This window comes from Camelus dromedarius, chromosome 10 (assembly GCF_036321535.1).
Source record: "Camelus dromedarius isolate mCamDro1 chromosome 10, mCamDro1.pat, whole genome shotgun sequence".
Taxonomy (NCBI): Eukaryota; Metazoa; Chordata; class Mammalia; order Artiodactyla; family Camelidae; genus Camelus; species Camelus dromedarius.
In genome coordinates, this window is record NC_087445.1 from 66,875,223 (window position 1) to 67,134,391 (window position 259,169).

The 259,169-nt window shown below is 53.4% G+C and overlaps 1 protein-coding gene and 2 long non-coding RNA genes across 10 annotated transcripts; 1 reads left to right on the forward strand and 2 right to left on the reverse strand.

Annotated features, from left to right (window-relative positions):
* Positions 1–15,547: 15,547 nt before the first annotated feature.
* On the reverse strand, positions 15,548–20,845 carry LOC105104403 (uncharacterized). The gene is made up of 3 exons (XR_838572.3): positions 20,780–20,845; positions 20,551–20,681; positions 15,548–15,690 (listed from the first exon to the last, which is right to left on the reverse strand). It is a non-coding gene; the product is annotated as an uncharacterized LOC105104403 (long non-coding RNA).
* Positions 20,846–53,421: 32,576 nt separating this feature from the next.
* DAB2IP (DAB2 interacting protein) lies at positions 53,422–243,307 on the forward strand. Of its 8 annotated transcripts, XM_064490487.1 has the most exons (17): positions 119,610–119,748; positions 142,277–142,380; positions 162,143–162,291; positions 215,307–215,460; positions 217,105–217,203; positions 218,051–218,605; positions 221,713–221,857; positions 221,942–222,086; positions 224,542–224,778; positions 226,365–226,566; positions 228,520–228,698; positions 230,716–231,604; positions 232,283–232,435; positions 234,567–234,760; positions 239,371–239,458; positions 240,256–240,326; positions 241,421–243,307. In XM_064490487.1, exons 1-17 carry the CDS (start codon positions 119,625–119,627, stop codon positions 241,428–241,430), a joined length of 3,498 nt encoding a protein of 1,165 aa, XP_064346557.1. In that variant the 5' UTR covers positions 119,610–119,624; the 3' UTR covers positions 241,431–243,307. The 8 variants fall into 8 exon arrangements, with proteins under 8 accessions (XP_031306231.2, XP_064346557.1, XP_064346555.1 ...); XM_031450371.2 differs by lacking the exon at positions 119,610–119,748 and adding an exon at positions 53,422–53,612 and having other exon boundaries at positions 240,256–243,307; XM_064490485.1 differs by having other exon boundaries at positions 240,256–243,307.
* LOC135322352 (uncharacterized) lies at positions 74,612–76,960 on the reverse strand. Its single transcript, XR_010382881.1, has 2 exons — positions 76,777–76,960; positions 74,612–75,297 (listed from the first exon to the last, which is right to left on the reverse strand). It is a non-coding gene; the product is annotated as an uncharacterized LOC135322352 (long non-coding RNA).
* Positions 243,308–259,169: the final 15,862 nt, after the last annotated feature.

Below are 259,169 nucleotides of genomic sequence, written 5' to 3' on the forward strand. Positions count from 1 at the left end.
AATCTGAAAATATATATCTATATAACTGAATCACTTTGTTGTACACCTGAAACTAACACAGTATTATAAATCAACTATACTTGAATTTAAAAAAAAGGAAAGAAAGGAAAAGGGTTGGAACATGCAAAGGAAGAAAGAAAGCCAGGCCTACAAGATTTTCAGGTTGAATTTCTTATAACTGTGTCAATGTGGTAGCCACCCATCTTCTGAGAAAAATAGGAGGCAGATGGGAGAAGAGAGAAGGAGGGGACGGATAAAAGGGGGAAGGCAAGCAGTAAAGGGAGAAAGGATATTGTGGGGGGTGGTGGTGGGGGCCAGTGATGCAGGAAGAAGCCACCAAGGCAAGACTTCTTAAGAAACCACACCCCTCATCATTTTCACTCGCAGAGCAATCCAACTGTGTGTGATCCATCATATCTCAATAAAGCTGGGGAAAAACTGGGTGTGTTCCTAGAGTGCAGTTGTGTGTACTTGTTGCCTATGTGTGTGAGTGTGCACATTTTGCCTTTATGACTGTGTGTGTGGGGTATGTTTAAATGTGTGTCTGCGTGTCCACGTATCTGCATGCCTAGACAGAGCCTGGCCTGCCCCGTGGATATCTGATGATTGCGTGAATAGGTATGGGAGCACATGTGTGTATCCTTGAGTAACTGACAGTCACGCGCATGTGTGGCTGCGTGTGCATTCCTGTTTGTTCTTCTGAATGTGCCTGTTTGTGCCTGTGATGGAGGTGAGGCACAGGTGCATATTGGTGTCTGAATGGCTGTTGGAAATGTGTGTCTGCACACATGGGTGTGTGGGTGCCTTTGAAGTGAGTGTGTGTTTCAGTGTGTGTGGCTGCGTAGCTGAGTGTGAGGGAGTGGGTGCTCATATGCACTTGTGAGCTTGCGTGCATGTGTGCTGTGACGGTGTGTGCACCTGCGTGTGCAGGAAGCCTGGTAGCCTGGGGCTTGATTTCCCTTCCCCAAGTCAGGAAACACTTCTGGTTTGTACGCCTGGTCAGTTCCCCTTTCAATTCATGGGGGCTCAGGACAGCCTCTTAGCAGCTCTCCTCCACCTGGTTATTTCTACTTCCTTTGCAGGAACCAGAGGGGTGAGTTTGCAAGAGCTCAGCTGAGGCTGGTTGTACCCTGGTGCTAAGGATCTGGAGGAAATACCACAGCTCTGGCCCCTCGGGGGGGGGGGGCTCTTCTGCCCCTTCCCACGGTGCATCCAGATTCCCCACTGGCCAGGCCCTTCCCCAGTCAGGTGAGCCTTGGCACCTGGAGCAGGAATGGACAAGGCAAGAGATTTGGAGGCAGACAACCTGAGTTCAAGTCCTGCTCCCACCCTTGACTGGACTAGGGGGCTTTGGACAAGTCGCTGAAACTCTCCAAGCTCCCACTTCCTCAATGGCAAAACTGGATGCCTGATATCAAGGTTGATCGCTTCCAGTTCCAATGACCACGAATACGTGCAGTGGAGGCTGCCCGAGCCCACCCAGCTCTCCTGCACTCCCACTGGTGCACCTGTCTGGCCCCTGTGGGTACTGGCTCCTGTGGTGACAGCTGCCCCATTCTTATCCTTGGCCGGATGGAAGTTATTTGCCTGGGGGGGGGGGTCACATCCTCAGAGCACCCAGCAACCAATGACTCCTGACTCCTGTGGGCTACAGAAAGTCAGCTCCCTTGTCTCAAGATGGAACCAGCTCCATCACACAGTTCACACTCTGGAGATCCCCAGGGGAACAGGTTAAGCTAATCACCAGGCAAGTCCATACCTTTCCTTCACTTTCTTTCCCTGCCCCACCTGTGTCTTTCAACACACTTTTCCTGAGAACATGCCCCTAATCAGTCACTTTAACAAGAAGCCCTTCCCAGGCCCTGCTTCTGGGGAACCCAGCTGAAGACAGCGTGAAAGCATTGTCACAAACAATAACCCCATGGCTTGGGGTATGATTATCATCATCCCATTTTAAGATGAGAAAATGGAAGTTAGGGGAGGAAGAAGGACAGCCCCGGGGCCTCTCTGACAACAGCCAGTGAGCCGCTCTGTCGCAGTTTTCCTAGCCCTTTATCTTCCTGGGATCGAAGAAGACCTCAGAACTCATCTGGGATGTTCATCTCATGCTTGACTCTTCTCTAGACAAATACCCTCCCCAGGTAAACATCCAGCTGTATTTGAATGCTCCTCACTGACGGAGGGCTCATTCTCTCCAAAGAAGCATCTTCTACTTCTAGATGGTGCAACTATTCATCTCCTTTCCTTCCTTCAGCAAATATTCTTTAGGCTCCTACTGTGTGCCAGGCACTGTGCTGAACACCGAGGATGCAGTGATGGGCCGAAGCCAGCTCAGTTCCTGCCCCCAGGGAGCTTACGGATGGGTAGGAAGAAAATCAAGCAGAAGGAACTTCAGAGGTAAACACTGCAACCATAAGAGGTGTGCGGACAGAGGTACAGGGTATGAGAGAGGGTCAGGGGTGCCCTCGAGGGCTTCCGGTGGGGGCATCCAGATGTAGGTAGGGAGGACGAGAAACACTTTCCTGAGAATGTGATGAACGAACTGGCTTCTGAAGGATGGGTAGAAACTCACAAGGGGACGGACGAGAGAGGGGGACGTGTTAGAGAAAGACAGACAGCACAGGCAAAGGGCTATAGTGGGCAGGAAAGAAACCTGACTCACATGCGGCCCTGAAAGGGAGCCGGTGGGAGGGGTCGGCACTGAGAGAGAGCCAATGGGAGGGGTTGGCCCTGAAAAGGAACCAATGGGATGGGTTGGATAGCAGGGGTGGAGTGTGGCCGGGAGAGCAGTGGAAGCCTGAGGGTTTTAGATAAGTCTCTCTGCCTTCAGATAGTCGGTCTCAGCCTCTAGCTCTGCTCAGGACAAGCCTCCTTTCTACCTGGTTGCGACAGCCCCTCTCCCAGCAGGATTCCTCTGCAGGCTCCGGCAGGCCCCCCTGCAGGCTCTCCTCACCAGCCCCTCGTGACTCAGAACACAGGCATTTGGGATCTCATTTAAGAGACACACCTAGAAATGACTGTTGCCACCGCAATCTGCATCAAGGACCAGGGTCTCGTCAACAACCTAAAGGCGACCAGGGTGACACAGGGCCTGGGAGCAGAAAAGCAAGTTTTGGGGAGTCAGAGGAACCCACCTGAGAAGCCTGGGATTCTCCTCTTGGGCACCCTGCCTGCCTTCCCATGCCTCCCCCCCCCCCCCCCCATATAAAAACAGAGACACGCATCAGGCCTGGGTTTTAGTTTACTTGCCGCGTGGTCCACCTTGGCCCCGCTCTGGGAGGAGGACATAGCTGCTGACGCCGCACGGGAAGGAGACCCTTTGGAGGCAAATGGAAGCAGGAAAACCCACATATCAGCTCCACCTGCTCCACCTTCTCCCAGGCCCCACCTCCTGCCTGCCCACTGCCTGGGGGTAAAACGCAGACTCTTGGGGCAGAGACAGCGGTTCCGCCCACGTCCGCAGTGGGACCCAGGAGTCCGCATTGCAATAAAGTGTGGTTGCAGACGACACGGCCCCTCAACGACACCCACGTCCCCATCCCAGAACCTGTGAGTGGGTTGCATCTCGTGGCAAAGGGAATTGAGGTAGGGGATGGAATTAAGGTGGCCAATCGGCTGGTCTTAAAAGGTGAAAATTCTGGATCACCTGGGTGAGCCCAAGACAAGAATCTTTAAAAGTGGAAGACAGAGACCAAAGAGGAGTCCAAGAAGGAAGCAGAGTCTGGGCTGGTGTGATGCACGGATTCAACCCCATGTTGCTGGTCTAGGGGTGAAAAGAGGCCACAAGCCAAGCGATGCCAGCAGCTTCTGGAACTGGAAAAGGCAAGGGAGCAGATTCTCCCTGAGAGCCTCTGGAAAGCAACACAGCCCTGCTGACGCCTTATGTTAACCCAGTGAGACCTGTGTCAGAGTTCGAACATCAGAACCATAAGATAATAGATGTGTGTGCTTTAAGCCTTCAGTGTTCAGTCATTGTTTCCGCAGCAGTAGGGAACAAACCCACAAGGGCCCTGATATGCTGGTGCAGTGGTCAGGGCAGTGCCAGGCTCCCCTGTCCAGCCCGGCTTGGGGGGTAGGGCTGCACCTCTCTAGCCCCAGCGGAGGCAGGGTTGGGGAAAGAGGTCTCGGGATCTGAAGAGACACTGCCCTGGGGCCCCAGAACGGATGTAGGTCTGTCCTAGGAGTACTTGCATTCTATCAGGGCAACGTGCACACCAGCTCATGCTGGTAGGTTCTTGGTCACAGCATTGCCCTGAAGACTCCAGAGCTATAGTGGTGAAGAGGTGAGGGCCCAGCTTTTGAAGAGCCTCTATGCAGGAGGAGAAACAGATGTGTGAACAAACTGAGAGTCAAAAACCACTGAGACCCCGGGGGGAGGTTATAGCTCAGTGGTAGAGCACATGCTTAGCATGCATAAAGTCCTGGGTTCACTCCCCAGTACTTCCATTAAAATAAATAAGTAAATAAATAAACCTAATTACCTCCCCCACCAAAAAAATAATTTAAAAAACAAAACAGAAAACACTGAGACTCAGGCTAATGATGTCCTACTGACAGAATATCCAGTAGGTGTGCCCTATGCATGCAGGACGTCCCTGGTATCGTCATCGACCCCAGTGGCCTGCTGGGGACAGGACCATCACTGGGCAGCTGCACTTCCTGTCCTGGGTCTTGGTTTCCCCACATGTAAGGTAGGCTCCTCCCTCTTTCAGGCCTCTTCCTTCTGCCTGGAGATGCAGGAGACAGATATGACCGTCCTGACACTTATTTATCCATGAAGGTCTCTAAGCACCTACTGACCCCCAGTCATAGCTGTTGCACACATGTTTCAACGATCCTTCAAAATACCCTAAAGGAGTTAAATGAAAGAGGCTAGACACAGAGGACAAATATATTCTGATTCTACTTATACAAGGTACCTAGAGGAGTCAAGTTTGTAAAGACAGAAAGTAGAGTGGTGGTTACCAGGGGATGACAAAAATGGGGGATGGGAGTTATTATTTAATGGGTAGAAAGTTTGGGATGATGAAAAATTTCTGGGGATAGAGGATGGAGACAGTTGTACAACCATGTGAATTTACCGATGTCAAGGAATTGTACACTTAAAAACAGTCAAAATGGTAAATTTTGTGTTACATATATTTTACCACAATAAAAAAAATGTAAATACCCTAGAGCAGAGCTGATTCACCTCATTTTACAGATGAGAAGCTGAGGCTCAAGGAAACTGGTTGATTTGCTCGACCATGCAGCTAGAGAATAGCAGAGCTGGGATTTGAACCCAGGTCTGAATCTACATCCAGGGTCCTTTTTCCTAATAACTTCCCTCCATTCTCTCCAAAGTTCCTTTAGGAGCATCTGTTCCTGCACTAGGAACAGTGAAGAGGGTGGTAGAGAAATGAGGCAGAGGGACATTTCTGGGAAAGTGAGGTGCAGGCACTTGGCTCTGCAGGTCAAAAAAGGAGGCTGGTCTCTGGCCATAACCCCTTCACCCCCCACCAATTGGATGCTTCTCTGAGCTTCCCTTGACGATCCTTGCTTTTCATGGCAACAGTGGAAGCAGCTGGCCCTGGAGACCAATGAACCAGGGAGAAGTTGTAGACACTCGTGTGCTCTCTGTTTTGTTGCAATGGTAACTAGAGAGCTGTCAGCATCCTTGGCAACCCTGCCACCCAGAGGGAGGGAGCAAGGTGAGGGGGAGGGCAAACAGCCACCCAGCGTTGCATAGCAAACCTGCAGAGGTTTTTCAGGATTAGCACCCTCCACGACCCAACTCTGGGCTGGGCTGTCACCCTCCATCAAAGTGGGATGCCTCAGAGCTGGAGGATGGCACAGAGAGAATCCCGGAGAGACCCACTGGGATAGACAGGTTCTGCCCCCACCCCAGAAGAGCCCAGAAAATAGAGGGACAGATGGCTGGAGAACAGCTCTAATGACAGCAACCAAAGCACAAGATAGCAGAGACTGGGGGACATCAGGGTTGGTAAGGGAAGGGCAAAAGTCATTGGATTGGTTATCTATTGTTGCTTAAAATTATCCCAACATTTAGTGGCTTAAAACAACAGACATTAATGAGCTCATATTTTCTGAGGTCAGGTAGCCTGGAGCAGTTTAACTGGGCGCCTCTGGTTCCCATCTCTCCTAAGGCTGGAATCAAGATGTTGGCTGGGGCTGCAGTCTCTACTGAAGACTCGCCTGGGGAAAGTCCATGTCTAAGCTCACCCACGTGCTTGTTGGCAGGGTGAGCTGTTGGACTGAGGGTCTTAGTTCCTCCCTGCCTGTTGACTGGAGGCGGCCCTCAGTTCCTTGCCTCACGGGCCTCTCCACAGAGCAGCTCCAACATGGCAACTGGTTTCCCTCAGAGTAAGAAGTGAGAGAGCAAGAGAGAGAGATGGAAGCCACAGGTTTTTGTAATCTAATCTCAAATGGGCTATTCTTAGTTTTTCCATATTCTGCTCATTAGAAGCGAGTTCCTAGGTCCAGCTCACACTGACAGGGAGAGGATTACATGAGGAAATGGATACTAGAGGTGGGAATCATTGGGGGTCATCTCAGAGGCTGTCTACCACCACCATCTAATCTTTGCTTCTGAAATATTTCCTCAAGGTGGAGCTGAGATGGGGTGGAAAGAGGGCCGTGGGCTTAGCTCACTGGGGGCAGCCAACTCGGGAGGGGATGGAGCAGATCCAGAAGGAGAGAGGGGTGGCTCTGGAGGGTGATGCCTAGGCGGATGGCTGTTCCTCCACTGAGATGCTCCCCTGCTCTGATTCCCCGCCGAGGTGACTGGCATCTTATACCTTCCTTGCAGAGAGAGCAACTGACTTGTCCAAGCTTGCTGATGGCAGAGCCAGGGACAGCCCAGAGCTCAGGGCTCTGGACCCACGTCTGGCTGGGCCTTACAGAGCAGCTCACAGCCAAGTTGTTCTATGCGTGGTCAGGAGCTACCACAGGCATGTGGGGCATCCTGAAGCCTCTGACCTGGGCACGTGGGCCTGAGCCTTCACATTATTGGCTGGCAGGCATGGGGACAATCTTAGACCTTAAGACAATCTTAGACCTTAAGGCAGTCTTAGACAGGCCCAACCCTAAGAGTGGTGGAGCTGGGGCAAGAGTACCAGTAAAGGTCCCCAGCCCTCGACCCTTCTTCCCCTCCCCATGGCTCCATCCACACCACGACAGGGCCCTGCATACCTGCACGTGCATCCTCAGTGCACCTAAGCTCTGTCAGCGCCGCTCCCTGCACAGCCCCACGGGCTGGTGCGGTCTGCCCTCAGGAGACAGGGCCAGGACCGCTGGGCAGAGAACTCCCAGGTTCCAGGGACCCAGGGCATGGTTCCAAGAGGAAGACAATGCAAGCTCTGAGAGGGTGTGTCCCTTTGGCCTTGGAGACTCCTCACCCCACAGAGAGGGCACAGCCAGAGGAGGACCAGAACACGATGGGGACCCTGTCCTGGGTCTAGGAGCAGGACAGATGGGGACTGTCACCTCCACAAAGGCCATTTATAGCAACCCCTCCCTCTTGCCACCTTCCACCCCACTCTCTTCCCTTCCACCACCATGGTTTCCAAATCCCAAATTGCATCCACATTTTCACTGCACAGTGTCACCCGCCAAGCCTGAGGTCCCCTTCCTGCAAGCTCTGCCAGCCAGAGCTGCTGTTCCTCAACCTCCTGGGTTTGCACAAGTGGGCAGAAGGCCACCCACATACCCACATGACCCTGGACTGATGAAAAGGACTGACAGATGTGGAAGTGCCAGAACAAGTCAGACACCCGAGCTTCGTTTCTGTGTCACTGTCAATGGAGATGCCCCAAATGGGAAGAATCTTGTGTATAAAACACTTCTATACCCATACATTCTTGTGCACTTCTGCATATATCCTTTGGTTTTTGAGAATTTTACACAGACAAAAATACATGTCGCATTATTAAGTCATGAAGCGTTAAAAATACATAAGGGAACAAACATCTGCCCTTCAGCCAAGTGCGTTAGACCCTAGAAGCTGCCGATACCGTCCGCACCACCTGTGTTTCCCCCATCCCAGCCCCTCACTTCCTCCCACCCTCCTGTAACCACTACCTAAAGTTGTCTTTCTAATACCTTTGCTTTGCAAAAATAGTTTGACCACGGGTGCATCCATGCTTAAACAAGATACTCTTTGGTCTGGCTTCATTTTTAAACTTTTATACACATGGTATCATGTTGTATGCCTTCTGTGAGTCTTCTTTTCCTGGTGATATTATGTTTCTAAGGCTCATCCATGCTGCTGTTGCCAGTTGTAATTCCTTCATATTCCCTGCTTTATAATCATCCATCGTGGGATCAGAAACTGGGTACATAAATTAGGATATTTTCTTTCTCATTTATTTTCTTGGTATGTGTTGGATAAATTCTCTGTTGAGAAAGGCTATGTGTATGTTCTTCTTCCCTTGTTTGGTGTTAAACTTATGTTGATACGACAAAGAATTTTTTTTTTTTTAATTAGAATTTTACCGGTCCATGAGAGCCAGAGCTTGGAGTTTGCTGGCCCTCAGCATCCCCACCATTTGGTCATCCTACTTCTGCTAGAATCCTGTCCCAGCCAGGTACCCACTATTACCTGAAGGGATCTGGCTCTCAAAAGTTATTCCCTGGGATGAAGGGGAATCTGTTTAAGGGTGGATACATCCATGGTATCAAAAAGACAACTTTAGTGGTTACAGGAGGGTGGGGAGGAAGCGAGGGGCTTTAAATGGCTTTCTCCCATTGGTTCCAGTTCCTCTGCGCCATCTGGGTGCTTTACAATGTCTACACCTTCTGCAGCAAGAGATTAATGGTTCTCTCCCCACCCCAATGCCATATATATCTGCTTCTGCTCCTCAGGCTCCACAAAATCCTACATCCTCCTCCCCGACAAGATAAGATTACTAGTTCTCTACCTATCTGATTGCTGTCTTTTCACAAGCTCCATTCTTATTTTGGTGTAATCCAGTCTTCCCAGGTCTTGCCACCTATGGATAGGAACAATGTCCACTAACATTCCATCTTCAATTCTGCAAGTTAGAAACCTTCTACTGAGGGCGAGGGAGGGTATAGCTTAGTAGTAGAGAGCACACTTAGCATGCATGAAGTCCTGGGTTCAATCCCCGGTACCTCCATTAACACAGGCACAGAAAACAAACTTATGGTTACCAGGGGGTGAAGGGGGTGGCAAGGGATAAACTGGGAGTTCGAAATTTACAGATACAAACTACTAGATATAAAATAGATAAATAAGTTTCTACTGTATAGCACAGGGAACTATATTCAATATCTCGTAGTAACCTATAATGAAAAAGAATCTGAAATATATGTATATATGCACGTACGACTGAAACATTATGCTGTACGCCAGAAACTGACATAACATTGTAAACTGACTATACTTCAATAAAAAATAATAAAAAAAATTTTTTTTAAAGATACATTTTATCTTCTCATATAGGAACTCCAGTCCCAAGGATTGTGATACAGGCACATTTTTTAAAAACTGAAGTATAGTTGATGTACAATATTATGTTGCAGGTGTATAATAAAGTGGTTTGCAATTTTTAAAGGTTGCACATTGGTTATAGTCCTTATAAAATATTGCCTACATTCTCTGTGGTGTCCAGTATATCCTTGTAACTTATTATTTTCTACCTAATGGTTTGTACCTCTTAATCCGTCCCCTGTTCTTGCCCCTCCCTGCTTCCCGCTTCCCACTGGTAACCACTAGTTTGTTCCCCCTGTCTGTGTCTGCTTCTTTTTTGTTATATTCGTGAGTTTGTGACACAGTCACTTATGAGTCAGTCCTGTGACTACGTGTCTAGCCAGAGCCACGGCCCTCAGAGGTAGAAAGGAACGGAGGCCCACGATGACATCGCTGCTGGCTGAGACCTCACAGGGCTGCCGCAGCTAGTCACGTGGCTACAGAGAAGCATGCTCCTTCCTCTCCGGGCTGCACACTGTCTCAGATCCCCCAGCAAGGCTGCTCGGGCCTTTACGTGACACAGAGTTCAGTGAGGCAGCTCCTGTATTCCCACCAGCAGCCTCCCTAGTGTCCCGGGGAGGGGGACGCTGACCCCCTGTGTCCCCCTCCCTGGCCTGGTGGCTGAATCTGCTGGGCCGCCCCAGACGCCTTGCCGTCCGGAAGAAACACTCGCGTGCCTTGCCAGCTGGTCCCTCCCTCCTCCACCCCATTCTGCCACACACACCTGTATGTGTCTGAACCGCAACTGTGGACCCAGGGGTCCCTCCCACCTCCTCAGCCCTTGTAACTCAGTGGGGACAAAGGGCATGAGGCTGGGTGGGGGATGTTGCCTAACTGGGCGCATGTGCTAAAGTGTCTGAATCCCAACTCTGACCAGCCTGGACCCCCAGGACACAGGGTTGACACATCCCTAGTTAATAATGAGATTCACCCACACTGTTAAGTAAATGAAGTTAAGAGGATAAAAGACCATTTTTGAAACCTCTGTTTGTTTAGTACAAGCCCCTAAGTTTTTTGTTTGTTTGTCTTTGTTTTTCGTTTTGTTTTTGTTTTTTCTTGTTTTTGTTTTGTTTTGTTTTGTTTTGTTTTTTTGGTCTCCTGATAAAGAGGGATCAGCATTTTCAAGTCAATCCAAGAAGCAACCGCTATCCATTCAGCCCTGAAAGGGGAAGTACAGAAAAAATGTGGTTTAAGAAAGTTATATTCTAGCTGAGGAAATAGATGATTTTCCCAGCTCTCCTCCTGTGGTTCTGACCACTCTCTGACTTGAAGTTCCTTCTTTACATAAAAGACTTAACTCATACGTGCCTCTGAGGCCCTGGGGAACAGGACCCATGTTGGACCCTCTCTGTGTCTCTCCCAGGACCCAGCCCAGGGCTTGGCTTAAAATAAACAGGCAATCATAAGAACTGAGAATGTTAGAGAGGGAAAGAGCATCTGGGATCTGCCCAAGTCTCTTCCCAGGTCAAAAAGCTTCAATGGCCCTCCTTAACATCAGGATAAATTGCAACCCCCTTGCCCAGACATTCACGGCTTTGAGGCCCCGGGACCCCAGTCCACCTCTCTGTCCTCATTTCCCATCATTCCCTGCCCCACCCAGGTTCCCGGTTCTCCAGCCCCCAGTCACACAGGTCTCAGTGTATCAGTCGGGGTTGATTTGGAGAAGCAGAACCACTAGGCGTGGTAGAGAATTGGGAAATATTAAAGGGAGTTGACTTTATGCAATTGTGGGAGTATAAGAGCGGCATAAATGGTTTATGCATAGCGGTGGCCTCTGCTCTGAGTGTCATGTCTGAGGCCAGCAGGGCAGACAATAGAGAGGGAAGATGGTCAGGAGTTGGGCAGAGCAAGGGCAAGCTGGTTCTCATGGGAACAAACTGGAACCCATGCTGTCTCTCCTTGCCTTTGAGCCTCTGGCTTCCATCGTGGGGTTGACCTGCAGGAGAAGTGGAGACTTTGCTGAAGAAATTGATCCAAGAGATGAAGAGATGGAGAAACTGATGGAGAAAAATCCAGTGGGAGCTGGAGCAGGTGCGCACCTGGCTGCTACATCACATGAGAGAGAGACAGAGAGAGAGACAGAGAGACAGAGAGACAGACAGACAGAGAGATCTACCCCAGCATGCGTGAGCTGCAACACTGCACGTCCTGATGGTCTGAGTGTAGACGCGGCTGCATTCACTTCCACTTTTCATACCTCATGCAGATTTCTCTTATGGCCAACCTCAACCCAGAGGAAATTCCAGAAAACGTCGTTGCAGCTCAGCTGAATTTGACCAGACACGCACTTCCCAAGCCTGTTTTCTTGGCCTAGAATGTTCTTCCCCATTCTCTTCCTGAATAATACCGACTCATCTATCAAGGCCCCAGCCAAAGAGCTCTCCAGCCCTCAAGGGTCTCCTGTCATCCCTGGGCCGACTTCATCAGCTCCTCCTCGCGCCCCGGGGATACTCAGGACAAGCCTCCATTAGCCGCCTAACATCTGTTCTAACATCTGTTCTGTGAGGCTGTGATCCGAGGGACTAGATCCTACTAAACATTATCTCAGTCAATCTTCACACCAGTGCTTTGAAGTGAAATGTCTTTATTGTCTCCGTTTTACAGCCGAGGAAACTAAGATTCCAGGAAAAGCAGTCACTTGGTGATGCTCACAAGTGGGCAGGACTCAAACCTGATCCATCTGACTCGAGAGGCTGAATTCTTAATCAGCAAGCAGTTCTTAAGGTATTAAAGATACGGTGAGGGTGGCGTGACCAACCTCCCAGTTTGCCTAGGACTGGGGTTGGGTGGGGGGGGCCCGGTTATTGGAATGTTAACTTTTCAGTTTGAAAACTGGGTTAGTCCCAGGCAAAGGAGGACGAGTTGGTCACCCTTGGCCAAGTGCTCTGGCTGTTCAAAGGTGGGCGTGGCACTGGGAAAGCCACGGAGGGGCCTGACGGAAGCACTGAAGTTGGGCCACTCCCCAAGACCAGAATAAGAAGAAAGTGTTTGAATTGGCTTTATTTGTCTAATTTCTTCCTTCCTCAGGAACTCAGCCCTCTGGGTTATTTGGAAAGCCATCACAGTTCTCGGGTGGCTGGCTGCACGTGGAGCTGCGGTGGGAGATGGAGGGTCAGGAGCGCCTGCAATACAGTCTTCTTTTCTACAAAGTCCAGCATGAGCCCACGGCCTGGGGTCAAAACAGACTCACAGAGCCTGCAAAGGCGGTGGTGGGCAGGGGGTCTCTGGGCTAAAGAAGCATCAGTAGAGTCATTAAGAGTGAAATCCTAGCCCCCTAGACATCAGCGTTGGGAGGAACTGCTCAGTCCAACCCCGTCGGTTCAGCTCTGGGAAGGGATGTATCCCAGGGCACAGAGCCAACAGGAGCAGAGCTGGAGCGAAGACCCAGGTTTCTCCTGGGCAGGGGGAGTGGCCCGGCCTACTGCTGACTTCAGGCAAGTTGCTTCTTTCTGATGCACATTTTCTTTATCTGTGACGTGGGGAGAACTTCCGGGTCACATGAGAAACGCCAAGCCTTAGGACCATGCAGAGCACCTAAGAAGTGTCAGGGCCCTTCTTTAGCCACACCTCGCCCATAGCCTGGTGTCCGAGAGCCAAGCCCATTGGCCCAAGTGGGGAGTCTGTTACTTATCAGCTCTTTAATTAAGCAAGTTCTTTCCTTCTCTTGGTGTCAGACATCAAGTGAGGTAACCATGCCTCCTCCTGTGGTTACGGGTGATGAATATGAACAAAGAAAGTTGTCTTAACAGCTTTTATCTTAAGAGCTGGGAAGGGAGGAAAGCATCTTAAACATCTTGAACAGACTGTAGACACAGGGGAAGGCTTTGTTTGGAGCAAGGAGTTCTTGAAAGAGAGAACAAAAAATGGGGTGGGGGAAGGGAGAGGACGGAGGAGAGCCAGCACCCGGGTGGGGGGACCAGGCAGACTTCCAGGCAAGCAGGGGTGACCGAAGGTTGTAGAAGGTGATGCTTTGTCCCTCTTCCCCAGAAGCTGTTTGTAACACCACCCCCTCTACCACCAAATCATCAGTAACACCTGCCAGTCCCATGAGTCCTCGATACACATGATGTGTGTGTGTTTTCTCCAGGCCAGGGAGAGAGGTCTCCTTCACTGAGCTGATATGAGCTGCCATGTATTGTGAGAGGAGAGATTATTTGGCGCAGGAAGGAATGAACGGAGGTCCTACCCTCAGGAAGGCCTGAGAACCCTCTCTTCTAAGAAAAGTAGATTAGCTCAATGCATTTCTAAATTCCTGGCCCTCCTGATAAGTCTCCAGAAGCCCCATAATCAGAGAAAGGGACAGAACATGCCCTTAATCATTCTAGAGGGTGAAAAGGGAGGCCCCCTACCTCTGGGTGGGCTCCTGGGGCTGGGGATAAGGCTGTGGGGACAGGGCCCCAAGAGATATAGAAGCCTGGGCCCTCTCTCTCTGCCCCTGAGGGCCTTTGGGTGTGAGCACCGAGGTGTTGAGGCCTCGTGCACCAGTGGCAGAGCTCACCACAGTGGGGGCGAAGTTGCCAGCCGAGCACCCCCACTTTGGAAGGGTCACGGTGGCCTGAATCAGAACCCGGGCAACATGGGGCAGGAGTGGACAGACATGAGACTGGCACCCGAGTAGCGCCATGCGGTAGTACGTTGGCAGCAATGACAAGATGTTTGCAGCATCCCCAGAGCTCCCTGACAATCCAAGAGTGTGATACAGGACATCCTGCCAATGGGAGGTGAGAGGGGGTGTAACTGAGCAGGACCCTATGGGAGCCTTCCGGGATAAACCCCTTCTCCATCTCCTCTCCTGTAGCTCCTCTCTGAAGGCCCCAGATAATAGTACCTCATGCATATTGCCTGAGTTTTTCAGATGCTCAAAACCACCACCAAGTGGAAGAAATTAACTACCTGATGATCACGAGCACATAGCCCCCCAGACCTTCTGATGCCTAAGGATTGATCACCGTCAACCAATCAGAGAATTGTGCACAGCCGATCACAGACCCTAGGACCACCCCTCCCCCCATCCTCAGCTGGCCTTTAAAAATGCTCAGCTGAAAACTTTCAGGGAGTTTGGGGATTTTTTGGCTTGAGCCATGAGTTTTCCTTTCTCAGCCCAGTAACAAACCTTTGCTCCAAATTCTGTTCCGGTATTTTTTGGCGTCCCTGTGCGTTGGGCACATGAACTTGTGTTGAGTAACAATTTTGGTGACTCCAGCCTAGGAGTCTATGCCTGTGGCAGGTTGACCCTGGCCACAGGCAGCTCCTGCCTTGGGTCCCCAGGAGCTACCCAAGCTCATTTGGCTCTGGGGAACTGGAAGGGACCCTCCCTGACAGAGGTGAGCCACCCTGGCATGAGGCTGTTTGGAGCCAAGAACTGTCAGGAGCTATGGTCAACATTTGGTGTCGCTTGAGGGTAAGTCACTCCAGCTTGCGCAGGCTGGGAACTCTGTCCACTCCAGCTGGGCTCATTGCTAGCCGCTCTGGGTCTATGCTCTTTTGGGAGCCAGGCCACTCTGGAAGCCTCTGCCCGGGAGGGCAGGTGGAATCTTTGGGCTATACCTTGTCTGATCTTTTGTTTGTGGGACCAAGTTTGTTGTTTGCATGTGTGTGTGTTGTGTATCAGTACTTGCACCGGTTGGCTGAGACGTCTTTGGTGGGGAATGAAGCCTACATGAGACGACACCAGGGCATCCTTCCCCATTGCCTTGGCTTCGCCTGGGGCAGCCGTTTGGCTGGGAATTTTCCCTTTCGAGCCCTGGGGATTCGTTCCACTTCATCTCTGACTGGGTGTGGGCTGGAGTTTTCCCCTTTCGGACTGACAGGTTGGGAATCTCCCTTTTGGGGGCTTGGGAACTGGGACCTTGAAAGACTGTTTTGAATTATTGTTTTCTTGCTATTTGAGAACGTCCGTGGTGAGTAAGCATGGATGAGCAAGGCCCTGGTCCGCCTTACAGTCCCTTCTAGGGTATATTTTACAAAACTGGGAGATCTTCAGCTATGCTCCCATAAATGAAAGAAAATGATATTTTTTTTTTTTTTTTTTTTTATTATTGTAACACTGTGTGGGCTCAGAACTCACTAAGATCTGGAGAAGAATGGCCCCTAATGGGTCTACTGTTACATCAAAGTTGGCCTTCTGTGATTGCTTCAGCTTCCATCTTGTGTATGTGTGTCAGTATCTGGATCCAAATCCTGTTCTTGTCCTGGTTTTGCTGAAAGTAAGGCGTGTGAATGTGAGCAAATGAGACATTTTATATATATATATATATATATACACATATATACTTTTATCTATTACTGTTCTTTCTTTAAACTGAAGAGTAGATATTTGGAAATGGGGGGAAAAAATCCCTGAAAATTCAGGGGGCTGTATCCAGTAGGAAAGTAGGACATATGTTTTGAGTAAAAGAAGGTATGATGACTGGAATTGCACTTTGTTGAGAAAAAAAGTTTTTTTTTCCTAAAGCTGTTTGTTTTTAGACGAGAAAAAAATAGACAAACTAATATGGATACAGAAAGTTGTGAGAAGTTTGTAGAGACAGAACCCTAAAGAAGGAGTTCTATGCATAGTTGGGCTGAGATTAAACTTAATTAGGTAAATGGATTTTGTTGATAAAAGTAGGCTGGTGGGGGAGGGTACAGCTCAAGTGGTAGAGCGCACGCTTAGCGTGCACAAGGTCCTGGGTTCAACTCCCAGTACCTCCTCTAAAAATAAGCCCAGTTACCACCCTCCCCCAGGCCAAAATGAAAAAAAATTATACAATAATAGGTAAAATTTAAAAAAACGAAAAAGAAACTAATACATAAAAAAATAAAAGTAGGCTGGTGCAGGACTGGATTTGGTTCCTCTCTGTTAAGAGAACAAGTTTGCTTAGAATGCTTCGGATGACAGACTGCAGGAAACTTCTTGGTATTTTTGACAAACTTCTATCGAATTCTATTTAAAGTTCTTATGGCTTCAGCTGACTCTGGGGTGCTTTTGGAGGGCCCCTGGGGCACCTCAGAGAAAGATGTTTAAACTAACTAGGGTGGGCTGGTATGTTGAATTGCACGGGAGGCACTGTCAAATACTGATGAGCCTCCTTGGCTCGTGTGGTCGGGTGAACGCTATTGATGTGGACATTCTAGAAATCGTGTGGCATTTCTGGAGTTTGGGTCTGTCCTGGTATGATGCCGTGAGTCATCGTTCTGGTTGTTGGAATGTTGTGTGTTGATTAAGCGTCTTTGTCAAAATTATTGTGATTGGATCTTTTACTTGCCTTTTAGGGGGTTTTCTTACTCATAAGACAGTTGAGCGCATGCTTTGTGGGACTGCTTCATCTTCGAGAAGATTTGGGGCTCTGACAAATACAGGTTTCTTTTAAATTGGATTGCTTAGCTGTTGGATATTAAGAAGTCTAAAGAAAACTCCAAGTTCATGGAACTGTTAGTAAGAGGGATGGATTGCACAGGATTGAGTGAACTGATGAAAATGGTTGCAATTTTTTTGGTTTTGTCTGAAATATTCCTGGATTTTGATCTACTTTTTAAATTGAACTGTTTACCAAATGTTTGTCTCCCTATCAGTGCTTGTGTAACAACTGGGTGGAAGTGATAAAATGTATGGCCTATAAATTGTTTCCCTGTTAACGTACCTCTGAGCCTGTTCACAGTATCTGATTAGTTTAATTAGGCAACTATGAAGCCGGCCTAGCACCGAGGCACATGACCTGAACCTGGGACAGGAGCCATCACCCCCTAGTATTAAGGGACAGATATTTTGATCATCTATTGAAAAATTTATAATCAGAAGGGAAATGATGGGAAAATCTGCCACGTATTGAGGTAGGGGGACATCATTCTGGCTTATGCGTAGTTTGACTTAAACTTTACTGACCAAAAGTGGCCTGTTTTGTGGCCTTTTGGACACACACTGTATATCTGCTTCGGTCTGGAAGAGGGGAATGCATTTGAAAGTCTAAACGGAGTAGCTGTGGTTCAGATATCCAAGGTAAAACTAGGCGGCCATCGTAGATGTGATTGCAGATGCGTTCTGTATTGGTGAGAACTCTCATTTTCATCATCAATCAATCAGAATTGTGCGCAGCTGGTCACAGACTCTGGTACCCCTTCCTCAGCTGGCCTTTAAAAACACTCAGCTGGAGTGGGGAGGGTGTAGCTCAAGTCGTAGAGTGTATGCTTAAAATGCAGGAGGTCCTGGGTTCAATCCCCATTACCTAATTACCTCCCCCCACCAATAATGAAAATAAAGAAAAAACAAAACACTCAGCTGAAACCCTTCAGAAAGTTTGGGGTTTGAGGGGCATGAGCCATGGGTTTTCCCTGCTCAGCCCAGCAATAAACCTTTCTCTGTTCCAAACTCAGACATTTCAGCATTTTTTGGCCTCATTGTGCATTGGGCACATGAACAGTTGTGAAGTTGTAACTGAATTTGAAGAAGGGAGATGGGATAGGATTTGCTGCCAGAGAGGGTGGAAGAGTCTATATTTGTCACCAGAACTTACAAGAAGAGGCTACTGGTCCCTCATGACACCTGGGGGTATCAGGGACAGGTACGTCCACCGGCCCAAGACGAGCACGCTTCCCCCTGCCCACTGCTGCTCCAGGTGTGGTCCTTAGCATCCCGTGGCATCAGGAAACTCAGAGACCTGACTCTCCAGTGAGCTAACCAGCCCCAGGCAAGAAGGAGGCCTTGGGGCAGGGCTCAGCTCCAAAACACGTGTCCTGGGACTCTGGAGCCAGGACACAGAGGGGGCAGGGACGGGGAAGCAGAGCAGGAGTGGAAGGAAATGAGCTGCCTGCATTCTGTGAAGGCTCAAAATGACTTATTAAAGGAAGCTCTTGAGGGTGGGGAAAGGGGGGATTGTGAACAGCCTTGCCAAGACAACCAGAGGTTCAAATGTGCACAAAGTCTATTTGTCTTGCAGACAGCCCATTTCTCCCACATTGGAGATGAAGAACTGCAGAAAAGATGTTTGAGGAGCCAACCAGAGTTCTGCACAGAGAAGCTAAGAATGGAAAATCATCACCTCTTGGGTTCATGGTTCCTTGCCTTCCAGAAGCCATAGCAACGTTCTTGGCAACCGTGGCTCCCAGACCCCATAGATTTTCTGTGGTTGGAAGAACATGGACCCTGGAGTCAGGCCAGCCAGGGCTTGTGTCCCAGCTCCAGCACTTAGAAGCACTGCTTGGCCAAACTGCTTTACGTCTCTGAGCCTCAGTTTCCCTGTCTGTGAAATGGGGGTTATAATACTTGCCAGGTAGGGGCTGTTTTGGGGAATCAACAGAAATAGAATGTAGATCAGCTGTCACAATCATCCTTATTGTGACAATGTGTGAGCTTAAAACCTGGCCTAGAGTTGGCAGTCCAAAAATATCTGTGGGATGAATGGTTGTCAATCCGTAGAACTGCTGCCAAGTACACAGAATTCCTGAGGGATTTAGAATGGGTTCCCGTTGGTTGGTGTAGCAACTTTACATTTCACTAATGCATTGTTGTTACCATGGTTACTGTAGCTACAGAAAACTGCGTAGCTTCCAAAGAGCACCTGCATGCTTTCTCTTGTTCAGTTTCCTAGTGACTTGCTGAAATACGCATAATTATTCTTACCTTAAGAATAAGAAAACTGAAGTTCAGGGTCAAGGAGTGCATTGCACAAGGACACACAGCCAGGAAGCAGCACAGCTGGGATCACACAATCACCGAGGGCTTATTGAGATAGCACTGGCTTCAGCTCATTACATACTTTATCTAGTATAAGTCTTATAACTCAGGCATAATTAACCCCAAAGGGAGCCTTATAACATCCAGGTTCACATGGCCGGGGAGTGGCAGAGTCAAAATGAGAACCTACTTCTGTTTAATGCCAAAGCTTGAGCAAAAAGGGGAGGAGGTCATAGGGGAGAGGCTGGGGTGAGGGGGTGAGACAGAGCCCAGCTCAGAACAGAATTCCAGGGAGTCATACCCTTTATAGCAATTTCCCAATAGTCCCATTCAGGCTGGGAGCTGCAGCCCTGGTTGGGGAAACTGAGGCATCTCAGCCACACAGGCTGTACCAGGTCAGCAACCACACAATCTAGAATTCAACAAATTCAATAAACCACAATTCATTCCTGAGTCTGTGGGCTGGTGGACTGGGCTGTCCTAGGGTCTCAGTGGTCTCAGGGATGGAACAGTGATTCAAGCTGAGAGGGACAGGAGGGGGACAATGATGTGTTCTATATGTTCTTGAAGAAAGTTGACTTTTTTGGGAAGACTCACTCTTGTGCCAGAGTTTCCCCAGTGTGTTTCCTGAAACATCTAGTTTCAAAAAAGGAAATTCTATCATGAAATAAGCTTGAGAAATGCCACGGCCCATCGCTGTATCTTGGATTGACAGAATCTTCAGTATATTAAAGGCTCTGATAAGTCCTGTAGCAAAGGAATCGGTTGTCTTTTACTTAACCTGGAATTTCCTGCAAATACCTGATGGGAACATTTCTTCCTCATTTTTAAAGATAATTTTTTGAGGTAATCATTTTCACTAAGCTCTTGATTAAAATGCTGGAATGGCAAGTACTTTAAGAGGCACAGCATTTCTTAAAATTTTCCCTTTTTCTTATTTTTAACTGGAATGAAGCCTTAATTTTTGGCTCAGGAAATGGAAGTAGGCAGCCTCAGGACCACTGCACTGCATGATTTCAGGGGACTGTCCCAGCGTGGACTCCAGCAGAGCATCATTCTTTGTACTCCACGTGCTCTCTGTATGAACAGAGCCTCCTGGAGTTGTGTGAGGCAGCAGCCCTGAGCAGCATTTATCATCAAAAAGAGAGTATTCTGAGAGAGCCTCCTTATCTCTGGGACCTTTGTATGTTTCCTGTACTGCCTCGCAGGGGACATTTTCTAAGAGTAGGCACAAGTGAAACCTTATTTAGCACCTGGCTCTGGAGCCAAAGGAAAAGCAGCCAAGGCCAGACTCCCTCACCCCGTGGAAAAGAGGCAGGAAGGTCATCTTGCCTCTCAGTGCAGCCACAAGAAGCCGCGTGGACTGAGTTTGACACACAGCGGGTCAGGTAGGTCCTGCTGCCCTTACCTCCTCCCATGACAGCTCTGCCAGGGCCTGAAGTCCTCACTGTCAGAGTCACCATTTTGGCCCGTGGATAGTTTCCAGGCCACAAGCCTCCTTGCCCCCGAGAAGAAAGACCGTCTTGGGTCATATTGTCTCTGAAAAGCCAAAGGTGACATTAGTTAAGGTGTGGCCCAAAGAATTAACATGTGAGGTACTGGCAAATGTTGCAAGAAAAGAGCAGTTGCATGCTTACATAAGTTCAGGCTGCCTGGCATCCTGCAGACCCTGTGTGGAAAGTCACAGAACACAGTCCAGAGCTTCTGAGGGAGAAAGGCTTTGACTTATCTGTGCGTAGAACAGCTATTTATATTCACCAGGAATGGGAAACGCTAGGCATGGGAGACTTAGTCAACTATCTGTCAAGAACCACACGTACAGGAATGTGCCACGGGGACAGGGAGAAAGTTCTGCCAAGAACATGACCACGTGGACTCAGATGGGAGACAGACAAGAGCTCGAGTCTTGTCCCCCAGTTTAGAACGATGCAGCTTTGGGCAAGTTCCTGAACCTCCCCTGGCTTTGAATTCCTTGTCCATAAAATAGGGGAAAAAAATGAGTTCCTACACAGGTGGTTTTTGTGAGGAATTAAATGAGATTAGTGCACAAGGCAAGTGTTCAGTAAACAGTTGCAGCCATCATTACTGAGGTTGTTACTGTTTTTTTGTTACTGTTTATGGAGCTGGGATGGAGAGGGAGAGGTAGGTGGCAAGAAGTGGAAGGAATCATGAAAGATGTGGAGGGAAAAGACCAAACACACAGGCAGACCTTGGAGATCAGGTTCAGTTCTAGACCCACCGCAAAAGAGTGAGTCACATTAATGTTTTGGTTTCCCTGTAATATAAAAGTTACATTTATACTATACTGTAGTCTATGAAGTGCGCAATAGCACTGTCTAAAAAAAAATGTATACCTTAATTAAATACTTTCTTGCTAAAAAAAAAAAAAAAAGCTAACCATCCTCTGAGCCTTCAGCGAGTCCTGGTAGTTACATCAAAGATCGCTGCTCAGAGGTCACAGTAACAAATATTATAAAGATCAGGAAAAGATTTGAAATGTTGAGAGAATTAACAAAATGTGACACAGAGACATGAAATGAGCAAATGCCGTTGGAAAACTGGCCCTGACAGACTTGCTCAATGCTGGGTTGCCACAAACATTCAAAAAAAAAAAAAATTACAGTATCTGCAAAGCGCAATAGAACGAGGTGTGCCTGTCCACTTCGCTGCCTTCGTCCCAGCATGCTGTAATCAGGGCTGGAAGAGGCTCCCCTTGCCTATGAAGTCAGAAAAATGAAGTCCAGAGACACAAAGAGACTCCGCAAATCAGACAATGAGTTAGTGTCGAGCCAAAAATTTATTCCTTAACTGTTCTCACTGAGCACCTACTCTGCTATGTGGAAGCAATTTGTACAAGTCAAGGAACATGTAGCACACACCAGAAATCTCAGGCTTGGAATTTATCTTCTAGAAACTTTTGCAAAATATTTTCAAGATAAATATTGAGGGCAAACCAGAAGCTAATGGGATGGGCCGTTTACAGAGGGTAGGTGCAAATGAGGTTGAAAGAAGGGGAAACGGAAACAGGGGTGGAGGAGAGAAGGACCAGTGGCATTTCTCTGACTTTTGGCCAGCTCTGACTCAGAGGACCCTGGCAAGGCTTCACACACCCCAAAGCTAACTAAATAAATAGAAGCAACCCGGACATCAGGGGAACCTCCAAAGTTACACAAATAGTAACAAATGAACCCAAAAGTATGACAAATGAATAGCGTCACCACACTGAAGGCAACAGGGAAGAAAAGCACTAACTTAGGCAACTTTGGGAAACAGTTATTTTGACTGGATATAGACAGAAAGGCTGGAAGGCTAAAAACAAAAAGGACTGTACACGAATTTGTGTTCCAGCTAGTAACTGTTTTCACCAAAGTCTGGGTTAGCAATTCTGAAACTGCTTAATGTGTATCCTAGGACTGAGCAATTAAGTAAATGGATTGGGGAGTCAGATTTCACACTGTTGGAGAAAGGAGTTGGAAATAAGTAAAGGAAGAAGGCTAGAATGAATTCTGTGGTGCTGGAGTAGAATCAGAGGTATCAGTGTGAACTCTTGGCCATCCATTCATTCATTCATTCATTTATAGAGAGAGAGAGGGTGGCTATCCATCCATCCATCCATTTATAGAGAGGGTGGCTATGTATACATCCATCCATCCATCCATCCATCCATCCATCCATCCATATAGAGAGAGTGGCCATCCATCCATCCATTTATATAGAGAGAGTGTGTGTGAGAGAGAAACCTAGACAGCCATCCTCTCTATCTATCTAGAAGGATACAGATGTAAATACAAATGTGTGTATGCATGTGTAAGCATAAAATATACATACATAAAATATTTGCTAGCTCTGCCTGCTGAGAGGGCCTAGAATCGATGACACTCTGTCTTAGTCCATTTGGGCTGTCATAACAAAACATCAGACTGCATGCCGTATAAACAACAGGAATTTATTCCTCACAGATCTGAGGGCTGGGAATTCGAAGATCTAAGTGCCAGCAGATCTGATGTCCGGTGAGGACCCACTTCCTGGTTCACAGACAGAGCCTGTCACTGTGTCCTCACGTGATGGAAGGGGCCGGGAGCTCTCTGGGGTCTCTTTTCTAAGGGCTCTAACCCCCTCCATGAGGGCTCCAGGACCTCATCACCTCCCAAAGGCCCCTCCTAATGCCATCACCTTGGAGGGTTGGATTCCAATATGTAAATTCTGGTGAGGCTTGAACATTGAGACCACAGCACACCCCAATAGCAATGAGGGCACTGGGTGACCAGATTTTCATTTCTAAAGGCTATTCTCCAATAAAAGGAAGCAGGTCTCCTGGGAGAAATTGTTGATTCCAGGGTTAAGGAAGGGAAGATACAAGATAAGCCTGGAACATTTTGTGGTGTCAGAAAGCAAAGAAGGACTCAAAGTTTAAGACAACTTGAGCAACAAAATAAATAATGATGTTAATAGATTGTAACTCATGGAATAAAACAATTACTCAAGTTTTGGTGCTCAGTGACTAAATAGATGAGGGAAATGGGGAGGCTTTTTCCTACAGTAAATGTCCAATGAACAAACATAAAAGGAATAACAGAAATAGAAAATAACCATTGGGCAAACACCACAGTATTCACTGAGGCAGGCAAGAATCTTTGACAGATGCTAAAATCAGTGGGCCAGCGTGTGATGAGAAACAGGATATTTGCATCATCACAAGGTATCTCCCTATAAGACACTTATTAATTACAAAGGATAAATAGTCATTTTATGGGGGGAGAAATATGGCCGATGCCATCCTGACCCAAGTGAGCAGAGTTTGCATCATGCCAAGTCATATGGACATCACGACGCTTCTGATATGCAGTACTGAAGAGACAGTATCACCCCCATGGTATTCTTGCCCAAAATGCACAGCATCATTTAATCATGAGAAAATGCAAAATGAGGTACATGCTACAAAATAACTGGCTGAAACTTTCCAAAGCTGTCAAGGTCACGAAAGACGAAGACTGAGAAATTGTCACAGATTGGAGGTACCTGAGGTGACATGACAACTAAATACAATGTGGGATCCTGGACTGGATCCTACTAGAAAAAGGACATGAATGGGGAAACTGTAGATTCTCTTGTTTGTGTGATGTTCATTTCCTGATCTTGGTAACTGTGCTGGGATTATGTAAGATGTCAGCCTTAGGGGAAGCTGGAGGAAGAGCGTATTATTTTTCATAACTTTTCTGTAGGTCTAAACTTATTTCAAAAGAAAATATTTTTAAAAGACAAAAATAAAAAAAACGTTCTTGGCAGCATTTGCTGTGGTGAAAAACCATAAACAAGAAAAAGCGTTCATCAGAAAGCAATATTTATGTGCAGAGAGCTTTTTTTCCTTGGAAGAACCACAAGAAACCAACAATGGGAGAGAGATGTTGGAAAGAGAGTCTCCGTTTTCAAGGTGTGGCTGTACCATTTGCATTTTCTAATTGTATTTTTCAAACGTGATTTCAACATTGATTGGAAGATGGGATTATACGTTCTAGGACATTTCTATTTCCTCCTTTAAATTTCTTTGTATATATGTTTGAATCTAATTTTTAAAATTTTTTGGGGGGTGGGGAAAGGAGGTAATTAGGTTTATTTACTTATTCATTTATTTTTAGAGGAGGTATTGAAGATTGAACCAGCACCTTGTGCATACTAAGCATGCACCCTGCCACTTGAGCTATATCTTCCCCCCAAATCTTCTCTTTATCTTCTGTGGTTTTAATTGAGCATATAATATGGTTCCATTGTCTCCCCTCTCTTAGTATCTCAATTATGCTATTGTAAAATTTTTCTTTAGTGGTTCGCTTAGAGTATGCAATATACATTTACAACTCATCTAAGTCCACGTTCAAATAACACTCACAGGTAGTGATGTTACCTTATAACATTGTATTCCCTGTCCCTCCCTCCTGTCCCTGGTAACATTGCTGTCATTCCTTCCCCTTAGCCATCTGCTACAATTACCCAGTACGTTTTTGCTATTATTACTTTGAACAGTTATCTATTAGATCAATTAAGAATAAGAACAACCAAAGATTTTGTTTTACCCTCATTTATCCTTTATTGTTTTTGTCTCTGTGTGTATATATATATGTATTTTTTAAAAATTTTATGTCATGTTTTTAAATTTTTAAGTTTTTTAATTGAGGTATAGTTGATTTACAATATTGTATGTTTCAGGTGTACAACATAGTGATCCCAATTTTTACAGATTATACTCCATTTATAGTTATTATAAAATATTGTCTAGATTCCCTGTGCTGTACAGTATATCCTTGTAGCTTATTTATTTTATATATAGTAGTTGGTATCTCTTAATTCCCTACCCCTGTCTTGCCTCTCCACCCTTCCCTCTCCCCACTGGTAGCCACCGTTCTCTATATCTGTGAGTCTGTTTCTTTTTTGTTATATACACTAGTTTGCTTTATTTTTTAGATTCCTCATATAAGTGATAACATACAGTTATTTATCTTTCTCTGTCTGAATTATTTCACCAAGCATAACACCCTCCAAGTTCATCCAAATTGTTACAAATGGCAAATTTTCATTCTTTTTCAAGGCTAAGTAGTATTCGCGCGCGCGCGCATGTGTATGTGTGTGTGTGTGTCTGTCTGTCTCTGTCTGTCTGTCTGTCTGTCTCATCTGAAAAAACCTTTCTGGCTGGAGAGAGGTTGCCCCTGCCTAGTCAATTCTCAGAGATAACATAGACAGCCCAGCCAAGAGCCTGCCTTTCAAATGTAAACTAAGCAATCCAGGGCCCTCACCCTTCTAACTGGCTCCCACACCCTCAGAGATGGTCTCTTCCTCTGCCTTAATCATCCCAGGACCAGGTTCCAGGCAACCAGAGACTCCCCCAATAGCCCAACTACCCCAGCCCCAAATTATTCAAACTAGCCCATCTTACACCTTTGCTCTGCCCTGACGTGACTTTCCTGTGGAAATCCCAGTGAAAGCTGTGGCCTCAGTGCTCCCCTGTCTTTTTTTTTTTTTAAACATTTTTTATTGATTTATAATCATTATACAATATTGTGTCAAATTCCAGTGTAGCCGTCTGTCTTGAATTCTGCCTCCTACCCACCCTGGTGTCACTCGCTTGTGGCCCTGCCTGGGGTGCATGCTTCCCGGCTCTAGGACATGTGACTGTAATAAACTGTTTCCCTGAGCCTCTCCCGTGTCTCCCCTTGTGGCCACACCTGACTGACCACATAAAAGAGTCACACACAGCCCTGACATACTTCTTTTCTTTATGTAGATTTGAGTTTCCCACCCGCCTCACTTCCCTTCTCTCCGTAGAATTTCTTTCAGCATTTCTTGCAAGGCAGGTCTGCTGACTGCAAACTCCCTCTGTTTTTGTTTGTCTGAGAGAGTCTTTGTTTCTCCTTTACTTTGCAAGGATAAGTTTGCTACACACAGAACTCTAGGCTGGTGGTCTTTTTTTCTTTAACATTTTAACTCTTTGACTTCACTCTCTTTGCACTTAACTCGTTTCTGATAAGAAGTCGAGTGTCATTCTTACCCTGCTCCTCTTCAGGGAAGGTGTTTTTGTTTCTGGCTTCTTTAAAGATTTTCCCTTTGTCTCTGATATTCTGCAGTTTGAGGATATGCTCAGGTGTCCATTTTGGGGGAATTTATCTGCTGGTTGTTCCCTGAGCTTTCCGGATCTGTGCTTTGGGGTCTGTCATGAACTTTGGCAAATTCTCAGCCAATAGAATGTCCAAAATTTCTTCACCTTTCCCTCTTTCTTCTCCTTCTGGGAGTCCCATTACACACCTGTTGCACCTTTTGTAACTGCCCCACAGTTTGAATATTCTGTTCCCCCCTTTTTTCCCAGACTTTTTCCCTTATATTTTTATTGAGATATAATTGACATACAGCACTCTATAAATTTGTGTATGGCATGATAATTGGAGTTACATACAACATGAAATTGAGGTGGGAAGCCCCCTAAGACCAGCAGGACCCCTAGGCAGGGCCACTGGCTCTCCTCCCAGCACCCTCCAGCTCCCTGGCCCAGAGGCTCTATCTCACTTTTTGCCTCTAAAGCGGCTAACTTACACCTAGAATTCTATTGGTTCCCTGAGCTCACTTTCCTTCACTCCTGGTTGGTTATTACTCTCACTTCTGATTGGTCCACTTCCCTAACTTCTGATTGGTCCATTTGTAGTACTTCATTTGCATGGAGTTCACTCCTGATTGGTCTATTTCTACAAAACTTGTTCCTGGTTGGTCAACTTCTGTTGTACTTTATTTGCATACGATGTTGCAAAGTGTAAAACTGGCAGCCTATAAAAGGCCTGTGTAAACGTACAGTTGTGGTCCAGAGCTTGAAATGTTAATTCCTCTGGGCTCACTGCTGTAATAAACCTGAGTTCTCCAACTCTCCAAGTGTTGCTTGGTCTCTTGCCTGGATCCAGGTTGCTGTCACAACTGAGCTGTAACACCGAGCTGTAACACGTTTTTCTGCAACAAAATGATTGCCACCATAAGTTCACGAACATCCATCATCTCACAGATACAAAATTAAAGAAATAGAATATTTTTTTCCTTGCGATGAGAGCTCTCAGGATTTACTCTCTTAACAACTTTCATATATAACATACATCAGCTTAATTATACTTATCATGTTGTACATTACTTCCCTAACTCACTGATCTTATAACTGGAAGTTTGTACACTTTGACTGTCTTCATTCAATTTACCATCCTCACCCCACCCCCCACCCCACCTCCTCTGGTAGCCACAAATCTAATCTCTTTTCCTATGAGTTTGTTTGTTTGTGAAGTATAAATGATCTACAACACTAGGTACACAACATAGTGATTCGATATTTCTATACATTTCAAAATGATCACTACAATAAGTCTAGTTATGATCTGTCACCATACTGTTTTCCACAGTGGCTGCACCAATTTACATTCGCACCAACAGTGCACGAGGGTTCCCTTTTCTCTACAACCTCACCAACCCTTGTTATTTGTTGTTGTTGTTGTTGTTGTTGTTTTGATAATAGCCATTCTGACAGATGTGAGGCGACATCTCACCATGGTTTGATTTGCATTTCTCTGATGATTAGCCATGTGGAGCATCTTCTCGTGTGCCTGTTGGCCATCTGCATGTCTTCTTTGAAAAAATGTCTTTTCAGATCTTTCGCCCATTTTTCAGTTGGGTTCTTTTTTTTCTTTTTTTTTTTTTTGATATTGAGTTTGGGGTATATTTTAGATATTAAACCCTTACTGGATATATCATTTGCAAATATCTTCTCTCATTCAGTAGGCGGCCTTTTTGTTTTGTTGCTAATTTCTTTTGCTATGCAAAAGCTTTTTAGCTTGATGTAGTCCCATTTGTTTATTTTTGCATTTGTTTCCCTTGCCTGAGGAGACAGATCCAAAAAACTTTACTAAGACTGATGTCAAAGAATGTACTGCCTACATTTTCTTCTAGAAGTTTTATGGTTTGGGAACTCGCTCTTTTATCCATTTTAAATTTATTTTTGTGCGAAGTGTGGGGTGATTCTTTTGCATGTAGCTGTCCAGTTTTCCCAACACAATTTATTGATGAGCCTGTCTTTCCCCATTGTATATTTTTGCCTCCTTTGGCATAGATTAATTGCCCATATAAATGTGAGTTTACTTCTGGGCTCTCTATTCTGTTCTGTCAATCTGTGTGTCCGTTTTTGTGCTAGTACCATACTGTTTTGATTACTGTAGCTTTGTAGTATATCTTGTGATCAGGGAACCTGATACCTCCAGCTTTGCTCTTCTTTCTCAAGACTGTTTTGGCTATTTGGGGCCTCTTGTGTTTCCATACCAAGTCTTAGAATTATTTGTTCTAGTTCTGTTAAAAAAAAATTTCTTTGGTAATTTGATAGGGATTGCATTATATCTATAGATTGTCTTGGGTATTATGTTCATTTTAACAATGTGAATTCTTTCAGTCCATGAGCACAATAGATCTTTCCATCTGTTTGTGTCATCTTCAATTGCTTCCATCAGTGTCTTATAGTTTTCCAAGTACAGATTTTTACCTCCTTAGTTAGATTTAGTCCTAGGTATTTTATTCTTTTTTTTATTTAATACAATTGTAAATAGGATTGTTTTCTTAATTTCTCCTTCTGTTACTTCACTGTTAGTATATAGAAATGTAACAGATTTCTGTATATTAATTTTGTATATTGCAACTTCACTGAATTCGTTGATGAGATCTAGCAGTTTTTTGGTGACATCTTTAGGAGTTTCTATGTATAGTATCATGTCATCTGCAAACAGTGACACTTTCATTTCTTCCCGTCCAATTTAAATTCCTTTTGTTTCTTTTTCTTATTTGATTGCTGTGGCTAGAACTTCCAATGCTATGTTGAATAAACATGGCAAAGAGTTTTTTTCCTCTCTGCATTTCAGTTTGGGATGTTTCTACTGACATATTTTCAAGCTCACTCATTCTTTCCTTGGCTGTGTCTAGCCTACTCATGAGCCTTTCAAAGGCATTCTTCACTTTTATTACAGTGTTTTTGATTTCTAGCATTTCCTTGTGATTCTTAAGAGTTTCTACCTCTGCTTACTTGACCTATCTGTTCTTGCATGTTGTCTGCTTTTTCCATTAGTTCCCTTAGCATGTCAATCATAGCTGTTTTAAGTTCTCTCTCTGACAATTCCAAACTCTGTTTTCATATCTAAGTCTTGTTCTGATGCTCGCTTTGTCTCTTCACATCAAGTTTTCTCTTGTCTTTGAGCAGGCCTTGTAATTTTTTGTTGAAAGCTGGCCGTGATTTATCTGGTACTAGGAACTGAGGTACTCGGGCTTTTAGTGTGAGGTTTGATGTTAACCTGGCTAGGAGGCTTCAGTTTCTTCTAGTTCCTTGCTGTCTTCTCTCCTGTTGTCTTTGGTTTTTCCTAAGAATTCTTTTTAAACAGCATTTTGTCTTGCAGCTCTCTGAATTGTAATCCACTATTATTATACCTATTGATGTGGTGACACAATGTTGGGGAGGGAAAGTATTCTAGAGTCTTATGATTAAATCCCAATTGTTTGTTTTGTTCTTTTAGTGGCCCTGAGTGCCTGGGCTGTGACCTTCTTAGCTCCTCCCCCACTTCCTAGGCTGGAGGTGACTTAGCCCTTTGCCCACATCAGATAAGACTCTGGTAAAGCAATTTTCCTTGGGGGCAGATCTTTGTTACAGATAAAGACCTGGGTGTATCTGAAAGCGGCCACTCTTCCCCTGCCCCCTCCAGAAGCAGAGGGGATTTCTCTCCAGTCTTCACCTTGAGAACCCAGTAGTCTCCTGGAGGTAAGACACACAAACATGTGGGATGAAACCTTTTTATCTAGGTTTTACCTTTTAGCAAACATTTTATCTAGGAATTTTTGCCTCTCAACCCAGTCTACCCTGAGCTTCCTGCAATCCATCAATTACCATCAGGAGTGTTCCTGCCCGTCAGGGCTCCAGAGGTTCCCCCAGGAGGCTAATCAGGTTGTGATTCTGTTTTCCTGTCTCTCCAGTTTTTAGGGTAGGATTTGCCCTGTGAACTCAAATTCTCTGACAGATCTAAGATTTGCTGTTTGTTCCGCTTGGTCTTCCTGGGAGGTTGGAAATGATGCCTTCTGAGGTCTTTCCATGTTGGAGCTGGAACTGAAAGTCTGTATGTGTGTGTGTGTGTGTGTGTGTATATATATATATGTGTATATATAAAATTTATAAAAACACTTTGTAAATATCATCGTAAACACTTTTGGTTATTGTTATTTGCAAACTGACAGACTTCTGCCCTTGAGGCGCTCACGGTTTGGAAGGGGGAGGCAGAGAGAGTCCATCATTAATTTTGGAAAATTCTCATCCATTATCACTTCCAAAATTTCTTCTGCTCCTTTCTCTCTTCTCTTCTGGCATTCCCATTCCACATGCGTTAACACCTTTTTAATTGTCCCACAGTTTTCGGATATTCTATCCCCCCTCCTTTTTTTTTTTCCATTCTTTTTTCTCTTTGCATTTCCATTTGGAACATAAATAATGGCACCCAGAAATAAATGATATAAATGGTGAGGTGAAATGTGCCAGGAATATCTGCAGCGGACCTGTCCCACTGGGGTGGCGGCTGGCTCAGCAGAGCTGCAGTGACAGTTCAGCTGGGGTCTGAGGGGACGGAGCGGGACAGCCTTCAGGAGGGAGGAGACCCCGCTTTTCCAGCTCCCTGCCCAGTGCTTTGTACTCTGTCCCTTTGCTGCCTCCTGTGTGATCACCCCCACCTGTAGCTTTGTTGGCTCACCTATGCTGTTGACTTGCAGGTTGTTCACAGTGGGAATGCTGTTTGGAGCCAGTGCTCAGGTGGAGAGTAGGGTCTGACAACCCTCCTCCTCTCTTCTCTATATAAAGCTGCTCCGGACTGGTTAGTGATGCTGGTTAGTGATGCTGGTTAGTGATGCTGGGAGAAGAATGCTGCCAGGAGAGCGCTGGTCCCTAGGTCCTGCTGCCACCAGCCTTGAGCAAGGCAAGTGAAGGTCAGAGCATCGTCCTGTTTGCTGCTGTATGTTCTTGCGTGTGTCAGGTACTCTTCTTTGATAGCATATCCTGTGAGATAAGCATTATTATCCCCATTTTATGGACAAGAAAATGAGGTCCAAGACGGGTGGTGCTCATTTGCCCGGTCTCCAGGCAGCAGAAAGGTGCAGGGCTGGGATTCAAACCAGGTGTCCTGGCTGTAAGTCAGCTCCCGCCCCTTTTCTGTCATCAGGGCCTGGGCATGCCCAGTGTGAGAGCGCCCTGCTCTCCAGGCCTTGGCTGCCAGCATCTGCCCCCAGATGTACAGACAGATGCTGTGGGGGATTTCACGGCAGGCCTGTTGGAAATTTGGCCGGGAGCCTCCATTGTCTCAACATTTTGTAATCTGGCCCTGGGCAGGGGGGCTAGGGGTGGAGGCCACTTTTCGTGGGAACTTGGGTGAGGAGGGAGTGTGAACCATCAGACTGGGACCCAGGCCAAGAGATCTAGAAGCAAGGCTCCAGGCCCATGGGAGCCTCCAGCTGGATGGGGCCAGGCAGGCTGGGCCAGATGTGGGCCGGGGAACGTCACAGAGTTGCTGGCAACTCCTTGTCTGCAGGAGAGACAGAGCAAACTGGCAGGACAAACCAGCAGACAAAGTGCTGCCGTCCAGGGAAATGGGCCCCTGGTCACCCAGGAGGGGAGCCCCACCTACTATGGGGCAGCAGAGAGGTTTCTTGGAGCAGGGGACCCCAGTGACGAGCAGAGGTTGGTCAGGGCAGGAGGGGGGCATGGCCTCTGGTGTGGGGAGCAGCAGGTGAAAAGGGCCCGTTGATGAGACGTCTGACCCACTCAGGGAGCTCAGTTTCACAGTTCAGTCTGTCCTGAACGTCCATGTGAAATATAGCATAGCAAGAAATGCGGTGGGGAGGGAAGGGTCCAGATGCCAGATATTGCATGGGACATACACTTGGGAAAAAAAAAAACCCCCACTATTGTTCACCTGAAATTCAAATTTAACTGGACATCCTGTATTTTTTATTTGCTAAATCTAGCAAGTCCAGCCTTGGGGGCAATTTGGACTTAATTCCTAAGTAGTGGGGAGCCATCAGAGGCTTTTCAGAAGGGAGAGGACATGGTGACATTTGCATTTTAACAGGAGGTGGGCGGCAGTGTGGAATGCAGGGGGCAGGGAGACCGGCTCAGAGAAGCTTTAGGGAAGAAGAGAGGGTGGCTGGATAGGGATTTGTGTATTTATTTGTTTTGTGGGGGATTTTGGGGGGTGGTGATTAGGTTTATTTATTCATTTTAATGGAGGTACTGGGGACTGAACCCAGTACATTGTGTACGCTAAGCATGCGCCCTGCCACTGAGCTGTACCCTCCCACCCATAGAGATTTATTAAAGAGCTAAAGTCAGTGGGCCCTGGGGAGTAACTGAGTGTGGAAAATGAGAAAACAGGGCAGTCAAGGATGACACCCAAGTTTCTGGGCAACTAAACAGATGATGGTAGCCTTTCCGAGGAAGAGAGGTGGGTTTGGGAGAGGGGAAGCCAAGTCCGGCTTTCAATGTGAGGCCAGCCACAAAGAGAGAGAGGGCTGGACGTGGGGTCTGGAGTTCAGGTGAGAGGTCAGGGCCAGAGGTCGGCATTTGGAAGAGATCAGCTTTTGGAACTAAACCACTGAAACCACAGGAATGGAAGAGGCACTCAGGGAAACCGTCTAAGGTGAGATGTGAGCTCTGAGGAATAACAACAGTTTAGAGAAAGCAGGGGAAAGAGAAGCCAGCATATTAGATTCAGAGGCTACGGCAGAGGTTTGGAGAAATGCAGGAAGGGTCTTCATGACACTGTGTTCGTCCCCCCAGAAGCTAAGGGAGGAGAAATTTGGAAGGAGAGGAAGTTCCAAAGTGCCAGATGTTGTAAGACGTCAGGTCATGTGAGGGCAGGAAGTTGGTTGTGGATCTGGTCCTGGAGACTGGACGGAGGGTGTCTCAGTGGAGGGGTGGGGGCACAAGCCAGGTGGGGAGGGTTGAGGGGAGAGAGGGAGGTAGAGGCCCCTCTCTGGTGAACCTGGACTGAGAGCCCCTTAGACATGGTGGATTGGCCCAGGTATCTATGCAGCAACCCCCATTCCTCCTCAGTCCCACCAAACTGACAGTGCAGGGAAAAAGCCGGTGGAGGGACCAGGTATGGTTGGAAGCCTGAACATAGAACAGGGGTTCCTCAAATCTTACAGGTAAAGATGACTTCACCCACAGGCCTAACCACGGGAGAATTGAACCACGAAGGCTTGCAAGTATCAAGCACTGCAGAGAACAAGACTAAAGCAGGGATCAAGGAACGCGCATCCTGAATGATGGGACCCCCAGCCCCCCGTCTGTCCCCCTCCCAGAATGGCAACAGCCGGAAGTATTCCCCGATGCCTTACCCCAAGCAAGCGATTGGAGGGATTCTCTCTTGAGCTACAAAGTCCCAAAGGATGGACCTCCACTGATGATGATGACTGGAGCCCAGGACACCAGTGTGAGGAGGCGGATGCAAGAGTCCAGGCAACAGGGGATGGGACCTGGGCCAGGGTGGCCTCATCCGGAAGAGGAGGGATGGATTCTCGAGATACTTCGGAGGCAGACTTCACGAGGGGATGAGGTGCTGGGCTGACTTCCAGCCAGAGGGACTTGTTGGGGTGGAGGGGCCACTGCCCAACAAAGGAAGCATCTTCAGCAGGCAGGATACTCAGGGGGGCGGCCCAAGGAGGGGTCCTTCAGTGATGAGCAGTGTGTTCCAAGTTCTGGGGCAGAGATAAGAACAGAGGATGAGGCTAAGCTGCCATGGGGGACCCCAGGAGGAACTGAACTTGGTTGAGAAGCCTGACTCTGAGGCTGGCTGAGAGAGGCATCCATCATCTTGGAGAGTGGGCAGTCAGGGTCAGGAGCTGTGGGAAGGGGACAGGAGATGGTGAGGCAGCAACAGAAACTGAGGACTGTGATGCCTACCCAGGATCAGCTGGGAGGAGGAGGACTGTGCTGGAATCAGGTGGCCTCTTCTGTTTAAAACGGCAAAAATTCAGATTGCCTTAAACCAAAAAGTGACTCACATCAGGTATAGATCCGGCGTCAGGCGTATACGGCTTCGGGACTCAAATAACGTTGCTGGCCCCTGCCTGCTTTGCCTGGGTCGGCTCCATGCTCCAGCTCCCTGGGGTCACCCCCCACATCTCCCATCCCCTCAACACCAACTCCAGTGGAACGATTAATGCCCCTCCTCCATATCTCAGACTACTAGGATTGAGACCTGTTGGTCCCAGTTAACCTGATGTAGGTCACGGGTCAATCCCTGAACTGATCATCATGGCGACAATCATGGAAAGCGCTATGGAGCTTAGTCTAGGTCATGCGTGCCACCCCCAAGAAGGGAGATGGAGTTTGCCGATTTAAAACATGTGGGCTGGGGAACAAGGTCTCCAAAGCCAAGTCAGGATACTGTTGCCCCAAGACAAGAGAGGGCGATGCACGGCAAAAATAACCAATGTCTGGATCTGTCACTGGGTCCTGATTCTGGGCATCCCTGGATTCTGAGGACCCATGATTTTAGACACTCAGTACATGCTGGTGGGATGGATGGATGAATGGACAGAAGGACGGATGAACAAGCCATCCTTCCAGCTTGTGGGAAGAATAAGGTATTCCCTCCATTATCTCCCTGTATTTCCCTTTACCACCAGCCTCCCACAAAGTCATATCCTTGTCCAGTTCACTGCAGTATCCCTGGCACCCAGCACAGGACCTGGCATGAAGTAAGGGCTCAGAGAACATTTGGATGAATGAACTCATCCACAGGCAGAGCTACCTGCTCGGCCACTTATACTCTGAGCCTCAGTTTCCCCATCTGCAGCCAGTGGCTGCTGCTCTGCCATGTCAGGCAGACGTGACGTGTCCAGTGGCTCCATGAACACAAACACTGAGTGTGGACATCACCAGTCCCAGCAGAAGCAGCCTCTCGCACTGACCACCAGCTTTGTGGGACAATCCCCGCCCTGGCATGGAAGCAGTTAAATGCCCTCCTGGAACTTCAGCTGCACCCCTCCCCTTGCCCCCACTCACCAGATCAGAATCTAATTTTGCAAAGGCCAGAGGAATAATCCATTTAGCAGAAGTCATGGGGAAGGGAAGTGAGGAGTTAGTGATGGCCCCTGGGAGATCAAGGTTTGGAATATGTTCAATTCCTGGCTGGAAAACTACTGGGAGATAAATCTTGGTCCTACATAAAGAAGGGCATTGTCATGGCCAGAGCTGAACAGAGAAAGAAGGGGCAGGGCTTCCTCGGAGGTGGTGAGTACCCCATCACTGGAAGCATTCAAGTAGACATAAAGCACCCATTTGGAGGGGATGTTGTAAAGGGATTAAAATGAGTGCTTCCTTCCAGCCCCAGAGTCTTAGGATTCCAATACAGCCCACAGCAAAGACAGGACATCATCTGGGTGCTGGCCACTGTCTAAGGGGCTATATGTACACTTACTGACTCTCTTAATCCTCCCAACAACCCAGGGAGGAGGCTCTCCATAGCTCCATTTTGAAAATAAGGAAACCAGGTTCGGCGGGACCAATTTCCTTGTCCCAGATGACTCCACAAAAGGTAGCAGCAGTGATGAGCAGCATTGGTTGGAACCAGGCACCAGGCTGAGCACTTTATGTGCTTTAATTCATTGAATCCTCATGACTATTCTGTGAGGTAGGTATTTCTCTCCCCATTTTACAGATGAGGAAACTGAGGCTTGGAGTGATTAAGCAATTTGCTCAAGATTAGAAAGTCAGTAAGCAGCGTCCAGATGCCAACTCCGGTCTGAGATGTGCTTGCCATCAAAGTCCAGGCTCTTAAACAGGGCAGCGATTGTCAATGCAGGTTTTCAGGTTCTGCCTGTTGTTCTTTCCACTGAGGATCGTGGCTGGGGATGGGATGGGCTCCTGGCAAAGTGCCCTTCCTTCTGGCTTCCTCTTCTGGGAGATCTTGAAAGGCAGGGGGAAGTGGGACAAGTGGTAGTTATTCTTGCCACCTCTCTCCACCCCCTGAAACTCATCATGGAAAGAGTAGCCACAACAGGAGGATCAGCCCTGGCCAGTGGAGTCTGTCCCGGCATCTGTCCTGCAGAGAGGGGCTCACTCACGATACCAGGGGAGGAATTCAGTGATTGCAGCATGGTCCCAGCTTGGGACCCTGGCCCATTAAGGAGCAAAGCCACCCATTTCTTCCAGGACAATATGGGGAAGGAGGGTCCCAACATTTGCTGAGCACCTACTATGTGCCAGGCACTGAGCATATGCGCTCTAGTCTCTTGTTTACTCTTGACATTGACCTAGAATGCTTCCCTGACATCAGTTAACCCCAGGAGGCCTGAGGATCATCCCAGCCTGCAGTGAATGAATGCAGCTGATGCTGATGCTTCTCAGCTGCCTTCAGCCCCTTCCCCCCACAGTCCCCAAGGCCTCCATCTGCAGTCACTGTCCACTCAATGTTTGAGGTCGCCCTGCCCGGACCCTGTTAAGATATTTGGGAGCACTTTAGTGCCACCTGCTGGTTGATACTGGAAGAACAAGGGAGCAGGTTCAGGAGTCCTGTTGTCTGGTTCTAAGTAGACTGGCTGGTTGATTTGCTCCCTGCCTTGCTGCAGAAAGGCTTTCGGGCAGCTTCTAAGGGTGCATAATACACAACCAGAGCAGAAAATAAGAGTGCGGAAAAAGAAGAAAGAAACACAAGGATGGGAATACAAAGGCAGCAGGAGTGAAGTTAAACTACAGACCATAAGGACTTACTGTTGTGGAAGCAAGACCACAGGCTCAGGACATTTTGAAGATGGCTTTTATCTACTCAAGGCACAGAGAAATAAGGGGAGCATCCTCCAGCCACCGCTGAGTGGCCAGTTATCTTAGTTCTCACACCATCAGCTTTACAGGTTCTCTGCACATGGGTACAGCGCACGATTTCATGCACAGGACACACACAACACACACACACGTTCACTGCATTTTTCCAGAAATCATGTTGGGATGCACAGAGGAGGGAGATCCTTATAATGCAGATTTGAGAAGTCATTCAAGGTATATATTTTGAAAACAAGCAGAGTCACTGTAAACAAAGTAATTTATTCCCATGAAAAAAAGATTCAGATGTATATTTTAAAAAGACAATATTCTTTCCCTGAAAATGAGGGGAATATAAGGTGTAAACATTATATTGAAGGTGTAAACATTACAGATAATTCTGTCAGTTGAATTTTTAATGCTGGGGATCCGAGGCACGGAGTTCTTTTGATGTGAGGGGTTGGGTTCCCTCATCACTATACTCTCATCATGAAGGCCACGCCTCGGCTCCAAGCTTCCCAGCAGGTGACACAGGAAGGGAACTGTAGACACATCCAATCCCCAAAGCCTCAGAATGAAGACAAACCAATCTCTCAGGAGAAGCACGACTTTGGTACCACAGTAGGGATATGTTGCTCCCGGCCTGGGTGAAGGGTACCAGCAGAAGACAGTGAAGATGAGTGATGGTCTCTGTGACAGCCTCCCCAGGAAGCACTTCATGCCTGATCCGAAGACTGGACAGCTCCTCTGCAGGAGCTAAGACCATGCTGACCTGCCTTGGCCCCTGGGCAGGTTTAGACTCTCAGAAAAGTGGGTTCCCCTCAGTAGGGCTGAGTACAGGCAGCTATGAGTGCTTTGAGCTTGGGCCCCTGTGGAAGCCTTACTCCTGGTCTCCAGGGAATTGAGTCTCTCTCCTAAGCCCTGCACTTGTGGGAAAAGCTGCATCCTGCTCACCTGCCTTCCAGCATCCCTGGAGTGGATGCCTCTGGGACCCTCCCTGGGTAGTCCTGCCCCTTGGATGCTATGCCAGGCTCACCTCGCAGCCCTATAATCATCGAGCCAGTTTCTTGGGTCCTGGGCTCCTTCTAGGCTGTGCTGAGCACCACCCCCTCCTTCTCTCTTCCACTCTGGTTGAACTGGTTGAAACATATCTGCTCAGACTAGCTCACAGAAAGGAAAGTTTATGGCACAAACACAGGTGGGGTGGCCAGGGAGCTGGGACTCTCTTGACACCCTAAGATCAATTGAATCAAAGCTCTTTGAGATGCAAATGACAAAAACCCCAATTCAACCTTAAGCAAAAGAAGGAAGAGGAGGAGATACTGGCTCAGATCTGATTTCAGGTACACCTGGATCCAGAGACTCAAACACCGGCACTAAGACTCAGTCTTACACCCCCATCAGCTTCCCTGCCTGCTGGCTCTGGTCTCAGGAAGGCACCCGCTGAGGGAACAAGACGGCTGTAGCATCTCTGGCTTAAAGCCACCCTCTGGCATTCCAGTGAACAGGAAGTTTCTTCCCATCAGCTCTAACCATGGTCCCGGCCAGCTTCAAGTCTCACTGGGCCGGCACAGGTCACATGACCATCTCTGAACCAATTACTACTGCCAGGAGGAAGACTCACACTGATTGGCTAAGTCTGGGTCTCACACCCACTTCTGGTGAATCCAATCGCTTTGACTGGAATTTTAGGAGTTCCTTAGGGAAAATGGGGGTAGGGGGTGTCTAATGGCCAGAAGAGAGAGATGCTGGACAAAGACAGGTGTGTTCCATCCAGAAAGCCCAGTATCAGCGGCCTTTGAGAAACCAGAGCCAGGGAGCTGGTGGGGGCTGAGGCACTTCTGGGCATCTTCTCTCTTCTGTTTGTAGCCACTGCTCCCTTGAGGGTATGAAGACTCAGGCCAACCCAGGGCCAGGCCACAGGGGCTCATGGGCGTCAGTCAGTCTGGGTTTGAATCCTGGCTCTGCGCTTGTTAGCTGAGGGACATGGGACACTTTATTTCATCTGTCCGAATCTCAAGGTCCTCCCCTAGGAACCTGGGCCAATAGCAGGGCCAGCCTCCTGGGTGGCGCTGCCAGAACTAAGGCACTAAGAACGCTGAGCACAAGCTGCTGTGGAAAACAGGCTGGCTACCCCTCAAAATGATATAGAATCACCATGTGACCCAGCAATTCTACTCCTGGGATCTACCCCAAACAGCTGAGAACAGGGACAGATATTTCTACACCAACGTTCGTGGCAGCCTTATTCACAATAATCAAGGCGAAAACAACCCAAGCACCCACCAGCAGATGAATGGCTGGACAAAATGTCCATATAATGGAATGTTATTCCGCCTTAATTTAAAAAGAATGGAATTCTGACATGTGATGACGTGGGTGAACCTTGGAAACACTATGCTAAGTGAAATAAGCCAGACACAAAAGGAGAAATATTGTGTGATTCCACTTACATGACGTACCTAGAATAGGCAACTAGAGAAAGTAGAATAGAGGCTATCAGGGGTGGGGGGAGGAAGGAATGGGGAGTTCCTGTTGAATGGGTAGAGACTTTCTGCTTGGACTTGTTACTAGCAAACTGGTTGACTGGACGCGTGTCAGGGTCCTAGTCCAGGCCAAGACCCCTTGTCCAGGCCAGGGAGGTTCTTTTTCTGATGGGATTTGCACAGCCAATCATGAAGCCAATGCTGAGACTGGAACAACATAAGCTTTATTTGATGGCCGAAGAATAGAGAAGCGGGGGCCTAGCTCACAAATGAACGTCTCAGCCCAGCTCAGGTGGAGACACCACATACAGGAAGGCTGAGTTAAAAGGGAGGGATTTGGACAGAGTGGGAGGAATGTTCATGACTTATCCAAAAATGGGGTATGGTTTGGACCTAGAACTGATGCATTCTCCTTTGCAGTCCTCGTATGGGCTTGTCCGGTGTTGTCATGGCAACCATCAACTGTCATGGAGCTGGTGGGTGTGTCCCTTGGCATGCTAATATATTACAATGAGCATATAATGAGGCTCAAGGTCTAGTGGAAGTCAGATCTTCCACCATCTTGGGCCTAGATGGTTCTAACCAGTTCTTGTTTGTTTGTTTTTTTTTTCTCTATTCAGCTTCCTCCTGAAACTTGGATAAGGGTAATTGGTTTCCAGTTGAGGGAGGGGCAGAGGTATGATTCTGGGGCAACAGTTTTGGCAGCAGCCTTGGTAACAGAATGATGAAGAATTTCTGGACGTGGATAGTGGTTATGGTTGCACAAACGTGAATATATTTAATGCCCCTGAATTGTACACTTAAAATGGTTAAAACGGCAAATTAAAAATAAATTCTAAAATAATCTTTAATATCTTAAAAGGAAAAAGTTCTTAGCCCAGGACCTGGCACACAGTATACACTCGACGATCAGTAGCTGTGATCAGTATTCACAGCTTCACTCGCTTTTCTTTATCCTTTGCTCCCATTACTGTGTTTTTGACCAGCTGTGTCTGTTTCATGTAATGCAGGACTTCTCAGCGTCAAGATCAGGAAAGGCCTGGGCAGCCAGGGTTGGCCACCTTACCTGCTAACTCCCTCTCCCCTTTGTCTGCCAGTCTTAAAACTCAGAGGGGTTAATCGATGTGGTCCAGCACATTTTTTAAGCCAAGCTGCCCAAGTCACTAACAAAGCCACAGGTGGTGTCCTGGGATCTAGGGCTCAGCCTCGGTAGGGGCCCCAGGGTCACCTGGGGGCAGTTCCCTTTGAAGGGCCTGTAGGGGCCTATAGATGAGGCAGATCTCAGAATGTTTCCCAGTTAAGATCCACTTGGGGAGGTTCCTGATCTGGGTGAACCTGACCATCAGCCTCGGAAGCTGGCACTTTTGAAAGCCGACCCCAGCCCAGGGCACTCTTTCTTAGCTCAAGACCATGCTCCAACCTGGTTACTGGTCTTGGCCCCCCACACTCCCTCACCCTGATACCACCTTCCTGATGCCCAGGAAGGACCCAGAGACCCCACCGCCCTGTGCTCAGGCATGGCAGCTGCTGTGGTCTGACTGGGTACCTTCCCTTGGCCTCCCAGCTGGCCTGTGTCAGTTACAGCAGGGACCACAGGGCCTTCTGAGTGCTGGGTGCTTAACGCCATCTCCTATAAATCTCGCAACAGTCCTGGAAGAATGTTCCCAGGTGAGGAAACTGAAGCCCAGAGCTGCAAGGTCACTTGCTCAAGTTCATCCAACTGGTCTGTGGCTGAGCCAGACTTGAACATGAACTGTCTGACTCCAGAGCATGTGTTTTTCCTGGCTTCCTGTCCCCCAAAGTCACTCCCCCTCCAGACTTCAGCCTTTCACATCCCAGGCATCAGGGACAGGACCTGGACCACCCCACCACGCCACCACCGCCACCACTGGGAGTGGATATTTCTTTAGCCTCCCTTCACTGGGCCTCCATCTCCCCCTGTGAAGTAAGGAAGGGGTGGGCTGAGTGGTCTCTGAGAGCCTCCCAGGGGGCAAGGGAGGGACGGAGAGGCTCACAGGAATTCTACATCGGATGGCTCTCCTATTACCTTGGTCCCCTAACTTTTCTAAGAGCTTTCCCAGCATCACCCCTTGGAATCCTCACAACAGCCCATGACATAGGCACCATCGTTACTCTGTCCATTTTGCAGATGAGGAAATGGAGGCTCAGCAAAGGGGATCAGATGGCCCCAGACTGCACACATAATATGTGGTGAAGCCACTGTGGACTCAGACAAGTGTCTGAGCAAGTGTCTTAGCCCAACCCTACCCCCAACCCCCTTCCCTCTTTCCCCTCCCTCCAACCCCGCCTCCATTCCTTCATGTTAAACCTGGAGACAAGTGTCCAGGCCACTCAGGCCAGCCCATCTTTCCCTACTTCCACCAGGGGGAGTGCGACCTCCTTGCAGAGACCCCAAGAAGTGACCAGGGAAGAGTCTGGCCTCTGAGGCCAAGCCAACCAGAAAGGTGATGCGTGCCGGGGGGGGGGTGCTGAAGGTGGGGTGGGGGCAGGAGCCTGGCACCTGAGAGGAGGCCACCTGGGACTCGAAGTCCCAACCCTGTCACTGCCTTGCGAGGCCCTCCCCTCTGCTGCCCGTTTCTGTGTCTGTGAAATGGGAAGTGGGGACCAGAGAGCAGTGCTTCTCACTCTGTGATGTGCAGGTGAATCACCTGGGCATGTATTTAAAAGGCAGATTCTGATTCGGTGGGTCTGGAGCGGGAGCTGGGCAGCTGCATTTCAGACAGGTGTCTCAGTCGGTGGTGCCCGTGCTGCTGGTTCTCGGATTCGATTCGTCTCTGAGAGACCTGCCGGCTCTGACCACAGTTTGGTTTTTTTGAGTTGAGCAGGGAAGACTTGTTGAGTCGAAAAGTCTTCCACAGCACCTGTATCTGTCCCTCATTCTTTTATTCATTCAACAAGCAGTTTCTGGGCCTCTCTCTGTGCCATGTCACTGCCAGTGCTGGGGACACAGAGATGGACAAGAGCCAGTGTGGCCCCTGGCCAGACACGATGGATGCTCAGGGAAGGCTCCCCAGGGGAGCCTTTCACCTCCTCTTAGTGGATGAGCGAGAGAGCGCCAGGCAAAGGCGAGGGTGGGGAAGGGAGAGGGTGTTCAGGCAGAGCAAGCAGCATGTGCAAAGGCCCAGAGAAGAGAGAGCCCGACTTACTGAGGGGAAGTGGTTGTGCAGCAAGAGGGGCCGCACAGACGCGCAAAGCAAACACAGCAACATATCAACACACACATACACACCCCTTCAAGGTATAGATCTATCTGCCTGCTACATTGAACCTTATATCCCTCTGTGAGTGGCTCTTTATCTTTAGAATTGTTTTTTTCCCCCTTAAAATCTGCTTTTGCTGTTACTAGTGTAGTTCCACCGATTTACCTTTGGTTACTATTTGCAGCCTTTTACTCTCCTCGTTTCTGTATCTTTATATTGAACATCACTCTTTTGTAAGCAGCCTATGATTGGCCTTTATTTGCTTTTTAATCCAATGTGTTAATGTTTGGCTTTCAAGTGGGGTATTTAATCTGCTTACATTGAAATTAATTGCTGATATATTCAGCTGTAGGTGTCCCATCTTACTGTTTTCTATTTGTCCCAATTTTCTGTTACTTTTCTCTCCCTTCTTGCCCTCTCTTGCCAAGCTGAAATTATGTACTCAGCAAAAAAACAAACAAACAAAATCCGAAACAAACAAACAAAAAAACCCTTTGAAAATGAAGGTGAAACAGAGGTCTTTTGGGCAAATGAAAACTGTAATAATTCATCACTGGCTCACCCCATCAAAAGAATTAGCAAAGGATGGTTTTCAGGCAGGAGAAAAATGGATCCCTGGTGGAAGCTTGAAAATGCAAGAAGAAATGAAGGAAAATGGAGAGAGAAAAATACGGTGTTAATCTAAATAAATATTGTCTGTACAAAACAATAATAATATCCTCTTGTGGTGCTTGAAGTATATAAAGAATTAAACTTCCAGATGGCACCAAATGACAATAGCATGTAAGTCAGGAGGGGGTAAATGGAGTTTTTAGTGGCCTAAGATTCCTTCATCTTCCCGCAAGTGGTAAGAGTGCTAATTTATATTAGACTTTAATAAGTCAGGGATACGCGTTGTAATCTGTAGATCAAGCACTGAAAGAATGGAAAACTAACAAGCTAAAGAAGAGATGACGTGGGTTAATAAAAAGTGTGAAGTCAACCCAGAGTAACGTGAGAAAGGAGAAAAAAAAATTTTTAACTGAAAAAAAATTAAATCATAAACTTGGGTGGTGGGCACACAGGGTTCACTTCGACCTGCTTCACACACTGTATATGCATTAGATAAATATTCTTTTGTCTCTGCTCAACAGTTAACAAAAACAAATTTAAAAAGCAAAGCAAATGGCAAAACATCAGGCACACATAATATGATCTCATTTGCATATCTGTGTATATAAGAAATAAAGGAAACAGAAAATAGGTAAGACAAATAGAAATATATATATATATTCCTGTAGAAAAAAAAAAAATCCAGAAGCCTATTTGCCAATATGCAATCAGTAGGGGGCTGGGGAGGATGAATGCTGGGAGGAAATGATCAATTTCTGCCAGCTATGGAGATTGCATAATTTTTCAGTAAGTATGTATTACTTAAATAATTACGAATCGCAAGCAGGCCGCAAATATAGTTCCATCCTGAAGAAATAAATTTTTTAATTCAGTAAGAATCGGACCTGGTGTGCCTTGCAGCCTGGAAAGGCCGTTTAGGATGGGGTTCTTTTCCTCTGCCCAGCGCTTAGCACCTGGAGCAGAGTGACCGATCTCCTGCTGTCCTGACCCGCTTTTCCCACACGGTGGCGCTGCGGGGCAGGTTCAGCCGCTCCCGGAAGGGGCGGGAGTGGTGGTGGGAGGGAGTGGGGTGCTGCGCGGTGGGGAGGAGGCGGTGCATCTTCATGAACAGATTTATTTCTTCAGCATCCTGCCGACAGCCTTACCAGGTGGCATCCGGAGCGCTCGCACGCAACAAGCCAGTCGCCCCCGTAGGTGGCTCCGGAGCCTTTCAACGCCAGCTGCCGGGCTATTACCCACGCCGCGGTGCTTCCCAGCCCACCTCGCGCCTCGCCGCGCTGAGTTAAAAGCTCGCGGGTATCCCAGTGACCAGGCTGGACTCCCAGAGCCTGCTTGTGGAGCTCTCACGGAGCTTGTTAAATCATCTTGAGGACTTGTCTCCTGACGTAGTGAGTTCTAGGTCCCTGGAGGGGTTCAAGCCTGTCAAGGGAGCTACAAGAGGGTGGAGGGGGTGTCTAGCCTTGGATGAGATAATCCTGGGTCTCTCTGGACTGAGACTGAGTGTTTCTGGTCTCTGACTCCAAATTCACCCACAGATTAACCTGAGCAAGTCCCTGCCGGCTTAAGACACTCCATGGCTCCCCATTGCCCTCAGAAGAAGGTCCACAGTCCTCAGCCTGCCTCCTGAGGTTCTACACCACCAGCATACCCCAACCCCCCCCCCCCACCGCAAGGCACCCCATGCTCCATCACACTGAATCCTTTCTTTGCCTCCCACTTGTCATTCTCTCTCACCTCTGAGCCTTCTGCATGCTATTCCCATTCCCTCAAACACTTGTCCCCCCTCCTTTTTTCTTGGCTAACTCTGACTCATCCTTCAGACCTGTACTTTAAATGTTGTCTCCTCCTAGAAGCCCCTCTGACCCCTAAGGGCCCCCCGCCTCCCTCTTCTAATACAACACTTGATCTAATTCTATATGGATTGCTTGCCTCTCCTGTTGGATGGTGGGCTCCTGGAGGGCAGAGGCCTGTCTGCCTGGGTCATCATTGCTTTCCCAGGGCCAGGATGGTGCTCCATAAATTACTGTTCCATGAATCGATATTTGTGGGCATGCAGCAAATGGTGGGGGCCCCTTCCTTTTGAGGTGCCCGAGGGGCATGACAAAGGCGCCTTGTGGTTGGGATGGAGATGGGAGGGACAAGGCACATAACAGCCCATCCAGAGGAACCACTGGGCTCCCCTTGGGCTCCTGCTCTCTGGGAGAACAAGCCACAGTGACCGGGGGCTGCCAGGGCCCCTTCCCAGCACACAGAGGGCGGCTGGACACAGGCTGACCTCAGGCAGGCAGCACCAGGAAAGAGTTGTGTGTGGTTCAGCTCCACCCAGCTCTTCCCAGCATCCTCCCTGCACTTATGGTCGCTTCCCAGACCCCAGTGCCCAGCTCACGGGCCCCACTGATGCTGGAGGTCTCCCCCTGAGCGTCCTCAGCACCCTAAACTTACCTGAATTCATCATCCTTCCCCAAATCACTTCTCATCCTGGCTCCCCATTCCCCCAGCCACCACCCCCTTCCTCCCTTTCCCACCCATTCTCCTGCCACCAAAGCCTGGTCTCTAATCAAGGACCCCACCATCAGCCTTGCTGACCTCTCTCTAGGGTCCTGTGAGGATGACACCCCCCTCCATCTCACCCGTCCCGCACCCCATATTACAGCCAGACTTATTTTCAGTTTCTCAAACAAGCTGTGACTACTCTCTCTTCCTGGCCTTGTACTGATTGCTCAGTGGGGACATCCCCTTTCTACCTGGCGAGTGTATATGTGTCCCTCAGACTCCCAGTTGGACACCCCTTCCTCCAGGAAGCCCTCCTTGTTCAGTGCCCTTCCTTGGGGCTCCCACAATTACCTGAGTTCCCCCGTCTCTGCCCAGGTGGCACTATGTTGCCAAACCCGGCGGTCAGTGTTGTGCCCCCAGCTCACGTGGGTACTCAGCATCCCCTGACACAGCGGTCATGCCCTCCGGGCTGAAATCCCTCCTCCCCTTGGCTCCCAGCCCCCGCCCTCCGTGTCCTCCTCCTCCTGCTCACTGGCTGCTCCTTCCCTGTTCTCTTGACAGGTTCTTCCTCATCTCCCTGCCCTCTTAATGATGGGACGCGCCAGGAATGGGCCCCCAGACCTCTACTCCATTTTCTCTCTCTCTCGGGGCTGGCATCCAGGCATGTGCACGCTGACAGCCCCATGTTTCTGTCTTCAGCCTGGACCTGTCCCCCAACCCCAGGCTGCACCCCACGGGCTGCTCCTCACCTCTCTGCCTGATGGCTAACATGCACATCCAACTACCCACGTTCAGATCAAGCTCTTGGTTCGAACTCCCTTCCTCCACCTGCTCCTCTTCCCTCATCCCCATTCTTCTGGTTCACGAGGCCAAAAACCTCGGTGTTGTCCTTCACTCCTATTTATCCAGTCCATGAGGAAAGCCTGTGGCTACCTTCAAAATATACCCCTCCCCACCCTCCTCACCACCTCCACCCAACCATCTGGTCCAAGATCTCTCGTTGGCCTCCTGACCCTTGTCCCTGCTTCAGCCCTAGCCCCCTTTGATCTATTCCCAACCCCGCAGCCAACCTCCCTCTGCCCCAGACTTTCCACAGGCCCCTCCTCACTCAGTAACAGCTAAGCCCTTCCCTGCCGACAAGACCTTTGGGAGCTGACCTGGTCTCCCGCCACCCCCATGCTGGCCTCCTCGGCTGTTACTGAACATCCCTGCCTTGGAGCCTTTGCACTGGCTGTTCCCTCTGCCTTTGACACTACCTCTGCCCCCCAATATCTACACAGCTCCTTCCATCACTGCTCTGGGCCTCTGCTCAGAGAGGCCTCCCCTGACCAGATGACACACAGCCTGACTCCCAGGACTTCCTACCCCCTTCACTCTGCCTTATCTCCCTCACGAACCCTTATCATCCCCCCACATACCACGTTTGTTTATGTGTTATCCATCTCTTCCACTAGAATGTAAACCCTGGAAAGCAGGGACTGTTTTCCTCTTGTGTTTCCTGCTGTATTCTCGGTACCTGGCACATGTAGACCTGCCTTCACCAGACAGTGAAGACTAAAAAGGCAGGAATATGATTGTATTTACCACCAACACCAGAGTACCGAAGCCATCATCAGTGCTCACCAAATACTAAATGGATGGGTGGGTGGGTCGATGGGAAGGTGGATGGATAGATGTTTGGAGGGGTGGGTGGGTGGATGGAATGGTGGATGGATGCTTGGATGGATGAGTGACTAATGAATGGATGGATGGATGCTTGGATAGCTGGATAGAGGGATGGACCAACATGTTGATTGGGCAGTATTGCCCTGGGTCTGACTCTGTAGGAAGAGGTAGGTCCATCTACTTGGAGACACCTGAGCCCCAGAGTCATTCTGGAGCACCTGAGATGCTGAGGTCCCAGATCCTGACAGGCCCCTACAGGACTTCTCCAGGCCCCGGAGAATTTGCAGTGCTTCTTACCAGCCATGAGGGGAAGCTGCTCCAGTAAGCCACATTAATCCAGATTTTAAGTTCTCATGTCTTTTGACACAGCAATTCTGCTTCCGAGAATCCAACAATACTAACGCTGGTGTACAGAGATAGATGTGTGTGCTGAGGGTCACAACAGCACGGCTTGTAATCATGTAAGACAGGGACCAGCCCGGACGTCCCTCAGTAGAGGACGGCTGGGTGAATGGTGGCTCAGCCCACCCCGCAGCACTTGGTGGCTGATAAAACAAAAATCAGAGGATGGAACGAGCCATCCTGAAAGATCGTTTCCAACCCTCCCTGTGGCCAGCAGGGGGCGTTCACGCTGCTGACCCGCCCGCTCCTGGCAGATGCCTTGGGTGTCCCTCTTCTCCCTCCCACCTCTATCCTAGTGGAGATCCTCACCGGCGGGCGGGCAGGGACTCTGATTCATTTCTGTGTCTCCAGCACTTGGCACAGTCTCTGGCTAAAGTTTGCTGAATTGCATGACTGCCGTCACTGCCATGTCGGTAAAACGCTTCCAGGCTTCTTGGTTTTCTTCCTGACTCACCACAAAACCTGAAAACACAAGCCAGGGAGCGTGGGGAGGGGTGCGGGTCAGGTGGAGGGCAGAGGACTGAGCTCAGGAAGGGGGTTCTGATGGCCGCAGGGGCTTCCCCCAAGGCAGAGTCACTCTGTGACCACAGAGGGGAAAAAGTGAGGACCAGTGTGGTGGCAGCAGGAGGACTCAGCCTGACTCCACTGAGGAAGGACCTTATTTGGAATCAGAAGCAACTGACCCCCTGGGAGGGAGGGAGTTCCCCATCCTGAGAGGTAAGTAAGCTGAGTTTGGAACAAGGATGTCATGGTGGGGATTCCTGCCTTACCGAGGGGTGGGGAGGGTTGCACTGGATGAGCCTCCCACCTAGGGCTCTGGGAAGCCTGGGATTCTCTTGGGGCGATGACTGGATGAGTGGGCACCCCCAAGGCCAAGTTCTGGGGGCTCAGGGAGGAGACGGAGAGCATTACCCCCGCCAGCCATTGAAAATGCCCCTTACATCATAAGCAGCCTTGTCTCATCCCTGCTGCCAGAATGCAGGGCGTGCCTGTGTCGCCAGGATTTCCCGGGACCCAAGACAGGGCCCCGGGGACCCAGCAGCCAGGATGTCTCACATGGAGCCCCAGAGCTCCTCACAAAATCCATGATTTCGGGAACTCTGAGGCGCCCAGGCCACTGAACCCATCTCCTCAATGCCGCATTTCTTTAGAGCTTGCTTCTTCCTGGAAAGATCTGAGGTTCTTTAATGATAATTCAGCTTCGCCTTTGCAGGATGAGAAGCCCAGGGTGCATTGTGGTTGAGAGCCTGGGCCTTGGAATCCACTGTGTGACCACCAGAGGCAAGTGACTTAACCATCCCAGCAGCGCCACGAAGGACTCGAGTTTCTGATCCGGCCCAGCAGTGCACGTGGGGCCCCACAGCTTGGGCCTTGCTCCCGCCACTTCCAGGCTGTGGGGCTGATGAGCATTTCCTTTCTCTGAGTCCTAGTTTCTTCAGGACCACGTGGTTAGGATTCCCCGAGAGAGCTCGGGAACACAAGCAAGGAGCTGCTGGCATCAGGAGGAGACCCTCCTTGAATCCGGTGACAGGGCTGCTCTGGAACCTGCCCTTGTCCCCTGCCGGCTGGCTCGGAACCTATTAAAGGTGCCAGTCCTCAATTTTGTGACCTTTGAACAGGCAACAGTGCAAAGCTATCCTCTCCTTAAACACAAGAGACGGTGAAAGACAGATGCTTGGAGGGGCCCAGGATGTAAGGTGGGGCCACCAGGGAGCAGACCCCAGGCTGGTCTGGACATGTCTTCTCACTGGCCCTGTCCCACCTCTGAGCCTCCCTGCCCCCTCCATCCAGACATACTCCTTTCCTCTTTGGCTGAGAGGCCCTGCTGGGTGCTCTGGGGCGGGAGGAGGTGGTGGCAATAGGGACCTCCCATCAGGCAGACCCGTAGGGGAACGGTCCACATCAGGGGTGGCACAGCCAAAGGGCAGAAGGCAGTGCAGCCACCAATCAGGAGGTGGGTCTGTGTGCCCTGTGTCCCCAAGGGAAGGAAGCAGAGCCCAGTGCTGGAGACACATTTACTATAAAAGTGTCCCTGAAGGGTCAGAGCTCTGGTTGCACTTAAACACTCTCCCAGTCCCTTGTCACTCCCTATTGTGTGTCACCTCCCTGCCTCTGCTCGTCTAATTCATAAAGTGAGGGAAATGGTTTGGGAGGGTGGGAGCTGTCAGGCTAATTCTACTGACCTTGACCTGTGAGAAAGTGAGGTCCAGAGAGGGAAGCACCCCGCCCAGGGTCATGCCACCTGGAGACAGGCAGAACTGGGAGGACCCAGGTCCCCCACCACCAAGCCCCACCTCCTGCTCCCAGCTGGTTCTGGGGGCACAGGCTGGTGAGGGGTGCATCCTGAGCCTCACTGTGAGACCCTTGAGGGAAGTCCCTTCTTTTGGAACCTCAGTTTCCTCATCTGTAAAAGGGGCCTCCAATTCCCCCTCCCTCCCTTCTAGGCTGTGGAGGCAATGAAAGTTTGGATAAGGATGAGCATTACCCTTTATTGAGTGCTTAACCCACGCCAGCCTGGTCCCACCCTAAAGCCCTAATGCACCTTAGCCCAGATAATCCTCACAACCACCCACCCGATGAGGAGGGGCCAGGAGAGGCCCATTCCACCAATGACTCCCATGGATGGGTAACTACCTCGGTGTCACCCAGCTTGTGAGCAGCACAGCCTGGATGGAAACCCAGGTGGTTGATTTCAGCCCCATCACACTATAGCCAGAAAGAGACCACAGGTGCCTATGTGCAAGTGAGCCCCCGAATCCCTTGAGCTTCCAGAATTCGCAGAGACCCTGGGGCACTGGGGAAGGGTGCGCACTGGACCTGAACTCACCTGTTGCCTGGTGGTCGGGGGGGCCCCAACCACCACTTCTAGACCCCCTTCCCCAACTGCAGCCTGCCCCCAACACCCGCTGAGTCAGAGATCCAGGGAGCCAGGTCCCGGAGCTGCCAGGGTAGGGCCTGACCTCCCTGTAATTAAGGCAGCGGGAGGTTGGGAGCTGGGATCTCTGTCATCAAGGAGGGGCGGTGAAGGGTGACAGAAGGCGCTTCCCTGAGGCTGAGCCAACCCGTCGGCAGCCACTGGCTGCTCTGGGAGCGGCTGGGCAGCGGCGGGTGTCTGGGAGGGGCCCAGGTGGGTCTTTCCTGCCCTGCCTCTCCTGGCCTGGGCCCTCCTGCCAGCCTCCTGGCATCTCCCTCCTCCTGATGTTCCCTCTGCCTCAGCCCCAGAGCCATGTCTCCAAAAATCTGGTCGCTGAAGCTTGGCTTTGAATATTCTAGTGATTTTGTGCGGGCAGAAAGTTTCTCTTGCTGTAAGTACAGAGCGTTAAGGAGAAGACTGAGGAGCGGCTGTCGGCAGGCGTGCCCAGGCCTCCGTTGGGATGACGACCATTCTCTGAAATAGAGGCCTTCGGGGCTGTGATCACCTCCTGGACCAGGCCCGCACTCCAGGCTGTCACTCCATGCCCTCTTGCTCTAGCCCCAGTCGGCTCATCTGCCCTGACATTCTCCCAATCAGCTGTCATTCCCATTGCTGCCTTCCTGCCTCCGCATCTCTGCTTGTGCTATTCCCTCTTCCTGGGATGCCCTCATCTTCCCTTGCTTACTTACCCAAATCCTGCTCTTCTCTCTGTCCTGTTCAGATGCCTCCTCACCCAGGCAGCCTTCCTTGATTGGACCCAATGACACCCTCCCTCTCCCACAACCCTGCGGCCCTATTCCGTATTCTGGGTCTGATGCAGATTGGATTACTGCCTCTTTGTTCTCCTCCAGTCCCCCAGTGCCAAGGCTGTCACCTCTCTGAGGTCCAGGCCTGGCCTGAAGGCTACTCACAAGCCTCGAACAAGTCACTTCGCCTCTCTAAGCTGCATTGCCCTCATCTGCAAAACAGGACGAGCAGAGTTTCTGCTGGGGGTAGGGGGTGGTCACTGAGGAGTGAAGGAGACAATGAGGGTAACACTCGGGTGGTGCCCGGCTCTGGTGGCTGCTCAGTGAGCGGCACCCAGCCTTATTATAGCTGTTCCGCTGCTAGAGGCCACGTGTCCTTCTCCGTGGGGATCTTGACAGCCTCCCCGGTCCAGCCCTGCCCTGGTGCCCGCCTCTTACACAGTAGCCAGAGAGGCCTTTCTAAAGGACAAGTTGGAATGTGTCACTCCCACGGGCCATCCCCTGAGCCAAGCCTGAGAACCATCCCTGTGAGACCCTGCCCGACCCTCCCCTGCTTCTCCCCATGGCTCCATCTCCCTGCACCACCCCTGCTTCAACTGCTGCTCCAACCACCTGGAACTTATCTGGGAGGCGCTGAACCCTCCAAGTACGCTCTCATTTCGAGGCTTTGGCACAGGCCACTGTCTCCACCTGGCAAATCCTTCACCTGGCTTACTCCTACTCATCCACGAAGCCCCAGCTTAGATGTCCATTCCTCCAGGAAGGCTTCCCCGACCACCTCCCCAGTCTGGGTGAGGCAGCCCTTCTTCATGCTCCCACAGTGCTTATGGCATGCATTGCATTGCACTGACCTGTTTACCTGTGAGCTCCAAGAGACGAGACACTGCCACTTGCTCCCCGCTGCAAACCCAGCACCTGGCCCGGTGTCTGGCGCCGAGTAGATGCTCAAAAAAAAACCTAGCGTCTGACTGAATGGATGGATGAGTCAATTTCTGCATCCCCCACACTGCAGGAAATGTCTGTGGAACAGATTTGAGTGGGAGGTTCCAGCAAGGCCTGGGAGAAGCCCCTGGGGTTTGGGCGCTGGGTGGTGAACAGAGCGGAACCCCCATCCCCTCCCACGGGTGGGTCAGCCTCCCCCCTCCTCACAGACCCCAGGGCCCCAGAGTAGCTTCCAGATGCTCAGCCCAGGCTCAGCCTTACCTCTGAGCTTTTCCATCTGCACAGCCGGGCCAGATCCCCGCAGCCAGCGTCGCGGGCAGCCAGGCCAGTCGTCCCTGGCGTCTTCCTATTTTAGACATCTCGCTGCTTCGGTCCCTTCTAATGTTTCCAGCCAGGCTGCGGGGGGAGGAAAAAGAGGTTACTGCTACTTTAAATGTACTGTATGAAGGCGAGGGCTGGAAAGGGGCCTGTTTGCAGGAATACCCAGTCATCTAGTTGGAAAAGCCGCCAGATGGAATACAAAAGGAGAAACCCAGACGCTCATGGAGACAGCCTCGGTTCATAAATCAGGTGGGGCCAGGGGCTGGGGGCCCATACGCCATGGAGCCCGACTCCCTCCTGGACCAAGACGACTCCTACGGTAAGAAGCACGGCAAAGTGGCAGAGTTGGGGATTCAGTGGCCGCTCAGGCAGACTTTTCTGTTTGCTGCAGGAATCCGAGTGGAAGGGGGGAGGAAGCTGGGCACTGTCTGGTCTTGGGACCTGTGGGTCCTGGGTGCCCAGGGAACTACAGAGCACAGAGCTGGAGTGTCCCTGGAGCGGGACTTTGGGCAGCCCCTTGGACGTGGGTGCTGGCGGGGGTGGGGGGTGGGGGGAGGGAGAGGGAGTTTGGTCTGCTTCTGTTTTGCTCTTGGCCAAGAAGGAAAGGAAGGAAGTTTGCAGCCCCCCTGCCTGTCTGCCTCACTCGCTCGCTGTCCACAGGCCTGCCGGGTGCTGCGGGGAATTTAATTAGTGAGATCCTGCAGATAAATATAGATGGACCAGGCACCAGGAACGCAGTCTGTAATTAAAGCCAGGCTGAAAGCACTCCCCACCGCTTCGCAGGGCCCCAGGGGCTGCCACCGGGGAGCTGCCCCTGACGCAGCCTCCCTGCAAACCCTGGGCAGATTGTTGGGGAAAAGTTGCTTGGGACCCTTCCTGAGAGCCTGAGAGCCCGAGAGCCCATGGCAGGGACTTGTAAGGCTCGGAATGGTTCAGCCATGCCAGTTTCTGCAGGTTTGGGGCCCCAGGGGTGCAAGTAACTCAGACCTGATGGCTCAGCCTGACCAGGCTGCACACCCGCGTCTAGGACACCCGGGACACTGGCTGTCTCCTTGGATGTGCAAAGGAGAGGGGGCAGGAGGGGGCTCAGGGCCTGAGGGGAGACCTGGGGGGCAGCAGGCTTTAGGGCTTGGTAGGGAGAGGGCCCTGTGGGCCTGAGAGAGGAGGGCTATTCCATCCCTGCTTGGATCAGCCTTTTTGGGGCCCAGGTCTTCCTGGGACCAAGGTCTCTGCGAAGAAAACTATGTCCTCCTCCCTCTGGACCCCCACCCCCACCCCAGCCAGGCCTGGCCACCAGGCCTAGATTCAAGGCCAAATTTCCTCCCTCCTGTCGGCCTCAGCTCTTTCCAGGGAGAGGGGGCCCTTTGCCATGTTTGGAGCTGTACCCCTCAGGGGAGTTTGGCGAGACCAAGCCCATGGGCCTGGCATCTTGGGGCAGTTGTGGGGCCAGTGGACGCAGGCCCAGTGACCGCCGTGAGCCAGGCTTTGTGTCAGGGTCAAGGGTGCAGAAATAAAGAACTCAAGCCTAAGAAACAGTTTGTGTTTAGTGAATGGAGGGAGGAAAGAGTTGAGGGGAGAGAGGGAGGGGAGGCGAAGCCCGGGCCCTGGAAAAGCTCCCAGCCTCCAATGGGAGACAGACAAATGATACAGACGAGACGGGATTCAGAGTGATGAGTTCCTCGGGGTGGGGTGGGGTGGGGTGAGGGGGCGGCAGGGCAGACAGTCTGGGGTACGCGACAGGCCTGCCTGTCTCCCCTGTCTCCAGAGGTTCCCCACCTGAAGCTTGGCACAGGGATGCCTGGGTGCAACCCCACAGAGGGCACAGACACTTGCCTGGGGAACAAACCCGTGGCCAAGCAAGTCTCCAAATCCTTTGGGGTGCCATCTCCCCACCTGGAACCCAGTGATGTCTCAGGAACCCACAGGCCCCCCCCCCAGCCGCTGTCCCCCCCGGGGTTGCGAGAGGCAGTCTTAGGGCAGGGTAAGCCCCGGGCCCCTGGCAGCTGAGGCTGCTTGCCCCCTAATTGAAGGGTCTGTGCACCATCATACCTTGTCACCTGTTGTGGGAGCCTGTTGCTGGTCTTCTGGAAGCTGGTCAGGCGGCGAGGTGCCTGGGATCTGAGAGGAAGGGACAGGGGAAGGGTGGGCAGGAATGGAGGGGGCCCAGGCTGTCCTTGGGAGTGGCCCCAGGCTCAGCCGAGAGAGGGTGCCCTGGAGCACCAGAGCTGAAGGGGCCATCTTGGTCAGGGCAGCAAGGGAAATCTGTGGCCTGAGTCACTTCCTCTCTGATCCTAGATCAACACACATTTATTCACCTAACAAACAAATGCTACTTTTGGGATCTGGACTAAGTTTGGATTTGGAGAGACAAGTCAAACCTTGTCTCTGCCTTTGTGACATTCCCAGGCTAGACTGGGAGAGAGGTAAACACTCTGATGGGGAAGGCCACATCTGGAGTCAAGGAAAGCTTCCTAGAGGTGACTCCTCCACTGAAGAAGTGGATAACTCTATCTTTTGAGACACCTGTTCTTCATGCGCTTCTGGGATAGGCCAGTCTCCTGATATTCTCCCATCCATTTTTCAGTCTCTTTTTCTGGTTCCTTCTCTTGGACCCCCCCCCCCCCCCCCGCCGCTGCCCACATGGTCCCTTCACCAAGGTTTGCCTCTTCTGCCTCCTTTTCCGACCTGACTCTTCTGCCCTCACCCCCTCACTCTATAGGTTCCAGCCATACTGATATGACTTGCCTCATACTCACCAAACTAGTTGTCACCCCAGGGCCTTTGCACATGCTATTTCCATTGCCTGGAATACTCTTTCCTCTCACTCTTCACTGAGCTAATTCCTCCTCCTCCCAATCTCAACTGACAGTCACTTCCTCAGAGAAGCCTTCCCTAGATCATGCTCCCCATTCATTAAATTAGATCCCACTCTCCTAGTCTCTCTTTTCCTTTATAGGATCTGTTCCTATTTGCACTGCACATTAGCATATGTGTACGTGTTGAACCTCTGTATCCCCCACTAATCTCTAAGATATCTGACAGCTGTTATTCCCAGAACATAGCTCTCTGCCTAATGTGTAGTAAGCTTCTAATAAATACTTGTTGAATGAGTGAGCAGACGATTCAGTTGGCCCAGCCAAAGAGGTAAGGAAAGGCATTCCAGGCAGACAGAACAGCAGGTGCAAAGGCATGGAGGCCAGAGAAACTTCAGAGGGTTTTCTGACACTGCCAGTGAGGGTGAGGCTTCTGGTCAGGGGTTGGCAAGCGGAGCTCCTTGGGGGCTCAGGAGCCTCGATGGGGACAGGGCTGGGAGAGGCATTGCTTGGGGGTGGGACTCTGAGCAAGACTCCCTTTCAGCCAGTGGCTATCCTGGTGGTTCCATTCACCAGGTGTTCAGAGGCTGAAAGGAGTTCCATCCCCAGCCACTGACACTGAAGTTCTGGACACCTCAGGTGCATTTAGGGCATCTTAGCAGACAGGGCTGAGCCCCATAAGGGGTGCTGAGATGAGGGACCCTTAGAGCAAGGCCAGCCCGGGCTCAGACCATGGCTAGGGGAGTGGCAAACACAGGAGCAGGGGTTTCTTTATGCAACAAGCAGAAGAAGGAAGGCAAGGAGCAGGGAGCTAGCAGAGGTCTCCATGGAGGGGCCTCGGTTTCCCCATGTGTTGACGGGGGCGAGGCCCAGACAAGGTCTGACTGACTGGCTCTGGTATGGGCCCTTCAGAGCTGCATGGAAAGTTTAGCCCAGAGAAGCGTCTCCATCCTATGTGCCTGTGATTGCGGAGGAGGGGGACAAGGGAATCACCGGGTCGCTGACCTGACTCCCACTCAAGACCACGACACCCTTGGGGACAGGGGCTGGATCTTGTTTGCCACTATACCCCTAGGGTCCTGCCAGAGCCTCTGAGAAGATGCTCAATACACATTCACTGGATGAATGAATGAAGGACTGAATGGTGATCCAGTACCAGCTGGATTCCGCCCTTAACTTGCTCCGCGCCCTCAGGCATCCTCCTCCTCTCTGGGCTTCTGTTTCCTTAGCTGTCCGTTGAGGGTAACGCACTCCACACCCCCAGATGCTACAGCTCTGCCCATCTGAGATTCTAAATCCAACTCAGCACTTGGCACCCTCTTCCCTCCCTGCAGCCTGAGCCCCATCTAGTTTCCCTCTGCCATCAGGTGGCCTGGACCAAGTCCCTGTTCCTTGTTCGGACTCAATGTCTTTGACGAATGAGCAGACCCAGTCCTGGCTGGGGTCTCCAAAGGAGGGCCGAGGTAAAACCGCGTGAGGCTGGACACCTGTTAGAGTGAGTTCATGATTCAGAGGAGAGGGAGTCCGGCTCAGACAGACAGCCAGGATAAAAACTTTGGAAGGGGCTGCTTGCTTTGGAAATCCTGGGGGCAGGGCAGGCAGCTCAGAACCTTCCACTTCTTTCCGAGGATAACCAGCAAAGGATACTCGCTCCAGCTGGGCACCCTAGTAGGGAGGCAGAAGGAGGTGATTTTGTAAACGTCCAAGTGCTGCAGGTATAATAACCAGGACTATTTATTGAGCACCTGCTCCAGGCCCAGCTCCATGCAAGGTCCTTTATGTATGTTGCCTATTTGAATCCTCACAGTAAACCTGGTAGGTTGCTGTTATAGCTCCATTTTCCAGATGAGGAAACTGAGGCTCAGGGAAGGTAAGTGACACCAAAACCTTACAGCGAGGTCAGTGATTTAACCCAGGTTGCTGCAGAGTCCAGGGGCTTCATTTCTGAGAGTCGTTCCTATGCCAAAGGTGTCGCCTAAAATCCTGCCTCCTCAGGACTGCTTGTGGAGCAGTTCAGGGGACAGGCATGATGGGGCAGGAGCCACAGCTGAAGGTGATGTCAACTCAGCTGGGGACAGTAGGAACTGCAATGGGAGAGAGTTGGTCTAAAGAGAGGGCTATTTTGGGCTAGAAGCTGTCAGGGGCCTGATGTCACCACTCCCTGGCCCTTCCCCTATGAGAGGGGGAAGCTGAAGATGTCACAAGCAGTTTGCCTCAGCTGGTAACAAATAGAAAATAACCATAAAAAAATAGCTCTGTGGCCGGCCACATGCCTGACATCCACCATCTCACTTCCCCTTTCCCCCACACTGCAAGGTTGATATCATCGTTCTCATGTTCAGAGAGGCTGAGGGACTCACCCAAAGTCACACAGCGAGTGAATGTCAGATCTGAGAGTCATGGCAGTTTGCCCTACCCCCGAGACTGTCTTTGAACCAGTGCCCACTCAGCCCCTCTCTGAGGCTGCGTCTGTGTGGACGGATCACTGGGAAGACAGGTGGTTCAGGTCTGCTCTACCTCTCAGGGATAAGACCCTACGGCCCCCTCCTGGCTCTGCCAATCAGTTAACTCTACAGGCCCTGGGCAAAGACCTGGGCCCTTAGCAAGCCTCAGTTTCCCCATCTGTGAAATTGAGGTAACAATGACAGCCCAGCCTACCCAGGGTGGTGAAGGGGTGACAATCCTTCTGTCTTGCTTGATGGCTCTAAGGAACAGGAGAAGCCACATTCCCACCTGAGGTCCTTTCACAGGTGAAGGAATCAGGCCAGAGAGGCAGGGGGGACCATTTACTGAGCTTTCACTATGTGCCCAGCTCTGTGCAAAATGTTCTGCCTGGAGTCATTGGCTCCTTACAGAGGAAGGAACAGCTCCATTGCTCAGATGAAACCACTGAGGCTTATAAGGGCCCAAGGTTACAAGCTAGTGGGGGCACCCATGATTCAAACCCAGCCTGTGCTCCTGCCCACCACTCTGGGCTGCCCCCTGGGTATTCCAGCCCCCAGTCCAGAGCCCTTCTCTGTGCTCAGGAGAGCCCCAGTCCTGCTGGCTGGCTTTGCCTGGGCCTCTGACCTTCCCCAGCTGGGCAGGTGGACGAGTGGTGCAGCCCCCCTTTTTGCCCCACAGGACTCTGGGAAGAAGCAAAAGCAAGAAGAGTCAATAAAGAAGAACAATGAGGCCGGACGGGGAGGGGCTTACATCATTGATGCGCCCAAGCCCGAGCAGCTGTCCGTACAAGAAGGCCAGGGAGTGAGGCCTGGGAGGGTGGGAAGGCGGCCCCGGCACCTGGAGCTGGGCCAGGCAGAGCAGGAGGAAGCTGAGGAGAGAGGAGCTGGCCCCCAAGGAGAGGGGCTCCTGGGGGGAGAAGGAGGCAGTGGCTGCCACCGGACCCCCTGCTGTTTAGGAAGCAGAGACATTTCACACTTGTCCTCATGCACAGGCCTGGGTTTCCGTCCTGCGGCACCTCCGGGGTCTGGGCCACGTGGCTCTGTGAGCCCCAGCCTCTTCATCAAAGGAGCGGGGATAGCAGTAGCTGCCTCGCAGATCATTCCTCATATCATCCTGGACGGTGGCTGCCTTGGGCTGGCCCCTCCCTCGTGGGTACCCCGTGGTACCCTGACTCTCCAACTCCCAGCCCCCACCTCAGGCCAGGCTCCACCTTGGACTCCTAGACAGTTGCCTCGCCCCCTCCTGGGGATTCCTGTCTCCACTCATCCCCCAAACTCCTCCTCTATGTGCAGCCAAAGGAGCCACTCACAGGCATCTTAAAGTCCCACGGGGCACCCACTGCAGCAGGAGAGAGTCTAAGCTCATTACCAGAGCATCAAGGCAGTCCACCGTCTGAACCCTGGATGACACCTCCGCTCTTGTCTCCAGCACACCCCTTCTTTCCACTCCATCGTGATGAATTCATTTCTGCCTTGAATGCACTGCCCTCCATCTACTCCCTCACCTTGTACCTACTGTTCCCCCTGCCTGGAACACTTCCCCATCTCAGCTCTCCCCACTACTCCTCCCCTAATCTGGCCACTCCTGCTCAGTCTGAGGTTGAACCTTGGCTGTCACCTCCTCCAGGAAGCCTTCCCTGACTACCTCATTTGAGCTTCCGGGTACCCTGGGTTTCCTGCTCTCCTGCAGCATGCTGATGAGTACAGGCCATTTGCTTCCCTGCCTTCACTTCTGGGCTGTGAGCTGCTCCATGAGCCAGATTGAAAAGTTGGAGGCTGAGGGGGTGGGGTGAGAAAAGAGGTCAGGGTGACCTGGTTTCTGGCCTGTGTGGCAGGAATGTTGGTGTCCACACTGAGAAGGGGATGTGGGTGGAAGAATGGATTCTGGGTGGGAGGGGGAGTGATGTTCTGGGCTTGCTGTGTCTGAAGGGCCTGCAGTGCCAACCAGGGGTTTTCTGTAGAAGAGTTTGTGATGGTCCTTCCAGATGTGACCCCCAGAGAGGACTCAGTTCCAGGGTGGAGGATAGGAGTGGCTGAGGCTGCGTCAGTGCCACTCCCTTTCCTAGGCTTTTTGAAACCTTCACTCACTTCCCCAGCCAAGGTCCTGCCACCTCCCCCAGGAAGCCAGCCCTGACCAGCCGAGTTGAGGTTGCTCTGTTCCTCTCTCTTTGACTGTACCCTCTTGGTCAATACCCCATCTGGTCCTGGGACATCTCATGGGCTATGCCTTGGAAGTCTTCTGGGTGGGGCCATGGCCCTCTGTCTCTTGTAGACTCCATGTTGCCCTGCACAGGGACCGACACACACACACACAGAAAAAGCCACAGGGTCCAGGAACCCTGCCCTTCCCCTGGACAGAGTCAGGTTCTGCAGTCTCAGTCAGTGACATTCCGGGGAAACCAAACAGAAGCCTAGAGAGGCTTCAGGTCAGATTGACACAGGCGAGTAGGGAGAAGAGGCAGGCGAAGGGAGGGAGGTATTTCTGTCCAGTCTGGATGCGTGTGCCTGGATGGCTGGATCCTCACAACCTCAGACCCCAGGCTCTCCGGCGGGTGACCTACATCCCCCTGTGCCTCTGTGGATGTGGTGTGTGAGTGTGTGTGTATGCACCCACAGGAATGCGTGTTGAGGGCATGAGCACCTCGCCACTAGGACACGGTGCCTGCAGGTGGGTCTCCTTCTCCACTGCCTGTGTCTGCAATCACCCATGAGTGAGCTTGTGAGGGTGTGGGGGCCCCACACTCCCACCCCAGGGTACCACAGACCCAGTGCCAGAACGAGGCAGGCTGTGCGCCCGAAAAGTCAGCTCAGGGGACCATAGTTCCTGAAATGGCCGGGGTGCCTGTTCCCTGCCCCCAATCGCACCTCTGCCCAGGACTCTCTCCCTTGACCCAAATATCAGACAAATGGCCTCCCCCGCCATTACTAATGGTGGAACGTTAGGCACTGAGAAGAGGGTGGACGGGCAGGCTGCAGCTCTGAGCAGTGGCAATGGAGGGAGGGGACCTGGAACTCTGCTGAAGTCGAACTAGCAGGTGGCCAGACAGGTCAGGGGAGGGAGCGAGGGTGGGCTCTGACCTCCTGAAGCCCAGGTGGCTGGGTTCAGGGCCTCACTCTGGAGCCCTCTGGGGCTCTCCCAGCTCGGTCCCTGGTTTCCCTCCTGGTATCTGGTGTCCTCCCTGCCCCCCTACCCCCGCCACTGGGAGGGGGCCAGTAGAGACCTTTCTCTCCTGCTGACACTATCCCTGACCAAGTGGCTTTGCCAAGTCCACAGCCTAGAAGCCAGGGTGCCTAGGAGGGTGCCTGCTCTGAGATCTTGCAGTCTTTCCCTTGGCCAGCTCTGTGGAGGGCCGCGTTGGGGTGAGTGAGCCCGATCTCCTGAGGCCATGCTCCCAGACTGGGCCCCTGACAGCTGGGAGCCGATGGAGCGGATGGACAGGGCCCCACCCTGCTCTGGCCCTGCCCCCTCCCCTCCTGCGGCGCTCCCCCCCCCCCAATTCAGGTACACAGACTTGGGGGCAGTGAGAGGAGTCAGGCTCCAGGTCCTGAAGCCCCTCTAGGCCCCTCCAGGCCCACTGGTGCTTATGCTTCCGCTCCGCCTCCTTCCCTCAACTACCGGCTGAGGCCAGATGGCTCTGAGCTCTGCATCCCATGCCTGACTGCCTGGGGACCCCCTAATCAGCCCCTCCACCCACCCTTCTCCTCCTTCAACAAGTCCAGGGCTCCATCCCTTCCTCTGCTCCCCACTCCGTCAGCACCCCCAGCCCCCCTGCTCCTGCACAGCTCCCTCACTGCCCGACCTCATGGTCCTCGGCACCACCCCCTCCCCTAGACTGCTCCCCCCAAGTCCGCTAGAGGAGCCCCAACTCCCAAGTGCAGGATGTCCTCCTGGGGCACTGGCTTACTGCTCCTCGGGGCCTAGCGGCCCTGGGGGTGGGCTGGGGGTAGCCCAGGGAAGGGTCCCTGGACTGGTGGCCCATCTGCATCAGATCCCAGCCACTAACCAGGTAGCACATGGTTATGGGAAAACTGTATAACTTCCCTGAGCCTCAGTTTTCTCGTCAGTGAGATGGGATGATTACACACATCAGTCCTTTTCTCGCAGGTTACTGGGAGAGTAAACTGGTAATTCTTTGAAAACAGTTCTAGATTCGTTCAGGCAGAATTAGCACTCAGGTGGCTATTATTGTTATTATTCCTGAGATTGTCATTGTGTTAATCTCTTATTACCTGCACACACGTTGACCTTCATGCCACCCCCCCGCCTCTCTTGTCCCTTCTCAGTCTTCCCAACAGCCTTCCCTTCCTCCTCCTCTAGCCAAGCCACCACAGCCCCTGACCCTTCCTCATCTGCAGCCTCCCGTCTCCCAGTCTGCTTCCAGTCCCCACCCCAGACCAGGGGACTCTCCAACTGGTGCTGCAACACCCTTCATCCTCCTCTGCTCCCCACTCAGTTCCACTCAGCGCTCTGGGGGCAGCCTCGTCGCCCCTGGGTGCCAGCCTTGTCTCTGTGTCCCTTTTTGCTGGATGTTTGTTGAATGAATGGTCTAGCGCAGGGTGTAGAGGGCTCCTCTGGTGAGTGCAACACGCGGGTATTAAAGAGCACTGGCAGCCCCCCACCCCAGGAATCAGCTCACTTGCCAGGGGCATCCATTGCACCCAGGAAGGGGGAGGGGACACGGGCCGATTCACGGGCCGATTCCAGCCATCCAGAGAGTTCTAACCCTCACTGTGGGCTGGCATGGCACCAGCCTCGTCCCTGGAGATTTGGATTCAGTTAGTCTAGAGGGGAACCTGGGTATTGGAACATTTCAGTTCCTCCCCCACCTTCCCCTCCTCCTCCACCCCTAGCAGGAGATTCTGAGGGGCAGCCACTGGGACTGGATCTCCTTTCCTTGCCCACATTCACTTCTTTTCATTTGTGCAGAGCACATCCTGCAGGCTAGCTCCTTACAGGGCCCTGGAGGCCTGGGGAAGCGCCAGGCTGGGTCCATTCTCTCAGGGGGAAGCTCAGGACAGGGGCCTAAAGCTACAATGACAGCTCAGGACAGGAAGGCCGGTGGGGGAGGGATGAGCAGGGAAGATGCTGAGCTTAAAGATAACCAGGGCTTGGCTTGTGGAAGGAGGCAGTGAGCAGCAGAGGGACCTGCCGGGGATGATCTGGAGTCGAGGACCACAGTGGCTACTGGAAACCTGCAGCAATTCAGTGAGGCTGGACCCCAAAATCCAGGTGGGGGAGGCAATGGAGGAGCTTGGAGAGGTTAGGGGGGCCAGTCTCCGGTGCTTGGTTTCATCCCACACCCTGGGAGCCATGAATAGGTCCAAGCCCTGGAGAGCCGCCATTGTGCTGTATCCCCAGAATTCTTAAAGCCCCAAACCACACCTCTGCCCAGCACAGTGTCCCTCCCTGAGCAAGCTCTGCTAAGTGTGGGTGGCTGCCTACCTCAGGAGGTCACAGTCCCCAGAGGATATGCCTCTGGGAGGGGGCTGGGAAGCTGGGAAGAGTGTTTAGAGAGAGGCTGAGGAGTCTGGGAGTCAAGAGGGCAGTGGCTCTGAGCTGCCACTCACCCAGGCCTGCCAGCCTCCGGCTTCCTGAACCTCGGGCTTCAGAGGTCTCCTTCCCCAAGGTCCTCAGCTGCCCAGAGCAAGCCCAGCTTCTGGGGAGAAGGAGGAGGGCAACTCTAATCCTCCTAGTCTTGGCCCCAAGAGTAGGTGGTTCTCCATCTGAGACTGGCCAGAGACAGGGGCACCTCAGTGAGGTCAGCCAGCCAGACGGGGAGCACGGAGCGGGAAGGGCAAGTGCACGGCTCACAGAACTCTTGCTGGAACACCCATCCCCAGCTTCCAGAGGAGGAAACAGGCACAGAGTCGTTTGGCAATTGGTCCCACCAATAGGAAGTAGCAGAGCAGGATCTGAACCCTAGTCCTACTGACTCCAAAGCCAGCGTGCACCCCGCTGTGTGCCACTGTGAGTCTGCGCTGAGCACCCCAAGTGCCTGGTCCTGTGCCAGGGAGAGGGAGGTGGGGCTGTGTTAGAGGTGCCAGGGGCCTGGGCTCTTGACCTACCTGGCCTGCTCGCAACCTGAGGGCTAAAGTTGGTGGGGTGCTGATCAGGGAAGCGAGAAATCGGTTATCAGGGAGTCAGAGACAGCTTCTGGGAGAGGGCAGCTGGGGCTGGTGCAAGCAGCAAGGAGGGGTCCCAACAGGTAGGAGGGGGTGGAGAGAAATCAGATTTCGTGGATGGCAGCCAGGAGGGTGCCCTAGCAAGGGAAACAGCATGGACCAGGGTGCAGAGGTGGCTTGGGAGTGATGGGCCTGAAGGCTGGGTCACAGCTGAGGACACAGTGTGAGGGCGCTGTACCCGCAGGCAGAGGTTCTCAGCCTCGGCACTGCTGACAGGTAGGGCTGGGGACTCTGTTGTGGGGACTGACCTGGGCACTGGGGGGTGTTTTGCAGCATCCCTGGCCTCTTCTCACTCGAGGCCAGTACCAAATCTGCCGTTCGCCCCAGCCCAAGTCCTGACAACCAAAAATGTCTCTAGACATCCAAAAATGTTCCCTGTGGGATAAAATTGCCCCCGATTAGGAACCACTGTCCCAGAGTAAGCAGGAGCTGAGGGAGAGATTTGAACAGGGGAGGGACAGGGACCAAAGCTGCAGTCAGAAATCGCCTGTCCTCCAGCCCCTGTCCCCAGCCCCTCAATGCCCACTCCACGCCTCATCCTTCTCTGACCCGGGGCTCACTGAGTGCCAGTAAAGCCTCCACCAATGCAATGCAGAGCCAAGGCCTGAGCTGAGTGGTGGAACAAAAGAGCTTGTGTTTGGGGATGAAACCTCCCCCTCCCCCCGCCTTGGCGCGGAGGAGGGGCAGTGAGCCAGGGTTGAGAGGGGCTGCTAGCTGGGGCAGGGGCTTGTGAGAGCCAGGATTTGGATAGAAGGTGCTGGAGGGGGTGGGGAGGCTAACCTATCTGAATTCTTGTTCACAAACAGATCCTTTTCAGAGGCCCAGAAATCAAAGCATCCCAGTCAGTGGGGATGGAGATTTAAACTAATCCTGACCCTTGCTCCTGGGGGTGAAGGGGTCAAGGGCTGTCCTGCTGGCTGGGGGCCAGGCCAGTGTGGGAACAGCCAGCAGCCCAGAGCCTCTCCTCTCTTCCCTTCTGTCCACGTGCTGTGTCTCAGAGGGAACCACGGCTGGCTGTGTGGAGTGTATAGAAGGACGGTGAGGGTGGGGAAGTGACGGGGGAAGGGAAGCCCCATTGTTCCGGCTCCCCATCCCCAACCGTGTGCAGCCAGATGAGCTTCTAAAATGCATGTCTAGCTTCCCCACCTGCCCTGCTTAAGCCCTCCACTGGCGTCCCAGGACCCTCAGGATCAAGTCCACCGCCCTTGGACAGCCCTTTAAGGCTCTTACCTCACCCCATCTGCAATGGCCCCCAAAATGAGCTAACTCCTGTTTATGCGTTGGTGCCCCTTTTGTCACCACTGCCTCCAGGAAGCCTTCCCAGCCCCAGTGAGTGAGGCCTGGGGCATTGGTGGCACCAATCACTCCAGCGTACAGCTGTCTCTACCAGTGAAGTCGGCTCATTCCTCCTGAAGCCTTAGCCCTAGCACAGAAAGCTGGGGACTAGTGAGCTCTTGTTGGAGGAAGGTGGGAGAGAGGGAGGGATTAAAAACAAACAAACAAACATGGTTTTAGAACAGGGAGAGGACAAGAGAGAAAACAAATGGGCAGAGTCGTGGTGAAAGGAGTAGGCAATCCTTCTGGCCAATGTGCCAGGACAGACTGACCCCACAGGATGGCAGGGAGAAGCAGGGAGCACTTCTCTGCGCTGAGACTCCTGGGAGGCTCCTTTCCCAGGGGCAGGGGCTTGGGCACAGCCTGGCCTTGCTGACAGGCCCCTCTCAGATTTGGCCCTTGGTGACACCAACAAGGCAGGATGGGTGTTCAGGTGGATGGAAGGCTGTCAGGAGGGCATTTAGCTGCCCACTCAGCACTTCGGGGATCAGTGGACCCAGATTCCTTGGCTCTAAAAACCCCAAGAACCAAGACACTCTGTCCAGGCCAGTGGTGGACAGAGGAGTCCTGGAGTCCCAAGGAGATGCCTAGAGGTTGCCAAACAGGAGAGACCCCTCTTCCCCTGACAGCTCTGCCCCGAGCAGCTCGCATTCACCTGCTGTGAACTTTGCGCTTGCCTGAAATTTTTCACTTGAAATCAGGGTTCTGTGGCTCCATCAGTTCAGAAAGAACCCACCTCCTTCCAGAACAGATAAGAAGACCAAGGCTTAGAGCAGAATGGAGTGGCAGAGCCCCGTCGACCTTCCGGCCCCTCCCGCTGAACCCTACAGCCCTCTGCTGACAGCATAAACAGATGAGTGAGTGAACAAGAATGGGCAGGGGGCTTTGTTTGGCAGGACAGCAGAGGACGCTCGGTTTCTGGGGCGAGGGGTGGGGGATGGGGAAAAGGAATGGCTCCAAAGCGGGAAGGAAAGCACAGAGTTGGGTGGCTGGTCAGTGTGCATTTAGTTTAATTACATGATACCCAGCCTGCTTCCAGAACTGTTCAAAGACGCTGCTCGGAATTCCTGGCTTTAGCCAGTGTAGCACTGGGTCCAGAGTCAGAAGCTCAGGGTTCAAGCCCCAGCTCCTCCACTCACTGTGCTGACCTTAGCCAGATCACCCCCCTCTTGAGACTCAGCTTCTTCCTCCATAAAATGGGACCAGAGTTGTTGTGAGGGGTAAATGCGAGCAGATTCGGGATTGAACAATTCCTGGTGGGCTCAGAGTCTTCCTTATAGATGAACTTGAGGACGATTACAGTCTGAAGTTCAAATCCCAGCTATGCCCCTTACTAGCTGAGTGAATTGAGGCCAGTGTCTTAACCTCTCTGCCTCATTTTTCCCGTCGTGAAATGGAAATAGTAATAGCACCCACCTGCCTCACGGGATGCAATGAGTTAATACATTTAAAGCACCTAGAACAGGGCTGCCCAAGGGTTTGTTATCAACATTTGTACTCAGATTACAGCACAGACTAGGTCTGGCAGGGCAGAGACCCCAGAAATGGAATAAAAGAATGAATGAGATAATGAAAGAATACAAGGAAAATTAGGGTTCTCCCAGGGAATGCCTTGTGGTCCTAACTCAACCCAGTCGTCACCCATCAGTGATGTCTTCCAGTGGTTCCTCTTGCCTGGGAGCCCCTGATCCCCCAGCTCAGCCTCTCCCTGCACTTTTCCTGCAAGCACGCAGAGGTAGGATTCCATTTCGCCCCCAGATGACTTTTGGTGATAAAGACCTAACTTCAGCCTCCTTGAATTGAATCTTCTCTCCAGAACGTGTAACCAACCTGGAAATTGGAATTGCCCTGGAGCTGATTATTCTGGGAGGGCACCTCCTGGCATTAAAACTAAATTAGATCAAGGTACCTCTGTTATTAGCAAAATAATTCCCTACGATTACAGAATACAGCCATGAATCCTGATGGCAGATGAACTTCAGGTGACTTACTTGAGACAAATAACTGTGCAAAAATCATAGGCTCATCTAATCGCTTCTCTATAGTGTCGCAGTCAGGTAATTATGCTAATGGTTACAAGAAATCACCTTCTGTGGTCTGGGACTGGGAGGGCTTGAGACAGAAACGTGCATGGCGGATATTAACTGCTCCGAGCTGGAGAGGCTGGGCGCCAGGCTTGGTTCTAAAATCGGCCCTTTGCGGGGAGCTGGTTTGCTTCTTTGCCACCTGGGAGGGAAGCCCGTTATGTAATCAGAATTGCAGTGGTTTCGTTATTCATCTCTTTCCAGATCATCTTAATATAGGAGGTTGAATTTGTCAGAGTTCCACTGTTGGCTATGACAATTCCAAGAAGCAAGTTAAACTATGAAAGCTCAGGACCTTTGTGTCAATTCAATTCAGCAAAAGTGCATTTGTGCTCACTGAGTGGCAGGCACTGATCTAGGCATGGAGAGTGGGGTAGTGCCACCATTCAAGAATGCGTCCAGTACTTTCTGAGCATGGTCTCTTGTTTCATCAGCCACCTAAGAGAGGCAGTATTGTCCCCATGTTAGAGACAAGGAAACGGAAGCTCAGAGATGAGAAATGATTCACTCAAGGTGCTACCGCTGCTGCTCAGAGGAGATGACCACTTCCGTCCCCCCAGAGGGATCTGGGGGGCTTTCTGGAAGTGTGGACACAGGGGAGGGCATTATTTGCAGAGGAAACAGCTGAGCAAAACCCCCAAAGGTGGAAGATGAAAGGGGGTTGTAATTCAAGGATGGGAGACAGAGTTGGAGAGTGGCTGCAGATCAGACGATAGAGGGCCTCAGATGACCAGTTGAGGGTTTGGACAGTGGGGAGATGCTGTAGGTGTTTGAGCAAGGGAGGGACAAGATGGAAACTGAGAAGCACCTGGGCCACAGCATGGGGGACCCCCTGGTGGGCTGCTGGCAGAGAGGGTGTCAGAGGGGATGAGGTAAATAACAGATAACTTTTTAATATAAGTATGTCCCCAGTATAGCATAGGACACACTCATTTTTTAAAAAAGTATTCATGGTTTATGTGAAATTCACATTTAATTGGGTTTCTTGTATTTCATCTGGTAATCCTACCCTAGCCCCCAACATCGTCCTCAACTGGGTTCTGTGCACCAGCTGTTTCCTCTTCCTGGTTTGACTTTCCACAGCCCGGCGAACTCCTATCCACCCTTTGAAGCAGGCTCTGAGATGTGTCAGCGTGCGGGTCTGCCAGGGCCAGCCTGAGGGCTCAGCACCCAGGGAAGGGAAGGGCAGGGAGCAAGAGAAACTGAGCCGCCACGCAGTCTAAGTGCGGGTCTCAGCGCCTCTCTGTAGGGCCTGGGAAGACCCCAGAGCAGGGTTGGCCCTCCAGAGTTGCCTGAGTAGTGTCAAGGGGCCGGGACTTTGTGTCCCTGGGGCGATTCGTCACTTGATGTAGGACACTCCAGGAAGAACTTGTCACCTCCAGTGCGGTGCTCACTTTAGCAGAGACCACCCCCAAAGAGGGCTGACAGCTGAGAGCCACACCCGGGGGAGTGAGTCCTCTATTCTCCAAGGGGGGATCTGGGTGGCAGTCACCGTGCCCACCCCCACCCCCGCCCAAAGCACCCTCCTCCAGCAACCACCCAATCTCTCATCTTGCTTCTGTCCAAGCCCCTCTGAAGAGCTGTCTGTCCCCCTTTCCTCACTCGCAGTCAGCCCTCTCCTCTGATGGTCCTCTTCCTAGCCTCCAGGTGTGCCCTTGGAATCCACCTTCCTCTTCCAGATGAAAGGATTTGTGTGTGTGTGTGTGTGTGTGTGTGTGTGTGTGAAGCTCAAGCATTGGCCGTCCCTCCCCTGCTTAAGATCTCCCAGTAGTTCGCCCAAAGTCCCTGCTCCTGGGCATGGCATTTGGGGCCCCTCCCCCCAAGCTCTGCCCCTTTTCCTGCCCCCTCCCTCCCAGCTGTTTGGTTGGAATCCCGAGCACGCTGGGCTGGCCTGGCCTGGCCTTTTCATGCCGTCATGCTTTGGCATGGATTGTTTCCTCCCCGCCTGGCTGACTTCTCCCTCTGCTCCTTCAAGACACACTCAGAAGTCATCTCCTTGGAAGACTTTCCTGGAGCCTCCCCTCCGGCCCACCAGCCCAGGCTGGCATCAGGGCCCCCCAGCCACCCACCAGCCTCCCTCAGGAGCACGTGGGGTGGCACTCAGGGGCGCTCCGTGGGCCCCGGGTGATGTGGACTCTCTCTTCCCCTGCACATGTGAACGGTTCTGTTCATCTGTGTCCCCAGCACCCAGCCCAGGGCCCGGCCCAGAGGGAGCCCCAGTGACATGGCACTCAGGGAAGCCGTGCTCAGTGGGGGTGGGTGTGAGAGAAACAGGAAAGGTGAAATCAAAGCATCCAGGACTGAATCCACTCGGTCAGGGCTGCGGCCCCTCAAACAGGCTGTCCTGGGAACCAGAGCACTCTCCTGCTCAGTACCGCCTGCTCTTCCTCCGTCCATGTGTCTCACTCCAGCTGCATTCTCTCTGCGTACTTCATTCTCAAACACCTCAGAGCGGGAAGCGAGGTTTGCACATTTGACTGTTTATCTTTGGTGACCCTCAGGGCCCTGCACACACTGGATCCAGGCTTCTCTCTGCTCCCTCCTCTCCCTCTCCATTCAAGTCATCCCTGCCCCGGGAAGCCTGCGAGCCTGGGTGTTCGTCCATCATATGATACCTCCGTCGCTGTGGTTTCGAATCTCCCTTTGATCATCAACTGAGGGGTCCATAAGCCCAATAGGTGATTAAGTAATTGGTTAGTTTGTACGAGTATAAAGCCTCATAGGCGTGAACATGGTGGTGTGGCATTATAGGAAACAGAGCCTAGGATCTGGAGCCAAACAGACATGGGTTTGAGTACAGACTCTGCATTTACATGCTGTGTGATGTTCTGCAAGTTGCTTACACTCTCTGAGCATCCTCGGAGGTGGGAGTGAGAATTAAGTGGGAACACATGAGGCACCTGGCAAAGCGCTCACACTTGTGTCCCCTTGTGCTTACCCTTGTGCAGAGATGTAGAAATTTCTGGCAATTAACGTTGTCCAACAAGGATAAACAGGGCCCAGCATTGGAGGTGTGCCGGCAGACTCGGATTCACTCATTCATTTCACAAACATCCATGGCGCACCTACTCTGTGCTGAGGCCTTTGCTGGGGGTGGGGAGAGATACAACAATGAACACACCCGGCATGGTCCCGGGGCTCCTTACGTCCAGCCCTGGGAGGGCGACACACTCATCCAGTGGTCACACAAGGAAGGTATAGTCACCAACGGTGATAAACAGCACAGAGGGCAAAGACGTGAGCTGCGGATGCGTAGACTGTGTTGTGTGCAAAGCCGGAGAAGCCTTCCCTGAAGCTGCCATGGGAAGAAATTAACTAGGGCATGGATGGGAGGGGATGGAGGAGAGTGGTCCAGGGAGGGGAGCCTCATGTGTAAAGGCTGTGTAATGGGAAGCAGCTCTGCGTATTTGGGGACCCAGAAACTGGCTGGGGGGCTGAAGGCAGAGACGGAGAGGGGAGATGGCAAGAAGTGAGGCTGGAAGAACAGGCAGGGGCCAGATCAAAGGCAACAAGAAGCCACTGAAACTTTCAAGCAGGGATCGGAGGGACAGGACTGCACTGGACTTTGAAAGCCATGTGAGGATGACCCTTAGACAGGGAGCAACGGGGAGAGGACCCAAGTGGATGCAGGGAACCAGCTCAGTTCTTACAGAAGTTCAGGCAAGAGACGACAGACAGTGCTGGGACTAGCCTGGAAGTAATTATTTGGGGCTCAGCAGCCTAAGGACAGCGGTTGAAGTCATGGGCCTGGATGGAGTTTAAGCTGCCCATGGAGAGAGTCTGGAAGGATAAGAGGGAAGCAGACAATCTCAAGCTCTGGCTTTTGTAGCCCAGTAGAGTAAAATGAGGTGGTGAAGGAGAGGAGGAAGTGACCAAAGAACTAGGAGGAAAATCGGGAAAGGATGGTGAGATGGTGAGATCAGAGTTTCCAAGGGGTGAAATATGGCCAAGAGGTGAGATGAAGGTGGACGGGTGTCCTTTGGTGTTACCAACAAGGAGGTCATCAATGACCTTCCTGAGAAGCATTGAAATGGCAGACCTTAAGCTGGACAGGATTCCTGCCTCACATGGCCATTTTCATGGGACAAAGCACCAACAGTGGCTAATGTCCATGTCACCGGGATAATATTCCACTGTCCAGTGGGATGTGGATCAGAGAGGATCGGCTCATTAGCTCAGAAAATCTCATCTGAACCCATGAAGTGCACAGTATTGTTCTTTTCCAGTGATCACATAGCCCTGTCGACTTTATGTATTTGTTTGCTTGTCCAACATGTAACAGCGGCCAACTCACCTTCCAGAGTCTGGACTATAAGCAATTTGCCATTCTGTACTTTGCCTTGATGGAAGCTTCCGTCAAGTGGACATATGTGGATTTTGCATACATAGTGCAGATGATGCATTTGGTAAATCGCCTCAGACGCGTCCCTGGGGAAGGTGCCGCAGGCTCTGTCGCCCTTACAGATGGAAGCTGGCAAGCAAAAGACAGGTCCAGATTGGGATCCCTGGGCTACGTGCGAAAACAGATTGAGGGGGCCAGCGTGGATGTGGGGAGACAGGGAGGAGGGACTGTGGTTCTGAAATGCTGAGCAGCCCCACACCCAGGGGTAGGACAAAGGACGGAGGGAGGACCACGAGAAGCATTGACTCAGAGCACACTTCTGACTCTCCCATCTTCTGGGCCAGTCTCCAGGTGCGTGCTTATGCTCAGAACTGGAGAACACCCCCTGGCAACTCTCTTATCAGCCTCCCACTTTCATAGTAACCCAGTTGGGTTCCTTCCACCCTCCCCTGCAAATATCTTCCTCTTGGTCAATATTCACATAATTGCTACCCATTCCAAAAATGGGGCCATGCATTTTGCCTCTATCATTAATCCTTGCAAGAACCCCTTGCCATAAGTCTTAGTCACATCCTGGTTGTGCAGACACAGAAACTGAGTTTAGAGGGATGTAGTGGCATGCCCTAGGTCACACAGGTGACAAGTGGCTCAGCTTAGATGTGAACCCAGCTCTCTCTGACCCCACAAGTCACATGACCTCCCAAGAACACTCAATGAAGACCAGGCAGTCAAACTGTATAGTGATATTGCTTTCCTTTTGAAAGTTCGGCATGACCCCTTTTGTTTCTGAGAATCTGGGTCCACTCACCCCCTTTATTCATTCAGCAAACCTTCCTGAGGCCAAGCCTTACGCAGGTGGTAGGACTGCAGGGGTGACTCAGACAAGGTTAATGAACTGGAGGAGCTCACAGCCAGCTCACGAAGGAGACAGATCCACCCCTCAGGTACAATAATCCACTGTGTGATAAACCAGGACCACAGGGTGCGTGGGTGCTGTGGGAACCCTCTGCCTGGGAGAGTTTGATGAAGAAAGACCTTGCAGGGGCTTTTGATGGGCTGAAATGCCAGAGCTGGATCCCAATAGGAGAAAGCGGCCCAGCAGGGATGGGGAGGACGAGGCATTTCAGGAAGAGTGAGCAGTTATGAAAGCATCTCAGAGCCTGGGGGGCTGGGAGACCTGGTGGCATGGTGGTGCTTGGGTAGGGGAGACTTAGCTGGCTGGGAATAGGGTGTGAAGGGTCCCAGTGGGAACTAGGGAGCCGGCTATTCATGTTCTTAAGATTTACTGAGCACCTCACCATGAGTCATGCTTCGTGCTGAGCACTTCACAGACATGACAACCGCATTATTTAAATAAGGAAACCGAAGTTCAGAGCCAGACTGGATTTTATGTGGATTTTATATTTTATGCCACCAAGCTTGCTCTGTGCCTTGAAAAATGTTCTGAAGAGTCAAACACCTGTGTACCTACCACCCAGGTCAAGAAATAAAACATTACCAATAGAGGTGAAGCCCCTTCCCACCTTCCTTCATGTCTCTCTCTACCCCCAGAGGTAAACACTTCCTCAATTGTGTATCATTTATCTAAATTTCTGCATCCTTTTTTACCACATATATACATTCCTAGCAATATATGGTATCATTTTGTTTTGCATGTTTTAAAAATCTCTATGAATGAGATCAGACAATTTGATCCTCTGCAACTTGCTCCCCACCCCCTCACTTAAGATTCATAAGGAATCTAGTTATTTTCCCTGAAATAATAGATTTTCACCGCCCTGTCCACAATTTGTTTATGCATTTTGTCTGCTGATGAACATTGAGGCTGTTCTAGATTTTTTACTGGGACAGCACAGTTGCAATGAGCACGAAGTTCTCTGGATTTATCCCAGAAGCCAAGCCTCTGGGTCACAGGGGTCTGTGCATCAATTCACGCTGCTATCAAATTGTCTTCCAGTGTGGTACCCTTTCCCCCTCCACCGGCTGTGTATGAGAGTTCACAGTCTTCATCAACGGACTGTCTGCTGTCCACCCCTTTGCTTTTTGCCAGTCTCACAGGTGTGAAATGGTTTCCTAGGGTTTTAGATTGCATGTCCCTGATTAAGACTGAGGCTGAATATCTTTTGATATGTTTATTGGATGTTTACTTTTTCCCTTCTTCGAATTGCCGTTCATATCTTTCGTCCGGTTTTCTCTTGGTTTTTTTTGAAAATTGATTTGTACATTTTGGATATCACATTTTTCCAAATGTCTTCTTTTGATAAACAGGAATTAGGCCCTTTAATGAAATCTATCAATCTTTTTCTTCATGGTTTGTGCTTTGAGGGTCTTAAGAAACCTTTCCCTATTAAAAGTTTCTCCTGCATTTAAGCCTTTAATTCACCTGGAATTGATTTTATTTTATGCATGGTGTGAGGAAGGGATTCCACCTCACTTTTTCTCAACATGGACATCCCATCCTTCCATAAAAGAACATTTATAAAAAAAGTCCACCCTTTCTCCAGCAACTTGAAACACCACCTCTGATACATATGAAGTTTCCATACATGCATGGGTCTATTTTTGAGGACTTTATTCTAGCCCACTAGCCTATTTATCTATCCCTGGGCTATATCACATGGTTGTACCTTTTTCAGCCCTTAGCACCTCCTCCTTGAATTAGAAGACTCAGTGGCTTCCTGACAGCAGATCCACTTCTTATTCATCCTTGTGTCCTTCTCTTCACTCATTCTGTGAACATCCATGTCATGCTTTTGTTTGCAAAGGCTTTCTCACACTCTGTCTCTTGGGCTCTCGAGACTCCCTAATGCAGAAAAGGAAATTAAAGCTCAGAGGTGAGATGATTTGCAAGGTCACACGGCCAGAAGGTGTGGTATTAGGGGTTCTGAGGATTGCAAAGCCACCTGTCCATCGGCCCCCTTTTGCCCAGGCTCTGAAGACCTCTATTTGATCCTCCAGCTCATCTGGTACAGGATTTTTATCTTTCCTCCCTTTTTTCAGCAAGTAGCTCCTGAGTGATAGGAGTGCCAGCTTCTGTCCCTGCTGAGGCCCAGACCCTATAGCTGAGGGGCACTCCCCAGTGCTGGAGGCCGGTAGGGGAAGTTGGATCACAGGTGAGAGTTTTATGGGAAGTCTGAGGCCTGGGGTCAGCAGGAGGAAGACCGGCCAGTTTCAGAGTTGATTTAAAGAGCCCTCTCCTGGGCGGGCACTTGGGGCCAAGGCACTGCCTTCAGAAAGGACGCTGGCTTCCCCCAGGAATTAAAGGCGTCCTCCCGCCCTCTCGCCTCGCGAGGCAGGAATGCGAAGGATCATCTTTCAGCAGAGCTGCGGCTGCGGTTCCTGGGAGCTCCCGGTGCAGGCCCTTCCCGAGCTGTCGAATTAACTGGTTCTGTCTGTCCAACTGGGAGAGCAGCTCTTGCTAAAAATAGCGCCCTGCCCAGAGCAATCTACGCCCGCCGGGAGCCGGGCCGCCACAGTCCCGGGAGCCCGGGGAGCCCCGCACATCCTCACCCCGGGCCTGACCCAGGTCCCACCCCCGAGGCCGAGGCCGAGGCCGCGGGCACAGCGCTGTCCCCGCAGGTGCCGCGGAGGGTGGCAGGCCCGCGGGCCGCGGAGCCGCCGAGGGCGTCCGGGATGGGAGCCGGCGGCGCGGCCTCCCGCGCGCTCGCCTGGGCCTCCCTGCCGCTGCTGGGGCCTCCCGCCGGCGCGCTCTGCGAGGACACGCTCTGCTGCCGAGGTAAGCCGGGCCGGCGGCCGGCGCGCCGCTCGCTCTTCCCAGGCGCTTGCTAGCGCCTCTTTCGCCTTCCCCACCCCAGGTCCGCGGCGGGGGACGAGGGAGGGGGATCTCAGGCATCAGAACCCAGGAGAGAATTGCCAGGCGCTCTCTGAAAACTCACGTTTGGTTTGAAAAAAAGCAGCAGTTTCGCCGCTACATTTGAAAACCGTTTGCTTCCCTTTGGCCTCAGTCTTGCTATCTGGAAAACGGGACAATAAGATTGTCTAGCTTTAATTTTGGTTGTGACCCCAAGGGAAGTTGGGGAACCTGCTGAAACGGATCGCGAGCATTCTGGAGAAGTTTGCTCCAACCTAGATGGGGTGGAGAGTTTATGTTGGTGGGAGGGCTGGAGGTGCCTTCCCTGTGACCCCTCCCCCCCACCACACCTTCACCCCCTTGCCATCCTCTCCCAAAGCTCTGGACTTAGCATCAGCCCGTGGGCCTTGCTAGCGGAGAACGAGTCCAGGGCACAACAACGTTTAAGGGGTCAACCAACGCTCGAAGTACCTTGTAGAAGGAGCGGGTGTAAAGTGCAGAAAGACGGGTGAGCAAGGCAGAGCCGCGGTCTACTCGTCAGTCAGGTACTCCCATGGTCCCCAGGCTCAAGTGGGATTTTATCTTTGAAATCCTGGAGGCTGGGGAAGGAGCGGGTCCCGCGGCACAGAGGACCTCGGAGGGCTCGCTGAGCCCGGCCCAGGGTACAGGGGGAGTGCCCAGACCAGCGGTGGGGGGTGGTGTAGGGTGGGAGAGGGCGTGTGGCCCGGCCTAGATCCGGGGCCAAAGCGGGGACAGGGGGCGTGTTCGGCGAGCTAAGGGGATCGGCCCTGTCCTGTCCGGCCGGCCGGGGCGGGGTGGTGGTAGTGGGGTCGATTGACCAAACAGGTGCGCCCCCGCCCCTCCCCTCCCGCCTCGCCTCGATTCAGGCCGGGCGGGCGGAGCTGTGGGTGGCGGGACCTGCGATTGGCGGGGCTGGGCCGGCCCAGTGGCCGGGGGAGCCCGGGAGCCCGAGCACCGCGGCGCAGGCGGGGGCGCGGAGCCGGCCGGAGCGCGCTACTGCCGGGCCTGCCGCCTGCTTGGCCGGCTCCGCTCCGCCTGGTTGGCGCCACGGAAACTTTCCTGTGCCCGAGACTCCGCGGTATCACGACCCCGCAACCCCGCCACCTGGTGACTCCGGCCCTGTGCTGCTCGGGCTCCGGTGCCTTTGGGATGGCAGCGCCCAGCGGCCCGTCTGGCGAGTAGAGGTAAGAGCTAGGGCCCCGGAGTCGGTATGAAGGGCCCCCCGGGGGCTTGTCGGAGTCCCAGAGGAATCCGGAGTTCAAGAGAATCTGGGGGCCCTGACGGGAGGTATGCTGGTTCCTGAGTGAGGACTGTGCTGGGACTTTGCTTTACTTAACCCTCTTCTGCCCTAAGCTCCCTATGCCACCAGGATCTCTGCGTGGTGCGTTGACCCTTTAAACTTTCCTGTGCGCCCTCCTGCACCGCTGGGTCCTTGGGAGAGGACCGCGCTGCGGTGTTACAAGGAAGTCACCTCCAGCTAGGTTCCGCAGCCGGCAGGGGTTAGCTGGGGGGTTTCTCCAGCCTCCCAACTCCAGCGCTTCCAAGGGGTCTCCCCAAACCTCAGACCTTCCTCAGCTCACCCTGGGGGTTGACAATTGGGCAGCCACTCCTCTCTGCCTAGAGCCAGGCACCCCGGGGCACCCAAGTTTTGGGTGTTGTTTTGTTCAACCGGTAGCCACTCCTCAGTTCTCAGGGGGGCGGGGTTATCAGAGTGAGATCTCTTTTGTTTCCTGGGCTGCCTTGAACCCCACTCTCCACGAAAACATCTTGAGCAAGCAGAGTGGGCTTAGCGACCAAAGCCATCTAGGTTCCAATCCCCAGCCTGCTGGGAATCACTGTGGGGTTTTCTGGTTTCCTAATGGTCTGTTCTTTTGAACTTCCATGTCATATGGAAACTGTGCCCCTCCTCTCCTGCGCTGCCCTCCTCTGCTATTTAGGAGGGAGGGAAATTAATTTTGATTTGAATTTAATTTTGATTGAGGGTGGATAGGTAAGTAGCTTGTCACCTGTGAGGATCATCATTTTTAATGATCATTATTTCCCCTCTATGTCAAAGCCAATCGCCTGTTTGTGTCTTCTTGATCTAAGACAGTATACCTGAGAGTTAAAAAATCCATACCAAACACCAGCTTTGGAGCCCAGAGAACCAGGGTTCAAATCCCAGCCCCACCGTTCATTAGTCATGTGTCCTTGTGCAGGTTTCTTAACCTCTCTGAGCTCAAAGTTCCCACCCCAGGGGGATGTGGTGAGGCTTTTGTGAGGTCAAGCATGGAAGGCATCTGGCTCATAGGACAACAGCCTTGGGCTGCCAGTCTGTGTCCTTTTTGCTGACTGAGGGACCCAGACCCTTTGTGCCTCAGTTCTCTCAAAAGTTGGTGTGGACCAGCCCCTCTTAACCAGCCCTTTTGAGAAAAGGGCACAGATACATATACCCTCCAAGGCATATGATTTCAGTAGGTTTTTAGGCCTCAGATTTAAGACAACCCCATCCATCCCTCTCCTTGTCATGAATCATTCAGAAGATATAAGGTCTTCTGTCTACCTCTGATCTCCTCTCATCCCTTTTGATGCTTGGAGGTAAAGGTTGTAAATATCAGGGAAGTGCAAATGCACTAATTAACCAGCATGCTAGGGAGAGGGGCTGACCGAGAGCCTGGCCAAAGGCACCTTCAAGATCATCCAGCCACTCCATCCCCATTCTTCCTTCCCTGAAGATGCATCTCCACGTGGTAAACATCTACTCTTTTTTTTTTTTTTTTAACTGGGGATCCTCTCGTGGCAGCCTACTAGGCAGCTGGTTTCATGATTGGGCATCTCCAGTCTGTTAAAAAATTCTTCCTATTTTGAGTAGAAATCTGTGTCCCTGTTACCTCTACCCACTGGTTGTATATAACCCTTCAGGCATCTCTTACTGGCTCAATTATTCACTGTGGTCCCCCGGTGCCTGGCGTTCTGTTCCCTCCCTTAGGCATTCAACACATTGAACTGAGTTTGGCAATGATCATAGCACCATTTATTGAGTGTTTATTATGTGCCAGATCCTGTATATGCTGAGGGCTTTACGCATACTATTTCCGTGCATTCTTAAGACAGCCCTGTGAGGTGGATTCTTTTCTTATGCTCATTTTGCATATGCAGAAACGGGTTTAGAGAGGTTAAGAGATTAAGCCAAGGTTGTACAACCCGTAAGGAACTGGGCTGCGTTGCAAACCCAGCGCCTGCCTTTAGAGTCCATGCCTCGAATCGTGACTTCTGTCCTGTGCTGGCGTGCGTGCCTGGAAGTGTGTGTGTGTGTATGTATGTCGGGGTGTGTGGTGTATGCTGGCAATGCTTTTATCACAGTCACCTGGAGCCCCTATTAAAATGTGGATCCTGCACCTCTATGAGGAATCTGCAGTTTTTAAAACTCCCCAGACCATTCTCATGCGCACCACAGTTTGAGAACCATAGCCCTAAGGGAGGCTTAGGGAGAGAATGTGGGCTGTAGGTTCCAAGAGAACTGAATTCAAGTCTTGGCTTCACTCTCTGGAGCTGGTTCCTTTCCCTTTCTGGGGCATAATGTCACACTGGGGGGTGTCTGCTCTCTGTGGATGGGCTGTGGAAGTCTCCTGGGCAGATGTCAGGTGTTATGGGGCAGGCCCTGGGGGACAGAAGTGCCCCTGGTGAGGCCTCTCCTGCCACAGTGGATGTTCACAGCCACAAGCCTGTGGCTCCCAGAAGGCCTTGCTCATCATCCCTGCCCCCACCCCATCCCTCCAACGTCTACCCTCTGCTATCTAGAAGGATCGGTGCACCTTGAATGAGACTCTTGTGCTCAGATTTCTCAGCCTGAGTGGTGGGGACCCAGGAGAGATGGGCAGGACTCCCCTCCACACACACTGCTTCCTCCTCCACGGCCCGTGATGGCCTCTGACCTCCCAGACAGGAGGTACTGTGTTCCAACTTCTAGGGGAGGGGAGTGGAGTGGGTCTGCCCTGTGTGCACTGCTGTTTCAAATCCAGTAGAAATCCATCCTTTCCCCTGGATGGCTGCTCTGCTGGTCCGTGGGCAGCTCTGGGGAAACGGCTGACCTGAGGCTGGCTGGGCAGGGCTGGTGCCGGGAGGGGTTGGGGGTAAAGGAATCGCCACGTGAGCCTCGGCACTCTCCCAGCCCCGACTGTACACAGAACACTTGTTCTCCCTTCATCCTGTTTGATCTCCTGAAAGCACTGAATTATTAAACACCCATTTTATGGAAGAGGTCACTGGAGTCCAGGAAGCTGCAGTGACATGTCCAAAGCTCGAATGTCTGTGTGCGTGGGGGAGGTGGTAAAGTCAGAACTTGGACCCAGGTCCCTTGACAATAAGCACAGGCCTTCTCTGCACCACATCCCACAACTCAGTGTTTTCGGCCCCAGCTGGCCGTGGCTTTGGTGCCAGAGTCCTGGCCTGGATGCTTGAAGACTTGGATTCTGACTGGTCCACCGTTGGGCTGTGTGATCCTGGTCATCTCTGAAAACTTAAGTTTCCTTGTTTATAAAGTAAGGGGCTGTTTAGTTAGCTCTCAGATCCCTTCCAACCTTGACATTCACAGGTTACACTTCTTTTTTGCATTTCTGGGGGCTGGGGGGGCCATGACAGGCTCAGGACATGGGTGAGGTGTTGGGTGGGGTTGGAGGGCAGAGTGCTGCCCTGGGGCTTGTTATGAAACTAGTCAGAAGGGCTTTTGTGGGCTGAGTGTCTGGGGACTCAGGGAGCAGGGGGTGGCGGTGGGGCAGCAGAGGGGTGCCCAGGGCCAGGTGAGGTTGCTCACTCTGAACTCTGCAGGGGGGCGATGGTGGGAGTGACTGGGGAGTGCAGTGGGGGAGTGGGATTCTGAGACCAACCCAGCAGAGCACCCCTCTCAGCCCAGGGTAGCCTTGGCGGAGAGACCAGGAGGCTGTGTGACAGTCCCTTGTCTGTCCCTGAGCTACTACATGGCCCTCCTCGGGGAAGTCCCCAGCCTTCGAGTCTGGCCCCCTCCCAGATGGAGTCTGTGCTGGGCCGGCTGCAGCATCTCCCCGGAGCAGAGCAGCTGGCGAAGGGAATCTGGCTGCCCGTTCTCTGGGCCCAGGGTGGGCTCCCAGCAGCCTGGCTGCCTAAAGCAGGCACTTGTTAACCGCAGCCTCTGTCAGCCACCTGCCCTCAGCTTCTGCCTCCATGGTGCCTCTTCTCCCCTCCCTGGGGGTGGCTCCCTGTTGCCCACCCACGGGATCAAACCCGTGCTCCATGGCCTGGCCATCAGGGAGGGCCCCATGCCCGCTCCTACTTTCCTGCCTGCCTCTTCGCCCTCTGCTCCCCAAGCCGCCTGTTCTCTGCCTGTGACTCCTGTGTGCTCTTCTGTCTTGGCCACTGCTTCATTGCTCAAATTCTAACTGGCCCTCCGGGTCTGACACAAATGTCACTTCCACTCGGTCTCATCACTAAGGGTGAGCGGTCCCCCTGTGCGGTCCTGGGTTGTAGCTCTGCTCAGCTGCTTTGCTTTACAATTTGTCATCGGCTTGTCGGTGCTGAGATGGGGTTGGACCTTCTCGAGGGCAAGGCCCGGCTTTACCTCTCATCTCGCTGCCCACGGAGTGGGGTGGGGCCCTGTGAGGGCCTTCTTTGGTCTCATAAATGCTCTTAAAGCCTTGTAGAGTTGAACTGGCTTGTAATTGGGCTTGGTTTTTATGCTCCTGGCTCCGAGTGTTTTGCCTGCACCCCACTTCCCAGTGCAAACAGGTGAGGGGGGTGGTCCTCTCTGTGCTCTGGGCCAGGCTGGCTCTAGTCGAGGGATGGATAGAGAGATGCCTTTGGTTTGCAGAAAGATTTTCCTGCCTCCTTTGGTTGGTTCTTGATCTGTCTTTTTATTTTTTAAAGTCTATTCTGGCTTTGTGACATCAAAGAGAGAGAGGGGCCTGGAACCAGGTCTGAAAAGGGCCCCTCATCAGCTCCCCTGCCTGCAGGCTGAACTTCAGGTCAAAGGAGCATAAGCAAGACTCACCTGATTCTCTAACATTCAGAAGAGAGTTTGTAAAGTACTTACAAAGGGTCTGCAAGGTCATGGGGATTGTGTTGGAGGCCCACACACTTGGCCCCAGAGGCACCCAGGGATCACATGACTTTTCTAAGGATGCGCATTTCTTTGCAGTCAGAGACTGCGGGGAAATTTCCATCCCTGTGTTCAGCAAGGGTCACTGATCTGGGAAGAGGATCTCTGTGCTGATGACTCCACATTCAGAATGAGGCTTTTTTCCTTTGAAACTCTTATGTTGGGGTTGTTTTCCCCTCTGGTATCATTTGATGAGAGTGAGCTTAGGGAGTGGCAGGTGAGCAAGGTGGGACCAGGGAGAAGAGGCTTTAGTTGACAGCTACGCACCTGGGCCAGGTGACCAGGTAGGAGCTCTCTGTCCTGAAGCAGGAAGTTCCCATCTCCCTGCAGGTCATAGCTATTAAAGACTCATCTTGGAGTAAGGTCCAAGGGATGCTGAAGGTGCTGGAGGGAGAGAATCGAGATTGGTGATGGCCTGGCTTTATGTTCAGATGCCGCCCCAGCCCCTTGCCCAGCTGGAGGCCCACAGGCGCTTTTGAGGTCCTATTACCTCCCATGATGCTTTTGTCACTGAATGTCCTGCTCACTTTTGTTTTCTCAGTTTACCTGTCTCCGCCCCTGTCTCTGCCCCTAGACAGAGCATCCCAGCACAGGTGCCTTGAGGTTGACTCCTCTGGGCAAGCCTAGAGCAGGCCCCACCTCCTCGGAGGGGAAGGGGAGGGAGTGTGTGGGGGTAAACGAATAAGTAAATGAATGAATGGCCCTTCTCAGCATCTTTGGTGACCCTGTCTGGCTGTCACCAGCTGGAGAATATGTGACAACTGAGTCCACCAGGAAATGACTGTTTGTCAGGGTCAGTGAGGATCCAGCCAGACATAATGGAAGCTGGCGCTGGCCCGAGCCAGAATCTCGGAGCCTTTCCCATCCATCAAAGCCGGTGCTGCTTCCGGGAGGAGAGAATTCCCAAAAGGCTCTGCCGGTCCCCCTGATAGGGATCTGCAGGGTGTGTGAGGGATTTGTTTTTCAGCCAGGATGTGGGGAGTTAAAAATAGGCACCCTGATCCCTTGGGTTCGTGTCCGACTTGAGGCCGCGCAGGGCCCTTCGGCTCCATTAGCTCACTTGAGTGGCTTGGCAGCTGCTGACGTAGGTAGAGGTCGCACTGCCCGCTTTATACAGGAGCACGTGGAGGCGTGTGCCCAGTTACCAGTTGAGGCTGGACACAGTATTTGGTGGCAGAATCTAGGTCTGTTCCCTGTTCCCCTACGCCTGCATTCTTTATTTTTCTGAGAAGCCCGATTAAAGTCTGAAGTGAACAGGCTACGGGAGGGAAGGGGGTTGGTTGAAACAATAGGGGTAGATTATTAAGCAAAGCAGTCAGGGCAGCAGGAAGACTCAGGATGGATCAAGGGTGGTGTCGGGGGGAGCAGCTGGAGGCTGTAAGTGCTAGAGCAGGGGCGTGGGGGGAGGCGGGGTAGTGAAGGGAATGAAGCGGGAAAGTACCATTGGAATCCCACCTTGAACCCCTTGAGTGCCATAATAAGGAGTGTGAACATGGTGCTGTAGGGAACTGGGAGCCATTGAGGATTCCAGAGCACAGCAGGTGCCTGCTTTATCAATAGTGCAGTGCAATGGTGTGCTTCCCTGGCTTTGCTGCAGGTGTCATTTTACGGTGTTTGGTAGAGTAGATTTTTATTCAAATCCTCAGAAGACACCCTGTCCGTCCACCTCTCCTTCTGGGGACCTGGCACCATGGAGGAGGGAGAATCATGTTTTCTCTTGCCTCTGGGTTCTGGGAAGAGCCAGTTGTGGGGCAAAGTCTGTACCTGGGTTTCTTGGATTTATTCTGTTTTTAATCTAGGTTCTCCTAGTTGTCTATCTGTCCTCACCAGGGTGCGGAGAATTAGCAAAAGGAGGAGGTGGTAGCTGAGGTTCGGGAAGGCTCTTCTCCTCTCCTGACCCACTGAAACCTTTATAGGCTGCTCTGGTGCCTCCAGCACTGTGCTCCTTGCCCCTGGCAAGCTCCCAGACCCCCAGGATCTCCTGCAAATTCTAGTGCCCTTTGTCCTCTAACTCATACCTTTATTAGCTCTTTGCTCCTTCCCCAGCTAGGGCAGAGACCCTGGTGGGCAGGATGGAGGAAGCTAAGCCAGATCTGAGAGACAGACTATTGGAAATCTGTCATCCATCCATTTTAGAGTTGGGCAGACAGAGGCCTGGTTTTGCTTAAAACCCTCGTGGGAAGTTCATGGCAGAGGTGGGACTCGAACCTGGATCTCCAGCCCCATTCTGGTCGTTGGCTGCCACACTGTCCTGCTTTTCAGAGCCACTCTGCTTCTGGGCTCCAAGCACAGGGATTCCCAGCTCTGTGTGAATCCTGGTTCTACCGCCTCAGCTCCTCCCGGGGCTGGGAGCCAGCAGCGCCAAGCCTGCGGGTTCCCGAAGAGGGCTCTTGGCGTCGGCGGGCGGCTTAGTCACAGGGATGAGATCACTGCTCACCTCGGGATGGGAGGGGATGCCAAGGTTTGGGAACTTTCACTCTGAACCACTTGTCGATTCTCTGTGTGTGTGTGTAAGGAAAATAAACCTGTGGGTTGGGACTTTGTACTTGTCCTGTCAGCTGCAGACCTGGAGGCTAATGGGCCATGACAAGCTTCTGGGCTGTGCCATCTCACAGATTCTGGGTGACTGGCTCTGTGTCGAGAAAGAGCTGGAACCTGGTGTTAGTGTTGGTTCTGCCTCATACCAGCTCTGTGCAAGGGGCAGGACCTCCCTGGGCTGTAATAATAATTCTGAGCAGCTCACACTTTCTGAGTACGTCCCATCAGCCGGGATCAGGGCTGAAGGCTTTCCAAGTATCCCCTTTGATTCTCATAACAGACCCGTGAGGTCCTGTTAGCATCTCCATTTTGCAGCTAGGAAACTGAGGCCCAGAGAAGAGAAGTGACTTGCCTAAGGTCACCTGGCTGGGAAGGGGCAGAGCTGGAGTTTGCATGCAAGTCTTCCCTACTCCACGGCCCGAGGTATTAGTCACTGCTTCTCTGCCCTCCAGCTGCTGGGCTAATTCCTGTGAGATTGTGAAAGTGTAAATACAGAGAAATTAGCTGTGATTAAGTAACTAAGGGGCAGGAAGTGGGTGAATGAGGAGTTCTAGATTGACATCATCCCTATATTCCCCCTTCAGCACTGGCCTTGAGCAGTCAGATTTGGGGAACAGAGGAGAGCAGGTACGGTTGTATCCAGGCTCCAGACGGACGGGCACATTAGAAGCCATGGTCTCATAGACAGCCGGTCCTCGGCCTGTCTCTTTCCACCCCCTGTAGCTGCTGGCTTCTTTGATGTTGATGCTCATTCCTTTCCCATTCTATCCCGATAAGGTGCCTTTAAGGCGCGATGGTTGCTGGGGGCGTTTGTCTTTGAGTGGAGTGACCAGTGCTGTGTTGATTCCGATTTGGAACAGGGCTTTACTGTTAGCTGCTGAATCCTGGGCTTGGAGTGGGAGGTGGGGAAAGAGCCAAGCAGCTTGTTCCCACCTGAGGAGGGGGGTCTGGTATTTCGGAGAGGCTGAGGATGGAGAGTGGTCTGGGGTCCATCACACAGACCTGGATTGGAGTCCTGGCTGCTCTCCCTCCCAGCTGTGTGGCCTTGGGCAAAGTTCTCTCACTTCTCTGATCCTCTGTATTCTCATCTGTAAATTGGGACTAAGAACAATCCCTATTTCCCAGGGTAGTTGTTAGGCTAAGTTTAGACACGGAACTAGATAACACAGGACACTGCAATTGCAAACACTCAATAAATGCTAGTGTTTCTGCTAGGACTTAACCATTACTTGCATTATTATTACCGAGACTTCTCACTTAACTTTGCATTGGTCTTCGGGTACTCTGGCCAGTGCCCCTTTTCAGAACTCATTGCCTCTGATGAAGGCAGTTCTAAGTATGGGGAAGTCTGATATAAAGAGACTATATGAATTATTTATTTTTCTTATAAAGATATACAGTGACTCAAATTGGCCAAACAAAAAGGTTTTCGAATATGGACTTTTTTTTAGAGAGACACAGGGATGAATAGAGAAAGGGGATAATAGAGGAAAAGATTTCTTTAAGGCGCTTGAATTTTATCTTTTACATGGAGTTCACATTCCACTAGGGCTTGTTTCTGCCGGTTAAGGCACCGAGGTGAGTGTTGAAGCAGCCCCTCCGGGTGAAGAGGGGGCAGGGCGGGAGGTACTCAAACAAGTGTGAGGTTCAGCTCCCCACCTCCTCCAGAGAACCTCCTGGGTCCACTCCTAGGGAGAAAGCATGCCCAGTCTTTGCAGAGGCCACAGGTTGGTGCAGGAAGGGTGAGCTATGGGGTGGGGTAGGGGCTTCCTGGAGGAAGTGGGGCTGGAGGCGGCTGCCCTGGTTTCTGCAAACAGGATTGCAAAATCACTTCTCCCAAGCTTGCCTAGTTCTCCATGGCAGCCTTGCAGCCCGGTCAGCTGGGAGGCCCCAGGCCTGGCAGTCAGGACAATTGGGGAGGGGGAAGGTGTCCAATCCAGCCTCAGTTTCCCCATTTAGATCTGTTCATCCCTAGAGCCCCTGTACCTCGGACACACCTTGGAGAAGGAGCAGAGGGGTGTGGAGGAAGATGTGGGTTTGAAATCAGAGCGGAGTTTGTCACTTTCATTGTGTGCCCTCAGGCTGGTGCCTCAGTTTCCTCACCTATCACATGAGGATGATGGTGACACTCACGTCACCGAGTTGTCTTGAGGCATCAGTGAGGTAATGCGGGAAAAGTGCTTATCACGGAGCCGGCACAGGGAAGTGCCTGTCATTAAAAACTGCTGCCTGCCTGCTGTTGTTTTTAGCTCAGGACAAACCTCTCCGCCCTGGCTTCTCCCCTCCACCGAGTTCCTGTTGTTGACATCCTCCTCACCAACTAGTGCAGAGATTTTTAAGAATTTACATCCTTGCTGGAATTTCTCTTTGCATTGTCTGGTTAATTACCTAATTGAACGAAGTTTCACTTCCTTTCCTGTGGATGTGCAGGAGGCTGTCCGGGGCCTTCTTTACTGTGATTGAGATGATTGTTGAAATATTTGATGGTGATGATGATGACTTCCCCCGCTCCCTTGAGAGGTCTGCTCCCTCTTAGAACAGCTTCACAGGCCCCATAAATCAAGCCGCAGCCACATGCTGAGGAAACAAATCTTGTTGAGGATGTTGATGAGTTTGCCCACTGTTTCTTTAGGTACCAACATGCTGTGTTGGCATCTTCTTGCGCACTCCCAGAGGGATGGCTGGAAAGACTTCTTTTAAATATTCAGAACTAATGACCTAGGTATGCATTTGGGGAGGACTGGCCGATGGCGTAGGGACAAGGCATCCCATGGCAAGGAATCATCAACTTGTTGGTGTTGGTGGCATTGGGTTCTGTCCTGCCCCTCCTGGCTCTGGGGCGAGGAGGAGCGGTGGTTAAGGGCATGGGTCCTGAAATTGATGTGCTGGGGGCTTCTAGTCCCTGCCCTGCCCCCCAGTCACTTCATGAACTGACACAGCTACTTAACTTGTCCTCGGCTCTAAAGCAAGGGGTATAATAAAACCTGCTTTATAGAAGTTGTAAGAATTCTGCTTCATACAATGCCAGCATGTGGTGAGTTCTTGTGCAAGTAAGCCATTATTTTTACTCAAGGACCTTAAAAAAATCCCTTACTGCGTTCTTTACCTCAAGACCCTCCCCGTTTGTCTTACCTCATTCTATCCAGATAACAACCAGGACCAGCAGGTCCTGGGTTCTCCCACCTCTGGGCTCCAGCTTGATCAGTCCCCTCTATTTGGAATGTCCCTACCCTACCTTTGCCCTTCCTTGCTCCTTCAGGACCTGTCTCAAGCACTCTGTCCTCCATGAAATTGGCCTAGAGCACCCCACCCCCCACAACCAGTCCTCCTTATATGCCTTATTACATCCTTGGTTATGCCTTTTGTCTGTTGCTGTTGTTGGCCCAGGTATGTTCCATGGAATGGCAGTCTGGAAGGTACTTTGTAGAAGAGGAGTATTGGAAAAGGCTGCATACTTGATGCCCATTCATACAATACCAATCCACAGTAGCAATTTTAAAGGCTCTGAGAAGTCTTGCAATACAGAAACCTGCTGAACTTTGTCCCAGAACTCACCAAACCTCTGCACTTAGGATGCTTTCTTCTTGGAAGGCCTATTGACAAGGCTTGTGGCATCCTAGGGGGATGTGGAATTGCAGACATCTACATAATAGTTTTGATGCTATCTATCTCCCCATTTTACAATCAAGGAAACCAAAGAACTGACTTCAGGTAAACTCCCCGTCACCTCCTGGATCAATTGGCAGGTCCTTTATGTGGGTGTTTGGGGCCAGGTGACAAGGAAGGGATGGCTGTGACCTGCTCTCAAAGAGCTTTTGACTCTCAAAGAGGGGATGAGTTGGACACATGGAACAGAGCGAGCTTAACTGTCAAATTGTGTATCCCTGAGCCTGCGGGTAATGGGAGCCCTGGCCCTGTCGGTTATCCCTGCCCAAGGAAGGATGCAAGAGTCAAATGTCCTCTGGGAACCTAGCACTGTCCCCAGGGCCTGAGACCCAACAACTGGGCCCCGCCAGCCTCCCACCTCATCCCTGTGGATTTCTGGGACCCTACTGGGGTTTAGTCCTGCAGGGGCATAGCTGAGGAAGGGAAGACAGCAGGGAGGAGAAGAGCCTTCTGTTTATCAATGCAGTTTCCACTTCCTTTCTGGGGGAAGATGTTTTCTTTTCAATGCTTCTTTTATTATCAGAAATTCTCAGGGGAGCCATTACCTGACAGTGGGAATTATCTGCCGCCTTTATGCTGGTGCCTGCTGCCTAAATTCCTTCTTGGAGTAATTGATTTTGGTAATTCAGAGCTGCTGAACATTGTTTTAGGAGAGGGTGGTGGTGCAGAGGCAGGGGGATGCCCACAAAGGTGTTTTCCAAGGAGTGGGTGGCCAGCTGTGCTGCTGGTGATGGTTATGGTGGGAGTGGGGCAGAGACTATAAATAATGTGGTTCTTGCCTTTACATTTGTCCCCCCTTGTATTGAAAGTCAGGGAGCTCGCCTGACTGTGGAACTGGGGCAGGCTGACTGTAGGAAAGTGAAGAGCTGCAAGGTGAGTGTCAGGTCTGAGGGGCGTGGTCACCCCTCACCACAGGCAGTTCAGTCCTGGGCATTGGCACCAGCCTGACCCTGAACTTGGCTGTTGTCATCTGGACTCTCGGAGGGCCAGGGAGGCACTGGCGATTCCTAGGAGAGCCTTTCGGGAGGGCAGCTGCTGCACATCGACCTGACATTTCCTCCAGGCAGCCCGAGGTGCTGGCCCTGGACCCTGCTGCCCAGGACACTGCTGTCCCCTGGGAGGGGCAGGCAGGGCAGGGCAGGGTGCTTGGCTTCATGGGGATGTGGAGAACTGCATGGAGGAGGACCTCAGCATGGGGAGGCCCCCTGAGACAGGGAAGTTTAAAAAGGCAGCTTGGGGATTTCCTCCCAGAAATGGCCCCCGCAAATGCCCAGAGAAGGCCCAATTTCAAATGAGTGAGTGCTCTGGATGTGGGAGGAAGAGGCTGGACTATAAGTTTCCTTAGGTCTCTCATCTGGGGCTTGTACAGGGTGGGCAGTGCAGTCCAGGGGCTTCAGTCTCTCCCCCAAAACCCCAACCACCACCCCTTCCTCACCCAAGGGGAGGGAATCTTCAGACCCCTGGAGCACAGGTTTGGGTCCAGTCCCGGAGGTGGCCTGTCCTTTGTCCTACCCTCCTCTGTGAGGTCTGGACACTGCAAGTCCCTTCCAGAGCCTTTGGCCTGGGTGTCATGTGGCATTCCCCCCCCCCCCCCATTTTATAGATGAAGAGGTTGAGGCCCAGGGTGACCTGTCCAAATTCGCACCGCACTCCCAGTCTCCTGACTCCCGGTCCAGGACCCTCGGTGGGCTTGGTGGGGGATGGGAGCTCAGCAGCGGCTCCGTGGAGGAGGGGGTGGGTCCTTGGGTTGGGGGAGCGGAGTGGTTTCTCTGGCTCCATCATGGTCTGAGCTGGAGCTGGTGCTGTGACTGGTTAATTGAGTCTGTGTAACCACCGGCTAGACTGGGAAACTCCTGAAGGACAGGGACCCTTGGTCACCCTGGGATCACCCCTCGGTGCCCAGCTCGGTGCGTACACCGGGGTCAGCCAGTGCTCTCTCAGGTACAGGAGGCAAAAGCCCCCCTCAAGCTGGCCGAAGTTAGAGGGATTTTGTGGGCTTGTGGATCTGCAGAGCCCAGGGAGGCCTGATGAACCCTGGCCGAATGAACGAGTTAGGATGTGCTGTCTAGTTCTCTCGTCCCCTCCCCACACCTGGGTTCTAAACTCTGTTTCTCCACTGTACTGGGTGCGGGGAAGGGGAGATCCCAGAGAAAACTGGGGCACGGGTCCCAGAAAAGCAGGGCGCAGGCACAGGCAAAACCAACAAAAAACCCATAAACACGATTCCCATGTCATGAATGGTCATTAAATTCAATGGATTTTCAGAGGCACATTTTTTTCCCCACCAAAGAAGGAATTTACATTGTCTCCTATAACAAAACCAACCAGACCTGGGGCATTTCGAAGGATCTGAAGCCCAGCGTGGCTCAGCAGAAAAGAGCACCGTGATGGGTCCGAGAGGTGCCTGAGCCTTAGCCGGGGTGGCAGGGGGCTGCGTGTGCTGCGCCGTCGTTTGCCATTCCTAGTCGGGTCTGGGTTTTGGTGGTCTGGAAGTGCTTCTAAGGCTTGAAAACAATTGGGTTGAACCTGAATGATGTTGGAAGACTCCCCCAAACTTGAAAGGTCCAAATACTTGTGCTTGGAAGTCCTTTCTGGCCAGATGGAGTACTACCCTGCAGAACGGACACATCATGATGCGGTGAGACCTGATGAAGCTGTGGTGGTTGGAGGGTGTGGCTCCTGGTGCTCCGAGGCTCCCGGGAGGCCTTCCTGTCCTTTGACCGCAACAAAAGTGAGCTGCACAGCTCCTGCCTGCAGGGGCACGTATTTACTGAGTGCCTACCATATGCCGGGCACTGTTTTAGTTTGAGTGCCTACTGTTTACTGCTCTTCATCAGATTGAGAACTGGTGTGATTTCAGGAACTCCGGTAAACCACCTCTGGTGCCTGAAATTCCACCATAGTGGTTGATTCTTTCAGGTTAAACGTTGCCCTTTCTAGCTTAGGTGTTAGGTACTCATGGGACTCTGAGTGGCGTCTCATTCACCTCCAAGTCCTATTTGGCTTGGAAGTTATTATCTGAAAATGTGGGAACAGAAGAGTTAAACAGGGGACCAGGATACGACATCGGGCTGGTGGTGGAAGTTGCACGCTGGACGTCACTGGGCCTGCCCCACCCCGAGTGCTAAACTTAGCCACAGTCAAAAATTTTAGTCATCAAATCGTTTTTAGCGGCCATTGTTTTCCAAGTTTGGCTCCTAAAGGCAGAAGGAGAACTAAAGGTCCTTCCCGCCTCTAGCCCCCTGCTGCAGCCTTCCAGATCCTTCTGCTCAGATGGGTGGTTCCTACTGTGGCCGCCAGGCCAGCTGCTGGAGGAAGTTGCCCTCCCACTCTTCCCAGCTGGAGGAACAGTTGTCCGCCGCTACCTGGTCACCTCCGGCCCCTAGAAACCCCTTCCCCAGGGAAAATATCCACCCCCGACCAGTCTGCAAACGCTGACCCCCCCCCATATAGTGGTTAAAATTATGTGGGAGCTCTGCAGCTTGACTGGGTCCAGGACTAGCTGGGTAACGGAGTTGCTGACATTCCCATCTGTAAGGGGATGACAGTAGCAACCTCAGTGGGTTGATGGAGGTGTCAGTGAGGTAGATGATGCGTTCACGTCCCTAGTTCAAGTCCTGGCGTGTAAAAGAAACTCAACACATGGGCACTTCGGTAATTACAATATCGTTATTGCTGGAGGCCTCAGCCAGCCTTCCCAGGTCCCTGCGTGGTGACGCTTTGGGACCCTCTGAGGGTCCTGCTCCCATTCACTCCTCTTCTCACCTACCCGCTCTCACCTGGGAGCCCCCGTTCACGCCCGGGGCGTCAACCACCCCTGAACCTGGGCGACTTCCAATCCCCATGGTGAGTCTCTTACCCTAATCCTCTCTCTCGAGTTCCAGATGGAGAAGTGACTTTCACTGGATGCTCTAAAGGCACATCAACGACTCCCATATGGAAGTCCTTTTCCTTCCACTGTAACCACTTCCTCCCACCCCAACCACCCCTCCTCCGCCCTGGACCTTCCTCTTTTAGGTAAGGGCCGCCCCGGCCAGCCCCTGGGTCGGGGAATCCCTGCCTGGGGCTTCCCCCCCTTTCCCTCCTTCCTTCTTCCTGAAAGACTAGCAGTTCCCTTGGCCACTGGCTCCTACTGGCATCCCTGCCCGCACTGTCCACGAGGGGTGCCCCAGCCCCAGCCTCCTGTCACGTGCCTGCTCCCCAACTCCCCCGGACCCTGCCTCCAGGGGGCCTTTCTAAGCCTTGGTCTGATGGGGTTACTCCCTCTGTGTGAGGGGCCTCTGCTTCCCCGTCTCTCTGCTAGGAGGTAATATTTCCACTTCTCAGGGCCAGGGCTGCCGGTGGATTGAGCAATGGTGCGGGGGAAAGCAAAACAGAGGTGGACAAACTAATAATTAACAGACGTCAATCGTTAATGGCTTTAAAATACTGCCAGTGCCCTACTCCCCACCCCCAGGGGGAGAAAGCCACTTGGTCTCTTGGCCCCTTGGACGAGATTGATCCCCAGCCAGCCTGGGACAGGTTTGGCTGAGACAGTGACAGACACTGGCGTGTGTGTTTGTTGACTGGGGCTTGGGGGTAAAATGTCATCGCCAAGGCCACTGGGCTTTGACTTACTTTGATTCCCAGGGTTCTTCTTGGGGGAGGACCATGGCTGCTGAGTTAAAGAGGAAGACCACATGGGTCCTTGGGAAGAACCTGGAATCTGTCCATCATCCTGACTCCCTGGTTTCATCCAGATCCAGGCTGCCGTCTGGGTGACTGCACGATGCTTCTAACTGGACTCACTCCTGTGTTTGCTCTCCTACAGTCTGTTCTTTGCTCCGTAGCCAGTGTGTACGTGGGTCAGGTGGCTCCCGGCTTCCACATGTAGCCTGCCCTTGGCCCCGAGGTCTGGCTGGCTTGCCTCACCTCTTCCTGCCTGTCCTCACTGCTCTCCGGCCACACTGGCTTTTCCTTCTGTTTCATCCACCTCCAGCCCCGTCTCCTCGTTGGAATGTCCTGCTACAGCTCTTACCTGGAATGACCCTCCTTTAGGACCAGGTGTCTCGTTGAGGGTGGCCCCTCGCACAGTTAGTCTCTGCCTCAACATTTGTTTTTCCCTCTGTAGCACGCATCACAGTTTTAACTTACCCAAGTGTATACATGTGTGGCTCTGTTTATAGTTTTTAATGCTTGTTTCTGTGTGTTTCACGGGCCCAAAAGCCCATGAGGACAGCTTCTGGTATGTAGTAGATCCTCAGTAAATATTTGTTAGACAAACACATGAATGAGTAAACAAAGACCTCAAGAGAGGCAGACCCTTGGCTGGGGTGACCAACCGTCTTGGTTTGCCCAGGACTTGGGAGAGGGGTGCTTCCCAGGACACGAGACTCTCAGTTTTAAAAACCAGGACAGCTGCAGGGAATCCAGCAGCTGATCACCTGCCCCGGCTCAGTTGTCTGTCCCTGGAGGACTGGCAATTTCGAAGTCCACATGCTTTTTTTATTTTTTTAATATTTATTTATTTTTACTGAAGTGTAGTCAGTTTACAGTGTTGTGTCAGTTTCTGGTGCACAGCGTAATGTTTCAGTCATACCTATACATACATATATTCCTTTCCATATGTTTTTTCATTATAGGTTACTACAAGATACTGCATGTACTTCCCTGTGCTATACAGGAGAAACTTGTTTATCTATTTTATATACTGTAGTTAGTATTTGAAAATCTCGTACTCCCAATTTATCTCTTCCCACGCCTCCCCCCACAGCCCCCAGTAACCATAAGTTTGTTTTCTCTGTCTGTGAGTCTGCTTCTGTTTTGTAAACAAGTTTGTTTGTGTCTTTTTTTTTTTTTTAGATTTCACATATGAGTGATATCATATAGTATTTTTCTTTCTCTTTCTGGCTTACTTCACTTACAATGATGATCTCCAGGTCCATTCATGTTGCTGTAAATGGCATTTTTATTCTTTTTTATGGCCGAGTAGTATTCCATTGTATGAATATACTGCAACTTTTTATCCAGTCATCTGTCGATGGACCTTTAGGTTGTTTCCATGTCTTGGTTATTGTAAATAGTGTTGCTATGAACATTGGGGTGCATGTATCTTTTTGAATTAGAGTTCTCTCCAGATATATGCCCAGGAATGGGATTTCTGGGTCATATGATAAGCCTATTTTTAGTTTTCTAAGGAATCTCCCTACTGTTTTCCATATATAATGGCTGCACCAAACTACATTCCCACTAATAGTGTAGGAGGGCTCCCTTTCCTCCACACCCTCTCCAGCATGTTATCATTTATAGACTTTCTAATGATGGCCATTCTGACTGGTGTGAGGTGATTCCTCATTGTAGTTTTAATTTGCATTTCTCTGATAATCAGTGATATTGAGCATTTTTTCATGTACCTGTTGGCCATTTGTATGTCTTCATTGGAGAATTGATTGTTTAGGTCTTCTGCCCATTTTTGGATTGGGTTGTTTGTTTTTTTGTTATTAAGTTGTATGAGCTGTTTATGTATTCTGGAAATTAAGCCCTTGTCAGTTGCATCATTTGCAAGTATTTTCTCCCATTCTGTAGATTGTCGTTTGGTTTTGCTTATGGTTTCCTTTGCTGAGCAAAAGCTTATAAGTTTAATTAGGTCCCATTTGTTTATTTTTGCTTTTATTTTTGTTGCCTGGGTAGACTGCCCTAGGAGAACATTGCTAAGATTTATGTCAGAAAATGTTTTTTCTACATTTTATTCTAGGGGGCTTATAGTGTCTTGTCTTATGTTTAAGTCTTTAAGCCATTCTGGGTTTATTTTTGTGTATGGTGTGAGGGAGTGCTCTAACTTCACTGATTTACGTGTGGCTGTCCAGTTTTCCCAACACTACTTGCTGAAGAGACTGTCTTTTCTCCATTGTATATTCTTGCCTCCTTTGTTGAAGATTAATTGACCATAGATGTGTGGGTTTATTTCTGGACTCTATTCTGTTCCACTGATCCATATGTCTGTTTTTCTGCCAATAGCATGCTGTTTTGATTACTGTAGCTCTGCTGTATTGTCTGAAGTCTGGGAAGGTTATTCCTCCAGCTTCATCCTTTTTCTTCAGTATTGCTTTGGCAATTCTGGGTCTTCTGAGAGTCTGTATCCGTTTTAGGATTATTTGCTCTAGTTGTGTGAAAAGTGTCCAGATGCTTTTTAATGTTCACAGACTTTAGAAGGAGTCCAGGGTGGATGCATTCCCAAGGATGTGTGGGTGCCTGGGGGTATGCACAGGTGGGCTGCCACCTCCCACCTGGCCGTTCTCAGCCTAACTTGAGCCTTGCACCATCTCTGTTAAGCGAGTGGCCAGCTCCTCTCACCCTGTCTTTGCAGATGAGATTGACTTGACGTGCCCAAGGCCAGCTCCAGATGGCCAAGCCAGGGTCCTTGCTCCAACACAGCATGGCTGGACCCCACATATATCAGTTTGCTTGGGCTGCCATAAAAAAATACCACAGATGTGGTGGCTTAAACAAGAGAAATTTATTTTCTCATAGTTCAGGAGGCTGCAAGTCCAAGACTGAGGTGTTGGCAGGGCTGGTTTCCTCTGAGACCTCTCTCCTTGGCTTGCAGACGGTCACTCTCTTGGCTGTTCACATGATCATCTTCTGTGCACGTGGGCCCCTGGCGCCCTTTTTTATGTCCAGTTTCCTCTTCTTGTAAGGACACAAGTCAGATTGGACTAGGTCCCACCCTGATGGCTTCCTTCTAACTTAATCACCTCTTTAAAGACCTTCTTTCCAAATACAGTTACATTCTGAGTTACTGAAGGGTGGGGATGTCAATGTGTGAATTTAGGGGAACATATGTTAGCCCATAATATGTCCCTAAGCCTGAGTGATCACCCCCAAATATGACCTCGAGGCTGGTGGTGATGGGCCAGCAGAGCTTCACCCGGGGCAAGAGGCCTCCTCTGCTAGAGGGCTGGGGAACCCCACGGGTAGGTTTTCAGCTCCAAGGTTCTGAGTTTTCATCACCTCCATAATGTTCATCCCTCTCTGTCCCTCCCACATTTGCTTGTTCTCTCCAGAGAAACCGTCCGTGGCTGTCTCACCCACCTGGGGCTGAGTGTGGTGGGTTTTGTCTGTGCTGTAATTCCCAGCCCCCAGCCTCAAAGCTTGGGGGCTCTCTCCTGGCGCACCCAGCCCACTGCTCACCTGTGTGCCTCCGGGCCTGCTTCTCCTCACCTTTCGGCCCTGGCTCAGGGCCCCATCCCCTCTGAGGCCACTCTCCCAGGCTGAGTCAGTCCCTGGTTCCCTGCCTCTGTGTCCCAGCCCCAGCCAGGCTGCCTGGAGCAGGAGTCTTGTTCCCGGTGGCCCCGGGACTAGGTCAGCACCTAGCACACTGTAGGAATCGCAGGGTTTGTGGAAAAGAGGAGGCAAGGTCCCTGAAGAGGAGGCTGCTAAGAGCCCTGGAAGGGACCGTCCACCATCAGATTCAGGCCGTACCACTTACTAGGTGACCCTGGACAAATCAGGGCACCTCTCTGAGCCCTGGTGAACTCGCTTGTAAAATGGGGAGGTGATAATAACTTCCCTCTGGGATTGTTGAAAAAGTGAAGTGACAGGAACTTACTTGAAGCATTTCACATGGTGCCAGCCGTGTACTCAGTGCTCCATGAGTGTGGAACTCTGATCCTGGGGGGCTGAGTGTGTTCGGAGAGGAGTACCCCTCTGAAACAGCCTCCCTGGGCAGCTCTGAGGCTGATCATTCCCTGCTCCATCGAGGGCATGGTTGGGGGGTTGAGGAGGGGCCCCTGCTCTGCCACTCCACCTCTCTGTGACACATCTGCACCCTCACCTCCTCTAGGCTTAACTGTCCCTGTTGGTCACGTGAGGGTGAGCCCTTACAGGCTCTGGCCCTTTCCCAGGTCCCCCGGTCCTCTCCCTCATGACAGCCCAGCACTCATACCACAGCCTGGGGGGCAGATACTGTTATTCTTTTCTTGAGTTGGAAGCAGAGGCTCAGAGAGATTAAGTCATTTGCCCCAGGTCACACAGCTGGTGGCTCCAGAGCCAGCCGGGCCGCCTTCACAATGGCTGGCCTCTGAGTCCCCTTGGTGCTGGGGCTGTTTGGGCTGCTGGGACAGCAGGACCAAGGAGGGCTTTTTTGCCTTTCTTCTTCTTTTTTAATTGTGGCTGCTCTGAATGCTGAGCTGTTACTCCCGGGGGCCCCTGGAGACAGGGGGACCGGCCTGCAGCCCTATTTCATGTGACCTGTGAGGTGTTTGTTTTGAAGTGTGCATTATTAGTCGCTTACATGTAAGAGTCAGGAGGTTTTTACATCAGAATCTGGTAGCTGCTCTGGAAATTGGATCCTCCGGCCATCCTAGGCCTGCCTTCCAGCGGCCTCCTGCTTTCCTGTGGGCTGGGGCGTGCGTGCTCTGCTGAGCCTGGCCGGCCTGCTTCCTTCATTCTCTTCAATTCCTGGCTCCAGCCGCGGGCACTAGCCCTTGAGATTCTTGAGCTGGGTGAGCTCTAGGGCTGGGCAGGCACTGGGGGTGTGGGCTCCGGGAGCCCCTCTGGGGAGCTCCCTGCTGCTAAGGGCAGGTGGAATCATAATTCAAGGCAAAATGAGTGGCCCCTGAGAGATATCCAGACAGTGCTTGGGGCTTTTAGAAATGTTAATGTGTCCAGTAGGGCACGTATTTAATGAGCTCTGTGCTGGACACTGGCCAACCCTGGAGGCTGCAAAGAGATGCTGGGGACACAGACTGTCCTTGGAAGGGTCTGCATCTCAGGGGGTGAGGGTGCCTGAAGTGGGCTTTTGGGGAGGATGGTGCTTGAACTCGCGCAATGAGGGCGCAAGGCATTCTGGGCAGAGGAAGTCACATGAGCAGAGGTTCAGAGCTGGGACCTCAACAGGGCTCCCCAGTTTGAGCTTTAGTTGGGTGGGTCCACCTTTCAGCCCCTCCCCATGTGGAAGCCAGGATGGAGCCTGTGAATGATGCAGGCATAGGAAGCTTCAACCTGGAGCAGCGCTGACTTGGAGGACAAAGCGCTGTGTGCTTTTCAATGTCTAAAGGCTTTTAATCTCTAATTCTCTTTTTCAAATTGACTTTATTTTTTAGAGCAGTTTTAGGTTCACAGCAAAATGGAGCGGGAAGTACAGAGAGTTCCAGATATTCCCAGCTCCCCAACACGTGCGGCCTCCTCCCCATCAACATCTCGCACCAAGATCTGGTTTTTAATATATGAAAACAGCACATTCCATGATTTTAAATTAAATTTTAAATACACAAAAGCGTTTAAAGTGAAAACTAAACCTCTTCTCTTTCTTGTCCCCAACTCAACACACACATTCCCCAGAATAACCACTAGTTTTTTTTTTTTTTTGGAAGAATATGCAGAAACCTGTTTTCAACCTTCCACGGACTTGTCCACCCAGGATCATCCCACATGTCCTGCACCTTCAACCCACAGGGCCCTGTGCCAGCATACGCCTCTCTGCCACCCGCTGCAAAAGGGCTGCTCAGAACTCCATCTTCAGAGGGTACCGTAATTTATTCAGCCGGGACCCTGATGATGGACGTGGATGTTGCTTACGGTTTTTGTTTTTTTTTTTTTTTTGCTGCTGCAGACAGGGATATGGAAACATCCTTGTACATCTGTTCTTGCACTCCCGTGAGTGTTTATCTGAGGATAAGATGGAGAAGGAGATTATATGAATTTAAAGTGGACATTTTATGGATTGTAATTTTTGATACACATTGCCAAGGTGCCCTCCGCACAGGTTAGGGTCATTTACACTCCTGCCTATCATGGGTGAGAGCGGATGTGGACATGCGCTTCTCCTGCATCGGGAGTGGGGGGTGCTGGGCTAGGGCTGGGGTAGAGTTTGGGTGAGCTTTGTGGGGCAGGACCACCTGGGAGTTGGGGGGGACCCTCAGGAGGCCTTTGGAGTGTGTTCTTCTCAGTTCTCTCTTGAGCTCTCATACACATATGTATCAATGGAAAATCTATGATCCTGTTTAACAATTTAAAAAAATCATCTATCATTTTGCAACCTGCTTTTGTCACTAAGATATTTTGGAAAGGTTTTCCAGTTAGGACATGGACCTCTACTTCACTCTTTCTATGTCCTGCACAGATCATTCTGCAGTCCGGAGTGGGGAGGGTGATTTAGGCCCCCTCTGCAGTTGTGTGAGGCCCCACCAGCTGTTTCAGAGGACATCCTTTGTGGACCTCGTTGGGCTCAGGCCCAGCATTCCTCTGTCTAGAGGAAGCACATTTATTAGGAAAGTGGCTGTTGCTGGGAATGGCACTGCTATTTTTCCCGCCGTGAGCTCAGAGCAGTAGTGGTGGTTCTTGAACCTTGGCCTTGAACTTGGGTCTGGCCCTTCTATGGGTTCTTCTCGAGCAATGTGTGGGTCCAGTGCATCTGCTGACTTTGTCCCTTCGGCCCAGGGCTCCTCTCTGTCCAGGGAGTTGCTGCAATGCCAAATCCTACCCCACTCAGCCATCCTGGTTGACTGGTCAGGTGGGCCCCCACTCCAGTGATCCTGGGGCAGCCACCCCCCTGCCTGCAGGTGAACAGACCTGCTTCTGGTAGGCAGTTGGCATGAGCATCGAGCCAGGAGCTCATTTATTCATCTGCCAGCATGACTTTTCTCATCTTTCCTCTTGGAAGAGCCCCTGTGGTGTGTCTGAGTCTGGCTGAGAGTATGGTGGTAGAGGTGATGAGGGAAAAGACTCATTCAGCCCCTACCCACAGGCGGTGTTAGTGGTCATCCCTGGCAGCTTCTACTAAGGGCTAGGAAGCACTGGAAGACTTCTGACTCTGCAGAGGATGGGAAATCAGGGAAGGCTTCCTGGAGGAGGTGGGACTGGGGCCACAGGGCTTGGAAATGAGTCTCTGGTCTCTGAGGGAGCCCCTGGGCAGGGGCAGGAAAGGAAGGGAGGGGTGTGTGGAGGGGCCTGGCAAACCTCCTTTAGAGAGACTCTGGCCATCTGTGGCTGCAGGGCGGACCACTTGGAGTCTGGAAAGCTGATAATGGGGGATTTGGAGCCAGACAGACTAGGACTTAAACTCTGGCTCTGTCAGCTTCCAGCTGTGACTCCTTGCTTGGTCACTTAACCTCTCTGAGCTTTAGCTACCTTGTCTGTAAAATGAGACAATAAGAGTTATTATCGCTCACAGGGCTGGTAGTAGGGTTGCCTGAGCTCTCGCCTGGACAGAGGTTGCCACAGACCTGCACAAGGTAGCTGGTAACGGGTACCGTGCAGGGGAACCAATCACCTGGGCATGGGATGACGAGTGGAGTTGGCAGTGGGGTCTGGGTGAGACCAGAGACTTCCCTGTAGGCTCAGCGATGGACTCATGCTGGTAAAGGTGACAGAGATGACAGAGTCGACCACCTTTCCTTCTCTGGTCCCACCCCGCCTTGGGGACCACTCTTTGGGGGGCCCTGTCTGCAAAGCATAACCTATTCATGAGTGGATAGGTCAGGAGTTTCGAGGCCAAGACCCAGGCTGAAAGGCAGCCCTGGGGGATCCCAGGAGGAGGGGAGCCCAGCCTGCTGGTGACAGAGGAAGGTTAGGGTAGACAGCGGCCCCAGGCTTGGTGCTGCACTCAGAAAATGTAGCCAGAGATGATCTCCGAGCAGCCTTTGGGCGCGTCGTCACGGCGCCCTTTCTTCCCAGGTTATTAATGGTGCTTTCATCCCTATGGAGAGGGTGGCGGTGGGTACAGTGGGGTGGCTGGGCGGGCGCCGGGCAGACAGTCTGAGCCCACTCCAGCCTTCCTCGGCGATTTATCGCCTGTCAGCCCTGCTTCTATGGGACATAAAACAAGTTCCCTGGGAGGTGGCCAGGGGCCCTGAGGGCCTGGGCTGGGCTGTCCGGGGCACAGTGGTTACAGGAGGTCATTCTCTAGGAGCCTCTGCCAAGCCCACCCCACTGAGGGGCTTTAGGATCAGCTGGAACATGCAGATTGTGGGCACGGGGCAAGGTTCCTCAGTGATCTGACTGTGCAGGTGGGTGGAGACAGAGCTCTAAGAAGGTCAGGGACACTCGGGACAGCGCAGCCAAAATCTGGACTCCAGAACAAACCTTGCTTTTTTCTCTTCAGCCCCTGCCTCTAAGCCAGGGGTTCTTAACTGGGGACCCCAGCAGACTCTGGGTGGAATCTGGAGTGTCCATGAACTTGGTCAGGAAAAAAAAAATATCCCACCTTCATTTTCACTGACCTCTAATTACAATTCCAAATTGTAATTCTTTCAATTACAAATGTAGGTGACAAACCACAGTGGTATTAGCTGTTCTATTTTTATAGAAATCATAGAAATCACAGGAACCTTCATGTCATAGTATAATTTTGTGGGTATCTTGAAATAATGCTTTGGTGGGGGAGGGTATAACTCAGTGGTAGAGCATGTGCTTAGAATGCACAAGGTCCTGGGTTCAATCCCCAGCAACTCCACTAGAAATTTTTTTTTAAATAAATAAACCTAATTACACACCCCCCAACCAAAAAAGAAAGAATGCTTTTGTTCCTCATACTTCAAAAAGACCATAGTTATTAGAACTGGATCTTGTTACTGAAGGCATTCATAAGGAAGTACACATATTGCTATAATTTTTAATAATATTTTGAAAACTATATTTCAACATAATTGGTTTCCTTTGTAATCCTTGGTATTTTATCTTATGCATGTTAAAATGTTTTTCTGAGAAGGGGGCCTCAGGCCTTAGGGGTCCCTGGCACCAAAAAAGGTGAAGGACTCACAGACCGGGCACTCAGGCCGCTCCTGCCTCCCACTGCTCACAGGTCAAGGTGTCCTGTTGCCAAGTGGACTAGTCTGTGCTGAAGCAGCTTGCTCTGGGTACCCAGCTGTGTGCTGGGCCCTGGGGGTGTGGGGATGGCAAGGAGCGCCTAGTGAGGGAAGACCCTGCCCTCCAGAAGCTCCTGGGTGCCTCAGGGGTAGGAGAGCGGGGAGGAAGATCTGTAGCTAAACTGGCTGTGCCAGGGGCCCGGGAGATCCTGTGCTGTCGGGATTCAGAAGAGGGAGAAGTCACTTCTTCGTAGGGAACTGATCCTGGGACGGCTTCGTGGAGAAGGCGGTATTGGACTTGAGCCTTGAGAATATTGAAGTTAGAGACATGAGGAAAAACATGTCAGGCAGAGGGACCACAGGAGCGCAGGCATGCGGACTGGTGGGGGGGGCACACGTGGTGACTGTGGAGGAAGGAGGTGGTGCGAGAGAGAGCAGAGAGGAGGGTGCTCTGGGGGCCCTGGGAGCCTCAGCAAGGTTTTCACCAGAGTGACATGGTCAGGTCTGCGTTCCAGAACAGTCCCTCTGGCTGCTGGTGGATGGATGACTGGAGGGGACGGGGCTGGGCTCTGGGTGGCCAGTGAGGAGACTGGGCGGTCATCCGGTAGGGAATGTGGAGACCTGAACTGAGCCCAAACTGAGGGTCCCCACGGGGCCAGAGGGGGAGTTGTCCCAGCTATGGGACGAGGTGGTGGAAGGTCCTTGAGATCTCAGGCGCTGGAGTCTGAAGTCAGGGTTTGAATCCTGGTTCTGTCCCTTATTAGCCGCGCGGCCTCAGGCACATCAGACACTCTCTGAAGTTATTTCTTCATCTGAGACCTGCGGTGATGATCACACCCGCCCCGGCAGGGTTGTTGTGAGTGTTTAAAGCTCGGCACAGTGCCTGGCACAGAGCAGGTGGTGGGCAGGCTGAACGTATGACTGCTTTTATCATCGTCCCGTGGCCCCATTGGACTGGCGGGTCTGCAGGGAGAAGAGAGGCCGAGTCTGAGGTTTCAGATCTGCACTGAGGCCTGGGCCTGTGAGCCAGTATCTGAGATCCCGTCCACCCCAACCCTGGGTTTCTGTGCCATCGCAAAGCCCTGGGACAGGGCTACCTCCTGCCCTGTCTTCACTTCCTCTGCCCAGCATCCCCTCCAGCAAGGCTCAAGTGTAGTCGCTCCAGGAAGGGTCAAGTACAAATTTTATTTCTGACATGAGTCCTTTCTGTCTGGGAGTTCCCAGTGTTGGGACAGTGTGGTGAATGAAAGAGGAGCTCGGAGAGCGAGCCCCTCTTTGTTTCCAAGTCCCAGAGCAGGAAGCATCTAGACCAGCATTTGGCTGTGAGCCTGGGACAACACCCACCCCAGCCCAACTCCAGCAGGGATGCCCTGGGCAAGGTGGGAACACGGGCCATACTCACTCTGCGGCTGAACCTTGGGGGTCCCGGATTCCATATGCACCTTCCCACGCTCACCCCAGACCCTCAGCAGGTCTCCTGTGCCCCACATGACCTGCCTACCTCCTGGGTCCAGGGCTTCCAGCCTTCATCCCTCTGAGTGGTTGCGCTGCTCTGGGCAGTGGGAGCCCACTGATGCCGGAGAATAAATTTGCTGTGTTTTGTAGAGCATGCAGAAGCATATTTGGGGGTTTAATCTTCTTGATAAATCGTTCTCAGATTGTACTCTATTAAACCCCCAGAAAATTCATGAACACGCTGGGAATAGAGATCTCATCGGAAGGTCTGACATGAACAACACAATAAATGCAGCTTCTAAATTGGGTCAGGGAAGCCTCTGAGGCCCAGAGAGAGGACATTCCCGCTCGCTTGGCCCTCCCCAGGCCTATAAATTAATTATGCACACAAACAGGGCCCTGTCCTCTCTTGTCAGAGCCAGGGCTTGTGTCTCTGCCCACTGACCCGCCCCAACTCCTACCTCAGCTGCAAACAGAGCGCCTGGTGAGGCCTTTCAGCCTCTGTGCTTTGTTATTCCTGTGTCTGCAAAGCAAAGTGGGTGTACATTTCAGCAAGAGAGATGTAGGTTAGATAGGAGGAAGGACTTCCTGGCTGACCGGTGGGCTGCAGTGAAATCCCGGAATGGGCTGCTCAGTGAACTCGAGGCAATTCTTTTCTTTAGGGCTTTTAAGACCTAGCAGTTTCTACCCGTCTTTGGTACTCTGGGGCTGCTGCCCCGTGACAGCAGTGATCAGAACAGACATGGCTTCAGGGTCTAGTCTCAGGAACCAGCCTGGAAAGTGCCTTTTTCTGGGCCATCCTGGGGGCCTTACCACCTGCCTGGCCCAAGAGTTCCCACTAATTCCACACAGGGCCAACATCTTCTTAGCCCAAACCCTCAACATGGTCTAACCACGTGGCACTTGGAAAAGGGAAGTCTCTGTGGTTCCCAGGCTGCCGCTAACCCTCAGTGGGTTCCCTGCCTTCCCCAACCCCATCCGCCTGTTGGACTCTTTCTCAAAGGCCTGGCCCGGGTTCCACCCCCTCTGTGACGCCTTCCTTGATTTCTCCCTGCCTTGCCAGAATTAGTTACTCCCTTCCTCAAGCTTCCTCTGCCTTGGGCCCTTGTTGGTGGGTCCCTGTGGGAGTTCATGAGTCTCATCATACTGTCAGTTCCCTGAGAACAGGGGCTGTGTTGGAGCCCCCTTAGGCCTACATAGTGTTCCTCCTGGGATGGTGCCAGTACTTGCATGAGTTTTCAAATGCCAGCTCCTGGGATGTGTCCCCCATGTACCCTAGTGCGAGGGCTGAATGACCTGGTTTCCCAATGTCAGCTGTGGGAATCCTGGGCTCTTGAACTGGGAGCAAGGCAGGGACCGAAGGGGAGGCAGAGGAGAAACTCCCTGTCTTTAGTAATTTGGTTCTGACATTTCACATTCTTTATTCTTTTTTTTTTCTTGGAAACTGCTCAAGGCCCTCTGATTCTGCGGGTCTTTGGAGGGAGGTGGAATGGCCCTGAAGTATACACAGAAGCCCCTCCTGGAGCCGCTGTGCCCCCAGGCGTCCCCTTGCACATGGAGACCAGCCCCCTCCTAGCACAAGCCTGGGCAGGTGCAGCCTCTGCCAGCAGTCTGGAAGGGGTGACGTGTAGGTCTGAGGCTGGGCGGGCGGTGGGGGTGAAGTTCACCGGCAGCACCAGGGAAAGGAAGGGAGCCCTGGTGGGAGAGATGGAGGAGACCTTGTGCTTCTGGGAGGTGTTACTGGGGAGCCTGCTCGGACTGTAAGGGAAGCGGGGTCTTGGTGGTCCAGCCTCAGGGATGGGCACGGAACAGAAGCAGGTGGGGGAACAGGGAAAGTCAGCGGACAACTGGTTGGTTGGGGAGCCCTTTCTGGGGCTGCCTCCTGCCCCGGCCCCCAACCCTGCCCCCACCACGTGGGCTCCCTGCTGACTTAGGCCTCTGAGGCCCCCTTAGCCCCCTCAGCCAGACTCAGCCAGAGCAGACAATCCTGGGGACAGTGGCAGTGTGTGTGTGTGTGTGTGTGTGTGTGTGTGGTTGGGGAAGCTGGTGGCTGGTGACTGCGGTGTGGAGCACTGGCTAGAGAGACAGGGCCATGGTGTGGAGCTGGCCGGACACGGGCAGTACATGCATCGAGAGGTCAGCAGGTGGAGAAAGAGAGCTGTGAAACCTGCGGGGTCAAGGAGGCCTCTGGGCTATTCATTGGACGGCACTAATTCAGTGCCTAAAAATAATCCCGGACTCGGCACAGCTCTTCAGAATTTTCCAAGCTCTTTCAGACCCACGAACTCATTTCTGTCTCCAACGGCCTGGGAAGAAGTGAATTCCATCCATATTCAACCACAGGGAACATGAAGTTCTAGAGCACACTTGCGAAGGGCCAGTGGCTAGCTGGTGGGAGGCCCCAGACCGGAGGCCGGGTTTCTCTGGCTGTATGTTCCACACAGTCTCCTGTGGACCTGCTCGGAGATGGAGTGAGGGAGGCATTGCCTTTGCTGTCCAGGGGCAGAAGGCCACCTAGGAGAAAGGTTAGGACCAGGAGGACAGACACCGGGGAGGGGAGAGGAGCTCTGATGGGGTGGTGGTGGTGGGGGGCATCGGGGAGGGCTTCCTGTTGGGGTACTTTGGAGCTCGGCCCAGGGAAAGGAAGGGTGCGCTGAAGCAGGGAGAGTGGGTCCAAACACGGGCATTTGTGAGTGAAGACAAGACAGTGGGAAGCAAACTGAGGACCAGCCACCTTGCAAAGCCTTGACTGACCAGCCTCGGCATCCCCTGCAGGGCCATGTAGGCATTCTGAGCAGGACAGTCACCTTTAAAGAAGCCCACAGTGGAGGACCCTGTGGGCAGTCTCAGGCCCATAGGTCACTTGTGGGCAAACAGTGGCTGCACCAGCCCCCTGGCTGCACCCCAGAGGCCACCCCTCCCCTGCCAGCCCTGTTCCTCTCTGTCCTCTTTCTCCTGGCCAGACCTCCTGCCCCAACCCACTGTTTCTCCCTTTAGCATAAAGAAGAGAGAAACTTGCTTGTTAAGAGGGTAAAGTGACTGAGGAGAGGAAAACAATCAAAGGAAGAGAGGTGGTTGCCACGGAAACTATAAAGTAGGAGCAGAAACTTTCAGCGGCGGGCGGGTGGAGGGGAGGAGACCTAGCGGCTGAGGGCCCCGGGAGGGGATGGCGGCGGGAGGCTGGGCCCAGGCTAGCCCGGAATGCCCCTCTGCCCAACACCCCCAGCCAGCCGGGCAGCGCTGTGCGCCCACAACCAGAAGGGCCTCCCAGTTGCTTCCAAACAGGTGTGCGAGGTGCCTGGTACCCGAGTAAGGTAAGCAGCTCGTGGTGCGAGGAGGAGCCCGGGTCTCGTGGCCCATCCCTGCACCGTTCAGAGCTGCCGGTTACACTTCGCCTGGAGCAGCACAGGGGTTTCCTGCAGGTCTTTGCATGATGTCTTATTTCACTGTCCTAACACGCAGAAGTGACTCGGCCCAGGACTGGACAGTTTACAAGGCAGCTTCCCACGTGTTGCCTCATGCAGGTCCCGTGATAGTCCTGGGAGGACGGTGTTCATATCCTACAGAGGAAGGAGATGAGGCCCAGAGAGGTTAAGGGATTTGGCCCCAGGTCACCCAGCTGAGGAGCCCCTAGGGGTGGGATTGCCACCCTTGAGCTATCAGACCCTACAGCCCCCAGCTCTTCCTGCCTCTCTGCCACCTTTTGTTTTTGGCTGGAGCTGTGCGCTCCCTGGAGCGTGTAGACCCTTCTCACCCCCACTCCAAGGGGGGACCTCCTTTGGGGCACTACCATTTTCTTCCTGGACAACCCCAGGGACGTTGCTTCTCTCTGAGGCTTGATTTCCCCATCTGTGAAGTGGGTATAACAGAACCTTCTGCCTGTAAAGGTCGTTGTGGGTGAGACAGTTCAAGTCAAGCCCTGTGTACAGTGGCAGCACAGACGATACCCTCAGAAATCTCCACTGGCCACGTCTGAAGCTGGCAAGCACCCAGTTGGGTAAGAAAGGCGGGGCTGCAATCTCCCTGTATTTCAGAGAAGTTTCTTCATCTGTGAAACGGGTCTGATGGGTTCCTGCCTTGCCTGGGGAGTTGGAGAGGGAGATGAGGATCATGGCTGTGGAGCCGCTGCAAGCCACGGAAGCTGGTTTGGGAAGCACCAGTCTCCAGCCCAGCTGTAAAAGTGGCCACTAGGGCCCCACAGGGGACGGACATCTGAGCCTACGTTCTCACTGCTCGAGGGAGGGAGGGACGGGAGAGGAGTTGGGCCCCTGCCCAGTTAGCCCTGAGTGTGAGGCTCAGATCTGCTCCAGGTTTGGGTCTGAAAGGAGCCCTCAGAATCCCACGTGGCCTCGTGGGCTTGCTCCCGAATTGGAGCCAAGCCTTAACTTTCTCCAGGGAGAGGCCCAGTGGGCCGAATGCATTATTAAGTGGCAGAAAGGCAGCACGCTGCATGTGAAGGATAATGGGGGAAATTTATTGGATGGGCTATAGATCACAGAATGAAAAGCCCTGAAACCCATGGGGAAGAAAATTAATAAGTCCTGGGCTGTGACTTGTTTGGGGTGGGGGTGGAGGGTACGTGGCCCCGATTTGCTGTGAGCCTGGGAGCTTCGTGACGCACGGAGACCCAGAGGTCTGGGGGCTTCAGTGTACATTCCCGTGTCCACTGGTTTCTTGAAAAGACGCCTGTGGCGCCCCCTCCCTCCTCTTGATGGGCAGCGGCCGTGTGACAGCGCCGGCCTGGGCACTGAGGTTATGCGGGTGAGCCCGGCAGACAGGACGTGACCCTCGGGGGGAGCAGTGAGCCAGGAGAGACAGATGGGAGATGAATCATCAAAAATTAGATCTCACGGCACAATGCAATGGGCTCCCTGGGGCAAAGCAGAGAGTTCGGAGAGTTTGGAGGGTTGGGCAGGTGGAGGGATGGGGCGGTGAAGGAGCCAGAAATAATGTCCAAAGGCCGGTAAGGCCGAGGTGGCTGGGACAGAGGGCTCTTTGAAAAATGCTGTCTGGCTGCTTTGTGGAAGGTAGACTCGGGAGGCAAGAGAGGATTTGGGGGGACCACTTAGGGGCTGTGGGAGTCCCCAGAGTTAGAGATGGTAGTGACCTGGATGTGGGTAATGACGATGGGGAGGAAACAGGTCGGAGACTCAAGCTAGAATTTGGAGCTAGCACTAATCCGCTTCACAGAGGGGCTGGGTGTCTGGGAAGCACGCCCCATGTCCGGTGTCCTAGGACTGGGAACTGTGGGAGCAAAGGCATGAAGGAGAGAAGTGGTGGGGGGCTGGGGACCAGTGTGGCTGAGGAAGGGGAAGGGTCTGTCTGGGGCAGCACCCACTGACACCCCCCCCCCCCCCCGCACTGGGACTAGAAGCCAAGGTCCTGGTCTCATTGCTACGGGGCACCTTTTTACAAGTGGCTGTCTTCCTGACATCTGGAAAAGGGCTGGCAGGTGAATTACCTGGGGACAGTTAGGGGAGACCATTTGTGGCAGTACAGAGTCACCATGAGAAGCCAGGCTGCATGAGATCCAGTCCCGTCTTTACCACAGTCCCCTTTCTGTGCCTGTAAAATGGACGAGTAATAGTGTCCACCTCTTAAGGTTGTGATAAGGATGCACTGAATTGATATTGCCCGGCAGAGAGTAAGTTACTGTAATGGGGTTAGTAACTGTGTTCTCTGTGACCTTGGGCAAGGCTTTGCCTACTCTGGGCCTCGGTTTCTCCAGGCCAGTCCTTGCAAACACTTTGGTCGAAGGCTCTCTAATCTCTGATGTGCTGGTGGTGTCCAGCTCCTGAGGACGCCAGGGCACAGCACCAAGCTGGCAATGTTGTCTCCGATGGGACCACATCCATTCCAGCCTGTAAGAAGATACCGGGCCTACTGGGTCTGTAAGGGGATATTATGATCGCCCAGAACCTGGTGAGGTCAGAGGGCACAGAGACCAGGACAAAAGGGGGCCAGTCAGGGCTGCTGCCAGACCTGAGCTGACCTTCTGGGCCCCAGAATCTAGACCACATTTGGGGAGCCTGGGGAGGAAGGCGGAAGCTGGGAGCTTCACTGTGGGATGAGCAAACTGGTCCTTCGTTCTGAGCCTCAGTTTGCCTGTCTGTACTATGAGGCTGGGAATCCCTCCTGCCTGCTACTCACAGGTGCTGAGAAGGCAAAGGCTACAGTTTGTAAAAGGCTGGGAACACTGTCGGGCACTGGGGTCCCAGAGGCCTCCATATAGAGCCAGGGGGCCCGGAGAGAGAGCAGTATATGGGCCAGTGTGATCAGAGTGGGACCACCCGCTGCTGGTTAAAATACTGATTCCTGGGCTCTTCCCAGGCTGGCTAAAGCAGGCTCTCCCCAGTGGGCCTGGGCATCTGCATTTTAACATGCTCCCTGGGGGACTGAAGCTCCTTGACATCTGAGAACTGAGGTTCTGCACCACCCGCTTTGCCGGTCAGAGTGGGTGCAGAGGGGTGGGGAAGGCTTATCTAAGTCACTCAGCAGACTGGGACCCTGTGCTATGCCTCCCTGGGGTTCCCAGGGGGCACATCCCTGGAGCCCTGGGCGTCCTGGGCTGGGTCCTGCCAAGAAGGATTTGTCCCAGGGCTCCGCAGCCCGGCAGAGGGCAGCACCAGGCAGCACCTCCTGAGGGCTCCAGGCTGCTCTGGGGGCCTGGCCTGGCAGGGCCTGGAAGGAGCCCACCGTAGGGCTTGAGTGGGAAGGCAGGTCTGTACATGCACCGGAGGCTGTGTGAGGGGGTTAGCTACAAGAGAGGGGGGCACCCGGAGGACACAAGAAACATGAGGTCAGAGAAAGCAGGCACAGAAAATTCTGAAGCCACTTCGCAGTTTTCCAGGGGCAGAGGCTACAGGGAAAGAGAAGGCCGTGGTGTCAGGGGGGCTGTGTTGAGGCTCCTGTGACTGAGGCTGCCTCCCCAGGGCTCTCAGCGGGCTCAGGATCAACTCAAGGCCCCTTCTAATAAAGATCAGCCAGAGATCAGTCCCCCTACCCTGACCCTGGCATTTTAGCCGGGAGGGAAGCCCGGACTCCAGCCCCAAATCTCCTGCTGGCTCCTCCTTCCTGCGCCTGGTACAGCTTCCTCTGCTGCTGGGAACTGCGGGAGTGCCTGGGGGCATCTGGGTGACCCTGGGCAAGTCCCAAGCCCTCCAAGCCATGAGTTGAGAGTGGGATGGCCACTGGATCCCCAAAGGTCCTCTGCAAGTCCTACCTGTGGGAAGACATCTTCACTTTCAGATTTTCTGAGGACAGGGGGCCAGTTCGGTTGTGAGCTCCGTGTCATCAAAGGTATGCCAGAGGAGGCTGGGTGGATTTTGCTTCCTCTTAGGTCTTTGCCTGTGGTCCTGGACCATCCCCCCCTCCACATCCCATCTTTCTGTGTTAATCATTAATCTCCAGGAGAGCCCCACCTGGGGAAAGGGACAAGTCCCTAGCCATGGGGAACAGGGAGCTGATTTCCAGGATGACCTTGAACTTGTTTTCCTTGGCCCCAAAGTTTCAGCTACTTCCTGTTTGAGCAGGCACAGAAATTCTAGGGCCCCAGCCCTTCCTCCTCCCCTCTGGTGGAATTTCCAGACAAAATGCTGTTCCTGGGGTCAGGGCAGGGCCCGCATTGTTCTCGCTCTGAAGGGGAGTTGAGGGGTGACAGGTTGCAGAAGCTGCATTTAATTCTCATCTACACAGCCTTAGGATGCCAGCTATGGGCTGGGTGGGATCTCCAGGAAAAGTGAGAAAGTGTGAGAACCACGACTCTGGCAAGCCTGCCCCTCCTCTAACACCTGCTGTGGCTCCCGTTTATGTTCTGGACTGGGCACAGAGGCTCTGCGTGTCAGTGCCCAAGGGTCCTGAAAGACCACCCAGCCAACTCCATTTTACAGGAGAGGAAGCTGGGCCTATGAACGGGAGGGGGGACTTTCTTAAAGGCACACAGCAAAGCAAAGGCATTTATTCATCCAATCGTTTATTCTGTGCCAGCTCCTGCAGAGAGTCAGGACTTACATCCTGGCCTCCTGACCAGCCCCAGGCTGCTGCTTAAAAGTAAATTACAGTCCGTTGTCCACATGTCACACAGAGAAAACCCAGACCCAGAGCGGTGAAGTCCCTTCCCCCTGGTTCTGGTGTTGAAGAAAGAATGGGGGCTTTGAGTCCAGCTCCCTTCATTCACCTCATTCATCAAAGTTTATTGGGTGCTGTTGTGAGCACTGGGGACGTGCCTGGGACAGGACTGACAAGGCCCCTGCCCTCATTAAAGTTTGGGAGAAGATAATTAGTGAACAGCCGAATACACAGATAAGACAGTTTCAGGAAGCGATAAGTTGAAGAAAATGGAACAAGACAGTGGGATAGTGTGTGGGGAGTAGGGCAGAGGTACTTGAGATAAGGTGGCCAGGGAAGGCCTCTGAGGGTGTGATATTTGAGCTGAGGCCTGAATGGCAGGACAGAGCTGACATCTGAAGGTCTGGGGCTAGTGTGTGAGATAGAAGAACAGCACATGCAAAGGCCCTGAGGTAGGTCCCAGTCAAAGATTGGAAAGCTATCCGATCTCATATAGAACCGTCTTAGCCAGTGGCTCCCCAAGAAAGCTGCTAGAAAGCTCTTTCACAAATATGGATTGCTTGGCCCTCTCCACCAAGGTTTGGATTCGGTGATGCTGGGAAGGGGGCCCTGGAAATTGTTTCCAAATGCTGCCGGTGTAGTTCATGGGCATATAGGCTAGCGCCACCCCTGCAGGCCTGCCTCATGGAGCCAGTCCCTCCTTTTAGTTGCAGAGTGAGGCTCAGAGAGGGCTGTGACTTATTCAAAGTCAGGCAGTCGCACAGCAGCAGAGGTAGGACTGGAGCCCTGATCCCCAGAGCCCTCCCCAGCTGGGGTTCCCTCCTTACTACACTCCTCCCCTTCTGGAAGGGCTGCCTGGGCTTCACCCCTGCTGGGATCTGTCTCCCCATCTCATCTCCCTGATCTCAGCCCTCACACCCCATACAGCCTGCTGCCCAGTCCCCACCTCATCTTCTGCTCCAGCCTCACAGTTCTACACACTGCCCCCAGTACAGGTCTCAGTGGTTTCCACATCTGGGCCTTTGCTCATGTTGTCTCCGCTTCCAAGAATACACTCTTCTGCTCTCTACTCAGTCAATGTCCACTCAGCCTTCTGGCTCAGAGCCAACGACTCTTCCTCCAGGCAGTCTTCCAGGACTTTTCCTTCCTCCAAATTCCCAGTACTGACTCCAGATCAGATGGACTTGTTTCCCAAACGCTGCCACCATCTCTCCCAGTCAGTCTTACTGAGAGCCAGCTCTGGGCCAGTAGTTGTGCTGACTAGCTCTGGCTGTTCTGCTCTCAAGCAGCCCACAGATTGGTGAGAAAATAAATAGGCAATAAGTAGCCCGGAGGGGCAGATGTCAGCCAGTTTATACACAGGGCTTTGATTCACTATGCTGTATGACCTTCCACAAATTCACAACCATTCCATAGTTGAGGAAACAGAGGCACGAAGAGGGGAAGGCACTAATCTACGGACACACAGCCAGGAAGTGCTGGTTCTCACTCCAAATCCCATACTCTTTCATTTGCCCACCAAGATGGGAGCATCCTAGGAGCTGGCTACTGGGTCAGTTCATCTGTCCTCCTCAGTGGGATCTGCGGGGATGGAGCAAGGCCCTGTCCCCCTGGAACCCAGGCAAGTGCCAGCCACGAAATGGCTGACCAGCTGACCAGGCAGGCCTGCCTGGGAAGGGAGAGGGCTCTCTGACCTCACACTGGGACCATATGCCACCCCCTCCTGTTGCCTAGTGGGTGTGGGGCTGTCTGGGCCCATCAACTGGAAGGAGAGGAAGGAGGCCGGAGACCTGGAGCCTTAGCCCCAGGGCTGGGAGAGAAAGGAGCTGTGGGCCCACCTGGAGCTTGGCAGCATTTCTGGGTCAGGGCAGGAAAGGAAGTATACAGAGAGAGGCGCTCCAGGCCTGGCCATCTGGGCTGAAATGTGGGCTGCTTGAGGAGGGGTGAGAAGGAGGGGCTGGGACTGGAGCCTGGAGAGTGGATCCCAGCCTCCCCCAACCACAGGATTGGGGCCCTGAGTGGAAATCCGGGTACCTGTGAGCAGAATGCGCCAGGTATCTGGGAGGGGTGGTCCAGGTAATTGAGAGGGAAAAGGGGCCTTGGCATCTCTATTTAAGTCCCAAGGTGGACTAACCTCCAGCTCTCATATGTGACCTCAGGTGAGTCCCTTCCTCCCATGGCTTCACTGCCCCATATGTGGGGAGTGATGGCACCTCTCCCTGACTGCTCTGTGCTGGGGTGCAGTGGGCAATCAGACCCTCCACAATTGGGGAACTGATGCCAGATCCCGGCTTGCAATGAATTAGGCAGGCTCCTCCAGGCAAGTGTCTGTCCTATAGGGTCCCAGCTTCCCTGGTTCCATCACCTACTCTGAAGGTTCCTTTTGCCCTGACCTTCCAGGATTTTATGACAGGCTGTTGACATTTATGAGGGAGATATATCCTCTTCTCTGAGTTTCTGGAGGACAGGAGGGAACACAGAGGTGGTGCTTTGGGACTGGAGGAAACTTCTAGATCCTGATATGAACTGTGGAGGTGGGCTGGACAGAGATAACTTGTCTCTATTTAACACGAGGAAACCTGAGGCCCAGAGATGTCAAGGGGCTTTCTTTGAGTCACACAGCGCCCAAAGAAACACAATGATCCCGCCCACTGGCCTTCTACCCCGTTCAAGCCCTGCCTCACCCTCAGCCCAGTTTTGAGTGACTTGATTTAAAAAAACACTCACACTCCCCGAGGCTCTGTCTGTGCGTGTTCCAGTGTCCACGCTTGATTGATCCCCCAGTTCCGCCTGTGTTGAAAGGGGCAGGGCCATCTAAGCCCGAGGTCATCTCGGCCCTGATTGGGCCAGTTTCTGTGAAGGATGTCATGGAATTCGTTGGTGGCTTTAGGGAGGAGGTCCAGGGGCCAGTGGAGGCGTTGGATGCCAGTGTGACCTCTCAGGTTCAGCTGCACCCCCCAACTCCGGCCTCCCCCCTCTGAATGAAGGTCCTGCTCATGGTCTAGCCTGATTCCGGGACAAAGAGTGGACACAGGAAGCTGCTATTGCCTGCCAGACAGGCTGCCTCCAGGGGCAGAAGCCCATGACCTTAACCATGAATGTCCCCTGCCACACCCCCACCCTGCCCAGGGCTCCAGTGACTCAAGGTGGAGACCAGCCTGGGAGGCGGATGTGTGCATGGCTGCCTGGCTGGGGACTTCCCCCGGTCACTACTGGCCACCCTTGTCCCGACAGGAAACCTGACAGGTCTGAGCCTTCCAGACACCTATTGTATGGGGACTGGCGTGGGCTCCAGTGTTTCCCGTGTCAGGACTCCATCCCTTCTCGCCTCCTCCTGTTCCCTGTAAAAGCTGGCTTTTAAGGAAATTTCCAGCCTGTTGCCCCTCCTCCATCTCTGCATTAAGTCCTGCTCATCCTTGAGAACTTTGCTCTTTCCAGCCTGCCTGAGTTCAAATCCTGACTCCTAGTGCAAGCTGTGTGACCTTAGGGAACTCACTTACCCTCTCTGTGCCACCTGTATTTTCGGTAAAATGAACGTGGTGACCATTTGGCTTGTAAATTAAATGAGATAAATGTGCATAGATGCTGAGGACAGGATCTGGCACACATTGAATGCTGAACACAGTTTATTGCTATTAAATCCAAAATTCACCCTCAGAGAAATCTTTCGAGGCCAAAGCTTGTACCCTCCCTAGTTAGAAGTCTTAGACCCTGTGGTCCCCTCCAGGCATGAGCATTGCTCCTCCCGGAGTGGAGTCTAGTGTTGGATAATGTTGGTTGTGGCTGTCATTTTCCTCCTGCAAAAAATGACCCCTCAGGAAAGGCCATGGCCCTTCTTCTTTGCTCAGATGAAGAAATGGGTGATCTGTCCTTACACTGGAGGAAAAACTATCCTAGATGGGCAATTTAAGGCTTTTCAAGGGTAATTCTGCCTGTATGCTTTTTTTTTGCTCCTTCCTCACCGACTGTAAACCTAACACCCCAGTAAGATGTGAGGCTGCACTGGGCTGGCCCCCTCCCTGCTGACCCAGCCCTGGCCCCACCTCTGGTTTACCTGGACTTCCTGCCCAGCAGGGTGTGATTCTCCTTCAGACCCCAGGATGCTGATGGTCCTCTGCCTGGAGGGAAATCCTTTGGGTCCATCCCTCCCTGGTCCTCTCCTGTGTCCTCCTTATTCAAACCTGACTGGTGAGGTGTGGCGGGGGTGGGGAGTTCTCTTGGGGACTCTGGCTTCCTGAATGAGGTGATGTTTGAGCCGGGTCCTGAGGGCTAAGGAGAAGTTCACCAGGTGGGTGCAGATGGAAGAGGTTCATGGCAGCCATCTGACCATCAGGGCAGAGGCCGGAGCCTTTGAAGGCTGAGAGCAGATAGATCAGAGTGCAGGAGTAGGTGGGGCTGCAGAGAGAGCTGGCTGCTTTGTGACAGAGCTTGGTCCTTTTCGGTACTCTGCACATTCACCTTTAGGGGCTTTTGAGGGATGGTGAAGGTTGATTTCCCCAGTCCCCAAGCCCCTGCCTGGCACTCACTAAACAGGCAGATTTCCAGTCCCCACCCAGATCCATTAAATCAAGAGCCTTGAAGGAACACCAGAAAAATGCATGTTTAAGGAGCTGGGGCCATTTGGAGGCTCACGGGCATGGAGCCTACAGTCTTGACTCCCACCCAAAGCAGTACGTGGGGAGGTGGGAGCTGGGTCTATTCAGGAGACCCTCTGCCAACAAGACCACGGACTGGACTGCTAGCCCTGCAGGGCTCTGGGTTCGCAGATCAGCAGGGCCTGGGGAGCCTTTTCTGGAGGGGCCTCTCCTTGGAGGGGATCTGTCGGAGGAAGTGGTGGTGGTGGCGGGGCAGGGTTATTTTCAGGTGCCCCTCCTTCAGTCAAGGCAGTCTCTGGAAGAGGGGCTGCTTCTGTTTGAAGGGAGGAGGCCACAGGGGCAGCAGGAGGGGGTGGGTGGCTTGCTCCACAGCAGGATTGATTCCAGATGCTCTGCTGGGCGTGCAGGGAGCAGCCTTTGTCTGCCTGCCCATCCCGGGGGTCCTGGACCTCCTCTCCTACCTCCCATTCTGCCCCTTTCCTACTCAGTACCCTAGCTGGTATCTACTTGGTACCCACCTGAGGCCCATGGAGATGTTCAACTTGAGTGGTTGGCAACACCCACTCCATCCCAAGACCAGAAAAGCAAAAGCTGCTTCTTCATTACCTGACCCTCCTCTGTCCACAAGGCAGATAGTTTGGGAGTCTGTAACTTCTCCCCATAGGTGGGGAAACTGAGGCACAGAGAAAGGCTTGAGAAGCCCAAGTATAAGCAGAATCTATGCCAGACCTTTGAGCCCAACTGTGTTTGCAGATGAGATCCCAGGTCCTACACACGCTCATCTAGATCTGCTGATGGAGGCGCCCCAAGCCAAGACCACTTGTCCTAGCCTTCATCAGTCTGATCACTCAATCCGTCTCTCATTCCCTTCAGGGAGGGCTAGAACTTGGCTGATCAGGGAATTCCTGTTTTGGGGAGGAAACTGGCTCAGATGAAGTCTAGGCCCCGGGAATAGGACTCTTGTCCCCACCCTGAGCTGGATTTCCTAGGAGTCCTGTCTCCCCAAACTGGAGGATCTGACTTCCTTGGTTATTCATTCTGGAAGTGGCAAGGTGTGGGCAGGTGGCTGAGGGAGCCCAGGCTGAGTAGGGAGGCTCCCAACTGGGTTCGGATGTCCTGGAGGAGGCTGGCTGGGAAGCCTCACAGCTTGCCTGTAGGTGGAGGGATTGGGTACCGCTCTTCCCAGGGGCGCTTGCATTTGTAAAAGAGGCTCCCGTGATGTCTGCTGTTGAAAACGAGCTAGAGCAGTGTTTAAACCAAAGGAGGCTAATGGGGTCCTTGCAGGCCTTGTGGTTTTCCATCTTCCCCAGGGATTGGCCAGAGCTCTGGGGAGAGGGGCCAGGGGAGTTGATAGCTTCTGACAACCCAGACTGGGTTTGGAGGAGAAACACCCCTCCTGCCCCTCCCCCCTGGTCTTGGGAAGGCGCCTGGCTTCCAGCTGTGATCCAGGCTTCTGCTGACCTGGGGGCCCCACCCCTAATGGAGGGAAGCAAGGGAAGGGGACCCCTTTGTGAGGTGCAAAACCTGGTCTGGATTCCTGCCCAGACTGCCCCGCCCCAGGGCCCCCTCTTTTCAGCTGTGCTGGAGGCGGACACCCAGATTCCCTCAGGCCCCATATGTAACTCTCCCACCAACAGACCCCTCAGACTGCTTGTCCAGAGCCCTGCTTAAGGCCCTTTGTCTCTGCCATTGAGGCAAGTCAGACCTCCCTGCCAGGGCCTCAGTTTCCCCTTCTGTACCTGAGCAGATGGAACTCAGGCAGGTGGTTGTCTGAATAATTTGAGAGAGAGATGATGCTGCAGGGGCAAGGGAGGGGAGAGAGAGACTCGGCCAGGGTGGTCAGGGAAGGCTAGAGGAGGTGGGCCCTAGAACGAAGGGCTTTGACCAGGCAGGAAAAAGTCAGTGAGAGGGCCTCCCTGCTGGGAGTAGAGCCAAGAGGAGTGAGAAGTAGGGGAGCAGTGGACGTGAGGCTAGGGGGTGGTTTGATTGGGGCTAGATCACTGAAGCCTTAAATACTAAAGAAGTTTCTGTTGACTTGTTGCTTTTGGACTCTGGGGAGCCATGGAAGGTTCTTGAGCAGGGGAGGGTGCATGACTTAGAGAAAGCTTTCAGCAGGATGCAATAGAGGGAGCTGGCCTCCTGCTTTCTCCAGCCTCATATTCCTGTCTGTACAGTGGGGTAGGGATAGTTCTGCCCTGCAGGCAGCCCTGCCAGAGCGGCTGTAAGTGCTCAGCGCCAAAGAAGACCTCGCAGCATCTGTGGTGTTTCATTTAGGGGAGGATCTGGATCAAAGCGGCAAAATGCTCAGATTTGGCAAAGTCCCAAGGGATACATAGGTGTTCATTATGTTCTCACATTTTATGTGCTTGCAATATACACCCTAATTGTAAATACAGGAAAATAATACATGTATCACATGGGTTTAAAGAACAGGCGAGTATCCCGAGTAAAAGTGAAGTCCTTTCTACCCGGCTAGGGTGGGGGGCGTGCCGGGCGGTGTGTTTGTGGGTGGAGACTCAGCCCAGTGAGCGTGGGGCAGACACGGGCCCTGTGGCATCGGCCTCATTTGGACCCTAATTCAAAGTGACCCGGTCGGGAGCCTGCTCGCCTGGCGTGCGTCCTGCCCGATGCCGGGTAGGGCGCACACGCGGGTGTGCACCGTCTACACCCGCCGGCTGGGTGGGGCGAGGCTTTCTCCCAGAGGTCAGGCCTCGGGCTCTAGGGCACAGGGGGCTAAGGGCGGTGACCCTCCTGAGGACCGGCCCGGGGTCCTGGGCACTCCGGCCCGCCTCGCCCCGTCGACTCCAGGCCGGGATTTCTCCCGCACTGACTTTCCGGGCCGGTGCCAGCCCGGCCTCCCGGTCCCCGGCCCCCGCGGCGGGGCCGGCTGCTCCGGGGAGGGCGGAGGGCGGAGGGCGGGAGCAGGAGGAGGAGTTTGAGCGACTTTGTGGGGCAGCCTTGGCCTCGGCGGCGGCCGCAGCGGCGCGCGGGAGAACACGGGGACGCCCGCCGGGCCGGCCGGAGCGGGCGATGGGGCCCGTGTGAGCGCGCCCAGGCCCGGCCCGGTGCCCGGCGGGCGGCAGCATGTCCGCGGGCGGCGGCGCCAGGAAGAGCACCGGGAGGCCCTCCTACTACTACCGGCTGCTCAGGCGGCCCCGGCTGCAGCGACAGAGGAGCCGCTCCCGCAGCCGGACCCGGCCCGCCAGGGGTAGGCGCCACCCCGACCCCTGACCCCAGGCCCTCCCTGCCGCCCTGTCACCTCCTGATGCCCTGGGATGCCAGGGACCCTGGCTCCTCCTGCTGTCTTTTTACCCGGGACTGTCTCATCCTCCCCTTCTGGTCGCTCCTTAGTTACTGTGTCTGCTCCATTCGTGCTCCCCCCTCTTCGTCCCCATGCTCCCCACCCTGGTGGGGAAACTGAGGTTTTGGTGTTTCCCCTTGTCCTGGGCAGGGAAAAGGGAGATAGAAGTTCAGCATCTCTTTCTTCTACCTCTCAGTTTCGACCCCGTCCCCACTGTGCCTCAGTTTACCCAGCAGCGGAGCAATCAGGTCACCCGAGTGGATCTGGCTTTTGCTCACCTTGTCTGCGCTGTCCTGGCCTCTCAGCTTACCCTCCCCCACTCCCTCTTCTCTCTCGGGTACTTAACAGACTCCCTCACCTCTCGGATGGAGGGACATGTGGGTGGGTATCAGGGCTGTGTCCCAGGGGTCCTGTCCCAGGGGTCCTTGGCTCCAAAGGAGCCATGGCTTGTAACATCTGTCCAAGACCTCTCTGAGTGGGTGGGCGCCACCTCCTTTGAAAGGAGTTTCTCTCCCTTAAGCCCAAGAGGCAGAACCTGGAGGGGGAGGTGCGAGCAGCATTTTCTTTTTCCAGTAACAGGATCCTCAGCTGGAAAGCCTGTGATCCAGGGGGCTGCCTTCTGGGCAGGGTGGGGGCCGGGACTTCCTTCCCTGGCTGGGTAGGAGGGAGGGGGGAGGCCTCCTGGAAGGAGGAGGCCTTCGAAGGGACCCGGGGAGGCTGGAGTCCCTGGCAAAGGCTCAGACCCACTGAAGTGTCCACTGATGGGGGGAAGAAGGAGTGGGTGGGGAGCGCCTAGCGGGGACCTGGGCTGAGTTTGTACCATCAGCTTACTTGGGAATCGGGAAGGCTGGCCCGCTGCCCAGCCTGACCCAGAAGGGTTTGAGCAAATCTGTGTTTGGGATCTGATCAAATACCCACCCCTCTGGGCACTGGTTGTGTGGTCCAGGCCCTGTATGTTGCCCCTGAACCTCAGCCTTCTCATCAGTCTGAGGATAAATGAAGCGGACAGGCAGTAAATGTTCATTTGCTCCCCCCCGAATGGGGCAGACTTTTCCCACAGTCAGGGCTGAACAACAATGTACAGGGCTTCCTCAGGAAGTAGTGAGTTCCTGAGTAGTGAGTTCCCCGTGCTTGGAAGGGTTCAAGCTGAGACTGGGAGTATACACGTGTGTACTGGGAGTTCAGTCTAAGAGGATCTCTCAAAGCCTTTGATCCTCTCCCTTTTGCCTTCCTTGAAGAGGCCTCTGGCTGCTTCCTCCCTCCAGGCTTGGCCAGGGTGGCCAGAGATTTTGATTCAAGCACTGTGACTTTGGGCAAGTCTTTTCCCTTTTCTGAGTCTCAGTTTCTTGAGCTGTAAAAAGGGGCTAGTAGTATGTGGAAGATTCTGTGAGGAAATGGGTTCTGGTTGTGGGAAATAGAAACTGTACAGAGGCCCAATAACACTCGGACCACTGTGAGTCCTTCTGCATGCACCCCACCCCTGCTCAGTGCCCTGCGTGACCTTTCCTTCAGCCCAGTTCCACCCCTGCCTGACTGGAAGTCCCCAGGCAGCTGGGCAGGAGATAATCAAGAAGTCTGGCCGTCACCCGAAACCTAGCTCCCAGTCCCACCTGTTCAGGATCCCCTGCTTTGTGTCCCAGCCTTGAAAAGGCACCCAACCTGCAGGGAGAGGGGAGGAAACTGTCCCTGAACAGAAGTTATATCTGGGGAAATCAGGGAGAGCTTCACAGAGTAGGTGACATTTGGACTGGGTCTCACTAGAGAATAGAATTTCCCTTGGCGGAGAGAGTGGTTGAGTCAGATCTGAGCTCGAGCCCCAGCTCTGTACAAAACCATCCCTTGGCCAGTTACCTCTCTAAGCCTCAGTGGCCTTTAATGGTAAGTTGTAGTAGTGATGGCAGGTGTTTTTAAGGAATGAGAGCAAACGCATGGAAAGCTGGAAGCCCGCGCTGCCTGGGACTCGCGGCACAGTTGAGTGTGAGCTCTCGATGTCCTTACTCTGGATGGAGCAGCAACCTGTGCAAAGACGGAGGAGGAAAGCACCATGGGTGTTGTGGACAGAGCGGAGGGCGCTGGTGGAGGGGAGCAATGGGTAGCACTAGTTTGGGCCTGATAAAGGCCTTGAGTGATGAAGAGTCATGGGAAGGGGGTGAGAGCGGCCTGGCAGGGTGAGAGGTGGAGACTGGAGGCCCCTGGCCCAGCTGGATAGGGGTCAGCTAGAGCAGCCACTGACCTCCCTCCACTAAACCCCCAGATCCCTGACTGCCTCCAGGACCACCCCTCCTCCGGAGGGCAGCACCCCCACCCAGGTGGTAACTCATGCTGGAGGAGCCACGCCGCGGCCTTGAGCTTGATCCTTCTGCCCTCAGGCCTCAGGCCTCAGTCTCCCCATCTGCATGGGGGCTTGGTCCCATGGAGTGACAGCATCAGGCCCCTGAGGAGTCAGTGGTACCCAGCACTCTAGCCCTGATGGGGCCCTTGATCCACACCCATTCTGGCCTCTGCCACTAGCAAGGAGAATGACCGAGAACTCAGGGGTGGGTGTGTTCAGAAACAGGAAAGTGCAGGGAACAGTTGGCTGGTGGCAGGGAAAGGGTTGTGACCAGACTGCCACCTCTGAGGAAGCTCCTTGCCTACTGCCCCCACTGTCCCTCTGGGGTGGGGGGAGGGGACTAGCTGCAGACTTGAAAGTAAGACTTTGTTCCTGACTGGGCTGCCAGTGAGGGAGTGTCTGCACCCTCCCAGGTGTGACCAAAGCGGGGCACTAAGAAAGTCTCCTTCCTTCTCTGGGCCCTGATTTCTCCATCTGGAGAATGGGCAGAGTGAACCTGTTGGTGATGGCGTGGGGAGGGGGAAAGGAGCTTGACGACTGCCAGAGGCAGGGTGGAAACAGTGCCTTTTGGATGGCAAGGGTCATCTGGCCATTTTACGTTGTGCCTTGTAACTCTGAGTCTGCTTGAAGACTGGGCACGGCCCGTAGATTTGAGGGAGTCCTGTCCCTAAAAGTGTGTCACCAGCCAGGGTACTTTCCACCTGCCCCCACCAAGATCAAGAAAAGCTTTGTCTGTCTGACTTACCTGTACCCCCAGGGCTGCTGGAGAAATGCAAGTTTTCTTCTCACTCCGGATAAAGTTTGCTCATCTATTCAACTAGCAAACACGTCTCGAGCACCTACTGTGCGGTGGGTGTGGGGGCACATGGAGCTGAATTCCACAGGCTCCCTGCTCCCACCAAACCCCCAGAGGGTTGGGGAGGCTGGCTTGTTGAGCTGCGCTGGGGCACAGAGCCCTTTATGGGGTCCAGAGCAGTGGTTAGTGGGAAACAGGCTCTAGTCCCAGCTCAGCCACAAGCTGGTTGTGTGACTCTGGGCACATCCCAGGGCCTCAGTTTCCCCATCTGTCAACTGGGGCTGATCCTGTCCTGCTGCCTCACACGTCAGGAGACCTCTTGGAATTCCTATCCCCCTACTCAGGAGAGGTTTTTCTTCTTTTCTTTGTGTCTTGGGCTGAGTTTTTCTAGGGGTCCAGCCACATGCCAGGCCCTGCCTGGGTGCTGGGGACTTGGCAGATGTTTTTGAGATGATCAGTTCCTTCTTATGCCCACACATACTCCGTTGCATGGACCTGTGTCTTGGCTGCAACATGGTCCCCTCCTGTCCACCTGGGTGTCTTTTCTTTTGGGGTATGCTGGAGTCTGTGTGAGGCTTCCCAGGATCGCCCCAGCATACTTTGAGGAATGCAGGCAACCTCACTACAGGGGCCCAGCAGGGCTGGGGCTGACCTCCAGAAGTGGTGGTCCCCTCCAGGGCTTAGAACTTGGCAGCTGAGTGATCCCACCTCTGGCATCCAGCTGGGGACACTGCAGCACCGAGGGGCCGCCTTCACAGAGCGGGATATGGAACCCAGGGCTTCTGGTTCCCAGGAAGATGGCAACAGCTTTGGGGAGGGTGCTGGTGTGATACAGCTGCTTCCTAACTGGGAGCAATGGTTAGGGAAGGGCCTGTGTGCTCCAAAAGGAAAAAGGAAGGGGCTGAGACCTCTCCACGGGGACCCTGGCTTCAGTGAGATCAGCTGAGAGGCCCATGGGCAGCAGCTCAGACCCCAGGGGGCTGGACGAGTGTGAGAACAGCCCTGAGGATGGGGGCTGGTTGTACCTTGTGGTTCCCCCCAGTCTTTAAATGTCCCTTCTAGGGCCCAAGGGCTGGTTCTCTGCCCCCAACTTAGATGAGACCTGTGACACTGTACATCTACCATTTTCTGCCTTTTTTTTTTCCCTTTGTTCCTGCTGAGACACAATCTCTCCTTCGGGGATTGGGCCCAGCTTCTCCAGGCCCTCCTCGCTTTTCTATCTCAGGTCCTGGGAGGTTCACTCCTTCTCATGGTATGTGATAAAGTTAAAATGACTTCTGTCTCTGAGTTGCTCAGTGCCTGGCAGTGAGTTTAACTGTATTTGCCATATCTCCTTTAATGCTTGTGACGATGCTGTGAGAGGGATACTGGCATTATTCTCATTTTCTAGGTGAGGAGACTGTGTCCCAGAGAGTGGGAGCCTTGTCCCACATCACACAGCTTGGAAACGGTGGAGCCCAGCTCTGCCCTGTTCCCCCTTCTGAGCTTGTGAATGAACGTACCACCTCGCTGTGCCGTGGGCAGGCAGATCTTTCCGGGCTTAAGCCTTGGCTTTGATAAGCCCACCTCCTCCTCTTCTCTGATTTGCACAGTCAACGACTCTACTGAGTGTTCACAGCCACCTGCTCCCACAATCTTGGCCATAATTCAGGAAGGAGGCAGGGGAATGACCCCACTGGCATCAGTGTAGGGGGCAGGGGACCCAGTTGGCCTCCCCTGATTGGCCCCTCTGCCTGCCTGGGATGACTCAGGAGATCTCCCAGATCCAGTCTCTTCCCACGACCCCCACCCCATCCTGCTCCCATTCATGTCTGCCAGCCATGTCCTTTCCCTGGGTAGGTCACAGGTCTTAGAACCTCAGCCCTGTTTTTCCACCAAGTTCCTTTGTGCTGAGGGTTCAGTGTCCCCTGATGTGAAGTCCCTGGAGATGGGCAGACAGCTTGAGGGCCTGCTTTCCAGAGCTATCTAGGTCCTTGAGTGGGGCCAGAGGTCCCAGTTCATCTGCTGGAAAGTTAGCTGCTTTGTCTTTGTGTTTCTGGTCGATTCTCACCACCTTTAATAATAAGGGAGATAATAGCTTCCTTTTACCCAGCTGAACGTGCGCCAGGCCCTGTGCCCAGGGCGTCTTACTGTCCAATCCTCCTAGGAGGTAGGGGTCATTACCGTCACTTCCCTTTGCCAGCGGAGGAAACCGAGCTCAGGGTGTGAAGTAAGAGGCAAGGTTTGAATGGAGGTCACTGGACTCCAAAGCTCATGCTAAGAACACGCTGCAAAGCCCCGTGCTTCTTGCTTTTCGCTGGTGCAATTCAGAGAGGCATGGAATGTGGCCTCGGTGGGTCAGGTTTAGAGCTCTGATTCCCCAGGTGGTCTATCTCTGTACTCCTGAGACCTGGTCGCTCAGGGACTGGCTCCCAGCCTGCTTTGCTCGGGTGCTGATGCGGGAGGTTGTGGGCTTGATCCTTGTGGTTTCTTGCAGCTCCAGCCCTGGGAGCTAACTGTTCCCCTTGACAGCTGAGGCCCACGGAGCAAGGCCACTTGCCCGAGGTCAGGTACAGACATTAATGAGAGACCCAGGTCTGGAATCCACACCTCTTCGCATCCTCTTTTAGCGTCAATTTTGTTTGTTGCTCGTCCTAAGATTAGCCCAGACAGGGACACGAAGGCAGCTGGGCTCCCAGTTGGGTCCTCTCGGCGGGAGGGCATAGGAGTTGAATCCCTGTGCACCTTGACACAAACGTGCTCACATCCCAGAACGCATACGTGTTTTGCTTCGAAATGACATGAAGCCTTTTGGACTATTTTTAAAAGAAAAGTAATGGCTACAATATTTCCCCTGCACCTTCCTCTTGAGGCCACTTGGTTAAATGTCAGGAAAGGGAGAGTATTTCCTGGTCAGGAACATTCTCGGGGCTTGCTGGGAGCTGAAGTTTTGTTTTCTGTTAAGTAGGTGTTTGGGGAGTCGGTTCCCGGTCCTCCCCCGCCCCCCCACCCCCGCCCGCCCCCTCCCCCCTCCCGCCATTTCCCCGAGAGGGTTGTGTTTGACAATTGCTGGGAGGAGGGATTTGAGAGGGAACAGCCGAGATGCCCACGTGCGGAGTGGCAGGGTGGTTATTTTTAGCCATCCTGATCCAGTAGAGGCATTTCAGCGTTTGTTCAATATTTAATTATCCATCTGAAATTGGCCCACGTGGCCTTGAGTTTGGAAGAGGCTCTCTGTGCTGTGATTTCCTCTGATTGCATAAATAAGGAAGCGAGGGGAATCTCAATCGCCCTCCAAATAATACTAATGAAAAAAAAGAGAGTAGACTCAGTTCTCAGAAAAGACAGTCTTGGTTCCACAGTCTAGACAGGCCACCTGTACGTTAGCAGAAAAGATGGGCCCGTGAGGACGTCTGTCACATGCCTGGAAATGCAGCCGCGTCGGTCTGTGAATCCCACACTCCACGGCTGCCTGCATTTTATTTGGGATTGGTTCCCCCCTTCGCCAGGTTCCTGTGTTGACTTTGACAGCTGCCAGGTACCCAAGAGGAGGTTTGGGGATTTGGCTTTTGGAAGTCTTGTTAGCTTTTATTTCCCTCCTCTCTTCTCTCTGACAGACAGGAGAGCACTGTCGGCATCTGGGCTGTGTTATTTCTTTTTTCTCGGCCCTTAGAGGTGATGTGTTGACACGGCCTGTGAAATGGAGAAGGCAGAGCTCGGAGAGGAAGATGTGGGGCTGTGAGGCCCTGCCCCCTCCCCAAGCCTCTGGTGGATGCGGGGATAGCGGGGAGAGGGAGGGTGGCCTCAGAGGGAGCTGGGCCACCAGGGATGGGGCTCTTTTTGGTGTCCTGCTTGGCTTGGGGGTTTGTCGAACTTGGATTGAGAGACTGGAAACCAATAAATTGGCAATCTGGGATAGTCTTATGGAAAAGTGGTTTTCTATCCTTTTACACCTCTCTGCTGGGGATGGAGTTTGGCTCAAGAGTGTGGCTGGGGTAGGGGGGAGTCCTCCTGACTGCACCATAAAGGCTGTGTGACCTCAGACAAATGACTGAACATCTCTGGGCTAAGAAGCACTTTGAACAGATGGATGCGGAACAGCATAGGGTTTCATTATAGGCTGGATGAATTGTCGTTATCTGCTCATCCAAAGCCTGAGGGGTTAATTGCAGCTCTATTAGGGCTGATCTAGAAATAAAGTGTGATGCCTGTGGGATTGGAACCATCCAGATGGTTTCTTGGCATTCCCTTCCCCCAGAGGCTGCTACAAGTGTCACTGGTACTTGTTCAGAGCAGCAGAGCTTTAGTGAGCCACCTACTGTTTGCAAGCCCTGTGCCAGGGGCTGCCGTGGAGGATACAGTCAGCCCCCACCCTCAGGATGCTGAGGGGAAGGGAGTCCTATAAGCGGGTTAGCAGATGGTGTGACTGGAAGGGTAGGCAGGGCCTTGGATGGTGAGCCAACAGGGTGGAACTCCCTGTGCAGGCCACGGGGAATCAGAGGTAGGATTTTAAAAATAACAGTGGTTCTAATAACACCTACTTCCATTTTGGGGCACTTACACAGTGCCAGGCATGCTTCTAAGTCCTCTACATGCATCCTTTCATTAAGTTCTCATGCTCACAGATGATTTTATGAGCTCCATTTTGCAGATGAGAAAACTGAGGCTCAGACTGGTTAAGTGACATGCTCGGCACTGCCCAGCTACTGAGCGGCAGAGTCCAGGGTGTTTCTCACTTACCAGAGCTGCGATTTAGGAAAATGATTTTGAACAACCAGAAAACTAGACTGACATGGTACAAGGAGAAGGGGAGAAGGGAAAAGTGGGTACCAGTGAGCAGAGGTGACCATGTTGGCCATCCTGGTGCAAGAGGCAATGGTGGGGTCTGAGCTGGGAGAGAGTTGTCAGGGGTCGTCCTTATAGCGAGACGGGTGGGAGCTGGTGGTGAGATAAGCCCTTGGGAAGACCTAGGCAAGTGAGGAGGGTTTGGGATGGGGAGAGGACCAGCAGAGCTGTGGGCATGGCTAACAGGCCTGCTCTGGTTCTTGATGCTTTGGGGGTGGGGGTGACTCCAGATTGGGTGAGGGGATCTGGGGGGAGCAGCTTCTAGAGAGTGGTGGGAAAGGTCCTGGAGGTGGCAGGAGGTCCAATAGTTGGGTGGTAAGCAGAACTAGAGATCGCTGGAGAAATTTGGTGGATGTGGAGATTTGAGAGAAGCTTGGATTTATAATTAATTGTCTGTGAAGTCACTGTTCCACCTGGTCTAGGAATCTGTTCCAAGCTGCGTGTTTAACAGCAAACAGGTTGGGGGCCTGAGCACCATCCCCCAGCAGCAATAGCCTCTGTGTCCTCCCGGAATGGGACCCTGGGCTTCAGAGGACCCAGGATGCAGCCCTCTGGTTGCACCCTCAGGGGCAGTGCTGTCTGCAGAGGGAGGGGCCGGTTTAAGGAGTAGGGAGCCCTCGGGTGGGGGATTGGGGGCTGGGGCAGCCCTTCATGGGGATGTTATGGAAGAGGCTCATGGGTCACTGATGGTTCCTTATAAGCCAGACCCCTCCATCTCATCTTATTACAAAATACAATGTTTATGTTGATGTTCCCCCTCCTCCCCCTACCCCTAGGATTACAAAAGTAATAAAGTAATAAATATCCATTATAGAAGAGAAGAAAATAAGAAGTCACCTTTAGTTCCAGCATCCAGTGATACGCTCTGGGAGCATCTAGGAAGTTATTTCCAGGCTTTTTCCTTTCTTGAATTTTTTAAAAAAATTCTAAAATATTTGAAAGTATAGAAAAGTATTAACAATTATGTTGCAGACACCCATGACCTCACCTCTCAGATTTAACAGATATTAACATTTCTATGATTGCTCCTCTTTTCTTTTTTCTTTCCCTTTTTCTTAGAAATATAAAGATTCGGGTACAGCAGAGGTCGGCAAAGTACGGCCCATAGGCCAAATCCAGGCCTCTACCTGGTTTTGTATGATTTTGTGTGATTTGTATGCGAGCTAAGGGTAGCAGTTACATTTTTCAATAGTTGAAAGAAAAATCAAAAGAGGAATAATGTTTTATAACGTGAAAATGATATGAAATTCAAAGTTCTGTGTCCATAAGTAAAGTTCATGGGATCACAGCCTCGTCTATTCATTTACAATATTGTCTGTGGCTCTTCCCTTGTTACAGTGGCAAAGTAGAGCAGTTAAGAGAAGCCTAAAATATTTGTTCTCTGGCCCTTTATGAAAAACAAATGTGCTGACCTGGGAGACAGAACTAAAACCTCCTCCACTCTTGCCAGGGACAACCAGCCTCCTGCAAGCGGGGTACGTCCTGCCCACACGTGCTTTTATGCTTTTACTACATTTGCAAATGCTTCAAAATGTGTAGTATCGCCTAGTGTGTTTCAAAAGTGGGTCTAGAGAAACAGCACGCGGTGGAGAGGAGCAAACACGTGTCTCCACGCCGGGACCTCCTTACTACCCTGATTCCAGCAGCACAGAGTAAAAGCTAGCTCTCTGCCGGACCTGCGACAGGCCCTGCGGCTACAGAGCGAAGAGTCACAAGAGAAAACTCAGGAAAAAAAACGGAGGAGGTGACACTGCTGGCTGAAGTTCCTAGAAATCCTCAGTAAGCAAAGGAGCAGAAAGAGACTCAGGGGCGAGAGAAATCTTGAGGCCACTTAAGTAACCCTTAGAGTGACAGGGAAATCCAGAGTGTTTGGAAGGCTGGGATGCTTTGAAAGTGAGGTGCGTGGGAGGATGAGGAGTAGGAAGGATGGGCTGTCCCAGGCAGTTGTTAAGGGGCTCAAGCAGAGGGGCATAAAGGAGAGCTGGTGACAGTGTCTCCGGATGCTGAAAGTTTGCAGCCCTTACACTGGACTGTCATTCATGAGGCCAGCCAGGGGCCAGGGAGCAAACCCTTGCACTGCCCTTTTGGAGAGGCCCTACCCAGGATGCTGGACATGGTTGGGAGGACAGAGCTCTTCCCTCCCACCTCCTGAATACCAGCAGCCTGACCCCCCCCCCCACATCCCCTCTGAGGAGCTGCTGTGCCCCACCTCCAATGCTCTATGTTGAGGATTCCCAGGGTGAGGAGGTGCCCTGGACCCCAGCCCTCCACAGTCATCGCCACGCCTCTCTCCCAGCAGACCCCACCCCCGAAATAGTGGGCAACCTCCGCTGACTCTGAACCATGTCCTGAACTTGAAGACAGCTTGAACTCTGATCCCAATTCCATCTGAGAGATGACAGGCTATCACAGTTCCATAGGCTCGTGACTCCTTCCCTTCCCCACACCCTTCCCCACATCGTGGAAACAAAATGTGACATCCCTCATCTCTTTCTGCCGTGTCGCGGGGCTGGGAGGGGACCTGGGGATGGAGAGAGAGGCCAAGGGCTGGGAGGACATTCAGCCTCCTGGGGGCCTTGGGCCCCGTGTCCTCCCACTTTCTTCTCCCTGGAGGCTCCTCCCCATCCTGGGGCAGCCCTTAGATTCAGAGATCACCAGGCTTGAGTCTTGCCTCCTGCACTTCCTAGCTGTGCGGTCATGGTCCCTTCAATTGACATTTGTGAATTTCAGTTTCTTCTTGTTAAAAGTTGATGTTGCTGTTTCCTACTTTAGGAGTTAGTTTTAGGATAAAAATACACCTATGGTGCAGTCCCTGTCTCTCTGAGATCTGTTTCTACACCTTTCCTGGTCGCCCATTTTTTATTATGTACAGATATCCAGTTGTTCTAGTGCTCAATTTGTTGAAAACACTATCTTTTCCACCATCAATTTACCTTCGTACTATTTCTACCCGCCAAAATCAATTGATCACATATGTGTGGGACTGTTTCTGGACTCTTCATTTTGTTCCATTGATCTGTATGCCTATCTTTATGCTAATATCACACTGTCTTGATTACTTTAGTTGTATTTCAAGACTGTAAAGTGTGTCTCAAAACCAAGTAATGTAAGTCCTCAAACCTGTTTCTGCTTTCTCCAGATTATTTGGCTATTCGAGGTCTTTGCTTTGCCATCTAAATTTAAAATTGAGCCTGTCGCTGTCTTTAAAATGCCTGCTAGGATTTTGATTAGGATTTCATTGAGTGTATAGATCAGTTTGGGGAGAACTGTTGTCTTAATAAGACTGAATCTTCCCAGTCCTTGAAGATGTTCTGTCTCTCCTTTTATTTAGATTATCTTTAATATCTCTCAGCAATGTTTTTTAGTTATTAGTCTTGTACTTGTTTTGTTACATTTATTCCTAAGTATTTTTGATACTCTTTGTTAACAACTTCTATGAAGGGTGGAACTTTTACCAACCTGGTAGAGTTTCTTGGTTGCCGGCAGAAGACATGAGACTTGTGGGTCCGAGGCACAGGGTTCTATGCCTCATGGCCCGTGGCATGAGCTTCATGTTTGCCTAGATTTTTTTCCCCCAAGTTTCGAGGGCAGTCAGATGTTTTTGTAGAACATAAAACGATCTGCTCTTTCGTTTTTCCAAAATACAATTTCGTATCCCTTATAAGATCTGATATACAATCTATGGGTCAACTGTTTGTTCCTCAAGTTAAAAATTACACAAAGAGCTGACATTCAGTTTGCTTTGGTATTAAGTTGTTGAATTAGAAACTTGGAGATAATTTAAAATTCGAATTCCAAGTTGTCAAATAGAGAAAGGTAAAGAGAGTTTTAAAGGTCTATGTAAAAAAAAAAACTCAATATGTACACACTTAAAACTTTATGCCCCTTTTAATTTGTTGGAAAAATATAAGCCTGGTATATCATAGAGCCATGTTCTAATTTAATTATATAGTTTTTAAACAATAATGCAGACCATTTAAGTCCTGGAGTGGAATTTGGGGGAAAAAAAGAAATTGTTTATATTTTCTGAATGAAATGAAAAATAGGATGAATTTAATTCTACACCTGAATATCTAGGTTTCTATAATCATGGTTCCCTTTGGAGTGCTACCATTAGAACTTAAATACCCCAAAGAAATATTATCAATGTGATTGGTATCTATACTAAGGCTAAATACACAGGGTATGCAGTAACTATTGAAAGATGAAACATTCTCCATATACAGATGTGAAAATATCTCTAAATTACATTATAAAAATAAAATAACCGAGAAAGGAGCCATTTACTTTTGTGAGTTTTGAACCCTTCACATGTCGATTGACAACAGACGCACTGTGGAGAGAGAGATGCTGACGTTGTATGTGGTAATGAATATGATATTTCTAAAAGGAAACTCTTCTTTTAAGGCAGCTGTAGATTTGGAAAAGGAGAGGCGAGAGGCTTTGAGGGTCCACAGTCCTAGATCAGCCAGTGTTCTGATGTCACCATCCCCTCCATCTTCCCTCGCATAAGTTGAGCCTTGATCGGTGGGTGTATTGGCTTCCTGTTGCTGCTGGAACAAATTACCTCAAATGTAGTGTCTTAGAACAACACACAGACTTCTTATCTTACAGTTCTGGAGGTCAGAAATCTGAGATTTGTTGATCTTTTGCCCTGGGCTAGAACCAAGGTGTCAGCAGGATTGAATTCTTCCTTGAGACTCAAGGGGAGAATCAGTTTCCTTGCCTTTTCCAGGTTCTAGAAGCTGCCCGCGTTCCTTGACCCATGGCCCCACAGCACTCCCACCTCTGCTTCCATCACCACATCCCCTTCCTTGTCTTCTCTGACCCTCCTACCTCCCTCTTACAAGGACTCTTGTGATTACATTGGGCCCTCCCAGGTAATCCAAGATAATCTTCCCGTCTGGAGAGACCTTAATCACATCTTCAAAGTCCCTTTTGCCATTGAAGGTAACATATAGGTTCTAGAATCAGGACGTGGGCTCTTTGGGGGCCAGTATTCTGCCTAGCATAGGTGGGTATGGTTTAGTAACCTCTAAGGACCACCTCTCTTCCTCCTCCCAAAGATGGATGGCCAAAGGCTGAACTGGACAAAGTGTGCAATTAAAGGCAGGAGACCTACTAATTTATCAGTGCAATATTTTGGCAAACTCAGTCTTCATTTGGCTGACTGCTAAGAGCAGATAAGAACAGTACAGAGGTGCTTCACACACACGCGCGCACGCATGCGCACACACAGATGCACAGTGGCATCAGCTGCACTGCTGTGTCTGGAAAGTTCTAGCAATCTGAGGATTCCATGGCCTGCTGCCATGGTGATTTTTCCTTTGGCTCTTCCTGCAGTTCCCCTGGCCAGTGGGGGGCGGGGCAGCAGGATGGGGATGGGACACTGGTCCCTTGGCACCTTGGCAGCTCCAGGCTTGGGGAGTTGTGTTCTCTTACCCACAAGTTTGTTTCTAAATCTACTTTTTGGACTTTCCGGATCCGCTTTCTCTAACTGGTCATTTTGGCTGTGGTTGCTTTTGATGCCATTTGTTTTGTTTGCCGATTTTGTTTTGCCTTCTGCTTCTTTTCCTTTTTCCTCTTCTGATGAATTCAGAGGGTACAATTTGTTCTGAATCATTATACCACTCATTTCTATTTTAATTGTACTATTAGTTTTTGGAAGGCTGAATTATTCTTCATTCAGTAAATGGTACAGTTCCCACCCACAGCCTGTCTCATTCTCCAAAGAGAACCACTGATAAGTCTTTGAGTACTGTTTATGATACGTTTGTATGTAAGTGCACACACATACAAACAGAAAGCAAAACATATTAATTTAATCACATAGACAGCAAATGTATTTCAGCCTCAAGAGTCCGTGGTGAGCCTTTGCAGCGGTTTTTATATTGTGCCTCTTGCCTCTAGATTGCTGGCCACTCTCTCGACTCAGGTAACACTGGATATGAATACATTTCTGCAGTTACTTTCTCGGGATGGCAAATCTCAGCTGTTTACACACAGATACGATTCCATATATTTCAAATAGGCTATTTATTAACTTCATATTTGGAAATTTTTACAGATGTATAGGCAATTGCAAAAACAGTGCAGAGGAGTTTCCATGTGTCCTTCCCCCTAGTTTCCTCTAATCGTTACATCTTATGTAACTCTGATACAATATCCTCCAGCATCAGTGCCCTCCAGCCGAAGACTCACCAGGAACACGCCTCCAGATGATCAAGTTGGATTTATTATTTATTGCACTGATGGGGAACACACACCGTGGGGAATCACGGGCCATCTCAGTCAGAGTGCAGTAGAGAGAACCCACTCTAGGATTTGGGCTTTGGTTGGGTGCTTTGGGAGAAGTCTAAGGAAGTGGGGTTCACTCTTGATTGGCTGTTCTCAGACAGCTGTAGGGGCAATTCTGTGCTGGGGTACTTTAAATCTTATCTCCAGGGAGAGGAGGCCGCCCGAGGATAAAGCTGTCATTGGTAAAGAAGCAGCAGACACTCACGTTAGCCAAGGTGGGGGGATGTTTGGTATTGTGTGGGTGGCACGGTGACCTGGCTTTTGTCGGTTGCTTAGACAAAATGATGAAGTGGCTTTGTTTTGCCTCACTGCATCATGGTAGCCTTGTCTGAGGTTGGTATCCTGTGAGGTCGTTTATGTCCAGAAGGAGAACAGCGTGGCATAGCTGTGAACGTCGGGTCTGCTTCTGGGTGTCAGGTCTGCTTTCCTTCTTCCTCTCTCATCTTTTCTGCACATTGGTATGTTGCATGTATGTAATTCTGTGTCACTGTATCACGTGTGTAGATTTGTGCAACCACCACTGTCATCAAGATACAAGACTATACAAAACTAGTATTTGTTTTATATATTAAAGTGCTCCTATATTGGGTGCATATATGTTAATGAGTGTAATATCCTCATCTTGTATTGCTCCTTTGATCATTAAATAGTGTCCTTCATCTTTCTTTATGGCCTTTGTTTTAGTCTATTTTTTCTGTTATGAGTATTGCTACTCCTGCTTTCTTGTCATTTCCATTTGCGTGAAATATATTTTTCCATCCTCTCACTTTCAGTCTCTGTGTGTCCTTCACCCTAAAGTGGGTCTCTTATAGGCAGCATATTGTGCGCTCTTGTTTTATTATCCAATCTGCCACTCTGTGTCTTTTGATTAAAGCGTTTAGTCCATTGACATTTACAGTAATTATTAATAGATGTGTGTTTATTGCTGTTTTGAACTTTGTTTTCCAGTTGATTTGGTATTTCTTCTTTGTTCCTTTCTTTTCTTTCTTGTTTTTCTTTTTGTGGTTTGATATTTTTATATATATATATATATTTTTTTTTGTATTAGCTTGGTTTCTTTTTAGTTTTTGTGACTCTGTTGTGTGCTTTTGGTTTGTGGTTACCCTGTTTTTCAAGTATGTCAACCCATTACTGTATCTGTTTGCTTTAGACTGGTAGTCATGTAGGCTCAAACACATCCTAAAAAGAATGAAGGAAAAAAAGTACAAGACTATTCTCTCACTACAAAGATCTCTCTCGTCCTGCCCTTTTATAGTTACACCCACCTACCTGCCCCCCACCATCCCTAAACCCTGGCAACCACTAATCTCTATATTTTCCATCTCTATAACTTTATCAATTTTAGAATGCCATATTAATGGGATCATGCACTATGTGACCTTTTGACATTGGCTCTTATCATCAAGCATAATGCCCTGGAGATCTATCCAAGTTGTTGTATATTTCAATAGTGCGTTCCTTTTTCATTGCCGAGTAGTATTCCATGACATGTGTATTCGTTTCCTACTGCTGCCATAACAAGTTAAAACTTAGCAGCTTAAACAACACAGTTTTATTGTCTTACAGTTCTGTAGGTCAGAATTCTGGCTTGAGTCTTTACAGGACAAAAAAGGTGTTAGCAGGCTGTGTTGCTTTCTAAAGACTCTAGAGAAAAATCCATTTCATTGCCCATTCCTTCTTGGCAGAATTCAGTTCCATATGGTTGTAGGACTGAGGCCCCTATTTTTCTTGCTAGTTGTCAGCTGAGGATGTTTCCAATTTCTCAGTGGAGGTCACCCACATCTCTTGGCTTATGACCCCCCTTCTATGATTCCTCTCACGCTTGGAATCTGTCCTGCCCCTTCTTCCATCATCACATCTCTCAGACCCATCCTTCTGCCTTCCACATTTAAGATTATCCCCACCTGAATAAAACAGGATACACTCCCATCTCAAAGTCCTTGACCTTAATCACATTTGCAGATTTCCTTTTGCCCTATAAAATAACATTCACAGATTCTGGGAATTAGGGTAGACTTCTTTGGGGGGAACATTATTCTGCCTCACACACTATGGTTGTACCATTGTTTAACCATTCACCTATTGCAGGAAATTTTGGTTATTTCCAGTTTTTTGGCTATTACAGATTTTTTTTTGTATTAGCTTGGTTTGAATGTTCGTTTTGTTTATTGTTGTATGTATTTTGGTAGCGGGGGAGGTAATTAGGTTTATTTTTAGGGGAGGTACTGGGAATTGAACCCAGGACCTCATGCATGCTAAGCATGTGCTCTGCCACTTGAGCTATACCCTCCCCCTTGAATGTTCTTTTTGTTATTAGCTTGGTTTGAAGCTGCTATGAATGTTCTTGTAAAAAAAAAAAAAGTATAAGTGAATTCCATTCTGTTTCCTTTTGCAACTTACTTTTTCCACTCAACCTCGTGTTTTTGAGTTTGGTTCATGCTGATCTTATAAGAGTGGGTCCTTTGCAGTGCCAGTGTGTTCTGTGTAAACATTGCACCCCAGAGTCCTACCTGATTCCACCGAATGACTGCCCCAAGGAGCAGTCATCCATCCCCCATTGGTGGACATTTAGGTTGTTTCCCACACTCTACCTCTACAAACAGTGCTGCAGTAGACATCTTTGTGCAGATCTGCATGGCCAAGGCTGAAGCACTTTTTCAGACTGGACAGGTAGAAGGGGAATTTCTGGTCCTGGATTGTATTTGTATGTGTCAGTTTCAACTAGCTGTTTTCTAATTGTTCTCAAATCCTTTACCCTCCACCAGCTATAATGAAACAGTTCCCTACATCCCTGTCAACATTTGGGGTCATTGTTCTTTTTCAGTTTTTGCCTATCTCAGAAGTGTGAAATGATACCTGGTAGTTTTAATTTGCATTTTCCTGATCACCGTTGAGGTCCAGCATGTACGTACACCCCTGTCTCACACCTCCTCTTTCTGCAGTGCTGACATCTTCTCTCTGGCTGCTAGGATCAGAGGTTGCTGCCTCTACCTGTTTTTAAGCATTAAGATCTGGGCAGTGCAACTCGACAACTGAAATTTGGTGTCTTGTCTGAAATTACAGGATGTTCCTCAGGCCTCCGTGTTTCCATGGGAACAAGTAACAGTCATCCTTCATGATTAGGAGGTATCCATGGCAACCAAGCCAGCAGCATTTGAATGAAACCAATTTTACTTTATTTTATTTTTTTTTTGCAAACACATGAAGGTTAAAATGCATTTCTCTGACTGTGGCTTCCAAGGATGGGAAGGCAGTGTGGTCTGCCTGTTTAAAACAGACTCTTTTGACCTCCTCGTGGAAAGGGGATCCACGATCAGCTGGTCTTGTGACCTCATTTTGTGGACCGGAAGTCTGAGAGGTCGTGTGGAGGTCACACAGTGAGTCTGAGCTGAGGGAAGACTCCTGGACCAGTGCTCCGTGGTCTGGGGCAGACTGGAGGTTGGCTGGGTCTCCTTTCCCCAAGGTCTGTCTCTGGTGATGTACCTTCATGCTGCACAGTGTTAGCAAACTCATTCAACTTCTCTGGGATTCTGCTCAAACCAGCTGTGTTGCTTCGAGCTTGAGGGGCATAGCCCCAGCCTCCCAGTGTCTGCTTCCTCAAATTAGAAAAGACTTGCTGCTAAATCAAAAGCCAAATGCAGCTGTGTTTTTCAAGGCAGAGTTAGAACTCAGGGGGTCAGCCTTCTTTGCCTGTGTTAAATAAAGAGCAGGGTTCTTTTTTCTTTTTCTTTTTTCCTTTTCTTTCCTTTAAATGGTGAGGAATAGAGCCAGTCACTGCTCTTACTCCCTGACTCACTGGATTGATTTTAACTCATGAGCTCAGGGATGGAAAGGGGCTGGCCTGGAGTCACACAGCAGAGTCAAGGTTAAACCCGATCTCCTAGTCCCAGCCTGGTGCTCCTCCCCCTACCCCATGCTCCAGGCACCTTCACCCTTCTCTGAGCCCCTAAGTATGGGTTTGTGGGGACAGTGTAAGGGGCTTTCAGAATATAGTCTTGCTTCTTACTGGAGGGAACTTTAGAAGAAGACACCTTTGCCTCTCAGAACCTCAGTGTATTCATCTGGAAAGTGGAGCTCACCATAGCTGTCCAGGTAGTTATGTGGGGAGTGTATTTAAATGGGTCCAGAACATGCTTTCTCAGTGGGGGCAGTATTGTCCTTAAATGTGCAAAAAATTGATTTTTGGAAGGCGAGGTGAAAAAAATCTCACCTTTTTTCTATATAAAGACTGATATAGTATACTCATGCGTACATCTATGGCATTAGAATTTTGTTGGGGGTGAGGGGGAACTGGGAAAAAAGTGTCTAAAAAGATTCCTTAGGGGAAACAATGAATAAAAGGTAGAGAGACAGTGGTCCACACCCCAGGGAGCCATGTGGTTTTGTGTTTGGAGCTTGTATTGCCGGCTCCTGGGGGAGGCTGTTTGGGGTGTCGGGTCAGGAGAGAGCCTCGTGTGGCCCGGCCTCTGCCCCTATGGTTCAGCGTGACCCTGGGCATGTGACGGCTTCCTGAAGGGCCTGATTGCCCATCCTTACGGAAAGGGGAGTCCCACCAGCTCTGTAAGCGGGGCCTGGTTCTCAGGCAGCCAAGATCCAGCCTGGTGGATCAGCAGGGGTCCAGCGGGAAGCAGATGGCACTTACACTAGGATGGTTGGAGGTGTGGGCGGGTGTGGGGAACCATGAAGAGGCGTGCAGGACCCCAGAGCTAGTGATGGCTGTGGCTGGTCCTCTGAGGCTTGAAGGAGGGAGGAGGAGAATGTGGTTACCAGGAGGTGAGAACCCAGGAGACTGGGTCGTCCTGATGGTAGTCGGGACCTTTGGTGGAAGGACGCGGCTGGCCTAGGTGACCCTCCTCCCTCCCCAGTCCCCATCTAGGGGTCCCCACTGGCCAGACCCCATGGAAGCTGATGGGTCCTGAAACTCGGTCAGCCTGGTACATGTGGGTCAGCCCCCTGGAGCAGAAGGTGGGGTGGAGAAGGGTGGAGAATGGAACTGGGGCCAAGCAGAAGCTGCCCGGAAAGGTACCAAGGTTCCCCTTCCTCTGGAGTGCTGGGCCCTGCCCTGGGCCTGGAGTGGGAGGCCTGAGAAGTTGAGGGAAGAGCGGGCCCCTCATGCAGGAGGGAGAGTGGACTCCCACTCCGACCTGCCCTGCAGCCTCCTCGCTGGTTTTCTACCTTCTGATGTAGATGGGGAGGGGCCAGATCTTTGTTTAATTTGAAGAGTTTATTTGAGCAAAAATTGACTTGAATTGCATAGCACCAAACCAGAAGTAGTTAGAAATGCTCCCCAGAGCTCCTGAAGTGAAGTTTACGGCTACTTTGGGAGCACCCAAGAGGGCCTTTCCTATGCATCTACTGGGTTAGGGGCCAGTGGACAAGATCCTGTCCTTTGGTCTCAGTTTCCTCATCTGTAAAATGGGTGGTTGGACCAAGAAACCTCTGAGAGCCTCCTGGCTCAGACCCAGCAGGCAAGGGTGGTGATCTGCGCAGGTTGGTGGGGTATCAGTCTTGACCTTAGAGGAGAGGCGTCCTTGCTGGGCTCCTTGTGTCCTGTCAGGTGCCTCCATGTATCCCTTGCCTAGAGGTATGAGGGCTTACCTGCCCAGGAGGAGGCAGTGAAGCTGTGGCCATTTTGTGTGTGTGTGTGTGTGTGTGTGTGTGTGTGTGTTGGGGAGAGAGGGTAGTTCCTTCTGGAGGCTGAGGGCAGTGCCTCACACATGGGTGGGATACAGTAGTTAGTTAGGGTGGACCCCCAGGTAGAGGTGATGAGAGGTGCTGGGGTGGGGAGGAGAGAGGAAGGCAGATGGAGAGCAGGAAGAGATTTCCTGGGGAAACCTCCAAAAAGAATGGGTCTCCCCTGGAGTGTGACTAGCAGAGACCTTGGGTGGGGGGGAGTGAGGAAGGTTCTGAGTAGGAGGTACCACAAGGGAAGCAGAGAGTCCGTAAGGGATGGCAGTCACTGGGCTGAACAGGAAGCTTTTCTGGAAGAGGCGGCCCAGGGCTGGCTAGTCCACATCCGGACCCGGTTCACCCTCTGCCCCAGGTCTGCCTGGTGGGCAGCAGGGTCGGAACCCATCCCTGCAAGTGGCCCACTTCCTTCAGTCCTCAAGTGGCTTTGCCTGCTTGCCCACTGGCCAGGGCTCGGCACTGGCCTGTCCTTGTGGGGTGCGGGGCTCAGCTCTGTCCTTCCGCACTTCCGAGGACCCCTGTCCAATCCAGCTGCAGGGGGAGAATGGGCCGGAGACTGCAGCACCGCCCCCGATTGCCCATTCTGCCTTCTGGGAAAGCCTGCTCCTCGTCGTCTGTCCTGTGTGTGTGCACGTCCACATGTCCACACATGCACGTGTACCTGGGGAGGGATCTGAGCCGGTACGCTTTGGAGCATGGACATCGCTGTGAATGTGTGTGTGTGTATGTGTGTGTGTGTGTGTGTGTGTGTTTGCTGGGCGTGCGCGTCACTCTGAACCCACTGTGTTCGCACGTACCAGGGAAGTCTCCGCCCTGTCCTTTTTGTTCCTTGTGAGTCAACAGGTCTTTCCCAAGCACTCCCCACGCACCAGGCTCCGTGCAGCTCTGGGGATATCGAGATGCAGCTGGCTTAGACGTGGGCATTAGGAGAGCGCCACCACACACACACACACACACACACACACACACACACACACGCACACACACACACACACACACACACTGTGTCTGCAAAGTGAGAGCCTGGAGGCTGAGAGCTGGGGGCGGAGGAGGTTTCCAAGGGTTTCCTCCAAAGTGTGCTGGGTGGGTCAGGCTGGGAGGAGCAGGGAGGGAGGCCTCTGTGGGGGCCACAGCCGGAGCACTGCACAAGAGGTGGCCAGTGCCAAGCCCGGTATGGGGGAACAGTGAAGAAAGCAGCCAGGTCCACTGGCCTGGCTGTTTAAACAGGTGTGCCCAGGACATGGCTCAAAGTTTTGAATGAGCCGTCACCATTTAAAATATTTCATATTAAAATAATACTTCATGTTAGAGAAAAACCCCCATATTTCCAGGTTCTCCTGAACTGTGGGAAGCTCTGGCTGCACTGGGCCCCCCATTGCTGTGCCAAAATAACCAGCTGGAGCTGAGCAGCTGGCTGATGCTCTTGACTCCATTACCTGCCTGGCCCTTGCACTTTCCTCAGGATTAAAGCCTCTGAAAGAGAAGGTCCGGATTGGAAGCCAGTGATCACAGAGGCTCATGTTTGAAGGAACTGCTTGTATACCTCCAGTAACAGGGAGCTCATTACCTCACATCACAAAATGTGTGGCTTGAAGTGCAGGTTTGGGAAATCTTTCTTTTTTAACTTTTTTTTTTTTTTTTGGCAGGGTGTGTGTGAGGCTTAGTTAGGTTTATTTATTTTGAGACGAGGTACTGGGGATTGAACCAGGACTTCATACATGCTAAGCATGTGCTCTACCATTTGAGTTATACCCTCCCCTACCTTAGGAAATCTTTTTTAAAAAGTTGTGGTAAATTAATTTGAAATATATACATGAAATGTGCCACTTTAAACGTCTCCAAGCATACAACTCAGTGGTATTAAGTATATTTACAATGTTGTGCAACCATCACCGCCATCCATTGCTAAATCTTTTCCATCACTCCAAATAGAAACTCTGTACCATTGAGCGATAACTCTCCCTGCTCCCCTGCCCCCAGCCCCTGGTAACTCTAATCTACTTTCTGTCTCTATGAATTTGCCTAGTCTAAGTGTTTTATATAAGGGGAATTATACAATATTTGTCTTTTTGTGTCTGGCTTATGTCATTCAGCATGCTTTCACGGTTCATCCACGTAGCAGCACGTATCAGAACTTTCATTCTTTTAATGGTGCAGTTGCCTTCCATTGGCTGGAGCTATCGCACCGTATTCACGCATTCATCTGTTGAGTTGCTTCTGCCTTTTGGCTCTTGTGAATAACGCTGCAATGGACATTTGTATACAAGTATTTATCTGTGTCCCTGCTTTCAGTTTTTTGCAGTATAGGAGTGGAATTGCTGGGTCATGTGGTTATTCTGTCTAACTTTAGCGGGAATCACTGAACTGTTTTCCACAATGGTTGTACGTGTCTATGGGGACCAGCTGTCTGTTGTCCAGGCCTGGATGGGAATGACAGGAGGGCCTGACTGGGTGGCCTTGATTATCCCTGCTCACCCTCTCTCTCCCTCTGTTGACAGAGTCGCCCCAAGAAAGGCCGGGCTCCCGGCGCAGCCTGCCCGGCAGCCTCTCGGAGAAGAGCCCCAGCATGGAGCCCTCAGCAGCTACACCGTTCCGGGTCACGGTAACTATCTCTGCGTCACCATCGTCACCTGGGCCGGGGTGCTGCCCTGCGACCCCGTGGCCCCCCTTCCTGGAGCCTCACGGACCGGGAGAGCATCCAGCCTCCCCTGTTCTAGGTATCCGATCGCTTAGCTGCTCCCCTCTCTGTGGCTCAGCCCCGCCCCTGGGGGCCACATGGGGGTCCTGTCCTGCGAGGGAGGGGGCAGGCTGAGGACAGACCTCTGGCCCTGCATGCCTCAGGGCCCAAGAGGAACTGGCCTGGGAAGGGGAGAGGCTAGTTTTAGGTCCGAGCAACACACCCTCATGCATGCGCACACACGCCACACTTCTTTCAGATGCACACTTTTTGTTTCCACATTTTAATATCTCTCATAGTACAGTCCGTGGTGTGTCCTAATTTAATAGCTGTGTTTTTTTCTTTCTTGGTGGTGCATAAAATAATGCTGTATCTTCCAAGGGTGATGTCTTAGAACTGACAAAACACAGCCTGTATAGCTAAGCTATTGATTATTGTAGTCCCACCAGCACACACTCTTTTGTTACAAACCTGAACGACTCTGTGGAACTCGAACCCAGTCACCCTTAACGTCGGACACGCCACGTTCCTCTGCGTCCCCGCCATCCTTCCGCGCGCCGCAGTTTTATGTCCCTTTACACCCCCATTCAGCACGTTACCGTGTGCCCCTCTGTCACTGCTCTGCCAGCCACCGGAGAAGTAGACAGGGAGAAGAAGCAGACACGTTCTCTTCCCCGAGGGCTCACAGTCTGCAGGGGAGGTGGATGTTTGATCATTTGTTCACTCATTCATTCATTCAGCTGTTTTTCTGGCAGGCCTGCTGGGTGCCAGGCACCATTCTTGGCCACTGGGGCTGAGTGAGAGGAGCTGGCCAAGAGATCGCCAGGTGGAGAAAGCCCCTGACTTTACGTGAGCCCCTGAGCTCACGTTCTTGTATTGGAGCCATGTGCTGTGAAGGAGAAAAGGAAACTGCTGTGATGGGGAAAACTAGGAGGGCTTCTTTGAGGTGGCGTGGTGGGTAGGTGATAGTTGAGCTGAAGTCCGAGGGGTGAGGAGCCAGCCCTCTGGCGAGCAGAGGAAAGAGGGTTTGGGGTGAAGGGAGCAGAGAGGGCACAGGCCTGGCTGGCACTATATGGTGTGATATGGGGGTTCCAGCTGAGCTGGGAGTGGGCTGGGGAAGGTGTCCCCTGGGAGCTGACTTTTGAGCTAGGTCTTGAAGGGTCCTTAGAAGTTGGGCAGGCAGGGACAGGGAGAGAGGGAGTTCCAGGTAGAGGGAACAGCAGTTGCAAAGGCATGGAGGCACACTTGAAATTGAGGTGTTTGTGGAATGGTGAAATGCTTGGTGGGAGTGGAGTTGAGGGATCTGGAGGTCAGGGTAGGGGATGAAGCAGGGAAGCTGGACCGGGTCTGGTCATGTAAAGCCTTGAGTGTCAGGCTAACGGGATGGGGCCTCCCCAGGGCCACTGATTCTCCCTTCTGTCTGTATGCCATAAAAATGCTCTCAAAGTAGATTCGTGGGTCCTCTCAAGATTTCAGTGCAGTGGACCAGGGGCAGGGCCTAGATATCTGCATTTTTAACAAGCTCCTCTAAGAGGTAGTTCTGGGCCCCAGGCTCTGGATCGGATCAGCCTCCAGGCAGTGAGGAGAGGGAACCTGTGCTGAGAAGGGATTCCAGGTCACTTCCCTGAGTGAGACCAGGGCCTCTGGGAGATGGTCTCCAGCAGCAGGGAGGACCAGGAGGCTGGCACCTGGGAGACTCTGATCGAATCAGCTGGAGCAGGGACCAAGACCTCCCCTCCCTGTAGTCCCCAGGGCCACGGCCTCCAGGGCTGAGCCTTCAGGGCGCCTTAGGGAACAATGACTAATCATAATGCAGCCCCCAGCACTGTGCTCATGGTCTTACCTACGTGATCTCTTTTAATCCTTGAGACAACCTGGAAGCTGATACTTCAATCACTCCATTTTACAGATGAGAAAGCTGAGGCTCAGAGAGGTGAATTCACTTCTCCAAGCTCCAACGGCTCATAATGGTGGAGCCAAGATTTGGGCCCAGGTCTCTCTGAGCCCAGCACGTGAGCACGCACTCCTCTGGCTGGAGAGGAACCAGAGGAGGGGACTCCTTCCCCCACACCCTCCCAGACTGCCCTCAGCATCGCTTTTTACCCATTTCCCTTTCCTTTGCTGCTCTGATAGGTGTCTCATCACACCTTGAAGTTGCTATAATTTGCAGCTCTTTAATTGCCAGCTAGGCTTGGCTGTTTTCCTGTAGTGGCGTCTTTGCTGTTTCCTGGTGTAGAAACCACCTGTGGCTCAGAGCCAGAGCCAGAACCAGTCTTCTGAACGACCGGGCCCCCCGGACACGCAGTCCCGCCTGCGCGATTAGGGTCTGCAGGATGGAAAGTGTGTCCAGCTGTTGTTTTACCCACTTCTCACTGCAGCCCTGAGGGGAGGTACCATTAGTGTCTACGTTTCACAGATGAGGGAACTAAGGCTCAGAGAGGTGAAGTCATTTGCCTGGTGTCACACAGCCCCTGAGTGACGGAGCCAGGCGTGGAAACCTGGACTGCTGGACTTTTATGATTTGTGTCCTTTCCCTCAACCCCTTGGTTCTTCCTGTGTGCAGCAGTTAAGGAAAGGGGTGTGAGTCAAGTTTCTGTCTTGGGCTGGTGCTCAGAGCTGCGGGCACCAGAGAGCTCAGAAGTAGGGATCTGGGTTCAAATCCCAGTTCTTCCGTGACCCCTTTAGTTACTCAACCTCTCTGAGCCGCGTGTCCTCATCAGTCAAGTATGGAATGACTGCCCTTCCTTGAAGGACCACGGCGGACCTTTGGGTGTACATACCAGCCCAGGTCTGACCCATGGTAGACACTTTATCCATGAAACTCATCGTTATCCTCTGAATTGCGTTTCCTCTTTTGGCTCCAAAACAGTAAAGATCTGGGGAGGCTTGGGGTGGAGGGCAGAGGGCTGGGTTTTAGGGGGAAGATCAGAGATGTGCCTGGCCTGGGCCTTAGGGACAGACTTGACACAGACCCTGTGCAGGACCAGAAGAGTCCCTTCTCCCCTGCAGCCTGAACTCACACGCTCCCATGTGCTCCCACAAGCCACATTCTCACGCGCTCGGCTGACTGCTGCTCTGTGTAGCCCCGCGAGGGAACCCAGGGAACATGGTTTTGCCTGGGGGAGGTAGGGGAGATGCCACAAAATGTACTTGAATAACTCGTCTTCGCTGCCATTTCAAACCCAGGTGACGGCATGTCACCACCTCTCACAGGGGTGCCCTTTGGCGATGATGCAGTTTAATGGAGAATCGAAGTTGCGGTCTATAGGACTCATTCTGTTCACCTCCATCGTGCAAACTGAGGCCCAGGAGGGACTGGATTTAACCAGATCACCACCCAGCTGGGGTCACTTCTGAGTCTGGGTGGTTTGCACCCCCACACATGGTCCTTACTCCTGTGAGTCAGCCTAGGACTGTAGCCACCCCACAAGGCATCCAGGGCTCAGTGCTGGTCCCACCTCTACCTCTCAGAGACCACGTGACTCTGGGAAAGCCTCAGTTTACCCTTCTGTAAAATGAGGGGAGTGGACTTTGTGGTTTGGGCATATAGTAGGCACTCAAATGTTTTCACGCGGTAACTGAAAGAAGGAACCATAAAGTCAGCAGACCTGGGGTTGAGCGTCATACCAGCTTGGTGACTTGGGCAAGATGGAACTTTTTGCCTACCTGATACAACTTCCTTCTACCTACAGGTGGAGTTGGGCGGTGGGGGAGTGGTTCCCCAGGACCACACGGTGCTAGCAGGCCTAGCAGGCCAGTGCATGCCCTGAGAGCTGTGCAGGGACCCTGGATGAGGGCAGGATGGGAAGGAGCTGGGAGCAGGTGACCAAAGGGACTCCCACCCATCTCTGCCCTTCAGCTCTTGGGCTCCAAAGAGATGGCGAGGCTGAGATTCAAACCCAGGTCTGTCTTCTCTGCAGCCAGTAGGGAATCCTGGAAGTGAGAGAGGATCAGAGGCAGGGAAGCCACAGGCTGGGGGCCTGGATCTGCACAGACTGTCAGGGTAGGTCACCGGCTCTGCGTGTACCTATCCCCCTTACTGAAACCCAGGGACCTGTGGCAGCAGCCGGCTGCCCGCCACACCTGCCATCCCATATTTGAGGAATTCATGGCTTGATTTGGGGGCTAAGGAGATGGTGACCATTCCCAGTTTCCCCAGGAGTCCCCTCAGCCTGCCGCCCTCCCCAGACCCAATCTCCCCTGGTGTGGGCTGGGACCTCGCCCTCCACCCCCCTCCCTGCTCCCATCCTCTCCCATCGACCTTGAGGGGAACGCTCACAGGGCCCCGGTGTAGGAGGTGGCAGAGGCTCTGGGAAACTTGACAGCCAATTGATTCCTCCTTGGGAAGTTGAAAGTGAAGAGTCGTGTTTGAAGGTTTAGCTGAAATTAGGTCTCAGGGCTATTTTTTGTGAGATGGAGATGGAGAAGTATCAGGGAGGGGAAGGCCCAGGGGGCTGGTGGAAGCTGCAGATAAACTCAGTACCAGTTGATTGCAGATGCTTCTAGAAGTGGGTCTCAGTTCCTTTCAACCACCCACTTTTACTAGATGCTCAATTGTGTGCACCCTAGGTGGTCCTGATGCTGTGATGGAGGTGTGCCTGGGGTGCTGTGAGAACCCAGGACAAGGGGCAGTTACCTCTGGCTAGCGAGGGTAGGGAAGAACTCCTAGAGGAGGGATCTTTGGGGCTGGGCTTTGATGGATGTGTAGGAGTTTGTTAGGAACAAAGGGAGAAGAGTATTCCAGTTAGAGCAGGATCTAACTAAAGAGGAACAGTGGCCCTGTGTGATTAGATGATGTTGGTAGAGTTGGAGGCATGACAGAAAGGAGCCTAGAGAGAAAAGTGAGTGGGTGAAGCCTCTGGACTTTCCCCTATAGGACACAGGAGTCAGAGGGGATGATGACTGAGAGTGGAGTGGGCAGGCGACTCTGGGATGTGGACTTTAGGTTCCCCCAGCTGCTCACCCCTCTTCCTGTTCCTGTGGCTTACCAGCACCCTCCCCTTTTCTAGCTGTTTTTCTCTCTCTCTCACATACACAGAAACAGGTACTGACCACAAGCATGCAGGATTGTGGGTGACTCCCCCTAAAACTTCTGTGGAAAGGCTGTTGGAAATTAACTGGTCCAACCCTTCCCCTATGGAGGAGGGACTGAGGCTCAGAGAGGGGAGGGTCCTTTCCCGAGGTCACACAGCATGTCTGGAGCAGGACCTGGAACTGAGCCCAGGTCTCTCCTTTCCCCTGTCCAGTGCTCCTCATGCTTTGCTCCCTCCTGCCCTCTCTTCCTTGCAGCTGAGCCCATCTCCCCACCCCATCATGTTTCCTGGGAGGAGAGGGCTGAAAGGAATGGACATGAATGTCCAACTCCCCCTGGGGCCCTTGATGGCTCATCAACACACTGCCACCTCCTGGGCTGCCTCTCTGCCCCCATTAGTGCCCCTTGTCAGTGCTGGGGGTGGTGGATGGAAAAGCCGGTCAGGCTCCCAGATCAGATGAACCAGCTCTGTCACTGCACAGATGGGGAAACTGACGCCCAGAGAAGGTCGGTTTACCTAGAATATCTTCTGGGCCTCTCTCCACCACTCCAGGCTGCTTCTGGCCCATCTCAAATGCACATTTGCATGGGACAGTCTATGTCTGTGGCCCGCAGGCTGGTGGAGGGATGTCAACCGTGCCACGTGGCTGACTGACAGGTGGTAGTACTGGACCCTGGATTGGGCGCCCCCGTTCCTCCTGTGAGGCCAATGTTCCTTGCTCTCTTGGGCCATGTAAGCTGGAATCTCCCAGCGTGTCTGGCCATTGTTCTGCAGATGAGAGGGTTGGCGGAGAGATCGGGCCCTGTACCCTCAGCCCTCCTCCTCCTCTGGCTTTCATGGAGCCTAATTGTTATCAAACTGTTCAAACCCAAAAGGAAAATTACTATCATTTTGGTCTGTGTCCGTTTGGCCTGTGTCCGCCGTCTGTGGGGAGAGGCCCCCTTTCCTGCAGCAGGAACCTTGCCACAGGCAGCCCAGGCGCAGAAGCCGGCCAGGGCCGGCCAGGGCGGTCTGCAGGGCGAGAGTGTGGGACCAGGGCTCTTTGGAGCCTCCTGAATCGAGGCCAGACCAGCATCCGAGGTATTTGGCAGTGTTGGGAGGCTGCCTGCCCCATTAATAAACAGGAAGGTGGTTACGTTAGCTCTGTTTTCCAGATTAAGAAAGCAAGGCTCAGGGAGAAGGGACTGGCCCAGGGTCCCACAGCCGGTGAACGGCGCAGGTGGAAGTCAGAGCTCTGGTCTGCAAATCCTATTGTGGCTGTGAACTGAATTTCCTCCCTGTCTTCTCTGCCTTCCTTTATTTCCTTTCTTTTAATAAATTTTTAATCACCAACTATGTGTCAGGCCTGTGTGGGGCACTGACACAAACAGGATTAAAACATAATTTCTATCTGCAAAAATACGGCAGGGTTAGTTGGGGCTTGACAAAGTAATTTCCAGGCAGGTGAGGGGACAGGACATTCCAGGCAGTCAGGATGGCCCCTGCCGAGGCCAGCGGATGGGAAAGAGCATGAGCAAGTGACAGCAGAAAATGGGAACAATTTGGGGGCTGAAGGGTGAGGAAGTGGCTGGAGTATGAGGGACAGGAGACCCACGGCTGCACACAGAGCAAACGGGATAGGAGGCTGTATTAACAGGAGTATGGAGTCCGCAAGAGGGAGGTGAAGGTGGGCCAGAGCTGGCAGAGCAGACCCGGAGTGCAGTGTGTCCAGAGCAGCATACCTGACCAGGCTGGGAGAGTCTGGAGCTCCTTCAGTGAGCAGAGACGGGGACCAGTGAGGGAGCAAGCGAACTGCTTTTCTCAGGCAGGTTGTCAGGACGCCATCCCTGCCCCTGGGATCTGAGTCTAGGATGCCCTTATAGGGGTCCCTAAGGGCAGAAGAACCCATTTCAGGGGCCCTGGAATCTCCTGCCTCATTGTGGGAGGTGCCAGCTTGGCTGGGGCAACTCGGGAGGGAGGATGGAGAGGGGAGTGAGGACACTCCCTGCACCCTCACCCACTTCTGCCCTGGGGTCCTCCAGAGGTACCTCCAGGACATCCGTGTAAGTCCCCACTGGGCTGCAAGGAACTGCAGGAACTGGTCCCCACTAAGGTGTCAGTGGCTGACTCCCCAGTCCGTGTGTCCTAAGTTCCTTGCACAAAAGGAGCCTTATCAATTGGAAGTTTGAGTCACTCACAGTGGAATGTCAGGCTCTGTGACTGGCAGGTAGGATGCTGTTTGGGGGCCCTTCTCCCTCTCTTCACATCCCCTTGGGTCCTGGCTCTTCCCATAGGTCTACTTGGGATGGGGCAGGATTTGAATCTTGGCCCCACGGCTCCCTGCCCCACTCTGTGGCATCACTCAGGCAAGTTGCCCAACTCTGAACCTCTCTTTCCCCATCTGTAAACGGGCACAGGAGCCATTAATTCACTGGGTGGCGGTGAAGGCTCAGGGTCCGGCACAGGGAGGCCTTCAGCAGAGTTCACGCCCCGCCCTGGCTTGCGGGTGGGTGGGGCTCACCCTACCCGGCACCTTCCGCAGAGCCTCGAGTCCTCCCAGCTACACCTCTCATTTGCTGCCTCCTAATGACACTGCCCCTGACAGAGCTTCTAGGGCCCAGCCCTGGCACCAGGAGGTGGAGAGGGAGTGGAGGGGTCCCCAAGATACCAGACGCCAAGATTCCAGTTGATGAGTACAGGAGGGAGCTGGAGGTGTCCATGCAGGATGGTTTCTCCCCAGTTGGGGGCAGCAGAGGGCAGCGAGTGGCTGCCTGGGCAGCAACTCCCAGAGGAGAGAGGAAATCCCAGGGGTTCGAGTGCCTTCTGCTCCCTCTCTCCCTGCCCTGAGGGGCCACAGGGGTCCGACTGAGCTAAATAAGCCACAGAGTCCACTGTCCAGTAGAGGGAACATCTCAAATCAGGAGCCCCTGTGGGCAGCTGGGCCTGGCGCTGGCGGCTGAGTTGCCTGGGCTTGGATTGACTGGAGAGCTGGGGCACCTCTGAAAGGGGACCCTTATCAGGGACATGGAGGGGCCAAGGTCTGGGGCCAAGGTAGCCTTCCAGCAGGAGGAGGGTCACGGGCTGAGGCGGGCCAGCATGTGGGCTGCGGGGCAGTGTCTCAGCACCTTGTTCCCCAGGCTGGACCAATAGTTCTCCATCACACTTGCCCTCCGATGGTTTGCAGGCGTCTTGTTCCAGCCTCACCACCGCTTTGATGGGGAGAAAGACAGGCCTTCTGGGAGAGGCAGGATGGCGGTCAGAGCTTGGACACGAAGTCCAGCTGACCTGGGTTCGAATCCCAGCTCTGCCAGCTCCCTGCTGTCTGCACAATGGGGAGGAGTCATAAAACCTGTTTTGCATGGCATTTGGACCTGAGTCTCCCCATCTTCTTGCCTCCTCTTGTGCTGCCCCTGCCTCCAGCTGGCCCAACCCCCCAGGGTCTGAAGGTGTCTGTGCAGGGCAGACACCCTGGGGTAGGAGGGCACTGCTCCCCTCTTCCCACCCCACCCTGTGGCCCCTGCAGGCCTTCCCATCTCCCAGGGGACCCAGGAAACTGGGTGTAGGGCAGGGCTTATCTGCCTTTGCTCCTTACCACACCTCCCCACCATATGAAAATGAAGCCATTGCCTCTGTCATACCCGGTGGCATTTGGGTTGGATTGCAGACATTATTATAGCTGAATCTTCGGGTTGGAATTGCTTCCAAAGCCAGGAGGCCCTCTTTGGAGGTGGCAGCAATGGCATGTGTTTCTGACACGAGGGCCTGAATTGGGATGAGTAACTTTTTCTGTGGAATTGCCTCAAGAACATTTAAATGAGCCGCGGTTGTCACTGCCCCGCGGCAGGCAGCAGCAGCGCTGTAGACGGCTTGCAGGAGGTGGGCTCCGGCTCCCCGGTGGGCAGCGAGGCCCGAGGCCTGTCTCAGCCTCTGTGCCTTTGTACAGGCTGGCCCGACCGCCGGCATTTCCTCCCCATTTTCCTTTCTTGAGAGCTCCTTCCCGCCCCCGGGCTCCCCCTCAGCTCTGGCAGGCAGCTGCTCCCCAGGCTCCCCATCACAGGCGCTGTGACCTAACCGTCCACCAGACGTGGTGACTTTCTCAAGGGCAGTGATTGTGTCCGATTCATCTGAGCCCCAGGCATCAGGGCAGCGCCTCACCTGTGGCGGACACCTGATGGGCTTGTGGGGTGAAGGTGTGTGAGAGACGCAGGGAGGGAGTGCATTCAGTGAGTGAGTGCAGGGTGAGGAGAGGAGGGGCGCTTCCATCTCGCTCCTGAGAGCCTGCTGAGCTGAGCCTGCTGGGTCTCTGAGGCTGAGTGGTCACCCACTTGGGAAGAGAGGTCAGGACAAGTCACCCAGATCACCAGTCTTGCCTTGAAATTGACCTTGACTCCACCCCGTGGGTTCCCATGACCCCTCAGGGGCAGAACTCCCAGGTGAGCCTGGTCTGCAGGGCAAATCGCCATCACCCACCAAGGAGGAGAATAGCCTATAAAATCCTCTCCCCAAGTGGTACGTTTTGTCCTGTAGTGAAAAGGGCTTTTAAAAGCACTGCTCACACAGGTGGATTTATGGGGCTGCTACCAGCCTCTTGTCTCTGCCTCCCACTAGGGTTCACAGGTCTCTGGGACTGGAGCACCCTGGGGTCCTGGTACTCCCTGGGGATCTGTGGTCTAGGGACAAATAGGATAGCTCCTCTTCCCTGCCTTGCTGCTCTAGGGAGACCCCCGCCCCCTCTCCCTGCCAGAAGGCAGGGTGGGACAGTCTGACCCCACAGAAGCTCATGGTGGCCCAGCACAGAGCCTGAAGTCCCACCATCAGCACCTTTTCTTTGAGCAACTTGTTGTCTCCAGAAGGCCCCTTTGTTGTCACCTGCAAATGGGTCACTGGGAGGGGAAGGATGGCATGCCCAAAGTGAAGGGATTTAGAGATCAGCCACACCAGTCCCCCTCATTGTACAGGTGGGGAAGCTGAGTCGCAGAGAAGCTAAGGTGCTTGCTCAGGGCCTCACAGTGCAGTAATGGAATCATGGAAGGGCTTGGGCTCTGGTGCAGACTACCTGGGCTGAACCCAGCTCTGCCACTTCCTGGCTGTGTGGCCTTGTGCAAGTAGCTTAACATCTCTGAGCCTCCATTCTCCCATCTGCACACTGGGTTGTGAGAATTAAACAAGGCAATCACGTCTAATATAGTGCCTGAAGCTCAGACAGAGCTTAACATCTGGCTGAGTCTTACTAATGCGTTGGAATAGTCCTCATTATTTATGAATAGGAGAGCTGGATTCTGAACCCAGATTTCTTGAGTCTGTGCATGGTTTTCTTGCTGCTTCTGCCAGGCAGCCTCTGTTGAGAGCGTTCACTCATGCACAGTACACAGAGCACAGGACAGGGACGTTTTGATGGGGTATAAACAATGAGTCACCTCGGGAAGACTGGCCTGGTGTTAGGGCCTCAGTGGCAGGGCCTGGAGGAAGGCAGAGGAAGAAAGTTGAGACCCTGCAGGGGTGTGGCTCCCTGATGAAGTCTGGTTTTCCTGAAACAAGGCGGCCCTGGGTGCTGGACTCTCCACCCTGAGTTCAGGGCTGGCCAAGGGCTTAAAGAGCTGATGAAGTGTTTGTGGCTGCCTGGACCCCCGGGGTGGGCTTATGAGGCTAAGGCAAATGTTGGCCAGCCAGGGGATTGATGGGGCAGGGAGTACTCCTGGCTGCTCTGGGTTCTCACACCCCTTAGGAACCAGTGTCTGATTTCTGTTCACTGATGCCGCTCAGTCCTGGGCACTGGCAGGTACCAGGGGGGTCCTTCTGACACCCTCATTTCCTCCTCCCACCCTCACACCCCTACCCTCTTCCCCACTGCGTGCTCCACTCCCTCTTCTAGACTCCTTACGGGCCCCCTGACCTGGGTGTCCTATGCACTGGGGAGGGGGTTGTATGCCCCATGTTATGAGCCTGGGCTCGGGTGTGTAACTTTTGTGGCCACTGCAGGGGCTTCCAAACTAGCCACACTCGCTGCTGTCCTAGCTCCGCACCGTTGCCTGTGCTGTGATTCTGCCTGGAATACCCGTGTAGGCTGCCCTGCCCCAGGTAATCTCAGCAAGCCCACACACTGCCTCACCTTCAATGTTCCTATTATGCCCTCAAATCTACCTCCTCCAGGAAGCCCACCCAGATTGACCCCAAGTGGAATCCCTTAAAAAGCCTCCCGGAGCACATTCTCTGCCTTTCTCCTTTTTCTTTTGTATCATAAATATTTGTTAATTCATTTAGGAAGTATTTATGGAATAATTGCCAGGTGTCAGGCACTAGGGACCCAGGTTGCAGTGGCCCCCAGAATCCTGTGGGGGAGGGAGGCATGAAATAAATACATGTATAACTACAACAGTGATAGGTCTGCAGGGTGATCTGGACTAATCTGAGGAGAAGGCTGAGGCGAGACTGAAGGGTGTGCAGGGCCCCCTGGGCAAAGGGGGCCTCTGTTCCAGACAGTGGCAACAGCCTGTGCCAAGGACCTGTGGCAGGAGAAGCTGGCAATTTCAAAAATGCCACTGAAGCCACTGGGGACACAGCCCAGGCGGAAGATCAGGAGGGGCCTCGGTCCTCACCAAGGAACTCAGCTTTCATCCCAGGAGCTGTGAGGAGCTGTGGATGGAGGTGGAGCTGGTTAGTGTCAGAATCTTATCTGCTTTTTCAAAGGTCCCACTGGGTGCCCCTGGAGAATGACCAGAGGAGGCTGGCAGGGTTGGAGGCAGCCAAAGCAGCAGGGAGGTGCCTGCCGGTGCCTAGGACACCTCTCCAGCTGGACCGTGGGACCCTTGAGGGCAGAAAGCCAGCCCTTCTCAGGGCTCAGCGCGTGGTGAGGCTCAGGAAACACGCCCTGAGTGAGCTAGTGACCAGCCGCCTTCTCCATCAAAGGCGATTTGGGTCCTAGAGATTGCTTCGGAAGTTCTGCCCTCTATTTCCTTCTGGCTAATTGCTGGGCTGGCCCCTGGTGGCCAAACAAAGTCTGAGCAATAAAAACGATGACAGTGATGATGATAGTAGCGAGTATTTTTCCTGTGTGCCGGGAAATGGGCTAAGTTCTTTCCATGCGTGACCTCACTCAGCTCATTACAACAAACCATGAAGTGACTACCGTTGTCCCTGTTTCATGGAAGAGGAGACAGGCTCAGACAGTTAGGTCACTGGCCTGAGGCCTGTGGCCTTTAAGTCAGTGGTGGAACCTTCTGCTACCATGCCTCTTGGGGAAAGGGGAGGGGAGGTATCTGCATTCCACCTGGGGATTCCTAGAGATCGAGGTAAGTCTAGGACCTAAAGATGTGTGTCAAACGGTAGGGTTTCAGGTGTGGTGATGAACAGAAGGAGAGGTGTTTGGGGCAGGGGTCTCCAGCTCTGGGGAGGCGTAGGGCCCTGCAAAACAACCTGCCAGGCCACAGGCTTCCAGAAACCACACGTTCAGGGAGCTGTGAAGACAGTTTTCAGGGTGTGAGAGAAGCAAATAGGTCATCCTCGGAGACTGGCACAAAGTGAGGCCCTGCCCGCAGAGCAGGCGGCATTGTGGTGGCAGCAGCTTGGAGCTGTTGTCCCCACCTTGGACCCAAGATCTGGACTCCCGGCTCTGTAGAGCTTACCCAGCCACGTTCCCTTTCTGCTCTGGCTGTGAACGTAAGCACACGTGGGCCAGCGTGTTTGGCCTGGGTGTCAGCGTAATTCCGTGAGTGCCTGATGACAGCTGAGTGTATGTGTCCACTTGTGAGCCTGTCTCAGTATTTTGTATGTTTATTTGTGTGTTTCATGGCTGTGTATGTTCAGCGTGCACATGTGTTTGTGTGTATCTGTGTGTTTACGCGTGTGTATCTGGTGGTGCTGGGGAGGCTTATGCTTATATGTGCATTTCTTTGTGGCCATGCCCCCGCCATGTGCCCCATGCATGTCCTTGAACTTGGGTGTGTTTCTGGCCCTGAGTATCTCTCCACGTGAGCATGTTTGGGGGTAGTTATCCAGGAAATACATTAATACAAGAGTGATCCTTGAGTGTCAGGCTTCAGCCCCCTCCTGGCTCTCATGGCCTGTGAATTGGTTCCCTTTGTGTGACCTGAGTAGTCCGGCTGCCTTCTCTGGGTAAGGTGGAGTGTGGAGGTCTTCCATTCAAAGGAGTGCTGGCAGGGGCTTAGGGAAGGTTCTCTGGGCCTAGGGTGGCCTGTGAGTAGGTGGCCACCAGGAAGGCACCAACTCGATCCTGGCTTAACATTCCTCCCCTCTTTTACCTGTTACAGTGCCTGAAATTCCACTGTTACTGAGTTATTCTCCAGCCGGGACCCTCTTTGATGGTGTATACCTCCCAGGGGAGGAGGCCACGGAGGCCTGGCGGCTTGCTGAGGGCAGAGCCCCAGGAACAGAGGAAGAGGGCAGGAGGAATTTTGCATCTGAAGGACTCAGGCAAAGCCACAGAATGTGCTGGTACTGCTAGGGCCAAGCGTGAGAGAGCCCAGCTGTGGAAGGCAGCTGCTCTAGCTTTAGAGAATCATCAAAAATCAGCGCTGGAAAGGAGCTCGGTGATCACCCAACCCAGCTCCTTGTAATACAGATGGGAAGACTGAGGCCTGGGAAGAGGAAACACAGGGAGACTGGGAGGTTCTAGAAGCGTGCTGGTGTTGTGGAGAGCACCGGGCAAAGAGAGAGGGAAACTAGGTTCTGCCAACTGCACTGCTTGGTGACTCTGGGCCTTTGGTGCCTCATCTGTGTTATTCAGGCATTGGCCTGGCTGCCTGCTGTGGCCCTCCCAGCTCTCACCCTGTGACCCCAGAAGCAGGACTGTGCACCACCCCAGCCCTCTCCGGGAGCCTGTGCCCGGGTGGGGGGAGATGTCCTTACCAGCCTGCCAAGGTGTCAGGTCTGCCAGCCGGCCTCTGGGCGCAGCATATCTCCTCTCCTGGGGCTGAGAGGCGCTGATACCTGGATGGGATCTTCCCCTCCCTTTCGTGTTTATTTAGGTGTGCTTTTGGCATTTGCATACAGCCTCTGAAAGAAATTGAGAGACACGCCTGTGAAAACAGCCTCCTTCTTTGAAGGATTTCTGTTTGGGTGCAGCCCTTAGAAATGGCCATAGAGGAGGAGCTGGGGCTGGGCTGAGGGAGGGCCACGGGGTTCTGCCCTCACCCTGAGCACTGTCTCAGGGGCCCAGGGTGGGCAGCTGAGGGCTCAGTGGGAGTCAAAGGCAGCTCAGGCCCACCCACCTATCTGCAGTGACCCAGGGTCAGTGTGTTAAAAGGGAGGTGATGAAGGCTGGACTGAGGATGCAGAACCAAATAAATGCAGTTGGGGGAAGGACTGGTCCTTGATAGAGCACCTCCTATGTGCCAGGCATGGTGCTGAGGGCTTTACACTCAGGTGAGAAAGTGGCTCAGAGACCAGTGGTGACATGTGGCTCCCGGGTGCCCAAGTGGTGGTGCTGGAATGCAAACTCATGACCCCCAGGTGCTGCCTTCTGGGTGGGGAGTGAGGCACACGCGAGGATGGGCCTCAGCAAGTCTCCCCTCCCTGAGCCTCCAGGTCCTCACCTGTGAGCCCTGGGTGCTAGCCCTGCACTCAGGGAGAAGCACCTTCCCTTTATAACTCCTTTCTGCAGGCCCAGCACGGTGCCTGGGGCTCGGGGAGGATGGGCTGAGCTGTCCGTTCCCGTTCTGGCCTTTGACTCACGCGTGAGTGTGTGTGCGCGCACACGCGTGCACATGCATGCACAAGTGTGCATGTGTGGCACTCGGGAGTGTGTAAGAGTGGTCCCTGCGCTGCCCACCCCAGGGGCTAGAACTCTCCTGGTTACAGCCCCAGCTCTGCACCTGACAGCTCAGCCACCTTCAGCAAGTGGCTTAAATTCTCTGAGCCTGTGTTTCCCCACTTGAAAACCCCACACACCCTGAATTCTGAAGCACACGTCCTCAGGAGGATTCCCCATAGGGGGCATCAGGCTCTCCTAGGCATCCCCTCCTAGGGCCTGGGAGGTGTTCAGTGAGTGCCCCGGGCATAGCGACTTGGCAGGGCTGAGCTCGGTAACTGGTCATTTATCATCATCCTCATCACCTGGAATTGATTGAAATGGTGAATGAAGAAATCATGTGTCTGGAATTCTGAAAGGCCTTTAAGAAAGTCTCCCAGAACTTCCTAGAGAAGCAGCATCGTGAGCCAGGGTCAGCATGGTGGCGGAGAGCCGGAGTGTCAGGAACAGGGATGGGGGAGCTGCTGAGAACTCGCGTCCTTCCAGCCAGAGACCCCATGGCGCCTCTGTCCTCCACTCAGGACTTTCTTGCACTTTGGTCACTGACATGGATGGAAGTCCAAGGGGCCTGCGGATCAGCTGGGAGGGAGGATGTCCGCACGGGCAGTGAGCTGTCACAGAGAGGGACAGAGGCTACAGCCGCTGTCCACACCCAGTCACCAAAGGGCTGGGGGTGGTGACACCAGGCAGCAGCCTCTTGCAAAAGCCCCTGGGGCCCTTGCTGACCTGTGGCAGCAGTGGCTTGCAGTGGCACAGCTGCCTGAGAGGCGCAGGGGGGCGGGGCTGCTTTAGCAGAGGCAGAGCGCCCCGTCCTTGGCCCCCGCACACCGTGCGGGCGCCTCGCTGAGCTTTAGGCATCAGTGCCTGCTCCCGTGAATGACAGCTGAGGCCCCCGCCTGAGCAGCCCTGCCTGGCTGAGCACTTTGAACCTCCGGAGTCTCTGTGAGGTTGCTTTAGAAGAAAGTGCTTGTTTAAAAGAGTTCAAAACTACCAAACTGAATGGTATTCTGTGGCTCTGGGACAATTTTGCAAGCACGTTCATTCATTCACCAGGCTTGTGTGACACCAGCCCTGTCCCCGCTGCCATGTTGCTTTCAAGTCCCTCGGGGAGTCCAGACAGACTCCCACCTGTGGTGATCACACACCTTCTTGGGGCAAAAATCAGGGATTGTATGAGATCCAACATCGGTATAATAATAATAATAAACACTGGTAGCTACTGTGTTTCGTTGCTTAGTATTTACCTCTTTACTGTGGTACCTTACCTCACTTAATCCTTCCTACAACCCTACAGAGTAGATACCATTCTTAGCCCATTTTACAGATAGGAACACTGAGGCTCAGAGAGGTCCAGTCACTTGCCCACAGCTTATATGAACTAAGATTTGAACACAGGTGGGTGAAAGGACTTGAGCTGGCCTGAGGGGTGTGAGGAGCCGGAGTATGTGGTCAGGGGTAGCCTCCTGGAGAAGGTGGGATGAAGTCAGGCCCTAGGGGTGTGGAAAGAGGGGGTGTCCAGAGCTTTGTTTGTGCTGCTTAATCATCACTGCAGTCGCTACCCATTTCCCAGAGAGGTAAAGGGCCTTGCCCACCACCTTGTGGCCGGGGGTCTGTGGAGCTGGATTTGAGTCCCGTTTGCCTGCCCCCGTTCCCAGCTCTCAGCCGCTGGCTGTCAGCAGGCTTCACCACAGTCCTAGAAAGTGAGCATTAGGAACCCCGTTTTACTGCAAAAGGGGACATGATTCGCCCACTGCCCCTCACTAAAGGTTGACTTGGGTCTAGAAGGGTTTCTGATTTGAAGGCCAGTCAGTTCCTCTTCCCGAGTTTGGGGCTGCAACTGCCTTGAGAAATCATGTCCTGGGACCTGCCCATGAAGGGACAGGAAAAAAGGCTTGCCTCTCTTCATCCAGGGCTGGGTGAGGAGCCATCCTTGTCCTTCCACCCTCTGAAGGAGGTCAGTAAGCAAGCTGTGAGGCTGGGCAGAGCAGGGATCTGGAGTCCAGGGTCTTCGATTAACCTTGCTGTGTGATCGTGGGAAAGACCCTTTCCTTCTCTGGGCCTTATTCACCCTTGTAAGTCTTTTGGATCTGAGTCCCCTTCCAGCTGTGGCTTTCTGGGATGATGAGCATTTGTTAAGCCTGCCATGTGTAGACCCCTAAGCTGGGTCCTCTGGGAACACAAGGTCCTTTGGGGTGGACATGTGGTGTGTGGTGGAGGTTCACAGGGGTCTTCCCCTTTCCCTGAAGAATTACCCGCCCGGTGAATGTGACCTCCCTGTCCTCTTGTTAATCTGTACACCACTCATCTCATAGTGTTTGTGGTGGTCTTGGTCACTGTGTCTAGCGCATAGTTGGCTCTTGATAAATGAGTGAATGTTATAGAGAGTTTGGGACTCCAAGGTCTCAATGATCTGAGAGCCCAGTTATCTGTTTGGGTAGGGGGAGGTATGTTCAGAGTAGGCTTCATGGATGACAAGTAATGCTTCTGAGAGGAACATTAAGTGTAGCCTTGATGGGTGGGGGTGGAGAGGACGAAGTGATTCGTGACCCACTCAACCTCCTAGAAGGAAGGAAGCTTTGGGGAAAAAAAAACCTCAGAAATAGAATAAAGCTGTCCATACTGCTACAGAATGAGCTACATAAATTTGAAACATGCTTCGTGGTTCTTTGTATCACAAGAGTGTAAAAATTGTGAAACGTTCATCAGCATAAAAAATAAAAGCCAAGAAAAATTACAAGCCCATTGGGGGAATTTGCTTGACAATAACACCTGTGAGAGAAGAGTCCATCCAAGTTAGCCAGGTGTGTTCCCCCTCACACCACACACACACCTGGCAAGAGGCCAAGGTTGGGAGAGCCCAGAGCTTGTGTGGAGGTGTAGGTCCCTGCCTTCATGCTGTGTCTCCCAGAGAACCTACTATTCCCCCGGCCTGCCACCATTTGTGGTCCCTCCACATTAGGACTTGTCCTGTCCGTGGGTCACCCTTCTGGAGGAGGGTCCCTCCTGTGGCCCCTAACCCCTAAGAGAACTGCAGATGATCAGAGTACCTTGATGGGTGATACCAGGCTGCAGAGGTGAGAGTCCATTTGGATGCCACTGCCTGGGAAGGCATTCTGAATGAGGTGGCATTTCAGCTGGGCCTTGAAGGATGTGCAGAATTTGGACAGGTGGCCACAGGGATAGGTCTCCTATGGACGGGAGACATTGAGGGAGAGGAAAAAGTAGCAGCAGAAAGATAGGAAAATGGAAAGCTGAAGAGTGTGGGCAGAAGAGGAGGATCCTATGGGAAGAGCTCTGGCATTAGGCAGGCCTGGAAGCTGTGTGTCCTTGGGTGAGTCACTTCCCCTCTCTGAGCAAAGTTTCTTCATTTGCAGAAAGGGATACTGTTTCTCTGTCATTTCTGTTTGTGCAGGTGACATGAGATGACATGTGTAGCCAGTGTTTGCCCTCATCCTTTCCAGGGTGCTAGGGCCTTGGTGATGGACAGGCCTAGTGAGGGCATGGCCTGCGTCAAATGTCCAGCTCTCCCCCTAGACCAGAGAGGGCTGCCAAGCCCACCCTTTACTGTGTGATGGATGAAATGTGGTGTTCAGATTGTGTACAACATTAACTTCAAAATGAGTCAATATCCCACTTTATTCTGTCTTTTTATCACCTAGAAATGAGGCTGGAGTGGGTGAGTCCCCAGAATCCCTCTCAGACAACTCCATCCTCAGAGAATCGCCCTTCCCTCAGTTTTTCTCTCCTTCCAGCTGCCTGAAGGGTGGTACAAAACACCCCAGGCTGTGGCCCCTTGAGCCCTTAAATCTACCCCATCACCTGTAAAGGGAGCTGCTGTACCAAATACTGTCTCTTCTATTAGACCTGGCGCTCTGGGGGTTGGGCTTGAGTTATGCTCTGGCCTGAGTCCAATGCAGCCTGACAGAGGGATGAATGGCCTGAATGGGGGGCCCAGCTGAGGTTTGCCATACTCCTCCCAGGAGCGGGCCCCTATCCTCCACGAGTCATGAGTGCTCCAGGCAGCAGTCCCTCTAGAGAAGGTCCGGCCTTCCCTCACACCTGGCTCCAAATCTTGAAACATGCAGTGGGGATATTCAGCAAACCCTCCCTCCCTCCCTAAGCTAGACACTAGGTCACCCTGTCCCCAGGGTGATTGCCCCTGCTGGGGTACAACAGTTCCAGGCAAAGGGCTCCACCCTGAGGGCCAGTGGCATTTGCCTGAGAAAGGAGAGGCGCCCAGGTTAGGGGTCGGTCCAGGTGGCCAGGGTACTACCAGGCGCTGCGCTGGCCGGCTGTTCCCCCTAGAGGACCGTACACCTGCTCGCGGAGCCTCAGTTTCCCCGATTTGTACAACCTGGCTGAGAACACCGACCTAGCCGGTGGAGGAAGGCGCTTTTGGCAATCCTGGACGGCGTGGGGGGCGTGGATTTCTCCCGGTGGGTGGGGGTGTGTGTGACCTTGTTTTGGGAAGAGGTGTTGGGGGTGCCGCCACCGAGGCTTCCATGGGTCCCCGCCCCTCTGCAGCCCCGCCCCCTCGGTCCCGGGGGCTCCCCCCGTCCCCGCGCCCGGGGGGCTCGGGCGTCCTCGGTCGCGGCCGGCGCGGCTCGGCTCGGCGTCGCCATGGCAACAGCGGCTTAGGGGGCGGGGGCGACGTGGCGGGCGGGCAGGAGAGCGGCGCGGGGTGGGCTGGGCCGCGCTGCGCGGGCCGGGCCGTCGGCGCTCGGTCGGCGGGCGGGCGGCGCGGGCCGTGAGTTGCTGGGGCCGAGCCCGAGCCCGAGCCCGGTCCCGCGCCCGCCCTCGGCCGCACGGCCGCCCGAGCCAGGGCGCGGGTCCCGCGCGGGTCCCGGGCCCGCCGCTGCCGCCGCGCTAACCCCGCCTCCCCTTCCCCCTCTTGTCGCCCCGCGCGCAGGGCTTCCTCAGCCGCCGCCTCAAGGGCTCCATCAAGCGCACCAAGAGCCAGCCCAAGCTGGACCGCAACCACAGCTTCCGCCACATCCTGCCGGGGTTCCGGAGCGCTGCTGCCGCCGCTGCCGCCGCCTCCGCCGCGGACAATGAGAGGTGAGCCCGCCGCCGCCGGCGCCCGGGCCGGCCTCCGCGCGCCGCCGCCCCGGGATGCGCCCCGGAGGGCGCGGGGACAAAGCCAGAGCCCGGGCTGGGGCGCGCCGAAAGCGCGAGGGCACCCCACGCCGCCCTCCGGCAACTTGTGGGGCCACCTCGGACGGGGGGCGCGCGACGGGAGGACCTTTCCCTCTCCCCCGGGGGTGAGGACCGGGTGCCCGAGCCCCGGGGCGAGGCCGAGCGGGAAGTGTCCTCGCCGAGAAGTCCTGCCTTGCCTGGCTGAGGTGGGCATTGTTTCCCGGGCAGTGCAGTGCCCAGAGCTGGGGACCGAAGTGGCGCCTCCACCCCAGGATCCATCCCCCTGTCTCTGGAGCCCTTGAGTGTCCGATACAAAAGGCATTTGATGCTGGGTTTTGCGGAGACCCAGCAGTGAGGAAAACGGTGAACATCTGGAGGGGAGGAGCAGGGGGCTGGGCCGCTTAGGGGGCACATCTGCTCGAAGTAGGGCGCGTGCTCCGCTGGGGGCTGGGACGGGCAGAGTGGGCAGTGCCGGGGCCCTGAGCTCAGGGGCATTGCCTGAGGCCAAGGAAGAAGGGCCTCATCCTTTTCAGCCCAGGCAGCTGCTTCCCTCCCTCACCTCTTCACTCCCAGGGGTGTCTCCTGTTCCCTGTTTCCTTTTCCTGGGCAAGCCAGAAGCAGGTGTGGAAATTCCAAGGGGAGGTGGCTTGTGGGGCAGAGGAGGGGAGGGAGGAGGTGGTTCAGCCTGCCAGGAGTCACTGGCAAGAAGCAGGCTTCAGCTCGCAAGGGCAAGCCATCCTGTCTGCGTGCGGGGGCACTGGGCGGACACAGCCTCTTGGGGCCCAGGTCTCCCTCCTAGGGCTGTGCCAGTCCTGGCACCTTTCTGCTTGGGCACAGGCATAGTGATGGATTCTGGTGCCAGTTAGAACGTGTCCCTGCTCAGCTAAGTGGAGGTGAAAGAACGGGCAGGCACCAAGGAGCCTTTTCAGCATTCAGCCCCCACATCTCAGGCCCCTGGCATCTGCCTTCCTTCATAGGGCTGTGCTCCTGTGTATGATTGGTGAGTTGGCACTCCCTGTAGGAGAGGCACAGGTAGAATGAAATTGTCTTTACCCTCCCCCTTGGTTCCAGCGATCAGAGGAGTACAAGTTATAGCCCAAGTCCTGTCCAAGGTTGAGTGACTATTTAACTGACCCCTAGCATTTTCTCAAAGAGAACCCCTTCCATCGTTCAAGAGAATTACGAGACCTTTAATTTTCATCAGCCCAGAGCTGCTCTCTCTAATGCATCCTCACCACTGCCTGCAGCTGGTTTCCTGCCCCAGCTGCCAAGCCCAGCCCAAGGCAGGACCCTCAGCCTTTCTCTGATGGCTGTGGTGCCCCAGGGGACCAGGCGTGCCCTGGCAGGAAGATTTAGCCAGGCCAGAGCTCAGCGCTGGGTGCAGCCACTGCGTCTTTGAAAATCTCGATTCCCATCTTTGTTATTGTCTGGGCGGCAGGCCACCGGGTTTGCTGATTTCCTCTCTCCGCCCGGCCCCTTCCTCCGGCTTTCTACCCCAGGAACATGCCCTTCTCTGCGCTTTCCTTGGTGGGGGTCAGGACTCTCTGCACCCGTATGCGGGGGCTTGTGTACGTACCCCGTTTTGTGTGCATGTGTTGGTTGTCCGGGGAGCTGGAGAGACAGCAGGCGGTCCGGCCTCTGAGTGTCTGCCCTCCCGGGAGCAGACAGCGTGCATGCCATGTTTACCTCCCTCCAGCGGGAAGCCCGCACTGAGACGCTGGCAGGCGGTCGGCTGGCAACCCTGGCCAGAGGTCGGGGCATGGCCGAGATGACCTCGAGCAGGTCCTGCACAGCTTGGCCTCAGGTCAGGTTTGCCACGGGCTGAAGGGGCATGGAGTAGGGGGATAGGGAGTAAAATTACAAGTCTGTTTCTAGAAACGGTGGTAAACGGTAGCAATTGGAGCAGAATGTCACTGGCAGTGGTGTGGAATTGTCTTATTAATTTTCTATAAACAAAATCTGGCTTGGTGGCTTCTCTGGCACAGGAAGGGAGCCCAGATTTCCCACGGACAGGCAGTGAGACTGAGTTGGAAATCCTTCTATCCAGCCTTGGAGCTGAAATAGGCTTTGCTAGGACTGGGGTCTCCTGATTTGTTGCTTTGCTTAGAAATAGATTTATCGGCTGCTTCTGGGATGGATGGGCAGATATTTCTCCGGGCCAGTCCCTGGTGTCGTCCTGTTTGGAGTTGAGTGAGTAAAACCAGTTATGGCGACCCCCACCCCCACCCCCCAGGCTCATGGTCAAACCTGGGCGGGTGGAGAGGCGCCTCCCCCCACTCTGACGTGGTGCGGTGGTGCTATGGAAGGCTGGGAGGACAGAGCCGGCTGCCGTTGGCTTGGCTTAGCAGTGAGGAGGGGGTTGAATCCTGGCTCCATGGGACCCCGCTGGGCGGCCATGCCTCTACACATGGAGGGGGTAAGTGCGGAGACACCAGCCTCTGTGACGGGATGGGCATGTGAAGGGGGGTGGGGGCTTCTAGGGTGGCAAGTGTGAGCCCTGGTCCCCGAAGTCTCCCCATGTGGAGCAGGAGCACAGGGCACTCAGGGGCGGCCACTTGGGTCCTGACTCTGGAAGAATCTGTCTGCTTTATGGCCCCTGAAGCGGCTTTGTTGCATGCTCTCTGCTGTGCTCCGCAAACCGCTTTGTTAGGGAGGTTATTTTTTTGCATTGGGATTCTCTCATCTGGAGGTTAGAAATCAATTGGTTCTCTTCTGGGATCTTTCGGCTCGCTGGGAAAGGAGTCTGCCCCAGGTGTGGAGATGCTGATGGCGGAGGGGTGCTGATGTCTGGTGGTGAGGCTGGGGTCAAGCCACAGGGCTTGGTGGGCACAGCCAAGCTCTGGGGTCCTACAGGAATGGTTTGAGCCTTTGTACTTATTCCCCTGAAAACAGCCCAGAGGAGGTTCCCAGCCAGTCTCCAAAGTCATTGGGCCCCTCAACATTCATTTCTTCTTTGGAGGATTTGGAAATAAGCACCAGGGACAGGTAATCATTTCCCCTGGATGACAGAAATGAATGCTGCTCGGAGGCTTTCCAGGTGAAAGGTGTGCTGGCAAAAGCATTTTTGTTTTGCAGGCTGGAAATGCTGCTGCTTCATTTACAAGACCGTTTTAATGTTGGTAAAAGCAATCTCAGATGTGATGTTTCTGCCTTCCCAGAAGATAATTTCTAAGTCACTCATTTATTTATTAACGTTCTTGAATAGCTGGGAGGGTCAGCTGGCAATACTATGCTTTCCTTATTTTGTTTTTCTCCCTGATACTGCTTCTCTGTGACTCTGGCCCCCAACACAGGTGGGCGACCCAGGTGCAGGTACGCAAGGCTGATATGTGCGGAGTTAGAGACAGATTATCCCTTCCCAGGAATATTTGTGTTGCCTGCAGTTCCCACACCTGCAAGTTACCAACAGTAGGTTTCCAGGCAGCATAAGACTAGGAAGGCAGGTAATTTGGAAGTGGCAGTGGGGCCTTTCAGCTGGCCCTGAGTGGGCAGGAATCATTTCTGTCCCTTTGGGTGAGGCATTTCTTTGGAGCGGTGAGAGGAAGCTTGATGAGGAACCAAGAAAATGGAAGACGGGATCTGTTTTCCTGCTTTACTTTTTGACAGGAGGTGCAGGAGGGGCTGGGCACCCAGGCCTGGGTTTTCTCAACTCTCTCCCTCCCCTGCTGTAGACAGAGAGTTCCTGCCTTCCCTCTGGTGACGTCGAGATGATTGTGCAGCCTAGACAGTCTCTGGGAGTAATGGGAAGTATATGATCTTTGGATTCGAAGACAGGCATTCCTGGGCAAGTCGCTTAACCTTTCTGAGCCTCAGTTTGCACATCCACAAAATGGGCCTGACGATGATACTGTCATTGGAAACACTAGTGTTAATGGAGTCAGCATGTATTTAAGAGAAAATGTCTATCCTGTGCAATGCTGTTTCCTTAGCAGCTAACACCGGGCCTTGCACATTTCTTAAATGTTTCTAAAATTTTACAACATGTGAGAGAGGTTAGACAAGCATGTTGTAAGTTTTCAATAAGTGGTAGTTAACATTGGTAGGGAAAAGTCACTTCATCTTGGGGAGCCTCAGTTTCCTCGTCTGCAGTGGGAAAATGACAAGCAGTCACACGGTGTTACTGTGAGTTCAAGAGATGATACTAGATGTCCCTCATGAGGTGAGAGGGGCTGTCAGAGGATCATTACTACTTTGAACACAAGAAATAGCTGAGCAGAATGACCCTTGTTCTTGTCTACGCCTGAAAGCAAACCTCTCCTATATGTGTTTTAAAAATCAATTTTAAAAGTTCACTGTTTCATCTGATGTTCGGGCCATACTTGTTTCTACTAATTTAGGCATTTAGGTTCTGTCTAGTTTTTCTTCATTAAAAATGATGCTGGTATTTCAGTCCTTGACTATACATCTTTGTCTGCATTAGTGATTGCTTCCATGGGAGAAGGTCTTAGAATTACTAGGTCAAAGAATATGGACAGCTTCAGGTTTTTGAGGGTACTCACCTGTTTCCTTACATCTTTAAAAACATTGGGTGTTGTCATTGTAATGGTCGGTCTTTGTCATTTGTATAGGCAGAAAAATAACATTTTTTGGGGTACTTGCACTCCTTCACTTGTTAGTGATTGAATTTTGTTTTCCTGAGTTTAATGGCCAGTTGTGCTGCTTTTGAGTCTTGTCTATTACGGTCCTTTGCCTTCTGAACGTTCTGACAAGCCCCTGGCACGATTCTCGGTCACCCTGTTTGACTCTCCTCAACTCTGAAAGGCCCATGTAGGTGGATCTCTGTTAGACGAGGCTCTGCCTTCCAAGTGGTGAGGCAGGGAATTCATTAATTACCTACATGGAAGGCTCCCCCAGCTCCCCCTTGCCTGCTCTCCTTTCCATGAGGGAATCAGATTTAATTCTTAATCCGAGAATTATCATAAGGAGGCCTGGCATTTACACAGCACTTTGAGAGGTCTTGCGCTGTACAGAATAGGTAGGCAGGGAAGGGGCTATTATATTCAAGGGAACTGAGACACACAGTCAAAGGCGTGGAGGTGGGACCACCACAGAACCCAGGCCCGACCCCCCTGCAGCATTGTACATGGAGCCCCGTGGGCATCTTCGGGACAGGGCTGACTGGATCCCCACGAATTAGCACCTGATTCTGAACCTCATCTCTAGAGAGGGAGGGGAAGGCCACAGAACATGACCTGGACATAGAGAAGAACCAATTTATTTTTGCTTTCTCATTTTTATCACCTCCTTTTAGATCTGCAGCTCCCTCGTGTATCTTCTAGAGATTTAAGCTGGGCAATATTTTTAGGAACGATGAAAATGAGCTACTAAGAATGCGATCGGCCCCGGGCTGGGGTTTTAAAGGCTAGAGAGGCCTGTCTCTGTACAAGTGTCTGTGGGCATGTATACATCTGTGAGTGCATGTTTCTGTGTGTCATACAAGCCCACACCTGCCGTCATGAAGGTGTGTGTGCGTTACATGTAATTGTCCTTGTACACGTCTGTGCATCTGAAATGAGTAATCACATGTAAAGCATCTGGAATTGTGTCTGGCACTTCACATTGGGTTGGACTGTGTGAAGTGGCTGTTTTTGCAGGTCGAATATGGGCATATGGTTCATTCTAAGTGCTCAGTGAATGCTGGCTACCATTCTTATTGTGTCTCTTTTCATATGTGTACCTGTCTACCAACATGTGCGTGTGTTGTGTGTGTTTACACACATCCTGTCGCGCTATGTGTATGGTGTGTTCTGTGTTTGAGCTCTCACATGGGTGCGTCTGTGCAGTTACTGTCTGGGCATGTGGCTACTGAGCTGGCCAGTTTTGTGAGCAAACTGTCTGTGCCTTCTTGAGGAGAACCTCCTGGGGCTCAGCATATCTCCAGGCCATCAGGACAGCCACCCTCTGAGTCCCCGTGTGCCTTCAGGTGCCAGTGGAGCCCAGGCCTGGGTGCCTGGCCTGAGGGGTGCTGTGGGGCTTTTCACATTCTCCCCAAGTAATGCTGCCTATTTCCAGGCCCCATGTCTGAGGATATGCAGATCGACTCTTTAATGGAATTCCTTTGCAAAATATTACTTGAACCAGAAAGTTAATTACTGGGCTGTAATTAATGGCTATTTTAGAGGGCCACAAAATAGGGCTGGAGGTCATAGGGAGACCAAAGATGCGAGAAGGAAGACATGCAGCTCCCACGCTGGTGTGGGGGACTCCTTCCCAGTGGCAGGGCGCACTTGGCTCCTCCCCTGCCCACCCTCCTGGGGTGACTGGCTGTGGGTGAGTGGAAGAGCGCCCCTCCCGTGAAGAACCTCTAGTAGTGTGTCTTCTGGCCATCAGTCTATCCATTTGCGAGGAGTGGTTTGGGCTGAGTTCCCAGCCTGGGGGTGAGCTGTGGAGAGCAAGCCCAGAAGGAGGTGAGACTTACCACCCCTACCTGCTGAGGCCCCAGAGCAGTGGGGAGACATGCCCTGGCCTGGGCTGTGGACGGGACCATGACCAGCCACTCTACAATGAAACCAACCCCTTTCCTACCCCTCCAGCAGCCATTGGGCTGCTGCCTACAGGACCCCTCCCCCAATTCCAGAGCCTAAGGCAGCTTCTCAAAGGACCTGATCCCCACCAGGTGACTCTGTGTAGAGTCACCTGAGTTCACACCTGCCCATCCACCTCGGAGGACTGGCTGGAAGCCCAGAGGAGACGGTTGTGATGGTAATGATGTAGAAGTTGCCCTTCCCATCTGGGGGCGCCAGGAGGGGTGGCCTGTGTGACCATCCCCTCCTGAGACAGAGGGAATCTCTGTACTTTGTGGGGAGGTGTGGTGCGAGCCTGAGTGGGCGCCCAGCATCTCGTACTTAGCCAGGGCACAGCCGTGGCTGCCTATCAAGTCCTTTCTGCAGTCCACCCCACATGCCCTGGGCATGCACATGGAAGAACTCTCCTTGGCAACTAGAAGCCAGGTCCCTGTGGAAGCCACCAGAGGTACACCAGAAGTCACCTCTGAGCCAGGCAGGTGGTGGGGTGAAAACCTAGGGGAAGGAGAGGGAGACGGAATCTCACCTGCAAGGGTCACTGGCAGCCCACCTGGCAATGCCCTGTGCAGTTCTGGGGAAGAGTAAGAAATGAACTCGTGGTTGGAGGTCAAGTCTGATCCTGGGGGCATGCTAAGAATAGGATGTCCCCAGATACCCTGACTCACCCCTGCTCAGGAAACCTGTATGCACCTGACTCCTGGGGTCGTCCCCTTGAAGACTGGCTGGTAGCAGCTTGTCTGGGGGACTGGTGGGAGGCTGGAGGCTCTAACACAGCACTTTGTGCCTTGAGGAGGGGCTCAGGGTCTGCCCAGAGAAAAACTGGTAGGAAGAGAGGGGCCAGAGGGCAGCCTCCAGAACTCTTTCCCGGTTCTCCCAAAGGCACCTGAGCAGGGCTTTGTTGCCCCCAACCTCCCGCCACCCCTCCTGCTGCCACTTCTACCCTGGCTGCCACAGACCAGGCTGGAGCAGACAGAGTGCCAGAGCCACAGGAACCTGGCTCCTGGGCCTGCTCCACCGCTACCTCGGTGTGATCCTACCTCGGGAGGGCAACGAGTCTTAGCTTCCTATCTCTCCAGTGAGGCTGCTGGGGCAGGAATTGGCTCAGATGGAAGGTTGGGTTTGCACATTTCCCCACATCAGGTGCCCTGAGAGGTGAGTTACTCCTTGTCACAGTGATTCCCCACCTCCCTTTCTCAGTGGGCAGCCCCCATGGGGGAGCTGAGGGGCCCTCCCCAGCCCCTGTCCCAACTGGCTCTGGCCACCACCCAGTTAACCCCGGGACATCACCTGCCTGTCGCCCTGGCCTTTCTCCCAGCCTCAGGGCCCTTGTTTGCTGGGCCTGGTAGTAAAAGGGTGCTTCGGGCAGAGATACAGATGCCACCCTGGGAGCACAGGCTCTAATTGGATGCGACATTGTCATGGGGAGTTTTCATGCTGAGGGCAGTGAGTTAGTGCAGCGTCGCCCTGTGCCTGTTGACCAAGGGGGAGTTAATTTCATGCTCCGTCTTTTTGACATTCATAATCAAAGCTTCGTGCTGCAGCTGCAGACTGTTAGCACGTGAAGGATGTGTGCGCCTCAACAATGACTGTTTCCGGCTGGGGTGGAGACTGATTAATAGAGCCCCACCCTGCACTCCTGTTGCCCTTCTTCCCCCCTTTCCACCTTCCTCAGGTTTCATCAGGAAACAATCCCCCCTTCCCCAGAACTGGCTCTGATAAAACCCACTCCTGTCTTGGAAGCCACAGGCCTGGCCCCTGATAAAGTGCAGGTTCTTGGGCCCCACCCTTGACATTCTGAATTAGCCTCTGGTGGAGTAATGGTGTTTCCCCGAAGTTTGAGAACCGCTGCCCAAAGTTTGTTCCTTTTGCAGAGGGCAGGATTGTGTCCCAGGTGTGTGCCCGCAGCTTGCCTAGGCACTGCTCTTTTCTTATTGATTCTTGGTAAGGGGGTTTTTGTTTCCCATTTCACAAATGTAGAAACTGAAATTCCAAGAGGGGAATGTGGCTGGCCCAGAGTCACACACTGGAGGACCCCATTCCCTGGTTGATGCCTAGAATCCCCCCATTAGCATGCTGTGCCGTTCCCTTTTAAGCTTGTGATGCCTTTTGAGATAACCTTCCCCTTCCTGCAGGAGCGCCAGTCGCCCCTCCTGTACTTGCCAAGGGCTCCCCGCTGGGAACAGTGCTTTGACACCACTGGCCAGGTCTCCTAACGGTGCTTGGAGCAGTTAGGGTGTTTGTGGTCCGCGTTCTACAGGTGAGGTGGGTGAGGCTCAGAAAGGTGAAGGGGCAAGAGTCTCCTCACTCCAGGCCCAGGGCTCAGCCCACTCCTCTTGCCGGCTTCCCAGTTACAGGGGATTCAGAGAGGTGTAGTCCCTCCTCTCTGGAGTCCCAGGATCAAGTGAGTGGCAGTAGTGTGGTTCAAGCCCAGGTCCGCTGAGCCAAAGCCCAGAGGACAGGACTAGCCAGTGTTTCATGGCTGGACTGGGTGCCCTTGGCCCCCACGTGGAAGTGGAGGTCTTTTAGTGCAGCCTGGAGAGTCTGGGCTCGGGGATGAGAGTGCTGTGTTTGTGCAGAGGCCCCCAGGAGGGCCGGGCCAAGGGGGTGCTGTGTTCCCAACTGAGGTGGCCAGGGACCTGCTGGGGGAGAAGGCTGGGGGTGGGAGGGGCGTGGAGAACCTGGGCCTGTGGGGCATGGAGCTGGAGTCTGAACCCACAACTGCCTTTCCGCCGCATCCCCGGCACTGCCAGCTGCCGCAGAGGTCAGCAGCAAGGAGCCTGAGTCCGTCACCCAGAGCTGGTCCGGGGCCCAGCTCCACCGACTGCTTCTCCCTGAGCCTGTTTCCCCATCTCAACAAAGCAAAAACAAAAACTAATCTCTCAGTGCCCAGGACTACGGAATTCCTGGAGGGGAGGCACCTAGCACAGGGTGTTGTCTTTCCTGGACTTTGCTGCACTGCCTGCAGGTCATGAAGTCCCTGGGGGTGACGTGGGATGGAGCCATGGAGCAGGGTGGGACAAGATGTCTTTCATCTCTGTTCTTCGTGCAAGCTTCTCTTGGTACTGTGTTATCACCAGCCCCCCCCACCCCTGTACACACACACGTGCGCGCGCGCACACACACCCCTGCGTGGCCACCTGTGATGGGCCAGGCTCCATGCCTGGCACCTTTCCTGCATTTTCTTATTTCATCCTTACAACAACACTCTGAAGGACATTACTGTCCTCATTTTACAGAGAAGTTGAGGCACAGAGAGACCGAGCCACTTGTCCGAGTCATCCAGCTCGTAGGTGGGATTCAAACCCAGGCGGTCTGGCTTTATTATCTAAGGCCAGCCACCAACCACTGTCCTCCTGGTCTCTCAGATGTTTCCCAGACGACCTGCTCGGTCAGTAATGTGGTCACTACACTACCTACCGTGTATAGAGCGTCTGCTGCGTGCCAGCACCGCGGCTCGTCTGTGCGGCATCTCTAATCCTCTGGACTGCTCTCTGTTATCCTCCCCCCATTTTACAGGTGCCGAAACTGGCCTGGGAGGGGTAAAATCACTTATCGGGGATTACCCTTGTGATGGATTTAGAATCTAGGTCTCTTTGGACTCAAAGCTGGGGCCCTCTCTAGTGTAATAGTTAACATGATGGACAGGTCCCGTGGGCCAGGCCTGCTCTCAGCACTTCCCTGAGAGGAGCTCACTCCATCCTCACCTCAGCCCATGCGCTGCACACTGTTGTGATCCCTGGAGCTGCAGTGCTGGAGTACGGAGCTGGGATTCAAACGCAAGGAGCCTGGCTCCCAAGTCTGTGCTCTACACTATTGCACAGTCCTGCTCTCTCCCTGTTTTACAGGTGAGGAAACTGAGGCTCTGACAGGTAAAAGCCACATGCCCTGATCTTACAGCAGGTGGGTGGCAGAGATGGGATTTGCATCTAGATGTTTCTAGAGTGTTTTATGTCTCCCATATGAGAGAACATGGCAGCCGCCAGATGGGGCTGGGGAAGTGTCCCAGGGCCACCCTGGGCTCTGCAAGAGGAAGTCCTGAGGTGGCAGTGGAGGTGGGCCTTCCTCACCTGTGGGAAGGTGGCTGAGTCTGGCACTGAGCTCCGGCTGGGCTGGCTGAGGGCTTGTGATGGTGCAGCTGAGCGAGCTCCCAGCTAACCCAGCCCTATGCGGACCTGAGGTGGCACCGGGCACCCGTACAGCTGCTGGGCCTTGGGAAGTAGCAGAAGCAGGTGAGGGCAATGGCAGGGTCATGGGTAAGCGTCCTGCCAAGAGTCCCGGCCAACAGACCTGAGCTGGTCTTGTGTAGCTACCCTGCGCACGTGAAGTTCACATTTTTGATGATGGTTGTGTATGAGAGTAGTGGAAACCTACTGCAAGGGATTTCAGAGTCCAGGGGTGATGGACCCGGCAGAGGATTTAGTGAGCAGTCTGTCCAGCGTTTATCAGACTCACTCCCTGGTTCCTGGAGGTGAGACCAGATGTCCTCCTCCAGGGGCATCATGGCGTCCTTGCTCTCGGCCCTGGGAGGTCCTGCAGTAAAGAAACCAGCTCCACCTTGTTTAATCCAGGGTTTCCTGTCTTCTCCACCCCCACCCCAGGAGCAGCAGTGTTCTACAGAACATTCTTTGGTAAACACTAATTGGAGGTGTTACCTCTCGTTAGACGCATGCTTTAAGAGGGAACTTTGAAAGTATTCCATGCCTTCAGGACCGACAGGATCAAGCCCTGAATGATGGCATTGCTGGCCCAGCAGCAGCTTTAGGGTGTGTTTTGTTTTGTTTTGGGAAAAGGCATCCCCAGGTCTTCTGAATGTTCCTCAAAGCAGCTACTAGCTCTCCGGTGTGTGGGACGGGGCCTGGCTCTGGGCCCTCTGGTAGGCCCAGAATGTGGGGGGTTTCTTCCCCCTTTCACTGGCTGGGTGACTCTCTTCTGGTACCCAGCCGCTTGGGCTCTGGGCAACCCCTCCCCCTGGACTGCTGCAGAAGGCAGCAGTCGGGCAGAGGCTGCCCACTGATTTGCATAATTGCACCATCCCCTGAATAATTAATAAGGCTCTGTCCTTGCTGGGAGCAAAGTCTGCACCATTATGGATGGGTTTGCCATGGGTGGGTTTGCCGGAGCCCTTCCAGGGAGCCAGTGGTTCCCGGACTCCTCAGCCTTTCCTGGCACAGAGCCCCCGGGGAGAGGAGAGGGCACTGGGTTGGAGGGGGTGTGTCCACGCAGTGCCTGCAGCATCGTAATGGGCGGGGCTGGTGGTGCCCTCTGCCTTCTTCTGGGATCCACAGATGGAGCCTGGACACACAGATGACTGTGTTCTCCCCCTTTCTGTGGTCCCACAAACTCTTCTCTGAAATACTGTTGTGGGGACTTAGCCCCCTTTCGGGTAGCCCAGAAGGAGAAGGCCATGATGGTGAATTTTCAGGCAAGAGCAGGGAAGAGGGAGGCATTTCTGCTTGAGGCCTTCTTCTTCAATCCCTCCAAGTCTCTAGGCATGTTCAGGTCACAGATAGCCTGGGAGTGACTCCTTTTTGAGGTTTCTAAGTCCCTTTTTAGTGTTGTTTTGTTGAAGTCAGTGTTCTCTCTGGGCGTATGGATTTGTCTCCCTGTTGTGTAGTAGGGAGTTTGAGGGCTAGGTCTGCACCTGACTTGTGATTGACATTGGGGAAGGTCCTGTTGTCTCTCTCATCAGAGTTGTACTTGAAAGGCCTTGCTTTCTTCCCTTCCTCCCCTAGTCATCGTCCAAAGCGCCCATGGGAGCATTTCTCAAACTGGGTTCCACAGAACACCACATCCTTGTAGATGTTAATGGACATTGATGATGACAAGTCCAAACAAGGCAGGGAAGCATCCAGTGAACCGAAGCAAGTAGATTTCTTCAGTGCTTGACTCCTGGGAGCCTTTAATATGCTGATGTGCATCTGGGTGTCCAAAAGGGTATATAGGATGCTCTGCTCCCCATATTCACGGGCTGTCCAGGGCCTGCTCGCTTATCTCCAGTAATGGGCAGTTCCAGCTCGGAAACCTTCCCTTCTGTTGAGCTTCACTATCCAACATTTAGGTGGCACTTTATCATTTACTGCTGGACCCTCGTACCAGCTGGGGAGGTGGCAAGACAGGCATTATTCCTTTTACAGATAAGGAAACTGAGTCTCAGAGGTCATTATTCCACCCAAAGGCACATAGATGGTGGCAGAGCTGGTATTTAAACCCGTGTCTGCTAACTGGACCTTCAGCTCTTTCCCCTGGCCACCAAGAAGCCATTTGCTCCCTGGGTAAAGGTAATTGTGGAGGCTGGCATTGCTCCCTGGGACCTTGGGGACCTTTTGCCCCTACAGCCTCCTTCCCAGCTTGCCGCAAGTTAGTTCCTGGGAGTGGGAGGTAGGAGGTAAGCCAGGCTCTTGCTGGATAGGATCCCAGCTGTGGGGCCTGATTTGGGAGCCGCACACCGGTGGATAAGGCTTATTGTCAATGTTGTTCCTGACTCATCAAACTGTTCCTGACTCTCATGCCGTTCGTCTGCCCTCCCTTTTTATAGTGTGGGGATGTTGAAGTGCCCCACGAGCTGGGCAGGCATTTGTCTTGGGCTGGTGGTGGTAGTTGCGAGGTGGAGGAGGAGGAGGGCGAGCCGTTGTGTCTTCCTTCAGGCCTTTCTGAGAGCCGCCGCCCAGGCCTGGTGGTTGGCCAGGGGCAGGTGCAGAGGCTGCAGTGTGCAGCTCAGGACCTAAACCAGCTGTTGTATGTCTCAGGTGTCTCCTTGGGTCACACGATCAGAGAGACTGCATTGCCCTCCCTGCTCCCCCACCGGTGCCACATTCCCCTGGCTCCCACAGAGAGCAGGCCACGCAGGGTGCCCTGATGAACAGCTCTGCTGCTCTGCTGACACACAGACCTGCGTCTGAGTCTGGCTCCCTAACTGCCTGTGTGATCTAAGACAAGTCACTTAATCTCTAAACCTCTGTTTCCTTATCTTTAAAGTGAGTGTGATAATGGTGCCTGTCTCCAAGAGTTCTGAGGTCTATATGGGAACATGCATGTCCAATGAGAATTTTGCCATTTCATCTCAGGTGCCCACACACTCTTCCACATATGCACATACCATGCTTTTGAGCTTCCATTGGAGACCCCAGAATCCAGCCAGCAGATCTAGCTGAGCCCTCCTGAGGTTCACCCTGTCATGTAGCAGGAGACAGCCTGAGACGGGCGTAAAGAGATGTTTGTGCGGACATTCCTCCCACTTAGAAAATCAATATTCTGTGGTCTGCCTAATTGCTCTGTTGCTGCTAAATGAGTCATTATGGAGGGAAAATAGCAAATGCATTGTGAGATTAATGGGAAAGAATAGTTGGCAAATGACTTGGTTCGCTTCCGAAACTCCAAGAAGGTGTTACTATGAGAAATCTGGAGAGCCGTGCAAGGCCAGGTCCCCGGAAGCTGCTGTGTTGTGAGGCTCCAGAGGGGCCGGTTGGTCTGAGAAGGCCCTTTTAGGGCAGGGCACTGATTGGAATGTTGTGCGGGTTGGAATCCAGAGTTCCCGAGTGGTCAGGTCTGGAGCCAGTGACGGGACAGGGAGCTCTGATGGCCTGATCGTGAGGACAGTGGATACCGTTCAGTTGGGGCCCGCCGTGTGCCAGGCATGGTGCCAGGTTGGGGAGATGCAGTGGGGATGCAAAACCAGCCCTGGCTCTCCGCACTGAAAGTGTCCTGCAGGTCAGCGTGTCATTGCTGTTGAGGCATGTGTCCTGAAGGCAGTGCGAGCCCAGAGCTGGAGAGTTTATCTGTTGGGGGTGGTGGGGATGGCTTACCTGAGGAAGAGAGGGCCCAGCTGAGCTTGCCGGGAGGGCCTTCTGGACTGACAGAAGAGCTTGTGCAGTCCCCGGGGGACGGGAGCTAGGGGCTGAGAGAGGGCCTGTGTGGTCTTAACGCTCACAGCAGTCCTAGGAAATGGATATTTTCTCATTTTATAAGTGAGGAATCCAAAGCTGAAGGTGGTTGAGAGACTCGCACAAGATCATCTAGCCTTTAAACGGCAGAGCCCGGACTTGAACCTGTGTACCTCCAAGCCCAGGTGCGTGCCCACCTGCTTCAGGGAGCTGGCCTTGGCACGTGCCTCCCTTGGACTTGGCACCAGCCAGTCTCAGGGACCTCACTCCTGCAGAGCAGGGGTCCCTGGAGGGTGACCCAAGAATCTTCTGAGCTGGGGAGGTACAGGACTCCAGAGAGCGGAGCCCCTACCAGCCCCAGGCCAGGCCTCTCTGCCCTGTTGGACTTCGCTTCCTCTTAACGGCAACACGACTTGGGTAATTTTCTAACGATCAAAATACCAAGTCAACTGGTGGCTCCTCTTCGAAAAAATCTCTGTAAACAACATATTTCTCCCCCCATGAATTGGGTTGATTTATTCCCTACCGTTAATCTCAGCTGGCCTGTCACTGGGTGGGGCCTTACTGGCTGCCTACCGAGGTGGGGAGAGGCACTGTCAGCTGAAGGTGCTTTGAGACCTGGAGACTCCCCAGGGTTTTAGGAAGTGGCAGCAGCAGATGGGGAGAGACCAGGCATTCCTTGTAGGCACTGGGAAGGGGGCTTTGGGAGGCATCAGAGGTCACCCCACCTTCTCTAGGTTCCTGGGTACAGCTGAGCCACATGGTGCCCTGGGAACCAGGCAAAAAGATCCCAGAGCCCTACCTTGGAGAGTCTGATTCACAGATTTAGTACTGGCCCCAGAATCTGTCTTCATGACAAGCCCCCAGGTGATTCTGAGACCCATTCAAGTATTGAGACGTCCAGCTAGCAGCTCTGAATTCTCCCCTCTCTGGAAGGGTCCCATGCCTCTGAGGGATGTTGGTGGCTGGGGTGCTGGGTTATCAGGCTGCGGAATAACCTTGAGGCTGGATGTACCACTGCCTGTTCCAGCTTGGGGGACCAGGCCTCACCGTGCCCCTAGGGAGCCAGGTGGGCAGCTGAGACCCAGACAAAGCAGGAACTTGGCCTGGAGTGTTTTGCTACTGCTGTTGTTTCCTGCCCCTCTCCAAATATCAACTGCAGCCCCCCTGGCGAGAGGCTGAGTGTTTATTTGGTCTGGTTGGAGAGCCCCAGCCGAGGGCCCTTTGTCCTGCTCAGATTCCACTTCCAAAGGAAATCTGCTTAGTTCTTCTGATAAACAGCAGGGCATCTACTGTGAGGTTCCAGGCAAGCCTGGGGCTGGCCCTGAAGGTTGAGGGAATCCAGCCACCCAGCGGGGTGCCAGTGGGGGGCACTAGGGCATCCTGGAGCCAGTGCCTCCAGGTCTGCTTTCTGGTCTTGCCCCTACTTCTCAAGGAACCAGCCCCTCCCTTGGAGAGAAAGCCAGGCTGACCAGACCCCCTTCTGGTGGGGTTTCAGGATCACTGCAACAGCCCTGACTTTAGTTCCAAATCTTGGTTCTCCTTGGGAGGCAGTCCCTGTCGTTCCATGGTGGCACACTCCAGCCACCCTGAGCCCAGGCAGATGTGAAGCAGGAGCCAGGTCAAGGCTTGTCCCACACTTTTTCTTCTTCCTGGGTTATGGGTGGGTCCCAGACCTTAGATCCCTTGATTTCTGCCCCAGCTTGGGCACTATGGGCCCCTGCTTGTTTTCACGACACTCTTTTTTATTTGCAGGTAGTCAGTGGGCTGTCCTCTGATCCTGGTTCCATGGCTCCCACTGTGGTCTTTGGGGAACCGGGGAATCAGCAGCAGGCCTGGTGACTCGTCACCGCACTTTTTCAATTTGTTATCCCTGCTGCCTCTCCCTCCTAAGTCCAGGTGGCCACTTAGCCAGCCAGGTTCCTTCTGTAGATCTCAGTAGCCTCTGATGGTTAGTGGTGGGTGGGGACTCTGTCTGTTTTGCCCCCAGGACTACCAGGAAGAGAGTTTCGGTGAAGGCGAGCCTCATACTGTGCCCTGCCGTGTGCACACACGTTTTAGCCAGCTCTCAGAAGGACAGCCCCGTGGCCTCTCGTGAGCCCCCCACTTTGTCCTTCTGCCCTGGAGAAGCATCTGGCACCCGAGGTTCACTCTCAGGTGATGCCAGTGTTCCCATGGCAGGAACTGCCAACCTTCTCATGGCTTGGCTTAGTGGTCAAGGTCTCCCACTGGGTGATGGGACTCAGGCAAACAGGATTCTGGACCCTGACAGGCTGCTTGTGAAGGGCTGTTTTGCTGAGCTTGCCTGAATCTTAGAGCAGGTACAGACAGCATGGCCATGCCCTCTGGGCTTTTTATCCGGTCACACTTAAAGGCACTCGTCGCACTAGTGGAACGCATTTCTAAATGAGAGGAAATGCCGCATCTGTCTGGAGCAGTTGTACAGAAAACCGCTTAATGGGCTTGCTGTAGCTCCCCCTGACACATCTGAGTCCCTGTTAGGGGCTCCTACGAGTTTGCCCTTGGGTAGATTCACTGACATGTCACGTGTGTTTGTCACACCGTCAGTCATGTTCTTAATGTGCCCACCACTTTGCAGCACACTGGGTGCGCGGGGCTGACCGTCATCTGCCCCTCCAGCCACACTAGCCTGTGCTCACTCCTCCCCACCCAGAATTATCCCAACCCTGCAGGGGGGCAGCCACGTGTTAAATGCTGAGAGGAGCCCTGGTGAGCATTTGTCAGGGTCCTGCCTTCCCGGTGCCGCTCTCCGCTCAGCCCCCTTATCACCCTTCCTTCTCTCGCCTCCCCCCTCCAGCCCGCGGTCTCCTGCTGCTGCGGGAGTGCAGGTCCCACTTAGTGGTGAGTGTCCTACAAGATGGACCTGGGTTGTTGGAAACTGACCCAGGAGCCTCAAGCCCCCAGCCCTGGTCCCTGTTTGGGACAGTGGTAACAAGGGGCTTGTTTCCATCACGTGAAGTGTGCCCACACTTTCTGTCTTGATGGCCTCTCGTGGCAGTGGCCCTCCCTACGGGGCCCCTGACAGTCCGTGCTGAGGTTTTGGAAGGGCCAGGCACTGGATGGGGGGCCCCGGGCTGGCGGAGTTGGTGGCCCAGGGGAGAGCAACTGGTTCTAAATCACTCCGCCTGCAAAGGCAGAATCTCCGGGCTGCCCTGGCAACAGCTTGGAGCCAGCCTGTCGGTGTGGCCGCTGACAGCCACGGCTCCTGACTGGCTGCTCGCTCCCAGCCCCTCCCCTGCTCACGCAGCTCGCTCACTCATTAGCAGACGCTCCCTGCATCCTTGAGGCAGATGGTGCAAAGAAAGTGCGTGGCCGGGGTCCTTGGACTCTGTGTGGCTGCCACGCTCCCATGCGTGGGTGGGTCACCCTAAAGGGATTTCACCAACAGGACTGGCCTGGGTTGGGTGCCTCCCAAGAGCAGGCTGCAGGGAAAACAAAGCACAACTTTGAGGTCTTAACAAGTCTCCTGGGAGTCCCCAGACTCTCATCCTCACTCCCCTGAGCCTCCGTGCCTGGTCACCCCTGTTTAATCACACAGACACACCAGGTGGATGCCTGGGTTCGGATCCCAGCTCCATCACTCATCAGTGCCGTGACTTTGGGGAACTTGCTTAACTCTCTAAAATGGAGATAACAGCAGTGCCTATCTCCAAGGTAGTCGAGAGGAATAAATGAGACTCGTATCTAAATGCTTAGCCGAGTGCCTTGAGACACCCGTAGTAGCATGAGATGTGTTCGCTGTCACGGTGTCGTGGCTTCTGTCTCACATTGTTCCCTTGGTCTGGAATTCTTCTTTTCTCCTCCGACTCCCTTCTGTGATCCTACCTGTCTGTCAAGTCCTAGCTTCTTCTGCTTGAAGCCTGTCATGATCCCTCGCCCCCAACCCCAGTGGACTTCCCTTTATTCTGCATTTTCTGTGCTTGATTACTGGATCTGCTCCCCCGGTAGCAAGTGGGGTCTCTTGGGGGTGCTTGCTGGGGTCTCTTGAAGTGTACTTGCCCTGCCCTGCCAAGTAGAGCAAGGCAGAGTCTAATTCCTTCCCAGCCTTCCAGAACCTTGGGGTGAACCTGGAGATTCTCTCCATCTCTCCCAAATAGAGCACATGAGCAAGCTCCTGCTGGGGCCATAGGTGAGAAGTCATGGAGGTCCCTTCACAGGTAGGAAAGCTGAGGCCAAGAATGGGGAAGGAATATATCCAGGAACATGCAAGGAGCTGGAGGCTTTGCCCACTTCTCTCTGCACTTCTCTGCTTGGGCGGTGGGTGAGTGTTGGGGCTGCTCTCAAGGAATTGGGGATGGGACTTCCCCGAAGTGGTGGGAGTTGAGGCTGGAAAGACGATGAGTTCATCAGATGGCAAAGAAGGGAGAAGTGCCGGGAGGCAGAGGGAGCCCCATGAGCGAGCCCTGTACTCAAAGCTTCGAACTTTCCTGTCCTCTTGGGACCTGAGGCTGCTCTGGGAGGCGGGAAAGGGCTCAGAGCAGCAGGGGAGTGTGAAGTAGTTAAGAGGGGCAGAAACAGCAGGTAAGGAGAGGAGGAGACACAGAGGTGAGCCGGGTGTAGGCTGGGTCCCCACAGTGCATGCATGTGTGTGTGCATGTGCCTGTGTTTGGGGGGCTTGGATTAGGTAGGGGATGGGTGTGAGGCTGAGCACTCTTTCTGCGCCAGGTGCTTTGTCTCTTAATGTTCACAGCAACCTGAGAGATTGGGGAACCAGGAGCCAAGAGGTTTGGTGACTTGACACGGATCTCACGGGCTGATAAGGGGCACAGCCAGAATGGCGCCCCTGGGCGGTGTGACTCCAGGCTCTGGGCAGCACTGCTCTTTGGGGATGGGGTGGCCTCACCTCTTGGTGGGTGGGGCCCATGTCTGTATTATTTTAACCACTGCCCAAGCAGGTGCTGGGGCCACTAAGAGAGCAGAGGTGAAAAGCGTGGCACGGGGTCTGGCCCACGTGGGTGCTGTGTCACTGCTCGTTCCCTGGCGCACGTGCCCAGGTGCACAGACGTGCATGTGCACTTGGGTGCCTTCAGAGAACTGGGTTGCTCGCCACACCTGGCAGCTCTCTCTTTACACTAAGCTGTTGGGAAGTGGGTAGAGTGCCAGGCAGCCTCCAGCTGAGCATCCCCAGCTCTGGCCTCTGCTGCCCGGCAGCCAGTAGCTCTTATAAGGCCTGGGTCCCTCACCCAACCTGGGGGAGCCCAGGACCTCCCCCCGCCATGTGTCTCACAGCATCCTGATCCTTACTTCCTGGCAGTTCTCATGGTATGACAGTTGTCTGCAGGCCCCATTGAAGGGCAGACCTCCTGTGCACAGGCAGGCCTTCATTCTGGGCCTGGACACCTTGCACACAGCCCAGCACAGCGCAGGGCCCAATAAATGCACCACGAACGATACAGTGAGCACCTACTGCGTGCTAGGCGCTGTGCCAGGTGCTGGAATAATTAACTCTGGCCTGGCACTTTATGATTCACAAAGCTCCTCCAGGTCCCATTAGGAGGTTGATTGTTTCGGATCAGGTATTTATTTCCCCATTTTCCAAATGAAGAAACTGAAGCTCAGAGAGAGGAAGCAGGTAGCCTGAAGTTACAGCGTCAGCCAGCGAGGGGCAGAGCCCAGCCAGCCCATCCTCCGGGTGGGGGCCCGCTCCCTGGGCTGGGAGCACACTCTGGGGACTGTCAGCTGTTCCTCTCCTATCAGCCTTTATCAAGCATGGCACTGTGGACCAGAGATGGTGCTCCCAAGCTGACAGGGAAGCCAGGCCCACAGCAACGCCGTTTCCCTGGAAGCAGGGCCCCTGGGGGCACGACCAGTGCCTGGCTGGCTCTCACTGCTCCCCCCACCCCCAGGAGCAGGGGCGTCCTCTGCCACTGCTGAGGACCTGGCTCTTGGGCACAGTGTCTGTGTTTGGGGTAAGTTGGAGGCAGGAGAACAAAGAGAATCCTTCCTGCCAATGTGACTCTGACCTTGAAAACCCAGAAAAAGGAAAGAGTTGGCTACTGGCTTCAAAGCGGGGCAGGCCTCCTGCAGGCAGGCATCGAGGAAGCCTTGGCTTTGTTAGTTCTTGCTGCCGAATTTCTGCTTTTCTGTTTAGTAAAAGTCCTGGGGATCAGCGTCTATGGGCCAGCTCAGAATCTTGCCACTTGATGGAAGGTGGAAAGATGCCAGGAGCACTGCTCTGACTTTAGCTGGGCTCTAGAAGATGCAGCTTATGAAGCAAAGATCAGATATTGATGTGAGAATCTGGTCACAGCCCTAGGGTCCCACTACAGGTGTGCCCCACTGTGGGAGGGTGACCCAGGACCCAGAGCATCGTCTTGTCCCTGTTGGGGTCTTGTAGGGAGGGAGATAGCAATCAGGAGATCTGGGCATGGTGTCTTTGTTCATTTCCATGCCACACACAATAAGCCAGTCCCTACTGTGCGCCGGGTGCTGGGCATGTCTCTGGGAGATGTAGGGGGGACCCCACTCCATCGTGCCAGCTGCTGCACAGGCCGAGGCAGCGCCAGTGTGGTGGACACTGGCAACCTGGAGGGTGTGTGTCCTGCTAAGGGGGCAGCAGCCACTGTGCCATTTGGATTTATAAGAGAAGCCAGAAGTCTAGAATTTCTTGGTGACATTTTGAAATTTCGCATCTTTAAATGTTGGGACTTGATTCAAAACTTAAAAATGTCAAACACTGTGTGGGCTAAACAAAACATGAATGTTGACCAAATACAGCCCATATTCTTTAGTTAGAGATCTTTATCCTAAAGGTTGGATAAAACCCAGGTGGGCCGCAGGGAGTAGGAAGGGCCTCCTGGTAAGGGAGCCACCTGGGCAGAAGTGTGGCTGTGGGAATCTTGCAGGACCTTTTTTTAGGACTGTCAAGGGACTGGAGCAAAGGACACTGGAGCCGCAGGACGGATGGGGCCACGCCCATTTGTGGAAGCCGGGCATGCCGTGCTGAGGGACTGGCCCTTGTGGACGCTGCCCTGGATGAGCAGATATGTGGCAGACGAGACCAGGCTACTGTGAGCATGCTCAGCTGTGTCCTCTGCCCCTGGCCAGGCGCTTCTGCCTGTCACTGTCACTTCTGCCTGGCATTGTCACAGTGAATGAGAGGCTTTGGTCGGGGAAGAGCTGAGGGAGGAAAGGTTGTTAAGTATTTAAGAGAAAGCCCTGGGACACAGGGTAGCCTGATCTTCGGGGGGCTGTCTGCTGTGTGCCCCTGCATGCTGTGACCTCTCTTGGTCCTTTACATTTGCTCTCCTGCTGGCTCTGTAGCTCCTTTGGGCACCAGAAATTATAAACCTCCAGAAAGGGGCTCCCTCCCCCTCCCTGCCCCCTCCCCCTGCAGGGATCCTGCATTCTTCAGTTTGAACTTCTCTGGCCAAAGCCTGTCTGGGTGCCTTCCTGTTCAGGCATAACTTTTCTTGTTTTTCCACCCTGTCTGCCACTCCCTCCATATCCATTTTTGAGTTTCTTTCTAACTAATCACCAGCGATTTGTCTAGCAAACTCTCACTGAGCACCTGCTGTGTGCAGGGCCTTGGGCCAGAGACACACAGGTGATTGAAGTCCAGTGTGGCCAGGGGCTGACGGAGTAGACAAACATGGACAGTGGTCTGTGCGAACCAGCACAGACAGTGAGGCAGCAGAGGGGGTCGGGACTGTCAGGGAAGGGGGGGGGTGACTCTGCGATCCCCAGATGCTCCTGTCTGAGTGTCTGAGGCCAGGGTCAGGGGTGTTCTTGGCTGGTTCCGAGTCCTCCTCCTCCTCCCACTCTGGCCCTGTCCTCTCTGAGTGTGCAGGGCGGCTGGCGGCAGCTGGCCCAGGTGAGGCCCAGGCAGAAGAAATGAAGTGTAAGGCAGGCACTTGGCCTTCCCCAGGCTCATGAGGTCACGAGAGGAACAGGTGCCACCACTTGCCACATTCCTCACCAAATGTCCTCTGGTTCACTGAATTTTACTTTACTTTAAGGTCTTTTTTTTTTTTAAACATAAAAGTAATTAAAAACACAAGCATGGAATACCAAGTTCCAGCCACACGGAGAAGGGTAAAGCAAAAAGTGAAATGTTTCCTTCCACACGGCTGCCACCTCAGAACCCCACCTCCCTGGCCCCGCCACCAGCCACTGCTGACTGTTGGTCGGGGTTGGGGGAGGGTGTTTTCTGCGGCTTATAAAAAAGTGATCTATGTCTGTGTGCTTGAGAGCATGGTGTCTAGCTTAACTCCACCTCCTCAGCCTGTAGAGAGAGGGGGGGAGGATGGCTGTGCTCCATCAGGTCGGGAGGCCCCTGCTGTCCACAGAGCCCCTCCCTCCCCGCTGCCTGGGGGTGGGCGGGGGTGGGTGGCTCCCCAGGTCGCTCTGTGGTTGGGGAGGGAAGAGAGAGGGAATGGGCTTTTCTTAGCAGCTCCACCCAGACTCAGGTGGTGGCTGAGCGGGCCTTCCCGCTCAGTGGGGTGGGCCGGATGGCTGTCTCTGGGGCCTTCGGGACTGAGTTGTTTCTGTTTTTGCTCACCTGTGCCCCCCCTGGGGACAGGGACAGGAGTCAGCTCTGGTCCCAGCCTGGGGTGAGAGGTGCATGCATGTCTCCTCCTGGGGCTCCCATTTGACTTAGGGGGTAGGGGGGTGGCGGGAGCAGGGACAGCCAGGCCCAGGGAGGAGTACTTGCCTAGCTCAGGAAAGCTCCGAAACAGATTCGAGGGCGCTTCTCGTGTGGTGGGGCCTGGAGTACCTCCCTCTCAGCGAGTGAGAGAGAAGATAGAAAAGCACTCGGAAGTCTTTGACATGCCGCACTGGCGCTGCTGCTGTTGGGAGTCGAATGTTTTCCCCGGTGGAGGCCCCGTGTGGATTGGGACACAGCTGGCGGAGGACGGGGCCCTGGGCAGGGCTGGGGGACACGTGGAGGAGATATGCCTGCTCAGCCGAGTGCTGGCCCGGCCTGCCGCTGCTCTGGAGACCTTGAGCAAGGAACTTGGTCATCTGTAAAATAGGGTGAGGAGCCCTGCCCACCTCACAGGGCTCGTCTGAGGTCTGCCTGACAGCCTTTCACCTTTGGGACCAGCAGAGTCCTGGCCAGCGTTAGGGGTGACGAGGACGGGGACAAGGAGAACGAGTACTGAGGATTCACTTTGTGCCAGGCACGTGCCAAGTGCCTCCCATACCACCACCAGTGCCATTGCATCCAGGCCGCTGGCACCTCTCACCCAGACCCTGCAGCTGACCCCTAGGCTGGTCTCCGACTCCGACTCAGCTCCCCTTTGGTCCATTCTCTGCCAGTGGCTGAAGCAGGCTTCAAACAGCACACTACCCAGTGGCGTCTCGTCCCTTCCTGTGGACCCTGCACAGGCAGCTCCTGCCGACCTTGCTGATTTTACCTACCCAACTCATCCCTGTCCCGCGCCCCTGCAGCACCCCAGTCCCGGAACTTGGCCCTTGTTCCCTCTTCCTGGGTCACTCTTCACCCAGATTTCTGTGACCTCCCTCCACGCTTCATCCAAAAGCATTGTCAAACCCAGCCTTCTCATCCCCTCGAGCCAGGGCCCTGCTGCGGGTTCCTTTTTAGCACCCGAGTTCACCTGCCACTACCATACAGGCGTGCGCACTTCTCCCACACTGGACTCTAGGCCCCAGGGGAGCAGGCAGTTGGTGTCTTGTTCCCTGATGTGTCTCCAGCCCCTATAACAGGGTGTGACACAAGGTTGGTGAATGAACAAATCAACATATTTCATTTAGTCTCACCCCATGACATAGGCACGTTGCTATCTGCACTTCACAGATGAGGAAGGTAAGCTCAGAGAGATGGATTGACCCGCTCATGGTCACCTAGCTGCAGCAAGACAGAGCCGAGCTCTGAGCCCAGTGCCTGTAGCCCAGAGCCCTGTCTCAGCCAGTAGCAGCTCCCACCTTCCTGGAATCTAGGCAGGCTTGCTCTGCAGAAGAGGACAGAAGTGTGAGGGGGCTGAAAGCGGGGAGCAGGTGGGGTTAGACCCTGGGAAGGGATGAAGGCGGGCCAAGGAGAAAGCGAGAAAACAAACTGGAGGGTCTGAGAGGGCCAGGGCGGGGCGGGGACTTCAGCGCAGGTCAGGACAGGGATCCCTAAGGAGAGAGCCCCCGGGCACCCCTGCTCCTGAGGCCGGTTCTGTTGCCTGTGTCCAAGCTCCCTGCCCTGGCTCTGTTCCTGGCATGATCTCCGCTTCCCAGAGGAGCTCAGGATTGGCCTGACTTCCCAGGGTGGAGAAGCACTTGGGGAGACAGAGCGAGTGTGTGTGTCTGTCCAGCCTCGCTGTTTGCGTTGTCGTCACATCTTAATCAGCCTATTTCTGGGAGCGATGACTTCATCTCCTGTGTTTCTTGACACAGCCATTGTCAGGCATCCATAGAAAGACTGGGCCTAGCACCATCCATGTTCCCTTAATGAGCTGGGTTGGGAGAGCCAGTTGGCAGACCCTAACCTGACCTGGTCGGGGGGTCTTATAGTCAGGTCTGCCTCCAAGAGACTCCCCTTCTGGAAGTTAGCCTTAGATCTGGGCTCATTGACCCTGGCAAGCCCAGTGCAGCAAATTGTAGCCAGCCAGGGCACATGCTGTGTTGTGGGCAAGGGGCAGTCACACCCAGTCTCTGCCCTCAAGGGCTCGTACTGGCTGGAGGAGGCAGATGGGTCAGTGGCCTCTACACTAGAGGGGCTGTGGGTGGACAGGGAAGGGAGCGAGGACTCCACTGGGGCTCAAGGACAGCTCCACAGAGCTGGTGGTTGGGCCGCAGAGTGAAGGTGATGGCTGGTGGAAGTTTTCCCCTGGAGAGGAGGGACGGGGCTTGCTGGTAGGCCTGGTGGCTGTGTTGCTGTGTACGTGTGCTGTGTGTTGGCCTGGGGAGTGGCAAGGGACAGAGTAAAGGGCAGTGGGAAGGCAGGACTTGATCCTGAAGGTGACTGGGAGTGGGAAGGATTTTTTAAGAGGGTCAGAGCAGTGGTTTCGAAGCAGCTCCCTGCCCATGGGAAGGGGGCCTGGGAGGAGGAGGAAGAAGCTGGCAATTGAGACCCCGGCCCTGTCTTCCCTTCACCCTCCAGGGAACGGGTCTCCTCTCTGTCCCTCCCCCATGCTTCCAGGAGCTCCAGTCCCCAGCCCTGGAAGGCTGCTGGACTAGGGACAAGGGGTGCTGGGAGGTGGTGGGGATAGGGATTTAGGGTGGTCTCTGAAAGATGGTTTGTCTGGGCTTGGGCAGCTCTGGACAGCCCCTGAGCCTCGGTCCTGAAAGCACACCCCTACTCCAGGCTGATGGAAGCCTTGTCTGGAGGCAGGGGGATGGGCTGAGTGATCCCTGGCAGGATACAGTGCTGAGGGGTAGGTGATACGTTGTGTCACACTCATGACCAGGACGTGGAGGTAGGGGACCCCCACCCGGGAGTTCCTTGGGTCCCAGCACGGAGCAGCCCATGAGCGAGCCCACCTGCCCTGCCTCCACCACTGCCCAGCTCCATAGCCTGGAGCAGCTTACTTAACCTGTCCGACTTCATTTTCTATCCCATTGTACCTGCTTCCTGGGATATTTGTGAGGACTATTTGAATTTAAAGGGGGAAGAGCCTGGCAGAGTGTCCACACACAGGAGGTACCCTGTCTGCTTAGCTGGGCAGAGGTGGCTGTGGTGGTAGGGGCAGAGGGCAGTCATGCTCACCATCATTGTCAAGGCTCCTTTAGGTTTCTAAGGGCCAGAGGTGGGGGGTTGTTGGGGGGCGGGGGTGGGAGAGCCAGCTAGTGTGGAGCGGTGACGGGAGAGCCTTGTTGAAGGAGCAGAGAAGTATGAGTCCCAGTCTTCACCACTCCAGACCTCAGGCAAATCACATATCTCTCCCAGCTGCAATGTCAGGGGCCAAGGAAGGAGTGAGGAAGGGTCAGAGCTGGCAGGGGGCAGGTGAGAGGCTAACATATCTGTTAAGACTTCTGTTTCATTTCTTCCAATATTGAGAGTCAGCTAACTGCCCTCTTCTTGAACAGACACCCAGCAGGGAAATGCTCTGAAAGGGGCCCTTCCCAAGCTGAGGATGGCCACATCCTCCCACGGAGGATGGTCCGATCTCCCGTAACCTTGAACACCACCCATCTTCCTTCGCGGGCCTTACTGTTCCAGCTGTTCAGCATTGTCTTTTTTTGGTAAGAGAATAGTTCAGCTCAGCAAAGATTTCCTGAGCATCCTTTGTCTTGGGTCTGTGTTGGGCCCAGGGGATGCAGGGGTGGTTAAGATACTGACCCAACTACCAAGGGGGAGGAGGACTGTTCAATTGTCTCGTGTTTCAAGACGTAAATGTAAAAGCAGCGTCCGGGGGCGAGAGGCTCTGGGTTCTAGGCTCTTCTTCTTCCTGCCTGTGGGGCTGCAGGCAAATTACAGGACCTCCGAACCTCAGCTGCTTCAGCTCAGAACCTGGGTCAGTCTCTGCTGATCCCTCCCAGCACGAAGGTGCTGTGATCACTTTTGGATTATTAACTTCCTCTGTCCTCTCCAGGTAGAGAGGCCTGTGCTGAGTGCAGTCTGAGGGCAGAGCCAGAGGAGTGGACTCCAGGGTGGTAGACTGACCTGACCCAAGTTTGAAGTCAGTTCTGCAACTTAATATTTATGTGACTTTGAGCAAATTACTCCCTCAGTTTCTCTTTGGGACTGGGTTTTCTCAGCTGTAAAATGGGGACCATGATATGCCTGATGTGGTATGTCCTGGCCCTGAGGGAACTCAGCAGCCTTATTAAAGCTGCTCGAGTACAGTGCCTGCTCCGTGCCAGACACACCCCCCCGCCCCTCTCCCCTTCCCAGCTCCACGTATCAGACAGGAGCCAGTTAGTGGAGGTCTTCAGCCTGCACTACCGGGAAAAGAGGCCCGGAGACAGTAAGTGGCAGCCTCAGGCCTGCGGCTGACCGAAGAGCATGAGGATGGGCCCCCCAAACAATTCAGGTGGGGCGCGGGCCTCCGCAGAGAGCCCCCTGCAGTGGGCAGCAGGCATCAAATGATTTTAAACCCCTTTGACTGGAATATATACTAGTTTAGAATTCTGTCTTGTTTTATGAAAAAAAAAGTTTGCTAATGAAATTAATAGTGTAAACAAGATTTGGGGAGGGAGGGCGGCCAGGGGAGGGGGTTATTTGAGCACACTTCAAAGAACATCCTTCTCCAGCATCTTAGCCGCGTCATTTGCATATGTAATGATTGTGCTAATTATAGGTGGCCTCATCTGTTAACAACAGGTTTGCCAGGCTGTGCTACATTCTTGTAATCACCCAGTCAAAATTCTCTGGCATGCTTTTCACTAAAGATAAGAAGAACAGTAATAATAATGCCTGTCATTTTTTTGATCCCTTGCTATGTGCCAGGCATCCTACCAGGCACTTGACCATCATCATCTCATTTAATCTTCGCAGCAGCTTTGTGTGCCAGAGATTCTTATCTCCTGTACACAGAGAAGTTAGGTAACCTCCTTGGGCTCACACAGCCGTGAGCTGTCAGTTGGGAAAAAGACCCAAGGTCTTGCTAACTTTCGTGCTCCTTCTACTCTGGGGGAGACTTGACATGCTCGCTCTTTATCTCGAAGATTTCTCTGTCTTAGTTGGCCATCACAGAAAAACTCCCTTTCTGCCAAAGAGGAAGCTGAGACTCGAACAGGTTGTTGAGGGTGATGCAGGAGGCGAGCCCAGGATCCCTAATTTCTAGGGTAAAACCAGCCCCGCATCCCCACCCGCCTGCCCACAGAGTGTGTGTGTGTGGCGGGGGAGCCCCTCCTTCCTCCCCTGAGATCTTGAGGACAGGAGGGTGTCTCTAGCCTCTTGAAGTAGGGCTGGGCTTGGCCTCACGGTCAAAGAAAACTATGAAGCAATAACCAGGTGGGAGGATGCCAGCACGTCCTAAATGGCGTTACATGCGTTGTCACTAAGTTGGAGGTTGCACATAGGTGGCTCGTGGCCACATGTAGCCCACAGGCCGGTTTCATTGGGTCTGGTAGGGCAGAAAGATGTTTTTTTTTTAATAATCTGTTCCTGATACTTAAGCAGTCCTGATACTTAAGCAGTCCTAAAACATTCACCCTCAACATTCACCAGAAAAATCTGGATTTCTGGCTTTTCTTGAAAAAACAGCCCTGGCAGCATTGGGCCTATATTTCTGCAGGGCAGAGAACTGGCCTCTGCAGCTCACCCCAGGCTCCTTTACTCCCTGGAAGGCTTTGAGTTTGCTTAGCCTGCATTAGCTCTTTCCAGTGATTTTGGGAGGGGTGTATGGTGAGGAGATAGTGTTCCCATTCCATAGATGACGAGCCTGTGGCCCCACTGGACCACTCCATAAGACGTTGTCAGCTAGGCCTTTAACCTCCATCTTCACTGTCCACCTTGTGTGGTTTTCACTCCACCTCACCACCTCCCAGCCATGTCCAACCCCACTGTCCGCCAAGGCAAGAAAGAAACCTTTCACAGGCCTAATGACTCAAAAATAACCAACAGTGAGCCCAGGGAACTGTTCCTGTCTCCCCCTCTCCTTTTCCACCCTCCCCGAGGCCGGAGGGGACATGGGAAACCTATTCATTTAAACTCAATTATTTTCTCGAAGACAGAACAGAACTGAATTGGGTCAGCGGCTATATTTGCTGTACTCAGCTGTTTCCCCTGCAACAACATCACCCACCGGCTGTGTTGCTGGGCTCTGTGCCGCTGGGCTCACCAATTAGAACTCCGTATTGGTGGCCGTTCCTTGGCAGGCTTGACTCGGAAGGAGAGGAGCCCCCTCTTCCCATTTACCCCACAGGCTGCTGGAGCGGGATCCAGAATCACGTGCTCACCATGAACCCAGGCTGCCCGCCCCCAGCCTGCAGTGGACGTACTTCTGACAGTGGAGTTTCTGCTGATGAGCCAGCAAAGACGTGGAGAAATTAAGTGCTTGCTGGAAAGGCAGGCCTTGAGCCAGACACGACAGGGACCTTACTGGCTAGGTTACTTGGAGCAGAGTACTTGACTGCTCTGTACTTCTGTCTCCTCGTCTTGTAAATGAGGTACAAGGACTTGACACACCCCCTGGGGCTGGGCTGTCGTGATGTAAACGTGACTCAGTATGCCAGGGGCCTGCCCCCGGTTAACCCGTCTGTCCACACTCATTCCCTTGCACTATGTGCCAGGCACAGAGCTTGGTGGGGGACCCAGATCTCAGAAGGAGAATGTGCTAGGACACCCTCCTCTCCATGAAGCCTTTCCTGATAGTTTGCACCCAAACTGGAACTGTTGTCCCTGCAGTCATCATGTCCTCTGATGGGCCAGCCCTGTGCTGGATACTTTTGCAGCTTCCTCTGGGCCCACAGCCTGTCAAGTGTGCTTGTACTGACGCTCATGTCTGCATGCATCCCTCCCTCACTGGACTGCCAGCTTCTTGAGGGCAGAAGCTGTGTGTCTTGTTCACCTGCCTGTACCCTTCCTAGCTGTGTGGCCTCGGATTGGATGTTTTCCCATCTGTAAGATGGGACTAGCGATGCCTCCCTATGGCTCGTGTCGCGGAGAGGAGGCCAGTAGTGTCAGGCACGGCAGCAGCAGACTCTTGGAAAACATGTGGAGGGAATCAGATCAGACGCTTCCATTCCACTCCGTTGAAGCCGGGAATCTCTAACAGCGGGGCTCTGGGGAATTCTGGGAGGGGTTGTAATTGCTGTCTCGTTGCAGGATTGCTGTCTGTTTACGTGGGGAAATGAGGACAGGGAGGTGGTCTGTGGGCCTCCCCTCCCCTCCTCCGTCTTCTCTGCTGAGGAGGGCTGGGCCTTCCCTGAGGCCCAGCTGCTCCGGCTTCACAGTTTTCTCCAGCTGCCCAGGGCGCGGCTGGGACGAGTTAGGACCTAGCCAGCCACCGCTGACCCCTGGGCCCCCAGGTTACAGTGCCTGGCATTGTACCTCCCCTCTTGGCAGAGTTGGAACTGGGAGGTGGAGCAGGGCCTCCTCACCGCATCCCCTTCTCCGGTTCCAGGGACTGGGGAGGGGGTGGATAAGGGAGGTTTGGCTTCCTGACCTTTTCAGGGTTGTGGTGAAATTAGGTGGTGTATGTGACTTGGGTAACAGGTCTGGTGTGGTGATGGCTGTGAGGGCAGGGCCCCACCCTGGTGGGGGGCCAGGAGCTGGGGCCTGGGCAGTAGGTGACCCAGTCAGAGACAGAGAAGCTGGGCTCTGATGGGAGCACAGTGAGTAGCACTCAAGTCTCTGGGGAGGGGCTTAGGGGACAGACTGCAAACTGACCCAGCACACTGTACAGTGGGGCCGCAGTCATGGCCTCATACACCATGTCCCTCCCCTCTCCCTCACCCGCCCTTTGATAGCACTCACTCCGTGGAACACCGTGCTGGGCTCACCCGGGACTTGGCACCGTGACAACCAAGAAAGAGAAGTGCTGACCAAGTCTCATTGCTTGTTCGAGTAAATTTACCCTATTTTTCCAAGGAGGCATCACATGGGGAGGAATTTACTCCCCCTAAATGCTTTGATGGAAACATTACGTTTTTTGAGTGAACATGTGTCAGCATCACTGTAGGGGGAAGGTTCCAGGATTCTCTGCCAGCTGAAGTCATTACCACAAGATGCTGGTGGGGGGCCTGGCAGATGGGGGTCAGGGAAGGAGATAGCCAGAGGGCAGGAGCCTGGCTGGCCTAATGGGAGGGGAGAGGGGGTTGGAGCTGGGGGGCTCTTGAGCAGGTGGAGAGGAGGGAGGGAGTTAGGAAGCTGCCGGCTGATGATATACATGAATCCCCTGCCCCCAGCCCAATCACAGAACATGGAGCATGCGGAGCTTGAGGGGTGGGGACAGGGAACAGAGGCTAGGGAATGGTGAGCACTGGAAGCTCAGGCCAGAAAGATAGGCCAGGGCCAGATTGTTGAGGGGACTGGAATCGCAGCTGCCACCAGTAACTAGCTGTGTGACCTTGGCAGCGTTTTCAACCTCTCTGTGCTTCAGCTCCATTGTAGTAAAAGTATCTCTGTGGATTCCCACAGCTGATGGCTTTTTGGAAGATTAAGCGAGATAATGTATGCAAAATACCTAGCACTGGGCCTGGCACATAGCAGGTGCCGGGGCACATTTGTCATTTGTTGGTGATGATGAAACCACACAAGCATAGATGTGCTCACATAAATTAACAGCTGGGGCACACTGAAACTGCTACCCAAAGTTGGCCCTCAGTCTAATACCAAGTTTGTTTCTCACCATCAGCTAAGTGCAGCGGGGGTCTCTTCAGAAGCTCTTGTCTATGAGGCGCCAGGCTCTGGGGCTGACTTTCTGCAGGGTCTCCTTCTCCCGTCCTGTCCTGTGCCTGTTTCTGTCCTGCAGACTCATCCTGGGGCGGTGGGTTATGGCAGCGCCCTCCTCTGGCTGAGGCAGCTCTGGGCAGGCCGCAGGGGGCCGCCGGCCTGTACATAGCCTGTAGAAAGAAGAGGGCTGTGATCACAAGGAAGTTCCTCCCTCGTAGGTTGTGAGCATCTCTCTTCCCAAGGGGATGTGCAAGCATTGCCTGGAAGTGTTCCTTGACAGTCTTGGTGCTGGCTCCCCTGTACCCCAGGAAATGGGAAGCTCCTTGAAGAAAGAGGGTTCCAGAGCCTCCCAGAGAGCCTGGCCCAGTTGGTGAGGCACCGTTAGATCCAGAAGATGATGAGACATTTGGGCTCTGAATGTTTGGGAGAAGACTGACCTGCAGGATGTATCTGTCCATCACGCATTTATTGAGTCCCAGGATCTGAAGAACCAGAGATGAATAGACCCCAGGGAGGGCCTGATAGAACCCAAGCAGGACCCTGGGAGAAGAGTGGGGAGGCCAGGAATTCAGGAAGAGAGGGAGAGATCATGCAGCTTCCGTGCCTGGGGACACTGGGAAAGGCTTCCCTGAGGCGGGGCAGTTAAGCTGGGTCTTGAAATTGAATGAGAACTGGAAATCGGAGCAGGAGGGATGATCCGTGGGAGCAAAGGTGTGGCCATGAGAAAGGACAGGGACGCACTGGGAAGAGTAGAGGAGGAGGGCCTGTGGCTGGGTGGAGTGAAGGTGAAGAGTGTGCAGTGGGTGAGCAGGGACTGATTCTGGAGGCCTGGTCACTGGGGGCACTGAAACCAAGAGTAACTGAACTCGGGTGGCCTCTGAAATTCCAAGGGTGCTCACTGTGTATTTACTCCCTTTTACTGATGCTTCTGAAAGGAGCTTGCATGAGGCTATGCAGCCCTCTGAACCGCGGCTAGGAGAGGAGGAAGGAAGCAACTTATTCAAGGTGACACAGCTGACAAGTATATCTTCTGACCCCTAGGTACAGGTGTTTTTTTTTTTTTTTAAAGCTTGTGACTGCCTCCTGTGACAGCTGTTTTGCAGAGTGAGAGACTGTCATAGAGGCCTGTTTTGTTATAGCAAGATATTAGATCTGTGTGGATCAACCAGTGGGGATAGCTTGCTACCTGCGGGAAATCTAGGATGGCTCCAGGAGGAAGGGGTATTAGAATTGGAGAGGGAGATAAGAGGTGACCAGTAAAAAGATACAAATAGCTGTCTGTGGTAAGGCACATCTACTTCCAGATGTGGCTGGGCCAACTTGTGCAAGTGATTGAGCTTCTCTGGACTTGATTTCTTCATTTGTAAGGGGGTTACAGTCTCTGCCTTACCTGTTTATTGACATTATTGAGCTCAAGTGGGAGGCCTGCTTGGGGCTTACACCCTGGAGGAGTGCTCAGAATTGAGCACTGTCCCCTCCATCTCTGGTGCCTTGGATGCTCTGGGAGCCAGAGAGGCTTCTTCTGCCCCAGGGCCTCCCTTGGTGACTACAGCCTCACCTCTCCCCTGTTCTGAAATTTTATTAAGACATTGGATAGACCCAGATGAAGCTATGAGGGGAAACCTCACCTCAGAAGGAAGGGAACCAGCGTAAGTACACCTCTGGCTATGAGTCCTCTGGGCTTTGGGGGTGTGAGCAGATGCAGATGGAGGGGGCGGGTATTGTTGGATTACCTGTGATTAGGATCACCTGTGCTGAGAACAGAGCCAAGCCCAAGTGAGAACGTATCAGGGGATGGAGTGAGTTACTTCCCAGGTTGGGGGTTTCTGTGGGGCCATAGTCAGAAGAGTCAGTGGTTCTGCAGGTGCCCCAGCCAAAATCCTGCCTGCCTGCGCACTGTAGGTGCCTGACAATCCAGCACTTAATAGGAGCTCAGTTATTGTTGAGAGTCTGGAGCAGGCTGAAACCACCGAGGACTGAACTGGGGCTTGTGATTGCCTCTAGATATAGAGGCCACAGAGTAGGCAGGACCCCAGGCAGGGGCTGTGTTCCCCCACCGGCTTGTTAATCCATATTTACATGGAGGGATTAGATTCCATAATCCTACTGCATCAGAAAGTTAATGCAGCAGCCACCCTAGCGGAGGCTTTGATTAGCCCCTTTGGGTGGTGACTATAAGGGAAGTAGATATGATTCTCTGCGTGTGATAGAGGCTCAGTGCTTGGAAAACTGTGGCTTCTCTGGTGGGTGACCCCAGGCAAAAATGTTGAGTTAGCTGGGTGTGCCTTTCCCAGAGGGATTTTGGTTCAGTGAGGGCTGTGTTAATGTCACCCGAGGCCAAAAGGTGGGGTGGCATTTGGGCTCATGGGTCCGATTGCCCGTCTTGTAGCATTCACAAACCCGGACAGTTCACCTAGCTCACCCCCTTATCTCTTCCATCCAGCACTTCACCCTCCGCCTCGCACTGCTGGCTCAGCCCAGGATATAGGAGACACCGCCCAGAGAGGGAACTTGAATCCGGGACTCCACCTGGGAACCCAGTCCTTCCCAGCTAGGGGAGCTGTCTGGTTGCCTGGCTGGCTAGTTCTGAGTCGGAGCCCCGCTCACCCTTGGCCCTTCTGTCCGGGTGACCTTGTCTGCACCTCTGTCTTTGTTCGCATTTAAAAAATGTCTGAATGGAAGTGCGGGGGAGGGAGGGTGCCGGTCCCGGAGTTGGGGGGTGGGGGTGATCAGGGCTGTTGCTCTGAGCCCGACGAACTCCGGCGGGGCCTCCGCGGGCGGTGGGGTTGGGCCGGGCCTCTTCCCTGCCCTTGGCCGGAGCACAGCGGCGGGTGGGGGCGGAAAGCGGCTGCAGCTGGGGGCAGCTGGTAGCGGAATGTCCCCGTCCCCGCCGCCAGGCCTGGCGGGGCGGGGCCAGCGGCTCGGGGTGGGCGGGGCCGGCCACTTCGGGTCTGGAGCGCGGGTTGGGAGGGGGTGCGGCGCGCCGCGTGGTCGTCGGAGCCTGGAACACTCTGCGAGCGGCGCGGGGTAAAGGTGTTTCCGCGTGCCCCGGTCTTCTGGTAACCCCCGCCCTCGTTCTGCTGGCTTGTCTCAGACCAGCCAGAAAGACATATATTCGTTCAGGACATCTGTTAGTGCCTACTTTGTGCCAGGCACGCGGCTGGAGGTCTACCGGGCCTACCAGGTGAACAAGCCCAATTTTTGCGACCGGGACATTCTCCCGGGCGGGAGGAGGGGGCCCAAGCAAGTTTCAGATCAGTTCTATGAGGAAAGTGAAGCAGGGTAATCACTACGAGTAGGGGAAAGTGGAAGTTGCTCCTTTAGCTAGAGTGGTTAGGAATGGCCTCACCTAGGACGTGCACGACTTTGATCTCAGAGCAGAATGAGGAGAAACCAGCCTTGCCTAGAGCCAGGATCCAGGGGAGGGAATGGCAAGTGCAAAGGCCCGGAGGCGGGACTCGGACAGGATATGACCCTGGGCGGAGTCAGCAGTTTGGGGGAGGAGCCTGAAGCTCGCTGCAAGCCTCCTCCAGCTTCCCGGACCCAGACCAGACCTGGAGCTCGGTCCCCAGGCTGCACCCCGCCCAGGTGCCCCAGGAAGGCTACTGGCTCGTGGCTGGGAGTGTGTCTTTCTAGACTTCTTGGACCTGGAGGTTGTGCCATGTGGTTACCTGTATGGAAGACTGTAATTTTCCACTTGTTCCTTGGAGGGCCCGGAAATCTCTAGATGTTGTCACTGTGGTGTTTTTTTAAGTCATTTTTGAAATTTCAACTTGGAAGACAGAATCAGCGTGTGCTTTGCAGGAAGGGGAAGCCTGTCTGGTCACACCTATTAGATGCCGCCCTGGGCTGAGAGGTCCCCTGATCTGGCTGGGAGAGGCACCTGGGTGCACATCATCCTCAGAAATGGGTCTCTGTGGCCTCGGACTCCTCGGTGACAACCTCAGCAAGATCCTGGGCCGGGCCGGAGGAGCTGCTCTGTGGAGACCCAGCCATCCTCGAAAGCCGGATCTGGCTCCGGGGCCCCTGGTGCGCAGACCTGGGTCAGCCCAGGGGCCTACCCCACTGCCAAGGTCTGTGGGTGGCTCTGTGGGGGTAAAAGGGGTACAGGAAACTTACTCCCTGGCAACTGGGCAGGTGACCTCGATGGCTGTGGGTTAGAGCTGGAGGGTGTGGGGCTGGCTGCTTCTCTAAGGAGGCCCAGCCCCGGGAGTCCACCTGTCCCAGGACCCCACCTGTCCCGGGACCCCATTGGTGCCCAACAGGTCCCTCCCGCACCAGCCCAGGTTCCTCACTGGCCCTGGGAGAAGGAATGGAGACCCTCCCCAGAGGCTTGGGAGGAAGAGTGAAGGTGGGGGCTGGGGTTACTGGTCTGGCTTCTCCCTCCTGGGAACCAGGCCCTGTCCTCCTGAAGCATCAAGTCATGCGGGAGCTGGGTAGGGAGAAGCCCACTGAGCGTTGGACCGAGGAGGTGGAAGCAGGCAGGTGAAGCAGTGGGGAAGGAAATCTAGGCCCAGGGAACTGGTGGGGTTGGCAAGATGGGCTGTGAGGAGGGGGCTTTGACCCCAGGCTGTGTAGCCAGTGAGGGCCATAGGGCTGCTGTTCCCTTAGCCTGGGGCTCCCAGCGCAGGTAAGGAGAAGGGCGAAACCGCTGGGGCTCCCAGCCACTGCCTCTTGGAGACAGATTTAATAATCTTGTGCTGTCTCTCTGGCGGTTAGTATTGCAGGAGAAGCTTTACTCCTAAAACTTATATTGATCCAGACACTAATAAAAAGTAAAGGGTTTTTTGGAGCAAGTTTTTTCCCTGTTTTTCTACTAGAGCAAAGAACATCAGAGCCCTAAAACACAGATTTGTTTTCCTCCCTCTCTAGGTTTGGGTGTGGGGGGCATGGGGGTCGGCCTTGTTCAGGTTTCACCTTTTCAAGGAACCTTCCCCGACTGCACAGGCCTACAGTCATCCCTCTTCTCCAGCAGGTAACCAAAGCTGCCACTGTGCATCTAGTCTGTCCCCCAGAAGGGCTCGGGTGTTACAGAAGCCTTCATGCTCACCCGAGTCCACAGGGCAGTGAAAGGCATCTGCCTTGGAGGCAGCAAAGGCTTGACTCTTGACTTCTTGTGTCTTTCTAGGTCTGAGTCTTTTGCTGCCCTGTTCTTTGTGTCTCCAAATTTATTTCATAAATACTTACTGACCTCTTACACCTTGCCAGACCCTCCCTTTGGGATGCAGAAATACAACAGACATAGCCCTTGGCCACACAGAGCTTACCTTCTGGCAGGAAAGACAGGTAACCATAAGTGAGTGGAGAAACAAATAAGTAATTCCCGATTGAGTGATGTAAGTCAGGATTTTTGTCTGGTTTGTTCAGCACCTGGATTCCCAGTGCCTGAAATAGTGACCGGCTCATACTTCTGCACATAATAAATATTTGCTGGCTGAATGAGCAGGATGATAAGAAGGAAAAGGCCAAGTGTTTCTGTAGCGAGTAATGGGGGTGGGGCAGGACCTGTTGTAGCCAGAGCGGCTGGGGAAGGACTGAGTTCCTCCAGAGTCCAGAATCCAGCCTTTTGGAGAAGGGGGTGGAACTGGAGCTCCCACTGCGGGAGCAGCAAGTACAAAGTCCCTGAGGCGGGAGGCGGGAAAGCGGAGGCTTGTAGTGGGGGTGGAGTTGCCGGATGAGGTCAGATGGTAGGCAGGCCACTCCTGTGAACTTTTTTCACCTGGGAAGATGTCTGGATTTATTCAAATTGCTGTAGGGATAACTGGAGGGTTTCAAAGCCCAGGAGTTAAATAATCTGATTTGCATTTCTCCAAGGTCCCTCTTACTCCAGGTAGAGGGGCAGGATCAGGCAGGTGCGGAGGAGTGGACAGGTATGAGAGATTTTAGAGGAGGTAGTGGTCTGATTTGCTGATGGATTGGGTGCTCAAGGTCAGGGAAAGGGAGGGTTCCTGGCTTTTGGGAATTCTGGCTTAAGCTGCTGAGACAAAGCTCCATTTTGGCCATTTCAGGCCTGAGATTCTACAAGCCATCCAAGACGAGGTATCAGGCCAGCATTTAGACGTATGAGTCTGGAGCTCAGAGCAGGGAAGGACCAGAGATAGAAACTTGGGAATCTTGAGCACACAGGAGGTGTTTCAAGCTAAGAGCAGATGAGATCACCAAAGGAACGTGTTTTACTGAAGGGAGTGCCCCCAAATCAGAGCCTGAGAAACTGCCAACACCTGGAGGAAAGGAGGGCCGTGGCCTGTGAGGGAGGAGGGAGTGTGGTGGCCTGGGCTTCAGGGAGGGAGCTAGTTGTCAGGTCGAGTGAGGAGACGACAAGAACTGTGATTGGCTTTGGCCACATGAAGGCCTTTGGGGACCTTCCAGAGACTCCCTGGGGTCAGGCCGGGTATGCTTAGTAGCCAGGAGGTGAGTAGAAGAGGAGGCAGCAGGGTCTGAGAAGCGCAGGGAGAGCGGGCCAGCCCGGGGAGCCAAGGAGGCTCAGGTGAGAGGCTCACACGTCCTCAGGTCTGGGTCCGGGTTTGCCGGCAGTGGAGGGTCTCCACCTTGGGCCTTCTTCCAGGGCCTCTCAGCAGACTCTAGGGACTCTGAATGGGCTGAACTGGGCCTCCCAAAATGACCTTCAACAGCTCTCTGAGCTCTTCTTTCTCCCTCTCTCCCTGGAGGGCTCGCTAACCCTTTTCAGGTTTCCCCTTTTCTGTAGAGTCACCCAGCCCTGCCCTCCCCTCTCCCTGCCAGTCTCTCTCTGGGTCCAGGGCACATAAAGAAGAGCCCGGGATCTGGCTTTCCTCAGAGGGCCCTCCCGCCTTCCCAGAGCAGAACTAGACTTCGTTTGCACTAGTGGCTTTGCTCTGGAAAGTTCCTTGGTGTGTTTGGCTTCCAGAGAAGTTTGAGATCTTTTTCAGGGTATTTTGGTGGCCGGCACCTTGACCTCCTGCAAGACTTGGCTGGCTGTGAGGGGGAGTTTAGAATGTGTTTGGCTTTGTCGGGGAGCAGTGTAGGGTTGGGGAGAACCTAAGGTCTGATGGTCCCCAGGTGGGTTCTGAGTGTGTTGAATAAATGCCACCCAGGTATTTGAGTCTTTGGGTTCCCAAGTTGTTTCATTAAATGCTTCCTCTGTGTCTGATTAACCAGTGTTTTTACATCTGTTGTCTGCAGAGGATAGTGTATTTCTTTTTATGCATGAAGAAACTGAGGCTTAGGAAACTGAAAGGACTTGCCCAAAGTCCCACAGTTGCTAAGGCACACAACCAGAATTGCCACCCAGCCCTGCAGACCTCTGAGTCACACCACCCCGTACTAATTAACCCTGTGGGTGAGGAGGTGGGGGGGGGGTGTAAGCCCCTGGGTCTCCCACTGCCCCTCAGGAATAGTGGCCCCATGTTCTGTGAGGGCTTCAGGGCATTCCTTCTGCCTCCTACCCCCTGTTTGGTGCGTCCCTTCCTCTTCCTTGCTCCCTCAGGACACACATCAGTTGCTTTAGGCTCCAGAAAGAAAGCGGCAGACCTTGAACTTGGTAAAGCTTTGGGGGCTCTTGGGGCCAAGGGAGCCCCCAGCTTCTGGGAGGCTGTGCCACAGGTGTGGAGTGGTTTGTGTGGCTGCTGAACGCAGGAGAGCAGGCTCAGCTGCAGCACATCCCGTGGGAGACACCTGAGAAGGGGGCCCGCTCCTCACTGGGGAGTGGGGAGACCGAGGTCCGGAGCTGGCTGGGTGGGGTTGGGCTCCACCTGGAGACGTGATGCCTTATGCTGCCTCCTGACAGGCTGTGTGGCTTGGCACCCTTGCACCCTCTCCCTACCCAGCAAACTCCAGTTAGCCTGGGGCTGGGGCGTGGTAGAGGCCGGCTGTTTTCAGGTTGCAGGGGAATCGGACCACAGCCCAGCCTTTATGGCCTTATGACCTGGATGCTTCTGGAGGAGGGTGGGCATCTGGGACATGCTAGGGAGTGGTCATGCCTGGTAGTCACTGAGGGTCCCAGTTGGACCCCCTCTTTACAGAAATAAACCGAGGCTCAGAGAAAGAAGTGACTTGCCCAGGGTCACTACCCAGGAAGCTAGTTTTGAGTCTCCCAGCATATCCTGGGACAGCCTCCTTCAACCTAGTTAACCTGTCAGCTCTTTCGTAAGTGCTCACTGGGAGCCAGATTTGGTTCTGTAACTCACTGACTCCTCGCAGCAACCCTGTGAGGATTAGTACTATGATTATTGCAGAGGGGGAAACAGGCTTGGAGAGGGGACTTGATTTGTCCAAGAACACAAGGTTGCAAGCAGCACAGCCCAGGTTTGAACAGTCTGGCTTCAGAACCCATGTTCTTAGCCACCAGGCTGCATGGCTTCAAACTTATGCCAGGCTCCATAGAAATGGGCTGAGGGTAGTAAATCCTTGAATGACCTGGCCCCTACAGCATTAGGCCTGAGGACTCCGCCTGGCCTCGACCTTTCTGATGGCTTGGCTGTACAGCACCTACGGCCTGCCCACCCACTCCTGGTGCCCCAAAATGGCCCACCTTTCTTGGACGGCTTGCTGGACCAGGTATGAACCCCAGGCAGTCAAGTCTCTCCTCCTTTCCTCTCCCCTGCCCATTCCTATTCTAGCAGCTCCCAGGCCTTGCCCACCCTTGGCAGGAGTGCCCCCGTCCCTGCAGCCCTGCCTCGTCCATTCCTGTGGACCGTGCCCAGCTTGCCTGAGCCATGAGCTTGGAAGGACCGCTCCCTCACCCACCCCCTCCCCTTGACTGTAGAGCCTATTTGAGAAGGGATGAAGGCCTGGGTGTCAGGTGCCCCACCCCTGCAGGGCTGCAGACCCCCCTCTTCCTCTCCCTGCCTTCCCTATGCTTCCTGATGTCCAGTCTTCTCATCTGTAAGGAGGGGGAAAGAGTGGAACCGACCTCGCAGGGTTTTGAGGCCTAGACTGAAAGCCCAGTGTTTGGGCACCTGTGAGAATGATTCCTTATCCTCACCGGCTTATTTCCTTAAAAAAAAAAGATGCTAGTGGATGTGGAACAGGTGGGACCTCCAGAGAGAGCAGGTGGGAGAGAGTCCCGGCTTTGGCTGAACTCACGTGGCTGTGCCCTGGCTTTGCTGCAGACTTTGCACGGCCCTGGCTTCCTCACCTGTAAGGTGGGGTGAGGGGAATGCCCGTGTTGTGGCATGATTGTAAGGAGTAACGAGACAGGGCTGTGCAGCGCAGAGAGCTGTGCCTGGTGCACCGTGGGCGCTTCCTACTCAGTCTTGAGATGCAGCCTCCTGGTTTTAGGGTGTGGGCAGTTCTTCAGGTGAAATTTGGAGTTTTACTGTTATACATTTTGTCTAAAATCTTCCTGAGAAGCCCCAGGCCTCTAATCTGATCATGACCTCAGAGGGATTTTTGGTTTTTTGCTGTCTTGTTTCCTATACAGAAAAAGGGAGCTGTGCCTTTAAGTCCTCAGCGGCCCCAAGTGGGACACTGGCCCTTTAAAAGCACATTACGGAGTGTTGGAACTTAGCCTTTGTTTAACTAGCCATGATTAGTCCCAGTGGACAGGGCTGGAGTGGTATGCCTAGGACTGGAGTGGGGTTGGACTGGCTGGGCCCAGTGGGGGACAGCGGGCAGCAGGGTGGCTGGCCCGGCCCCTCCATTTCCCCGGTCTGGTGAGCCTGGTGGCCGAGCTGAGGGATGGTGAGTGACCTGATGGCCTGAGCGGAGGAGGGAAGGAGGGAGGCTGCCAGCCTCCTGGGCCCAGGGGCAACTAAATGAGATGGGTGGGAGTGTCCGGTCAGAGAGGGGTCGTTACAGGTGCCCAGTCTTGGGAGGGACTCAGTTGTTCCCCCACAGTGGTGTCTCTGCCCCTCTGCAGACGTCTACCGGTGGCCCAGAGTGTAGTAGAAGTGATTAGGATAACCCTGCCAAAAAGCAAGAAACCGAGGAGTGTTGTTTTCTGTTTTCAGTTTTTAAAAAGAGAGGGAATCATGCTCCTTTCTGTGAGCAGGCCCGGTGGCATCCGTGGCTGCACCGGGAACCGGGAAGTGAGGTGCTTGGCCTTTGCTCAGCCCAGCCCGGGGCTGCACTGGGTGGGGCTGCGCTAGGGTTTGGGGGCCGCTCCCCACCCCCAGCCGGACTCTTCTTTTCCCCTGCTTCTCCCTGCCTGTGTCTGTCTCCTGATCCATCGGCCTGCAGGCTGGCAGCGTGTCCAGACCTGGGGTGTGTTTTGCTGCAGCTTAAATGTTTGAAACAGTTGTCAGGAGCCAGGTCCCTGTGATGCGTCAGTCTGTCCTGGGGAAGTACCCTGGCTCCAGAGACGTCTGGGTTTTGGCTTGTCACACGCTGTCTTGTGGAGCGATTGTGACGGGCAGCTGAGCCACTGCTATGGAAGTGCCAGCCGTGTGCCTGGCTTCTTACAAGTCTCTGTGTCCCTTGGTCCTGGCCACCACCATCACTACAACTGCTGGTGGATCAGCGTCCTACCCTTCTCACCATTTCCCAGACAGGGAAATGATCTACCTAGAGTCACACAGGAGGTGACAGGAAGGGCTCAGTACAGTTCTGGTGACCCATGATTTTTCTAAGTGACTTGAAAGTTAGTGCACTTGATCACAGGATTTCTGTAGGCTTGGTGAAAGTCTGAGGCGTTGACAGGCAGTGAAGAGAATTTGGAGTTGGAGCCCAGATGCCAGACCTCCAGCCCTGCCCAGGTGCCTGTGAACTGTGACCTTGGGCAAGCTGCTGGACTTCTCTGAGCCTCCACTTCCAGAGGTGGGTTGGTGGTGGAGTGCCTCGGGGCAAACTCTGGTTCTGCTGGGGCAGGTGGAGTGAACATGGCGGTCTCTGAGCTGGGCATTGATGGATAAGGCGGACTTGCTGCTGGGAGTGTTCTGAGTGTAGATGGGCAGCCGGGTGTGACTGGGTCCAGATGCAGCTGAGCAGGACCTGTGTGGCTGGATTGGGATGCACCTTGGAAACAATTTAAAGTATATGGCATTACTGTTTGGAATCCCATGGGCCAGTAGTAAGTGACAGACAGGGCTAGCTTATCCCAGACTCAGCCAGAGTGTGGTGGGAAGAGAAGGTGGGCTCTTGGGCATCTGGGACACTCTGGCCTTGGGAAGCCCCTCAAGGTCTCGGAGGCTGTTTTTTTAACTGTAGCTGGGCCACGTGAGCAGCAGAGATTGGGGTCTGCTAGATGCAGAGCCAGTGCCTGCCTGGTGCACTTCCCAGGCGTATGGGGTGTCGTGGCTCAGGCTGGCACCGGAGAGCCACAGATGGCTTAGATGCATGGTCGCTAGGAGCAGGAGGAACTCAGCAGCCACGCCCTGGTTTTCTTTGACATGAGTTTTTGCTTTCGCTGGTGGCCTGGGCGCCTGTGGCTGGTTGGCAGCCACCCGCTCCTGCTGTTTTGCTGCTGATGAGAGCTCCTGGCTGTCTCCTGTGAGTTGCAGTCAGGGAAGCAGAGCTCTGATGCCCCATTGGGACTCCCACACACCAGGCTTTGAGAGGATGGGAGACCAGGGTCCCAAGGCCCCCAGGCTCAGCGCTTTCATACTGGAGGCACTCAGTAACTATACACTGAAATACTAAATTAACTCGAACCAGGAGTGGGAGGTGTTATCATTGATAACAGACCTCCAGCAGGCTCTGGGAGCGGGTAAGGGCAGCCCATTTGTCAGATGAGAAAGTGGAGGTGCAGGAGAGACCTGCCCAACGTCTACACTCCCTTGGCCCCTTCCCCAGCTTGTCTTTGCCTCTTGTCTGCCAGAGGCCACAACGCACCTCTGTCCTAAATGGTGGCAGGACAGGAGAAAGCATTGCTGCTGGACCTCAGGTGCCAGCATTTGCTCCCAAATGGGTCCATCTCTCCTTAAGCAAGGAAGTAGAGCCACCTGCCTAAGGCAGAAGCGCTGTAGGGGCGGGAAGGGGCAGAATGCCCAGAAGGAAGGAAGGGCCGGGGCTGATCACTGCGCATTCGGTTACACCTGTTGCACGGAAGGTGGTGCTATCCCCATTTAACAGATAAGACAACTGAGATGTGGCAGGTTAATTAATTTGACCAAAGTCACATGTGTTTGTCTTTAAGGAAGGAGACCTCACCACATTAGACCAGTCATCAACCAGCATGATGCCAGGGACTGGGGCTGTGTTGACAAGTGGCTGGTCTGAGGCTGGAAGCCTAGTGCCCAGGGGTAGGAAAGAACAGTCCCCAGATCACCTTTTCACCCCAACATGAGTGGCTCACATAGCATCAGAACCCGGGTCTGAGGTGGAGACGAGAGGGGAGAAGATGCCACCTCTGCCCCAACTCTCATTCTTTAGAGAGGCTGCTGAGCCCAGGAAGGCTTCCTGGAGGTGGAGAGCTGGGAGTAATTAGATAAGCCAGAGAAGAAGTAGCTTCCTTGGGGAGTGGAAGTCCTTGGTTTTCAGCTCATTCTTTTTTGTTTTGTTTTGTTTCATCATCCCTCCCCGCTTGGGTCCTGAGTCCCCAGGGCCTGAGGCAGCTGTTGGAGGTTTCTATGGTCTGGGAGGGTAGGGTAGGGAGGGGTATGATCTGTGGGGCTGAGGGGATGCATGGGGCGTGTTCGTGCTTGTGAGGAAATGGCACAGACTGAACTGAACTCGCAGGGACGGACAGCACAGCCAGGGCCTTGAACTGTTCTCAAGAGTTCCAAGCCAAGGAGCTGGGGGATGGGCAGTGGGCTGCTGCCTGGGTGCTCTGGGACTGGCAGCACCAGGATTGTGGCAGATGGGGCTAATGCTGTGCTCCTGGGCTGGGGGGCGATTTACCTGGGGGGAGGCTGAGGGGAGCTTAGGGTTTTGGGTGTCTCAGTCTTTCTGAGCAGCTGGGCCAGGCTTGGTGGTTTCTCTTGGGGACCAGGGAGGGGCAGAGAGCTGTCCCAACTCAGAAGCAGGAGGAGCATTTGGTCCTCAACTCACTTTCGATTTGCCCAAATCTCATCCTATTCAGTGAGTGTTCCTCAGATGCTTTTCTTTTAAAATTCAGGGCACTTCGCTGTTCTACTGAGGTTTATGAATGTTTAAAAACTGCTTTGCAGTCCCCAAAGTAATTTGACAAGTCTGACAGCTATTGATTAAAAACCTGAAATTATTCAGGCTGCAGGACAACTTAAGGGATTAGATGGAAAGTTTTTTGTTTCTTCTCTCTGTGCCCCTTGCCCCCTCCCCTTCCCCCCCCCCAAAAAAAGATGTGGGGAGGTAAATGTGTCCCTGAATGTTGTTTGAAAACTCCATTAAGCTGTAGAATTATACTGGAAAGGGTGGGGACAGGAGATGGGCAGGATGCTGAGGGATGCCTCTCCTGTTCAGGAGTCAGAACCAGCACCCCTCACATCCCTGGTCTCTCCCCAAGCCTGTGGTGCAAGTCAGCAACAGGCAGCAGTGAGGTATCGCCCAACACTACTACATGTGGTGGTGAGGAGGGGTGGTAGTGGTTAGTATCTGGCCCTTATGTTCACGGGGAGTTCACTTTGTGGGTAGCTCTGTGGGTGAGGAGACAGCAGCCTAGAGAGAGGAAGGAACTTGTTCGGGGCCATGTAGCAGGCCTGTGGGCCCCCCGTCACAGGCAGATCAAGGACGGGTGAGGACAGGACCCTTTCAGTGAGAGGGTTGGACCCCTGCTAGGGCACAGGGCACAGGCTTGGCCCAGCATGAGGTAGGTACCGGTCCGTATGACAGAGGGTCATCAGGCTGTTAGGATCCCAGCTTTTACTTCTGGACCTTGTGGCCCGGCCAACCCGCTTCTCTCTGGTGTCCTAAAGCTTCCTTCACCGAACCCTTTGGATTGACTAGGGTGTCGCCTCACGAGCCGGGGCTCATCAAACCTGTTTGAGTTCTGCTCCCCCTTCTGCTGGGGCAATGCCTCCTTTTGTGCAGGGCTGTTGGGAGAAGGCTGTGTGGCGACGTGTGTACCTTGATGAGAACACCGGTCTCCGAGCTCAGCACGTAGTAGATGCTTGCTAAGTGGCTGAAGTCCATGCTGCCGCAGGTCAGTCATGCAGCATGTGTGGGGCACCCCGGGAATCGGGCCTCCCACTGCCGTAGCTGAAGCACGTGACAGCTGCCAGGGTGTGGCCCCTCCTTCTCCAGCTCAGCCCTGCGGTGTCGGGGAAGGACAGGCTCCTGGCTGGTAGGGTGGTAAAGTGAGGCAGGAGATCGGCACCTCCCAGCCCAGGGCTCAGTGTGAGTATGGTGGCGGGGTCACACTGGTTCTAGTGACTGCTGGGACTTGCCTCTTTGCCTCCGACCGGGAGAACCCTGGGTGGAAAGGGACCGTGCCTCCAGGGCCTGTCATCCCAGGAAGCCTTCCCAGGCTGGGCAGTGAACCTTCCTGCCTTTTAAGGACAGATTCTGTCTCCCCAGGGCCCTGGGGGCCATCAGGCGGCTGCATTCTTCTCCCCTCCCTTGGGACCCCAGCTGGGCCAGGAGTGAGCACTGGCCTCAGCAGCCGGTTCCCAGGCCAGCAGGGCAAGGCTGGGCCTGGGGAAGAGATGGCTCTGCTGGATGTTTGGGGCAGAGGGGCGGGGTGGGGTGTGGCCCTGTTTGTGTCCTGGCATTGACCCTGTTCTCCAGAGCCTCCCCTGCATTGTCTTAGTTGATGCTTATGGCAGCTCTGTGAGGAAGGTTGGTCAGTTCTCCCCACTTAGGGACAGGGAAACTGAGGCCTGGAGAGTTGAATGAGTTACAGGTACTCAAGGTTGTGTGTTTTATAGGGAATGGGACTTGATTTGCTCCTGCAGCTGGCCTCTCCTGCCTGTTCCCAGCTGCAGGTGTGCAGAGTGCGTGTTTACCCCACTGCCTGCCTGTTCCCTGCGCCAGCAGCCCCCAGCAGTGCAGGCGTCCCCTCCGCGGCATAGCTAAGCGAGCTCTCTCAGCTCCACTTGCACGCCTCCAGAGCCAGGGTGCCCGCTCCCTCTCAAACCAAACCAGCCTGCCCATTTGAGGACAGTGTGACTGAGCTGGACTTGGCCTCTCCTGGCCCCAGCCCTGCCCTCTGGGGGCATGCACGGCAGCTCCCTCTGCCCCTTCGAGATTTGGAGGGAGATTCTGAGCCTCTTCCTGTCCAGGCTCTCCAGCCCCACTCTCTCCTTGCCCCACCCGTAGTGGGAACATCCTCCCCATAGGGCTTTTTAATTATCACAAGTTCTATTTTCAGGTCTCCTCCCTCCTTGAAATAATGGGGAATTTGCTAAACTTCTGTGTCACTAACCTTTTAAAAGGAAAAAAGGGATGGAGTTGAAAAACAGCTCGTGGGTTGGCTGGAAGGCTATCAGATAAGGCTGTGGCCCAGGAGCCAGGACAATGTCCCGTTGTTCCTGCTACCGGCCCTCACAATGAGCTGCTGTTGGGGCCTGGCCGTGTCTCCCACAGCGGCTCCGCCTGCACCCGTGTTGTGCCCACGTTTCTCGGCTCCTGGGCCCTGGGCACAGGCTACCCGACCCCAGCTGGCCCTGCGGCTCTTCCTCCCGACCTGGAATGAGTGGTCATGTTGAGCAGGTCAGCTGGCTGTGGGCCTTTCCCTGCGTGCCTGCCTGTGGGGAGGCTCGGCTCGGGCGGATGGTTAGGCCTGGAGTCTGCTGAACGGGGTTCAAATCCCACTCGGCCACTTGCCACCTGTGCGGTCTTGGGCAAGCCACCTGGCCCTTCTGAGGTGCGGTACCTTGGTCCTGACAGGTTGTCGTGAGAACAGGTGAGGAGGCAGGTTGGAAAGTGCTGTGGAGTGGGACTCTGCCACCCGGCCTGAGTGTGAGCTCTTGTATGTCTGAGAGACCAGGGACAGCGTTGTGGTGGCCACATTTGGCCTGGGCTTTGAAGACTGAGAAAGAAGGCTGTTCTGGGGCAGATGGTGGGGAGAAAGGTGGGACGAGTTCTGGAACCAGCATGGGCAAAGGCCCCCCAGAGGGAAGGAGTCCCGGCTGGCCAGGGATTCTCTGGGGAGGAGAGTCTAGGTTACTGGCCAGGGTATGTGTGAGTGCGTAGAGTTGTGGGGAGAGTTCAACCCCAGGTTGAAGCCCTGAGACTTGATTCTCTCTAGGCTGTGAGGGGAGAGCTGATAGGGCCAGAGTGACATCATGTCAGGCAAAGGGGCCCGTCCAGTGGGAGGGGACTGCTGTGGTCTAGACAGGAAGACCAGTGGGGCTCCCCTCCTCTGCTGCCCCCCAAGGCCCTGACCAAGACAGCTCTCAGAGGCAGAGGAGGGCAGGGCAGGCCTCCCTCTCCTGTGGCCTTCGCTCCTGTCTGTGACCTGGGAATCCGGGCACCACCCCTTTCCCAGGATGTGTGAGGATTCCATGGCATGGAGCATGTGGGTAACTGAGCAGCTGGGCTAGTTTGAGGAGGGGCGACTGCAGGGGACACAAGGGCCTTTAGTCCCGGGGATGGGGATGGGCGGTTGAGGGTCTAGAGAATCAGCTGTGTCTTGGACAGTGTCAGAGGGGTAGGGCCATGGTAGTGGGGTGCAGCCAGAGTGGAGGATGAGCCCCTGACTTTGGGAGAGTTGGAGGGAGCTCCGCATACCTGGACAAAGCAACAGCCAGGTGATCCTTGGAGATTCTGTGTGAGCACCAGGGTGCTGCTCTTAGGAATTGGCCTTGAGCAGGCAGCTGCCCTGAAGACCAGTGCTCGGGCCATTTTGTCCCTTCTCCCACCACCAGGGTCTGAAGGCTCAGGGAAGGTTGTCCTCATGGCAGCTGACCTCCTATTCCCCCAGGCTTAGCTGACCTTGGCTGCTGGGGTGTTGTGGCCTTGGTCCAGGAACTCGGGGGCTCTGATTCTTGGTGCTGATCCAGACCCAGCCCTCCCCACAAGGAGCCCCCTGCCTGGCAAGGAGACAGCTCTGTGACAGGCCTCCCAGCACAGCCTAATGAACAAGGTGCTGGGGCCACATGCAAGGTCGCTGTCTGCCCCAGGAGTTTGAGAATGCGTCGTGGGAGATTGAGCACTGATGCTGGGTATTGAAGGTTGGGTAGGACAAGGGGACTTCTGGGCAGAGGGGGCTACAAGTGCCTAGAGGCCTGCCTGAGGGAATCATGACCCCTGGGGAAGAGGAGCCCAGGGGAAAGTGGAACAGGCAGGTGGATCCCAGCCAGCGGAGCTGCAGCCAAGCCCATGTGATCTTGCTGGGACATCCCCCCTCTTCATGACTCAAACGCCGGCGGTGGGGGGGGGGAGGTGCCTCTCCCTGAAAAGCCTCTCTGTGGTGCTTCGGTGTGTGCTCATTATCCTCTATTTCCATTTGAGAGCAGAGTCCTTTCTCTTTCAGATAAGGAAAAGGCTCCCAGTGGGGTTGGGGTGTGGAGGTGACACCAGGAGGAAGCTGAGACCCTGGGCTGGTCACCTGTCTTCTCTGAGCAGGCCTCGGTGTCTCCCCTGTAAAGCCAGCATGAGGTCAGTATCCATCTCGCAGCCTTGTGAGGATCCAGCCAAGTGCTGTGTGTGATGTTTCCTGTGGGCACAGCCCCACAGCCCAGACATGAGACCAAGTTCTGTTGTAGCTGCAAGACCCGGCCTCTCTGAGCCCAGCGCAGTCACATTGCAGCCCTGGCAGGGTGGCTGTGAGAAGTAGCCCACACCTGGGCTGTGGGAGTGGCCTGCACGGCCAGGGCCCCCGTGCAAAGGCCTTGGCCCTCCTTGGTGCCATCTCACCGAGGACCGAGGCTCTGGTCTCTAGAGACCACAGGAGGTCACTGAGGGGTGCACAAGACTGAGCTGGGCACTGGGGAGGCCACACAGTGGGCGTGTTGGGCCACCGTCTCTCCCACCCCAGACTCTGGGCAACAGGGAAGGGCCTGACTCAGGAATGGGGAGGGGGGTGGCGCTGACCCCCTACACCATACAAGGCAGCTGTGGGCAGGGCCCCCAGACCTACCTGGGTCCCTTCCAGCAGGAGGCCTTGGGCAGATGAAGTGACTGTTGCTCCCTGAGCCCATCTTTCTAAATGGGTAGATGAATGCTCCTGGCAGAGTTGTGTGCAGTTGAAGTTTAAAAAGGGATGTGAATGTGACCAGCTGGGTGCCCTGGCGGAGTGGAGGTGGGCACCCACAACTTGGGCGGGAGCAAGGCAGAGGGCAGCACCTGCTCACCTCCTTGCCAAGCTTCTTGGGTAGGGAGACTGTGCCTGCTCTCTGTCCCCTTGGAGCCTGGGCAGTCTGCGGTGCTCTGCTCCCTCCCTCCCTCTCTCTCTCCCTCTCTGGATGGGCTTCCGGCCCAGCCTGGGAAGGCAGAGGCTGGAGGTGAGAAAGGAAGTGCCTCACAATGCTGGCCGGAGGCAGAGGCTGGCGGGGGAGGGGGCAGGGTGGAGTCCTGCCCGGGTGATTGATGGGGCAGGAGTCCCCCGTGTGAAGTGTTAGGGGTGCTGCAGGCCCGGGACAGGGCTGCCTGGCTTCCTGGAGGAGGTGGTTCTTAGGCCATGAGATGGGCCTGCTGGATCTGGAAAGTGACCAAGTGACCATTTTCCCTCCCTGAGCCCCACTTGTCTTAATCAGTCACCACCATGGGCACACTCACCTCTGCCAGGAGGTCCCACCCTGCAGGGTCACCACAGACCACCTCCCCTCTGGGCCCAAAGCACAGGCCCAGAGTTGATAAATAGGTACCCCTTTCTCTCCCCCACAATCCTTGTCGGGAGGAGGGGGCACAGGTAGACTCCAGGCTGAAGGAGGAGGGTATGTGTCTGCATATGAGTCACAGAGCGCAGGCCCCCTGGCCTTGTCCCACTGGTCAGAGCCTGGCCCTCTGCTCCTCTCCCAGAAGCACCTGGGAGATCTCGGAGTAGCCACTGAGCCTCCCTGGGCCTTGCCCCACTCCACCCCACCCCATTCCTCCTCTTCCCAGTGAGCTTGGGCTGTAGGGCTGGGTGTGGCCCGTGTTCCAGGTCCTCTCACTTAGAGAATCCCTGGGGGAGGTGGGAAGGGTCAGGGCTGCCCAGCTGTACAGGGATGCCTTTAGATACGACCTTCCCCAAACCCTCTGTTCAGTTTGGAAGTGTCCCAGTGGGGCTTGGTCCAGCTGGGGCATGTTTGTGGGGCAGGATGCTGGGGAGGGAAGAGGAGGGCCCTTAGCCACAGGTTCCAAGCTCTGGCTGCTTTGGGGTCTGGCCTCGGCCTGCTGGGCTCCTCGACTGTAGCACCAGGGCCCCCTTGGGTCTCCCTGGATAGACCGAATCCACTGAACATGCCTCCTTTCTCTCGCCAGCCGGCTAGTGCAAGTGCCCCAGGCAAGAGGCGGCCTGGCCTACCAGCTCCTCCCTGTGTACTTCCTGGGTGCCCGCTCCACCCACCCTGGCTCCCAGCATCTTACCTGCCAGGGTTTCCCGTGCTGGGCCAGAAAGCCGCCTGATCTCTACTTGCAGGCTGGGTTTTCAGCCCTAGACAGCAGACCTGGGGGCTCCGGGTCCCAGCCTTGGACCTGGCACCTGAGGTATGGAGCCCCGTTCTGAGAAGGAGGCCCAGGGTGGAACCTCAACTGAGGGAATGGCAGACCTGCCCGCATCATTGGTCAGTGCTGTGATGGGGAGGAGGCTGGGCCATTCAAGCAGGGCCTGGAGGGCTGGTCCCGGGAAGAAGCCTACCAGCACCTGTGGTGGAGTGGCCTGGCCGCAGTGCTTGTGTGTGAAATGCTGCCTCCCAGAGAGGGTGCTGGAGGGGCAGAGGCACCACGGCTGTGCGTGCCAGTGGCCCGGGGCCTCACGCGGGCCCTGCAAGGGGTTTGGATTGGTTCTAACCTGACTTCATCCTGTCTCACAGCTTCCCTTTGGTCTGTCCATTCCCCTCGAGCTTTCAGCAGTCCTGCCCCAGGGCGCTGGCTCGGCTCCAGTGATCTGAGCCCTGCTCTGTGCCAGCTTTGTGCTGGGCATTGGAGCAGTTGCGGGGAGCCTGACCGAGCCTCTTGGGTTGAGCTGTGAGGTCCCCAAGAGCTGGGGTCCCAGTTCTAGCTCTTACTCCCATGAAGTGCCTAGCATGGGACTCCATGTCAGGGAGGGCTGTTGCCATGGAGGTGTCATGTGTAGGGGCTGGAGGGTGGCCTCTGGCAGCCTGGGCAGCCCTCTGGGCAGGGCCTGTCCAGCTCATCTCCGGGTTCCTGAGCCCACATGCAGTGGGCCTCAGCCCCCCTTACTGCTGGTGGTCTTGGAAGTGGGTTACAGGGTGTGTGCCCTGCAAGGAAGCATGTGGTGGTCCTGCCAGGCCTCGCTGACCTGAGGGAGGGTCTTTACTTGCCGAGACAGGGAGAGATGATGGACTGAGGCTTCGACCATTGGAAGCTGAGAGCTGAAGGGTGGAGGGTGTTAGGGAAGGAGGTCTGAGTGACCTAAGCCCAGGGTTTGGACTGTGGGCCTGAGCTGGGGGGAGGCCTGCCCAGCCTCCATCCTGGAGTGGTCTTAGCAGGCCCGGCAGTGTCCGACTGGCTCTGGAAAGGGACGTTTACCTCTCAGAGGTGGGCTCTCCCCAGCACTGTGCAGGTACCTACTGAGGTGCTTTCCATGTGATGTGCTGAGGAAACTGAGGCTCAGAGAGGGCAAGTGACTTACCCAGGGCCACACAGCAGGTGAGCGATGGGCCCGGGTCCAAGGCCAGGTCTATCAGAACCAGTCCTGTTTCAGGCCCCATTTGGGCACCAGTTGGAGTCAACTAGCTCTGTTCTTTGTGCCTGTAAGGGGCCCAGTGACCCTGGCCTGCGCTCCTGGGCCTCAGAGTGTGGACTCTGTCCTGGCATCTCAGGTACTGTGCAGAAATGGCTGCACGCCTTCTGTTTTGAACCTCACGGTCCTCGTCTGTAAGAAGGGAGCAGCGGAGTTTCTGGGGCACTCCTGCCTCGCCCGATGCTGGTCGGTGGAGAAAGGGTTCTGTCAGCAGTGACATTCTGGACAAGTGTTGGGATGGAGTGACTGCTTCTGTCTTGGATGGGGACCAGGGCTGAGGGGAGGGGAGGTGGGGAAGGCTGCCTGTGTTGGGTCAGCTCTTCCTGTGGGTCTCGGGCTGCTGAGGAGCCAGGCACATCCCTGCCCTGCACCCAGTGCTGACTTTCCAGTCCTGGGTGGTGCCTCATCCTCGCTGTCTGCTTCTGCAGGAGCTGAGTCCCTTACCCAGAGCCCTGCAGTGGGGAAAAGGGACCGGCCAGTCTGTGACTCCAGCCCCGTGATGCCCCTTCCCCCCAACTTTGCCTTAAGACAGAAAAGGCTATGGGAGTTGAGAGGAGTGAGTGCCTCCAGCTGAGAGGATGTCTGGGCAGGCTTCCTGGAGAAGGGAAGGGAGGGGACAGGACAGGCCCAGCCTGACGCACTCTGCTGCCGCCCTCCAGGTCCCATCTGATGCCGAGGCTGAAGGAGTCTCGCTCTCACGAGTCCCTGCTCAGCCCCAGCAGCGCGGTGGAGGCGCTGGACCTCAGCATGGAGGAGGAGGTGGTCATCAAGCCCGTGCACAGCAGCATCCTGGGCCAGGACTACTGCTTCGAGGTGTGTCCCGCTGCGGGGGCAGGGCGGGCTCTGGGTCCTCTCCCGCTGAGGCCAGGGCTCCTCCAGACGCCCTCTGGAGTGCTCTGTAGCCTCTCTGGGGGCCGGGCTCTTGGGACTGTCAAAGCCTTTGGCTCCTAGGAGACCAAGTGGAGCTGAGAAATGAAGGGCTTCATTCCTGCTCTGTGGGCTCCTTGGAGACGGACTGGCACTGTCCCCCGTGCTGGCAGGTGCAAGAGGCTTGAGTGGGTGGAGGAGGTCAAGCCCCAGAGCCCCACTCGAGCCTGCTCGCCCCTCCTGCGAACTCCTCCAGTGCAGTGTGGGGCAGTGAGGAGTGTCCCCGCCTTTGAGTGATGAGAGCCAGACTTTGTCCTGCCCCAGCATTCTGTGTCCCAGGGTTTGAGAGCAGAGGGCCAGCCACCCAACCCAGCAGGGCTGTCACTGGGATCACCTGTCCAGTGCCCAACTATGGATGGGGACTCTGAAGTCCAGAGAGGGCAAGGTGATATCAGAGGTCATTCAACAAGCCTGAAGCTAAACCAGGACCAGGGTAACTAATGTCTCAGGTGTTCCTGGGAGTTCCTAATTGCTTCTCTAACTATTCATATTCTCTTCCCACCTCTGTTTCTGGGAAGCTTCCCACCGCCAACAATCTTGCATAATTAGGGAGCTTCCTGATAGAGGAGTGAGCCTGGGACTGGTGTGGCCACCTCCTGGCAACCCCAGCCCCAGAGAGGGAATGGAGTGGTGCCTGGCATCTGCCCCAGCCCTGTGCCCTCTGGGTGTCGGTTCTGGTTCAGGACTTCTGGTCCAGCTGGGCTCCTTCTGGGCTCCGACTTCTTTGCCTGGGGTTTGGATGGTGTCTGTCTACTTGTCTACAGAAGGGGGTGCTGTGGCTTGTGCAGGCCCTTGAATAAGGTTAGGTAAAGAGTCTGGTTTCCTTAGGTAGAGCATGCTGCTGGGGTAGCAGGAACAGCTTGGGCCAGGCTCCCTCGCCTGGAGGAGACCAGAGGATGATTAAGCTGGATGGTGAGGGGAGGGTAAGGGTTCCAGGTGGGAGGACCCCAGGACTCAGCACACGCAGATGGCCCAATTCTTATTTCTCTAGTCTGGCCCCAGATATGTTACGCTTCTCTGACCATCATTGTTGTCACTGTTGCTTGGCAAAAGAGAAGCATCATCAGCAGGTGTCAGCTAAAAACTGAGGTGACCCTTGTGCCTACCTGTGGCTGTCCCCTAGGTGCCTCTGGCCCCACCGATGGAGGGAGACTGGGTTAAGCATTGCCCTCTGATTGGTGCTGGGGGCCATGCCTTCTTTATTCTATCTCTGAGAAAATGAGATTGGAGTCAGAAAGAGGCTTTCCTATGGACAGAGTGCACTGAGGCCGGGTTGAGGAGGCAGGACCAGGTGCCAGATGGCACGGGGCTGGGCCACCCTCCTGTCACTGTCTTGCTCTGGGACGGCAGGTCTCTGTGCAACGCCTGCAGACGTGAAATACAGGGATCATTGAGTCTTGTTCTGCCTCCTCCCTGAGGGTGTGGTACAGACAGACCTGGCAGCCAAACCCCCCAAGCCCCAAATGTCCTCCATCATACTGCCTTGCTGCCTTCCCCGCCCCGTGACGCTGTCCTGCCTGCCCCCAACAGGTGACAACGTCGTCAGGAAGCAAGTGCTTCTCCTGCCGGTCAGCAGCCGAACGGGATAAGTGGATGGAGAACTTGCGGCGAGCGGTGCATCCCAACAAGGTAGGCCTGCGTCCCCCTCCCCAGAGCAGAGCGCAGACTCCTACGTGAGGGAGCCAAGGGAGGGGTCTCCGGTGCGGGCTGTGCCCGGGCAGGTGGTAGTGTTGGGCTCTGAGAGAGGCTGACTCCAGTGCCGGGGGCCTCTGTCTTTGAAGCTGCACACTGAGGAAGTGAGGAGGCTGGGCCGGAGAACTGAGTATTGGGCTTGTGGGTGCTGGTGTACCTCTGCCTTGGGACTCTTGGGCCCTCTTCCCCCAAGCTGATTCCTGCTCTTCCCTCCGATTTCACCTTAGCTGTCTGTCCCTCCTCCAGGCGAGCACCGCCAGCCCAGGCCGGTGCCCTGTTCTGTGTTCTCACCACCCCTGGGCTTCTCCTGGCAGGTTCCTGGGACCCTGACTGTAATCGCCTGCTTCTGTGTCTGCCTCCTGGGTGACTCAGCCTGCGCTGAGCACTGGTCACCGTGACATCACTAAGGAAGGGCCTTAGCAATGGTCATGACCTCTGAAGTGACTTTGCAGACGAGCAAGCTGCATAAGAGCCAATATGCAGCTGCTGTGTGCCAAGCATTGTGCTGGCCTTGGACTGGCTCTCTACTCGGTTTTATTCCCATTTTATAGAACAGGGAATTGAGGCTTAGATTGTCACTTGCCCAAGGTCAGTGAGCTAGTATGAGGCAGAGCAGAGATCCAGCCTCGTGTCCATCAGTCTCCAGAGCTGTCCCTACCCCACCCCAGTCCTGTCAGTGCCCGGGCCCTCCCCACCACCTTCCAAGAGCTCCTGCCCACCCCGGGCTGGGCAGTGCGCAGGCGACCGGCCCCCTGGTCACCATGGCCCTTCTGTACGTGTGCAGGACAACAGCCGGCGTGTGGAGCACATTCTGAAGCTGTGGGTGATTGAGGCCAAGGACCTGCCGGCCAAGAAGAAGTACCTGTGCGAGCTGTGCCTGGACGACGTGCTGTACGCGCGCACCACGGGCAAGCTCAAGACCGATAACGTCTTCTGGGGCGAGCACTTCGAGTTCCACAACCTGCCGCCCCTGCGCACCGTCACCGTCCATCTGTACCGGGAGACTGACAAGAAGAAGAAGAAGGAGCGCAACAGCTACCTGGGCCTGGTCAGCCTGCCCGCCGCCTCGGTGGCCGGGCGGCAGTTCGTGGAGAAGTGGTACCCGGTGGTGACGCCCAACCCCAAGGGCGGCAAGGGCCCTGGGCCCATGATCCGCATCAAGGCGCGCTACCAGACCATCACCATCCTGCCCATGGAGATGTACAAGGAGTTCGCTGAGCACATCACCAACCACTACCTGGGGCTTTGTGCGGCCCTCGAGCCCATCCTCAGCGCCAAGACCAAGGAAGAGATGGCGTCGGCCCTGGTGCACATCCTGCAGAGCACAGGCAAGGTCAAGGTAGGTGTGTGGGCCTCAGGCGGGGCTCCCCACGTCACGTGGCTCTGTGGAAGTCTGGGTGACACCCTAGGTTACCTGCCAGTCCCCATGTCCACGTGACGAAGTTCAGCTCTGGTGGAGGCGCTGGTCACAGCACTGGTCTTGGGACCCTGAACCCAAGAGTTGCATCACGAAGGGGAGATTTTGCACTCCTCTGTTGTTGGAGCTGATGGCCAAGGCAGGTATGGAGCTGGTGGATGGAGGCAGTGAGGAAGTGAATTTAGGGACCTCCCCACTCCCCCAGGGTGCTGGCCTCTGAGGGTTGAGGGGAGCAGGCCATGTGGCCAGCCTCTGCCAGCACATGGGTCCCAGTGACCCAGTCACTCACATCCAGTGAGGTGTTGATTTTGGCAGATACCCCAGTAGGTGCCCACCAGGGTGCAGTCACTCTCCGAGCCCCAGCCTCCCCCTCCCTCCCAGATTCATGCACAGGAGACATGCAGTCTCTGTCTCGACAGGCAGCCCACCGTGGCTGCAGCCTTCAGGAACAGGGCTTGTCTAAAGCCCCCAGCAGGCCCTGCTTCAGGGCTGGAGGAGCCCCGCTCTCCTCTCCACCTCCTTTCACCGGCCACTCCCTGCCAGGCCACGCCTCAGCCCCACCTGCCTGGTTTTGGAGACTAGTGGGCTCCTTCTGGAAGGCTCCCCAAGCCTACCGCCCGCAGGCACAGTGGAGTGTGGTTCTTTAGGCCTCCAGGGCACACACCCGCCCCTTACCCTGCCCCTCCCTTGAGGGCGCTGCCTGAGGGGAATGCAGTGGAGAGGGGCCGGATGTGGATCCCATCCATGCTGCAAAAGGCCTCGCCCTCTGGACATGGTGTGGTTTGAGAGCCGAGTGGCCAGGTCAAGATCCTGAGCCCTCAGCCTGGGGTCAGGGGAGATGTGGGTTGGGGGCCGGGCCTCAGGTCCCCAGGCAGAGCCCAGGGTATATGGCTCCCTTGGACCCCTTTTCCTCTACTGTTCTCGGAAGGCCCTGGCCTCCTTCGGGCCCTTCAGAGCCCCTGCCTGTTGGGCTCGTGGTGTGTGACCAGTGCAGGACCAGGGAGAGGCACTTCTCCTTGTGGGCTCCCTGGGGACTGGGCACTCCATTTCCTCCATGTTGTTGGACCCCCTCCTTCCCCAACCTGCAGCCACCAACCTGACTGGGCAGGGCTGCATGGAGAGCCACGTCTGGCTGTGCTGTCCTTAATTTCCTGGCCAACAATGGGAGGGGTGCTGGAAACAGGCATTTGAAGTCTGGCCTCAGAGCAGGAGTGAGGGAGGCAGCGAGGGCTCTGGCAGGGTCCTTTGAGGGCTGGACTGGCCTGACATGCTGATTCCACTCTGAAGTGACCTTTGCTCTTGAGGCTCACAGCTGAGATGAGAGGAGAATTGGGGTGCTCGTTGTGGAAGGAGGTGGAAGCCAGGGCTCCAGCCACCCCTCCCCCACCCCCCACAGGGGCCCTCCGAGGAGCCGGGGGAGCAGCAAGGGGAAGGGTAGAAAGTAACTCAGGCTGCTGGGGTGACGGACACCTGAGCTCTGAACACTTGGGGACTAACTTGTGAGATGCTTCTCACCAGAGCATCTGACGAGGGCCGTGTGAGAGGACATTTGGCACCTTCTGCTCCCTCCACAGGCCCTGCTCTCCTGGCTGTGGCTTTTCACAGTTTGTTCCCACCGTGGGACTGCAAGGGGCTTCTCCCTGGTGCCCCCACCCCCACCCCCACCCACTCAGTGGAACAAGAAGAACAGGGCCTGAGAAACAAGATACTTGGGCCAGATCTCGCCCAGGCAGCTGTGTGGCCTTGGACAGCTCACTTCCCTGTCCTGTGCCTGTTCCCCCTCATTGGGTCCTAGCCCTGAGGAGAGCCCCTCCTCATTCCTGCCGGGGCCTTACACCTGCCCCAGGATTTCAAGAAGGCCGTGGGGCATGAGCGGGGCTGTACATTCAGCACTCACCCTGCTTCTGTGTAGTCAGAGAAGGGGGCCCTAGATGTCACTTGTAGATCAGGAAGGTGTCTTCAGGCTGTGTGGTCCCCGGAGAGGCCAACTGCCGCTTCCCCCCAGTCCCTCCTGTCTCTCCGTTGGCCAGCTGGGTCTCCTGTGCCACTTGTGATTTCAGAGGGCCCCAAAGTTGTGCACACAGAAGCGGGGGATTTCCAGAGCTCCAGAAACCCTGGCCCACCCTGGCCCACGCTGGCCACTTTGCAGCCTCTGTGCTGGGTGGCCCCTGCCCTGACTGTTAACCCTCCCCTGAGTCTCCCACTTCCTGCCTCCTGCCTGTTCTCTCCCCCTCCCCCAAGTCACAAGGCTGGCTGTGGGCGTGGGGAGGCACAGGCCTGGGGAGGGAGTTTCCACCTGGATGGGTGCAGTCAGGAGGGAAGGCGTGGGCACAGGCTCCCTCCTGGGGTCTTCCCGTGAAGCCGTGCGTGGGACTGCGAGGCTCATCGCTTAACAGCTGCCTTCCAGCTGCTCTCCAAGGAAGTCTGGGACCCACAGTAGTGAGGGGCTGCCACCCAGGTTTGCCAGGTGGGAGCGGTGCCCCCGCCTTCCTGCCCAAGCCAAGGTCCGTGCTCTAACCGACTAAGCACTGGCTCACTGCGTTCCAGGGCAGCTGGACCGCCTCTGCCTCTCTCTCATCCTTCCCTCTGAGGCTGCACAGAACGAGTCTGTCTGGTGCAGGGGACCCCATCAGAGTAACGGGGGAATGGTGGCAGCTGCTTATGCAAGGGGGAGAGGGCAGCCCATCTGTCCTCTTTGGCACCAATGGCAGTGGGAGGGGGAGTTCTCCGGTCACCCAGCCAGGCCTGGGCATGGCTGAACAGGGAATTGAGTCCAGCGGGTCTGGCTGTGATGCGGAGGCTCATGGTTCCATGTAGCGTGCTCTTACTTCCCTGATCCTGGACCCAGCTCTGATGTCGCCGGCACGAGGTATCCCCCCCGACCAGGCTGCCCTGCCCTACTACCCCGGCAGCCCCCAAGGGTGGGTGCCAGCAGCTTGGCAATGGGGCAGCCCCAAGGAGCAGGGGCTTCTCCTGGGGTTCTACCTGCCAGGCCCACTCAGGTCCACTCCCCTCACCTGCCTCCTCAGGACTTCCTGACGGACCTGATGATGTCAGAGGTGGACCGCTGTGGGGACAATGAGCACCTCATCTTCCGGGAGAACACACTGGCCACCAAGGCCATCGAGGAGTACCTCAAGCTGGTGGGCCAGAAGTACCTGCAGGACGCACTAGGTAGGGGGTGCAGGCCGGCAGCGGGCAGAGGGTGTGGTATGCCCGCCAGGTCCTCACTGCCCCTCCCTGCCCTCCCGGCTCCAGGTGAGTTCATCAAAGCTCTGTATGAATCGGATGAGAACTGTGAAGTGGACCCAAGCAAGTGCTCGGCCACTGACCTCCCTGAGCACCAGGGCAACCTCAAGATGTGCTGCGAGCTGGCCTTCTGCAAGATCATCAACTCCTACTGGTCAGTGCTGTCCCGCACGCCCTTCTTGGCCCCCCACCCTCTCTCCCATCCTCCTATGGCAGGGTGCCTACAGGGTGCTGGGCGCTGTGCTCGCCCACGTGTGCTTCACCCCATCCAGGCAGCCCAGCAAGGGAGCTCTGCTCCGTCATTCCTGACCTACCAACAGGAGAGCTGACGTCTAATCGGGAGGAGCACGTGACATGCCTGCAGCCTCACGCAACTCCAGTCTGGGATGGGAACCCACCTGCTGTCTGACCTCACTGAGTCTTGCTAGACTGCCAGGGCCCCGTCCTGGTCCTTTTTGGGCTCTCAGATGTAAGGAGCATTCCAGAGTAATGCAGGACATGGTGTGTGCAGTGTTGAAGCCTTCGGTGTGGCAGTCCACTGCACATGCTTGATAGTGGGCATCCTCTGTGCGCCTGGCAGGTGATGTCATAGGTGATGGGGCGGCACCAGGAGCCAGACTGACAGGGCCCTGCTCAGGCCTACCTGGGGCAGGTGGATGCTTCACCTGGGACTCTTTACCTGTCCACAGGAGCTGATGCTCACATCACAGGCTTGTGATCGGACCCAGCAGGGGCTTGTGTGGGTGCCTGGACATCAGGCAGGCCTCCTGCTGGGACTGTAGAGAACAAAGGAGAAGGGTTGGTCTTCAAACAGAACAGAGGTCTGCAGGCTCCTGGCAGCCCCTGAAAGGAGCAGGGGTGAGCAGAGCAGGTGCTAATGCAGGACTGCAGTCGGGGCCAGAATCAGTCCAGAGCCACTTCCTGCAAGGCTGATGTGCCAGGCATGTGCCTGCTCCTGGGGCACATGGGTCTGGGGGCAAGTGACCTGGTGCCGAGCACAGCTCCATTACAGGTGGCTTGCGGGACTGTGTGGGGCCAGTCCCTGAGAAGTGGGTCTATTTTTACACTAGAGGAGCTGCCCAAATTTGCTCCAGCTCAGGCCTGCGTCCTCCCCATCTCAGTTGCTCTCCTGACCCTGTTCCCACCCCCTCCCCCAGATATACCTTTCTCCTTTCTTTGGTCATATTATTTCCCCTCCTGCTTTAAGGCCTGTATCTGGCTCCCATTTGTGGTCCTCCTTCAGCTCACCCCTCCTGGGCACTCTGTCACAGCTCTGGTCCCATCAGAGTGGGATACCTGTGTCCAAGTCCATTTCCTGCACACACTGTGAAAACCCTGGGGCAGATGCACTAGCTCAGGGCTGGGCACTCAGAAGGGCAGATGCACTAGCTCAGGGCTGGGCACTCAGAAGGGCCTGGGAGTGTTTTGCTGCTCCCGAAGGACAGGCAGACACAGGCTGCTAGGGGAGTGGCATCCTCTGGTGGGGGCAGAGCCAATGGGGTGGGCGCTCCCTGCCCAGGTCCCTCTGCCCCAGGGTTGCACAAGGTGCTCACCTGGGGCCCACCTGGCCCCTTGGGCTGAGCCAAAAATGACCCCCGGCTCCAGGGGAAGAGGGGCAGCCAGAGTGCCTGAACTCTGGAGCACACTTACCACCCTAGGGCTAGCCTTTGTTTTCACCCTCTGCCCCGCTGCTCCCAGGGCCGGCCGGGTGTGGAACGCAGGGAAACATGTCCACAGACAATGAATTTCCATTTCCTCTTTCTGGCATTTGTAGAAGCCCAGAGGCACCTCTCAGTTCTGAGCAAGGCCGTGGATAGATGTTATCACTCAGCACCTACCCCCTGCCCAGTCCTGTGCCAGGCACTTCGGGGGCCAAGACTAAAGGTCACCTGCCTTCACTTCCTCTCCAGCCATGTCCTTGTTGGTTTAGCCCCATTCACTACCAGAGCCTGCTGAGCTGGGTGCTGGGCTTGTTGGGCAAAAGCTTTTCAAGTTGCTCAAGGCCTCTTAAGGCCATGAGATGGCTCTGTGAGCTCAGCAGGGCAGGCCTTGTTCTCAGTGTGAGAGTGAGGAGACCGAAGCCCCGGGAGGGCCAGGCCCTGCGTCAGAGCACCCTGGGCTAGTGAGAGAGCCAGGGGTAGACTGGGTCCAGGGAACACACATCTTCTAGTGAAAAGATTGGAAGGCCACTTAAAGGGTCTCACTGTGGCCGGGTGGGGATGCCTAGTGGAGAGAGCCCCCAGCCGGTGCTAGGCCCCCTGCCCACACTCAATCGTGGCTGCCTGGGGAGGTCGCTGCCTCCCCATCTAGAAAGTGGGGAGCTGTGTTCTCACTCAAGGTCAAGATACTCCCATCTTCTTGATCATGCCCAGCTCTGCTGAAGCCCCCTAGGGCGTCCCTGCTGCTTCCGCTAGCTGAGCACGCGCTCTGTGCCTGCACTGTGCTGTCCCTGTGCCCCTGCGCTCTGCATGGTGGATGGCGGAGTGATGGGCTCAGAGGACTCAGGAGGCGGGTGGAGCAGCGCTGGAACTTGGCTCCCTTGGACCTGGGACCAGGTCTCTGCTCTGCCCCCTGCTTGACCTTTGGGCCCACCCTCGCCTGCCCTGCAGCGTCTTCCCACGGGAGCTGAAGGAGGTGTTCGCCTCGTGGCGGCAGGAGTGCAGCAGCCGGGGCCGGCCGGACATCAGCGAGCGGCTCATCAGTGCCTCCCTGTTTCTGCGCTTCCTCTGCCCGGCCATCATGTCGCCCTCACTCTTCAACCTGCTGCAGGAATACCCCGACGACCGCACTGCCCGCACCCTCACCCTCATCGCCAAGGTCACCCAGAACCTGGCCAACTTTGCCAAGTGAGTGCCACGTCGCCCGACGGACAGAGTCAGGGCGCAGGCTGGAGCCCGTGGTAGGGGTCTGTCCCCTAGCTGGGCTGTGCCACAGCCCCTGCTTCAGCCCCCGCCATCCTCAGGCCTTCCCCCTCCCTCCCCCTTTCCTTTCTTAAGAGTAAAATCTCCACACCCCATCCTCTCCCTACTGAAAGTACTTGCCATTTTGCTGTTTCTTTAATTTTCAGAGGTGAGAACACAAGATATTTTTTCCTTCTGCTTCTTTGAGTTAACATTTTATCATAAGGACTCTCCCATGTACTTAACATTCATAAGCTTCATTTTGAAATGAATGACTAATATGCCTCCGAGGGAGCAGGGCCCATGTCTCCTTACCCTGTCCCCTGTGCTGGACACTTAGATGGTTTCAGACCATCCTTGTCTAATGCTGCCAAGGCCGTCTTTGCTCCTGAAGCACTTCAGTGTTCTCGCCATACCTCGGCCGAGCAGGTGGAAACAGAAGGGCTGGGTCATCTAGCGCTCTCACCAGGTGTGGATGGAGCCCCCCTCCAGGTCTTCTCTGTGCTGGGCTGTGAATCATGCCTGGTCCCTACCCTCTTCAGCAGGGGACAGAGCTGTGGTAGAGATGTGCATGGCCTCGTAGGAGGGCCCTAAGCTTGTGGGGAGAGGAGAGAAACTTCCTGAAAGACGTGCTTCCCCAGCTGTGTGTCAGGGTGAAAGGCAGCCGGAGCAACTGCGGGGCAGGGCCGGGGGGCTGCGTGCTGGAGGGAGGGACCAGGCGCTGTGAGCTTCCTCAGTCATCCAGTGCCAGGCTGGGGAAGTGGGAGATGAGACCCAAGAGGACAGCAGGGACTTGGAAGCCAGACAGGGCAGTGGGAGCCGCCAAAGGGCTATGAGCAGGAGAGAGGGTGGCCCTCATCTGTCTGGGTCCTGAAAAGTTCAGCCTGACAGCAGTGGTGCAGGAGGGGTGGAAGGGATCAGGACTGGCAGCCAAGACTGGGAGGAGAGCAGAGCTATGGTTCCCATAAGAGAAAAGTGGTGGAAGCATTGGCTCAGGAAGGTGGTGGCACGGGGGGGCAGTGGCTACAAGGTCAGCAGGTGTTGAGAAGATAAAGTCAGCAGGTCTGCCAGTTGTGAGAAGGGAGAGGGAGGAACTGACCACGGCCAGGCTTCCAGCTCAGCTCTCTGCTGGATGGTAGTGTCTCCACTTGGGATAGGGAGCCTAGGAGGAGGGCAGGGGTTCGGGGTGATGGGGATGACTGCACACCTGGCTGAGCTGAGGATGAAGGGAGGTGCCTGTGGATGTACATGTCTGAAAGTCAGCAGATAGACCTGGCCGAGGGTAGACTGAGTCATCTGTGCACCAGGCCATTGACACTGAAGGAAAAGAGGAAGGAGACTGTGACCGGCAGTGAATGGGGAGTGAGGTCCAGGAAGGCTGTCTAGACTTAGTCATGAGGAAACAGGGCCCCGAGTCAGAATGGATTGGGAGGCAGCCATGGTGGGCAAGGAGGGATGGGAGGTGAGGGGGTCTCGGAAGGAGGGGCTCCTCGGTGGCACCTGGGCACTTACCCAGTGTGCTCCATCTCCAGGTTTGGCAGCAAGGAGGAGTACATGTCGTTCATGAACCAGTTCCTGGAGCACGAGTGGACCAACATGCAGCGCTTCCTGCTGGAAATCTCCAACCCTGAGACCATCTCCAACACGGCCGGCTTCGAGGGCTACATTGACCTGGGCCGCGAGCTCTCCAGCCTGCACTCGCTGCTCTGGGAGGCCGTCAGCCAGCTGGAGCAGGTGCCTGTCCGCACTGGGCCGCAATGGGGCAGAGGGCGGGCCGAAGGCCACTGCAGAGCTCGAGGCTGCTCCTCCCCCCAGAGTAACCTGGAGGTCGAAGTGTTCGCCTGCAGGGTGTGGGTCAGCAGCCCTGCCCAGGCAGCAGAGCCAGAGGGTCTGGCCCAGGCCCTGTCAACATGCACTGGGGATCTCGGGCCCCGTTTCCTCAGTGAGGGTGCCACGTCCACTCGCTGGCACCTGCCGGGGGAGCCTGCTCCGTGTACCGAGGCTTTGGCTGTGCCTCCCACACACTGGTGTTGAGTAGATGGAGTCCCTGTATGAAGGTGTGCTCCCTACCCATGAGAAATGTGATCAGGTTTAGCCATTTCTCCAAAAACATCTTTGCTATGGGTTTTGATGCCACTGATATGGAAGAGATAGATTCTGAAGATGCTGTACCTCCACGTGTCAGGCGGGAAGCTACAAACCTTTCCATCTGATGCCCTTGACCATCAGTTGAAATGGTTATTCCCTAGGCACCTCTGACATTGCTGCAGCCACCAGGAGTGCAGCGTCCGTGGCCTGGGGTTCCACTGCCTCCAGCAGCCCTAGCCCACACAGCGAGCAGCTTCTCGGCAGCCAGGGCTGAGCCAGCCAGGATCCACTTCCAGAGCATGTTGCTTTCCAGGGCTCTGGGAGACCATCTCACAGAAGTAGCTACTGCTGAACCAGAGCTGGAGGGCCTCCCTGCTCGTGGCGATCCCTGGAGGTGACCCTTTAGGGCGCTGTGGTGTGCAGCCTTCTAGATAGATCTGTGCGTGTGTTAAGGACACACACAGGCAGAGTTGTTTCCTTTTTAAAGTGAGAGCTGACCGTGCACTGCAGAGTGTGCTTCTCACTCCCTCTGTCGTGGGCATCTTTCTACAGTGGTACCTGCTGCACTGCCACTGAGACCTTTCTGATGGCCACGGACCGTTCCATCACATGACTGCATCATTATTTCACTGGCCTCTCAGATTAGTCCCAGCTTTTCACTACAAGCAGACTCGCAGTCCTTTCTACTCACTTATATCCGTAGGCTGCGAGAGACCCAGGAGGAAGAAATGGAAATGAGGGCCAAGGCCCTCTCTTCCTCCACTGCTGCCAGCGCCAGTCACTCTACTGCCACCACTTACTGAGTGCCTGTGCCGGTCATTGTCCTCTGTATCTGCGCAGCCAGGCAGGGAGTACCGAAGACGGTCAGCAGCTGTCACAGCTAACAGAGTTGTAGCAGGATTTAAAATTGAGCTGTTTGCCACTCACATCTCTTCTCTGTTGACTACCCGAGTTTTCACGCTTTCTTTTTGCACAAAGCCCTGGGTGGGAGCTGGTGCATGAGCAGGTGCAGGCTGAGTCCCCTACCCTCAGCCTGGAGCCCTTAGCATTGTCCGTCTCAACCAAGACAGTGTGTTTCAGATGCCCAGGTGCCACCCTCTGTGTGACCAGTCACCTGTTACTCATCTGATAGGCGTGTGGTGGTGCCTGCTCTGTACCTGGGCCATCACCACTGGGGCTCTGGTGTTGAAGTGGGTCAGGCCCCAGCCCACCCTGTGGAGAAGGTGACGTGGGACAGGGCTGTCCCAGAAGCCTCTCAGATGGGAAGGTGCAGGTGGGGAAATTCGGGGATTCCTTGTGGGCTTCTCTTTCTGCGGGGGCACCGAGGTAGGATGAACTAGGGTGAGAGGCTGGAGCTAGGTCAGCGTTTCTCCTATGGGCTTCACCCTGTCTCACAAATATCCAGGGAGCTGGTAAAAATGTAATTTGCGATTTCTGGGCTCCTTCCCCCCTCCCAGACCTGTTGGATCTGACTGCAGGGGAGGGCGGCCTGCATTTCTGACTGGCTCCTTAGCAGTTCTGAACATAGTGACTGCAGTGCACTTGTCCTCCCCAGGTGGCCCCAGTGGGTCACACCTGCCTCTTGCTGTGTCTTTGCAGAGCATTGTATCCAAACTGGGGCCTCTGCCTCGAATCCTGAGGGACGTTCACACGGCACTGAGCACCCCAGGGAGTGGACAGCTTGCAGGGACCAACGACTTGGCCTCCACACCTGGCTCTGGCAGCAGCAGCATCTCAGCTGGGCTGCAGAAGATGGTGATCGAGAACGATCTCTCTGGGTAAGAGCTGCTCGGCACGCTGGGTGTTGTGGGGTACACGTGGAGGTAAGGTGCAGCCCACCTGCAGTCTCATTTGGAGAAGAAGCCTACACAGGTGTCTATAAACAAGCTGAGGGAGACTCGTGTTTTATAGGCAGGTGGTCAACTTCTGTTTGGGAAATGTCAGGGGAGGCTCTGTGGTGGAGGTGGTGCTATAGTTCTGAGCTTTTTAGGAAAAGTAACATTCCCATTGGTGGAAAAGGCATTCTAGGTAGAGGGACTAGTACAGACAAAGGACTGGAGAAAGGTAGCATCTTTTGATGAAGAACAGTTACAACACCTCCACATCACTGGGTGGTGTTAAAAATACTTGTTTTCTGGTATCTCCTGGACCTGAATCAGAATCTCCAGAAGCGGTGCTCCAGGGTGTCTGTTTTCAAGAGGGGCTCAGGTAACTGCAAGGCTTAGAGGCTGGGAGCCTGGGAAAACTAGAGAGGTGCTGAGGTCCAGCCCTAGGACGAGTGGCCTGTAAATAAAACACACCCCTCCACAGTGGAGGGGGAGGTGAAGTGTTCTCGAGTGTTGACATCAAAAAGAGGGCATTCCTTTGAAAACCTTGGCATTTGTATTGAACTGTTTACGCCCCGTTCCTATACTTCCCCCCCTTACCGGGGCCGTCTTGGAGCAGCTGGTGAGGATGAGGCTGGAGCAGCAGAGTTGGGAGCTGTCTCGTTCTGAGGTGGTGGCAGCAGCAAGAGGCTTTTAGCAGGCTAGGACATTGCGATCAAGGACTGGGGGGTGTGGTGTGTGGGACTGGAGGCCCAGGAGGAGGCCGGAGGTGCAGAGATCTTGATGCTCCTTCCAGGGTCCTCCTGAATCTTGAGGGGCCATTCATTCAACCTGCCGAGTGAGGCAGAGCAAGGGTTCAGGTGGGAACACACACTTTGGCCAAGAGGTGGCCGGGCACATGGGTTCTTGGGAGACCTGACCTTGCCGTCTGGCTGGATAGCCAAGGCCCATGGCTGGTCAGCTTTCTCCTGGCTCTGTCTGCTGCCCTTGTCCACTTCTTCTAGGCCCACAAGTACTGTGGCTGTGAGTGGCCACGGCCTGCCCTGCCTGAGTCCCATCACTTGGGGCTTGGCACTTCCTCTCCATCCCAGGCTAAGCCAACTCCATTCCAAGCCCCTGTGGAACCCCCAGGTTCTTGCTATCTCCAGCCCAGAGCCCTGTTCACCCCCCTACATCCTTATTCCCAAAGCCCAACTGGCCCCACCACTCTGCCTTCTTCCGGGAAGGGACCAGAGAGAGGCTGAGGGACTGGGGGAGAGGATGGCCTGCCACTGCAGGTGCAGACCCTCCCCTCCTGAGTCACACCTTGAGAATCCTCCTCTGATTCCTTGTTTTTGCCGGAAACACCAGCCCCCGCCTGCCAGTCAGACAAGAGGTGGCAGCAGGAGGCTGCAGAGGAGGCTTCTCTCTGTGCAGGCCCCCACTTAGGTTATCAGTCTGATTAGGAACAAGAGGGAAGAGGCAAAGGGAGCCCCCGCGGCTTTGAAGTCGGAGTTCTCAGTGCAGGGCCCTTGGATAGCAGAGAGCCAGTGCGTTGTGAGTTTGGGTTTAGCTAAGGGAAATTTTCCAGAATACTCCACACCCCAGAACCCACTGTCCCGAGGTGCAGCTGAGCAGGGAGAGGGCCTGCGGGGCAGCCTGGCCTGACGCTGGCATTGCGGGCCCCTGGTGCAGAGGACTGTGTGGGAGCAGCCATCGCGGCCCCTTAGCCCTCGTGGTGGCTTCTGCCAGGGTCAGCTGCCAGCCTGTGGTTTGGCTTTGCAGCTGGGCTGCTGTTCCTGGGACTCTCCCATTCTTGCTGCCCCACCCTCCCCTCCCTTGCCTCCCCTCCCCTGCCTTCCCTCTCCTCCCCGCCCTGGCTCAGGCCGTGGGCAGCAGGTTGGCGGGGCTCTCGGTTGGGACCCGCCTCGGCCGCATTCACAGTTCTTCTCTCCCCCTTCTTTCCCTGTGTGTGCTTGTCTCCCTGCAGTCTGATAGATTTCACCCGGTTACCGTCTCCAACCCCCGAAAACAAGGACTTGTTTTTTGTCACAAGGTCCTCCGGGGTCCAGCCCTCACCTGCCCGCAGCTCGAGTTACTCGGAAGCCAACGAGCCTGATCTTCAGATGGCCAACGGTGGCAAGAGCCTGTCCATGGTGGACCTCCAAGACGCCCGCACACTGGACGGAGAGGCGGGCTCCCCGGCGGGCACTGATGCCCTCGCCACTGACGGGCAGGCACCTACCACTCAGCTGGTGGCTGGGTGGCCGGCCCGGGCAGCTCCGGTGAGCCTGGCAGGGCTGGCCACGGTGCGGCGGGCAGGCCAGACGCCGACCACACCAGGCACCTCAGAGGGTGCGCCGGGCCGGCCCCAGCTCTTGGCACCGCTCTCCTTCCAGAACCCTGTGTACCAGATGGCGGCCGGCCTGCCGCTGTCTCCTCGCGGCCTCGGCGACTCGGGCTCTGAGGGCCACAGCTCCTTGAGCTCCCACAGCAACAGCGAGGAGCTGGCGGCTGCCGCCAAGCTGGGAAGTTTCAGCAGTGCCGCCGAAGAGCTGGGGCGGCGCCCCGGGGAGCTGGCGCGGCGGCAGATGTCGCTGACTGAGAAGGGCGGGCAGCCCACAGTGCCCCGCCAGAACAGCGCCGGCCCCCAACGGAGGATCGACCAGCCGCCGCCCCCACCCCCGCCGCCACCTCCTGCCCCCCGCGGCCGGACGCCACCCACCCTACTGAGCACCCTGCAGTACCCGCGGCCCTCAAGTGGGACCCTGGCGTCGGCCTCGCCCGACTGGGCTGGCCCTGGAGCTCGGCTGCGGCAGCAGTCCTCCTCCTCCAAGGGCGACAGCCCGGAGCTGAAGCCTCGTGCAGTGCACAAGCAGGTCAGTGCCGTCGGTTGGAGGGCATGCCCAGCTCTCTTGCCTGGGGGGCGGTCTTACCCCGTGTCGTGCTGCTCCTCCTGGTCATGTCACCTCCACCCGCAGTCAGCCGCCATCCCATGCTGAATGATGCCACATTCGGCCCCATCCCACCACCCTGCCCTACCCTGCACATCACCACCCCCTCCCCTAGGCTCCACGGGCCCCTACCTAAGTCTTGCAAATGAGGGCACTGTAGCCTGGGGGACCCTCTGCCAGTTCCCTCAGAGACAGCTGGGGTCAGGGAGGAAGAAGGAGGGGTCCATCCACCTCCAGTTCCAAGCCTGTTGAAGCCCGACCCAGAATAAGAGTTGACATGGCCCCCAGGAACCCCTCCCTGCTCTGAGCTGGTCTCCGGGGCTTTCCATGCAGTAGGGAAAACAGATATGCTTTGGGTTGGGCACCTGACCTACCAGGCCAAGCTCACTGGCTCTCACCTGGGCAACAGAGAGCCACGCTCAGGAGGCCACCTGGGCTGTTAGCTTCAGGTTGCCATCTAGGAGTTGGGAGTTCCCTGGGCCAGGGGCTGCGTCCAAGGTGCCTAGTCAGCTGAAGCTCCCCTCTGAGCCACTCGCCCCCATGGCTCACCCGGGACCCCTCCCAGCCCTCCGTCCAGCCCCTCACAGCTGTGTTTCATCGCAGGGCCCTTCACCCGTGAGCCCCAATGCCCTGGACCGCACGGCCGCCTGGCTCTTGACCATGAACGCGCAGTTGTTAGAAGACGAGGGCCTGGGCCCTGACCCCCCCCACAGGGATAGGCTAAGGAGTAAGGACGAGCTCAGCCAAGCAGAAAAGGTAAAGCCGGACCCTGGCAGCTCCGGGTAGGGCGGGCTGCCTCCCCGCGGTGGCTGGCGGGATTCTGCCCGCTGGAGCCCTGAATATGGAGCCCTCCTTGTTCTCACAAATGGCCAGTCCCTTCTCAACCCCCTGGTCCCACATGAGGACAGCAGTCAGTGGAATTTGGAGGATTTAGCTTAAACCTGAGGTATCTATGTGGGCTGCACGGAGACTCACCTAGAAATTGTACTGAATCCAGACTCAGGAGGCATCTTCTCTAAATGACTGGGCAGCCGAGCTTCTGAGAATCTAAGACTTGAGAATCTAGGACTTGGGGGCCTAGGATGCCAAAAAAGTGCATGGAGACCTTTGGGGGAGCCTTATGCACAAAGAGGCAGAGATGTGGGTTCATAAGACAGTGGGGAGAGGCTCCCCAGCCAGGCTCTTCCACTCCACGATTGTGCCGACCCATGGCCTGGCTCTCTCCCAGTCCCCATTTCTGCAGGGTCTGGGGCAGAAACCCAGGGAGGGGTGATGTCGGGTTGCTACTGAGGTATTCTCTTCCTTTCAGGGGAAAAATATTGGCCCTAAAACATCTACATCCCACCCCATCACACATCTAGCATTTGGTGGGCAGCAGGGTAAGCCAGTTCTCCAGAATTATTTTAGTTACTGTGGCAGCTGCCCTGGGTCCACATCTGGTCCTGATCTCCTGGAGGCCAAAACCCAGGTTGATGCTGGACCCAGGCTGAGGCCCCCCGCTTACCGTGGGTGCCCTCGCCCTCCTTGGCCCCAGGAAAGCCTGTAGCAGCCTTTCAGGCGAGGGCACGGAGGTCAGGGGTCTGCACTCCCTCTCCCTGGCCTGGGGCAAGGTCCATGTCCATGCTGCTTTCCGCCGCCTCCACCATCCCCTTGGTGCACTGCATCCACCTGCTTTCACCATTATTATGTGAAGGGGACCAGGGGACAGGGAGCACAGTGCCCCAAGAGCCAGCGTTTGGGGAGCAAAGAGGGCCAGTCTCACCCCAGGCTCTGTGCCTTTCTGAGACCACGTTCCCCTCTGTGGATTGCAAGGTTTGCCCGAAAGATTTCAAGGGTTAGGCAGCCGGAGTGTCCTCTTTCCTAGGCCAGATGAGCTGCTGCTTCTCTCGCTTTCTTGCTATTAACCCTCACAGGAAAATCCTGAAGTTCTCTCAAGCTTCCTGGAGACCTGGTCCTGCCTTTGTCAGGGAGGGCCCTCCTGACCCCTTTCTGACCAGCCGAGCAGAGGACTCAGGATGGGGCTGTTTCTCCCGGAGCTGGGCTTTTTTATGGGTCCAGCTTTGCTTCAGGAGTTAGATTTGGGGTGGGATTGGGGTCTCTCCACAGTCTGCCTTCTGAGCTTTGGGCAGGCCTTGCTGATGAGTGAATCGGGCTCCCATTGCCTGGGGCTCAAGAAGAGGCTTTTCGTGCCTCCCCCTTCCCTGTATTCTCACGGCCCCCGGCCGGCAACCCCTTGATTCCCATGTTGACCTTGCCTCTCCCTCGGTCCAGCTCACCCGGCCTCCCAGCTCGCTGCTTCTCTTGCCACTTTACATGTCCCTTCTCTTCCCCGAAGGCTGAGTGTGCTGGGTTGAGTCAGATCTGGAAAGCTCCGGACCGCCTTGCCTTTATCTGTCCCCTCACTTCCCATGCCACTGCCATGGCTTTAGGGACAAATCAAGGCTGGGACCTCACCCTGCCAGTCACTCACTCTACTCTCCGTGTGATTGGGTCACTTGCTTTCTGGGCCTCAGTTTCCCCTCCTATAGAGGCTCTACCTCTCAGAGCACTGTCAGAACTCCTGAATGTACCCAGGAGGTTTTTAACCTTTGTTAATTATGAAAAGCTCAAGATCCTTACTTCTGAGATCTGGGTTTGAGTCTTCATCCCCCTCGTAACTGTAGGGTCAGGCTAGGGGGTGGGAGAGCCCTGGACAGGGGACAGGCTTTTAGTCTCACCTTGGCCCCTCTGCCTGGGCTCCTTGGGCGTTCCCCCTGGGCGAAGTGGGCTGGGATGGACCCTGGGCATTCTGAGCCGGGCTCCCTCCCGCCCCGTGCCCCCGCTCTGCTCATGAGGCTGTGCTCTCTGTCCTGGGTGCTGTGCCCGTGGCACGCTGCCCTCCTGGCAGGACCTGGCAGTACTGCAGGACAAGTTGCGAATCTCCACCAAGAAGCTGGAGGAGTATGAGACCCTGTTCAAGTGCCAGGAGGAGACAACACAGAAGCTGGTGCTGGAGTATCAGGCACGGCTGGAGGAGGGCGAGGAGCGGCTGCGACGGCAACAGGAGGACAAGGACATCCAGATGAAGGGCATCATCAGCAGGTGAGGCCAGCCAGGTCCTGCTCTGGGCCCAGTCCTGGCCCCACACACACGCACAGGGGGCATAGCTGCAGGATGAGCTGGGTGTGGAGAGAGAAAGAGTGTCCCAGGTGGTGGGGACAGTGTGGCACAGGCCTGGAGGTGGGAGGTAGCCTGGAGTGTGGGGAACCCACACGGTACAACGTGTGTTGCTGGTGGAATGTACAGCTGGCCTGGCCGAAGTGAGGTCAGCTAAGGCAGCTTGCAGAGGGCCTGGGGCCCGTGTTTTCTTGGCGAACACTCGGGGGAGATTAGAAGCTGGATAGGACTGCCAAGAAGGACAGTGAGGACCCAGTCCAGGGCAGGAAAAGTAGGAGTGGATGTCAGCTCCATGCAGTGGGTGAAAGAGGGAGGTGGGAGGGAAGGAGCAGGCAGAATAACCCGGTTTTTACCAGGAGCATCTGGATGTGTCATGGTGCCAGTTACTGGGATGGGGAACTTTGGATGGGGAGGGGGAGAGATGGTGCCAGTTTGGGGTATGTTGAATTTTAAGGTGCCTTTGTGTTGTGGAGGAAGATTTCAGGGGGACCATTGATTTTAACGCTGACTCTCAATTTCATTGATGGCTTTTATTTCATCTTTATTTCTGTGTTGATTCCCGTCTCTCTCTCCTCTCTCCCCCTACTCACAGGTAGGGTGGGTACACCCTCCTCCATGTCTGCAAGCAGGGAATATAGTCAAAGTGTAGCATCCAGGCCAGCCCCCAGGGTCCCAGTCCTGGAGTTTGCTTGCTTATGACAGCAACACCAGGTGCAAGAGGAACCTGGATTTACAGCCTGTTTGTTCACACGGTGCAAGAGCCTGTCGTGTGGATAGATTCAGCAGGTGTGCAGTTGCCGGGATGTTACCCCGCCTGGCCTCATGCTTTTTGTCCAGTGTAAAAATCCTTCCCCAGTGCCCTCTATTTAGGTCACCTTTTCTCTGCTCCTAATCAGTTTCATTTACTTGTGACTGGTTCTTTGTAAAGTGGTTAGCATGAGCAGAGGGCCTGTGAACAGGGTGACTGGAAACCCACTGTTCACTTGCCTGCCAGCCATCCTCTTGGCTCACCTCATATATGTGGTTCGAAGAATGAAAGCACTTCTCAGCCTCACTACCTCGTCCTCATCCTGTGTGTTCTCTGAGAAGTGTGTGCTCTTGAGATCAGTTTACAGCACGGAGGAAATACACCAGGATTGGTTTACGTTTTCTCTCCGCCGTAAATGTCCGTTAGGGCAATTTGGTTGACAGTGTTGTTCAAGTCTTCTGTATCTTTACTGGTTTTTCCATGTACTTGTTTACTGTTCTTCTATTAACTACTGAGAAAAGGATATTGAAGTTTCTAATAATTACAGATTTGTCTATTTCTCCTTTTCATTCCTGTTGGTTTTTGCTTTATGTGCACGGAAGCTCTGTTCTTAGGTGCATACACACACTTAGGCTTGTTAAGTGCTGTTGATGAACAGAGACCTCTTTATACAATCACCTGATCTCATAATATTCCTTTGCTTTAAAATCTGCTTTGTTTAATATTAATATCACTGCCCTAACTTTCCTTTGGTTGGTATTATCCTGATACATCCTTTTCCATTTCTACACTTTTAACCCAACTATATTCCTCTATATAAAGTGAGTTTCTGTGACACACATTTTATTATTCTTGCTTTTTAACTGATCTGACAGTTTCTGCCTCTTAATTGGAGTGTTTAGACCGTTTACATTTAATGTAATATAATTACTTTTAAACCTGTTATTTTGTTCCTTGTTTCTATTTGTACCATCTGTTTTGTTCCTTTTCTTGCCCTCTTTTGGATCATTTTTTACGAGCCCTTTTTATCTGCTTCATTGGTGTATTAGCTGTATCTTGTTGTCGCTTCAGGGCAGGGGTTGGAAACTTTCTGTAAAGGGGCAGGTAATATTTTAGGCTTTGTAGGCCGTGTAACTCAGCTGTTCTAGCAGGAGTATGTGTGTGGTGTGGCTTTTTACCAAAACTAGCAGTGGACCCCATTCTGCCCTTAACCCTGGCTATAATAGTAGGAACTCTGGTAGTATCTTTGTTCTTCCATACTTAATGTATCTTTTTTCTCTTGCTGTTTTAAAGATTTTTTTTCTTTATCATTAATTGCCAGCAGTTTGATTATGATGCGCCTTGGCATGTTTCCTTTGTGTTTCTTGGGTCTGTTGAGCTCTTGGATCTGTGGGTATAGAGCTCTGCCTCCCCGGTTTGTTTCTGGGACTCTCATCGCACGTACGTTAGGGTGCTTTAGATTGCCCCACATCCCACTGACGCTCTGTTGTTTTCTTTTTTTGTTTTTTTGTGGGGTTTTTTTGTTGTTTTATCTTAGATTATTACTGTGTCTTTAAGCTCACTAGTTATTTCTTCTTCAGTGTCTAATCTGCTGTTAATCCTAGCCAGTGTTTTTTCATTTTGGATGTTGGATTTTTTGCCTCTAGGTTTTCAGTTTGGTTTAAATCCCATCCATTTCTTCTCTTATGCTCATGTTGTCCTCTGTTTTCTTGAACATGTGGAATGTAACAGTTGTCTTAATGTCCTTGTTTACTGCTTCTGTCATCGGACATTTGAGTATGTTTTCCCTGCTGTTCTCCCTGGTTCTGGGTTATACTTTCCTGCTTCTCTGTGTGCTTGGTGATCTTTCGTTGTTTGCCAGATAACTGTGATTTTTATGTAGCCCCTGGATGTTTTGTCTTTCTTAAATACTTCGGGGCTTTGTTTTAGGACACAGTGAGGTTATAAGAATCAGTTTGATTCTTCCGAGGCTTACTTTTAAGTTTTGTTGGGGTGGATCCTGGACAGTCTTCAGTCTAGGCCTAATCTGGCTCCACTGTTGAGAAGGTTTCCTTCTGGGCAGGGGTTGGAGACTTTCTGGGGTTCTCCCTGATGCCCCTGTGTAGTACATCTTCCCACACTGCCTGGAAGGATCATAAACTATTCCTGGGGTTGTTTTGTGTACTCCTTTCCAATGGTTTTTGCACCTGCCTGGCTGTTTTCCCACAGGCATGCAGACCAGTCCTCAGCCAAAGCCCCAGGGGTACCCCTCAGGAGACAGGCAGAGTCCTCTGCATTTCCTTCTTTGTGGCACTGCCCCAATAAAGCTTTCATGCCCTCCCTCCCCTGCCCCACGGTCTCCTTAACTCCCTGTCATCACCTCCCTCCTTTGCCTGCCTGGACTCCCAGCGCAGTGGGCGGGGCTTGCCTTGTGTGTTCCCTTCTTTTGGGAGTCACTGTACTGCACTGTCTGTTCAGGGTCTGGAAATCTTTGTTTCATAAATTTTGTCCAGTTTTCTAGTTTTTTTTTTTTTTTAAATGGCAGGAGGTTAAATCCAGTGCCTGTTATTGCACCAGAGCTGGAAGAAGTCTCTCCCTCTTCCCCCATTCCTCCCCACCCCCTTCTTACAGGCTTTGCTCAATGTTTTACCTTCCTGTGACAAGAAAGGCCCCCTTGGCGTGACCCCACACCCCTTCCTCCTGATCATCGCTCCTCAACCCCTGATCCCACTGGCTTTTCACGACAGCCCCTGCTGTACCTGCCCCAGCGCTGCCGACCTCCCTGTGCATCTCCTGTGAAATGGACTGAGTGCTCGCCTGGGGTCAGCTGCTCCGCTGGGCTGGAGAAGCAGTGTGGGTGGAGACAGATATAAAGCAGTGGGTGAGCTCGTCTGAGAGGAGCATCGAGCTCGAAGAGTAGGGGACTGAGGCAGAGCCCTGTGGAGCCCTGACGTCCTCGAGGCGTCTGCAGAGCAGTGGCCTGGGAGCTGGGACCCAGAAAGCGTGGGGTCCAGAAGCTAAAGGAAGAGAATAGGAGGATAGGAGTGATGAGCAGTGATTGACAGGGACTTGAGAGACAAGCAGGTGAGGCCAGGAAGGGTCTCAGGGACGAAGCAGCTGGCGACAGACTCACACTGGCCCTAGTTCTCAGCTTCTGTAGACTGTGTTCCTCACGTCTCCTGTGCTCATTACCCCTCCAGCAGGCCTTGCTTGTCCTTCGGATGTAGCTGTAGAGTCCGGTGTGTGCACCCCCACCCCACCCTCCGAGATGGTTAGGTACTTCCTGTTTCCTGTTCCCTTGGCCCCTGAGCTTCACATGCAGAGCGTAGCTGCTGTCTCCCTTCCTGTGTCCCCGCTGACTTGTGACTTAATCTTGCTGCCTCAAGTGCCTGGCACAGCCTCAGTGAGGAGAGTGGGTGGAAAAAGCTCCAGAGCCCTTCAGGGCCTTCGTTTCCTACTCATATCAACTGCCTGGTTCTGGGGTGTGGTGAGGACCTAACACCCACTCCTACCCTCTCGGCTCCGGCAGAACATCCGGAAAGGGGCAGCCCCAGGGGCTCCTGGGGGTTTGGGAACAGAATCTGGGGCAGGTGTACTGTAAGGAAGGAGCAGGCTCAGCCCATGTCAGTCGCGGGGGGCAGGTGTGGGCCTCCTTCCCAGGCAGGTGTGGGCAGTGTGGCCCAGGGAGGTGCTCTCTTAGTGTGTCCCTCTGTGCGGGTGTGATGGCTTGTTCCCACCTGGCTCCACACCCACCTCAAGTCACCTGCTCCCTCAAATGCAGCCTGACTGTCCTTGTCTCTGGCGGCAGGTTGATGTCAGTGGAGGAGGAGCTGAAGAAGGACCACGCGGAGATGCAAGCAGCTGTAGACTCCAAACAGAAGATCATTGATGCCCAGGTGTGGGGCTCTGGCCTTTTGGTTGGCCACAGGTGTTAAAGGACCTGGGATAAGGAGGGGGTGACCTTGGCTTCTTTATGTCCTCAGTCATGCCCCACTATAAAAGCTAAGGAGGCTAGAAGGCCAGGATCTCTGCTCCAAGAAGTCAGACTTGAGGGTCTCAGTGGACCACAGGCTCACCAGGACAGGCTGTGAAAGGGGTGGGGCAACTTGGTGGGTACTGCCTTTCACCAGGGGCCCTGGCCAAATAGTGGAAGCTTTTGGGAGGGGAATGGGGAAGTCTGGGGGTGACAGAAGGCTGGTCAGGGGAGCAGGGGAGCTCTTGTTGAGAGCCGTGGCTTCCCAGCCACATTGAGAGGGGAGACATAAAAGACTCTGGCCTCCAGTCTCCTTCACTCAGGTCTGCACTCTTATCCTCTCAAGGGACAACCTTGCTCAGTCTAGAAACTGCACAGACTGACCGGGAGCTGTGACCTGTGTCACACACACGCATGCCCTGTGAGCGAGGCCGCCTGCCCTCGGGGCGCTGGTGCATGACAGCACTGGGGCTGCTCTGTTTGGGTGAGAAGCGGGTGACGAGGTAGGGACATTAGGGAGGCAGGCTCGAGGAGGTCTTGGTCCTTGATGGCGAGACCGCCTCTTCTCCAGCAGGCCCACTGCCCTTCCCATCCTTCACACGTGGTGACCTGCAGGCCGCAGCCCCCCCAGCACTTCTTGGAGGTTTCCTCAGCCCCCAGGAGATCCTTTGGCCCAGGAGCCCATTCCATGACCCCCACTAACGCCCCCTTTGTCCACAGGAGAAGCGCATCGCCTCCCTGGACGCTGCCAACGCCCGCCTCATGAGCGCCCTGACACAGCTGAAAGAGAGGTACAGCATGCAAGCCCGTAACGGCATCTCCCCCACCAACCCCACCAAATTGCAGATTACTGAGAACGGCGAGTTCAGAAACAGCAGCAATTGTTAACCTGCCCGAGGAGAGGGAGGACCGAGGTGGCCCAGGGCGGGGGCGCAGCCTGGGGAGGAGCAGCCCCAGCGCAGGGGGCCGGAGGCCGCGGCCCGCCTCCCCCCTCCGCCCCGCGGTCCAGGAGGCGGCTGCAGAGGGAGCCGCAAGAGACTGGCGCAGCGTGAGCGGGTCAGCGGCCCGCTCCCCGAGAAGCGTGCTCAGTGTAGGCCAAAGAGACTGCAGGCTGGGGAGTGGGGACAGCCTGGTGGGAGCAGGCTCATTGTTGCTCATTGTTGAATCTGGTGTGCGTCACCTTTCCTCCTTGACCTGGCCAAGTGCATGTACCCCCACATCCTCCCCAGGGAGGGGCCCGGAGAGGTGGAGGGTCGAAGAGCCAGGAACCTACTCCTCATGGCTTCCCCTCACCTCCCCAGGGGCCCAGGGCTCCCAGGCAGCCAGGCCCTGCCCTGTGGGACCTGCCCTCCATTCCAAGAGCTGACAGGGCGGTCGGCAGGCGGGCAGGGAGTGGGTGGGGAGGACGGAACTGCCAGAGTTCTGGGTCCCCTGCCCGTCTTCACCCTGAGCACCTGCCACTGCATGCGCAGGGAGCCTTCTTGGCTGTGAGGAACCGAGGATTCACCCCGACACCTGTCCCCAGACTCCGCCCTCCTTCCCTAACTTGTTCTGCCAAATAAACCCAGTGAGGATCACAGCTTGCTCTTCTGGGCCCTCGTGCCTGTAGGAAGATCCAGAGCCTCCCTCCCTTGAATCGTGGGCCCGGGCTGATACTCTGGGCACTGCAAAGCCAAAGACGTGGGCAGAGTTGGCCCCAGTGGCACTGTGCGGTGCCTGCCCTTCTCCTACAGCAAGTGTCCCGGGCACGGTGGCCCTGCAGGGAGTGGCCAGCTGGTGCTCCCCCGAGAGAGAGGCTGAGCTTTTCTGATTGATGGTTAAAAAAAATTCTGATGCCCGCAGGCCCTGAGAAGGTGGATAACTGTGATTTTTTTTCCTTTCACAGTATGCATTAGAAACAAAAGCCCGCTTGCTCGCTTGCTGGAACACAGGGGCCTTTTAAAATTGAGCGTGTGCACTGCATGGGAAATAGCGGCCCCGGAGGATGTTAGACTTGCTCCCTCTCCAAGACAGCAGCGGCCTGCACCTGGCCCCGTGTGTGCGGCCGGCCTCTGCCTCACCCTCCCGGGCCCCAGCGGAGGACCCAGGCGCTGCAGACAGGGGAGGCGCCCACCCCACGGCTGGGGCTGGTTTCCCTCAGCTCTAGGCTGTTCTGTAGCTTATCAGCCCTCCCCACCCCCCACCCCTTGCGGGACATAGGTGGGCAGGAGCTTGGGCCTCTCTCGTCCATCCCTGTCCCACTCCTCACCCTGGGGAATCTTGGGCAAGAGCTGGGGTGTTTGCCCTGCTGGGAGCCAGGGCTGGGCGAGCTGCCTCAGCCGTAGGAAGCTGAGGAGCCCCTTGGAAAGAGCGCTGAGCCCTTCCTGCCCCCGGGGCTGGAGACACGCTACCAGGGCCCAGGTTGCCACAGAGATCCCAAGGAAGGGCAGCGCGGCAGGGGTGGCCCAGACCACACTGCACCCGGTCCTGGGCCTGTGCTCTGAGCAGGGGCTCTTAGGTGAAAGCTGCAGTTCAGTTAGGCCGGAGACATGCTGGTGGCGAGAGGGCAGGGCCCCCAAGGGTCACAGACCTCAGGAAGGAAGCTGTGGGGCTGAGGCCCTACCCCAGTCCTGGCCGCACCGGCAGGGCCTGGCCCCAGTGATGTCCTCCTCTGGTTCAGTCTCGATCCCGCTGCCCAGTGAGCCCTCCCCTCCTCCCTACCCACCTCTCTTCCCACCGATGCCTCGTTGAGCGACCTCGGACTGAGCGCCTCTTAGCAATACAGGGGGAGGTTCCCAGGGCCTGGGCAAGCCGGGCTCCGGAGGCCAGCAGTGGCCGGTGCTGGCGGCCCTTGGCCTGGGGTTGTAAGCTTTCAGGCCAAGAGCCTTATTTACTTAGTGCAAAAACTGTAAAAGTGTACAGACTCTTCACAGATTTTTATCTGAATTGCAAGTCTGATGATTTTTGTAAATGTTCTTGGTGTTTGACTGTAATGTAACTATTTCACCTAATGGTTGTACATAGTCCTTTAGTCCTGGTGCTGCCGAGGGCTGCCCGGGACCGCTGCTCTCCGACGGTTTTTATTTTATTTTTAATCTAGAGAACAGTATTGGGCAGGGGGCAGAGATTGGGGATTTGGGTGTTGGGGGTTTTCCCTGCTTGTGGCATTTACCTGTTGGCTTTGCAGTGTGCTGTCTGGGTGAGGGTGGTGGGGACATGTGTCCCGCCAGGGTCACACTGAACCTGTGCCCCAGAGGGAGAGGTGAGGGGAAGCAGTCTCTGCTTGGGGAGACAGAGGCCCAGCTCTGCTGGAGAAGGCTCTCCCCTGCCAACAGAGAGGCCCGATTGTTTTGCTTGACTTTTATGTTTAGGGTGAAGGAAACTGCCAAACTTCCATAAGTGAAGACTCTTTCCGACTGCCCAAAAGAGGGGGTGGGGGACCAAGGCCAGAGCTCCGGGTGCCCCCACCCCGCAGAGCATCTGCCTCGGGGCACACCTCCCTCCCCCCTCCGTCTGCAGAAGGCAGACTGTCCAGGGAAACAGCCCCTCTTTTCTACACATGGCCTGAGAGCCGCCCCCAGCCCCCACTCTGCCTCCCTGCCCCCCTTTTGTAAGTATGTGAAAAGGAAAAAATGCCAACGCTGGAGACTTGGCCGGAGCGCCTCCCTCCAGCTGGGGCTCTAACGGTGTAATAATGTACAGAGAGCGTTGTCGGTGTGCTAAGACTGTGTGGCTGTGCAATTTCTGTACATTTGCAATTAGAAATATTAAAGATTTATTTAGCTATTTTAAACCTGGCTCGCCTCTCCCTTCAGCTGGGACTCAGGAGCTTTTCCAGGGGTGGCTCTTGAGTCGTGGGCTGATACTGTTCTTTACCTAGAGGACCCTAGCACTTGGGTCACCCTGGTGGCAGTTGTGGGCAGGGGGATTGCCCCCCCACTCCTCCTCCAGCCGGGGTCTCTCCCTTGGCTCTGACAAGCAAGGACAAGGTCTTTGCTGGGCTCCCAGAGCACGGTCCCTGCACTTCCCTGGAGCGGACACCAGCTCCTGCCAGCCTCTGCTTCAAATGCTTTCCAAGACCCTGAAGTCTGTCTCCAGGAGGGAAGAGAGGTTGGTCCAGGATCACCAACCAGTCACTGCAGAGCTAGACCTAAACCCAGGCTCCTGAGACCCGGAAAGTCCTGACACGCGGCGCAGACTCACCTGCGAGGCTGAACCCAGGGCCTTTGTTGGGAACAAGCCCCTGAGCCCCTGTGGCCGCATCTTGCAATCTCCTGTCAAGCCTTCCCCGTCACCTCCTGCATCAACACCCCGGTCCTCAGGTCCTCTCCTCCCAGGCCACAGTGTCTTCGCTGCCTTCACCCAGCTTAGCCCCTGTGGTCTCCCTCCTCAACCCCGCTCTCGACGGTATTCTTGGACCACATCAGCCCCAAGGCTGTGCTCTCTGGGTGGCTGAGCGGAAGAGAAAAAACATGCCGAGTTCAGACCGTGCCCTTGTGTGTTCCTGTCTCCACTCAGCTAGGCCTTTCTCCCTCCTTCCCCACTGCGCTTCAGCCAGACGTGGACCTCTGCTCAGACGTCCCAGCCAGACACTTCCTGCCCTGGGAGCCAGCCTCCTGCACCCTCTGACCCCGCTCAGTGACCCTGGCTCCCCAGCCCGCAACCTCACTTCCTTCCCCGCAGCAACCACAGGAGAGGAGGAGACCCCTTCCTTCCCCAGGCAGCCCCTGGCCAGGGTTCTATCCCTCCCACTTGCTTTTCATCACTCCTGTGTCTTCAGCCCCTACTGTGCCTTCACATAGCATTTAAAGTATCAGGTCTCCACCCGCTTCTCACCTGCTCCAGGCTGGGTTTTCTTGCCTTGAAAGCCTGCAGGACCTGCCAACTCCACCTGTGTTCTTTCCCCGGCTCTATCACCTGGCTTTGCCTCCCACACCTCCATCACCTCATTGCCAGTGCTTCCATGCCGCAGCCCTGGTCCCCACGCTCAGGGACCGCCATCCCTCTGCTGGGGCGATGCCATATAGACAACATAGGATTTAAGAATTGCAATGGATGGGACAGAAAAAAATTTCACATTAGCAGGGGCCATTATAACTTAAGTACAAAAGCTATGAACCGCCACATGTGGATTAAGTAACAAGTACAAAGCAAAAACTGCTGGAAATGCAAAGGAAAAAATCGACAAAAATATAATTGCATTTGAGACTAACATACCACCCGTATTAGTTTATGACAGATCAAGGAGACCATGAGAACCCAGAAGATTTTAATAATTAATACGATTTAATAAGCAGGGTGACAGGAAGCTCTTACCCTAGAGAGCACACACCTTCCTTCCGAGTACACTTGGAACATTACTCAGCGTTGACTATTGTATCGAGATAGGAAAACCTCAGAAAGCTGGCCAAAGAAATAGTTGGGGCCACATTCTGTACCTTGAAGCAATAAAAAGAGATCACGAATAAATATTTACTTAGACGAAAAACTATCAGAAAGTTTAAGAAATACATATTGAATCAGTAGGATCCTCTTTAAGAGATAGTCTTCTAATTAAACAAAGTACAATGATGACATGCATTTTTCTCTCTTCCCAAACACCGCTATACTGACAGGAAAGGACTGAAAAGATGATCACTCGTAAGGACAGAATTAATGTGGGAAGGAGATACCAGTATATGAGAAAATCTGAGCAGCTTTGGCAGATGGAGGTTAACGAAAGAGCAGCGACTAAATTAGCAGAGCAGAAGGGGAGACGAACCGGAAGCGCTGATCAGCCCCAAGGTCCCCCCAACAAGAGGCTCAGGAAGAGGGGGGGCCCAGCATGGTGGGAGCAGAGCAAGGGCACCAGGTGGGAAACGGGGGAACCAGGCCCCAGCCTCCTCCGCCTAGTCTGCACAGCCAGGAAGCTCCCTCTTTCCCCTTCACCTCCTTGTAAGGGACTGGATGTTTATTCTCTGGAGGAATGGAACCAGGTAGCCTGGACGTGGGGACACCAGGCAGGAGCGAAGACTCTGCAAGGTACGGGTCTGCAAGCTGGGGGAGGGTTGAAGCACCTTCACGGCTCCCAGAACGCCCAGGGCCAGGCTTCTGTCTCCCAGGTCGCTGGCTGAAACGATCTTTGGAGAAACTGGCTTCAGAGAACAGACCTCCAGATACTTCCCAATGCAAAGGCTGCATCACTGTCCCACCATCCCATAGCGACATCTAAGCAGTAATTGTGTCCTGGGTACACACACACACACACGTGTGCAAAGAGTGCCGACAGCCAGGACCCTGCAGACAGTTGAGGGGGGCTCCCAACGAATAAAAGAAACTGGATATGAATTTCCCCAGGGCTTTGCTTCATTAGTGGCAATAAAGCCCCCTGTTTGCAAATATAACAGCTAGAAAGGAAGGAAAGTCAAGACTAGTTAATACCCTACAGGGCAATTAAACCATAAGCAGTGAGCATGTAACTTCACACACTGCATACCTACATACAGAGTGAGGGGCAAGTCAAATAAAAATGTATTCCTGCAGATGATGGAATAGTCCCAGGGTGGTCCTCTTAGCAATACTCTGATGAGACACGGATGACAAGCTGGCCTCCTTTTGCTTTAATTCCAAGTTCGGGTTATTTTTCTGAATATCCCCAACATTGCAAAACAGGAAGCCTCAGTGACTTGGCAGCATGTGAGTGACTGCAGCAGGCCCACTTCAGAAAACACTCAGACCCCAGGGTTGAGACACACCCGGGAGAGGTGAGGATGGGGGTGAATTGAAGAGCGCACACCCTCTCTCAAGGTGCAGCTCCTCAGCAGCGGGAACCGGATTTACATGGCACCCATTCTCTGCTCAGTGATGCCCATGTTTTTATACCCAGCTCCACTGCCCTGAGCCTCATTCACAGGTCCACTTGGCACCAGGTTTGATATGACTCCAATTTTTAACCCCCACAAATGGCTCTGCCATCCTCCCAGTTCTCAAGCCAAGAGTCAAATATGACTTCTTGATTCTTGTGCATTAAGAAGTATAGATAACAGGAAAGGAAACTATGAAAAAAAACAAAAACACAACCTATGGAGTGTGAGAAAATATTTGCAAATGATGCAACCAACAAGGGCTTCATTTCTAAAATATGCCAACAGCGCATACAACTCATCAGAAAATCAAATCACCCAATCAAAAGGTGAGCAGGAGACCTAAATAGACATTTCTTCAAAGAAGACATACAGGTGGCCAACAGACAGATGAAAAGATGTTCAACATTGCTAATTATTAGAGAAATGCAAATCACAACCACAATGAGGTATCACCTCACACTGGTTAGAATGGCCATCATTAAAATGCCTACAAATAAATGCTGGAGAGGGTGCCGAGAAAAGGGAACCCTCTTACATTGTTGGTGAATATAAATTGGTGCAGCCACTATGGAAAGCAGTATGAAGATTCCTTAAAAAACTAAAAATAGAGTTACCATATGACCTAGCAACCCCAGTCCTGGGCATATATTCCAAAAAGATTAAAACTCTATTTCAAAAAGATACATACACCACAATATTCATCACAGCACTGTTTACAACAGCCAAGACACGAAAGCAACCTAAATGTCCATCAACAGATGAATGGATAAAGAAATACATATACATACACACAATGGAATATTACTCAGCATAAAAAAAGAATGAAATAATGCCATTTAAAGCAACATGGATAGACTTAGAGATTATCATACTAAATGCAGTGAATCAGACTGCAGAGAAAGACAATTATTATATAATATCACTTATATGTGGAATCTGAAAAAGAATACAAATGAACTCATTCACAAACAAACAGACTCACAGACATGGAAAGCTATGGTTACCAAAGGGGAAGGGTGGGGAGGGATAAATTAGTAATATGAGATTAACAGACATACACCACTGCCTATAAAATAGATAAACAAGTATTTACTATATAGCCCAGGGAACAGTACTCAATATCTTGTAATAACAATGGAAAAGAACCTGGAAAAATATATACATATATCTGAATATACGTCTATCTATGTACGTATAACTGAATCACTTTCCTGTACACCTGAAACTAACACAATATTGTAGATCAACTATAGTTCAATTTTTTAAAATGCTTGAAAAAAAAGGATGGGTAGATTTGGAATGATGTTCATGATGTATTTCTTGTGTGTGAAAGGCAAGCAATAGATTGGTATGCCCTATTCCTTTAAAGAAAAACGAATTACATCACATGTAATCAGTTACATAGAAAAACTATGTGGCCGCAAACAAATGCTATTAATGGCGACTTTGAGGAGTGGGGCTCAGCAGGATGGAAAGGAGAACTTGAACTTTCTACTTTACATTCTTATTATTGTTTGACTATTTTACAACCAGTTTTTTTTTTCTTGTTTTGATATGGAGCCATTTAAGAATAAATAAAACATACCCATAGCATGAAACACCATGCGGCCATTAAATTTGTGAAAGAATAATAAATGACCTTGAAAGATGTTAATAATATATTAGGTGTGAAGCGTAACAGAATTGTATGTCTAGAAGGATTCTAGCTTAGTTTTAAAAATCTGTTTGCAAAAACAGGTCTTGATTAAGAGATAGAAGAGTGTAGGTCAGAGCCAGAGCTTGGGCATGAGGGAGACCTGGGTTTTAGTCTTAGTGTCTGTCGATGAGCCAGGTGATCTCAGGTAAATTGGGAAAAGGGGGGGTAACAGTACCTACAGTATAGAGAACTCTTCTATGAAGGTTTGCTGAAATAATGCTTGTCACCCCCTTCCTTAGCACAGTTACTGACGCATAAAAAATGCTACCTGCTCTGGGAACAATAACAATTATTCTAATAAAATCTTAAAATAATTACTGTTATTAAGGATATATATCAAAGTGTTAACAAAATATTGACCTAGGGATAATGAGATAATAAATGGCTTTTTATTTCCCCTTCTCTCTCTGTGTTTAGTATTTTCTAAGTTTTTTTTTTCTGACCATATTTTTGCTTTTATAATAAAAACACATTTTAAAAAATAGGCTATCTCAAGCCAATAGCCAACATCATCCTTAAGATTAAAACATGAGACCTTCCTAATGAGGTTAAGAAACAGAGACTTGGAGGCAGGACTCTGCCACGTGTCGAAGCAACAAGGCAAGAAAGACGCTAATTATAACTATTGGGGAAGAGAAGGCAAAAGATGGGGTCATCTTCTTAGGATATCCCTGGGAATCAACCAAAAAAGGATCTGGGTTCAGTAAATTGTCTACGTGAAGTTGGGCTTTGTGCTCATTGGGGAATCTGGAACTGGCCTGGGGAATCAAGACTGCAGAGGAGAGAGGAGATTCCCCCTGCGAGTCTGATTTAGGTCTCTGGAGAGCCTCTGGAATATTTTTCTTTTAAAATATTTCTAGATTTTAACCTTTAAAAAATGAACATATTCTTATGATAAAGGACCTTTTTTAAGTAGGAAAAGCATGAATTTCACACAAACATAAAATGAACATCTATGTAGCATTTTTTTAACTCATTAATTAATGAGGGAACCCATCTGTTGTCATAGCCAATTCAAAGGAGAATCCAAAGAGCCACACTTACATAGGCAATCACACGTGCTGAAAAAGCTTTGCAAATAGATGCAAAACTGGTCCACCGGCAGGGCAATAACCAAGTGTATTCCACCAGACACTGTTTGGTTTCTATGAATAAGAATCATACGCATTATGATTTTTTTTAATGACTGAGTAGCTCAAGGACAATGGAAAACTGGTTTTGGATTCAGGAAGTCCGATCATCTTTCTTTTCTTATTTCAAGGTCTTTCACAATTTTTCCTGACCCCTGTTTCAAAACAAAACAAACAGAAACATACAAAGTTAAAAGGGATCCCATCACTCACGAATCCCTCCGCCCCCCGTGGCTATCTAGTGTTAATAACCATTTATCCAGGTTTCTGACACATGATTTTTTTTCTTTTTAATGACTGTATTTGCACATACTCTAAAATCTCAAGCTCTTGAATCTAAAGTTGTGGTTTTTGTGTTTTTTTACTTCTGATTTGGAAAGAATTTCAAACTTGCAGCCAATTTTCTAAAACCAGCAATACAAAGGACACCCATGTCTTTTACCCAGATTCTCCTGTTAACATTGTTACCCATTTGTTTTATCATTTCCTACTCCCTCTCTCCACGGACACATAATTTTTTCCCTCAGTTCCCTACAGATGAGTTACATTTATCACAGCCCTTCGCCCTTCAATACTTCAGTGTCATTACGATGATTAGAGATGTTCTCTAACGTCATCGCTGTGTAGTTATAACCTCCATCAACTTGACATCGTACAGACTTCTCTCATCTCACGTTCACATTCCAACGTTCTCAGTAGAACCAACATCCTTTTATACTATTTTTCCCTCCAGCGCAGGATCCAGTCTGGGGTCAGAGACTGCATTTAGCTGTCATGTCTCTTTAACCTTGTTTAACCTGGAACACTTCTACAGCTGTTCTTTGTCTTTGCTGGCATTGACATTTTGGAAAAATACAACCAACCATTCCTCTCGCCCCCTCCCGCTTTCTAAATAAAACTCGCATTTTGCATGTGTCTGATGCTTCCTTGTGCCTGGTTTCCGTTATCCATTCTTGGTCAAAACACTGCAAAGAACATGCTGATTCCTTCCCAAGGTCAGATCTCTGGAGGCACAGAATGCCCTTCCAGCCCTTGCTGAGGATGTTACTTTTGATCATCTACCTGATCGAGGTGTGGTCCAACTTCTCCAGTGTATAATTAGTGGGGTTTTTTTTGCTCTTGCTTGCAACATATAATATGCAGTCTGCCGGGAGACATGCTGACACCACACAGATATCCTGCTCATGGACAAAACGTTCCCCAAGATTTAGACAATTTTAATGATTCTTGAGTGATCCAGTCTTGACTAGGATGGTTGCAACTCAAGCCCTTCTCCCATTTTACCAGTTGACTCAATTTTATCGTCAGCAAATGTCCTCCTTTCTCCCTACGTATGTTTTAAAAATCTATTTATTATCGGTGTGGACTGTTACAAAGGCCTGTTTTTGAAGGGCTACTAACTAGTCAACTGTTTTGGTGCTCAAACAGTCCCGAATTTGGCCACTGGGAGTCCCTCCAAGCTGATGCCCATGTCCTGTGATGCCGTCAGTGTGGTTTTCGAACATTCCCTTACTTTCTAGCCTCACAAGATGTCCTAGGCTCAACTTGTACCTGCCCCACCCCAGCTCTGAAATTAGTCCTTTCTGAGGAACCCTGGGGAATGGAATTACAGAGCAAGATCTGAGAGCTACGAGAACGCCCTTTCTTGACCTTCGCAGCAGACGGAGCTAGGAAATAAATGTACACACACACAGACACATACGCATGTGCACATACACAGACACATCTTAGAAATCATGTGTTGGCATCTATACCTCCAATTCCATGGATTCGGAAGTTTAACAAGTGTCCCGGGGCGGGGACACTTGCGGCAGGTGCCGGCTGATCAGCAGAGAAAGAGGTGGAGCTGCCCCGCTCTCTGCCCCCAGCGGGATGGGGCGCACGGGCACAGCCTGTTCGGAGGAATGGATGAGCATGCAACCTGGAGGGCGACTTCCCACGGAGTTTCCTTCCTGGACCACCAACTCCACTGGCAACAGCGAGTCTTGCTTGCTCTCCACGGTGCACCAAGCCTTAGCGTGTCAGCCTGCGGAAGCCTCGCAGTAGGTCCTGAACGGTGCCAGCGTAATTCAAACACTGCTTCATCGATAAACAAAACTTGGGAATAGATTACAGTACGTCATTACTAAGAGCGAAAAACAGAACACGTGTGCTTCAAAGTCAGTGTCGTGATCTACGCTTGTGTATCAGCTCGAAGCATCATTCAAGAATATTGAAAAAGACAAATGATTGGAAATTTGGAGAATTCCAGTCATACTAGCAGAAAAACAGGCAAAGGATATGAGATGGCAAGTTGCAAAGAGGGAATACAAATGAACAGTAAACAAATGAGACTATGTCCACTCATACTAATTCAAGAAAAGCAAATTAATATAGTAATGAAAATTCTGGGGGGTCCAGCAGTGTTTAGGCAATAGAAATAACAGTAAAAATCAACCTAAGTAGAAAAAAAATACATAAAGTATGTTACAGAAAATATAGGTGCTGGGATTCTGCTGCCCTGGGTGTTACATCAGATTGTCAAGGTGAATTTGTTTTGTTATTAGGCTGTAGGGTCCAAGTTTATTCCACTTTGTATACTTAACATCTAACACAATGTTTTAACAAAGCAGATTAATAAAAGGAAAAGGCCATATTTCTTGACCACAGGGCTATGAAAGTAGGAATTAACAAATTTTATCTGCCACTTGGAAATTCAAAATGCATGCAGAAGTGTGTGTGTGTGTGTGTGCGCGCGCGCATGCACGCGCGTGTGCACGCATGTATCCAATCACGCTGGCTGTGATGGGTGTGGTGTGTGTCCCTGTGGGTAAGTGTAGCCTGCATGTTGGGATGGGAGCAGGTATCCATGTGGTGTGCTTTCAAGTGTGGTTCTGTCCAGATGGCTTGTATTATCAGTGTGGGTCTGTGTTGGCTGCACCCTGCAGGTCTTTGCAAGCCTTGTAGTTACCCAGACTTGAGACCGAAGGAAGAGCCCAGAAACAGTGACTGAGAGATCATGGTTTATTGGACAGGAGATCTTACACGTCCGAAGCAGGATCCTGGAGCGACGTCCCACCATGGGCAGCGGACGGCAGGCAGGACATGGCAGGGATCTCCGCTCCTCGGGGGAGGAGGCTACTGTTTATAGGGGAATTGATGGAATTGACATCACGTGGGCTCAGTCACCAGGGAAACCAGCAGCTGGGGCACGTCCCTCACAGCCCCTCGGGTTAACAACCATCACGAGGGCAGATGTTTCTGTTTAAGAAACTAGCAGGTGGAGCTGTTCTGGCCTAAGCACTAGGGCTACCGCTAGCTGGGGCCGGGCCAGACATGCTCAGGCGAGTCGGGTGCAGGAGAAGCAGGGACTGGTTGAGCAGGGGACGTACAAGGAGCAAGAGAACAGCCATCTTGAGTGGCCTGACCGCACACTCCACCCCAACACACCCTGCATGGCCCCTGCAGTCTTAGCCCGCCCCTCTTCTGCCACATCCCCGGGGTCGGGTAGGTGAGGTGCACTCCAGCTAAATATCACACATGCGGTTCTGACATCAGAGTCCAAGAGGAGCACAAACTTTGGAGTCAAGCACTTATCGGGTCAATGTTTCGTGGACGTCCAGGGCAGATGACCACGGCGTCTGGCTGTAGACCCAGCAATCAGACTCGCCCAGCAGTGAGGCCAAGGTGTCGCCCAGTCCACGAACAGGTTCCCTCCGCCCAGGCTAGGAGGAAACGTCAGATGTTTAACAGTCACAATATGGGGAGGTCGTGACCGTTAAGCAAAATACAAGCAGTAGCGGCATTCTGAGATACCACCCCTGCCTGTGGTCTTTGCCCCGGCCTGCGGTACCTGGCCACCTGTCCACCCTCAGTCCCCACAGCTGGTGCAAACACTGGAGAGGGGGGTCTAACAACAGACCACAGGGTGAATATAGTGGTGCCTTTCTCCAGTAGGGAAGTCTGTCCCCTTCCCCACAGGGCTGCAAACCCAAACCACCAGGGACTTACCTGCCAGGCCCAGGGCCATTTTATAATGTCTTTCCCCAGGTGTAGATCCTGTGACAAGGGCCAAAGTGAGTTATCGTCCTGATCAACAGTGGGCAGTGAACCTTCTTCGGTGGTCAACAGTTGAACTCGGGTTATGTTGACCACTTGCCTCTGGGTTAACACAGCGTTAGCACTGGGACGACTGCTCCAGGGATGTTCAGTGATGTTCATTTGCAGGGCTTGAATGAGCCTCCCGGTCCACACGTTAAGAGAGAGATCTTCCATCTTGGTGGTTGTTGAAGCGGTCCGTTCACCCCTTCAGCGAGCCCGGCAGCGGTGGGGCTGTAGGGCAGGTGGAAACACGGCATTTGTAACCAGCTCATTCCTGAACTTTGTGTCCAGTAAAGTGGGTTCCTTGCTCACTATCCGTGTCCCTGGGGGTCCCATATGTCACGGACAGCTGTTCTTGACCCCGAACAGTGGGTGTTTGCATTGTTTGACAACTGCGGCAGGCCTCTTATAATGTCTCCACCTGCTGTAACGCACTGTAGACGCACAGAGCTGTGGGCCCATCACACCATGCGGCTGCTCTGCCCCCTTCCATCACGGACCAGAAGATCAAGGGTACTCATTATTTTTCTGATGCCACGGGCCCCAACCAAACCCTTCTGGGTAATTGGCCACGTCCAACACACAAGCCTGTCCCTGAGTTAATATCTCTAACACCTGTGTCTGTAATTATCCAGGGGCGGTGGGTGGAGAATAGCTTGTCTTCCCCGACCAGATAGCACACAAGTGTTTGATAGACAGTCCAGGTCCTTGTGTTTTGTCTGTACTCAGCAGCCACCCCCGTGCAGTCCCGTGAGCCACGAGCACAGTGCTGGTGCTTTTAAACTGGAAAGAGACTCTGAGGTTAACAGAACATCATCAGCATAGTGGGAGAGAAAGACGTCTCTCAGGGCGGGCAGCTGTCCCAGGGCCCCGTGTGCTAGCGGGCGGCCACCTTGGGATCACCCCTCGAAACTTACAGCTCCCCGCCCTTACTTTCCGACAGCCTGGAGCTCACGGGATCTTCCTCGGCCTCCTGGCTGGCTCGGCACTTGTTGGGCTGCCCCCCGCCAGCCGGCAAGCCTTATAGCTGCCCAGACTCAAGACTAAAGAAGGAGCCTGGAGACAGCAACAGAGACATCTATGGCTCGTTGGACAGGGGGCCTTACACGGCCGAAGCAGAGGATCCTGGAGCGACGTCCCACCGTGAGCAGCGGACGGCAGGCAGGACATGGCAGGGATCTCCGCTACTCAGGGGAGAAGGAGGCCACCATTTATGGGGGAACTGACGTCACGTTGGCTCATCAGTCACCAGGGAAACCAGCAGCTGGGGCACGTCCCTCACAGCCCCTCGGGTTAACGACCATCACGAGGGCAGATGTTTCCGTTTAAGAAACTAGCAGGTGGAGCCGCTCTGGCCTAAGCACTAGGGCTACCGCTAGCTGGGGCTGGGGGCAGACATGCTCAGGTGAGTCGGGTGCAGGAGAAGCAGGGGTTGGTTGAACAGGGGACGTACAAGGAGCAAGAGAACAGCCATCTTGAGTGGCCTGACCACACAGTAGGTGTCCCAGTTTTGTTGGTGCAGGGCTGTTGCCGGCGTGCATGGTGTGTGCTGAAGGCAGAAGCCCAGGCTCGTGGGGTCCTAGGCGGCGGGGCAGAAGCAGATGCAGTGCTGTGACCAGGCTGCGGGCGTCAGGGCTGAGTCCCTGGCTGGCCTGTCCATAGGTCCTGCTGCAGTGGTGGCTGAGGGCCAGGGGACCCAGCGGCAGAGGTAAGAGAGCAGGGAGACACAGGGCAGGGGCAGAGGGTGGACAGGAGGACAGGGCAACACCCCGAGGCCATCTCTCTGAAAGCAGCGCCCACAGTCAGCCGCCGGAACTGGCCTCTGCCCCCTACAATCTCCCTTTCAGGTCTCATCCCCACAGACAGGGAGTGAGCTCAAGGTCCTCCCACTCCCACTGGAGGTTTGGGAAATCGGTCCTGGCAAGAGGTGGGGGCAGCATGTTCATTATAGGAAATGAGCGGCACAATTGCGTTCTAATAAATCAGCGCAGATTTCCGAGCAGCACGGGGTCTCGCGGGCTCCACGGGCCGTGGAATTCAATATGATATGCTTCAGCCTGTCGGCTAATGGGCTACTGCTGGATGCCACGTGACCCAACCTTCCCGGGGACGTTAAATGATGCTGAAAAGTGGCCCAGATTTATTTATCAGGGCAGTGCGTCTTCCTGCCTGTGGGTGTGTGGGGAAATAAGTTATTTCACAAGCTATTGTGAGCAAGGTGGGAGGGGACGGGGTTTTCTCACTGTCCCAGGGCCCCATGGTCTTCCCCCTGGCCCTGCTCCTGGGTGTGCCCCATGCCGGGGTTGTCGCCAGCTCACCCAGGTGACACACCGCCCCATGACATAGAGCATCAGTTTCCTCAACTGTTAAATCCATTCATTCAATCACTATTCCCTCTCTCACCTGTCATTCATTCATTCATTCCCAGAATGTTCCATCTACTGTGTAGTGAGCTGCGTGCCAGAAGCTGCCAGTGCTGCCAGTGGGATGGACAAGGCCCCACCCTCCTGCAGGGAGGCGAGATGGCATTAAATAACTTCTATGAGAAGTGCATCAATTCTGACTCCTACAAGCCTCTTGAGTCTGTGCCCTTTATCGCCAGGACAGGGGCCTGGTTCCAGCGGCCTGGATCCCTGCACACCCTCCCAGCCAGCCTCTCCACCCCCTCCATAGTCCACCCTCCAGATCCTAAGCTCGTTTAGCTTTCAAACCCCAACCCCGATCATATCATCCTCTGAACACTCTCCCACAGCAAGGAGGACGAATTCAGTGTGGCCTGTGCTGCCTGCGGGGCCAGGCCCTCTGCCAGCCTCCCCTCCCCGGGCTTGCCTTATCCTCTGAGCCTCTTTCTGTGCTTCCCCTCGGGGCCTCGCTCAGCCCTCCTCTCTGCTCTGCTCACCTCTCTGCACTTAACCCCTGTCCGACCTCCAGCTCCAGGTGGGGAAGGACTATGTCTGTTTTTGCTAGCCTCCTCGCCACCCCAGGGCTGGTATGGGGGAGGGAAGAAAGGGAGAGGGGTGGCCCGGCTGACCGGGCCTTAGCCAGATGAGAGGGGCCCCGGCAGGGCTGGTAGAGCACAGACCCCACAGGGTGCAGGGCACGGGAGTCCAGAGGGGCCACGAGGCCCAGGCAGGGAAGTGCAGCTGGGAGGACCACTATCCAACTCACGTGAGTAAGGGCCTCCCAGGATGCAGGGGAAGGACGGCAGACCCAGGTATGGAGGTGGGCGGAGCAGCAGGAGGCCCTGCAGGTGCCCGGGGGGATGGCGCAGGACTGGGGAGCGGTGGGCACATTCTGGGTTGAGTAGGGATAGAGGGCTGGCCCAGATGGGGCCAGGAAGTGAGGGTTTGGGGTTTAGGAGGAAGGAACTGCTTTGAAGCCTACATCCCACTGGGCCCTACAGACCAGGAGGGGTCCCTGGGGAGCCTGCTTCTCTGGGTGAGCCCTGTGGCAGAGGTGTTTGTGCCAACCGAGTCCTCCTGTGATGCTCCCCTGGAGGGCTTAGGGGAGAGAGGATGACCTGCTCCCTGAAGGGCCTCCTTTTATAATCAGGAAAGATACACAGACCTATTAAATAAAAAGTCCTCCTGCAAAATAGCAGGGCCAACTATAATCACCTGGGAAGAACCAGGTGGCTGTGGGGTTTTTTGTATTTGTATTTTCCAAAGTGTTTAATGGATATTTACACAAAAGAACAGCCCACCAGGTAAGTGCGCAAATTTACATCAGGCTGAGAAGATTCACCCCTCACTCCTCATGCCCACTGGGTTTGGTGATCAGGAGGCTGCCTTCACAGACACAGATGTAGAGAACAAACTAGTGGTTAGACTGGGGACAGGGAGGGGGGTAGGGGCTATACAGAGGGAGGGGATTAAGAGGTACAAACTATTATGGATAAAATAAGCTATAAGCTATATATTGTACAACACAGGGAATGGAGCCAATATTTCACAATAACTATAAATGGACTATAATCTTTAAAATTTGTCTATCACTACATTGTTCACCTGTAACTTCTAATATTGTACATCAAGGACACCTTAAATTAAAACAAGAAGGCTGCCTTCATTCATTTCCTCATTCATTCCCTCCACACACATTTCTTGAGCACCTCCTCTGCCGGGGGCGGGGGTGGGATCCAGATATGAATGCACACAGCCCTGCCCTAGAGAGAGAATCACCTTGAAGTGGGTTCAAGGGACACAGGAAGGCTGGGGGACCCTGAGCCAGCCTGAGAAAGTGGGATTAGCTTTGCAGAGGAGGAACAGAAGGAAGGGACAGAAGGAAGAGACTGGATGTAGCCCTGGAGGAATGGAAGGGCACAGGGGCTTTTGAGGAACTGCAAAAAGTGTTGTGAGTCTTGAGCTAAGGTTCACGGGAGAGAGAGACAGCTGCTCCACAGGCTGCCCCTCTGCTCACCTCCAGGGGGGGCCCCTGATGTTCTTTTCTGGGTGTCATTGCCCCTGCCCCATGCACAAGCCTCATTACTGCACCTGGTGACCCTGTTGGTGGGGCTGGGGGAAGGTTGGGCCCCAAATGGACAGCCCCGCCCAAATCAAGTGGGGAGTCTGAGCTGGACCCAGGTGGCGGGAAGCCGTTTCGCATCTTTAGGTAGGAGGGTGACAGGATCAGGTCGGCATTTCTGAAAGGCCACTCTGGCAGCCTGTGGAGAACGTGTTGGAGGCAGAGGAAGACAGTTGGCTGGCAAAAAATGGCCAGTATAGAACACAAATTTTTGCAAAAAAATAGGATGAAAGGCCAACTTGTTTCATCTGCAAAGAGATGGCTACAAGTCAATAAGAAAAATACCAGTAGGAAAATGGGCAAAGAACATAAGCAGCCAGTTCCTAGAAAAGGAAACTCTAACGGCTGTGAAACACAGAAGAACGAATCTCAACCTCATTCATAAGAGGAAAAAAATTAAATCTATAATGAGGTGTTGCCATGTTTTCCACCCACTGATTGGCAGAGGTTAGTGTTTTTACAACAGGATCTGTTGGGGAGGATGGGGGACCTGGCCCTCTCACACATTGTTGGTGGGGCTGAAAATCGGTGCAGCCTCTTGGGAGGGCAATTTGACAATGTTGATTGCAATTTAACATGCATGTACCCTTCAACCCAGTGATCCGACTTGTAGGACACACTCATACGTGTGCGTAAAGGTGTGTGTACAGGAAGAGTCCCTGCAGCACTTTATGTGGTAACAGAAAACTAGAAACAACCTAAATGCATCAACTGGGGACCAGTTAAGTAAACGAAAGTATTGTGAGTAATTACAGTGCATCGCACAATGGCATGCCAATGGCACCACTGAAAAAAACCGAGGACAGCTGACGTGTACATATCACGCAACAATCTCCAAGAAACATCATTAAGTGAGAAGCAGAGGGCGGGTTACTGGATACACACATATGTAAGAATTCTTGTATATGCACAGACTCTCTTTGAAAGGACACACAAAATCCAGAAACTAGTTGTCTCTGGGGATGGCCTGGAGAATTGAGGCCCATGGATAAAAGGGAGATTACTGGTCATTGTACATCTTTTTGTGATGTTTTTGCTTGTTTTGGTCAGATGTATGCATTAATAGTGCATGTGCATTTATGTGTGTGTGTATCTCCACTGCATATTTTAAAAAAATTATAGCAGTCATTATAGAGAACAGTATGGAGATACCTTAAAAAGCTAAGAATAGAGTTACCATATGATCAGCAATCCCACTCCTGGGCATGTATCCGGAAAAGATGAAACCTCTAATTAAAAAAGATACATGCACCCTGATGTTCATAGCAACCCTATTTACAATAGCCAGCATATGGAAGCAACCATTGACAGATAACTGGATAAAGAAGATGTGGTGTATATATATATATATATATATATACACACACACATATACACACA

Bases quoted from the DNA above. Each gene is read 5' to 3' on its own strand.
- DAB2IP (XM_064490485.1), top strand. From the start codon at position 119,625: ATGTCCGCGGGCGGCGGCGCCAGGAAGAGCACCGGGAGGCCCTCCTAC. The intron at 222,087-224,541 runs GTCAGTGCTGTC...CCTGCCCTGCAG, and splicing joins AAGATCATCAACTCCTACTG to CGTCTTCCCACGGGAGCTGA. The intron at 234,761-239,370 runs GTGAGGCCAGCC...CTCTGGCGGCAG, and splicing joins ATGAAGGGCATCATCAGCAG to GTTGATGTCAGTGGAGGAGG.